Below are 287,590 nucleotides of genomic sequence, written 5' to 3' on the forward strand. Positions count from 1 at the left end.
TTTACACAAGTGTCAGCAGCACTGGGACTTGGTGCTCAGATGGCCTCTGCGCACTGCAGGTGGCTCTAGGTGGCACTCCCTGCCCCAAGCCGATCTGGTGGCTCCAATGCCTGAGAGTCGAAGTCCCCTCAGTGGGAGCCCAAGACCCCACCTGAGGGTCCAGCCTCTGTGCGTCTGTGCCCCTGATCTAGGCTCACTTGACAGCTACTGTGGCCGGTGGCGCGCCCCCGCTGCACCATCCTGCAGTGTTCTCCTCATCCCTGCACACCCGCGTCCCGCACGTCCGCAGGGCCCCGGGCGAAGACCGACGCTTGGGACAGTTTGTCGAACTGGGTGAGAGCTGTACCTGGAGGAGCTGGTGTGGCCTCAGCCTGTCCACCGGGGACCAGGCACTCGGGGACGTCACAGACGTGAGGAAACGGGCTCGCTTTCCCTCCAAGCCCCAACCTGGCATGTCATCTCCCTGACCTCCTGGTACTGGCCTGTGGTAAAACTCTTCCCACATTGGGGCCTGGAGTATTCTCTCTGCTCTCCTTCTTGGTCTTGACTTCTATGACCCTTCTAAAGGGTCGGCTGAATTCTCGCTGAGCCCCCTTGCCTCCCTCCCAGCCTCGACACCCATGGAAGGGGCTATGGCCACGTTCCCTGGCCTCCGGGAGGCTGTCTCAGTGAGTGAGCGAATGAATGAATGAGGTGGGCCAAGAGGCGCATGATCAACCCTCTCTGGGGGTATCCCCCCAAGGAACATTCCTGCTCCCAGAGTTTGGCGCCGAAAGAAAGAACACGAAGGCCACCAGCAGTACTTACAATTCTGATCATTTTCTTTAAAAAAAAAAACAACAAAAAACCAAAAAACCCACACACTAAAAAACAAAACTCCCCATCCCTAACCAGCCAAGTGTAACAGGTTAGCCATTAACACAAGAAGAGAAAGAGACACTGAAGCCACACACGTCATTACATAGTGGAGGTATTCTGGCCGGGCCAATGACAATGTCACCGTGACAGCACTGATGTATGTGGCAAGGAACTCTGACAAGGACGCAAAGACAGCAAAAACATGCCGGAGAAGCCAGGCTTAACTGACCCTGCAAATAAATAAACATGGCGCCGACAGCATCCTGTACATTAGTGAGATCGTAAGACAAAATAGAACAGCACAACACTGAACAAATGCTTGCTGGTTATTGCCGGGGTTTGGTTAAAAAAAAAAAAATCCCCACAAATGTGAACGCTCGGGACACGTGTCAGTAGAGTGGTCAGAAAAAGTGAAGTCTCTGCTCCCTAGGTGTCCGAAGGCAGGCACCAGAGGGTGCAGCCCTGGACTGGCCCTACCTGCTGAGGTGCGTCCCCTGGGCTGGGTGAGTTGGGAGACACAGCCCCAAGAAACATGGACCGGGCCCCCAACCCACCTTCAGCAGAAGTCCCAGCCCTGACACGGGACAGCCAGCCACACTTCAGAACTGCCTGTGACCCTCAGTGCCCCCTCCAGCCCCAGCCTACCCCTGCAGAAGTGATCCTGCCCCAAGTCCCCATGACACACGCCTGTCCACGGGCTGCTGAAGACGACCACTCGGGGAGGTCGCCATGGTTTGGACAGGCAAAGCCGTCTCTCTCCTTCCAGAGTCAAGAGTTTTGAAGCACAACAGCAGCCCAAGTGCCCCTCCCCCCAAGGGAGGAAGCAGAGAGTCTGCTTAGATGTTGCTGGATCCCCATGAAAAGGCAGGTGGGCCATGCCCCCCAGGCAGTGTCCTGCCACCTGCGCGCCGGGCCGCAGTCACTGCGAGGTCGTCTCCTAGACATGCACGAACCACCAGGCAGCTGGTTCACTGACTGACTACCGACCCCATTTGCAGATGAGAAAACTGAGGCCTAGGGCAGGGATTCTGCCCAACACAGAAAGCTTGAATCAGGTCTTTGCAACTTTGAATGGCCCATCCAGTCAGCGGCCTTGGGGACTTTTCTGCCCTCATATATTGAGCTCCACCCCAGATAAGTGACATATGGCCCCAAGATGAGGAGACTTGCGTGGAGGTCTGTCCTCACACATCGTAAGTCATAGGATAGAACAGGTTTCCCAACCAGCTTTGCCTGCTTCTCTCCTGCAGTCGGGAGAGAGACACCCGGCTGACTCCTCTTTAGCCTCACGGCTGGATCCTGGGGCCAGGTGGGCGGCAGCTGGCTGGATGCGCCATTCAAAGCTCACATGGCTGAGCAACGAAGCCTGACACCTGAGGGCTCCGCTCAACCTCCTCCAGGAGAAAGTGAGTGGTCAGAGGTCAAGGCAGAGCCCCCCAGCACCTAACACGGGAGCCTAGAGGAGGACAACCTGACCTTAGCCGATGTTGCTCCCCAAGAAGGCTTCCTGGACAGTGACAGCTCGGGAAAGCCAGCTGGTGGCTGACTGTTAGCTGGGCTTCAGCTTCCCCCAGTGGGAAAACACCACAGGAGCCACAAGGACAAAAGCCTGCCAGCGCAGCCTCTCTGGGGAGCGGGGGTAGGCGTGCTGTGCTGGGAGTCAAGACTCCTGGAGAGTCAGGGTGGCCTCCAGAGCAGGTGCAGAGTTGGAGCAGAGAGCAAGGCTTGGCTCTGTCTTCTGCTGATTGGAATTGAGTCCGGGACAGACCATGCTGGTGGCAGGAGGCGACGATGGTACCCTGGCCAGGAGCAGGAAGCCAGCCCCAGTCAGCCTGTTGGAGTGGCCATCCAGCCATTAAGCCAATTCTGGGGATCCTGGAAGGGGCTGCCTTGGGAGACCTGGATGAGAAGCCCATGAAGAGCCTCGGCATCTGTTGCTAGATTTCAAGCCTGGAGCTTTGTCTGAGAGAACTAGAGTTAAGTCCCAAACCAGACGCAGCACAGATCGGGAGGCAGCGTTACCTGCAGGCCAGGTCTGGAGTGCCCCCACTGCCCGCCCACAGGAGAGCCCGCATCCTCCTGCCTTTGTGCCTTTGCTCAGGCTGCCATCCAGGGCAGAAGCACCAAGTCAGGAGCTCCATGGCATCCTGAATGACCAGCGTCTAGCTGCTCTGCATGTCCTGGGAAGAGCTCCAGGATCAAACGGATGCCTGTGACCTCAAATAGGAACTCTACCAGCCACAGAACTGGCTCCTTCTATGGAGCTGGGGCTGGCGTCAGACTCAGCCTTTGTTCTCCTGCAGAGCTCTCCAAAGGTGGCCACTTCACTGAGATTTTCTTTCCTTTCCAGGTGTTACAGAGGGATGGATCGACCTCAGGTCTTTAAGGCAGAGACAGACACCCAGGGTTAGTTTTCCCAATGTCACTACATCGTCTAACAAAAAAGAAAAAAAAATAGGAAAGCCAAACACATGCGTCTGTCAGTGCAAGCCCACTGTCCACACGGCAAGGCCAAGTGTCGGTAGCTCATTGGCAGCTGTAGTGTTCAGCCCTCAGAACCCCTCCTCCCACAGACTGTGCCTGAAGCTGTCACACCCCACAACAGGAGCCAGTCCCGAAGGCACATCATCCTGCTGGTAGTGTTAAGGGACAAAAGATTCCCCCCTCCTGCCCGCCCCCATTTCTTTAAAACATAATCATCATTGTGGCGTCAACTTGACCCAAAAATTAAGTTAAAAAAGAAAATTCAAATAAACAAAGGTAGAAAGGGATAGAAGCCCAACATGGCAAGAAGTCCACGGTTGGTCACAAGGCCCAGCCTCTTCTTAGTTCCACATTCGTGCCTTGCACTCTTGAAGAGTTATTGATAAAAGTTCGTCTTCTGGGAATAAATTTGTACCAGTTTTCACAGTGGCCCCAGCACCTGACCTGGTGGAGGGATGACGCGGGGCACTCAGCCGAGCTGCCTGGATGACGGGCCGGGTAGCTTTTTAGGTTGGTGAGTTGTTTTAAAATGATCTTCGTGCATTTTCCGTCTGCCCAGAAACCGGCCCTGCTCTGCAAGTCCCAGCTCTTCTCCTTTACGTCTCCTGGGGGACCACTTGCAAGAACTTCTGGCAAAGGACTGTCATGGAAACTGCAGGGGAGGGGAGGGCCAGAGTTACTCAGGTATCAGGCGATCATGGGCCTGGGGAGTCAGGGGGCCCCCGTGAGTGCTGTGAGGCGCAGCTCACCCAGATTCTCGGCACGACTTCCAAGGTTGCAAGAGAAGCCAGAAACCCCAAACTTTATGCGGTACCTCCTGATCTGAAAATGTGTGCACTGGGCCCAAGGGCCGCCCTCCCGGTAGGCACCAGCCCGCATTCCAGGTTAGCAGCAGAGAAATACTGTGCCTCTCCCAGTGACCCTGGAAGTCACCTCAAGGGCAGGTGGCCAAGGAATTTGGCGACAGGCTGAGCACTGGCCCTGCCTCTCACCCTGTTTCAGAACCCTGGGATCATGGGAGAAATAAAGAGATAAGAGTCCTGATGCTGGGGGGCTGTGTGATGGGTCCTTCCCAGCTGTCTGCACCTGGGCCCCTGCCTAGCAGACACCCAGGACCAAAAGCAAGGTCACTGCCCACCGCCGGATGACAGACACAGGCCTGCGGTCTTGCAGAGGGGTGGGGTGGGGGGGTATGCGCAAGGGCCCAGGTGAACACTCTGTGGGGGGTGATTTCAGGGCAGACATCCCTGCTTTAGGGTCTGGGTGTGCTCTGCAAGATGATTAAGAGGGAGCCTAGTCTGGGCTGGAGGCAAAGGTCCACTGAAATGACTAATGACTTTAGTTGCCCCGCAGGTACCAATCAGAATTCCAAGACAGCCATTCTGGGGATTTTCCAAGCCACCCAGGGCACGGTGACTGGCGTGCAGGCTTGCTAACACCAGTGACTTCTCCAGGAGCTGGTCGCATTCGGAGTTTTAGTTACAGGCCCCTCAACTTGGCTTGTCAATTAACCCTGTGACCTCAGCGCAGAGACCCTGTTTTCTCTTTCCCTGCCTTTCTAGGTCAGCCTCTGTGTTTAAGCTGGCGACAGGCAGTGGGATTTTGTTACTTGGCAAAAGCAGCCTGGTTTTCTGGAATCCTTTGTTCTGAGATTAGCTGGTGCCAAGCAGAGCGTCTTATCCCTGAAAGATGTGGGCCAGACGTCACCTCCAGACACATCAAGTGCCTGAACCCTTGGTCAGTGCCAGTAACCCCTACGGGATTAGATGGGACAGCAGACAGCCTGCTCTAGGGAGGGGCACTGGTGGACCCCGGGCAGGGATGGAGAGAGGCTCCAGCTGCCAGGCTGCCCTGGGGAGATACTCACAAATGCCCTGGAGGAGCCACTTGGGCTTGTTTTTCCACGTAACTCCAAGAAAGTAGACAGGCAGGCCGCTGAGGATTATGGCAAAGCCGATGCCACACTCCACGGGGGTCTTCCAGAAGGAGACGGCAATCAAGAAGAGGCAGGCCAGGATGAAGAACACGGGGAGTGCCAGGTTCACCTGGGAACAGAGGGCGGAGCAGCGGGCAGTCGGCATCTATCACTCACTCCACACACCTCCCCCGTCCTGTCAGCACAAGTCCTGTCCATCTGCTGAAAGTGCTGCGCCCCACCACCCTCCTGACCTTGGTGAAGACATCTCCCCCCTCAGGGCTGCTTCGCCTCTCCCATGGGACCCCCCAGAGCATACCCTGTGCACCCAGCTCCAAGCCCATTCCTCCCACCTGGTCCAAGAAGGGCTCTGACCTCCCAGGGCCGTGCCTCGTGCCTGTCTCCCTCTTCCAGCCGGACCTAGGCCGGTTCCCTCGGAGTTGGCCTCCTGAGAGGCCGGGGTCTCCAGAGAACTGAAACCTTCCCTTGTTCTCCCTTTACTCAGCACAAGGCGCCAGGCAGTAATTATCCAAAGCACAGACAGTGCCAACGGTGAATGCAAATAACCAGGTTGGTCCCTCAAAGCTTCCCAAGGTCAGAGGAGGTTGACCTTGCTGGTTCCCACATCATTCACAGGGCAGAAACCCTAGACCAGTCACCCAAGGTGGGGGCCCTTCTGGAAAAACCACTGCCACTCACTAATAAGTGAGGGGCAGCCGCCTTCTCAAAGAGCCTTTGTGGGCAGGCTGACTACAGTCCGCGGAGCCACAGGCAGACAGGGCCAGCCACGGAGGTGCCAGCAGTCCAGCTGCAGAGGTGCCCCAGCCCAGCCCTGCCCAGCCCACAGACCGTGTATGTCCTGCCTCTGCTTCTGGGTGGGCTGGTCTGCATGCAGACTTGGCCATCTGTCTATGTGCTGGCAAGAGGCCCCAGGACACAAAGGGCTAGCGAGGGTCCAACCAGGTTGCCCCACACTGCATGCCTTTCCCCAGCCCAGGTTAACATCGAAACAAAGCCCACCATGTGCCGAGCACAACCTGAGGACAGAGTCCGCCACAGGCACAGGCTGACAGGGGACCGAGCCTATCACGTACCCAGGTGACATAAGAGATAGAACTACGGTGGCCCTGGCGCCCCAGAAGAGCCTTCTCAAGGCAGGAAACTGGGCCCTGCTGGCCTCTGTGGAACTGCGGGGTGCGGGGAGAAGGGGATGTGGCCTGTGGGCAGGTGCCAGATGTGACAGCCAAATGCCATTAGGAACTGAACAAGTGACAAGAGCTGCTAGCCAGTGGTCACCAGTTTCCTCCTTCTAACTCTCCCAAAGTGAGTCACAGCCGATGTGCTCACTGAACTTCTCCAGCAGGAGCGTGGACTTCACGGCCCCTCTTTTTGGAGAAACAAGGTCACCATCAGGCAGCTGCCCCCCAGGCTGGGTCAATGAGGAGAGCTGTGACTGCCTCAGGCCAGGCTCCGCCAGCACCTCAGCTCTCTCTCAGGCGGGCTGAGGCCAGGGCAGGCACGGCGGGCCGCCCAACACCAGGACGCTATTCACTGAGGCAGAGCTGCCCTGTTGCGGGGTGGGTGGGGGGCATCACCTCCTATGCACCCCACACTGTCTCCCCGTCGCGCCCGAGGCTGCACCCCCTGACCACACATGACCCCCATGTCTCTGCCCACGTGCCAGCTTCTCAGTAGCACCAGCCGTCCTCGTCAGCTGCTCACAGGCCAGCTGGATCCCTCTGCCTGCCCACTGCCTGCCCCCCACAGTGCTCACCGCCTGCTCTGCGGGCACTACAGGTTTCTTATGTATTGTTCTCCCTTTTGTTAGAATATAGCTCTAGGAGGACATGGATTTGGGGGAGTCTGTTTTGTCCTTTGATGAACCCTAGCACCTGGAGTCACCCTCTTGGAAGAAACTCAGAAGGCTCCCAATAAACAATCACTGACTGAGTGAATTACCCTCCACATCTGAGTTTAGAAGCAGGTTCACAGGTATATGTTGGTGGATCCTCACCAGAACCCTCTACAGGAGGATGGTGGCTGCCCAGGCACATGCCAGAAGAGGAGGAACCAAGACGCTAGGCAGAGCTGTCTCCCAACACAGGGCCCCAGGGACATTTGGACCCTGTTTCTTCAGCGCATGACACCGAGCCCCAGCCGGCCCTGGGTGTGCACCAGGCCTGGGCTGCCCACAGTGGCTGGGCCCTCACCTTGATGGGCCGCTCCAGCTCGGGCTTCTTGTAGCGGAGCCACAGCATCCCGATGATGGCCAGGGCCACGCAGAGCCAGTTGAAGAAGCTGAAGAAGTTGATGACGGAGAAGATGTCACTGGAGAAGGCATAGAGCAGGGTCATGATGCACTGCAAGCAGAGAGACAGGGAAGTGTGAGCCCTCGCAGGACTGGGCTGGAGCCGCGAACAGGACGGGCCCGGACGACAGAGGCCGCCCCGATGCTGGGATATGTCTGCAGGGCGGCTGACAGCACTTGCGCACCCCTGCTTTACAGGAAGACTTAGCTTGAACAACAGACGAGTTCTCTGAAAGCAAAGGCCCCACGGTGAACGGGACTGGAACAAATGCCTAACCCTGACACTCACTGTGGCGTGTTCCTTGTAAGAGCGATGACTGACAACCGACCAAGTGCCCATCACGGGGCTCATTTAAATCGGCCGCAGACACCCAGGCCACTGGATGCCACACAAGGGTTTCAAAACTGAGCTGAGCTCTGCGTGGTTTGGAACATGGCCCAGGGTCATGGGGTACCTACCTCTCCCTTCAAGAAGTGGAGCCTAGCCCTCCGTGAGCTGGGCTATACTGACTGACTCCCTCCTAATAAACAGACTGAGGCAGAAATGACAAGTGTGACTCCTGAACCTAGGTCATAAAAACATGGTGGCATTCTCCTTGCTATTCTTCTGGGCTCCCTTGCCCTGGGGGCCAGTCAGCTGCCCTGTCATGGGGATGTTCACACAGCCTGGGGAGGAGCCCACATCCTGAAGAGCGGAGGCCTCCTGCCTGCAGCCATGTGAGGGGCCACCCTGGACGTGGCTCCTCCAGCTGGGGAGGAGCCTTCAGATGGGACGGCAGCCCGGAACACCATCTCGTTGTCACATCATGAAAGACCCTGACCCAGGGCCACCCAGCTAAGCTGCCCTGACTTCCTGACCCACAGAAACGGAGAGATGATGAATGTTTTCTGTTTAGGCCACTAAGTTTTGGGTGATTTGTCACAAAGCAATAGAGAACTAATAAAATCATGTGTGCTGCTGAGGAGAGACGTAAGGCAAGCTGGAGAAAAACGCACACAATGCGATCTCACTAAAACTACACACGCTGTGCGCATGCACCGCCCATCCGTTAACATACCACAGAGCTCCGGAGGCACAGAGCACGTGAAGCCGCCTACGGACTCTGGTTCCCTCAGGGAACAGGGCTTCTGCTTCACACACACTGGACTGTTTGAAGTTGTTTTCTTTTTTTTTTTTTTTATAACTACTGTGTATTATTTTTGGAATTAAAAACAAAAAAAATAAATCTCGCGCTCTTTGTTGTCCAGTGAAGCATACAGTGAAGGGCACCATACAAGGAAGCACTCTTAACTTATCTGCATCTCGGTCTCCACCTTGGTCTGCTGTCCAGGTGACACCAGGCGAAGCGGGGAGGGTGCCAGCAGGCGGACCCTGCAGCCTCACCCCTTCCCCTGCTCCTGCTGGGGGGCCCTGAAGACCGGTCCCCCAGGGACGCCCCAGTCTTGCACTTCAACCTGCTTGCAATCCTCCCAGAGAAGGGGGGCATCGGACGGCGCTGCTGGCTTACCGTGAACAGGAGGGAAGGCATGGGCGTCAGGAGCTGCGGGTGGATCATGGAGAGTATAGAGGGCAGGTGGCCCTCCCTGGACCCCACAAAGAACAGCCTGTGAACAGAAAAACTGGTGGTCGGCCTCATCCCCAAGCAACCCAGGCCGGGCGGGGGGTAGGGGGTGCCTGTGCCCGAGGGATGGGCTCCCGGACGCGGGCCTCTTGGTGTCCCTGACTGACTCTACTGGCAATGGGGAAACTGAGGGGCCTTGCTTACCTCCAGTCCCCCCTTCCCCCGGGCCGGGTGCACCACGAGCACATGAAAGAGTCTAGAGGGACACAGCAGTTGAGCAGTTGTGTCACCTCTGGGTAGGGGAAGAGTTTCGGTCCCTTCATTTCTGTGTTACTGGGATGTTTTGACAGCTATGTATTACTCAATATAACAACAACATCAGAAAACCCACAACGTTTAAAACTCACATTAAACGGCAGCTTGCAACACTGCCCCTCCCCCGCCCCAGCTCAGCCAGCCTTGTGGTCCTGTCCTGACCTCCCACGGAGCCCGAATGTGGAAGGGTGGTTCTGGGTGGGCTCACCTGGAGGACGTGAAGAGGGACCCATTCACGGAGCCAAAGCAGGACAGGCCCACAAAGACGGGGATGATCCAGGACATGACGCCCAGGTGGTAGTTCCCGAAGTCCTAGACAAATGCCGAGCAGGAGTGAGCCGCTGTCCTATTGATGCCCAGCACGCAGCCCGACTGCTCCACCTGGACAGCACGCTGTCCCCATGGCCCACTCGTCTGCCGCCCCACTCCCCCTCCCTCTCCCCCACACGCCTCGCACCAGGATTCTGCCCATGAGTGACTCCTCAGGGTCTGCACTGTGGGGGGCTGTCCCAGGGACAGAGACTTCTTTGGAAGCACCCTGGCACATTACCCCGCATATCCCCGCGTGCAGGCACTGTCCTCGGGCACCCCCACCCCAGCTTCACACCGGGCTGCCCAGGTGCCTGTCTTTCTCCCCATCCACACGTCTGCTCCACAAGGAAGCCCTGCTTTGTCTCTGGCTGGGTCCCCATCGCCCGGCCCAGAGCAGGGCTCAGTGAGTATTTATTCAGAAGGTGGAATGGGTGCGTGATGACCCTCACCTCCTGAAGGTGCTGGTGAGGACACTGTGGGAAGGGAGCCTACAGGATCCCTGCAGGGCATTCAAAAACCTGCTTGTTCTACTTCGGGCCCCATTCTGCTGGCTTTGGGAGGCTGTCAAGGCGCTCAGCTGCTGCCACCATAGGGCCTGGGGACACTGCTCTCCCTCCTCTGAACCCTGTGTCCAGAATGCCCAGCAGAGGTGGCCAGGATGTAATGGGCAGTGGAGGGTGGGAGAAGGCCACCCAGCCTTTCCTCCCTGTGCTCTGGGTTGCAGAGCTCACTCGCGGGGACTGGACCATCCAAATCACTGTAATGGACTCACCCCCTCCGTACTTGACTTTAAAAATGACTGATGGCGGGATCACCGCAGACATGCTGACTTAAAACTGGCCTAGGGTGCAGCCTGGGCATCAGCAGCCAGGGTTGAGAACCAGTGCCCTACACTTTCTGGCGGACTCAGCAGAGAACAGCTCAACCCATCCGCGCAGAAGTGCGGTTTGCAGATGAAGGGCCTGGTCTGCTCCACATCACAGGCTCAGAGGCGGCAGGGCCGGCCTTGGTCACCTTACCACGGCCACAGCCTCTGACGTCAGCATCTTCTCGGTGGACAGCGTGGTGAAGTAGGCCAGGTTCGTCAGCACGTACACCAGGGTGACGATGGGAAGGGAGATGATGATGGCCAGGGGCAGGTTTCTGAAAGGAATGAACGGGCACATCAGCCACGTGCAGCCCCAGACGGAACCGGCCCCAGTGGCTCTCTAGCACACAGGGGCCAGGCCTGAGCCTCGCTGTGTGGGGAACGTGGTGAGCAGGGAGACTGTCACCAGCACTGGTCACTAGCGCTGGTCACCAGTGGGAAGCTGGCGCCAGGGACTGGACAGCTACATGAACTTGGGCTACGGATTTGACCCCGCCGGCCTCAGCTCCTCTTCTGTCAGATAGGCATTCCCGTTTACTCCAAGGGGAAATGTTGAAGGCCACATAGCCACTGTGTGGCCAGCAAAAACCAGCACCCCTTCACTCCAGCGTGATTCCAACCCCAAGGCCCTCCCTCCTAAAAGGCCCTGCACTGCTTTCATCTGAGTCTGGGGCCCAAGGATGGGTTCTTTGGCAGAGCTGGCTTCTTCTTTCTGTCACATTAAAGTAACAGAGCTCTCGTTGCTGTGGCTCAGTGGCTTGAGCACCAGATTGCAAACCAAAGGGCGGCCGGTTCGATTCCCAGTCAGGGTATATTCCTGGGTTGGGGGCCAGGTCCCCAGTAGGGGGCACACGAGAGGCAACTACACATTGCTGTCTCTCCTCTCTTTCTCTCTCCCTTCCCCTCTCTAAAGATAAATACATAAAATTTTTTAAAAATAACAGAAAGAAATGCCTCTGTTCACACATGTACCTGTAAGGGTTGATCATTTCCTCTGTGACAAAATTCAAGTAGTTCCTAGAATTTAGAGAGCAGGGTTTAATCATACATTCCTCCCACAGTCACTAGGGGCAAGAAACACAGGTTCGATGGGGAGCCCCTGCTGGCTGCTCTGGGCCAGGGGAGAGGAGACCCCCACACACCACCGGGGGCCCCTCTCAGTGAGCAGCTGGGGTAAGGGCGCAGTGCTGCTCCCTTGGGAAACGCGTGACCCTGGCAGGCCCGTCCCCCTCAGCTGGTCCTGTCCTCTTTCTGACCTGCCTTCTAGCACCTTCACCATCCAGCCGCCTGCCCCATGGCAGCCATTCCCGCAGCCCTGGGTAATCTGGCCTGAGAGTGGGGCCGCAGCTGGGGACCCCGCAGGACAGAGCGAGCCGGGGGAAAGCTGGCAAGAAGCCAAGGACTAGCAGGCCCAGCCTTTTGTGCTCGAGTGCTTCACACCCCTCAGCAAAGGTTTCTCTAGAGGGCCGCTTCCACAGGAGCCAAGACGCAGTGGAGAAAGGAACCAAGGGCGGCTACAGGTCCTTTCTGTGCCTTTTTGGGATGCGTGGTGCGAAAGCAGCTCTGAGAGGCTTTCCTGCTACTCTCTAAAACGGCTCCCATGTGGCCAAGAGATTCAGATTTCTGGACATCTCAGGGCCTGCTCCGTGTGTCCCAAGGCCCAGAGACCCAGACATTCTGGAACTTACCATCCCCCGTAGGCAAAGAGGCCACTATACAATGCCAATACGATGTTTCCTACATCGAGTTTGGTGCCTTCAAATGAGAATTTGGGATCCAGATTGGACACATCACCTGCAAAGGCCAAACAGACAGAAATGTTGGGCTAGAAAGCTCTCCACAGAGGTCATACGATAAGTTCCACAATGTTCACGGAACAAAATACAGTAACAAACAAAAATACTGGGGTGAAATCTTTCCACTGTGACAAATTAAATGCCCCTACCGAGCCACTGACGCACACATTCCTGACTTACCTGGGGGCCCGGAGCTCAGGCAAGGTGAGCATGATCCTGCCATGACCTCGAGGAATGTGGCCTTCAGCCATTCTGAGTGCCAACAGCCCAGGCAGACGTAGGGATGCGTCAGGAGGGAGGGGCCGATCAGCCCTGGTCACCTCAGAGCATGGACCCCACAGAGCCCATGACGAGAGCTGCAGGTTGAGGGACCAAAGCCAGGCTTCCCGTGTGTGCGATGGAACCCTTGAAGGCCACCTCCTCGCAACTGCGGTGGGCACGAAAATGATTCAGACCCTGGAACGTGGCAGGGACCGAGCAGAACAAGAGGACGGTGCAGGCTGACGGTGCTGCGACGCCAGGACGTCCTCCGCCCCAGGACTGTGCCATGGGAGCGCCTTCTGGGCCAGTGGATTTCAGCCTTGCTCCTTAATCCCGATGAACAACTCACTGAGCTCTTGGACACAAGGGAGTGGGGTCAGGAGCTCAGGCCACTCCTCTGCCGGCCATTTCTACCTGCTACAGGCAGGACCCCAGATGCCGTGGTGCCACACTCTCACTGGTTCAGAGCGTGTGGACAGACAAGCCCGTCTGATGTGCACCCTGGCTCAGTGAGGCCCACCTGTGAGTGCCCCAGGGCTGTATTAACAGATGACCAGAGACTGTGGATTCAGACAACAGAGGCGGCTTCTCTTCCAGTTCTGGTGGCCAGAAGGCTGAAACCCGGGTATCACAGGGCCACGCTCTCTCTGGAGGCTCTGGGGAGGATCCTCCCTGCCTCTTCCAGCTCCTGGGAGCTCCAGGGGTCCTTGGCTTGTGGCTGCATCACTCCACACAGCCTCTGAAGAGGCAGAAGAGGAAGTTTCTGCCTCTTTCCTCACACAGCCTCCTCCCAATGTCTCCTCTTGTCTCTTATAAGGGCGCTCATTGGATTTAGGGCCCACCATAATCCGGCACGGTCTCATCTTGATCCTTCCTTTGATTACATATGAGACCCTTTTTCCAAATAAAAGCAGAGTCACAGGTTCCAGTGGACATGTATTTTGGGGGCCACCATTCAGCCCAGTACAGTAGACACTGTGAAATGTGAGTGCCTCAGAAAGGTCCCTGACTACTAGCATAGCTTCTGGCCCTTTCTGAGGCTCAGTTACACCATCTGTCAAATGGTCCAGGAACATGTAGGCCTGGAAAGGTTCCCTCTGTGAGGAGGGGCCAGCCGTCAGCCAGTGCTGACAGACAACAGGCCAGGAGTCAGGCAGGCTGGCCCTCCTCTCTCCACTGATGAGGGTCACCTGGCCCACAGGTGTTTAGTTCCTGGCTCTGGGGTTGGGTGCGGAACAAAACAGGCACCTCCCAAGAGGGCTTCAAACAACAGCAAAGGCACTGCGGGGAAAAGAGGTACCCTGCTCCCTCCTGCCCACCTGACACTAGAGGAGTGAGTTGAACTTTTGGTCAGGTGTGGACTGTTCGTTAGTTTGGGGACTGTTTCCAACCAAGTCCTATGGCTTTAAATGGGAAAGCCTGTGCCCCCAACCTGCTGAGAAGCTGCTGTCCAGGTCCCACTGGCCCAAGCTGGGACGCAGCCCCAGGGCTGCTATATGGGTCAGTGTTATCATTGGCAGTGGGGCGGCAGGTCCCTGGGGAAACAGGGATGAGAGACCCGATGGGGGACCCAAGGTCCCTAAGGGAGCTTATGCCTTCCACAAAGGTGACACCTTCAGTCACCCAGGAAACAGGTCAGGGTGACTGTATGTGAGGTTTGTAAAGGGACCTGTGAAAGGGAAGTTTCCATAAAACCTGTCCCTTTGCCCGACTGAAGCCTGAACTTCAAGGCAGCAGCAAATTTCCCAGGCAAACGCGGCAGTGGGGGAGGAGTCCCGTCTATTGGTCCACCTTCTCCTGGACACTGAATTCTGTCCCGGGAGTTCATTTGTTCCAACCCTGTAGGTATATGCTCAGGCCTTTGATCTACTGCCTGAGGTGGGAGATGAACATGGGATCCATAAGCTCCCCTCACCCTGCCCACGAGGCCATGATCTTGTGACGAGAACAGGCTCCAGGGTAGTTGGCATGTCACCCCTTGAACCGCCCGCACATGATCTGTCTTGGAGGCCTGGTCCCAGGACTGCCTGGTCACAGGGAGGTCAGCAGGCAGGGTGGGTGGGGGCAGTGCTTGGAGCCAACTTAGGACAGTACATTCTTCAAAAGCTCCTCTGTGCTCCCTCCCAGCTGCTCTCCCATGGAATGTTCTATAATGTGCATTCCTTTGCATATGCAGAGCCCTGCCTGTCCTAGGGCCTCGCCCACATACCTCTGCTGCGGGGAGGGAGGAATATCTGTCTCACAGTCAGGGAAACTGGGGGTCTGGCCACCTGCCCAGAGGTGTGAGGACCTGCTGGCATGCAGCTGGTTGGGGTTCATGAGGGCAGTCCCTGAGAATGCCAGGGCAGACGATAGGTCTCTTCTCTGGGTACTGCATGCATGAGCCAGAGGCCGCGCCGCCCCAGGGTGCTGCAGGGGGTCCTAGAGTCTGGAGGAGCTGCCCAGGGCTGCTTGCTCCTGCTATCCTAGATCCCCAAAAGGTTGCATACTACCCCCCCTCCCCAATTCTGGACCACTAAAGCTCTCTCATGATAATGGTTCCTTACAAGTGACGGAAGCTTGTCTTGAATTTATAATTTTCTCATTAACTTGCCCAATTTTCCTATTAGGATACACTTTTAAAAAAAAAATGTATTTATTCTTAGAGGGGAAGGGAGGGAGAAACATCAATGTGCGACTGGTTGCCTCTCGCACACCCCCGACTGGGGACCTGGCCCGCCACCCAGGCTTGTGCCCTGACTGGGAATTGAACCGGTGGCCTTTCAGTTCACAGGCCAGCGCTCAATCTACTGAGCCACATCAGTTAGGGCAGGATATACTTTTATACCTTTTATTATTATTCAGATTGGATTTTTCTCATATGCGGTGATAGATTTTGGTGTAGCTATGAAAACTGATTCCCCCCTCAAGCACAACCCTGCATTAATAACACTGTGTGTGCACATGCATGGGTTGGAGATGCTACAATGCAGGGGACGGATGCTACATTCGCTGAGGATAAAATTCAAGGCTTGAAACACAGCTTGCAGCTTTCCAGTAAGAACTGAATGTTTCCAGCCCTAAGGCCTGGATGACTTTAATGTTTTCATCAAGGATCATCAACCCAGAGTTTAACAGGTACCTACAGTCATCTCCCTGAGCCAGTCATGCTGGGGACAAGAATTCCTGCTGTGGAATGGTATTTCCTAGGACTTATAGTTCGATTTTGCAGCCTCTGAAACCCCAGGCAAGTAAATTTATTAGCTGCTCTGACCAACTCAGAGTGAAGCATGTCACTGGGCTGTCCCTGGGGCCTCAGCCAGGTTCCTTTCAACCAGCCCATGATGCTTGTATTCCTAGGACAGGTGTGGCTGGGGCAACCCGCCAGAACCTTCCTTGCTTGTCCAGGGCCTCCCTGCCAAAGTCCCTTGGAGGAAAGCGGAGATCCAGGCACACAGAGGGACGGTGGTCCCTGCAACCTCGAGCGCGGCTGGCAGCCCTCCCACTTCTCTCCGGGCACAGGGTGGGGTGAGGGAGTGCGGCAAAGCTCAGTCAAGGACTCAGCTACTTTGGACCCCAATCAACCTGCTGCAAGTTCACCTGCCCCCGTGCCCAGTCACTTCACTGTGTCCCACCTCACACAGGCACAGTATGGTCCACAGGGGACCAGGGACAGAGAGACAGTGAGAGGGAACTGCTGAGAGCAGCCCAGCGCGCACGTGCACCTGTAGCAGATCTCCTGTGTTTGCTCAGCCTGTATGTGCTGAATTCTGGCCCGAGTCGAAGACCCACATCTCCCCTGGGCACCTGATCAAATGCTGGCTGAGCCTGCTACCCCCTGTCCGTGGGCGCCACGGAGAGGGTGCCAGGTCTGCTGGCTCTGCCGGGCACTCAGCCTGGCCCCCACAGGGCCAGTACAGCCTGAAGGAGCTCAGGCGTGATGGCTCGGAGGCGACGGCTCTGCCTGTCTCCAGGGCAGCAAGAAGCAAGTGAGGCAGTCATTCCCCCATTTAATGATGTGCATTAGCAGCGGCTCCCGCGGAGGAGACACGGGGAGAGCGCTCCTTCCTGGCAGGAGGGCAGACTCAGGACTCCAGATGGCGGTTCTCAACCACCCACCCACCCCAGCAAGCAGGGCCGCGAAGCAACATCTGCAGGTGCTTGAGACTGTCGCGCTGGGGTGGGGGACTTGTTGTGGGAGGCTAGGTGTGCCGCTTGACATTTTGCAATGCACAGGGGGGCCCCACAGCAGATGATCCCAAAAGGCAACACTGCTGGGCTGAGTCATCCCTCTAGACAGTGGATGACAGATGTCTGGCCCACATGCCACTCCTCCCCACAGCCAGGGGATCCACTAACTGTTCCATGTCCCCATGTCCTCTCTCCCATGGACCCCAAACCAGGGCACGACCCTTGTTTTAACATAGAGCTCTAGGCACAGGCAGACACACCTGCATGACTGCATAGTTCCCCCACTAGAGCTCTAGCCTCATGCTCCCCCTCCGGCCGACCACTGGGAAGACAGGGACGGGGCAGTTCAGGACCTCTCACAAGGACCAAGGGCAAGGGTGTGGGAACCCCAGGACCCCGCAGTACATTGCTGATGGCTCCTGTCACACTAAAGAGTCCCCTGTGGCCCCACTTCTTTTCTAGGGCTTTTCTTGCAACCCTGAAGCCGCCTCTAATGTGCTCTCCCCACCCCTGAAGCTATTGAATCTTCAGCCTGCCTTCTTTGCCCTAAAATGTAGACTTTAGCAGCACCTCCCGAGAGAGCTGCCAGGAATGAGAAAGCTAACACACACAGCCAGATGCTGGGCCCTTTGGCAAGTCACAATGTCACAGGCTGCCTTGGGAACCAGGCAGTGCCTGCCTCCGGCCTGCCAGGATCTGCCAAAGAACCAGAGTAATTGGGCTGGGAACATTCAAAAGGCCTTAGGGAACTGATTTCAGGGGAAACCAGCCCAAATTACTGTCATGCAGACACAGACACAGCCATGGAAACCATCATCAACCCAGGATGTCTGTTTGATGTGTTTCCTCACCAAAAGAGGCAGCCTGGGAGGGCGCCCCTAGCCATGTGCGTGAAGGGGCAGGCCCAGGACTGCCCCCTCCCCCCTACCGGGGGACACACCAGCCCTCCAGTCCCTGAATCAGAGGACAAAGAGCTCCCCGCAGTCCCCGCATCCCCTGAGACCTCAGCTGGCCTGTGTGCATCGGAGAAGGCCTGGTCAAATGCTCAGCAGGGCTTTATCTGGGCCCCAGGCCTGGGAAACCCACACATAGACTGTCAACATCCCCCGTCTGTGAACGGCCATCTTTGGGTGGCAGCTAGAGAAAATTCCACGGCCTCAGGGCTGGCCAGGCCCACCCTGCCCAGTGCTCCCTCCTGTGAAGGCCTGAGGAGGTTGAGGGCTCAGCCGGCCCATAGGCACCCCACCAGGACAGGGACTCAGGGCACGGACTGTGAGGAAGTCACCCCCAACTGAGGGAGCATCCACCACAGGAACCTTCAGCCTTTGGTCCCACTTTCATCCTCTTGGTTTCCACATGACGGTCATTTACCTTGTGGAATGTGCTGAACAAGGTCCCCCCAAATTCATATCCACCTGGCACCTCAGAATATTACCTGATCTGGAAAAGGTTCTTTGCAAATGTAATTAAAGTAAGAATTTCAAGAGGAGGTTATGAAGCAGGGTGGACTCTAAATCCCAGGAAAGTGTCACTAGAAGACATAGCAAAGGAAAGACACAGGACAAGGCCACACGAGAACGAAGGCAGAGAGGAGTGATGATGCCACACGCCAAGGCACCACCGGCAGCTGGAATAGACAACGAGGGCTCCCCCTCCACAGGTTGCAGAGGGAGCCTGGCCCTGACCTTCGATTTCTGGCCTCCAGAACTGTGAGAGGACAAAGGTCTTGTTTTCCGCTTCCCCTGTCCCCCAAGTTTGTGTCATTTGCTACGGCAGCCCCAAACACTCTTTGCAGACAGAGGCCAACTAGGCCTCACTCCACCTCGGGTCAGACACCCCTTGGTTCCTGCCCTGTGCCTCATGGACAGGATCGGGACAGGATCGGGACAGGATCGGGACAGGATCGGGTCATGGTGGAAAGGTCGTGGCCTTGGATCCTCGGCCCAACGAGAAGTGTCTGATCTCGGGATCATGCTCTGCGAAGTGGGCTGAGCACACCAGGGGGCCTGGTGACCCTGAGTCCCATCTGGTCAGTCAGCTCTGTGTGCCCTCAGAGAACTCACAGAGAAGGCATAGGGACCCAGCACCTCAGAAGGGGCCATACCCTATGGCTGGCTCACCCAGGCCCCCGCTTTCCTATCTGTCTCCCCACCAGGAGCTCAGTGACTGGGTCCAGTGCCTGCTACTTTGGCTCTGCCTGATGTTTGGGAACAGTGATGTGGCAGGAATCTGGGTGTGGGGGAGGCCGAGAGGAAGGCAGTGCTCGTTCACCACGGCCACCGCCTGCCGGTAGTATAGTCTTTTAAACTCAATGGAGCCGGCCCCTTGGCCTCACGATCAGCTTCAAGCCATAGATCTCAGTAGGAAAGGGACCCTTTCCTGACTGCACGGCCTTTAGGAGACCCCTGAGAACTAACCACACCAACACAGAGCTTTGTGGCCACACCCCCATTCTTGCCACAGCTCTGGCCCTGACTGCTCTGTCCGTGCAGCTAACTGCCCAGGGCACAGTGAGCCGAGCGCAGCAGTGGGAAAGAACCCAGCTTCCAGGCCTTTGATTTCATCCCAGAGGGCAGCACACAAAGCATGTGACTGCAAATCTGTTATGATTCTGGATGCCGAACAAGCACGGAGCCATGTGGGCCCAAAGGAAGGACTCAACTAAAAATGATCAAAGAGCACCCCCAGGAAAAGCAACCAACCTTCCTTTGATCGTGGCTTCATTGCCACAAGTTCTTCCATGGCGGCCAGGGGGGCTCCCATATTTGCCATGTGACTGCCACTGTGGGCGTTTCAGAGGGGCAGACTGGCCTGTGGTGGGGGAGGGGCCCTAAGGCCCCACCCCTGTCCCCCGGGACACAGATGACTACTGGTGCAGAGCACAGAACCCCAGGCCTGCCCCACCCCCATTACAGCGTCCTGCAGCTGCTGTGATCCCCTCTGAGACAGATTCTGTCACTGGTGCCCTCGAGTCCTCCCTAAGGGGGAACTGGGGCCTGGGAGCACTTGATAAGCTGATCCCCTCCCTGCAAGGGAGGGGAGCCCATGTCACTGGCCGCCAAGTTGCCTGGCAACATTTTGCAGCAGCAAGAGATGGCCCCGATGGCCCTGGGGCTGTGTTGCTATTGCTGCCATTTCACAGACTAGGAAACTAAGGCTCCAATAAACAAAGAGACCTGCCAAAGGAGAGCCCTACTCAAGACCCAGGCCCTTCCCAGGACCAGGACCTTCTCCCTTCCTCTGCCTGGCTATTCCAGGCCGCCTGGCCTGAGTGCATGGGGCCTTTTCCACCATCTCCCCTGTAAGCCCGACACTGCGTTCTTGGGTAGGACCGAGGTCCTGGGGGGCTCACATCCCTGAGCACGGTACCCAACATCACAAGCCATGTGGGGTTGCTGACACTGCTCTGTGGGACTGGACAGGCCACTGTTTCTCTGGGCCCTGACCCAGTCACCTAAGAGGCAAATGCAAACTGTAAAATGACTCACAGACCAGCCTCTAGCCCTGGGAGCATGTGGTCATTTGCAGGCCTGCCGGGGCCTTCTCCCCTGCAAGGCCGGTCCTGCTGGCCAGTGGCATCTCTTGTGCTTTCGCGATCCCCCATCCTCCTAGTAACTTCGGGGCAGTACTGGACACAGGAGATAATTAATTCAGAGTCTAAGTGCCTCCTTTCCCAATGCTACACCAGGTCTCCCGGCACTTGGGGACAATGTCCTAGTGGCTGGGCAGGCTCATGTGAGCTGCTGTGGAGGCTGGGGGACCAGGCCCTGACATAGGGAACAAGTCTCCTCCCCTGACTTCCAGGGGGAGGGCATCCTGCTCAGAGGCAACGTGGGAGGAAAGCATTTTTGTGAAATCTTTTATCTGCCCAACTATGCAATCGCTGTGTAACTGCTCAAAGAGACACGAGTTATTCTCCCACCGGGTGCCACAGCCGAGCAAAGCACAAGGGTCCCATTGTGTATCCTCCGGAAGGGACCTGGGCATAACAGACAAGTCTTCCACACCCCACTGTCACCCTCCAGCCTTGGAAGAGCTGCTCAGCTCTAGGAACAGCCTGACCTTGAGGCTGTGGACCTTGCAGGGTGTAAACAGGTAAGAAACCAACAGATAAAAAGAAAAATGGCAAAAGCAGGGGGAGGTGGCCAGCAGGTATGTCCTGAACCGAAAAGTGCCCTCGGCCCACCATGTCCACCTGCTTCTCTCAGTGGCTTCCTCAAGCCGAGCCGCCCCCACCCACACTTCCTGAGATGGCGATTTCAGCAACCCAGATCTGAAATGCCCACCTGAGCTCAGCTGCTCCTTCTGAAGAGGCCGGGAGCAAATCCAGACACGTTAGATGGCGCCAGTCCCCACGTACTCAGCACCATGATGGCATCCCCAACCCCAGCCACAGGGCTCCTCCCCGACCTGAGATCTCAGCCCTGGGACCCTGCAGAGCAGTCCCCTCTGTGGCTTCATGCAGCCACACCCTCCTGCCCTCAGATGGACCTTCCAGGTCTGGGCTGGAGCCCCATCGCCCCACCTGCCTTTCCCTGTTCTTGTGTGTCTGATGTCTCTGAACCACAGAGGGCATTTGGATGGTAGAGCTGTGTGTGTGCTCATTGCACTCAGAGCCTGAGAAAGTTCTGTTGAAGAACAAGGGCAGGACTGCTCACGGTCCCACGGCAATGAGGAAACGAGGCCAGCAGAGGCCTGGGGCTAACAAATGGCCAGCTGGACTTGAACCTCATGCCCAAGCCCCGTCTGCAGCCCCAGGTACCAGGTGAGCCAAGGAGGAAGGCAGTTTGAACGCTGAGTGGAGTGAAGGAGAGAGTGTCTAGGCCAGTCGGCCAGACAACAGGTCCTGTTCTCCAGATGCAGGTGGCCTGTGGCTAATCCCAGCAGAGCCTCCGCCAGAAGGATCCAGCCTTGTTTCTATCCACGGGGCTGGGCAGGCTGCCCGAGGGGAAACAGAGTCAGACAAATGTTGTGGGAGAAGGCAGTCAACATTTTCAACACTGTGTCCTCTAGAAGGGAAGGCATTCATCTGGGAACAAAGTAAATCTCTTAAAAACAGGAGACAGGAATTTTGCGGACGCTGCATCCCGAGTTCAGAAAGAAACCGCTTGGGGCGGGAGGCCGGGGGAGGATGTTTTCAACAGAATTATAAACATATTATGTATTCAAGCTGAACAAAAGCTCTTTGCTATGCCTACTGAAATTTGTTTTTACAAAAGTCAGGTTCCCCCCTACATTCCTCACTGGTCTGTATCCAATCACACCAGCCAAGTCAAAGCCTTCACAAGCAAGGCTTTTAGCCAATGACCCATCTCCTAGGTGGACAAAGTGGTGGGTGCAAGATGGGCTTTTTCTCATCAGTTCTAACTCTTCTCCATGACTAGGGTCCTTGAGACCCGAGAAGTAAAGAGTAAGGTTCAAGTCTTGTCTTCAGGACGATGCTGGAACCTGAAGTCCCGGGAAGGCTCTCGAGTACGGTGGGAGCGCCCGAGGCAGTGGCGGCTCGGATTAAAGGCAGGTTCTGGCTCACCCCAGCCCTGCCTGCTGGGCTCGCCCCCAGAGACTATTTCAAGGACTTCCTGGGGAGCCAGCTATCACTGGTCAGATACACGCTCCCAAGAGGTCCAGCTCCTGAGGTGATGACCTAGGCTACCTTCCACAGAGAGTGACTGCAAATCAGGTGGCATTTTCACTTCAATGATAATGACTGTACCTATAGGAGCTGGTTCTTACTAGGTACCAGGCGTCATGCTGAAAGCTTCACATATATTAATGTATTTAATAAAGATAGCCTGCTTGAATGATCTGGATTCTTGCTTTGACTTCAGCAGGTCGGCCTACACCAGAACTGCGGGGTTCTCTCTACCTCAAGAGAGGACGGACGAGGGCAGGCAATGTGGCAGCCGCTGTGGCCCCACGTGCACTCAACTCTCCTAGATCATGGTCATGTCCCCTGCCCGGTCCCGTGGTCTTTGGACACCAGATCCCCGTACAGTGCGGTGCCCAGTGAGGTTGGGGGAAGGGATCGGGGAAATCCAGAACTGCAAGGATGGATTTCTGGGTGTCACAGGCAGAAGTGCTGAGGGCACAGGTGTGAGGCCTTTAGGGGTTTTCCAAGTACACAATCCACAGCTACCAGCTCCAAGGTGCGAGGGAGGACAGGCTATGACAAGACGACAGCCGCCGCCTGCACAGGGCTTCACACCGAAGGAGAGCTGACGGGAGAGGGGCATGCGGCCCCTGTGCTTACATGGGATATTAAAGTGGCCCAAGTTCTGGCTCTCCCTGTGACAGAGCTCTGGGCTGCTGCCAGACCGGCTACATCAGGCCAGCAGCGCCCCTGGCGAGCCAGGGGACACAGGGGCTGCTCTCTGTGGCCCCAGCTTTCTAAGGGCACTCGGACGTAGAGCCAGGCCCCGGTGACCCCCTGCCCTCCACACACAAGGCTGTGGGGTGCTTGCCGTGTGTGTCCTCACGATGACCTCCTCTGGAGGGGCTCTCAGATCCTGCCTCGGACAGCCGCTGCGAGATCGCTCATCTGTGGCGTCCAAGCCAGAGCCTAACCTGGGCCAGCTGTGCACGCAGCCCAGGAGAAAACAGTACTTCTGTTCACCAAGATACACCTACAAAAATGTTCCTGACAGTACTTTCCACAGTGGCCAGAAATAGAGGGACCCCCCTGCCCTTGCCCACAGAACGATGAGCAAATCATAGCACATTCACAAGGAGCAAGGCCCAGTAGTCAGAGGGTCACCAAATGCCATGCCGTGGGCGACCCACATAGGATCGGACAAAGCACCAATTCCAGGACAGGGGTCAGCATGGTAGATGCTGGTGTGTGGGGGCATCCATGGCACAAGCACCCTGCTAGGAGCTGGGCTGTTCTACATCCTCCCCTGGGGCGCAGCTGTGACTCATCTGCAGGGCACCTACAATCTGTGCAGCTTCCTGTGTGCAACATCTACCACAGGAAACAAAACTAGCAACAGCTCACAATGTGCCAGGTACAGTGCTAAGCTCTCTCCAAAAGTCCCCATGTACCCACCCTACCCTTCCCCGGCCTCAACAGTGGGTAGGAGAGTGGGGTTTGGAACAGGGTGAATCTATATTGCCCTATTGCCCTGGGGCTGATTTAACTTGTTGGGTGATGTTCAGTCTAAGTCAACATCACTGCCTTTCCTAGGATGGTGTGACCTGGCACACAGTGCCCCAATTCAAAGGGACTCCCTTCATGCTAGCGTGCCAGACATGAGCGCTAGGGGCATTCAGAGGGGGACCCCCTACTAAGGGTAGGGGTGCAGAGCAGGTTAAGTGATGTGTCAGAGAACCTGGTGGATCCGGGGGCTGGGGACCTGCTGCAGAGGTGGGGACCCCTCCCCCCAGGCACAGCAGGGCCTCACAAGGCAGCTGTCAAGGCCCAGAGGACGCACTCACCCTTCCCGATCTGGATGAAGCCCAGCAGAATGATCAAGGCTAGTGCCAGAAGCTTGGCGGCAGCGAAGGCATCCTGGACCCGGGTGGCAGCCTTCACGCTGTAACAGTTCACGGCCGTGAGCAGCACTGTGGGGACAGGGCAGTGAGTGAGTCCCACTGGACATGTGGTCAGCACGAGGTAGGGACAGGCTGAGAAGAAACCCAGCCCCTTTGTTGGAGTCTCATCCTCTGGGACTTATTTTGATTAACTTGGTAGCAATCTAGGCCTAAGGTCAAAGGTTGAGAACCACAGTCTCCTGAGCCGTGGTCCCAGGCACCCCTGGGCTGTCACAAAGGATTTTGGAAAAATGAATAAAGATCAATCTCCTAAGGGACCGACATTCAAAACAGCTACTGTTCCTTCCTCTCCCACCCCTCCAGACACCTGAGTTTAGTCTCTGAGTTGAGTTGAGGGCTATCTTAAGAGTGTAGGTTAAAAAAAAAAAAAAAAAGAGTGTAGGTTAAATAGCTAACCTGCCATTTGGAGGGGGACTGCATTCACCTTTCTGCACCTGCCCAACAGTTAGCATAATTAACTGGGTTCACACACAGCCTACCAAACTTCTTGAAGGTGGGAAACCCTTTCTTCAGAGAGAATCTTTTAGAATCCCACAGAGTTAACAGGTGACGAGGTATCCTGCTAGCACAAATCCATATGACAGGCCAAATGGTGGGACCACAAAGGCAATTTAGATGCCAGAAATGGGGGTTGAAGGTGAATGGCACAGTCCTGGGGTCAACAAGCAGCCACACACACTCAGGTGGTCCCAGCTGGTACAGGAAACCACAGCAGTTCTGCTGCCGTTGTAAAAGCATACCTTGAAACTGAAAATTGCCACAAGTCACAGGTGGTTTCCTCTGACCTGAATGGGAACAGAGATGAAGACGGGGTGGCAGCTAAGCTAGGCTCAACAAACGCACCTGGACATAAGCAGGCGCTGCCCTGCTCTGGGGGCGGTGGCGGGGGGGGGGTGTGGGGCGGGGGAGGGCAGGCACATGGGATTGAGACATGCACGTGCTTGGGAGCTGCCCCTAACTGTTGAGGGATCTTGAGAGCTGGGTAGTTAAGAAAACCACTCTGTAAACTTACAATGAAACAAAATTATACTAAAACAAAGGCAACAGAACACTCAACACTGATTCCTTCCCATTTCACTATTTCTAATTCATCCACGCACTCAGTCTCTATGCTTCTGGTGGCCTCACTCTCATCCCAGCTCCCCACCCACATGAGCAGAAAACCAGGAACCCAGAGAACACTTATATCAGGAACTGGCTGGAGCAGAGATGGGTCATTTTTTTCAATGGAGGGCTAGCCATTAAACATTAACCAGCGTGGCCAGGGGCCCATGGGAAGGGCCCCTTTCCACCTCTCCCCCCACACACACCTCTTCCTCGGAAGGTTTCGGTAAGGTAAGGAAGTCTATAAAGGTTTTTTGCTCGTTCTTCCTCTTTTCTAGACAGAACGAAACCAGGGCTGGGGAACCCCAAGTGGCATCTTTCCCCAGCAAGAGTAATTACATGTAATTTTACTATTTGAGGGTTAGGCGCCAAAGAGATACATCCATGCTGGTTAAGTGGATGAGGCCCGCCAGTTCGGGAAGGAGAACAGGAAAGCTTCCCAGTGTGCCCTGGGAAGGATTACGGGCCTCACCGCTTTGCCTGCCTCTCTCTCTCTCTTGGAAATTAACTGACACCTTAATAGCAACTCGCCGCTCATCTTTTCTTCACTGCTCTAAACTCTGGCTGATGCAACGGCTGACAGAGACTATGTTATGCACTGGGAAAGTTCAGGCTGAAAAATGTTTTAAAAGTATTTGCTTTAGGCTGCTATTCCAAAACTGAACTATTCAGAAATCCTCTAAGAGCTGTGACATACGGGCCTGGCTTGGCTCTTACCTGTGGGGACCCTAGCGGAGACCCTGTCTCCTGGGCTGTGGGTTCTGCACCTTCAGAGGCTCCTAGTCAATGAGCTGCCTCATGGTGGTAGGGGTTTAAATGAGGCTGGGAATGTGGGGTTTACAACAAAGTATCTGTGTCACAGTACTGAAGCCATCTCTTCCAGCAGGAGCTGAAAGGCTCAGTGGGGGAGGGGAGGCAGATATATACACAAGGCAAACAGCCACCTGTGGCCTTCCCTGTGTGGCTCTGGGGTGGACACATGCTCGGTCCTGGCCCTGAGGACCAATGGGAAGGCAGCTGTCCTGTATTAAGATCATCAGCACTGCTATTCCCAGCACAGAAGAGGAAGCTCAGAGGAATTGCCTGTCCAAGGCAGAAGGGGCAGACCCAAGACTGAGACCCAGGTCTCTGAAGCCCTCTGACATCGCCCGCAGGACTGACAGTGCAGGGGGAAGAGGAGGGTAATAATAGAGCTTTCTTCTCCTGGGCTTCCAGGGAGCGCTTCCAGTTTAGTGATCTCTGGTCCACCATGCCCAGTGGCTGGGATCCAGGGCAAAGAGGGCTTGAAGGGCAAGCCCAGGTTCCTTCCTGCCACTAGATCCCAGGGAACCTCTGCACAGCAAGAGGACAGGTCTGCCGGTTTTTCTGAGTCAGCCTCCGATCTTAGGGGGGAGTGCCAACCCTGAAACAACTGCCCCAGGCCTCTCCACTACACGCACACACAGCCTCCCGCATGCGGCAAGAGGCGTGAGGATTGCATCACCCGCGCAAGCGGCAAGAAGCATGAAGATTGCATCACTATTCACAGCCAGTGGGAGGCGGGGCAGGTGGAAGGCGTGGCCAAAGAGGCAGGCAGTTGCTGGCGGCAGCGCTGGAAAAGCCGGTCCTCTCCTCACAGTGGGGGCCTGGCTTCAGAAACCAGAGCAGCGCTGCCGGCACCAAGTGCAGCCAGCTCTGGCTGTCACCTCTGCTAGACTGACCCCACTTGGGGTCTCTCCACCGCATAGTGAGCGGGGGCAGAGCAGGGCTCTGAGGCTCCGAGAAGGGGAGATAGCTTGCCCAGAGCCCCCAGCCTGCGGGCTCTCTTAATACCATGGTCCCTAACACTGAGGAGTTGGGTCTCAGTTGCCACTAGGGTGGGAAAGACGCCTCTCCATAGATAACAGAGGGCGTGCACCCTGACCAGTCCAAGGTACAACCCAGCTCTTCCCTCCAAGTGCTGAGCCCTGCCCCACAAACATGTGTCAGAGAGACACTCTGCACTGAGGCTCCCTCTCCCCAAACACAGAGCCATCTCAAGACATTAAAAATGTCCAGATTGTGGACAGGCAATGGGCTGGTGGCCCATAGTTTGGAAGGGGAAGCAACCAGATCACAGAACAAAGGGGACTTTATAATATTTGTTCCTTTATAAAGAGAACCAAAACACATGATGAAATTTTAATTTTCATTGACTTTGGCTGCTGAGTAAACAAGTACTTTATTGTTCCCATAGTGTTCCTTTTTTAAAAATTCCAAAATGAAATATAATCTTAAATAAATAGGCGAATCCATCAGGACCCAAAGTGTCTTTTAGCCTCCACAGAAGCAGTCGTGGGGCGGGGGTGGCGCATAGGTTAGTAGGCTGAATGTGCAGCCCAGCTTCCCTGCTTTAAGCCCCACCATCTGGACAAGATACCCAACTCCTCTGAGCCTTGGTTTCCACACCTGCAGGATGGGGACTGACGGGCACATGGGGAAGTTCTGGGTATACAGAGATGTAAGGAGGGTTTGCTGCTGTTGTCACGGTGACTACTGACAGCCCCTCCAGGAAGGGAGATGACGAGAAAGTATTGGTAACTTTGCCGCATGCAGCGGGGGAGAGAATGGGGCATACCAGGGCACAGCCCGGCCAGCGCGAGCAAGCTGACAAAGATGGGGGACTACCAGAGGGCGCCCTGGCGAGAAGCCAGCCGCCTCCAGGGTTCCCTGAGCCAGCACCCCCAGATAAGCATGGCTGTGTCGCAAACAGTGACAGCTGGGGCAAAGGAGATAAAGCCCAGGCCCCTGGAGAGGCGGCAGCTCTGGGCTGTATGTGGCTGGCTCATCCGACAGCCCCTCCTCAGGCCTGCCCGCTTCTTCGTCCTGCTGTGACATAACCCTCCCGGCTGGCTGGCAGGGGCGTCCAGCCCCACCTCGGCAAAGGAGCTGGGAACCCAGGGCTGTGCTGCAGTCACCATCCCTTTGCCAAGGGGCTCCTGCCCTCCTCCTTCCCTGGTGCCTCTACTTGTACCCCCATTCTCATGTCTGGTATGCCCTGAGCGCTGCCCAGCAAAGGAAGACCCCGCGGCTGGGCCTCCTGCGCCCCCTGCCTCAGGGGACACCCGCTTACAGCGAGAGCCCAGCTGGGAGGTCCAGCTCCAGTGCTGGCCTGACTGGGTGACTTGGTTCAGATTAGTCATCTGCAGGCTGCAAGGGCAGAATATCCCGGAGAGCCGAGGACTAAGGACACTGGCTGGGCACAAACTCATGGGGGTCTCCACCCACTAGTGTAGCTTATGACACCCCACGCTCTCTGCTTCCTCATCTGGGTGGTACTTTCTACACAAGGTTCCAGAGTCCTTGATAAAAAGGGTCAACTCTTGGGGTAGAGGCAGTCTGAGACCTATAAGCAATGCTTCTTCAACAGAGGAGGGGCTCGGCTGTCAGGAAATGGCTGAGGTGGGTGTGGGAGCCAACATGCCAGGCACATGAGCACCGTTTGACCCAGAGCTCTGTAGCAGGCCCTGAGATGAAAAAGAAGTGGTCAGCAGTCTGCACCGGTTTCAGGAGGCTCAGCCAGCCTGGTCTTTTGGGCAGCAGCTGGCACCAGGCCAGAGAGCAGTGCCTGTTGACCACTGTGACCGAGCCTGGTCGTAGACCCGAGCTCAGGCAGATAGCTGGTCCGCTGACTGGGAGCCAGAAGCCCACCTGTCAGGCATCTCGGCGCTCACTGCGCACCTGGATTCTGAGCCCTGGCTCCAGGTGGACTTGCTCCTAGCAACGACCACACACAGGATGGTGTGACTCAGGTGGCTGGGATAGCTGACACCAAACAGGTCTGACCACTGAAGGGACATCCAGTCACTGTGGGTTCTTGTCCTGCCTTTGCCTCATTCATCCAAATCTACCTGGTACACATGGGAACCCAGGGTTCGGTGGGTGCCCAGTGAATGAGTGGCTTATTAATCAGTGCCTTCCTCCAAGGGCCCTTGAAATCCAGGTGTCCTCTGCGCTCCACAGGAGCCCCCGCCCCCGCCCCCCAGGATTTCATTTCTTGCCTTAATGCTCTAATCCCTCCTAGGGACAGATGGGTCTCACACCCCTGGGTGTGTCAGTCCCCTGGGGGCCTGAGAGCCTGTCTTTCTGAGACAGGGATGCTAAGGCTGCTAGTCTGGGGACCCCACTTGGAGAACCAGAGGGTGACTTCCCGATGCATAAATCACCTTTGCTGGGCACCGAGAGGATGAATGTGTGTGAACTGCCGACCCAACCTTATGAGAAGGCCGCCAGCCTCACTGCCAGGAGGCACGAGGACCCGGAGCAGCTCCGGCTGGCGGGGGCTCCAACCTCATCCGCCCTGCCAGCCACTGAGGGAAAAGGAAGCGGTTCCCAGGGGCGGGGAGCTGTTCAGGTGGGACCCTCATCTACCGAGGAGCAAAGGGAAGGGACGTGCTCCAATTCAAGAGGCTGCCACCCACAGGTGAGGCAGGACAGGGAATCTGGAGTCCCGGGGACACACTGGCCCTCAAGCACCTCCCTGGTCCATTCACTGATTTCTGCAAAAACGTGTGACTACCAAAGCCCTGACTGGTGCGGCCCAGTGGGTTAGGTGTCATCCCACAAACCAAAAGGTCGCTCGTTGATTCTCAGTCAGGGCACAAACCTGGGTTGTGGCCAGGTCCCCACTTGGGATGTTCGAGAAACAATCGATTGATATTTCTCTTGCACATCAAAGCTTCTCTCCGTCTCTTTCTCCCGCCCTTCCTCTCTCTCTAAAAATGAATAAAATCTTTCCAAAAAAAAAAAAGATATTACTAATAGGCCAGCATCACATTTTCAAATTTCCTATCAGCCCAAGAGCACGTGTTTTCATAATTTTTCCATTTTTCACCAGGGCTGTGCTATGCCAGACCACAGTTTGTCCCAGCCCAGAGCAGAGATGTCGGTGAGCATCTGGAACAAGGCCGACACATTCATTTCAAAACACGCCAGAAACAGACAGCTTAGTCAACTCTGAAACCCACCGACACGCTGAGTTCTGGGGTAAGTAAGCAAGAAACCCCGCAATAGCAGCTAATTTTACTGGGCTCTTTGGAAGCAAGAGTCCTGGAGAAAAGAGAGTGCCCCAAAGGACCCCTAAACCCAAGAACAGCCAGAACTGGCAGGAGGGAGGCCCATCCTCTGACTCTGAAACCTGAGGGAGTTCTAACAGGCTGTGTGACCTTGGCCAGGTTACTTAGCATGTCTGAGCCTGTTTCCTCATCCAACAAATAGGAACACTGCAGCCAGCTTTGTGGGTAATGCAAACACCACCGCCTGACCTGGCAGCCCATCAAGGATTAGTACTAGTCGGAATTGGTCACTGCTGAGTGTGTGGAACTGTTAAGAACAGGTGAAGCTGTGTGTGCAGGGGTCTCTGTGATTAGGAGTCTCCACCACTGGCATATACGCACACATCTGTGGACAGAAACCTCCACCCCCTCCTCAAACTCTCTGGTCCTCCAGCGGTTATGCTAATGAAGAAAAAGGAGAGAAAACCTTCTGCAGTCACTGTCCCCGAGGGGTGAGAGGACATGCATATATTCAACCCTCATTAGATGGCTCGGGTAAAGACAGCTCAGAGAGGTTGTCCAACATGCTGAAAGTCAGTCACACTGCACCCATTAGGAGAGCAGGGTGAGTATACTCACATCTCCTGGCCACTCAACCAGGAAGGAGCTTCAACCCTGGCTGCCCATGAGAAGCTCCACCACAGCTCCCTGACTTGTACGGTGCGCTTTCACTTTTTTAGGTCACAGAGGGAACTTGGGTGTTAGTCCTAATCAGGTGACTCCAAGCTTCCTCCAGGGCTGAGACCCATTGATGGGGCCAAACCCCATAGGGCCCCACCCAACACAAGCATCACTGAGATACAAGTCTACTGTGCACCCTCAAAGGGAGCAGGGACGGGTGAGTGGGAGACTCTGCCCCATACATCTGAACCAGGCTGTTGTTACGAAGTGGGGCCTTGGACAGATGTCTGCTGCTTCCTGGGCTGAGGGTTTCTCGTGTGGGACTTGCAGGGAGCAGTGACCATGAGTGCCTGCCCCAAGCACCCTGGGCTGCAGGCCAGGACCCCCAGCTACCCTGCCCGCATGCCTCCTTTAGGCACAGGGCCTGAACTGAGCTATAGAACACATTCATATGTATCTCCCTCCCACTGGGTAAGACCACCCGAGGGCAGGGCCCAGTCCAACACTCCAGCACAGGGTCTTCATATGGACCTGCCACCCTGGAAAACAGGGAAGGCTGAGAGTCTGGACTGGGCTCACTGCAGAGAAGCCCCTCCCTCTGCCCCTACAGGACACTCACGGTGACACTCCCCCATTCACCTGTGACCAGGCCAGACACAGACCCTCACGTTCCCTCTGTGTCTCAGCAGTGATGAGCTGAACCTCCTGTCCCCACCGATCCATCAAAACAAAAGTCTCCTGGCCCAGACTCTGGTTCGGCTCCTCCCCTTCCCAGACTCCTGAACGTGGCCCCTTGGCCCTGGCCAGCGGCAGACAGCCCTTCCTGGGACAGGCTGGCCTGGGGGAACCCTCCCTACCCTCCACCTTTTACAGCCACCCTTACCCCACCCACAACTCATCCTTTCCCTCAGCTCTGAGGGGGTCTCAATGCCCTCAGACCCCTAAGGCACAGGTACAAATGCATAGAGCACCCAGACCCAACAGAAGCGGCTCTAGCTAGGCCCCACCATCCCCGGCAACTGCACTCAAAGTACCTGTAGCCTCCCCTCTGCACGTGGAGGAATCACAGCTCCTGGTCCCCCATGGTGTCTACTGCTCCCCTCGCCAGGCACACCTGCCCTGTCATGCTTAATTCCAGGACAGTCCCTCCGACACCTGACCCTTGCTGGCGGGATGGCTGACTCACACATCCTCAGCAAGCATACCCCCCTCCGCCCCGTCCCGGGCTCTGAAACACAGGCCCAGAGAAGCCAGGCACCCGGCCCATGTCCCACGGCCCAAAGACTCAAAGAAATTCAGGGACAGGGACAGGGCCCCCCTCAGGTCTTCGGCAGGGCCTTGGCCATCCAGTTGGATTGGGCTGACAGGGTCCCCCAGAAGGGAACCAGGTGAAGACACAGCCCATGTGAGTGCCAAGGCCTGAATCCTGTGCTGGTCTTGGGCAATGCCTGGCACTTTATCCAGGTAAATGGTCTTTACCTGGATAAAGTGCCGGGCTGGCCATGAGGCCACAGTGGGCCACAGGGCTCATGTCTGCGGGGCATGACCTCAGCTCTGTATTGGCCCCGCTTTGAGCAATTTACAGATGATCAAGTCTCAGGAGTGACAGATGTCAGCCGGCAACCATGGTCAGAGTGACTCAGGGCACGGATCGGGTTGCGTGTATCATGCTCTCAGAGCCCGAATGGGAAATCAGTACTAATTCTTCACATAGCAGGCAAACCCCACCACGGGGAGGGGTGGGCTGAACCCTGAGAAGCACCCTGTCTGAGGCAGCCCACTCTCCAGAGTAATGGCAAGAATTCAGCATCCTGCCAGGACTGAGGAAAGAGCCGGGTGGGGTCCTCCTGCCATGATGTAGATGGGACTCCACCCATCAGTGCCGAAAAGCTGCTGGACTGGGCAAAGCCCAGGGTTGGGAACAGGTGCACTGTGGGCCACTCCCTTGGCCGCAGTCCTGTCAAGGGCCTGGAAGGTGACACTGACCAAGAGTATAGAATCACATGGCCCTTGTAGTCCCCAGCACCTGCTGTGAGCCATGGGAGGAGGGGCAGTGTGGTCATAGGACAGGGCCTATGGCTACCGGAACCCATGTGGTGACTAGTGGCCTGCCCTGCCCTGGAAGTTCATTTGCAATGTGATTTTGACAGAAAGACGAAAAGTGTATAAAGAATCTGACGCCCCACAGACGGGGAGGCAGCACTTCCCAGGGATCCAGGATATAGACAAACCTCAGACCTATGTGTCCTTGCTCTGGCCAACCAGGTGCCTGGACATGGGATCTGACACCATTCCAGACTCCTGGCAGCCACCACCCTCCCCGTAGACTTGGTCATGTGTCCCCACACTGCTGATGACTAAAGGTGGTTTAGTGTGAAGGAGGGTATACAGCAAGCATGCCCAACCCACCTCTGCCTCAGTTTCCCCAGCCGTAAAATGAGAATGACAACGATTTCACAGGCTGAGGCACAGAGCATGTGGGAAGGGGAATCAAAGCACACCAGCAAGAAAATGTCAGATATGTTTCTGATCAGGGCTCCTCTTGTGGGGAGAGGGGGCTTCCAACATGGCCAGGGTCTTAGGGGGCCTGAACACCCTATGACCACACAGTTTAAAGTGGTCATTTCTGGGCAGAGCTCACACATTCCATGGGATTGTCAAAGGGGGCTGTGACCCAGAGAAGAAGGGTTTGAAATGTTTGCCCGCACCCACCACCTCCCTGGGGGAGGGAGGGTGTCAGACACTTCTGTAAAGGACCAGACAGGACTCAGCCCCAGTCCCAAGACTCGGCCTGACTCGCTCCAACAGCCAGACCACTTTCATATCTGGCAGGCAAGTTGGATTTCAGTGCTAATTACTGGGCTATTGTCTGCACTGAGTTCACAGCTTGTGATTCTGGGTTCGCCAGCTCCTTGAAACACCCAAAAGCCTTTGCCTGAGGCATCAAGGGGCTCAGCCCTGGCAGCTGGCAGGCCGCCAGACACCTGGAACTAGGCCTCACTGTGACAGGTCTGGTTGGAGTCATGAGGACACAGTGGAGGGCACATTGTCTGGGGTCCCACACCCCCCAGAAGCAGGATCACCACCTGGAGCTGATGGAAACAGGCCAGGCAGCTAGAAGACTTGGGGATTATGGGTGCTGTTATGGTCTCCCCTCCCCGCTCTGGCCATCATCCCAACTGACCAACTTACTTGCAAGTGAGCTGGCTATGGCGCAGATACCAAACCCACATCTCATCTATGCCCGAGAGGAGCTGACAGCAGGTTGGCGTTGCCCCCACCCACCACCACTACCCCACCCCGAGGCCAGCGGGGCTGAGGCGTGTGCGATGAGCATCTCATCTGCTCAGACCCCAGCCAGTAACACTGGCCCGTACCCCTGGCTTTTCCCCCTCCTCTCGTCACCCTCTCTCTTCCTCCTTCTTTTCTCTAAACCTGAAAAGAGCAAGTTCTAAGTCAGCTCAAGATGTTACAAGTAAATATCAGAAGGCAGTGTGAAGAAAAAGTCACAGCCACCATGTGACTGGGTCCCTATGCGCAATCATTAAGTCCACCGTGGCCTCCAGTCTCACAAACACCCGGGCAGGGCTGCACCCAATCCCTATTTCACATAGATGTCAATTGAGGCTTAGAGATCCCAGTGAATTTCTCAAAACAGAACCCCAGGCCTGCCCACATGCAGTGTAGGCTCTACCTGACACCAGGTGGAAGATACTTCAGGTCATGGGTACCTCAGAGGAGCAAAAGCTAAGGATCCCGCCACCCCCACCCATGTGCATCTGGTCCCATCCTCCACCCAACTAGGATAGGGAAAGAAGAGAGCAGGCAACCAATCATCTGCTGTAGCCACTTCCCTGACGCCTGTGCGTCCCAGGTGGGGGTGCCCACAACTCAGACAGGCTCCAAGTCTTTTCCACAGCTCAACAGAGGGAGCAGTAGACCCATTCAGATCCTTTCTGAGAGCTTCTCCCTTGAGATAAAGGACCAATGAGGCCACAGCTGTTTCTGAACCACAGCCTCTCTTACAGAGGAGACCCTCATCTGTGCCCCCAGCCAGGCCCCCAGCAGAGTCCTCTTCAGACAATTTACAGAGGGAGGGGCCCTGGAAGGAGGGATAAACTAATTTCAGCAACTACTAACACTTTTTCATTAAGCAATAAATAATCCTTATAATCCTAGTCATAAATCAAATTCCACATGGCCACCAAGAAAAGAATTAACGAATCTAGCTTCTCGCCTTTCTGATTCATTAGCAGCAGGAAAACACCAGAGCCATGCTACAAATGGGCCCTTGTCATCTTTTCCTCATTTATACTGTCCTTAGGATCATTCTGAGCACCAAAGCCACTTCATAGCACAATTATTTTTAAGAGTTCTACAAACTTGGTTAATTACAGAATCATAAGTTTTTGATCTGAAACTGATTTTTAAAAATCCTCACTTGAGAATATATTTGATGACTTTAGAGAGAGGAAAGGGGGAGAAATAGGAAAGAGGAGCGGGTAGAGGAAGGGAACGGGGGTGGGGGGGCAGAGAGAGAGAGAGACAGAGAGAGAACTCTATTGCCTTCTGGATGTGCCCTGATCGGGGATCAAACCCGCAACCTTGCAGCGGTGTCGAAACTTTTGGTGTCTCTGGGCCACACTGGAAAGAGTTTTTAATGTGGCCTTGGGCCACACATTAAATACACTGTGACACATAATCACTCACACACACACACACACACACACACACACACACACACCCCCCTCATGTTTTAAATAAAATTACGATTTTGTGTTGGGCCGCATTCATAGCCATCCTGGGCTGCACGTGGCTGGCAGGCCACAGGTTGGACTCCCCTGGTATGGAATGACACTTCAACCAACTGAGCAACTGGGCGGGGGCTCACAGCACAATTTTTTCACAAGCAGAAAGAAACTGTTGTGGGATATGCCCAGGGGACTGAAAAGACCAGCCAGCAAAATGAGAGCTGTGCTCTAAACACAGTACACTCCGGGGCACATGCCTGCAGGGATGGGCTCCAGGAAGAAAGTGGTACAGACCACCCTTTTTCTTCATGAGTAAAAATTCTAAACTGACTTTTGGGCAATAAGGAACACTCAGGAACTTTATGTGGCTTTTCTCTGGGGACTTTCACTGCCTTCTCAGAAGTCTACTCCTTGGACAACCACAACCTCTCACTGTCCTGGATGAGAATAGCCATGCCGGTCCCCTAGGCTGAGTTCCGCCAGCCTGAGACAAGCCCATGGCCTTCTCCAGACCGAGAAAGGCTCTAGACTCGTGCTTGCTCTTGCAGATGGCTCATCCTTCTGTGTTACTGAAAAGCCTTTCCCATCAGAAAAAGTCACACACATACACGCACGTGGATCACACATTCACACAGGTTGTTCAAAGAACAGCTATGGTGACAGCTGACCAACACATGGAAAATGACACCCTTATCCCTACCAAAAGGGGTTCCATGGCATGACCAGCACCACTGGGTGGGCAATACCAGACCACAGGTGACCTCCCGTGTATCCACCGCAGCCCTCTAGAATCTGTGAGGATTTACCTACATAAACCCGTAAGTTTTAAACAGGGATCCATTTTTAAAGACTGGAGAGGGGGCCCTTTAAAGATATTATCTACTTCATTAGATAGTGGGTTCAAACATGATATTGTATCTAACAACAATGAAAAGTGGGCAATTAAAATTCTCCTAATAACAAAACAGCCCAACAAGGTCATCTTGCCTTTAGAGTGGCTTTTCCTCAGCCAATCCAATGCATCATCCCATAAAATCCTCATCTCAAAGCCCACCAGAAGCCAGAGGCTTTCCTATTCTGAGGCACATCAACTACTGCTATAACCATTTCTAGATTTGGATCAAAATTTTCAAAGCTGAGATCCACATCACTGGGATCCTGTCGCTAAAAGGTAAATAACTTCCCCGTAAGCAGCAGCTCGTTGAGGCCAAACAGGAAATCCGCCTTTCATGCTGCGTAAGTGTCGTGCAAAGAAAAAGAAAAAGATTTTATTGGTCAGCTCTGAGGGACTGGCTTATGTAAGGAAGTAGACCGCCCAGAAGAGGCAGGGACGGAATTGCGGAAATTCCCAGCTTTTATGCGAATGAATGAAAGAATGAGATGCACGTGGGTTCTGGACCCACTGACCTCAGCCTAGAACCTTGGGGATGGTCTGGGGATGGACGGGATACGAAGACGGCGGGGGGGTTCAGGGGTGGTCTAGAGATGGGGGATGGCCCAGGGGTGCGGAATGGCCCGGGGACCCCCCACCCCCGAAATAGGCCAGGTCCCGTGACGATACTCACGCACGCAGAGGCAGGCCACAAGCTTAGCGGCCTCCTCGGGCACCGGGCAGGTAGGGAAGAGCGGCTTGAGCAGGTAGGTGGCGAAGACGAGCGCCACAATGTACTGCGAGGAAGGCCGGATAATAAGCAGCTCGATCCAGAGCTTGAGGAAGGCGGGCAGCGAGCCGTAGACTTCCAGCATATACGCATAGTCACCGCCCGATTTGGAGATGGTGGTGCCCAGTTCGGCGTAGCAGAGAGCGCCCACGATAGAGAAGACACCACACACAGCCCACACCACCAGCGCCAGCCCGGGTGAGCCCGCCTCCTTGAGCACACCGGTAGGCGTCACGAAGATTCCCGAGCCGATGATGGTGCCTACGATGATGGCCACGCCGTTGAGCAGCGTAATGTTGCGCTGCAGGGTCACACCCTCGCTCTCCAAGCCATCAGTACCTTCTGCTCGCCGCGCCCCAAGCATGTGTTCCCGCGCCTGCGGCTCCTCCTCTGCCGCCGCCGCCTGGGCGGCCGGCGCTCGCCGCTTCGGGCCCACGCCCACCATCCTGCCGCGCCGAACACGAGGTGCGCGGCCTACCGGTGTGAGGCTTTTGATCCGTCTGCTGCCTTTTTAAGCTCTAGACCAGCCCGCCTCCGGGCCCCGCCCTGGCCCCGGCCCCGCCCCCGCCCCGCCTCCGACGCTTTAAGGCCTAGCCCTGCCTAAATGCTCCTCACAGTGCGGCTTCCTTCTTTTTTTTTTAAATCTCGCAGGAGCGCGTCAGCTTTCGCGCAGGTGCACTCCGTGACTACTCCGCGCCGATCCTTAAAATCAGTCTCGACCACACGTGGTTCAGCCGTATTGTAGCTATGGTTCCCAACGCGACCCTGGGGTCCTAGCTTCCCGTCTGGTTCTGATCGCTACTCGGCAGTTGTGCGCCCCACCTTGGTTCCAGACTGGCAGCAGGCATTGTAGCCGGGCCCACCTGGGGCCACAGCGCGGGGAATTTGGGGTGACTCTGGGGCTCAGAGGAGGCCTGCCTATTCCCTGGAGAGCGCCCAGGCTAGTGGGGCGCGGGCTTCCTTTCGACAGGTTGCGGTAATAGTCTCCCACAGTCCCCTAGGAGGTAAGAAGAGGACCAAAACTACCCCTCCTAGAGGAGGCCCTTGGTTCACCTGGGCCTAGGGTACCGAATCACAGGGCTCTTGAGGCCAGATTTCGGAAGCTACAAACAGCTCATTCCTGGGCTCAGAAGTTCCCATTTATCCCAAGGGGAATCTCCTTGCCTTTAGGATAAATGGGGAAGAGCAGCTTCTGAGGGCAAGCAGCTTTGAAAAACAGTGACAGGCTTTTGGGAAACCAGAAATGTGCATAAGCTCAGTTAAATTGACAAAGGAACACCTTCAGTACTCCACCCCCCAATCTAGCTTGGAAATTCAAGGAATTTTAAAGGCAGGTAGCAGGTAAAGGGGCTTTAGCCTGTTGCTCTTGAAGAATGTAAGAGGCGCCTTAGGTAAGAAGGGCAGCCAAGTAGTCAGAGAGGGATGACCTGTCATTCCAGGCCTGCAAGATGTTAGGGTAGTAAAACACAATCTCTAGTCTTGCTCTTCTCAAGGTCCTTTCAGAGGGTGCAGCGTGGCAGGAGGCTGGACCGCAAGGGCCAAGCAAACTTACAGAGCCCTTTCTGGGTACCGGGCACTGTGCTGAGCCCTCGGAGTGCAAATTCTTACTTAATAATAGGTAATTCTTAATTACTTAATAATTCTTACTTACTTAATAGGTGCTATTATTAGAGCCATTTTGTAGAGAAGGAAACTCAGGCTTAGTGGAGTGATGTAACTTTGACCAGTAAGTGAGCTGGAACCCCATCCTACTAATGACCCCTGAAACCTATATGTACTTTTAGTCGTTCTGCTACCCTTTTCCTGTGGTTTATTCACTTCCAGACTGTTAAGTTTTTGTTTTTCATAGCAGCTAAGACTTGAAAAAATCTCAGAATGGATTTTGGTTCCGCAAGGAAGGGCATCATTTGGCAAAGCTCTAAGGCCAGGTCCTGAGCACCTCTGCCCAGGTTCTCGCAGCCAACGCCTGCAGGGTGTGTTGCCTGTGCTGGCCGGTGCACTAGGCCCCAGGCACACAACAGTGAATGCCACCTCCAGTAACAGAAACAGTCAATCATCACACACACACAAGTGTAAAATTACAGCGTGATAAGCTAAGGGTACTACAAATACCCAGAGAACCCATCCGAGAACCCATCTGAAAAAACCAGGCCAGCCCAATCGTGCTTTCCTGGGGTGAGAATTAACAAGGGGAGATCTAGAGAATACCTGTGCCCTTGAAATATTGGCATTCCCCCCCCCCGCCCCCGCCCACCACAGGATCCTTGGGAAGTTGCAGATCTTCACGCTGGAAGGGTGACAACATCTGCAGACCATTTTCAAGGTTTCACAGGATCTCAAGAGCCCACTGTCTTGCCACCACTGTCAGTTGGTTTCCATATACTGTCCTGTTTCCTCCTGCAAATCTGCTTTGATTTGTACGTATCAGAAGCCCTGAACCGTGGAAGACTCTAAAACCTTAGCAAAGAGTGCCATCTACTGTTGAAGTGCATAAGGAGCATGTTCATACACAGATTCTCAGCACTAGCAAGTAATCAAAGTCGTGTCATTTGTTTTCACCAAAGTGGAGAAAAGAATATCGTGAACATTTCTGTAGGGGGAAATTTGGGTGTCTCTGGTGAAACCTTAAAACCATGTGTCCTGTCTAGCCAGTAATTTCACTTTTAGGAATTTCTCTAAGGAAATAAGCATGCTGTGTTTTGGTTATGTACATGGTTGCTTATTATAGCTTTAAAACATAATAGCCAATATTGGAAATAAACCAAATATCCAACAGATTTCCTTTGGTAAATGTTGCTATATCCACATGGTAGAATATAGTATAATCATTAAAAATCAAGATGTAAAATAATCTTTGCTGGACAAATATGTTCATGATGTATCATGAGTGAAACAAGGGGGTGTATAACCCTCTCAGGCTGCATTTGATGGTCCCCTTGGGTGCTTTGGCTGAGCTAGGACCCCATGTCCATTTTTCACGGTCTGGGAAAGCTGCCATTTTGTGGGAGCGAGCAGTGCCTCTCAAGTACAGGGTGTCACTTGGCCTTCTGGGGAAGCACGTTTTGTCTTGGGACAGGAAGGACTGGCTTTGAAGAAGCTGAGCCGCCCTGGAGGAGAATGTGCACTGCACTTGAGTCAGGCAGAGCTGCGTCTGTTGGAGGGGTTGTAGGTCAGAAGCCCTTTTCGGAAGCCTCTTTCTCCTGCGTGGAGTCCCAGGGGCTCTGGGCCCACCTGAGGAGAGAAGAGCCTGCCACGGGCCCTCCGGCTGCCAGACGACAGGATGCAGGTTGGGCCAATGGAGCTGCCCTTCAAGCTTCTTCTGCCCACTTTCTGAAGTCTCATCAATTATTTCCAAACCTTCAGTGATCCTCAGATCCCTGATGGCAAAGTATGGGCTGTAGACAACAACAGAGTGGGGAAAATGGTGAAGGGGGTCAAAAGGTACAAACTCCCCATTACAATATAAGTATGTCATGGACAGCATGGTGACTGTACTGTTGACAATACTGCAGGGTATATTTGAAAGTTGCTAAAAGGGTATATCTTAAAAGTCCTCATCACAAGAGAAAAAAAAGGTAACTACATGAAGTGATTAGATGTTACCTAGACTTACTGTGGTGATCATTTTGCAATATAAACTATGAAATCATTAGGTTTGTATACCTTAAACTAATATTTTATATGCCAATTATGCCTCAATATGACTGGGGGTGGGGGCAGGCAAAGGGGGTGGGTTTTAATGGCAGCAGTTCAAACCATGGGCTTGGAGTCAGGCTTTCTGAGCTCTCACCTGGCCTCACTGCACACCAGCTGAAGGAACCTGGGCAAACCCTATTCTTTGGGCCTCAGTTTCACTTGCTATAAAACAGGAAGAGTAGCACCTCCTCTTCAAATGAACTTATGTGGGTAAAGCACTTAGAACAGCATCTATCGCAAAAGAACTCAATAAAAGTAGCCACTAGTGGTAGTAATAGTATCTATAAAAGGGCTATGAAATTGATTAAACATACACCAAAATGGTAATAGCAGCCATCTTCAGGTGGAGGGGGGATTATATACAGCAGGTCCTCCAATAATGTTGTTATAACGCCAATGAGATGCTGTAGGAACTTAACTCTCGTTCATATTAATTAGCTGATGGTAAAACGGGGTTCACTTCAAGTTGCAGAGCCTATTGACAACTTGCCATATGATGTAAGGACTTGCTTTATGATGTGGTTCTTTTGCATATTTTCCTGGTGTTTCTAAACTTTGTATGAGCATATATTCCCTTTACGCTGTTAATCCGAACGGAAATTCACCCACAGAACACGGGCTGCCTCGTGGCTCGCTCTCCCCTTCCATGGGAGCTGTGCGTTCCTCTCCTCACTACGGTTTGTGTCTCTTCCTTGGGAAGAGTGGGGCTCCATAGAGTCTCCCTTCTGGTCATCTGGCTTAGTCTCTGACTGCTGTTTGTAGGGATGGGCAAACTCTGATGTTTTTGGCCTTGGGAGAGAACAAGTTTGGCCCCCTCACCCAAGGAGCGTTGAATGGCCTTAGAAAGCTTTTATCAGCAGAAGTGGATTGAGTTTCACAAATATTCCAAATAAAAGTCATCACCAGGTGTGTTTCACTTAAAGCAAGCCTATTGTTTCTGTAGGTAAATAGAAGTTACAAAACACATTAGAGTGGTTTTCTGCCTTGCAGACAGACCCTTTGCCCTGATAGACAGTGGATTCACTTTATCTTTCAGGGTTTAAAAGACTTGCCTACCACCGCCCCCCACCACCGGCCCCCCACGTTATACTTGTTTTTCAACCTTGAAAATGAAACAGCTAGTTATTTCACCAGCAAAAACGATTTTATTTGGGAAGAGCAAAGGAATGCAATTCAGGACATGCAGACCACAGGCAAAGCCCAAAGAACAGGAGGGGAGGATTTTTTTAATAGAAAAAAAAAGGAGGAAGTTGGGAGGGGTGGATATGAGCAAAAGTCCATTCAAGGAAAGCGAGACTTCAGGGTGATTCTTATTGGCTTGGCTGTTGGTAGGTGAGGAGAAAATCTTCCTTCCTCCCTCGGGTGCGAAGTAAGCTGCTTTCTGCCCTAGTTCTTAAAGTGAGTTGTGATGGATGGTACAATACACGTGTGAGAGATTCCACTTCAGGGGACTCTACTTTGCATGAAGTTTTCCGTTATTTATTTCCACATGTTCCTCAGCGAGCCTGCCTTTACAGCTGGCTTAGAAATGCACTTACTTAAATGCGTGCAGAGAGGCTAGTGGCCTGGCTTTAGAGGTATGCTCTAGTAGTGTAACCATGTGTCAGCCTGTGCTTCAGCTTCCACATCCGTTCAATGGGAAATGATAGTATGCATCTGAGGTTTAAATAAAATAAGGCAAATGCAATATCTCACAGAGCTCCAGAGCACAGAGGTTCACAGCTCGCCCGTCTAACTGGGTTAAACCCGTGTTTCCTCATAAGCAACCACAACAGAGCAGCAAGGTGTTAGAGAGCTGGAAAGGGAGAAAAGTTGACAATTCCTTGTTTTTGCAGTGTAGTTTTCCCGATGCTCAAGGTTGTGGTTTTAATCGCCCCACAAAATTCAAGAGTGATGGCCTGAGTATTTATAACCCTGTCAGATCCTTGCTCTTCTTTTGAACTCATTCTTTTTCCCAGAAAGTATGTACCTGATAAGTCATTGATGTGGAAGCTTGCCCCTACAGTGTGGCTGGCCTTCTAGGTTTGTTCTCAGACATATGGGAGAAATGTTTGTGTACTTTCCACATAGCAAGTGTCCTTTTTGCTTCCGGAAATTTGTTTTAAAAAGCCATGCTTTTATTGTGCTCAGCTGTTCGTTTTTCCTGTCTGCATGCTTGAAAAGGCGGGACCGCCCTTAGCAATATCCAAAATTAGGCTGTTTCCCAGCAGATGCAGGTGCCATAGTGTGGGGGTCAGGAACATGTGTTCCCAGAAAGTGCGACCCTGGCATGTGGGTTATTTCAAACTGAAATTAATGAAAGCCGAACAAACTCAAGAAGAATTTTATTATTTCCCTTCTTTCTTAAAGCAATTCAGTTAGGAAAGCCTGCTTCAGGAAGGGAACCTGGGCAGAATCAGTCGCCTTCAGCATTTTCGCCCTAGCGTTGGTAGTGCGGCTCCAAGTGTGTTTGCTACATCAGCCCCTGTCTCCTGGTGTCAGAGGGGCCTAGCAAAAATGTGCCTGCTAAGCATGTTCAGCTTTTCCTCAACTGGTTGCAGATCGCCCACTCTCACTTCTGAAACCTGAGACCCCTTTCCTCCCTTTTTCTCTGCTGTCCACAATGTCATCTATACCCCATGTTGCCTCACTGTCTTTGGAATTTTCATGCTTATGTGAATTCCCTGTGTGCACATATTAAAAATTTCATTTTCTCTTGTTAATCTGCTGTATGTTGTTTGACCTGTTCAACCAACCAGAAGTAAAGGAGTAAGGGGAAATTTCCTCAGCCACGGCCATTTGCTGGGCCAGCCAGAGGAGATCACAGGCCTCTGCCAGCAGAGGTGACAGTTATTTTTGTTTGCCCCGTTGCTCGCTCTCTCTGGTCTTTCTCTGCAGGGTTCCATAGAAGTTAGTAGTGGTGAGAGCCCTTTTTCTCTCTTCTCAGTTCAGATTGGCAGAATCTATTTATGAAGCTAACTTCTTGGGCTGCTTGATTCTTGGATTTTCTTTATTTATCCTTTTCTACCAGAGGTGGCCTTTTTGTTTCCCCCCTGGGTCTATGTCTTTTGCGTTGTCTGTCATAAGAAGGACACACCATAGGGATAGAACATAGGCAAACTCCCCGTGAGCCTGTTTTTGGAGCCCGCCTTGTAGGCTGGGGAGTTAAGCAGCTCTCTCCAGACCAGTGCCTTTCCGACAAACTTTGCTGTGGGTCCCTATGTAAAAACTGCATAAGGTTTTTGTTTGTTTGTTTTCATATCGTTCTATATCCTAAGACTTGGGCTTAGTGACCAGCGAAAATATTTTCTCTGATCTCCACTGTCTGGAAGGTGCACTTATGGGTGCACCTGGTGGCCAGTGGAATACAGTGGGGATCCAAGTGTCTCTTTGTCCAGCTGTGCCAGCTCTTGCGGGAGTTTTTCACAAGGGCCATTATAGGCCTGTGTTGTCTAAACCACTGTGAATAATTAGTGCTGGAAAAGTCGCATTCCAATAGCGCATGACTCATGCCACAGGTTAGCAGGTTTGCGGCTGGAGGCAGCTCACATTTTGTGGGAGACCCAAGACACCGCATCCGCTATAGCATCCTTGCAGCCTAGTTTACAAAGGTCTGTGCTTTCTCTGACTTTCTTTGGGAGTAAACTTTTAGATCACAGGGGTACACTCTGAGCCCGCTCCAGGGACGCCTTTCCACAGTAAAAATTTACTCTAATCCTAGAAAATTAATCCCGGGTCTTTCCATTAAAAGGCTTATTGGAACAAGTCAATATTGGAATAAATATACTGATGAGGATCCTATCTATCAATGACCAGAAGACAGATTTTCAAATTAGAGAAACTTTTTTCTTTTTTTTGAAGATTTAATTTTGATTTATTTTTAGAGAGAGGGGAAGAGAAAGAGAAAAGGAGAGAAATATCGATATGTGAGAGAAACATCAATTGGTTGCTTCTTGCAGATCCCCAGCTGGGGACCTGGCCTGCAACCCAGGCATGTGCCCTGACCGAGAATTGAACCAGCAGCCTTTCAGTTTGCAGTCCACTGCTCAATCCACTGAGCCACACCAGCCAGGGCTGAATTAGAGAAATTTCTGTATTTAAAACAAATTTTAGAAAATTCTCATAATAAGCAACTGCCTTGTTGGTATTCATGGGAAGATCAAATTGAAAAGAGAACCCAAAGAAACAAAACACCTAGTTTTAAAAAATCCCTTAATAAAATAAAAGAATGAAAGTTAGAGCAAAAAAATTAAAAACAAATTTGATGTTAATTCTCTTCTTCCTACATACACTCCTCTTTACCCACAACTCCCTGTCCCTGACTGCAGAAAATGTTCTGGCCTAAAGGACTTACCCCACCAAAGCCTAACTTCAGCTTCCCAGTCAGATCTCTTAAACCCTAAGTATCCTTCAACCTCCCCAGAAGACCCCTTAAATGCCCAGCTGCCTGTTTTAACTTCTTTTATTACAAGACTTACTGAGGGTATTCAGACCTGACCTCCAGGCTAAGTGGCGGCCAGGTAATTTGTATAAATGCTGAGAGTCAGGAAGGGCAGAGAGACCCACTCTGCTTTCCCCTTTGATTTCTCCTGTGTCCCAGGACTTCACTAACAGGCCTTACCAGCTTCCGCTGGTCACATGCAGTGTCCCTGATGAATGTACACTGTCCCCCTACCACTACCAAAAATACATGTGCCCTGGACAGCAGCTGATCTTTTAAAATATAAAGATCTTACCATCTCTCTCAGGAGATCCAACAAAGTTCAGAGAGGAATTAGAAAGGCTAATAGCTCTTTATAACTCCACATATGGGGTTCTGGATTGGCTGCTAAGGGGAGTACTTGCAGCCCATGATTGTACAGTAATTATCAGGCAGGCCAGACTGAAACCAGGAAAGTCAGCGTTCATGCTGCCTGTCATTACCAGAACCAAGAAGTAGAGACAAGGATCAAATCTTTCTGGGTGCTTTATTCAGGTGGTCGGTGATCTGAGAAAATGGCAGGTTATACCCTAAAAGACTGTCTTACATTTAATTTCAAGTCAACCTTTTTTATAAAGAGAAAGAAGTGTAGGTAAAGGGCTCAGAATTCAGGAAAAAAGTACGTAAGGGGTTTGGAATTCAGGAAAAGGTTAATCAGATAAAAGCTGCAGCCAGCGATTTTCCTAGCATCCTTTCATCTCCTGTTGCACCGGTGATTCCTTATCTGTGTCCTGGGCAGCAGACGTCTCTCCCTGGAGCTCAGGTACCATCTTGATCGCTTGCAGTCCTCCTAGAGCACAAAGGTGGAACTTTTTGTGGTCTCCTGGAGTCAGGCTGGGTCATACCTTCAATTCCTGAAACAATAGCTTTTTACATGCATTAATTACTGAACTTATTCATTTTAAGTTAAAACTAGAAAATACTCCAACTCTTTAGTTCCCCCGTTAAGACAATCACCTGGAGAACACTTCCTCCCCCTCCCAACCAGGGGAAACAGATGGTCAGACCCTCTCCCAGGCCCTCCTATAAAAGAGCAGGGGATAACTTAGCTAGAGGCTGACACTCTAGGGTTAATAAGAATGATAATGGAGCCCTTTCCTCCCAAAGTGAATTGATCAAAAGTTGAATTAAAAGTTGTACTCAAAAAGGAGAACACCCAAACACGTTTGTTGAACACTTTGCAGAAACTTTTCAAAGACACAGCTCTAAATTCTACTCACTATTAAAGGTCTTTAAAAAAAAAAAAAATTATTTATTTATTTAAAAGAGGGGAAGGGAGAAAAAGAGAGGGAGAAACTTCAATGTGTGGTTGCCTCTCATGTGTCCCCTACTGGGGACCTGGCCTGCAACACAGGCATGTGCCCTGACTGGGAATCGAACCAGCAACACTTTAGTTCACAAGCCAGCACTCAATCCACTGAGCCACACCAACCAGGGCAAAAGTCTCACTCCCAAGCTTTGGAGATTATGAGTTGGAAAAGCAATTTTAAATCTCTTCGTGGCAATGAAACCAGAGTTCAATGCCACTATACAAACTCCAGAGGCCAACCGCAGGGGCTAAAAGCTTAACTTCTGTTGTTCTCCCAAATCACTGAGCCCCACAAGGAGGTTGTACAACCATCGGTGAAGAATGTTGCTTTTCTGTGAACCAAACAGGACAGGTAGTATATAACTTAAACCTGCTAAAAGAAAGGATTAATACTTTCAGTCAGATAAATAAAGCAAAGACACTCTTATTAGGGTGGTCAGTGACGGGGGCTGTGAAAGAATTCACAAAGAGGAGAAAGTGCAGAGAGTAAAGGTTTCATTTTACTTTCCCAAAGGAGGGAAGGGGCTGGGTGTGGAGGTCACCAGCACCAGCACCAGCACCCGCACCCGCACCAGCACCCGCACCGAGGGGTCGGTGCTGTGAGTTTCTCTGGGGTAACTGGGCGGTTGTAGAACAGGATGTTTCAGATGGGCTGTGACTTGTTTCAATGTTATCTTTGGGTACAGGGTCCTGTGGTCGCTGTGGTCTGGCATGTCCTGTTTCTTGGGTTCCCAGGGCCTCTGAGCCTTCGGGGCGCTTCCAGTAATTTTCTAGTCCTGAGGATAAAGGCTCATAAAACAATTAGGGTCAGTCATGCTTGGGGGTCTAGCCAGCTCTGGGAAAGAGGGCCTGAGAAAGTGGCTTTTGTCCTATTAATTCTATTAGATTGATTTATCCCCAAGAATGGGGACTGGTTTAATGGGGTGTGGGGGGATGGGCTCCCACTGGTTCTCTTCTGTTTTTTTAATCCTCCAGTTAATCTGCATTCTTTTCCTCCTCTGCAGCTCCCTCATCTCTCAACTGCTCACTCACTGCTCTCCACAGCCACCAGCTGATCTTGATCGGTGGCGTTCTTAGGGGAGGTTCAGAGGACGAAACTGGGGGGGTCCCCACAAACTCAGGAAGAGTTCTTTTTACTTCCCTTTTTCTTAGCGTTTCAGCTAGGAAAGGCTGCTTCGGAAAAGGAACATTTGCATAATCACCTTAACCATTTCACCTTAGCATTAGTAGGAAAACTCCAAGAATGCATACTACAGTACCCCCTGGGTCCCATTGTTCCTAGTTGCCCAGCAAAAAATTAGTTGCCCTGTGCGTTGAGCTTTTTTTTCAAGTAGCTGTATATCACCCACTCTCACTTCTGAAATCTCAGACCCCAGTTTCCCCCTTTCTCTGTTGTACCAAATGTCATATATACCCAATGTTACCTGTCTTAGAAATTTTCATGCTTTTGTGAATTCCCCATGTGTACATATTAAAAATTTTATTTTCTCCTGTTAGTTCGCTGTATGATGTTTGAATTATTTGACCAGCCAGGAGAACCAAAGGAGTCAAGGGAATGTCTCCAGGCCCTGATAATTAGCAATCCACATATCGACTGTTTAGCCAGACCAGGACTTACAGATATTTTATGTCATTTAATTCTTGCCTCAACCATAGTTAGACTCTATTAGTGGTGCCTATTTGTGCTGGAGAAATAAGGCAGTAATTTAGTAAGTGGCCAAGTCAGCTTCAGACCTTGGGTGAGCCTTAAATCATAGCTGCAGTCCTGGGTCACATTGTGGCCCTCACACAGGCAAGCAGGCCACCTGCCCTCTGGGAGCAGACCTGTGAGTACACGGATTCTTTCGGTTAAAAGCAAGCTTTATTTCAGCTACTCCTGATGGCTTCTTGCAGGTTCGCTGCCCTTGCTTGGAATAATCCCCATTCTTGTAAGAAAAGGGCTCTGTGACCTTCCTTCAAAGGATCTTTTTGGCTGTATTCAAATGCTGGGTAAAGTCACCCAACTTTCTGAATTTCACAGGGCAGACATGGTAATAGTGTCTGTAACTCCAAGTGGAGCTCAAAGTGTTACCAAATGTGGACCCACTGGGGGACCAGGACTTTCACTGGAACAATGACCCCTCTTCCCTCAGGGTCCCTCTGTTTTAGGGTCTTTGCCCGTCGCCCTTAGAAATTGTGGCTCTCAATAGCAGAGTGGTGAAAAGGAAAGAAACTGTCTATTTAAAAATAGTACAGGTTTTTGAATAATGGCTAAATGTCACCGTTAAATCTCAAAATCCCTTTAGAACACCCACCAACACACAGTCCTGCCTTCCCCTCTTTGCCCAGTCAGGGTACCGTCTTTCTGAAGGAAAAGGACAGAAGTCCGGGGCTCGGCCAGGCGGGCCCCCTGTGGTCCCCAGCGCCATGAGCTGTGTCTCCGCGATCTCCAGTTCTCAGTCCAGAACCATGCGGCACATTCTCATGGCCCACTAGCAAGAGTCCCTTCTCCCTTTTCCTTGCCCCTAGGTCTTCGTATTGTTCCCTGACGGCATGGAGTGAACCCTCTCCGAGCTCTCATGCACATGCGCTGTAACTGGGGGAGCTGCCCTGCATGGCTGCTGCATTTTGCTTTCCTGCTTCCTACGCCCTGTGGTCAAGGGAACCCCAACTCCGCTCCCAACATTGCATAGTCAGAAAGCCTCAGGTATGGCTGCTGTACCTCAATTTAAATGTGAAAGCAAATCTTTCCCTGTAAACCCATTCCTGGCTCCCATGGCAGGAGCTGCAACTGGCAGGAGCTGCAACTAGCAGGAGCCCCCAGCTAGTTAACATCCTGGGTTAAAGTTATGCAAACCTTCCTGGTTAGCCTTGTTGGTATACAAAATAACCACCTTTGCATAAGAGGTATGAAGCTAGCCTGCTGTTATTGATATGCAAAGTAACTCTCCAAGACCCTGCACCAAGCCTCCCATCCCCCACGGCAGCCCGCCTTGTGGTGTGGGTTGGGAGAATATCCTATATATTTCTGGGACACCCCAAGTTCTGGACCCCATTAGAAATCCCCACTTTGGGGGGACCCTGGCTATACCCCATTACAAGATCCCTGGGTGTTTCTGAGTAGTGGTGAGGAGCAAAGTTGGAGATTATAGAGCCAGATTTTCCACTTTGGGCTCAGCTAGGTTATACAAAAAAGGAGTTTGTGTTTCAGGCACTGGGCTTATGGCTGGCCACTGTGAGGGGTATGTCCTGCTTCTCAGCTTTGTCCCCAAGCTTGGCCTTGTCCAAGTGCTCAAAAGGGCGCTCTGCTTCCTGAAGATCACGAAGAAGCAATAGCAGGAAACAGATGAAGATTTCAGGCCTACCCAGCAGCAGTTAGATAGATAAATCAAATGCATCATAACTATACAATGGACTGTTATTCAACCATAAAAAGGAATGAAGCACTAACAAACACATAAAAAGGAATGACGCATGGATGAACTGTGAAAACATTACATTCAGTGAAAGAAGCCAGACACATGGAAATGTGTGGTTCTGTTTATATGAAATGTCCAGAAATGGTAAGTCTAGAGAGACAGAAAGGATATTGGTAGTTGCCAAGCACTCTCGGAGGAAGATGCGGAGTGACCAGGTTTCTCTTTGGGGTAATGAATTGTCTTGGAACTAAATAGCAGTGGTGGCTGCACAATACTGTTGTAATGGGGTGCAGCCAGCCCCCATGAAGGGGGGATCTGTAACAGGGTCCAGAACATGAGGCGTCCAAGAAAAATATAGGATATCCTCCCACCCCCCACCACAGGGTGGACTGCCACGTGGGATGGGAGACAAGGAGCAGGGCCGCTGAGAGTTACTTTGCATATCAGTAACAGGCCAGCTCCGTACCAGACATGGAGCATGGCCACTGAGAGTCCATTTTTTTTCAAATGTTTTATTTACTTATTTTTAGAGAACGGGAGAGAGGGGAAACATCAGTGTGTGGTTGCCTCTTGGCCACCCCCTACAGGGGACCTGGCCTGTAACGCAGGCATGTGCTCTGACTGGGAATTGAACCAGCCACCCTTTGGTTCTCAGGCCAGTGCTCAGTCCACTGAGCCACACCAGCCAGGGCCATTGAGAATCATTTTTCATGTCAATAACAGCAGGATAGCTTCATACCTCATATACAAAGATGATTATTCTGTATGTCAACAAGGTTAACCAGGAAGGTTTGCATAATTTAAAACCAGGATGTAACTGGGAGGCAGCTCCCTCACCCCTTTACAGCTTACGGCATCTGTGCAGGAGAGTTTGGAGGCGGTTCACCCTCTGCCACAGGGGAACAATGTGAAGACCATGGGGGAAGGAGAGAGAGGACTCTTGCTTGTGGGCCAGGAGAAGGTGCCACATGGTTCTGGGTTAAGAACTGGAGATCCTAGAGAGACAGCTGATGGCGCTGGGAACAGCAAAACGCCTGCCTGGCCGAGCTCTGGACTTCCCTTCTTTTTCTTCTGAAGGACGGTACCCCTGACTGGCCTGACTGGGCAAAGGAGGGGAAAGGCAGGATTGTGTGTGTTGTTGGGTATTTTAAAGGGATTTTGAGATTTAATGGTGACATTTAGCCATTCCTCAAAAGCTGTATAACTTTTGAATAAATACTTCCTATCCTTTTCACCAAGCTCTGCCATTGAGAGCCATAATTTCTAAGGGTGGCAGACAAAGAACCTAGAACAGAGGGACCCTGGCAGGGAGGGGGCGTTGTTCCAGTAACGGTACTGGCCCCCACAACGGATCCATTTGTTAACACTGTGATTGTGCAGATGCATCTGAAACGAGTGGGACACAAAGCCGACAGAAGCTGGCGAAGTATGTCCACACAGAGTCAGCTTATGGCTGCAAGGAGGGGCAGAATAGATGTGATTCTGCCCTGCAGAGGACCTGAGGCCCCACCGGGTCCTGCAGATGCTGACATAAGCTTGCAAATCGTCAGGATCCAGGTTTTCCTCCCTCCCCGGGCTGGCCATCTCCAGGACACTTGGCACCTTGTCATTTCCTCCATCATGGAGTGCAGAGCAGGGGCAGGGGTGCTGAGCTAGCTCCAAGCAGTCACTCAGCTCCTGGTGGCCAGCTCAGATCAGCAGGAAGGAAGTTACAAGAACTGGGTGAGGGGGCTCCAGCATCATCTGTCCTGTCCCTGTTGACAATATCATCCCAGGTGAGCATGGCCATTGGCTGAAAGGTCTTGGCTGTCTCTGCTCTTAACCCTGTGTGACCGGAGAGCTTCCTTAGGAGAAACCAGGCGAGCTCCTGCTCATTGTGCCTGAAAGCTCCCGCATACTCCATTCCAGGGATGCTACCCATGGCACCCCAACGGCGCTCTAGCTCTCCGAGGCCCACAGGGCCACGCCTGCTTGCTGAGGGTCCAACCCCAGGCATTTCCATCTTTCCCCACTCAGCAATACATTTGCCCTAAAAAAAAAAGAAAACCAAAAAAACCTTCCATTTTCCTATTTTTAGTTTCCAGAAATGAGTGGAAGATAGGAAAATGAGTTACAACTAAATAAAAGTGTAGCTCTCACATTGATAACATAAAGTTGGAGTTGCAGGGAATGGAAGATGTCTAGTCTTGACCAGATTTCTCCTCCACCCTCAGCCTTCCAGGTCCACCGAGGCAACTCCTTCCTCTAAACTGTTGGCACCAAACACCTTTCCTTTCTCCTCGACACCTCATTTTCTCTCGTATCCCACAGCCCACAGGGCTAGCTCACAGTACAACTGTCTCTGACATCCAGTCCTCTCACTGCTGCTGCAGGGAGCTGCTGGGGCCAGTTGCAGGTCGCCTGCGTCTCCCTTCCGTAAGTGTAAGCGCAGGAGTGAGGGAGGCCTGCTGGGAAGGGTACTCCCCTGCAGTGAAGCCCCGCCTCCATGTGGTCTCCAAGGCCCTTCTGGGCCTGTCCCCTCTGCTTCCTTCTCTCTTGACGCTGCTGCTTCCTCACTTCATCCTGGCTACACTGGGTTCTGCTGCTCCAGAACTTTCCAGAAACCATTCCCAGTTTCTGCACAGGTCACCGCCTCACCCCCTGCCAGTCTTTGCTCAGGTGTCAACTTCTCAGTGAGGCCACCCTGACCTGGTGCCTGGCTCTCCGCTTCCAGTCTGCTTTTCCTGGAGCCCGGGTCCCCTCTAGCATGTTCCACACTTGTCTATTACCCACCATCGAGGTGTTGTCTGGCCCCAGGGATACAGGCTTCGCCAGGGCCAGGGCCTGGCTGCTTTGCAGTATCAGCTGCTGATGTATCCCATTTGTCTTGCACACTAACTGGTACTGAAAAACAATCAAGGAATATGTAAGGTGGATATATACGAAAAGCCTATTGTTTGATGTCTCCAGCTTTGATTTGTGTTTATGTGTTCAGGGACCTAGAACCCCTATAGGGTGGGCCGCTCTGAATTTCCAGAATTCAGTGAAAGGGATCAGAAGATTTTACTTTGCTTAAAAATAATTCCCCTATTTCATTGTTACTAAAAAAAAAATCCCAAACTGACACAGGAAATTTTGATAAAAAGAATACTCTTGACATTGAAAAAATACACAGCCTTAATCTTCAATGCAACAGTTGGTGAATATATCTTAAGTATGGCGGAAACAGAAGGTTTTTTTCCTGTTGACATACATGTGAACATTTCCATAGACAGGGGAGCCAGGCATTCCTACGGCTCAGTCTCAAAAGTTAACTGAGCCTGTGTATTTGTCGGTGTGAAAACAGGTTGACTCTCATATTGACCTTGCCCTGGACTTCGAGGAGCACTCACCCCGCGTGCCTCGCGCCAGCGCTGAGCAGGGCCAGGGCAGATGTGCGTGCGCTAGGGAGCTGCTCTTGTAATTCTGTAGAGTCTGGAGAGACCTGCATTCTTGGTAGACAGGGTTTTCAGAGTTGCTCACTCAGGCTACTTGGCTTTCCTCTCAGCTTTTTAGACACAAGGCCACAGGGCAGATGCTGCACACACTAGGTCTGGGATAGGAGGTCAGATCTTCGAAGGCAGATTTGGGAGCTGAGAGTTCAGTTCTGTACTTTAGAAGTGTTCACCACCCTATACAATGCCTCCTGCTGTGAGGGTCCATAAACGGTGGCTGCTTCATATTACTCTGCGCTGCTGCTCCATGCCTGCTCCGTGCTGCTCCATGTTACTCCACACTGCTGCTCCATGCCTGCTCTGTGCCGCTCCATGGTGCTCTGTGCCGCTCCATGTTACTCCATGCTGCCCCACACTGATCCATACCTGCTCCCCCTCACTTCCTCTCACACACATCAGTAGAATGTGCAGCCGTACACAGGAGAGGGTGACTTCTCCTAGGGTGGTGTCAAGGAAAATATCACTAAAGAGAAGTCACTTCAGCTGAACCTGAATAACAAAATTGTTTACACGCCAAGCCTGAAGGGGAAGGACATTCCCAGGAAAGAGGACAGCATGACCTAAGGTACTGAGGCAAGAGTGTACACCACTGATTGGGGCTGTCAAGGAGCACTGGGCTTTATAAGCTGGAGCACCTCATTCACTCTCTGCCAAGTGAATGTTTATTTGGCGCTGTGAGCGATTGAGTGAGGACTCCGCCCTCATAAGGCTTACCCCCCAGAGTGAGAAACAAGCAGTGGACAGTGAACAAGCATGATAACAAGTGAACTGGACAGAGAAGATCTAGCGATGAGTCTGGATCCCAGGAGTGGGGGTGGAGGATGGCAGGGAGGCCTATGGCCAGGGCAGAGGCTGGGGAGGAAACTGAAGGTGTGGGTGACATGCAAACAGCTATGGGGACAGCAAGCCAAGAGGGGAGACCCACGCTCAGAGGTCAACGTGAGGGAGACTTGTGCTCAACTCCAAGTGTAATAGGAAGCCTTGGTTTTGAACAGGGAAGCAGATGGTCAAGTTGACATTCCCCCCTCCAAAATCTTGGCACTGTTAAGAGAAGAATGGATTAGGTGGGAGTGGGGAGATGCTGGAAAGAAGTGGCAAAGTCAGGAGGCCAGTGATATAATTCCAGCTAGAAATGGGGCTGCCTCATGCCAGGAGCAAAGAGAATGGAGACCCATGAGTGGATCTGGAATATGCACTAGGGTGGGTGCTGCCAGGAGGACCCACTGACACCTGGGATGTGGGGAATAGGGGTCAGGGAGCTACGGGAGGGTTCTCCTAGGCTGGCCTGAGCTCTGGGTGGATGGAGATGCCATTTACTGAGATGGGGTCAGTGAACGCCTTTCAGCAGGAGGGACAAGGCCTGAGGGACAAGGTACCCCATTATCGCTGGGGAACAGCTATGCACCAGGTGCAGTCTGGGGGCTCCAGGGAGGCCTCTGTGAGTGGGTGTTTCAGCTGAGAGCAGAAGGAGGAACAGCTGTCCGTCAGCTGGGTGGGAGACGGGGTGTGCAGGCTGGCCAGGACCAGATGTGGGGAGCAGCTGGATTCCTGGTTGGCACCGAGTGGGCAACCTGGAAGGAGGGAGAAGTGGGCAGGGGTCACAGTCTAAGAACTGTGGATTTTGTCCCAAGAAGGGGCAATAAGGAGGGCATTTAGTCAGGCCTGTGGCCTACTCTTGCTCAATCACCCAAGAATGAGAGGAGAAAGGGAGGGGAGGGAGGAACAGCAGTTTGCCACAAACCTGCAAGCTTCTCACACATTTGTATTTTTACAAAATGAGAAAATAACATAAAAGCAAAGGGAGGAAGCCTTGAACTTTAAAAGTCGGGCCAGAAATTCTACAATACAACCCTAACTCACAATGGTGTCACAGTGAGAGCCATCCCGCAAGCCCACCGACCTTGACTTCCGCGCCTGGCCGCCACTCCGGACAGGGAGTGGAAGCGCCTGTGTTTGTTTTGTTGTGCTGTTGCTTTGAGGGCTGAGATCAATGTCTTTCCGCTCAGTGCAATGCGTCAGGTTCGGTGTGCTTACCGGGAAAACCTGTATCTCAAGGCTAATGCTGGTTTTTAACAAATAACTGACAACAGAGAACATCCACCGGGAGACAAAGACGTTTGTGCATTCAGAGGAAAGACCTACATTGACATGAAAAATAAAGAGAAAGGCACTCCACCTGGTCTTGGAATTCTTGTTGGGACAGGGTATTACCATGCGGCGAGTGGAATGGAGCTCAGCACGCTCTGATCTTTTCTCCCTCCTACAAGGCTCCTCTGGACACTTGGGCTTTTCTCTGTTCAAAGTCCCTGTTGACATGGCCCACGGAGAACTGACACATGCCTACTCTCCACACGCTCCAACACAAAGTCCCCACCCTCCCGTTACTGTCATTCCTTCTCTCTGAGAGTGCCACTCTCGTAAGCTGCAGGAATTCTGAGCAGGTGCCTTTTGTGTATAGAGTTTGGAAATACAGCTGCTGCTTATTATAGAATGCAGTTTCTCACTGAAATGTAAAGGTCAGGACTTTGTGTTTTTGCTGTAAGTCTGCATTTCTTCTTTTATTTAACTGTGCACATCAGAGAGGGCAAAAGCAAGATGCTGCATGGGCCCGAAGACCGCCGGTAGTCCAGATATCACAAGAGTCTCAACCCCTCAAGTGAGCCTCAGTTTCCCCATGAGGACAATTTTATAGAGTTTGTTATAACAACTGAATGGGACTGCCATGGTCTCATCCCTGACCACACAATTCAGTTGCTTGGGGAGCTCTGTGAAGACCGCTCCTCAGACCCAGGTAGCACCAGCTCTGAGGGTCAGGGCCGGGCTCCTGTGGTTCGGACGCACAGTGGGGTCGAGGATCACTGAATATACATGAAAACACTCAGCTCTTGTCTGTCTGGGAACACGGCCAGAGCCGAGTGAACTATTATTGGTAGCAGCACACCCTGCTCTTGGGTAAACTCTTAATTATCAATTATAAGCAGGGACATCAGCTTAGAAGTTGAACAAAAACATGTCTGTTTTGATCATGTTCCTTTTTCAACATTTATTTTGATTCATTCAAGCCAATCCTCTTTCACCCAGCATCATCACCAAGCTCAATTCTTTTAGGAGACAAACATGTTTTATTTTAAACCTTTTTTTTTTTTTGAGAATGGATTGCCTGTGTTTGCCTCAGTAAACAGAGTGGACTTCTCTTGGTGGCGCTGGCTAGCTGGTGGCAGTCTGCTTCCTGATGCACTTTGTAGGTAGCTAAGGGACGAGGCGGGGGAGGCCCTGCCTGTCTGGCCTCCGCTAAGTGACTCCCGTGACCCCTGGATTCTGCAGCCCCTGCACCCCCATCAGTGTATCTTGGGGCTCCCAGTCTCCCACCTGCTTCACTTACTCCTGGAAGTGCATGAGCCGACATCCCAGGTGGCCTCGTGTCCTCTCTGCAGAAGCTCAGAAACCTGAGCTCGCAAGTGGGTAAGCAAAATATTCCTTTAAATCAAGGTATAATATACACCTTGTGAAGTGAGTAAAGTGCATGAGTATTGAGTGTCCACCCCAATGGTGTTTTACACACAAACAAACCCATGTAACAAATGCCCAGGTTAAGAGAGAGCTGTGCCATCCAAAAAAGTAGCCACTGGCTGGCCATGTGTGGCATTTAAATTTTAACTAGTTAAAATTATGTACAATTAAAATTCAGCCCCCATTTCACACTGAGCACATGTCAAGTGCCCAATGGCCACACGTGCCCAAGGGCTGCTGTATATAGGAGAGTGCAGCTCTGGATGATTCCACCACCACAGGAAGTGCTTTAGGATGGTATAGCTCTAGAACATTTCCAATACCTGCTTCCACCCTCGCCCCACTCATTGCACCTCCCCAGTCCATCCCCTCCCCCTCCCCCCAGCAAAGAGCAACCCAGGGCTGTTCATGATGCTAGACGGAAGTTGCCACAGGCTGGCTTTACGAATACAATCCACTGAATAATGGCCCAAGATGTTCACATCCTGATCCCATCCTGAGACTATGTGCCCTTACATGGCAAAAGGACTTTGCAGGTGTGGGTAAGCTAAGGATTTTGAGAGGAAAGATTATTTTGGATATCAGATGGGTCCAATGTCATCATAGGGTCCTTATAAGAGGGAGGCAGGAGGTCACCAAGTTGTGGTCATTTGTTACAAGAGATATAGGAAACTCTCCTTATGGGCTAAAGCCCACTTCACTAGAGACTCAAGAATGGCTACATTTTTTCAAAAGACAAGAAATATTTTGGGATCCAAACCAAATTTAAAAATATCTCCTGCCCTCCTGGACACCATATGTCTCCAGCGATTGAAGCTACCCACCCATCCAGAGCCCTGCACCCAATTGTAACACTCAAGCCTTGACCCATCATTTATGCTCCCCAACTTTTTTATTTTGTGGTGAAACAAAAATGACTCTGGGGACTTTGTAAAATAACATTAAAGCCTGCTGTGCTGCTCTGGACAAAGCACTGTAATACGATGAGTGCTCGTGAGCAACTATACTTTCCCAGGAAAGAATGTGTATAAGGATAGGTAGGACTGCTTTCTCTGCAGTAAGTGCCAGAACACGGAATAGCTCAAGGCCGGACTGTTGGTACCATAAGATGTTCTGTGATTGGGGGAAAAATGTAAATCGCTGCCAAAATAAACCACATTCATAAAATAAGTTCTCTTTGATTTTAGATGTTATTTGTGGACTATGGTGAGTATATTTATTCTTTAATCTCCCCAAAATGAGATGGAGTTTAACACTGAGCCTTGGTAGACAGAATAGCATTTGCTTATTTTTCTGTGCTGTTTTTCATGGTTTATCTGATAGTAAGATAATGTTGGAAGATAACATGATTAGGTTATTTGTAGAGCTGCATCTCTACCAGAGGGGAATATTGTAAATGCTCCAAAAATAAAACTACTATTATCAATTAGGATGTTATTCAGCCTTAAAAAGGAAAAGGAAGGACAATCTACATGCCACAACATGGATGAACCTTGCTGAGTGAAATAAGGCAGTCCCAACAGCACAAATACTGTCTTATTCCATTCATATTGATTCCTAGAACATTCAAAATCATAGAGACAGGAGGTAGAATGGTGGGTGCCAAGGGCTGGGGGGAGGGGAGAATGGAGAGTTTTGGTTCAACGTTACAGAGTTTCAGTTTTACATGGTGAAGAGGGCTGTGGTGATGGACGACGGTCATAATTACACAACACTGTGAATGTATTTAATATCACTGAACTCTACACTTAAAAATCGTTAAGACGATAATTTTTATGTTATGTATATTTTACCAAAATTTTTTAAAAAACACCAAGGAGAAACCATGACCAAAATAAAATGGTGGTTGGTCCGAAGCAACCGCTCTGGAGACGTCTTTGGCTTTGAAGATGGATGCAGGGGCCACCAGCAAAGGAGTGCATAGAAGGCAAGGAAATGGGTTTCTCCGCAGAGCTTCTGGAAGGAACCAGCCCTGCCGACACCTTAAATTTGGACTTCTATCCTCCAGAACCACGAGACGACACATTTCTGTTGTTTTAAGCCCGCAGTTTTTGATTGCCATGGGCTAAATTGTTTCCTCTGCCCCAATTCATTTGTGGAAGCCTTCACCTCTAATATGTCTGTATTTGGAAATGGGACTTTTAGAAGGTAATTAAGGTCGAATGAGGTCATAAGGGTGGTGTCATGATTCAACGGGATTGGTGGCTTTATAAGAAAAGGAAGAGCGAGGGCTTGCTCTCTGGGTGCGTGCTCTGAGGGACGCCCGCGAGGGCACAGGGAGAAGGGGCCACCTGCAAGCCAAGGCGAGGGGTCTCCCCAGAACCCGTCAGTGTGGGCAACTCAACCTTGGACTTCCAGTCTCAGAACTGTGGGAAAATACATTTCTGTTGTTTAACCCTTCAGTTTGGGGTCATTCATTATACAGCCCCAGGACAAAGACACACCCAGACGTTTGGAATTGGGTAAAAGGATATTAGTCTAGACTCTGCTCCCTGGGAACAATGGGGTGGCCATGAGTGTGGAGAGACAGAAGGCACCTTCCTGGAGGGAGTAAAGCATGGAGCTGAGAGAGGGCTGGGCGGGTGGTGTCAGCCCCCTGCAGTCGCTATGCATTGCTGTGAGTCACATGAGATATTTTGTGTCCCTGATATCTATTTCCTGTCATACTTAAGTTTCTTTGAAGTGATTCTTTTCATCGGAACCGAAAAGTACATTGAATAAAACAATGATTTCTGTCTCTCTTTTTAATTTCAGTGATTACATATGGTCAGACTGTGAAACTTGAAAAACACTATACCCTCTTTTTAAAGTCAGTTCTACCCACTGACTTGCACATTATAAATTTAGGATCCGGTGCGCTCTTCCATGGCCTGGAAGGATGAACGGACCTTCCGATTCATCAGGGGTTGAAGTGGGCGGTAATTGTTCACCATCATCTTCTCTTCTTCACCAAGTGCAGTAAACAGGAGCTTGCGAAATGCATCCAGCTGGAATGGAGAGCTACCAGAGTAACCGAGTGCAGGGACAGAGTGAACCAGCTCCCAAGTGTCCCATGTGCCTTGTATAGTCCCCTCCCACACCGAATCAGGATGGCCCTGTGTAGCTCATGCAATATGGCCGAGGTGACTCCTGAGCAATGTTGGGAAAGGCTTTGTAGCTTCCACCATGGTCTCTTGGATCACTTGCTCTGGGGAAGCCAGTCACCATGTTGTGAGGACACTCAGCCCCATGGAGAGGCCCTGGGGAGAGGAATGGAGCTGACAGCCAGCATCGACTTACAGGTTCCTTGCGTGAGCCACTTTGGGAATAAATCCTCCAGCCTCAGGTAAGCTTTCAGAAACTACAGCCATAGCTGACATCTGACTGCAACTCCATGAGAGATTCTAGGCCTGAACCACCCCAAATTCTGACCCATGGCAACTCTGAGAGATAATAACTAATAATTATTTTCTGAAGCTGCTAAGTTTTGGAGCTATTTGTTACACAGCAATGGAGAACTAATACATACAATACAAATGCTAAAGTAACATTTGATTCACTTTTCACTCAAGGAACTAAAAGATTATCTTTTATGCATCATCTCATTTGTTCTCAGAAATACTTATGAGCTCTGTGAGCATAATTCACATGTTTAATTAATAGAGAAGTGACATTTTTATCTTCACAGTGACCACTTAAAGAACAAGTTAGATCTGCATGGTTGATGAAGTGCCCTCTAGAGTTGTGTAGGGCATGGTGCACACAGATCCCAGGCACTGAAGCTCAGTGCTCTTACTTTGCCCATGTTTTTGACTCTTCCCGAAATGCAGTCTTTCTCCTCTCCTCCACTTGGCAATCTCCTTCCCACTGTCCAGGGGGTGCACACACCACCTCCTCAGTTCCCCTGGTCAGGGTAAGGGGCTTCTGCTCTGTATTTTTGCATAATATTCCCTTACCACCCTGCCTGAAAACTATCCACTTACATTTCCACTTCCCACCAGACAGCAGTTCACAGAGACTGACATTGCTGTTTTTGTATCACCCTCTTCCTTCCTACTCCCTCCCACCCCATCCTTCTACAAACCCCATGGAGAATGAGTGCTTATACTTTTTTTGTTGTTGTTGAGCAACAGAGGGGTCTTGATGACTAAGGCCATTCTTCCACCAAGGCCTTCCTGATGTCTGCAACAGTTCTGGTTTGGGGATAGGATGGGGAATCTGCAACCCACATCTCAATGTTCAGCTTCTCAAAGCAAAGGGCATCATTCCACAGCTTTTAAATAAGAGAATATTTTCACAGACTCATGAGGCTGGAAGAACCTCTAAAAGCACGTCTAGCAGTCCCAGAAAGAGTATAGCTCAACCAGAGGTGACAAAAACTTCTGCGAGTGATCAGAAACGCCTGCCCTGGGCAGGGTGGTGGGGCAGTGACACCATGCTTGCTGTGTCATCCCTATGCTGTCTCATGGGACTCATCGGAACCGCCCTAGACAGACGGACTTTCTCCCGATTCTTGAGATTTCCAGAGAAAAAGATACAACTTTAAAAAAAAAGTATCCATAATAATATCTACTTATTTTAGAAAAAAATAAAATGTTTAGATAAGAAAAAGGAAGAAAATAAAAACCACAGCAGGTCTATGACCCTGAGACAATGAGTAGTAACTCTTTGGGGTGTATCTATGTGATAAATCAGGGCGTTGTTCAGTGACTATTCACTCGCCTCCTCTCTGCCCCACTGACTTTGGCCTTGCCACTGTGACTTGCTTTGGCCAACAGGATGTGAACAGGTGTGATGCCAGCAGAAGCCTTAAGTGTGCACATGAGGTTTGGCTTGCCTTTTGCATTTTTGTCATTTACCATGAGAACCAACGCTTGGTAGTCACTGGTCCAAGGGGCATGAGAGACACCGGGTCGGGCCCAACCGCCAACCACCTTCAGTGAGGCCCGGCCACCCGCAGTCTAACACGGAGCCTCCCCAGCCAAACCATGGACCCACAGGCAGAAAAAACAAATGCTTCTTATAAGCTATTGAGTTTTGGGGTGGTTTGTTATGTAGCATTATTGTAGCAATAGCTGACTAATATAACCCTTCTGGAATTTTCTCTTGGCACATATAGTTCTGTAACTTCTTAATGCAGCATGTGAGAAAATGCTCTGCAATCCCAATTTCTTACTGTTCTATCATCCAAATAAATGGAACAAACGAAAACGTTCTCTTCTCTTTCCACCATCCTACTTCTTCAATGGCTTTCCAGTGTCCATCTATGATATCCCGTTCCTGGTTATTTCATTCGCCAACAAATACCTAGTGTGGGCCCGTTATGAACAAGGATCCATGTCCCAATTATAATGTCACTTCTATTTTCTTAAAGTAACTTTATCCTGACATAGACTGAAGAGGAAGCAATGACCAAGCTGAACCATCAGTCATTAGGGATACTTGCCACGCCTGAATGTTAAACCGCTCAAGATTAGATAGTGCTGAAATGTAACTGTTTCCCCCCATATCAGTTCCTTCTTCCTCCCCTTCACAAGAAAGTCACAAGAATTATGATTTTAGGAACCTTTGTTCAATCTCAACGAGTTTGTATTTCAGTTGGAAAATTCTTCTTGTCCAGGAACACCCAAAACACACCAAAGGATAAAACCCACGGTGCTCGTTTACAATACCTTAGCAACACTGCCCAGCAGTTTCTTCAGCACAGTCCTACTACACCTGCTACGGGCACAGCTCACCTGGTTCGCAGCCACTTCAATGGGCTTCTTAAGGATGATCCAGGTGACCGACTCAGTTAGTGGGGGAGTGGTGAGGGAGCCCGGGTAGGTCCAGTAGTCCTGGCAGGCGGGCAGCAGACAGGAGGGCTCGAAGGGACCCACAGCCGCCCGTGCATCCTGAGAGACGGAGACCACAGGCTGCGTCAGTGCTCGGGCGGAGGTACAGGGGCTCAGGAAGGAAGGGAACGGCGCCCCATCTTTGTCTCAGAGATGTGGCCTCCATGTCGCTGGGCGGGAAGTGTGTTCTCTGAGATAAAGGCTGTGAGGCCACAGTTGTCACATTTGGAGTCAAGAACAAGAATGCATGACCCTTGTAGCAGAACACTAATCTCCCCCAATGCTTATATTTTTTCTTCTCAAGTTATTTGTTCTCATATACCAAGGCTGTGAAAATATTACACTTTAAAAAGCTGTGGTAAAATAACATGCATAACATGGAGTCTGCTGTCTCAGTCATCTTCGTGCCCTGTGGCGCTGAGTGCACGCGCACGGTGGTGTGACCATCGCCCCGTCTGTCTGTAGGGCTTTCTGCTCTTCTCAGACTGGAACCTCCACCGTGAAACACTAACTCCCCAGGCCCTGGCACCCACGATCCTACTTTCTTTCTACTTTTTAAAAAGTCCTCACCCAAGGGTATGTTTATTGATTTTAGAGGGAGAGGAAGTCTCGGAGAGAGAGCAAGAGGGACAGAGAAACATTGACCTGTTGCCTCCCGTACGCACCCCAACGGGGGATCAAAGCCTCAATCTGGTCATGGGCCCTGACCAGGGATGAAACCCACAACGTTTCGGTGCACAAAATGAGGCGCCAGCCAGCTGAGCCACCCAGCCAGGGCCCAGCATCCTTTCTGTCTCTATGAATCTGACTCCTCGAGGAACCTTGTATGAGCAGAATTGTGCAGTATTTCTCCCTTTGTGACTGGCTTAGCTCACTCAGCATAATGTCCCCAAGGGTCATCCATGTTGTAGCACATGTCAGAATTGCTTCGCTCTTTAGGGCTGTATAATATACCACATTGTGTTTTTCCATTCATCTGTCAATGGATACTTGGGTTGCTTTCCTCCCTTGGCTACTGTGAGTAATGCTTCCATGAACATGAATATACTAATATTTCTTTAAGACCTAGCTTTGAATTATTTTGCGTGTATTTCCAGAAGTGGAAATGCTAGATCCTATGGGAATTCTATGTTTAGTTTTTTGAGGAACCGCCAGGCTGTTTTCCACAGTTGGTTGCCCTTTTAAGACAGTTGAACTTCTCTTAAAGCAACCGTCCCTGACGCAAGAGCCGTGGTGATGACATCCACTCAGGAGGATGCCCTGCGTTGAGCCTGTTCCCTCACTCTTATGCCAGAATCTTCCTTCTCGCAGGGAACAGGCGGGAACGATGGACCCAGACAGCTGTGCTTGATCCCTGCGTGCCCTGGTTCCTGTACTGCTCCCATGGGCCTCCAGCCAGCACGTCCTGCCGGGAAGCCCTGTGTTCTGAATTTCAGAATTCATGTTTGCTCGCTTTCTGTGCTTCATAAAAGGACAAGGAGCAACCTGCCTTTCTGAGTTCCAAGGGACGCCGACAGGATGCTACCATTCATTCATCCATTCATTCACTCACTCACAGCTATGCGTTTAGCGCCCACAGTGAGCCCGACTCTATCTTAGGTGCTGGGGTACAAAACCACCTGCCCTCATGGCACTCACCTTTTGCCAGGGGAAAGTAAGAGCACACCAAATAATAAGCGCACATCTAGCAGTTTACACAGCGGTCAGCATGATGGAGGAAAATAGAGTAGGGCAGCGTGCATGTGTGGTGGGAGGTTTAAGGGGGGTGGCCCTGAAGGCCTCACTGGGGTGGCATCATCTGAGCAAAGACATGGAGGAGGTGGCAGAAGAGGCCATGCGGGTGCCAGAGTGGACACGGCCAGTGCCAAGGCCCCGAGGGGCTAGAGGAACAGTAAAGAGGCTGGAATGAGTAAGGGAGACACAAAAGCAATAAAAAGAGATGGGGGGGGGGCAGGGGTTCCTGCAGATGGGGGCACCACTGCTTCTGCTGAGGGCTGGGACCGCTGAGGAAACCACCAGCAAAGGCAGGAGCGAGGGGCCACTATGCTGATGCTGCCCGGCACAGTGCCAGGGGTGTGAAGAGAAAGGAGGCCTCCGGGCCCATCTGCCCCCTTGTAAGCCAAAGGCACCTTTTGCTTGGACAGAAAATGATCCCTCGGGCTGAGGGGCCCAGGACAATGGCTCCCACCCCTCTGCGAATTGAAGGAGACTGAAAGGTTAATGTAGGGCCAGGCCTGTAAGCAACACTGCACGCCAGCCTCAGCTCCAGACCCACCCCGGGCCGGGCGCTGCGGGAGCGCGTTCCAGCTCGGAACAGACACCCTCTGCCCCAGGGAGGAAGACCTCCCTGACCACGGAATCCTTCCTTCTGGCCTTCAGAGGCAAAACCAAGGGGCCCAGACTACCTCGCTTGTACATTAATGGCTGGCTTTCATCAGTCAGAAATGGGGAGACGTTAGTGAAGCTGCTGACAAGAGGGAAGTAAATTGGTTCACACTGTGAATGCCAGGTGTCATTCTACTTTGTAATGAATTTCCTCAGAGTGTCTTCCAAACAGCATTATTGCAATTTGATCCACATAGCATAGAATTCACTCCTTTAAAGTGTACAATTCACAGCTTTTAGTATATTGAGAGAGAGATATGTGTGGCCATCACCAAAGTCAATTTTAGAACATTTTCATCATCGCAGAAGAGAACTCCAGACAAAAAAAGAACCCCAGTAAATGCTGTTTGGCCATGATGGCCCCAGACCCCTCCACCCTGCCCCAGTCTGCCACAGGCCTCACTAATCTGCTTTCTAGCCACATGCATTCACCTATTCTGGACATTTCCTATAAGCAGAACCATATACTATGTGGACATTTGTGACTGGCTTCTCTCACTCAGCTTAATACCGGCAAGGTTCATCCATGGTGGTGTGTGTGTTGGTGTTTCATTCCTTTTTATAGCCAGAGGGTATCCCATTGCTTGTTCTACTTAATTCTCGAAGGAAACAGGTCACATGTGCCCATGGGACAAAATGCAAAAAGTACCAGTGGGTGTGTGGTGACAAATATATCCCCTGCTCTTCCCCCTAAGTCCCCAGCCCCAAAGGCTGCCAAACACCTTCTGAGATGATTACCTTGAATTTTCAGAACCGCCCTTTAAGGAGCATTTTTATGTTACCGATGATGAAAGTAAGAGAGACAAAAGTGAGTCTCCCAAATCCACAGCTAGACAGCACCAGGACCCAGGTGCTACGGGAGGTCTGCCGTCTCAAAGCCGGAAGGAGAAGAGAAAGCAAGAAATTGGAAACCTATTTGAAATAATAGTGACAGAAAACTTCCCTAAATTGGTGAAGGAAATACACATACAAGTCCCAAACAAGAGAAACCCAAAGAGGTCCACACCAAGATGCATCATAATTAAAATGCCAAAGGTTAAATACAAAAAGAAAAGCAGTTAGTTACCTACAAGAGAGCTCCCATAAGACTGTGAGCTGACTTCTCAAAAGAAACTTTATAGGCCAGAAGGGACTGGTGAGAAATATTCAAAGTGATAAATGTACAACCAAAATTACTCTATCCAGCAAAGCTATCACTTAGAATTGAAGGACAGATAAACACCTTCCCAGACAAGAAAAAACTAAAGGAGTTCATCTTTACAAAACCAGTATTATATGAAATGTTAAAAGGTCTTCTTGAAGAAGAAGGAGGAGGAGGAGGAGAAAAATATGAACAATAAAATGGCGATAAATACATATGTATCAATAATTGAATCTAAAAAACAAAATAAACAAACAGAACAGAAACACGATGATAGATACAGAGAATGGTTTGACAGTTGCCAGATGGGGGGTGAGGAGGAGAATGGGAGAAGAGGGGAGTGAGGAGATTTAGAAATACAGTTTGGTTGTTACAGAACCGTCATGGGGATGTAAAGTACAGCACGGGGAATGGGGCAGCCAAAGGACAATGGTGTGGCGACTGCCTGAGGGAGTGGGGGGCTGGGTGGAGGGGGGGCAAAGGGGGCAAAATGGGGACAATGAATAGATAACAATAAAATATAGTAATGATTTTTAAAAAGCGGGAACTGGCTCCTCCCTCCCTGCGGGCTGCAGGGTGGACGTAAAAGCAGCGGGTCATGCGGGGCAGCAGCAGGTGGTCCCAGCACTCTGATCGCTGCCAGTTTCTTGGCAATTAAAATTTTGAGAGGACATCTATGTGTTTCTAGTAATGTCCCCAGGAGCTCTATGTCCTGTCCCTAAAGCACATTAGTCCTCAGAATAGCCTGTGATACAGAAAGCTGTTCCCCCGCAGGGCCCCCAAAGCAAGTCAGGGCCCCTTCTCTACTCGTCTGTCAGCCCCGCTGGCTGGAGTGGTGCGGGGCGGGGGTGGGGGGGGAGACATAGGGCGTGGTTTGTACCACCGTCCATCATGAACGCAAGGAGCCCAGCTCCTGGTGCATGAGTGCCCATTCCGTAAGTCTTCGCTGTTCTCTTGTCTACGATGCACATCCCACTGCAAAGAGAGGATGGTGGCTTACAAAGCTCCACACAGTACAACATGGGAGAATAAAAATGGGAGAAAAGGCAAAACCATATGGTTTGGAACAAATCGGTAGCCACCAAGTCTTGGGGGCGGGAGGCTTGACTGTACCAGGGCCATAGGATGGAAGTGCGGGGTGGAGCGCTGTTCTGTGTGGTCCTGGGTGGGGGACCTGTGACTCTGGATCTGTCAAAACCGATAGAACGTACACCACCAAGGTGACTCGTAACAGTGCAAAATTTTAAAAACCGACCCAGAACCCAGGACGGAGCACAGAGTGCGACAAATGATTCTCACCGATTATGCTTCCCAGCCCATGGGGCACAGGCTCCTGCTCGCCAGGGCTGGGCCTTTTACCTCTTAAGATTCTAGCTCATTTTTCAGGCAAAGAAACAGAGGCCCAGAGATGGCCATCAGACCAGAATGGGGCCCAGGCAGTGTCTTCTGTCACCACGCTGACACCATTTCTCCCACGTGGTTGGCCCAGGAGACCCTGAGTTAGTCCCTGTGTGGGACGGTGGCGGGGAATGCTCCAGAGCCTTCCATAGAAGGAAAACACCCTCCTGAGTAAACAGGACCTCACAGCCTGTTCTTTCTTTCCCACCAGGAGATGGAGACCATGCCCTGTAGTGGGTGGATGCTGATGGGGAAAACATCCCAGGTTTACTCTGGCCCAAGACCAGCAAGGAAGAGGATACTCAAAGCACCTTGACCTTGTGGAGTTCCTGAGCTGGCAGACATGGCAGTGGGGTGTGGGAAGGGTGATCTGGTCTCAGTCCCATGAGGCCCACCCAGAGGTCAACATCAAGGGGAACGCACCACACAGATCAAAGGACCCCTGTGAACCAACCAAGGAAGGGCTGACCCCCAGTTTTCCTGTGGAGCCGAGCTCACCATTGTTAAGACAGGTGGGACCCCTAACCGTCCACACGTTCAAGGACCACGGTGACTCTTTCTGTCTCAGAATGCTTTTGTTTGGTACCGAACAAATAAACTGCATTTCTTTGGAATTTCCACTTCTCCATCAAAGTCCTTTCTTAGCTGATGTTGGAGAAAAGCTACATTGTTGTCCTTGACATCTTTCTGAATTGTGCTTAATGCAGCAAGGTGTCCAAGGGGAGCTGGGCCGAGATCCACTCTGCCACGCAAGAGGAGTGGGTTTGCAGGATTTCCTCTCTCTGTGGTCTCCGTGGTCTCAGGGATGGAGTGGCCCTAAGACCACCCCCCAGGAGTGTGCCAGGTGGCACTTGGGTAGGCACTCTAAAATGTTAACAGTTTGGTATCTATTTCAATCAGCTTTAAAAAAAACATTTGCCCTAATGGATGTCATTGCTTGGGATAGGACCAGTGGAGGGGGACATGGCAAAAATCTTCAAGATGCTGCCTAAATGACTGAATGTTTGGAAACTCAGATCGAGTCCAGCATCCCAGTTATACTGAGAAGAGAGGGGCCCCGGGAAGAGCAGGGACACAATGACATCAGCGAGTGAGCCAGCTAGTGACACAACCGGAGTTAGCCCCAGTGCGTCCCATTCCCAGAGTGGGACTCAGACCCTCTCCGCAACACTCTTTCCACCAAGCTGTTTTTTTTTCCTCTTGCAAATGAGTCAATATTTGAAACAGTTTTGCTTTTCCAATTATGGTCATTTTGATACATGTAGCTTACCTTATGTTTTATCTCCGGCAAGACTTCCACCAACTTCTGCAGCGCCTTGTGATGGGCCCCCAGCTGCACAGCACAGACATACGGAATGTTCACTCAAAAAGGTAGAGGACAGGGAGCCGGGCACACCTCATTCCATGCAGGCAGCGATTAAAAACCCGTTCTCCGTTACTGCGCACTGCTGTTTTCATTAGGAGAGCTACGCCCTAGTAAGAGATTACCTTTAAAAATACGCCTATCACAGCCAAGCCATTCTCTCCCATCACAGCTTCTTTGTAGTTTTGGTATTTCACAGAATTCCAGTGAACTAAATGCAGCTGAAACACAGGAGAAAGAGAATTTACACCTATCACAATGCAGTAAGAAGTAAACCGGTCGCTGCCCCTTCTGCGTGGCAGACCCACATGGCCATTTAATGGTTTTAATGAATTCAGTCGGAGCAGCGTGCTTTTAAGGGGTACAGTGCCATCAGCATGCCTGGAGCCCCCAAATGGCTGACAAAACCACAGAGAGTAAGTGCCTCAGTGTTTTTGTTGGGAGAGAAAGAGGCTCGTTTTAACTTTATAAAATAAAAATGGGTGGTTGGATTTTTTGCTATTTTTTGTATGTCTCACATATCCTTGAGCGGAGTTTACCAGATCAAATAGAGCACTCCCAGTTAAATCTGAATTTCAGATAAACAACAAATGGTTTTTAATGCCCCAAATATTGCATTTTTTTCTCCCTTTGTCACCCTCCTTTAAACTTCCTCTGTGTCCTTATTTCACAACCCTCCTTCCATTTTCCCAAGTCCGAATTTGGCATTAGGACTGACCAGATGACAAGGATTTAAATCGGGGCAGGGGACTGGCTTGGGAAACAGGCTCTCCTGGGAGTTGGCGAGCAGGAGGCGGAGCCAGGACCCCTGGGCCTGGCGCAGGATCGCTGTGATGTGAACGAGTGCGTGGGTGTTGATGCTGGGTTTGGCTCAGGACCTAGAAGGGCCTGGGTGTCCATACAGATTTCCTTCGACGGGAGTGAGCTGTGGTGGAGGCCTTTCTGAAGTGTGCAAGGTCAGAGTTCAGCAAGTCCTCCCCACGCAGCTGCCGGATTCCGGGGCCCCGGGGTCCTCTGCCGGGGGGCTGAGTCCACCTGTGCTCTAGGTGGCACCCCACTCCCAAGTCGCAGTGTTCCCAGCCCCATGCACTGGGGACAGAGAGGGTGGCGAGGCCCCTCCCTGTCCGTCGGCGGCTGACCTGGTGTGCCCCATCTGCTGTCCTACTGCGATCTCCCGGCAATGGAGGCGGCAGGGCCCAGGGTGCTGCCTGCAGCCTCCTTCCTTTACAGACTCCATGGTGGGAGTGGGCTTTGCCCTCCAAGCTTCCGCAGGAAATGGCGCCCCGCGACCTGCGTCAAAGGCAAGGCCGCGGGGATCTGACGCAGGGACAGCCCGGGTGGGTCCCGTGCAGGATCTTGCCTCTGCTCATAAATTACAACCACCTCCCTGTTAAATAGTTGTTCATTAAAACCCATGGTACAGACACACGGTTATGAAGATAAAAGGTGTGCTGTCAGATGAAAGGAAGCATGTTGTAAGCCGTGTTCCTTCCTTTTTGTGATGTTTGTAAATATGTGTATAATTATAACAATAGCTGTAACTGCCTATTTATAAGCTATCCTCAGAGGTCCCCTCTGGGTGTATGATTACAGGTGACTTTTATCTTTTAGTTTGGCTGGACTCTAGTTTGATTTTAACTATAGTGTTACTCCCATAACAAGGACAACAAAAAGTTAAAACAAAAACAGTTTGTAACTTGAAGTGCCTTTGAAATTCAAGTGGATGGTGGGCAGATAAAGGGGCGGGCGGGTGGTCATGTGTGATAAAGCGAATACGGCAAAATGTTAATCACAGGATCTGGGCAGCAGCCTCATGGGTTCTCACTGTCCAGTTCTTCCCATTTTTTGGAAAAATTTCAGAATAAAATATTGGGGGAGAGATAAGGCCCACTTATCACCCCACTGTAACTACAAAAACCAATTCCTAACATCTATTTCAGTTCATGTTTTTCCTGCGTCCCATTTTTGAATGTTGCAAATCTCACTTTGTTTTAGGATGACCTCTATTGTAAAGACTTTTCAGATTCTCAATAGGAGGCCTCGGTGCCGTGAAGGACAGGAAGGCGCTCCTCGGAGCCGACCCCGACCCCGACCCCGACCCCGACCCCTGCGAGCGCGGGGCTGAGAGAGGAGCTGCCAGGGCACGGACTGCCCTTGAATCCAGCTGTCTGGTTTTGGCAAGTTGCCTAACCTCTTAGGACTTCAGTCTCTTCTTCTGTTAAATGAAAGTGGTAATAATACCCTCCCTTTAGGATAGCTGTGTGATTGGATGGATGAGGTGGCCAGTCGTTCTGGCTTGAGCACAGAGAACCATGTCCCAGGAAACTCCCCCTTTTCTGGGCCCCTGGGATGGTTGGTCACCGTACAATTGAGCCTGGCACGTAGAAAGCTTGCCCATAGTCACTGCCAAAATGACACCTACGGACCTCTGCCGGGTACACGTGGTCATCCACCGTGTGCTCTGAGCCCCACTCGTTCACTGCTCCCCAGTGGAAGTGGAACTGCTTCAGTCGGTAGTGGTTTTCCAAGGGGCCACCACTAATTCCTGAAAAATGAAACCAGTGGAACTTGTCTGTTAGATTGTCTGTGTGGTGGGCTGCGGTATTGTTGTGACGCTGTCTACACTGAAGCCGCATGATTTCACTCTCGGCTGATGTCCTGCTGAAATGACAAACTGGAAGGTGGGCCCCGTGTCCCAGTCACCTGGCCCCAAGCCGGCCGTTACCGTGCTTACAGAAAATGCCTGAGAGAATGCGGATTCCAGTGCTGCCACCAGGGGGCGGGAGAGGCCTCACCCCCTGCCCGCCGCAATAAAGCAAAGAAAAACCGTGTGTGAGACGCATGCGCGTCCTGTACGTTTTCCAGACTTCTTCAACTTAAAAAAATGTCTCTGGAATGAAAAAAAAAATGACTTAAATCCTATCACCAAATAATTTCATAAAATAGTATGTAAAGAGCAAGTTTTGAAATGAGCAAACTCTGAGCGACAACATGCTACCTTTCCCAGCAGCTCTGGTCTCTAAACTGGTCTCAGCCTAGTTCAGTCCGGCCAGCCCCGTATTGATCAGGTTTTAGAGGAACATTCCTTTCTAAGTCATTCTAAACACTGGCGTAGCCTCCTCAAGAGCTGTTAGCTTGAGGCACACGGGCTCAGATGGGAGCATCCTCCACGGGGGAACCTGGCTCTCAATTGCAGAGTTGTGGGTGCCCTCCAGAGGTTCAGGGTCAGGGCAGGGACTCTCTGTTTTAAAGACCTCCTCGGTGGCTCTGATGTGCATGGCTCAGCCCGCCTCTAGTTGCACTTTGCTACTAGATTTCCATGAACAGCTGTTACAGATATAATGGTAACTATTGGACATCCTCGCTTTTCATTGAAGTGAGCTTGTGCTACTGGGTGGCTGGGACAAGTCAGGAAGATAGGGCAGAGTGATGGAGTGAATTCCAGGGGGCTTTATGTGCACCAACTCCTCCATGTGTCAAATACTAGTGGTGTTTTCTGCTTGGTCTTTATCATAAAAAGTATTTGTGGCAGGAAACATTGGACCATAAAACAGGAAAACAGGCTCAGCTCATGAATCTGCTCTCAATCAAGTTGTAAAGCTTCCCGCCATTTTTCTTGACTCAAAATAAAGGCATTGGTCTAGAGGGCCATTAGGGTCTCATCTACTCATGAAGTTCTGTGTTTTCACGAGATAATCTTCTATTCTCCTCAACACACACACATGTATATGAAGTATGTCTTCATTTTTAAAAATGCATAGAAATATTGCTTTCCCTACCACATATGTAAAAACATTTTAACTCAGAAACTCTGAATCTGCTGGCGGCCGAGAGCACAGTGAGCATGAAGGAAGAAAACCTCTCGGCTGGGTTCAAATTGCAAGACTTTAATGGAGATGTTCTGTGGCTAGAAACGGAAGAGGGACAATTTTTTCCTTTGAGGGGTGAGGATACTCGAGTAGACTGGCTTTTGTAGTTTTGTGTTGTACTGCACTTTATGATGAGAAGTTAAATAGGTTGCCAGTAATCTCTGAGGTGTAACAATTGGAGGTAGGATTTGAACCCATGCCTGATACCAAGTGTGCCCCTTTCCGCTTTACTCTTCAGAGTGCCAAGCGTAATCTAAGGCGTTATAAGACCATGAAATACGAACAGTGGCACTTCTGCCTGGCACCTTGTATCTGTGGTGGAAAAAGAGTTTGTAGCATTGCGCAGCCAGAGACCACATCCCACCCAAACGCATCGCTTAGTGACTGAAAGCCTGTTGTCTGACCAACTGACCTCCAGGAGATGTCCTGGGCTCTGAGACACTGAGACTGGCAAGGTGCTTGTGCATGCAGAACGTAACCACATGGGTACCAACGCACGTCTGTATCACCTTTCCCAGAACGCAAGTGTGAGAAGGCAGGAATGATGGGTGTTTATCTAAGTCAGGGAAAAACTGAATTGAATACAAATGCAATTTGTGAGGCTGTGAGTTAAGTATCACCCAGTCGAGTCCCAGGACAGGGACCATTTCTGCCTTGTTAGTCACTGTATTCTCAGCGCTTAGGCCAGGACACAACCATTGGAGGTCCTCAGTGGATGAATGAATGGGATTACTCAGCTCATTGATTGGTTCATTCAGTCTCTCGGTTAGTAAGCGGGTCTGTGTATTACAACAGAATTCCTCTTTTCCCATGGTAGCTTAAGTACTGCCTTGGATTTCCAGGGGATTCCACAGAACACTATAATTATTTAAAGGCCTGGATTTGCAGCTTAGCTCTAACTTACTGTGAGACCTTGACCAAATTGCTCAGACTCTCAGAGCCTCAGCCTCCCCACTTGTGAAATGAGGAGTGTTGGCAGGATAAATGGAAATAATGTCAGGGAAATCACTTAGTAAACTGTTGTCAGGAGACAATGATGATGCTTGTGACTAAACATCACATAACCTTTTAAGGGTTCAGTTCCTTCATCTATTAAAAAAAAAAAGAATTATTACCGAAATGGTTCTTGTGGTCCCTTCCAGCTCAAGCATGTTAGAATTCTATGTAGGTGCATATATCTCCAAAAAGAATGATACCAACTGCATGAGGCATCCATTCACCGCCAGCTGGATGTCTGCCAGATCCCCACCAAAAATAACCTTCAGAAAAGTCGCTGCCTACTGTTGCCAACAACAGCCAGAATGAGATTTCTGGGATGGGAGGGGACTTGTGACCACAGAGCACTGCTCCTTCCTCTGGCAGGTAAAGAGATGCAGAGGGCGGAAGCCTTCCCCACGTTCGCCCTCTGAGAGGACTGGAGCCCATGGACCATAGCTCCATGCTCTCCCCCACCAACATCAAACTGCCCCCAGAATTCTTTACTGAAGCAGCTTCTCAGACTCACGCCTGCTGGCTTCTGGAAGACCCAGTAGCCAGAATATAAATGGAAGTCTGTTCTTTGAAATCCTGGGGCTCTCCCACTGCAGGAAAAATGTTCCTTTTCAGTGGAGCCTCCAGAATATGCATCTCCTTCTTGCATTCAGGCTGACATCTGGTACATGAACCAGGGACTTGCTGGAAACCTGGGCTGGGACCAAGCCAACAACAAAACCCCCAAAAGCCTGCCGCCTCGTACTAGCTTTATAATATGCAAACGCAAATAGGAGATAAGCAAAACATGAGCTTTTCTAAGAGGATGCAGGAGGAAGAAGGTGCGGGGGCTGGAGGGCAGAGGATGAGCTGTAGCATGGGCTGGGCTGGAGCGCCCCCCTGTGGTCTATAGGTAGAGTGCGGCTGGGATCCGCCGTTCTGGTCCATGGCAGCCTCTTTCCAGAGCATTTCAGAGGAGACAAAGAGCACATCAGGAGGGAAGGAGGAAAGGGTGGGTGGAGGAAAAGGAAGGGAAGGGGCAAGTCAAGGAAACATAGAACAAGGACTCATGGACAAAGCCAAAGTAGGGAAGGACTGAGGGAGGGAGAGGGGGGAGGGGGGAAGGGGAAAGTGGTGGGGGGAAGGAAGAGACAAATGTATTTGAAAAAATAAATAAAATAAAATAAAGTAAAAAAATAATTTGGGGAAAAAGAAGTCTTTTTCCTTGGGTTAGTTTAAGATTTCAGATATAAGTGGATTAATTCTTTTCTGTATTTATTTAATGATATTTCTGAAATACATACATATTGCAAAAAATAATACTCCTAATATTTAAATCATATTTGTCCAAAATCAAATAAAAATGTAACTTTAAGAGCAAAAAAAAAAAAAAGGCACGATAAACTCAAGAACGTCAGCAGATACGGACTACAGAGAAGAATCTACAATTGCAATAACGTCTTTTAAATTAGACCTGACCCGCAAAGATAACCCACTAGCAAAGATCCTGTGTATTTATTTAGAAAGTGGGAAATAGTGTTTTGTCGCCCTTTCTGTAGGTGGTCAGGAGCAGAGTCTGGAGTCAGATGCCGATACCATCTCTTCAAAATTGAGTGATCTTGTGACCTGGTTGGTGTGGCTCAGGGGATTGAGCGCAGACCAGCAAATGACAGGATGGTTGCTCGATCCAGTCCAGGCACATGCCTGAGTTGTGGGCCAGGTCTCCAGTAGGGGGCGCATGAGGCAAACATACATTGATGTCTCTCTCCCTTTCTCCCTGTTATTGTTCTTGTTAAATTATTATCACCATTGTCCTGGCCAGTGGCTCACTTGCTTGGAATGTCATCTAACTACACCAGAAGTTTGTAGGTGTGATCCCCAATCAGGGCACATACTTAGGTTGCGGGTTTGATCTGCAGTTGGGGTGCTTATGGGAGGCAACTGATTGATATTTCTCTCTCACATCGATGTTTTTCTTTCCTCTCTCTACAATCGATAAATATGTCCTTGGGTGAGGATTAAACAATTTTTTAAATTATCATCAATATCATCATCAAAACAGAGATTTGCAGACACCTGAAACAGCTACTCTTTATCCCAAGATAGGACCTGCCCATAAAGACATTGAAGAATAAACATTATCTTAAAAGATTGTCCATTAGAAGAGGCTCAGCCAGCCACAGATGCATAAAAGAGGAAAAACCATTCATTTATTCAACAAATATTCACTGAGTTCCTACTGTGTGCACACCCTCTGCTAAGTGTTGGGGATCAAGAGAGAACAATCAGTTGCCACCCTGACCTCCTGGAGCAGGGAATCCAGAGAGGCAGGCAGACGGTAAGCAGGTATGAGGGTTGTAACAGGCACGAATGGAGTCCTCAGGGGGACCGAAACTGGTGTAGGGCACCCTGAAGAAGTGGTGGTTCAGCTGAGCCCTGAGAGTAAAGATGAAAATGGTTCTAGGCAGCCAGGGGCAGAAGACAGAGAGGACTGGAAGGGACAAGAGTATGTCACCGCGATAGCATGAAGGGATGGCCCGAGTGGTTGGAGGGTTGGGTTTGTGCAGGGAGCAGTGGGAGATGGGATGGAGGAGCAAAGGGGTAGGTGCTGATAGTGTCCAAGTAGGGGACACAACAGACTTTGAATGTTCTGGTCTTAAAAAATAGACAAATCATGCAAGATTTGCCCAAGCAAATCGACTGTTCAATTCCTCAGCCCCGGCCTCCCTGCCACCCCGACCCCGCCCCAACTCTAACCTCAGCATGCAGGCCAGCGTGCGGGGAGAAACCGCGCTGTGTGCAGACCGGCGTCCTTTCCGGGCCGTGAGGACCAGAGCACAGCCAGGGTACCCGGAGGCTGTGAGACGTCGCCCATGGATGTTTTTTTTCGATCACAAGGCCAACATTAAATGTCCTGAAGAATGACATGGTCTGCGGTAGGCTCTCCTGAGTGTGTTAGAGGAATCTGTTCTGCATCTTATCCACAAAGTCCTTGAATTCATCTTCCAAGGCCTCCACCATGGCTCCTTTCAAATCTCTCCTCTTTCTTGCCCTGTTTCGATTGAGTCTCACCCACCATCTCCTTCCCCTCCTCTCCCTAGATGGTCTCCCTAGCCACACACAGCCCTCCTCTTTTCCTCCTCCTCCACATCCCTCCCCCCGCCCTCCTTCTCTCTACAGGCCACATGCAGTCCACAGGCTCTTCTGCCTTTCAAAACCCTGGGGAAGCGTAATGGCCATTTCTGTTCTACACACCAGCCTGGCACATGGTTACGAGGCCCTCCTTCTATTGCTCTTTCTGAGGGCACCCAATTGTCTCTAGCAGCCTGCGCAGGGACCTGGGAGGATTCGGGAACTACAGGCCACGCCTGCCTCAGGGGATGGGGGGAGTGGCAGCGATTGCATTCTTCACTCTCCATCCGTGACTTAGTTTATCTTTCATTTTACCTTTTCACATATTTCTAACTGGAGATCTTGTGAGCAAGGACAGTATCTGGGAAGGTTATGTGACCTAGTACATTTCCACGCACAGTAAGTGCTTCGTAAATATTTGCCAAGAGAAAGCAGCCTGAGCTGCTCTGTTGAAGATTGACAGTTCTAACTTCTTGTATGGGACAAGGACGTTGAATTCTGGTTGCTTTCGCGGAAGCACCCTTGAACAGTGTTCCTAGCGATGGAGACAGGGAGGGCAGGGTTGGAACCACATGCGTTTTAGCAACATGACAGGGATTTCAAACAGTCCTCAGAGGATCATCTGATTCTCAACTAATTTCTGTTCAGTGGAGCGTTGCGTTGGCACTAGGCGGGGGCTCAGACTTGCCACATATGCCTGTCTGGGACCCCTTATCAGCCTCACTGGGGTATCAGCCTCAGAGTATGGAGTGGGCGCCCTGGGAAGAGTGCAAGGAAAGAGGAAAGGATGAGAGCAGGGAGCATGTGGGGAGGAGGGAGGCACCATCAAAGGGATGGGCGGGCGACATCAGCTGGCTGTAGGGGGGTGGGCTTGGTATGGATTCCTGGGCTCAATGGGCAGAACATTTTCCTAGGTGGGGATTATTATGCAGATGGATTGAATGAGGAGACAGGTCAGAGAATCACACTTCCACACAACCTCCAAATATACCCATGCCCAGGACCTAAGGAAAGAAACAGTAGATAAACAAACTATATCTTCATTCATTAATGAGATGGAAAGTCTATGGTTTTAGGTACCAGGTTGCTGATTTACAAATTTGCAGTGAAAAATAACTGCCCCGGGATGAGTATGATGATCCCGTTCTTTCATCCCAGTCAAGGTGTCTTCTTCTGACCAGGTAGCCACAGTCCCCTTCCGGACAGCACAGGATTTCCTTCGTGGGACCTCCTCACCCCCCTGGGCATAATCTTGGGACCGCTAGTTCATGGCTCACTGCAGGCACCAGGCCAGTGGCAGGGCCCCCTGGGACTTGGGTCCTGCATGGAGAGGTGACAAAGCAGTCCTTGCTGTTGCATTGCAGGCCCATCTCCAGCCTGCCTTTTCTCCCAGGTAGCTCCCTTTTAGCTTACGCAGCCTGAGTCAGTTCCTTTGCCTTGCATGAAGATCCCCAACTGATGAAGCTCAAGTCTGCAAGCCTGAAGACCACACTGGTCTGCAGGTTGCGCGTTCACTCCAGGAGCAAAGGCACATGGATTTCCTGCTGCCTCTGCCAGCTGCTGGCTCTATGATGGTGAATGGCGTCCACAGACTTCAGCTCCCCGGAAGCGTGCCCAGCTGGGATTTCTTGCCATTTCTTGCCATCAGTTGCCATTTAGATGATAAACATGATAGGTGGCCCCACTTTACAAATGACTTAAAATTTACTTCAATGTTGGAAGGAGCACTAGCAGGCTGTGACTTCAGTGCCTGCTGCCTTAACTGCCCACTGCTGTCCTTGTGAGTGAGTGGCCCTTCAGGAAGGCTGCTCCCAAGTCACCATGGGGCCTCCAGGCTTGGAGTTTTCATTTGTCCTCCTTCTGAGACCACATGGGGTCCTCCATAGTCCAATAAAGCCAGACTCGCCCTGGCCAGCGGCTGCTTCTCTCCCTTCTCTGTGTTTGCTCCAGTGGGAAACATTAAAAGAGCACCGAGCCTTGCTTTGGTCACCTTATTTTGAATGCACCACAGTTGGTGAAGCTATCATTGATCAAGTACTGTTCTTAATCACCTGGCACGGCGCTGAGTGGTTCACATGGGTCCTCTTTTAATCTTTTCTCCAGCCAACCAGATTCAAGCCTTCATTTACCAAAGGAGGGGACTGGGGGCCAGAGAGGGGAGGTGACAAGTTCACGCCAGCTGGCTGGTAAGTGGAGGAACTCAGCCTCACACCCTGTTTTTTCTGGCTCGAGAGCGAGGCCCTCAATGCCATGCTGTCCCCCCCACCTCCCCTGAGGAGTAAGAGGAATTGCCACTTGGATGCAGAGGGGCAGCCCAGGACCCTGTTCCCCCAAAGAAGAAGGGTCTACCATGGAAGGCAGAGGCATTTTGCCATTTGCTGCTCTACGCAGTCCACTTGGCTAAGTGGGTGGGATGAGGGGACAACGAGACATCTTAGAGCCCCGGAGTCAGGCCCTACACCGTCAGCAAGACCAGATCCGCCGTTTTTTTAAAAATGCAGTTGGCAGAGAGAGAATAGGGTTTGGAAACAGCTCTGGGTTTACATATTGGATATAGGTGTCCTTTTCCAATAAATGGAATTATTTACCTATCTGTTGGGGTTTTTGTGAGAATTAAATGCCCTAAAAACTGTTCTCTAATTGGCACATTGATGTGTCACATTCGAGCACTAGCAGCAGTAATGACTATTGCTACTGCAGTCGTTTAGGATTTGGTTCACAGAACACAGGGGGTCTTCCCAAGTAGCCGTGGGATCTATCTGTGTCTTTTGACCTTTGATACGTTTTCTGCACCAACATGCCCATCAGGTGGAAACGGCACTGTCATTCAGTATGAAAAGGATCTTCCTTCATCTATGAAGTAGTTTGTGGCATTTGACAGCAGGGGGCCATTTGAAGTCAGTGCTATTTTCCTTCACTGCTACCCATCCCCCCTTCCCATAAAACCCTTCGTGGCTCCACCAGCCCCTTATTCCTGGGCCTCAGTGCCACGCACACTCCTTGGAAGGAGGCACTGCCTCCACCTCTGTTATTCATCCTCGCTGGCTGGTGTGAATCTCCAAGTGCTTGTGTACCTCGCCCGCTGGAAAAACTGCTGGAGTCTACCACGCTGATGGAAAATGTCTTTGGCTTCCCTGTTATGTTTTGCTTTGAGTTTCTGGTCCCGCCTGTTGGTGTCACCCAGCATAAGTGATAAAACTATGCAGGATCACTTCTGCCCTGTGCACCTTCTCTACTCACTTCCTTTCTTGCTCATGAAGTATTTTCTTTTATTCCACCCAGTTCTTTTTTTTTCTTGTGGGAGAGTCTCATTATTCTCAGTTTCTTGCTGTAAAACTTCTTTTTTAGTACTTTCTGACTTTCAGCTGTGTTTTCCATTTCCTTTGCTCCACCGGCTCCCAATTTCCAACAGAGGTGAATAAAGAAGACAGATAATCTGGAAAGGGCGGGGCTGGAGGCTGGAAAAAAGAGCCTGGGAAACTGAGTAGGAAAGAAAAAAGAGGGAAACTGGGTTTTGCAGAAAATGACAAGTAAAGTAAAACCAGATTGGCCTATGTGGACATGAGCCACAAAAGGAATTACCCAACTAACTTATGTGGCCGGGGAGAGACACCCAGATAATTCTTTCAGTCTGTGGCAGGGTGGGGTGGGTCTCTTTGAACTAGATAGAGAAGATGGTGGAGAAGCCAGAATGTGGGGGTCAGAACCAGGTCAACATAGAGGCCTGGCTGCGACAACGGGTGCAAAGACCTTGGACTCTGAGAGCAACGCGAATCAGGGGTGGGCCGAGGTCAGCCCGGGGTCACCAGCAAGGATGTCAGGCCCAATGGAGACTGCCCTGACTGTGCCTCTCCAGCCTGACCTTACTGCTGGGAACAGCCCCGCTGGGTCCTCCACTCTGGCCTCACCCCGCTCCAGGGCAGCTCACCCTCAGAGTCACTGCAACTGGCTCACCCAAGGTAAGTGACCGAAACTGGGCAATGGGAACCAGCCCTAAAGCTGAGGTGGCTGTTGCTGGGACAGAGGTGCTATACCTTTAGGCCACTCTGTTGGGAGGGTCTACCAAACTGCCGGTCAAGGACCATTCTAGGGTCCTCACCTGGAATGAATCCACCAGGGGAAGGCAGAGCTGAGACGGGGAGGATTCAGACCCAGCCACATCCTGAACTTTTTGGGAATCTAGGCCAATAAGTTTTCCTCTTCTTTGCTTAAGCCAGTTTGAGATGAGTTTCTGCCACATGCAACACAAAGGAAGTCTTAACCTATATAGTAAATGTCTTGCAAAAATGAGAGCAAAAATAAGATCTGAGGCAGCAGGGACTGGAGGGAAGAAAGAACAGGCCAGTGAGTGTGGGGCAGGCTCACTGGCTCCTGGAAACTGATTGTGTGCATCTCTTCCTAATTCATGATCAGTGACTTTGCACCAGGAGGTTTAAATCAGCCAGCTGTGCTGGAGTATTTACACCATGGGAAGTGGCAAACACTACAAATCACGGCTCCTTGTCCCCCGCAACCTCCACCCCACACTCCATTTCCCACACCACAGAAAGCCAGTTGCTGAACATTTATCATCAGGTCTCCATGTACTCAGAAGAGCCAAGTTTACGTGGGCCTGGCTTCTCAGAAAGGTCTGAGAGGCTTAAAGCACCACACTCAGACCACCAACCTCTCTGGGTCAAGTTAAATGTATCATTACCAACATTTCCTTCCACCCTGGGTGGCACAAACCCAGCCTACAGTTGAATTACTTTTTTTTCCCAGCTGAATTACATTTGAGCAAAGATTAAAAGGTCTGAAACTGGCAATTCTCCAGCTGCCTCCCTTCTATTTCTTCTCTGTTAATGTAGTCACTTTTTATTTGTCTACTTGTATTAGAACTCTTGAACACAAGTGACTGAAATTTGAATCAAATTGATTGAGGCAAAAAAGAGGTTGATTAGTCCAGGAGCTGGTTTTGCACAGCTTCAGTTAGAGGCTCTGACAATGGCCTCGGGCCTCAATTTTTATCCACCTCTTTGCTCTGTCATGAGGACCTGCAGGCCCAGCCTTGCAGCTGATCCCAGCACAAGGCAGGCAGAAAGAGCGGTTTTCTTTTAACATTTCCAAAAAAAAAAATCTTGTCTCTCACTGGCCTCGCTGGAGTCACATGCATACCCCTAGACCAATCACTGAAGCCAGAGAAAGTGTTGCTGGGACTGGCCACACCCACTCCTATGATTCAAGCTTCAGGTAAAAACTCAAGAGGTTTAAATTCTTGACCAAAAGGAGGCCTTGACTTGTGATTCAGGGAATTGTCACCCCTAATAGTCTAGTTTCCTAGGCTAAACTCACCCTGAGCTCCTGCAGGACATAGGAACAACTAGATTCTAAGGCACATATGCTATAAGACACCCCCCCAAAAATAATATAATATAAAAACACAAACAATTGGGCCCTTGGAGCATCACAGAGATGCCCCTCCTCCACCTGTCGTGTCTCAGTGTGAGTGTCTTCCTCCTGGTAGGTTCTCACTGAGGCGCCCAGGCTGACCTCACTGCCCGCTGGCCCTCCTGTGGGGTGAGCACACTGGACTTGGCTTGGCTGGACTTGAGCCAGGGGCCCACCTGCCCCTGAGCAGGCTGCTGGCTCCCCTCAGGACCTAACATGAACTTGACTGTGTTCACTCAGTGCGCTAGCACTTTCCTCCCTTACGGTGACTCATGCCTGAACCCTGTGGATATTGGATGCAGATTCCTTCCATAGAGGATTCATGCTCCTAAAGTTTCCTTCATTGGAGAGCAGAGAATCTCCTTGGGAGGGCCCTGTGGGCTCCAGCCCTGAATCTCTCTGAGCATCATTTCTATCATCTGTAAAATGGGGAATAAAATGCATTTCACACAGTTACTACAAAGAATACTTCAGTTTGTGTGAGTGAAGCCCTTGACAAGGATAAGGGGCCAGTAAATGACTTTGGGGGGCTTTAGAATCAGCAGGACTCGGGCTTGAACCTGACCCCTCCACTTCCCTGCCACGTGATCTTGAATGAGCCCCTTCCCTGCTGAGCCTCCATTTCTCCTTGCATAGAACGAGGGCCCCCCAATACTCTCCACAGTGGTGTCTGTTTTGTGGGTGTTGTTATTCATCGTTGGTGGTGCTTTTTAAAGAGGGTGTGTGTTTGTCTGTCCAGCACACCTACCCTCTTCTAGAAATAGCACCTCAATTTCCCCCAGGACCACCACTTCCCTGAGCATGTGGTCTTGGTGGGGACATGGGTCAGGGTGCTCGGTCCCCTGCTGACCAAGGGCTGTGTCAGGGCTAAGTTCAGCCACCAGACCTTTTCCCCTGGGAATCTGAATTATTTTGTCAAATGTATCTTAATGATATGCACAAAAAAGTCCAAAGTAAACTTCCAAGTTTTTCCTGTTTTAAAACTTAAAAAAATATAAATCTGTTAGACCCATAGCTACACATAAAAGTTATATAGGAGGATTATGAACTCATCTACACCCATATCTGTTTTTCTCAATCTTAGACTAGTCACACAACTATTAACCAAGCAAAAGTTCAGGAACGATTATTCTTTATTTAATCTTCTAAAGTTGCTGCATAAAATGTGTAAATATAATACAAACCCTATTAAACCCGAAAAGCCAATTTCAGTTGCTCCTTGGGAATTTGAACTTGGAACAGACCAACATGGGCAGGAAAAAAAGCTGGTTTGCTAAGTAAATAGATTCCTAACCCCCACTCCCCAGGGCCCCGAGCTGGCCTGATTCCTGTGCTTTCCAAGATCTGGGTGTCCAGCTTCCCCTCCTCTTTGAGCTTGGCTCAGCCTTCTAAGAAAATCCTTTTTGCTTATGTTGGCCAGAGTTGGGGTTCTTGTCCCTTGCATTCAAGGAGTCCCACCTGAGAAGTGCCCCTGAGGGTTCCTGTGAAGACTGACCAAGAACCATGAGCAGCCCCAGGCATGTAGGTGGCTGCTCAGGAAACACAAGCTCCTTCTCACTTGTGAGATGAGGAGAGCGACCTGGAAAGGCTGAGCCAGGTTGTGCGTGAAGCACTTTGCTGGGCCTGCACCAGGGAAAAGGGCTCTCTCTCCCCTGTGGCAGCCACCCACCACCCATTGGAGGGGAGACAGGAGAGGCTGGGCCTCGCTCAGCCCCCAGCCCCTCCCCCAGGGCTCCAAGAAGGCTAGCACACACGGTTCAGGGTGCCCTCACAGAGTTCACTTCCCTGCCTGGGCAACAGGTGAGTGAGTGACTGATATACTGTAACTAGCACATGGAAGGAGGTGGGCCAGGGGCTGGCCCAGAAACTACAGGGGCTGGGGGGCTGCGTCCGGGGCCCCCAGGTTCCATGGTTCTCTAGGACTCCCAGGACTCAGCACATAGTCAGATGCACGGGTCAGATTTATTACAGTGAAAGGATCCAAAGAAAATCAGCAAAGGGAAAAGGCGCACATGGCAGTATCTGGAGGAGACCAGGCGCCGGCTTCCAGTGCCCTCTCGGATGGAGCCTCAGGGACACACTGCCCCCCCAGCAATGAGCTGTGACAACACACACAAAGTGCTGCCCACCAGCGATGCCTATAAGAGACGTGGTGTACCGGGGGCCGGCCACGTGGGCACCCTCTGCCTGGCATGCACGAACATTCTCCACACCCGAAAGAAAACAGATGTTTGACATAAACAAGGCTTGCGATGACACCAAAAGGGGCTGAGAAACACCAGCCGGGCCGGAGCAGCCAATCCGGACAAGTATCAGAGGAGCAGCCATCCCAAACTCCTGAGCATCCTGGGGAGGGTTGGGTGAGCTCGTTCATATAAAGCCCATGCAGAGCACTGGGACCCGGTACAGGGACAGCGGTTCCTGGGGCTTCTCTTCTGCCTGCCTGTCGTCCTGTCACACAGCCCTCCACCACCATCACCCCAGACGGCCTCCAGGTGGTCCCTGTTACACCCCTGTCCTCCGCCCCTCCTCTTCCTCATAGCAGCCGGGCGTTCATTTAAAACATTGCCAGGTCGCCCTGACTGGAGCGGTTCCGTTAGTTGGGTGTCATCCAGCAAAGTGAAGGGTCACTGGTTGGATCCCCAGTCAGGGCACATGCCTAAGTTGCAGGTTTCGGTCCCCATTTGGGGTGCATGCAAGAGGCAACTGATCGAAGATGCTTCTCTCTCCCATGGATGTTTCTCTCCCTCCCTTCCCTTCTCTCTAAAAATAAATACATATTTCAAAACAAAAACTTAAAACATCCTCGCTCTGTAAGAACAGGCGGGGTGACCGGGCTTGGGACACCTCGCCCATTGTGAGCACCGTTTCCCCCCTCTTCTCCCGTCGGCCTCACCACCACCACACCTCTCTCCTCTGCCCTGCGCTGTTTTTCTCCTCAGATGTGCACTATACTCGTGTTTTTATTAGCTTAGTGTTTCTTCCTCCCCAGTCCCTGGGATATAAACCACGAACGGAGGGAATTAACTTTGTTCATAGTTTTGTCCCCACTGAAACCATGTGAATGTGGATGATTGGCATTATAATCTTCAGAATAAGTATCACTCCCCTGCCCCCACAGAGAGCCTTCATGAATTCTTCCTGTTCCTGCCTCCGCAATGCTGTTCCTTGTCCCCAAACACCGTACTTAAGTAAAGCTCTCATCCCCTTCCATGCTAAGCCCATGACCCGACTCTTAAGATGTGACAGAAGGAGATAGAGACCTCAAATCCCAATTCGGTCTCACCTGACCCATCGCTGGTGTCATCACATTCCACCTGGAAGAGGTAGCCGGTGTTCCAGATGTGGAGGCAGGCCGCAGCGTCGTAGGAGACCCGGAGAGGCTGCAGCCCGGGGTCGTAGACACTGTCCCTCCAGCGGATGTTGATGGGGGACTGCCGGGAGCCCCCTGGGGTGGAGACTGCGCCCTTCCAAAGAGGGTGCACTGTGGACAGAGAGAAGGCAGAGAAGGAGACCCTGATGATGCCCCTGCCTCTCTGAGCCTCAGGGGCAGGTAGCAGAGATCCCAGAGGAGCCAGCCCAGCGTGGAGCCTGGGGGCTGCCAGGCAGTCAGCCGCTTACCCCGCCCACCCGTGAGGGGACCCGGCTCCATGCCCCTTACGGACAATTCCCAGGCACTGATTTTTCTGTGCTGCATTGATTTGGTTTTGATCTGCGGCCACTGTCACCATGTAGTCCCAGCAAGCGCATGGCCCGTGGTTCCCGGCCAGACCCGGTGAGGCAGAACGCAGAGCGGTTTGGAACCTCTTCCTGATGCATCACACTTTCCTGGATGATACAGCAGATACTTTGAGGTCTTGCCCAAGAAGGAGGTGAAAGTATTCCAGCAACAAGAAAATTTAGCAGAATGGCCCCCTTGCCCATTTTTCTCAAGGTTCCTGTTGGTCTGGGCTGCTGCCCAGATGGTGGGGGTTTCTCTGTTTTTTGTAGACCCTTGAGGGGACCCCCCAACCCTTCTGCCAATGGCAGGCCACCCCAGACCTGAAATTCCACCTTAGATTCATGTGTCTTGCCTTCCCTATGAAAGTGGACATGTTACCGAAGGAAATCCTTTATGTACAACTATTTTAAAAATAATTGATACCTTGATTTGAGAGCAAGCGGGGGAGGGGCACAGAGTTGGAACTTGGAGGGCGGCACAGTTAAGAGGCGCTGCCTTCCACATGCTGGAGGTGACCAGCAGAGCTCACTGTGGGCCGGAGTCTCCCGCCCCGAGAAAGACCCAGCGCTCACGGAGTCCCAGGAGTGGAGCGCGCAGTGGCAGAACAGGGCCCTGGCAGTCATCCCACCCGATCCTGGGGTGCAGACGGGACCCAGGGGGGGGGGAGGCCTGCCGAGGCCAGGCGGGGAATGTAAACAAGGCAGCTGACTCTCACCCTGGCACTGGGGGGGCGGGGGGCGGTAGGAAGAGGTGGGACCCTGGCGGTCTGGAAGGCATGGCAGCATTTGTGGAGAGAGCTTCGATTTTTCAAGAGAGGATGAAAATGCAGGTTTTCATGCAACATCTCCCCATGTTTACATTGGTAATTAATTTTGTGTTAAAGTTCTTAACATTATGGAAGGAGAAAGACACATTTGTGACCAAATAACCCAGCTCTCCCTACTCATTCCTTGAGGTGCCCCTGGTGCCCCTCCTCCGCAGCCTCAGCGACCTCATCCCTAAGAACAGGAGGAGCAGCGTAACAGAAGCCGGCTGGCTGAGATTAGATGCCAACGCTGGCGCTCCCGCTCCCGCCCAGCGGCGCAGCAGAGACACTCTCCCCCGCAGAGACCCCGGCCAGGGCCGTACAGCCAGGGGCGCGGGGCGCGGGAAGAGCAGCCTGAAGGGCGCGGCAGGAGCTTCAATGGAGGGCAGCAGGCTCAGAGCCGGCTAACTGGCCTGGACTTCTGTCTGGTGTCCTTTGTTCAGCCTCCTTCTGCCTTAATCCAGATCTTTACTAGGAGTGCCTGGTCTTCCATGGTCTGTTCTGCCCCTAGTCACTCCGAGTTGCACAGACCACGATCGTGTCTGACGGGAAGCAGCGCTTAAATAGTGCAGCCCTCACAAACCGACTGCGCGCCAGGGGCCTGCGGGCCTCATGCAGCCCAGGGTGGCTGTGAATGCGGCCCAACACAAAATCGTAAATCTACTTAAAACGCTATGAGATTTTTTTGTGATTACATGTTGCCATGTGTTTAATGTGTGACCCAAGACAACTCTTCTGCTTCCAGTGTGGCCCAGAGATGCCAGAAGGTTGGACACCCCTAGACAGACCCTCCCTGAGGGAAAACAGGGAATTGACATGGCTGTACGACTGTTAACGTAGATGAGACTTGGGATCCACTAAGTGCCACAGAGGCAGCCCTCCTCTAACTGGGGACTCCCCTGGTCCCCGTCACGGAGATGCAAGGTATGGAAGAGCGGGGGTCTTTAGGTTACATCTGCGAAACTTTAGGAAGGGTAAAGGGGCTGCTGGCCGTGAAACATCTATGTTGAACACTGTCTCTGCCACCAAATAAGAGGGTGCTGCCCATCGTGACCTGCAAAGAGATGACATCGCTTAAATCCTAAATAGGTTTCCAATGTTTGCTCAAGTTGGCCATGTATCTTCAGGCCAAAGCTGGTGTCAGCAAAGTCTTGTAACTAAAGCAGCTCTCTGATAGAAAGTAATGAAGGTAAAGTGTTGTATGCTTTTTCCATCCTTCAGTAAATATTCATAGCACTCCTCCTTTGGGACCAGCATTGGCCCAAGGGCAGGGAAGGATAAGAGACGCGCTGAACAGATCCGGATGCCCCCCTGCCAGCTTGGAGCCCAGCCCAGCCAGGGGTCGGGGAGCCAAACCCAAGGAGCCCTGCAGACAAATGAGCAAGAAATGCCTATTAAAATGTTTGAGAGCACGCAGCGGTGTGCTGCTAAAAGTTTAATAACCGGCTCAGCAGAGGATTAAGAAGCTCTGATGTGGAATGTTTGCCAACTGCCACCATGAATACCCCACACTGTGGCCGATTTCAAGCTACCAATGTGAAAGCCACTGATCACAGACTTTGGAAGGGATGCCCACTGCTGGTAAAAGGCAGCTTCCGCACACACGGAAACATGGCCAGAGAACACAACTGACACGGTTCCTAAAATTATTTCCGAACATTTTATAACTCTGACTTTTCTCTCTGGGCCAAACCACTAGTGATTCTCAGTCATTTTTAGTAATAAACTTTCTTTTACTTCCCAAGATGAAATGTTTTTCCAAAACCCAATAAACAAAACAGTGAAGAGAGAATTAAAGTTCCAGTCTTCCCTGTTCGACAGAATAGACCCCATTTACGGGAGAACAGAAGTAACAGTGCCCTGGGCTCCCCTGCCAGACGCCTGAGCCCTGCAGCGAGAACCACAAATTTTTCGGAGCTCCAAGTTACTTTGCAAAGTAACTATGCAAAGTTACTTTGTTACTCTCTCCTGCACAAGTGGGCAAAGAGGTGGGAGAATATGGTTTGTAAGAATTAACAATTGACCCCCACTTAATGTCCCCCAACAGGGTAATAGTTAAACAAAGGGACGTGCGTGGGATGGCCCGAGAGTTCTCACGAGATGCCAGGCGCTGGTCTGTGCCTTTCCAGGCATCACTTCATTTCATGCTTCCAGTGGTGCCATGTGGTAAGTCCTCTTATCACTCACCTTTTGCAGGTGAGGAAACTGAGGCTCTGTGAGGTTAAGAAACTTGCCGAGGGGCACACAGCTGTAAAGTGTTGGGGCCAAGATTCCATCCAAGTGGCCCGATGCTCTTCATGGTTGTACTAAGCACTAAGAGGGGATAGTTGCTGAGAGACAATTGTGGAGATGTCTACAGTTAGGTAAAGAAAGAAAACCGAGGGGCAGATAAGTGTGTACCGTGTGGTACCTTTTTTAATTTTTTTGAAGGCATGTGTATGTGGGGACAGGTTTCCATGGGGCAAGTGTCAGAAGGCTGCACAGCAAATCACTTGTAGTAGTTGCCTCTGGGGACCGGGGTTGGAGGGGGACAGGTGGGAGGGTCTTTCCATGTGAGTGCAGAGCGTCTGTTTGGTTTGAAATTTATAGTTAGGTCTGGGGTCGGGGCTGAAGTTCCTCATTCCTAGCAAGCTCCCAGGTCGTGCTGTGGCTGCTAGTCTCGGGACCCCACTCTGAGTGTGGGGTAACTGAAAGGACCAGAGTTAGGGCTGAGACAAGACTTCCATGCCTGCCTGCCCTTTCTGGGTAGGGGGTCTGCTGCACATCTGGTGACTTTGGTTTCCATCTCTGCCACGTCCTTGGGTTTCCTGCTCTCGGAGACCCTCTGCAGCTCCTGAACACTGCAGTCCTCTTAAGCCTGAGCCTGCGCTTACCCCAGGCTGCTCACCCTCACCTTCACAGGCCTGAGTTCTGGCCTAACAGGAACCCCAGGGGAACCTCATGTGCTCCTGTAAATTGCCCTGCGTTTCCGAGACAGAGTTCAGCATTGTCCGCAGGTGTGGACCAGCAGGTTAACTGAATAGAGCTAATAATGCTCACTGAGAGCCTGGGTTGTACCAAGGCTTCCCAGGGGCATGATTTCATTTTTATGTGGCCCTGTGCGACTGTCATTCCATTTTATAGATGAGAAAGTGGAGATTCATGGAGAGGAGGCAATGTCCAGCTCTCACGGCAGACAAGTGTAACTAATGTCCTCCCCCAGGAGCGACGGGCTCTGAAGCCCGCGGCCTTTCAGCTCTCCAGTCCTGGAGAGTGTGCAGTGCTGTGTTCTGCCGTGTACAGTGCGCTCCCATGTTTTTGGTCCACACTTTCAGGGGAAAAAAAATCTTTTATTTTAATTTTTAATTCAATTATTTATTTATATTTAGATACTTTTTTTGTATTACAAAGGAATTGTAGCATTTATTTTTGAACATATTACAAGAAATTTTATGCAACAAATAATCACAAAACATAAGAACAGATACAAGGTATTTCAGGTACTATCCATGTATAATGCACATCCTCATTTTTCCCTCAAAAATTTGGGCAAAAAAGTGCACATTATACACAGCAAAATATGGTATTTACCACAGAAGCCAACCTATCAGCCTTCAACTCAGACCCTTTGTTTGACAGAGGAAGGATCTGAGACCCAGGAAAAGGAAAGGGTAAGTCCAAGTTCACAGAGCATTAACTACCCCAATGTCAGAATGAGGCCGGCGTGGGCAGCCTCTGCACAGAGCTGGTTGGTGGTCTACTTACTGCATGTTTGCTGAGAATATTCTCTGCTTGGAGGGGTTTTGGAGCTCTAATAACTCCAAAGAAGGCACGCTTGGTCCTTCTGGGCTGAATGTTTCATAATAACAGCTTAACTTGGGGGAGGGGGCACTGGGTACCCGTCTTGTTCCACGCCTCTTGTCCTCCCAACTACCCTGTGAGTCTGAGGTTAAAGGACTTGCCCAAGGTCCCCCACAGGAAAAAGGAGCGGACATCTGAACTCAACCATTTTGGCTCCAGATTGTCTTCCATTTTGAAAGACACCATAAAATTAGACATCGAACTGCATTTGGGGAAATTCAGGAATTCTAAGAAATTCTACTTACGAGCATTATTCCTGTTTTTCTGTGCACAGGAAACCTGGGAGCATGATCTCTCAGGCTTTAGTGGATGACGTCGTCGAGTCCCCAACACCTGCTTGACCAAGACGGAGAAACCTGAGGACTTCAGGAGGTTCCTGCCCAACATCGGGGTCCTTAGCATCTTGGGTCTGTTCCCACAGAGCCCAGTAAAGAGACGGTGACTCTTCCTACTATCCTCACATTGATTGGGACCTTAGTGGAATCAATTGGAACCACCTGGTATTATAGAAACTCATCCAAACCATGAGCCCTGATAGTTAAATTTTAACCTATGCCCGCCAGGCTTCTAGGATGATCCTTGGTTTGTTTAGAGGTGGGTGGAGGCCACAAGTGGCCTTCACCATGGCCAGGTCCCTGGAGTCACTGTGCTTTGATCTGGTAAACAGCCAGGCGAGAGAGCCAGAGAGGCAGGGGAGTCCATGGGGCGCTGGTGAGGACGCACAGGGGAGGCCGAAGTCTCTGCTCTTGGCGTTGACCTCTAGTTGCGAACAGAGCAGCTCCCTGGCCTTGGGCTGCTCCAGACCGGGCACAAAGCCACGCTGTGTGTAGGTACAGGAACAGCAGGTTCACTGGTGCAGGGATGGGAATTAGTCAAGGCTGCAAGGTGGATGGGGCTGGTGGGCAGCTGACCTCTCTGCCGAGGACTCCTGGAAAAGCAGCCAGTCCCCATGGTCCACAAGACATTTGATACAAATTTGTTCTGTCCCAACTAAGCTGTCCCGTGTGGCTTAGATACTCCCAGGTTGTGGCACTCCTTTCATGCACAAAACTGTCCACATTTGGACAGTAAATTAGATCGTCCTCCTCATTACACAATTTGTAATATTTGTACATGCCAGATAACAAACAAACTTATTTTGGACTTCATGGTATTTTATTCCACAGATACATTTTGTCCATGAAATGGAGACTACAGGGTTGCAGAAGTTTGTACTTTGTTTTGGTGACAGGATTAAACTTATACGCTTCAAGGGGACAAGGAATATCGTAACTTAACATAGGATCCTAGGACCTTAGATTTGAAAAATCCCACAGAACAGGGGTTCTGAACCCTGAGTCCACTTGTGGGCTCCCGAGAACCCAAGAATCCCATTGATTACACGTACAATTGGTCTACAGCTTTCATCCAGGTCTCTGACAGACCCACCAGTTTGATTGCCTTTGTTGCAATCAACAACAAGAAGAAAAACAAAAAACCTCCGGAATATATATCCTTTTCTTCCCACTGTGTCACCTTAGAGATATACCTACCCTTGGGCAGCTTCATTCATTCATTCATTCACTCATTCATTCACTCCTTCATTCATTCACTTCTTCCTCTGTTTCATCATCTGTGAAGTGGGGGAATAACACTCTGTTGTGTTGCTGTGACGGTTTAATGAATTGATATGAGTGAAGTGCTTAGAATGGAACAGTACTGCATGCCAAGCACCATGTTACAGGCCCTGGATGAGTGCGGGCTTCCTCTGGCATGAGCAAACCCATCAGCGGACACTCGCAGGTCCCCTTTCTCTTAAGGGCATGTCCTCTGCCATCCCAGGCTGCCTGTCATCTTCCACCCGCCTGCCTAAGGTAGATTGCCTCAGTGGCCATCCCTGTGGGGCTGGGGTCTCCCTCTCTTCTACAGCCACGTGGAAGGGCTCTGCCTTACTTAGAAAATATTATCAGCCCATCTCGTCCTGTACATCCATCACAGCTCACTCATACATCATTTCATTCACTGTTAACAACAGAAACTGAAATCTCTGTCACTAAAAATATATAAAAGCCATACCCTGTACAAGCAGTTCAAAGGTGAAAAGTAAACGTTTCTCTTTCCCAGAGTGAACTACTGATTGCAGTTTCTGTGGGTTTTTCTGGAAATTTCCATGCTATATAAGCTTATATATTCATGTACTGCTTAACTTCAGGGATACATTCTGAGAAACAGGTCGATAGGTAATTTCATCATTGTTTGAACATTGTAGTGCTTTTACATGAACCTGGGTTGTCCAGTTTGCTACTGTAATTGTGCATGCTCTGCTTTTATCTTACACGGAGTGCAGTGAGTTTGTTTACACCAGCATCACCACAAACACTGAGGAATGGTAGCGTGAGCCCTGATGGTTGGCTTTTCTTCTTCTTTTTCTAATTTATATTTTATTGATTATGCTATTATAGTTGTCCTGATTTTTCCCTCTTTGCCCCCCTCCACCCAGCACCCCCCACTCCCCCAGACAATCCCCCCACTATTGTTTATGTCCATGGGTCATGCATATAAGTTCTTTGGCTACTCCATTTCCTATTCTGTATTTTACATCCCATGGCTATTCTGTGACTACCTATCTGTACTTCTTAATCCCCTCACCTCTTCACCCATTCCCCCACATTGCCTCTTCATCTGGCAACCATCAAAATGCTCTCTGTATCCATGATTCTGTCTCTGTTCTTGTTTGCTTAGTTTGTTTTTTAGATTCAATTGTTGCTAGATATGTATGTATTGCCATTTTATTCAGTTTTGATCTTTTTCTTAAATAAGCCCCTTTAACATTTCATGTAATAATGAAATTATTGAAGGTGATGATGAACTCCTTTAGTTTTTTCTTGTCTGGGAAGCTCTTTATATGCCCTTCCATTCTAAATGATAGCTTTGCTGGGTAGAGCAACTTTGGCTGTGAGGCCCTGCTTTTCATGACTTTGAATATTTCTAGCCAATCCCTTCTAGCCTGCAGAGTTCCTTTTGAGAAATCAGCTGACAGTCTTGTAGGAAATCCTCTGTAGGCAATTAACTTCTTTTCTCTTGCTGCTTTTAAGACTCTTTAATCTAAAGATAAAGATTAAGATTTATTTTTAATCTTTGACATTTTATTATGATGTGCCTTGGAGTGGGCCTCTTTGTGTCCATCTTGTTTTGGACTCTGTGCTTCCTGGACTTGCATGTCTATTTCCTTCACCAAATTAGGGACATTGTCTTTCATTATTTTTTTTCAAATAGGTTTCCAAAAATCTTGCTCTTTCTTTTCTCCTTCAGGCGCCCCTCTGATGTGAATGTTGGACCTCTTGAAGTTGTCCCAGAGGCTGCTTCTACTTTCCTCACTTTTTTGTATTCTTTTTTCTTCTTGTTCTGTGTGGTGGTTTTTTGCTTCCTTATGTTCTGAATCAGTGATTTGATTCTTGGCTTCATCCATTCTCCTGTTGATTCCCTGTAAATTGTTCTTTATTTCAACTAGTGTATCCTTCATTTCTGACTGGGCCTTTTTTATGCTGTTGAGGTCCTTACTCAGTTCCTTGAGCATCCTTATAACCAGTGTTTTGAACTCTGGATCTGATAGATTGCTTATCTCCATTTTGTTTAGCTCTTTTTCTGGAGTTTTGGTCTGTCCTTTCATTTGGGCCATGTTTCTTTGTCGCCTCGTTTTGGCAGCCTCTCTGTATTTGTTTCTAGGAAATAGGTAGAGCTGCTTTGACGTCATGTCTTAGTAGTGTGGCCTAATGTAGAAAGTGTCCTGTAGGGTCCAATGGCACAGCCTCCTCTATCACCCAAACTGGGTACTAAAGGTGCATCCTTTGTGTGGGCTGAGTACACCCTCCTCTTATAGTTGAGCCTTGTTGGCAGATTAATGGGAGGGATTTACCCAGACCAGTCAGCTGCAAGGACTAGCTGTGACCACTTATCACCAACCTCTGCACTCTGTGGAGGATCAGCTATGCAGGGGCAGGGGCGTGGTGCTCTGACATGGTCTATAGCTGTCCACTGGGTGTGCAGGCTTTGGAGTTTCCCAGGTGGTACAGGCCAAGGTCAGCCCCTACTTATGTTTTGCCCGGGGCCACCCTGCCTAAAGTATAAAACAATATGACATGGCTGCTACCCATTCTGGGTTTGGAGAATCCTGGGCAAAGCTAAGCTGTGAATCTAGTCTGGCTGCTGCTAGTGCTGGGCCTGGGGCTTACTGAGGTCAGCTGTTGCTTGTTTGATAGGACTTAGGAAGTTGTGAAGCATGAGCCAAGACCAGCCATTCATATGGAAAAGCAGCTTGGGTGGACCCATAGTTGGGTTGCACAGAGTCTCTGGGGATCTCCAAGGCAGGTCAAATGGTGTTAGCCAGGTTGATGGAGTCTCAGATGTGGCACCAGCTTGCCCGCTCTGTGGAAGGAGGGTTTAGAAAAGGGACAATGACCTCTGCTTGCTTTGATGCTAGGCACTTCAGTTCCTCCCTGTATACCACTGGTGCCATATCTGAGCTGCTACCCCAGTGCTGGAGCTCAGAGAGGGTGAGTCTGAGAAGGTGAGTCTGTCTGTGGGTTCTTTAAGACGAACTGCTTGGGGATCCAGAAGTTTCTTCCAATGACTGAATCTTTGCTAGTTTTTGCAGCCATAAGTTGTGAGGACTTATCTTCCTGGCACTGGAACCCTGGGCTGAGGACCTGGTGTAAGGCTGGGACTCCTTGCTTCTGAGATATCCCTCCTGAATTTTTATCCACCCTATGTGGGCAAGATACCAGCCTGTTCCGTGTCTGCACCCCTCCTGACAGCCTGGATGGATGTGTTTTTTTAAATCCCATAGTTGTTAGACTTTCGTTCGACTGGACTTCAGATGGTTCTGAGTGATGGTTGTTCTATATTTTAGTTATAATTTTGATGTGGTTGTGTAACGAGCTGAGCCTTGTCTGCCTACATTGCCATCTTGACTGGAAAAGCCTAGCTGGCTTTTCTTTTTTGTAATCAAAGTGTCTGAGTTAAGCTTTGATTGCCACTTCAAAGCCAGCTATCTCAAATTAATACAGTACTAGCCACACACTAGATAAAGGTCTAGGTCACCTCCCATACTGAGACACTTTTGTTAAAAGATCTTGGTTGATTTAATAACTAACCATTTGGGCCACTTTCTTTTTTTTCTCCTCCTACACTTTACATTTTTACACTTATATTTTAATTAATTAATTATCTTTATTCCTCACCCAAAGATATGTTTTTTTCTATTGACGTGAGAGAGAGAGAGAGAGAGAGGGAGAGAGGGAGAGAGAGAGAGAGAGAAACATTGATCCATTGCCTCCCATACATGCCCCGACTGGGGATCAAACCCAAAACTTTTTGGTGTAGGGACTGGTGCTCCAGTTCTTATATTTTTAAGTTCATCAATAAAGAGTGAGTCCATAAAACCCTAGGCCCCCACTCTGAACCCCAATAAAAGCAGAACCACAGGCTCACGCTCTCTCTCTACCAGTGACCTGGTTGTCTGCCCCCTGGTGTGCCTTGTATGCTTTAGGATATGTAAGTAATTAACTTTTTTTCACCTCAAAGTTTCCTACTGGTTATTGCTGAAAGGTCAGTCCAGTTGTCACATTAATTTAGAGAGAGGAGATGTCTGAGAGAGAGTGACACACAGAGAGAATGTGACATTGCTTCAGCCAAGCAAATCATAACCCTTTATCCTGAAGTCCTCTGCCCAACTTTTCATTTATTGCATTTTCCATCTATAATGTGCACTTTTTTGCCCAAATTTTTGAGGGAAAAATAAGAGTACACATTATACATGGATAATGCTAATTCCATATCTATATAAATGTTTTTAATTCTTTTATTTATGCTTATGCATTAAAAGTGTAACTCTAGAAAGCAATAATGATAGCTGTATGTTCAAAAATAAATCCTAAGATTCCTTTATGATACAAAAAGCAAGTATCTGAATATAGATAAAAAATTGAATTAAAAATTAAAACAAAAGACTTTTTTTTCCCTGAAAGGTTAGGCCAAAAAAATGGGTGCACATTATACATGGCAAAATATGGGTATATGAATCCTTAACTTCCTTTTATTTATTAAAAAATTTGTATTGATTGATTTTAGAGAGAAGACAGAAAGAGAGAGAGAAACATTGATTTGTTGTTCCACTTATTTATACATTCATTGGTTGATTTTTGCATGTGCCCTGGTTGGGAATTGAACCCACAACCTTGCCATGTTGGGATGATGCTTTAACCAACTGAGCTACCCAGCCAGGGCCCATAAGTTCCTTTTATTAAGCTAGTTAACTTTTTTCCTCTGTATTTTTTTCCTTGTAGATATTTTGGTTATTATTCTCTTACAGATGAAGGAACCAAAGCTAAGAGCGTGGCATGCATAGTCTAAGTGCTCCCTAGCTACAGAGTGGCAAGTGGAACAGGCAGGGCTCAAGTACGTGGCCTTGAGCTCATTATCTCTTTGAGTCCTACCACATGGCTGTTAGTTGCTTCCACAGCTATACATGTAAGGTGCACAATCAATGCATGTTTTACTGTAGGGAAATGGCTGATTGTCTATTCTAAATTCTTACCTGGTGCAAGGAGGCTTTTAGTTGGAATATAAAGTGTGTGTGGAAGCCTATGCCCCTGTTATCTATTGCTGCCTAATAAACCACCCCAAAACTCAGTGGCTGGAAACAACAATCATTTATTGAGCTCAGACATCTGGAATGTAGGCAGGGCTCCGTGGAGATGGCCCATCTCTGCTCCAGCAGGCATCGGCCGAGATGACTCACCTGGGGCTGGAGCCCCCACTTCCAAAATGGTGTCTTCACAGCGCCGGCGAGGTGGTGCTGGCTGGCTGGTGTTTCCTCTCCATGTGGTCCTCTCTGAATCAGGAAGTCTACATTTGCTCACCCCCGAACAACGGAGAGTCATTTAGGAAGTCCAGTGGTTTCTTCAGTAAGTCAAACCCAGAGTTACCATGTGACCCAGCAATTCTATTCCAAGGCACATACCCGAGAAATGAAAACATACATCCACACAAACACTTGTATACACATATTCATAGCAGCTTTATTCACAATAACCAAAAGGCAGAAATAACCCAAATGTCTATCAGTGGGTAAATTAAAGTGGTATATCACAAAATATAATTATTCAACCATAAAAAAGAATGAAGCTACAGTAATCAAGACCATGTGGTATTGGTGAAAGAATACACAGACAGATCAACAGGACAGAACAGGCTCATATAAACATAGTCAACTGATTTCTGATAGAGGAACAAAGGTAATACAATGGAGAAAAAATAGTCAATTAATGGTGCTGGAACAACTGGATATCCACATGCAAAAGAAATGAATCCAGGTTACAGAGCGGAGAGAGTGAGGAGGCTGCATCTGGCTCTCGCTCTCACAGCCATTGCAGTACATTGAGCTCCATAGAGACAGCACCGGGGCAAGTGTGAGCCGGACGGGCACTGGGTGACTCTGTGCTCACTGAGGAAAAGTAATTAAACATGGGCAAAGGAGAGCCTAAGAAGCCGAGAGGCAAAATGTCATCATATGCTTTCTTTGTGCAAACTTGCCAGGAGGAGCACAAGAAGAAGCACCCAGATGCTTCAGTCAACTTCTCAGAGTTTTCTAAGAAGTGCTCAGAGAGGTGGAAGACCATGTCTGCCAAAGAGAAAGGAAAATTTGAAGACATGGCAAAGGCGGACAAGGCTCGTTATGAAAGAGAAATGAAAACTTATATTCCTCCTAAAGGGGAAACAAAAAAGAAGTTCAAGGATCCCAATGTACCCAAGAGGCCTCCTTCAGCATTTTTCTTGTTTTGTTCTGAGTATCGCCCAAAAATCAAAGGAGAGCATCCCAGCCTATCCATTGGTGATGTTGCAAAGAAGCTGGGAGAGATGTGGAATAACACCGCTGCAGATGACAAGCAGCCTTATGAAAAGAAGGCTGCTAAGCTGAAGGAGAAATATGAAAAGGATATTGCTGCATACCGAGCTACAGGAAAGCCTGATGCTGCGAAAAAGGGACAAAAGCAAGAAAAAGAAGGAGGAGGAGGAAGATGAAGAAGATGAAGATGAAGAAGAAGATGATGATGATGAATAAGTTGGTTCTAGCGCAGTTTTTTTTCTTGTCTATAAAGCATTGAACCCCCCTGTACACAACTCACTCCTTTTAAAGAAAAAAAATTGAAATGTAAGGCTGTGTAAGATTTGTTTTTAAACTGTACAGTGTCTTTTTTTGTATAGTTAACACACTACCGAATGTGTCTTTAGCTAGCCCTGTCCTGGTGGTATTTTCAGTAGCCACTAACCTTGCCTGGTCCAGTATGGGGGTTGTAAATTGGCATGGAAGTTTAAAGCAGGTTCTTGTTGGTGCACAGCACAAATTAGTTATATATGGGGATGGTAGTTTTTTCATCTTCAGTTGTCTCTGCTGCAGCTTATACAAAATAATTGTTGTTCTGTTAACTGAATACCACTCTATAATTGCAAAAAAAAAAAAAGTTGCAGCTGTTTTGTTGACATTCTGAATGCTTCTAATACAATTTTTTATTAAAAAAAAAAAGAAATGAATCCAGATACAGACCTTACGCCCTTTACAAAAAATAATTCAATATATATCACAGACCATAAGGTAAAATACAAAACTATAAAACTCCTGGAAGGTAACATAGGAGAAAACCTACATGACCTTGGGTTTGGCAATTATGTTTCAAATACAATACCAAAAGCAAGATCCATGAAAAAAAAATCATAGATAAGGGGGATTTGAATAAAATTAATAAATAAAAGAAAGTTAAGAAATAAAAACCTCTGCTCTTTGAAAGATGCTGTCAAGACAAGACAAGCCACGGACTGGGAGAACATATTAGCCAAAGATACAAAGAATGTGCAACATCAAGAGTGAACCTTAACGTAAGCTATGGACCCCGGGTGATGATGATGTGTCAACTCAAATTCACCAGCTGCAACAAATGCACTGCTCCCGTGAGGGATGTTGAATATGGGGTAGGCCAGGGGTATATGGGGGGTATATGTAGCTTTCTACATATGTAGATATGTAATGATCAAGTTTGTTAATTAAAAAAAAAAGTGGAGCACTGATACACACTACAACATGGATGAACCTTGAAAATATTACTGTGAGTGAAAGAAGCTGGTCACAAAAGACCACGTATTATATGATCCCACTTATATGAAATATCCAGAATAGGCAAATATGTAGAGACAGAAAGTAGATCAGCAGTTGCCAGGGGCAGGGAGGAGGGGGAAGGAAGGAAAAGAGTGACTGACAAGGTTTCCCTTAATGGTGATGGTTGCATGACATTGTGAATGTACTTAATGCCACTGAACTGTACACTTAAAAATAGTTCAAATGGTAAAGTTTATGTTTTGTGTATTTAAATACAATAAAATAAAAAGAGAAAAAGCAGTCAGACAGGTTTGATAAAGTTTAGGTAGGCTAGCGGGTTAATACATGATTTAGGCAAAGGCACAGCAATTGGAACCTAGGAAGCAATCAATCACAGTAGCTAATACTTCCTTTTTATTGGTAGTAGTATTATTGTCTAAGTCATCTGTATAGATACAATTTTTTATGTCTCCTTTGTGCCAAGCACTGTGGGCAAGAACTTTCCACAGTCAATTTCAAAACTTAGAAAAAACTCTGTGAGGGAGATTTTACTGTCTCATTTTATAGACGAGAACAATGAGGCCAGGGATACTATGTTACTGGTCCAGAGCCAAAGGAGGTAATAAGAGCTGGTAGTGGAACCCATGTGAGTCTAGACTCAAAGACAAACTACTCACAGGTAACTTTCTTGAGGTTTTACTACCCTGATTACGGGGAGGAAACTAAGGCACAGGAAGTTGAGGCAGCTTCCCCAGTTTCACAGGGCGTTGTAGCCATGCAGCAGTGTTTGGATAGGGTCCTCAGCGCTCTTAAAAATGTTTTAAGTGTTTATTTTTCTGGTTGTATAGAGGTATAATTGACAAATAAAATGATGATTTAAGACACCTTGTATATGTCCAGATTTTGAAAGGATTACCGCAATCAGATGAATAGCTCCATCACCTGGGGTGAGAATACTTGAGAGCTTAGTAAATTTCAAATATACTACACAGCAGCGATTTTCAACCTTTTTCATCTCATGGCACACATAAACTAATTCTTTGGCATGCCCCCGAATATGTTTTTTTGCCAATATGACATAAAATAGGTATAATTTTAATTGATTTACAAAAAATAATAAAAGTAATTACCTACCCTTTTTGATTCAAAGTGACTTTTAAAGAAAAGGCATGTGCTTACACTTGTATATAAGGATTTCTGGTACCAAGAATAAACCAATCAGGTGCAACCTTATAATGCAACATGATCTACATAAATATATTTACAGTTCAAAATAGGACATTAATACTATTGTTGTGTTGGCTGTTGTCATTTTTTTTGACAATCTAGGGGAAAAGAGGTCCATGTCCCTAACTAAATAGTCAGGTATTGTATATTTTAAAAACTCTTGCAGCATACCAATTAAAAATTGCTGCTATACAGTTATTGCTAACTATAGTCACTATACTGTACGTTAGATCTGCAGAACTTACTCCTCTTATGACTGAAAGTTTGTACCCTTGGACCAATATCTCTTATCCCCCCACCCCATAGCCCCTGGCTGCCACTGTTCTCTCCATTCCTATGAGTTTGACTTTTTTAGATGCCACACGTAAGTAAGATCATGCAATATTTGTCTTTCTATGTCCAGCATAATGTCCTCTAGGATGGAGATGTGAAAAAATATATATATTTTCTTCTTTATGCATTCATTCATTGACGGACACTTAGGTTGTTCCTCTGTCCTCGTGATTGTGGATAAAGCTGCAGTAAACATTGGGGAGTAGATATCTTTGCAATATACCGATTTCTTTCCTTTGGGTAAATACTCAGAAATGGGATTGCTGGATCATATGATAATACTATTTTTAATTTTTTGAAGAATCTTCCTACTTCTTTCCATAACGCCACTCCCACCAGCAGTGTTCAAGGGCTCCTTTCTCTCTGTATTCTCAGTAGAACTTGTTATCTCCTGTTTTTTTGATAATAGCCATTTTAACAGGTGTGAGGAGATATCTCATTGTAGTTTTGAATTGCATCTCCCTGATGATTAATGGTATTGAGCACTTTTTCATGTATCTATTTGTTTTCTTTGGAAAAATGTCTATTCAGGTCCTCTGCCAATTTTAAAATCAGGTTTTTGTTATTTTGTTGTTTTTTGTTTTTTCTCGAGTTGCACAAATTCCTTACATATTTTGCATATTAACCAATTATCAGATATATGATTTGCAAATATTTTGTTGCATTTTGTAGGTTGTCTTTTCATTTTGCTGTACAGAAATTTTTTAGTTTGATGTAGTCCGCTTTGTTTTTGCTTTTGCTGTTTATGCTTTTGGTGTCATGTCAAAAAAATCATTGCCTCGAAACCTGAGGGAGCTTTCCCCACTATCTTTTCTTTGAGGAGCTTTATGGTTTTGGGCCTTATATTTAAGTCTTTAATCCACATTCTTTCCCCTTTGTGTATTCTTCATGCCCTTGTCAAAGATTAGGTGACTGAATATGCATGGGTTTATTTCTGAGCTCTCTACACATAGTTCTATTGGTCTATGGGTCTATTTTTATGTCACTATCATACTGTTTTGATTACTATAGCTTTGTGATACAGTTTGAAATCAGAAAGTGTGAAACCTCCCACTTTGTTTTTCTTTCTCAGGACTGTTTTGACTACTCAGGGTCTTTTGTAGTTCCATACATATTTTTTAATTGTTTTTTTCTATTTCTGTGGAAAATGCCATTGTAATTTTGCTAGGCACTGCAATGACTCTGTAGATGGCTCTGGGTAATATGAACATTTTAACAGTGTAATTCTCCTGATCCATAAACATGGGATCTCTTTCCATTGATCTGTTTCTTCTTCCTTTCTTTCATCAATGTCTTACAGTTTTCAGTGTATTGATTTTTTGCCTCCTTGGTTAAATTTATTCTAAGTATTTTTTTTTATTTTGGTGTTATTGTAAACAGGATTATTTTCTTCATTTCTTTTTCAGAGAGTTTGTAGTTAGTGTATAAAAATGCAACTGATTTTGTATCCTACAACTTTGCTGATTTTATTTTTTAGTTCTAATAGTTTCTTGATGGAGTCTTAAGGGTTTTCTATGCATAAGATCATGTTATCTGCAAGCAAAGACAATTTAACTTTTTTCTTTTGGGTTTGGATGTATTTCATTTATTTTTCTTGCCTAACTGCTCTGGCTAGGACTTCCAGTACTGTGTTAAATAGTCATTCTTGTCTTGTTCTTGATATTAAAGGAAAAGCTTTCAACCTGTCATCAAAAGCATAATATTGGCTGTAGACTTGACATACATACCTTTATAATGTTGAGGCTGGTTCCTTCTATACCTTATTTGTTGAAAGGTTTAATAATGAAGGATGTTGAACTTATCAAATGCTTTTTTTGGCATTGATTGAAATGATCATGTAATTTCTACCCTTTATTTTGTTAACGTGGTATGTTGCATTATGGATAGGTGTGTCTTCTTTCTGGGTCCTGGATGAGTGGGACTGCTCCTGGGCCACAGCTAAGAGGGGCAAGAGTCAGGCCTCAAGCTGCTTCAGGGTCCACAGACAGAACAAAATTCAATGGGCCTGTTACTTGGGGCACGGCAGGCCTGATACTTGCTTAGTCCCTTGGCAGATGATGTTGGTAGCAGGAAGAAGGTCAAATGGAACTGTAGCCAAGTCCACAGGAAGATGGTCTGTTTCTGGATCTGTAGCTGAGATCAAGGTCAATGTGTCTGTCACTTGGCAGCAGCTGACTCAAAATGACCCTCCTTGGTTTGGGGCTCCACCAGGGTTTCAACAGTCTATTACCTGAATCCCAAAGGTCCCACAAAGGCACTTCTATCCATGGATGGCTGCCAAATTGTTGTTGCTAAGGGAGGATATGATGGGGAACCTCCTATTTTGCCATGCTGCTGACATTACTTCTTGGTCCTTAAATATCTTTTCTTAAATTTAAAAAAAATCCTCACCTGATAATATGTTAATTGATTTTACAGGGAGGAAAGGAGAGTGAGAGACAGAGAGAAATATCAATGTGGGAGAGAAATATTGACTGGTTGCCTCCTGTCTGTGTCCTGACTAGGGATTGAACCCAACCTACAACCTAGGTATGTGCCCAACAGGGAATCGAACCTGCAACCTTTTGGTGTATGGAACGATGTTCCAATCAAATGAGCCACTTGGCCAGGGCCGTCCTTAAATATCTTGATGGCCCAGAATGCATGGCTGTGGACTGTCCCATGTCTAAGTGGAATTCACACTAGGGGGAGATGGGGCTATAACTGTGTTAGGTGCTGCTTTTTCTTTTTTCTCCTGGATTATTCTATGGGCTCTTGTTAGGAACCATTGCTGCCTGGTTTCAGGGACTGCAGCCTCACTGACAGGTGAGAGGGCCCCAAGGCTGGAAATAATTAAGGAGGCCTTGGGAAAACAGGCCACTGAGGAGACAAAACCTGTCCCCCTGGCAGGGGCACAGCTCCTGCCTCCCTCACATCACCCCACTTGGCTCTGTGACGGTCGGTTAGTCAAACACAGATAAGATTCCTCAAGAGGAGGGATGACCTAAGCCAGACACAGCCGATATATGGGCAGCAGGACAAGGACTTGGAGGACATGGAGAAAGGGCAAAAAGGCCCGCACCCCTTGGCTCAGCTAGGACATGGCCAGGGTCCTCATTCTATCTGAAAGAAGTCTCCTTATCTCATGATGGCTCTGCCCCGCCCCCCCACCTGGCTCAGGCGTGAAATAATACTAAAGGCAGGTACAGCCCTAAACTGGATCAGGAGGTTCCCAGGGACAATCAAGCCTAGAACTAAGGTCCTCTAAGCATGTTTTGTTCTTCCCTCAAAAGCTATGATAAATGACTTATACTGGGAAGGAGATTTACATTACTCATAAACCCTGATCTCTGTTATCTATGATCTCTGTTTTCTGTAAACATAGCCTTTTGACATTGATTGATGAGCTTTGCATCCATACCCCTGTGCACACAGTCCTCAATAAAAGCCTTTGGACATGGTGGTGGGATTGGGTTTGGGGGCTTTCCCCTAGAGGGAAGAGCTATGTCCCCTCTCCTGGCAAACAGAGAAGTGTTTACAATGACTCGTGTTTATTTTCTGCATCTGTGACAACCCTGGGACGGGCTCTGTGGGATTCAGAGCCCTGCTCCCTCCTCAGCTGTCTCTGGACAGTAACCCTCAGATCCAGGAGCCCTGTGCTCCACTGTGGTGCTCCCCGCAATGTGTTGCTTCCCGCGACAGGCTCTATCTCCAGGACCCCAGTTCACCACCAAACCTGATCACTTCCCAGCAGGTGCCAGGAACCCACACAGTGCCTTTGTATGAAGTAGAAAAAGGTATTCTGATGTAGGGGAGCAATTACAGAAGAGGCCTCCTTGGCTGGATCAAAAATAAAGAAGCATTGATCCCGGCAGTCTCCACAGCCATGGATGTCAGTGGCGCCCAGGGTTTCCCATCTCAGGGAATGGTGCTTCCAACCATCCAATTTTGCATGTCTGTAGGCCCATTTGGCATCCCAGCTGCTTCCTCTTCCTTACCTTGCCCTCAATATTCATCATTTCTATTGATTTCACCCCTTGGAATCTCTTGATTCTGTCCACTTCTCTGCATCCAAAACTAGGCTCACCCTAATTCAGGTCTCCCTCATTTCTTGCCTGGAATGCTGCCTCAGCTTCCGCCTGTGCTCTCTCCAAATCCACTCAGGACCCCTCCACCCTACCCATAATTTATTTTCCAACACTCCAGCCAGAGTGACTTTTGAAAATGCAAGTGTGATCGTATTTACCCTTGCCCAAAACCTCGTAAAGGCTTCCCATTATTTTTAGGATCAAGACAAAACTTGTCTCTTGGCCAACAGGGACCTGCACAGCCTGTATCCTAACTACCTTTACTGCCATATCTCACGACCTTCCTCTTCAAAGTTCTAGCCCTGCGATGGCTGTGTGACCTGAGGTGTGTTGTTTAGTCTCTCTGAACCTTATGTTCTTCACAAAGAAGAGGAATTAAAATAAAATGTGCGTGGCTCAAGGCATGGTGACTCAACACATGGTAATACGATTTCCTGAGTCAGATCCTCTGCTAAATCATTTACAAACTCTACTTCATTGATTCCTTCCCAGATCCTCATGAGCTGTGAATGTGAAGCCTTAGCAACTCACCATAGAAGAGCTTGAATACTAAGCCCAGGACAGATCTGCTCTTATCAGGTGTGCTCAGTTTTCCAGGGATTTTTTGTTGTTGTTGTTGTTGTTGTTGTTGCAACTAAGGGCTTCATGAATAATTCTCTTTTTTCTATCCTAGTGACATCTTTAAGAATAGAACCATGCAGAAGGTTTCCGGGTTTTGCTACGGTGGGCATTACCTGGTTTTAAAGAAGGCGCCTTTGAGATCTTTCTTTGCAAATGCCTAGTTCACATACATCTAAGTGGTCCCCAATTTCTGGTGCCATTCAGGCCAGAGTGCACCTTCCTCTCTTCCTATAAAGTCTCCGCCAACACGGCTTCAGACTAATTAACTTCAGGAACTTCCATTGTATTCTTATATAAACTGATTGGCAAGTAGAAGGGTCCTCTGTGGTCAGGGAGTGACCCTTCATTGGTAGACAGATGTCTTTGCCAATTCCAAGCTATTTAAATTTTTTTAACCAGCTACATGTGAATATTAACACCTCCCTCTGTTTGAGCTTCCTGTGCAGCAAAATTAAAATAATCTGAAACATTGGGAAAAAAAGTCAATGACTCCAACATAGCACCATTATAATTTTGATTAATTTAATTTCTGACCATGACTTAGTCATCAGTAGCTTGGAGCCAAGCAGTGTGCAAGGCCTGGAAGGAAGGAGCAGGCAAATCCACACCTGGAATGGAGCTACAGGTAAGGATTTTGTGATACTTTGAAATAATATGAAAAACATCATTCTACACTTATCTGCTTTCCTGTCAAATGCAGAATGTTAAGAATTCTTACATAGTTAAGTGTTTGTATTTGGCTGCGATTGAGGCAGAGGGATAGAAGGCATGGCTGTCTAGAACTTGCCCGTTCTCAATTTCAGGATTTTTGGGATTAGTGTTTGGAACCCTCCCACCCTCCATGTGAGTGGACTCAGGTGTTTGGGATTTCAAATCCTGCTTTTGTCTCTTTCCAGCCATGTGAACTTGCTGAGCACTTTTTCCAATCTCTGCACACTTCTCATTTCTATATAGCATTTATCTCACTTCCGTATCAGTATCTTTTCCAGAGGACCTTCTGTAGTTCTCCTTTGGAATTTTTTTTAAGGCACTTTTCCTGGAAAGGAATCCAGTGACCAGTCTCAGCAGAAACCCTGAGTGTTAATTCTGGAAGAGAGTTGTTCAACAAGGTTGCCCAAGGTTGCACAGCTGTTTGCTCCCCTAAGTCAGGATTTTATTGTTGGCAAAAGGGAAATGAGCAGGGAACCCATGGTAAAGCATTTTCTTTTCCAAATGAAAATAGTACCATCGTCTTGTGTCTGGATGATCAAAGGAATTCTTGCTCAGTGTAAACAACTCAGGAAATAGAGGCGAGTATAAAGGGAAAAAATTAAAAGTAATGGTAATTCCAGCACACGTTAAAAGCAATGGTGATGCCAGTGAACAGGAATAACATTCCTGGGAATTGTCCATAATTTGGGATTTTTTCCTACAAGTACCCACAAACGCGCAGTTACACTATACAAATGTTACATCCAGATTCATACTATATTTGTATTCATATAGCTTATATTTACATTGGCACATATTATATGACATAACATTAATTACATGTAAAGACATACCACATATAATAAATAGATTTTTACCACGTGCGAGCACTGAAAACTGTACTCATGATACTGGGAACCCTCGAGCACCACCTATTTTGGCGGGGGGGCGAACCCCGCCGGAGCGGAAACGGTAGCAGGCTCCGGGCGCAGCGAGCCTGAGCACATGAACTACAAGTACCAGCAACCTACTGCGCTGGCCGGGCGACCAGAGTATGAAGAGACTACTACTACCGGCAGGCATAGCGCTGACGCCGGGACTACGAATCCTAGAATGCACCGCTCGCGACTCGCGCAGAGACCTCCGGGATATGTAGTCGTTTGGGGGGGACTAATTCCTATTCATTCAATCTCAAAGAAAATGCAAATTCCTCCAACAGCCCACGGACGCGACTTCTCGCCGGCTAGCGAGCAACCGGCCGCACCCTGGGTGGTAAGAACCTCTCGGGGGTCCAGACTGTGGAGCGGGAGCAAGACGCGTGCGCATGCTCTGCTGTCATCGGTGCGGGCGACAGCGCGCGCTAGAGGCCTAGGGCTGTAGGCCCCGCCCAGCCCGGCTCTCTGAGCGCCCTGTCCGGGGAGCCTGCGCAGACCGTGCAGGGCGGAGGGCCGCGGGAAGCGACTCTTAGCGCCTGCGCAGATCGACGGCTTCTCTCGCGAGGACGGGCGCCATTATCGCAGCTCCCCGACAAACACCACGAGAATTCCGCAGCCCACACGGTAATTGCAGCTCCCGCAGCCGGTCGCGTCTCCACCTCCCCCTTCCCGCGGGGCGAGAGCGAGAGCGAGATCTCCCCTCTTCCCTCCTCCCTTCACCCTCCTCCGGCCGCGGCTCCCGCACTCGTCACCCCTGCCTGGGACGCCCTGCCCGGCCCGCCAACGGCCCGCTGCCTTCGTCCGGTTGCCCCTTCAGCGCCCCCGTGCCCCGCCGCCCCCCGTCATCTGCGGGCACTCTTTCTCCCCTCGCCGTTCCCCTCAGCCTTGTCGGCCCCTCTGGACGCCCCAGCGGCCTCGGCGTCCCTGGTCACCGCCGCCCCCTCAGACCTGCCAGCACTACCTTAACCCCCGCCGCTCCCCTCAGCCCCTCCGGGCGCCCCATCAACTCTGCCAGTCCCCCGGTTTCTGCGCCCCCCCAACCCCCACGTTCTCCCTGGGGGGCATTCCGATACTGGGGGCGCCGGATGAAAGGGCCGGGTGCAGTCTCGTTTTCTTCCCAGAGGAGACTCTAGCTTTCTTTTCATTAATTTTCTTTTGCACTTGCAATCTCCCTCCCTCCCTCCCTCTCCTCCGCCCCCGTGCGGTGCGCCGCGTAGGACGGTCCGGGTGACAGGTCCGGTCAGCGGGACCCTGCCAGCTGTCTTTAAACTTGGGGAGCAGCCTTGCGAGAGGTTCTCCCAGGTGACCCGAAGGCCGCCCTGCAGAATGACGGCTTGCGGATGCAGGAGGGGGCGGGCTGGGTCTCACTTCTCTGGGAAGTGGGAAATTGAAAACGCACCCAAAGGTCCCTGTGGTGTGGTAGTTCCTGTCAGTCTGACTTCCGACTCGGTTGGCATCCTGAGTCACCAATGTGAAATGGAGCCCCTAGAGTCAGAAACACAAACAGCATCTTAATTTGCTTAGGTTTCACAAAGGGAAACGGGGGCATAAGGTGCTGGTTTAGGAATAGACAGCTTTAGTCTTCGGAGAGGATTGGGTCCCGTTATCCAGACCTTGATGAATGAGGATTTCAGGGTCTCCCCGCCCCCCAATACTTTTTTGCTATTTCTGTGGCTTAATCCTTTAGAAATGTGACCCATGGCTGAAAAAGTCGACGTACATTCCACCTCCACTGTGTGAGCAAATTGGATACGTTGCCTTAATAGAGGACTGCTTTGTTTCTGATGAGACAGTAGGGATTGCCTTGATATTGGAGAAATAAATATTCCTCGAAGAACTGTCAACAAGAATGACTTCCAGGGATAGAGGGCTTGCCTGCCGGGACCAGGGAGGGCACAGTTTAGAGTCTGGCCGTGAAACAGGTGATTGCTCTCTATTTGGAGTTACCTGTTTTTCCCAAATGCCTTTCAGGAAATGTACTCCAAGGCCTGACCGGGTTGGTAAAACTAGCACTAAACTAAACCAGTTGATGGGAGAAGACAGTCTTTTCTAAGGGTAGAGTTGTAACTGGCAGGGAAACAAAAATAACTTGGGATAGTTGAGTGGTTCTCAGTGACGCTGACCCCCCCAAGCATTCTGATACTGGTGGGGCTGGGTCAAAGGGACCAAGAAAAGTTTCGTTTTCTTCCCAAGTAAGGGAAATGTTACATCAGAAAGTAGAAGATTGGATCATTTAACATTCAGCTTTTAGGACAATTCTGGGTACCAATATCCAGTGGTAAAACAAAACACCAAAACTGCCTGTAAAATTAATTCTATATATTTAGCTCTATTTCCCCTTTGTTTTGCAGTTAAAATAATATGTTCTTGTCATGTATTCTGCCATCATTGGCTTTGCTTTTTAAAAAAGCTGCCATTTATGGGTCATGCGTTGTGTCTGGGACTGCTATTCATGTACAGTGTTTCTAATCACAGAGACACAATGAGATAGAGATTGTCCTCCTTTGTGGATGAGGTGACCAAGACTCACGGAGGTTAAGTGACTTGCCTAAGACACACAGAGCCAAGGTTTGAATGCCCTTAAAAAATTAAACATACATGTATTTACTATTTTAAAGTAATGTACACAATAAAATGTCAGTGAAAAACTTGCGATGAGAAGCAGCAGTTCCCGTTTTACCTTTTAGTCCCCCTTCTCAGGGACTTTAATATCTTTCTGATGTTTCTTCAAGAAGTTATAGCTCTAAATAATAAATGTATTAATTGTGCACATTTTTAATTGTTATGATAGTATGATTTAGCTTTTCATATCATATCCCACCTTTTATATACCCTGAATTCTCTATGTTCAGTTAAATTAAATTGTTTATAACTATGCAAATATTGCTTGCTTCCCAGCCAAGTAATGCATTTCTCTTCTAATACAGCTGTTTTTTCTTTTGTTTATAATGGCCTTTTTCTTCCTTGTCTGCTTCCATTGACTTCTTACATTGTTTTAAATTCTCAAGGATAAGTGTCAAGTCTCTCCAACCTTACCCCTCCTCTCCAGCCCTCTGTCCTCTTTTTTTCGATCTGGATTGATAACTCTGTGCCAGCACAGGTATCATCCTGATATTTTCATTTGTTATACATTTGGAGTTGTTGTTCATTTCAGTGAGAACCTTTAGCCAAGTCACCTTATTCCTTTTGGGTAACTTTTTAGGGTCCTCTTAGGTTTTAGGACATTTCCAGGATGCCAAAGGATGTGCTCTTTGATCCTGGGGGCTTGTCCTTCTGCTTTGGGAAAGTCTCTTGTATCATTCATTTGAGAATTTTCTCTTGTTCTCTTTTCCAAATTTCTGTCAGTTTGGTGATGGACATCTTGACCTCCTGAATCTCTTGTCTTTATCGTCTTCTCTGTTGTTTTATTCTTATTTCTGGGAGAAGGCTTCAATTTACCTTCCAACTCTATTTTAAGTTTATTTCCATAATTGCAAATTTAATTTCCAAGACTATATTTGTTCCTTTTTCATAGTAGCTTATCGTTTATGCATTATCTCCTTGATACTGTGGATACTAATAAGGAATTTTTTCAGTTCTTTTTTTCTCTGATTTCTTGTTTCATCTAGTGTCACTGTTGTCCTTTTAAAAATACTGGCTTCTTGCTTCGTATGGCAAGTGCTCCTCAATTATTGGTAATTGTTGTCTAAAGCAAGAAGCAGCTGATAAATCTGAGTCTGTAGGGCTGGTTTTGAAAATGTGTGGGTTTCCCTGTGGGTGATTGGGAACTTGTTTCTATGCTTGGAGCTTGAATGCCAGATGGCAGGTCTTCTCTGAGCCTTTCAGCTTAAGGACTACCCCTTCAAGTACGGGCTGTGCCACGTGGTCTGGAGGGCCCCTTGTATAGCTCTCGTGTACCAGGACTGTCTTCTGTGTGCAGGTGTAGCCCTTGCTCTCTGCTGAGGGTCCTGCATTTTGGGTCCTGGCATGCTGCAGGCTTATAGCCCAGCGCTGCTTTTGGTTGTATACCAAAGGCACACTCTTGTGTGCTTCACATTGCTGTTTCCTTTGCTGTCATTAGATTCTCTTAGCCTCCGAGAAGTTTGCAAAATCTTGTCTGCTGTCTTATTTTCTTTCTGGTGGATTTATTATACGCTGTTTAAAGTCACTTTAATGGGATGTATGTGTACTGGCCAGTCCCTCAGTATGAGCAGGAATTCCAGAACCTCTTCTACGCATCACTGTGCTCTCCTCTCCTGCCTCCTAGTGGTCTAGGTGATGATGCCCACCACCAGTGGGATCTGGGGCCAGTTATGATCCCTATGGCTGCTTCTGTATTATAAGCGTGGGCAGATGGTTTGCGTTCCTTGTGGAGGTTCTCCTGGCTCTCCAGCCTTGGAGGGGGTGCCAGGCCCAGCTGGGGAAAGCCAACTATATATGGGTCTTGTAGAAAAGATTGTGATTTCAGATTCTTCAGTTGGCTTCTCACTGTATCAGTGTACTAAAAGAGTATTTCCATGTGCCAAAATTTAAGGAATGCCTCTGGTTAGGGAGTGATTACTGTACTTGAAGTGTAATCTTGATTCATTTTAGTTGATTGTCCTTTGAAAATTATGCACTGGGAAATGCATCAGCTGTGTTCGCCAAGGCCTTGGCTACTGAAGTGGTCCATGGACCAGCAGCATCACCATCACTGAGCATTTTAGAGAATCGCAGACTCTCAGGCCCTGTCCAGATGTAAGGAATCAGAATCTGCAGCTTTGTAAACTTAATTTTGAAGTAGTTTTAGACTTACAAAAGAGTTGCAGAAATTGTTTAGAGAGCACGTCTACTTCCTTCACCTTCTTCCCCTAACGCTGACATCTTACATAAACATCCTTATGAAAACCAAAAAATTAACATCGGCACAGAATATTAACTAAATTATAGATCTTATTGAACTTCATCAGTTTTCTGCTAATACCCTTTTTCTGTTTCAGGATCTACTCCAGGATCCCACTGTTCATTTTTTTGTCATGTCTCTTTATGTCTCCTCCAATCTGTGATATTTACATAGGCCCAAAATATCTCCCCCCAATATATTTATAAATTGCAAAGGGAAAAATAGTAACTTCACCATGAAGAACCTGGCAGAGACCACGTTAATATCGCCAGTGAGACATAATGATATCATGTGACCTGGTATGATGCACTGAGTCAGAAATACATACCCTCAGTCTAATCATGAGAAACTCAACTTGAGAGACATTCACGAAAATAGTGACTAGTGCTTTTCCAGGTTTTTTGGTTTTGTTCTTGTTTTTCTGTTTTGTTTGTTTAACAGAAACTTACTTTCTTATAGTTTCTGGAGACTAGAAATCTGATATCAAGGTGTCAGCACGTTTGGTTCCTTCTGAGACCTCTCCTTGGTTTGCAGTGTAGTGGGCACTGAATATATGTCAGGCACTGTCCTAAGTGCTCTGCATATGCAAATTCATTTATTCTTTATAGCAACCTTGTGAGGTAGGCGCTATTTTGATAGGCAAAGACACAGGCACAGGAAGTTGAAGTGACTTTCAAGCAATGGAGCCACTCTCCAGAGCAGGCAGTGTGGCTTCAGGGCTGCATGCTTACCCACTGCAGGATACTAGCTCCCCCATACTTAGTGCTTGCTGGGTGCCTGAGTTTAGCATTTTACAGACATTATGGCATGTGATCCTCACAGAAACGATGAGATTGGTACCATTTTACAGATTTGGAAACTAAGAATCATATCTCTTTTGGGAAGCAGAGAGCTTATATGCATACACTTCATTAACATGTACAGAATAATAGCAAAGTTAGTGCCACAGTCAAAATGTGGAGAGCCAAAGAAATGATATAAATGTATTTTCCAAATCTAAGTTAGCATTCACTTAATGAATTTTCTGAGGTTTTAAGTAACTTACTGCTGGATAAGCTGTATAGTGAAGTGATTTGTGTCATACCGGTTTTCCCCAGAAGTTAGAGAAAAATGACACATTTGGGTTAATAGTAGTCTCAGTTTTGTGAACGAATCTTTCTCTTCTAAAACAGAAGCAATGTTGTGAAAAATTCAATAAAAGGTTTTATTTATTTATTTATTTTATTTTATTTTGTTAGGAGAAGGCAGTCCCAGAGATTTTTGAGAAAACTAATTTTCATGCTAAGAATATACCCTGAATTCTTGGGTCGTCACCTAGTTGGTAAAATTGTTAGTATCAGCTGAGCTGAAACCTTTCAAAGGCTGTTAGAAAATGCATAAAAGGCAAATAGGAATGTCTTCTAGCATATCCACGCTTCTTTGCTTTCCATTGAGGTTTAAAGTTGATTATGAATACTACTTCAAGAAATAAACTTCAGGTTTTGATATAATTGGAAACAAATTATAAACAATAAACCTTTTTTGATTACTTGTGGTATACCCCCTGCTTTGAATTACGTGCATTTGCTTTTTTTCCAGATTGATCTTCCGGATAAAACAAATAGTTCTTTATCTTAAAAACTTGCACTTTTCTCATTGTGAAGTGTAAAAGCAGCACATAAAGAAATTAAATTCTGAAAAAAAATCTTCTAATGCTACTTTTATAATTTGCCCACATACATACATAACTTTTCAGTGACTTTCACTTAAAAATATGACATTGTTATTTTACCTGTTTCTGTAGTTCTCATGATAACTTGTAATGGGTGTATAACATTTCTTTGAGTGGTTGTATCGTTATTTGCCTAGCTGTTCTTTTATTGTTGGTCATTTAGGTTTTCTAGTTATTCTCTAGATGGAATGTGGCCATGAATAGAAGTGTCCAACTTTGAAAAAGACTCAATTTGCATTTAAAAAGATTGCCAGGTATTGTATATTCACTTTGATGCTGAAGAAATACTTCCTGTGCTAGATGGTCGCCAAGGAAATAAGAGATAATGAACCACAAACCTTGTTTTGTGGGTTGGTAAATAGGTGCGTTAGGCAAAGATTCTAGGTGAGTTTGCATTAATCGTTTTATTGATAACACCTGTTACAGCCTAGTAGCCTTAATTTTTCCTTATATTTTTATACTGTGTGTATCCTGAAAACATTAGTTATACAATTAAGTATGTTACATGACAGCAAGACTGACTTTAAAATGCTCGTGTAACTTTACCACTTTATTTAAGTCTGGAAACAATAAACATTTTCTCATTTTGAAGAAAAGACTTCTGGAGGGGAAAATACATATTTAGGGTCTCAATGACAATGTCTCAGATAAAAGCTTTAAAAGTCTTCCCTATACCTGAGGTAAATAAAGATTGTTCCTGTGTTCTCTGACTTCACATATATGGTGATAATAAAAACAAGTCACGTAATGAATTGTTTGTGAGAAGTGCTCTTAATTCTGAAATGTTCATTTTGGGCGGATGTGAGGAGTTTTAGCGACTTTGAGAGCAAATCTTGAGTGGGATCACTTGGTTGCAATTTGCTCCTAAAGAGCTATGCACGTTTTCTTGCTCATGAACAGTATCTGGAGCTCATTTAGCACATCACAGAAGAGGAGACTCTAAGCAGTCTTAGCAGTCTTAGCCTTCGCAGATTGTTCTTTTTTTTAACTGTATTTTTTCCCCATTACTATTTATCCCCTCCAAGCAAATTAAAAAATACTTAACTCTTGGGTTTCCCACTTTTGTCTTGTGCAGGTTGTGAAACCACTTAAAAATGAGAGCTTCAGCTACTCATCTCATTTTATGCTCTCTGCCTTGCCTTTGGCTCTGTCTGCTGTCCAGGGCTGTGTTCGGCCTGTCCTCTCGGAAGACAGGGTATCTGTTCTCAGTCCTAGAAGGCAAGGAGCAGGAGAAATGCCCTTGACCCCTGCTTATCCCCCCAGTGCAGTGGTGAGGTTGGGCATCGCCATATAGTGCCCCAAAGTAAGTGTCTTAAGAGGGAGTAGAGCTTGATGTCAGCACCGGGAGCCTCCCGTTGTTTGAAACCTGTGGATGTCCTTGAATTAAAATATGATGGAACCATTAACTTCTTAAGCCACAGGCAGATAGTTTGCCCAAAATATCATGAGTTGGTATCTATTTTCAATGAACTTTGCTGCATCTTTCACATTTACCGATTTAATTAAGTGCTTTGGATCATCTACCTCCATGGTAGGGGGACAGTAAGGTTCCCTTTGTCCTCTTAAGGAGCCTCATGTTGGTTGGGGGAGATAGTGGTGGTATGTGTGACTGGGTGCCCCAGACAGATAACACACAAGGAACAGTCATGGAAGAATAAAATCTGTCAGAAAAGGCCATAGAAAGTGAAGAGATGAGAACAAGTTTTTTAGTTAAGTCACTGAAAAAGTTGGTAAGTGGAATTGAATGTTTGGAAATTGATTATCATTACTTTGTCCTAAGTTGTTTTGTATTAGCATTTTAAATAGATGAGCATGAATAAGGCACCGAAAATGAATGTTGGGCAGAAGGGCCCAGGCAGGAGTGGAGGCCCGGCTGTTCCCTCCAGAGTGCGGTCGGGAAGCCTGGGCTGCGTTGAGCCTGTCAGGCTGGGGCCTCTGTGACTGGGCAAGGGCCCTGCACTGACAGACCATTTCGTAATAAAGATTTACATTGTGTGCTTCAAAAGGTGCTGCTTGGGGCCTCTTGTGAATTTTCCTTTTTCCTCAACGTGGACAATCCTCGAAAGCAAAGGGTTAACCTTTCTGAACTAGAAATGGGTTTGTATAAACGTGGTACGTGGTACGTGTGCTGCTGGCACTTCCTTGATTGGATGAACTACATGTCCCCTGGATGTGGCCGGGGCAAAGGCGTCTCAATCTTACTAGATGGAGCAGGAAAGGACTCAGGCTGCAGTTCCTCTTGTCACCGCAAAGTGCACCCTACAATTCCGTTGGTAGATGGAAGGCCTGGTTGGGACCTTCTGCTGCCAAGCCTTTCTCCTGGGAACTCTTCATCAGTGGGAGCCAGGGATGGGCCTCAGGAGCAAAGTGCTGTTAGGCTGTGTTTTATGCCCAGAACACTTGTCTGAAGATGCCAAATAATTCACACTCCATTTGTGTTTAGGCTGGTTGACAAAGAAGGCTGGATGTCCTGTTAACCATTTAAAAGATGTAGCTGTCAGGGACAAACACAGTTTTCAGTTGGCCTGCTGGTTTTGAAAGTAAACATTTTAAGGTTTTCGGGATTCAACTAATTTCAGTTGTTTTTTGCAAAATGAGGGCTTAATATTTTTATTTTAAATTTGTATAATTTGAGTTTGTATGAAATACAATCATATATGTTAGGGAGGAGAAAGGAAGCTCAAGGGTGTACAGCAGGATGAAAGCAAATAAATACTGCTTGGGGTTCCCTCCATACGCAGCTGTTAATAAAAAATTCAGTTTGACTGACTTTGTGGGTTTTCCTGGGATCATTCAAGAGCTCATTGCTGTATCTCATTGGGATCAGAAATCGCTCTTTACAGCTAACAGTAGGTGGAGCAGGAAGAGCCAGTCCAGATCTGGAGGTAATTTAAGTCCTGTAATAGTGGAGGCACCTCTCAGGAGGTCAACATTACTATTCTTCAATAATAGTTTCTAATTTCTTTATCCCTCAGTCTCAAGAGGCAGTTTTGAGTTTCTCTAGATACTGCTGACATCATTAGACACTAGGGCAGAATACAACAACCATTTTCTGTGAAAGGCCAGATCAATATTTTTGGCTTTAAGGTGGGGTGGAGGGGGGTCCTCTGTCACAGCAGCTCAACTCTGCTCCTGGAGGGTGGAAGCCTGCATGGGCATGGCAGTTTTTCAATAAAACTCAGCTACAAAAACACACTGGGCCAGATTTAGCCCTCAGGCTGTAGTTTTTGAATCCCCAAGCTATAGACTAAAAATACTAATGCAAGTTGGAGAAAGAAATCATGGTTGGGAGTTCAATAACAGTAAGATGATAGTAAGACATGCTCAGCTGATGCTAAGCACTGTTCGAAGTGCTGTCATTTAAGGGATTACTCTCCAAGTCTCCATCATCCATGCTCTTCACCGCTGACTTGGAGAGCTTTGGGCAGTCTGGAGGGATCCACTGAACCATCTCATTTACCTGGTGAAGGCACTGAGAATGCAGTTCCGACCCTTAGTTTATTTTGAGAAAAATCTATTTGGAAGGAAAATGTCAGTGACAGCCTCTCAGAAGTATAATTAGCATTGACAAAGTTACTGTCAAATGAAAATGCTTCTATCCATCTTGCCTTTTTTATTTTTTGAGAAAAAGCCTCAGCATCTCTTTATAGAAATTGGGTTTTTTACAGGCCCAGAAATTGCAAGAATAGTACAATTATGGTATAGTCTTCTTCTAGATTCTCAGGTGTTAATGTTTTCTATTTCCCTTATCATCACTCCTCTGTACAACTATGTGTGTGTATGTATTTTTTTCTGAACAGTTTAAAATGTGTCCCTTTATCTTTAAATACATAAGCATCGATTGATTGCCTCCCATACATGCCCAGACCGGGGATTGCGCCTGTGCCTGGATTGGGTATCAAACCCACAACCTAGATATGTGCCCTGACTGGGAATTGAATCTGCAACCTTGTGCTTACAGGAAGACACTCCAACTAACTGAGCCACACCAGCTGGGACTAAGTGTCTCTTTAAAACAAGGATGTTCTCTTATGTAATCACAGTACAATGATCAAAGTTAGGAATTTATCAGTGATGTAACTATTATCTAAGCAACATCTAATTCAGATTTTACTAATTATCCCAATAATGTCTTTTATAATGAAAGAAGAGGGGACTGCTTTATGAACTTTGATGAATACATTTTTTCCCAAGAACATTTAGCTCCCATGATGATACTGTTGTGGATGGGTCTGCCAGGGCTGTGTTTGGGTCAGCCAGCGTCCACCGCATGACCTTAGTTGACCTCCCTACACTTCTGTTTTCTGTCTTAGATCATGTTAACTAGTTCTCTTGGTTATCCACTCTGCCTCTGAGGGGCTGCGTTTGCCTGGCATGTGTTGTGTGGGTGAGAAACCTTTGGAATGCTTTCTATATCTGCCACTTGCTGTTACTTTGTTTTGTTTGTTACTTGTTCTAATGACTGCTCAGGTTGGGAGTTAATTTTCTTTTGTTTTTGTGTTGCTAGGTAGGGTTTCAAATCCCCTTAACATTTTAGCACATGCTAGTTGTTTGGTTTCTGTACGTTTGTGAGGTGGACAAAGGAGATTAGGACATTTACCCTTGGAGTGCTGACCACCTCCCTCCCCAAGTTCTGCGGTGTGAGGCAATAAACAGGAGGAGCAGGTGGGCGATAAAAGGGTTTCAGTTCATGGAGGGAGCTGAGATGGATGGATGCACCAAACTCCAGAGACGGGAAACGAGACTATGTGTTGATGGCTAACTTGTGGGCTTAGTTAACCAGACATAAAGTGAGCTACTGTGGGAGCATTCTCTACTTCCTCTCCACCCCACCCTCACTTCTTCAGTGTTCTCTGGTCTCATATTCTCTTAATAAATATTCATGATGTATGTTTCAGATAAGGGGAGCATTTAGGGATGGGCCTATCCATAAAATGGGGACACACCTACATCAAAGGTTGTGAAGATTAAATGAGATAATGTTTAATGTAGTGCGTAAGATTCAATAAATGGTAGCTCCTATAATTATTGTTATTTTCTTCAATTTTACCTGCCAGGTCCTGTATCTTTTTATGCTTGTCAGCCTCAAATGCTGCTGATTTAATTAATAGAAGTTTCCATATAGTCTGAATTTTGTCTGTGATAAATTTACATCACAGAATTTTAGAAATTTAGAACTGGGCAGGAGCTTAGAGGTGTCTTAAATTAGTACAAGTTGCTAATTAAAAGCTTGGCTGTGGTTGTAAAGTATGCACTTGTTATAAGTGCAAGAACCACAATAATTTTGTGCTTCCCCTGTGAGGAACCTGCCAGTATCACATGTAGGCCCACACCCTGAGGGCGGGGAACCCCGCAGCCCATTCTCAGCAGGCTGTTCTTGGTAGTCTCAGGGTTAAGACTAATGTCCTCTCTAGGGAAGTGACTTTTCTCTTGTACTTTCTATTGCAAATTGTGATCACTATACAGTGTTGTAATTTTGGTGTAATATTTAGTAGTTACAAATTTTGAGCATTTTAAATTCTATTAGATGATTTTAGATAACTTGCAATGTGGAGTATGAGTTTTTGTTATCTTAGGGCCAATATTTCTTATGTAAACATATATCAGTGGGAAAATGATTTTGAAATTTTACCTCTAATTCAGTATCTGAGTATGAAGTAAGCTATAATTGGATTTAGGTATATAATTATCAAAATCTATGTCTTTGTGAAACGTAACTTTCTTCTATAGAGGTACAAAAATCAACCTATGTCATATAATTCATTTTCACATCTCTGAATGTTTTTCATTTTAACTGTAAAAAAATGAAGGTACAAGTGCAGTGAAAGTGTAGGAGAGAGCATCAACTGTGCTCTTTGAATACAGTATTTACTACTTTCTTTTGACTTTATAAAATAAGAAGATGATAAGAAACAAGATTTCTGTCCTTGCAGCTGAAGGCTTGAAAGAGCTGTCAGGGACTCAAAGCATACATTTCAGGATTATCTGTACTTGTGGGACCATTTGGCCCTGAAGGTCATTACTTTATTCTTGAACAAGTATTTGTAGATGGCTGCTGTGTGCCTGTCATGGTGCTTGTGGTAGTGGTGATCCAAACCATAGAGCAATTTTTTTACCTTAAAATGAGACTTTCGGCCCCTGGAGGAGCCATTGCAGCCCCAGAGCAGCCATAGACAGCATGCAGACAGCTGGGCATGCTGCATTCCAATAAAACTTTATTTGTGGACACTGAAATTTGAGTTTCATATAATTTGACATCTTGAAATACTGCTCTTTTGATTTGGCTCATGGGCTGTACAAAAACAGGTAGAGGGCCAGATTTGGCCTGTGGCCTCATAGCATAAATGCATTAGAATGCATTTGCTGAGCGAGTGAATAAGATTATATACAAGCAGACAGGGGAAGCCAGACTGGGAAAGGCTTGAAACCTGGATGGAGGAGTTTAGGTGTGATGCTATCAGTGGAGGAGGGCCGGGGAAGGTGCTAAGGGGGGCTCTGGGAGGATGAGCTGTCTCTGGAAAATTCGCTCTGTAACTTAGAATGGATCAGAGGGCATTGGCTTCCTGCCTCAGCCTTGTGTGGCTTTGGGAGGGACAAGACACTCAGCTCACCAGATCTGTAGACTCAGCTTTAGAGTGTATCCCAGAAAGATGATGCCTACACAGCAGAAGGACAGGAGAAGAGGCCAGTTCATGGCTGATGAGGCCCTCAGCAGACCAGGTGCCGTGGGAGAGAAGTCAGCTTGGAAGCAGTAAGTGTGAGGAAACCACAGGGGCTGGTGATGGTTGGATTCTTATGGGTAACAGAATGGAGAGTTAATAAAAGGATTCTGCAGGTTTCTTTCTTCTGGAAAAGAGTGGTATCTCCTTGAGCAATATTCTTGGGGAAAAAGAGCTACAGGGACATAAGAATACTTTGGCTTTAGAAATGTTGGAATAGATTTTATTGTCTGTTGTTTAATAGGCGTAGGGTGGTTTGAAATACTGGACTAGGGAAAGCATTGGTGAGAGTTCAAGGTGACAGACGGACATTTGGAAGAGACGGGTGTCAGTCTCATAATCAAAGTGTGTGCCTGCCAGCACCCTCTGGGAGACAGTGCTTTCCATTGTGTTGCTTTGTTTCCTGGAAACCCCGAAGCGGCCTTACTGGTTAGTCACTGCATTGTAGTTGGAGTGGCCCACCTGACATGGAACCAGGTGATGAACATACTCTGCAAAAGAAAAGTTCCAGTCTGACAGTGAGTTTGGAAATAAGATTTTCAGTTTGGGATTCAGAAGGGAGTGAGCAGAGATGGTGTTTGGGGATGGGCTTGGGTTCCAGAACATGTTCTAGCAGTTTGGCATAGGAGACATGTGATGCTGGTCGTTGGTGGCAGGCAAAGTAGATTGGAGAGTTTTATTATTTTTGTTTTTTCAAAAAATTTACTTAAAAATTTTTTCTTTTGGAATAATTTGAGGTTTACAGATAATAGAGATAGTACAGGTTCTTGTGTTTCCCACACCCAGTTTTCCCCCCTCTTAACAATATGCATCACCATCGTCATGGGGCAGTGTTTGCCAACATGGAGCTCTTGACCTAGCATGAGTGTGTTCTACCAAATCAGTGATTTTGTACCACCTCCTCTTAACTTTAATCTGGAGAAAAGTTGCTGGAAGAATGCAATGAAGATACAGGTGAATTTCCTTCATCTAAAGTCACAAAGGGTTAACGTTTGGAACATTGCTTTGTGTGCTTTCTTTCCCCTCTACATTTGAAAGTAAGTTGCAGACATCACCTTATATCACCCATAAATGCTTGAGCACTTACGTCCGAGAGCAAGGATATTCCTTTTCATAACTACAACTTTAAAAAAAGAACAACAATTCAGTGTCACTTAAGATACTGTCCATATTTGAATTTCCCCTGAAATTCTTTCATGGCTGAACCCCGCTCCATGCCCAGGACCTTACTGCATCTGGCAAGTCTCCTTAGTCTCTTTTAATTGAGAGCAGAGCTTTGCTAGTTTGTTTCGTGTTGAGGACTTTTCAGGAGTCCTGGCCAGAATACCTGCACCTCTGACAACCTGCTCCTGCCTTGGCCCCTCCTGACTCCCTCAGTTCTCCCCCAGTTCTTGGCAGCCTTCCTTGATCTTCAGGGCTGGAGTAGCTCAGTCCGTGTTCCCCTAGGGCTGTTTTTAGCCTTGGCTAAGCAGTAGATCCCAAGTGTCACTTTGATTTACTACATTAGTACACATTTTAAGGGCAGGGTTATGCACTCTCCTTCCTTGTAGCATATGTTTAGGTATATGTATGTATAGTGTGTGCCCAATGATTAATTTTTGAATAATGTCTGGATGAATGCAATAAGATCACTTAATATTAATTGTGTAAATGAGCTCACAGAGATGCAGTAAAGTTTCTCCTGGAACTAAGAAATAAGGATAAGGTGTTAATAGCCTACAGTCAATTGTGTATTATTAAACTTCTTCATTTTTAGCAGATGTAGTATTTTATTTGATCAAAATAAATACTTCACAATGTAAGTAATTTAGTAACTATAAAGAAAGAATTAAAATATGAGTGTTATATATGTAAAAACCAAAATTTTTGTGGCAAGATATATTCAGGCTTCTGTAATATATTTAGAGTTATCTTTGGCAGTTGGTAAATCAAGTAAAAGTTGCTTTTAGATGAATTTATGGTTTATATTTTATAGCAGAATTTATCTGGAATTCACATTAATGCATATGTGGTTTTTATGTTTTCTTTCTAGAGATGTACGTGAAAGCAGTGGTTGTCAAAGTGTGGTCCACAGATCCCCAGGGGTGTCCTTGAGACCTTCCCAGGGGTCTGTGAGGTCAAACCAGTTTTCATAATGATTGTAAGGGGTCATTGTCTTTTTTTGCATGTTGACGTTTGCACTGATGGTGCAGGGTCAATGGTAGTAACACTGCTGTTACCTTAGCATAATTGAGGCGGAGGCCTCAAGCTGCAGCTGTACCGATGTATTATTTACTGCCATGAAATTTAAAAAAAAACCCTTTTTCACCTGAGAGGGTCCTTAATGAAGCAGGGAACATCATTCATTTTATTAAATATCAACTCTAGTATGTCTCTTTTAAATACTATTTGTGACAAGACGAGATGTATGTGGAAAGCACTTGTGCTGCAATTCGGAGTTGGAGGATTCCTTCGAGGACAAGCCCTTCTGCAATTATTTGAGTTGCTAGCTGAACTAGCCACTCCCCCGCCCACCCCCCGCCGCCCATGGACCACCAGGAAAGAATCATTGACAAACTACCGATATTTCCTACTAAATGAACAAAATTAGCTTGTCACTTGAAGGAAAGTTCTAACACTATTGCCAGTGATAAAATTTGAGCTTTCAAGTCAAATTGGAATTTCAGAAAGCTTGTATCTGCTGCTCTAAATGTGACAGCATCCTAATACTTAAGGACATTGTGATGAGATCAGTGCTCCTATTAACAGATGTGATGCATAGTAAACAACTTTTGGAAGATCTGCATAATTCATCAATATTTTCCAGATGACAAATGCATAATGTTACAAAATCACACCTGCATAAAAGTCCATTTAAAGGGCACAACAGATGAACAGATTGTAAAGTAATAAAGTATGAAGTTCACTGATAAGGTTTTAGATTCCATATTGCAACAAGTCTTTAGGAAAAAATAAAACACTTGTTAAGTTTTCATATTGTATTAAAGAATACCTATAATTGCCTGAAGGCTATTAAAATACATACTCTTCCCTTTCCCATCAGCACCTCTGTGTGAGGCTGGGATTTCTTCATATGCATCAACCAGAACAATCTTATCACAACAGATTGAAAGCCGACACAGATGAGAATCCAGTTGTTTCCCATTAAGTTTGACATTAAAGAGGTTTGTAAAAATGCCAAACTGTGTCCCTCTTCTTGTTAAGATTTTGCTGCTTTTGTTGTTTTGGAAACCATAGTTATTTTTCATAAAAAAAATGTTTTGTATGTTAATGTGTAATGTGTTGGTTTTTATAATTTTTAAATGAATAAAGAAATATTCAAACATTTTCTGTTCTAATTTCAAATGTGATTACTATTGATAGATATACCTATTCAAGCACAAGGTTTTGGGACCTAACTAATTTTAAGATGATAAAGGGGCTCCTCAGACCAGTGAGTCTGTGGACTAGGACAGCGGGTGCTGTGGGATCAGCTTAAATCCAGCATCTTCTCTCTCCTGCATTTGTGGTTTATATTTGAGGAGGTTTATATAGTTTAGAAAGCATGAATAAAAGTGGCAAATTTAATCAAGTATATTAATTGTTAAGGAGGAAGGATCAGCCTTCTGAGGCTAATTTGACCTTCTTTTCCTGATTTTAAACTTCTGCATTTTTTGCTCAGAGCGAGGGATACTGTCTTAAAGAAGAAACAGTATGGCTTGAATTTTCCTAAGAGGAAACCAGAGGAGGAAGTGTTTCTTGCTTTATTCTAATTTCCTAGTTTATTTAGTATCTGACCAGTCATTTAGTCATAACTCTCTCTTTTCACCATTTCATTCTTTGCATATTCCCCTTTACAGTTCACACCGATATGGGAAGAAAAATAAGTAAACTGAGTCTTTTCCCTGTATCTCAGCTTAATAAAAATTGGTTTCTTTGCTTACTTCATGCTTATTTTTAATTAATTACTTTATTACTATAGTTATATTCAAAAGGATTTGACTAAATGGAATGATCTTTAGTTTCTTGGAGGTGTCCCTGTTTCTAGAGACTGGGCTTTTTAATTAGGTACTAATCAGACACTTTCTTAAATGGGAATGGAAATTACTGTTTTGGTTTTTATGGCATTGTGGACTTAACATTCAGGGGTGGGTGGGGTAGGAGATGGAATGGCAAGTCCACAACACTGTATGTCCCTACAAGCACAAGGTTTTGGGATCTCATCAATTTTAAGGATCCAGGGAGGCAGATCTTGCTGTAGGACCTTGGTGACAGTGGTTGTTCCCCATCACTCCTGTCTTGTTCCAAGTGTCCTTTCTGTGTAATTGCACTCTAAGACTTGTATTTAGGATCATCTCCCTTTTGTACTTGTTGATGGATACTTCTAACCCTCAGAGTAATATTTTTTCACCTCTAAAAGGAAGGTAGGCTAGTACTAGATGACTTCCAAGGCCTCTTCAAGATATGTAGGGTATCCCTGGCCAGCAGCTCAGTTGGTTAGAGCATCGTCCTGATATGCCAAGGTTGTGGGTTCAGTCCGCAGTCAGGGCACATACAAGAATCAACCAATGAATGCATAAATAAGTGGAACAACAAGATATATGTATTTTTCTGTCTCCCTCCCTCTCTCTCAAATCAATAATAATAGTCATAATAAAGATACATGAGGGGTATGCTAAGCTTTTTTCCATGACTTATGGACAGCATCTTTTTAGTCATTCTGCATGTATCTGATGGCTGGTAAATTGGTAGAGCAGGTCACTGCCCTGGGAGGTTATGCACCTGGCTGCATTGTTCTGCCTCTTGTGGAAATCACCTGGTTCAAAACAGGTATAGCAGCAGGGCTTCCTTCAAGGATTGGTATAAGAAACAGCTCTGTGAAGACTGTTCTAAAAAATTGATGAGAAAAAAACCCCCATATATTGTGATAGCCCTAATGAGATGACCCATGTGATGTCATTCCCACAGTGACTGAGAATTCCAGTGTCCATACAGGGAGGCTTTGTCTGGTTATTTTTTCTTGCTGTCATTTTCTTGTAATGAGAGCTGATAGTCTATAGTGTTTTGTTTTTTAACCTTTACTGCTGAAGCTAAGTTGATTGCTCCGTTACAGGAGCCTTTCTTTTATTCCTGTTTTAGTGGCCTTGTGGTTTTATAGTATGGGTGTCCAAGTTTAAAGTTTCTTTAAACATGAAAAGTGAATCTGTAGTTTTGTATTTCAGCTGATGAACAACTATTGCTGACAGCTGATGAGCAGCTTGTTGTATTGTCACTGTTAGCAACTGAAAATGTCATTCACATGGAGTTCACAGTCATAAACTAAGTAGATTCATGATTTAATTGTGGTACCTTCCTATTGAAATCAAAATGCACACACAGAGAACTTTGCAGACTCTGTCCTATGGTTCTTAAGTAGAAATGCTGGCTTGCCTAGTTCTGCATTGCTGTGTAACTCTGCAGTGGATTCTTCCTCTAGATTCATCACATGTGTATTCATTGAGGGTCAGCCTGTGCCAACCCTAGGGTAGGGAGTAAACAAAATGAAAATTTCTGTGCCGATGGAACCGATCTTCTAGTGGGGGAGACAGATTTAAACAAATTGAACTTTTAGCACATGTAATGAGTTAGCTGGTAAGTGCTTTTCCATAAAGCAGGAGGAGGGGAGCAGGGAGGTGGGTGCTGGTGGTGGGCATACTTTCACACCACAGAAGAGGCAGTAGGTGGTGGAGGGGCAGGCAGGTGTCAGTGTGTGAGGGCCCTGAGGTGGGTGTGTACCCACTGCACTGGGGAGGCCTCCTTGGATTGGGTGAGGGAGGGACAGCAAGGAGAACTGAGAGGCTGAGGGGCACTGTAACAGGTGCTGGCTGGTGCGCAGCTGGCTTCAGAGCACTGGGAAAGCCATCCTGCGTGAGCAGGATGCCTTCGGGGGGGGCTCTGAACAGATGAGGGACAGTCTGACATGAGTTACAACATGATCGGGGGAGCTTTTTAAGCAGGTATTGTGAATAATTACGGGGTAAAGGCAGAGCAGGGAGGCCCCTGTAAGGGCCAGTGCACGACTTCAGATGTGTGCAGAATGAGTATTGTGAGTGAATTTGCCCACAGATGGGACGTGAGAGAAAAACCAAGGACTGAAGGTTTTTTATTCTGAGCAACTGGGTGGTACCATAAATTGAGATGGAAAGTCTGAGAGGAGCAGGTTGATTGTGGGGGTAGGTATTAGGTTCAGTTTGGCACATTACGATTGGGACTAGACACACGGGAGCTGTCCAGCAGGCTGTTTGCTTCATGGATCTGGAGTTCATGTGTGAGGTCTGAGTTGAAGGGTGAATCTGCACCATCAGCACATAGATGGTATTTCTGGATGACTGAGAAGAGGTCCAGCACCAGGCCCTGGGCCCTCCATTTCAGGGAGGTGATGCAAACCTTCAAAGAACCTCTGCAAGACAAGGCCAGGAAAGTGGAGCCAGGCCAGGAAGGTGAGGGAGGGAGACTGGCTATGGAGGAGGCGGGAGTAGCCCTGGGCAGGTACTGCAGTGGGTAGGGCAGGCTGGAAGGGGCAGTTTGATGGGTGGAAAAGCCAGAGTCTGGTTAAGCTGGCTCTAGTGAAAATGTGAAGGGAAGAAATGGAGACAGCATGTACAGGCAACTCTGTGGGGAATTCTGCTCAGAAGGGGAGCAGAGAAACGGAGAGGGAGGGGAGGTGGGGAAATAGCAGTGCAACGTGTTTTGGAAATAACCTGGGAGGCTGATTGTGAGGGACTCAGAACTGCTGAAGTGTGAGGGCCTCTACTTGTGAAGAGGGGAGGGCACGCTTGTGGACAGGAGCAAGGCCAGGTGGTGCCCGTACCAGCTGCCGGTGGGGAGGCCACGTGCAAGGGAACTGATGGAAAGAGAAAGCAAGATTGCCAGCTCACTGAGGGAAGGAGGAGCTAGAATTTGGAAGGGAGAGGAGAAAGTATAACACAGTGGTCCAGGAGAACTGCAATGCCCATAGAGCAGGGAAGGGGTGTTTTGTGCTCACAGCCTCGGGCATACTGCGCAAGTGGTCATGGCTGTGTGTGATGGGTGCACACGAGTTGTAGGCTATATACTTATTACTTTGTGTTAGAAAAACAAATTTCACAGGTGATATATAAATATGGGCATATAGGAAACTCAGCAATCCAGAAGGATCAAGAATGAAGGTCACCTCATGTCTATAATCCTGCCCCATGGGTAACCTTAAGATCAGTATCTATCATTTCAGACCATCTGGTGCACAGTTAGACATGTGGACATGTGACTGCATGCACATGCAACTTTTAGAAAACGGAAAAGGGATCATATACATACTATCTTGCAATTTTCCTTTTATATTCCTTTCTGTTAGTATTCTATTCTGGAGACCTTTCCACTGTGGTTTGTGTAATTAAACCAGTCTCATTCACATTGATGTCTGCAGTGTTTTACTGTAGTCTGTGCCATCATTTACCACCCCCCTAAGATCGAGCACTTCGGTTATTGATTTGGTTGGTGAGCTTCTCTTTCATGTGCAGCCTAGAAGATGCTCTCCTCAGCTACTCGGGAGGTTAGAATTCAGGATTTTATGGTGAGTTTGAAGTATTTTCTTAAGCCACTTGCAGAGCTTTTAGAAACCAGGAAAAAGCTTGAAGCCCTTGAAAACTTTCCACTAGACCTTTATGAGAGACATGTATTTAACCTGGAAGCTGTGGACCCAGGGAGAGCATGAATGGGCTTAAAGGGTGGCTGCATGTGACAGATTCCAAAATACGTTGTTTTAAAGCAGAGTTCTAACTAGTCATTGCCATTAAAGACATTATTGAACATTAATCTCAGCCCAGTTGTTTTATTACATTAAGACTGGACTGTCTCCAGGACTTCTGAGAAATGGCAAATTTAATTTGCCAAAATGGCAACCGCATGTATTGCTCTGTTCCAGTTTTCTTGGGCTCATTGCCCTAGTTTTTTCTATTCAGACCTTCACTGTTAGCAGAATTTTAAATGACTCCTTACCCTGGCCACAGAATCATTTTGAGTAAACAACTTGGATAATGTATGGTGGCCTCATTTGGAAGAGGTTAGGATTCAGGATTTTATGGTGAATTTGGAGTATTAAGCCACTTGTAGAGCTTTCAGAAACCAGAAGGCTTGAGTTGGGCCCTTGAAAACTTTCCACTAGACCTTTATGAGAGACAGGTATTTAACCTGGAAGCTGGAGATTCAGGGCCATCATGAATGGGCTTCAGGGCATATTACTTAGGTTAAGCTAGGCTGCACCTGACAGGCTGCAAAATACGTTGTTTTAAAGCAGGTGATTGGTTATTTTCTTTTCTAATGAGGAAGTCTAGTGCAGTTAGTCCAGGACATGTGGCAGCACCATAGATGTGAAGACCCCAGGCTACTTCTTTCTTGTTCTTTGCTCTGTTCTAGCCTCTGTCCCATCCTCATCCCTGGAGTCCAGCAGCAGGAGAACAAGAAGGAAGGCAGTGGCTGTGTGCCAGCTTTCCTTTGATGAGGTGTCCTGGAGCTGCCATGCACCAAGTCTGAGCTCATGTCCCGTTAGCTCAAACTTGGTCAGGTAGCCACAGTGCAGTAGGCGAGGCGGGGAGCCTTTCTCTTGTGGGGCCACATGGCCCTATAAACTAGGGCTCTTACTCTGGCATTGGTGAAGCCTGTGAAACTTGGCAGAATTTTTTCTGTGTGCTCTTTTTCAGGGAAAGTGTCCATGAGCAGTCTGTGACTGTAAAATGTTTTAAATCTATCAAGTCAAAGATCAGTTGAGTAGTATTATCTGAGGATTACCACGTTCATTATAAATTTCCATGTATCCCTTTAGTGATCTTTTATGCTTTGGTTTTTAATATGGAAAAAAAGAAGACTGAATTTATGGCATGGGTAGCTTTGATCTTCAAACTGACCACCAGTTAATCTGTACTTGGAGGTCATCTTCAGGGGACACAGATTTAGCACGACACCCTATTTCCTTATCCTGACAGGTTCTCCTGGAGCAGTTGCTGAGGATGAAGGTTGAAGAAATTCCCAGTGTTCAGCACAGGCACCAGGTTCAGAGAATATTACTGGATATAACTGAGGTTGGAACTGAGAATTTCCTCCATGGTTTATGCCTCAATATTTAGGTTTTTGACCATCTTAAAAGTGTTTTTTATTTTTGAAAGGGTGATAAATGCACTTGATTAAAAAAAGTATAAAAAGGTGAAAAGTAAAAAATGATTTCTTTACCCTTTATGTACTAGGGATATTCTGTGCATATCTAGCACATTTCTAAAAAAAGCATGTTGTACCCATTTCACCTCATTTATTATCATGTAGTACTGCATCGTGGGAGTTGTCCTTAGAGATATTTGCCTCCTTTTATAGTTGTTTGCAATTCTACTGTTTGGTAATGCCATACTTTTTTGTTGTTGATGTACATTTAGGTTGCATCCATTCTTTTGCTGCTAAAAGTATTGCCTTAGGCTTTTGTTGTTGTTGTTGTTGTTGTTGTTTGCTTTTTCATAGATCTTTGAATCTGTGTGCTGGAAGGATTCTTGAATGGGACAAGGCACGGTCAGGGCTGTGGCCAGTAGCATTTTGATAGCTATATTGCTTGTGGCTCTTCAGGGTTAGACTCCCACCAAAGGCACAGGAGAGCTACTTCTCTTTCCTCATACTCTTCCAGTACAGTGTACCACACTGAGTGAGTGTTGCTTTGGTTTTCTTCTTTAGGGTCTCCTTGCTGTAGTGCACATGTTGGACCTTCTTTGTCACTATGCTATTTTTTCTTCAACTCTTTTCATTTCTTCTTTACTCTTAATATTTTTATCCTTTTCTCATTGTTTTTCTGAAGGCATCATTTATTGTGTTTACTTGCCCTTGGATTCGTCCTAGTTTTCATTTCCAGAATTCTTTTTCTTTTGTTTCGAATCTTTTCTGAGTTCTGCCACTTCATTTTAAGCTTTTCTCATGATGGTTTATAGTTAATAATGTAATATTTCCTTTATGTATTTTAACTTGTTTTGGAATATTTGATAACATTTTCATCTCTTTCAGGGACTTGTCTTTCTAACATGCTTTCACTGTTTGTGTGATGTTATTTTACTCCTTATTCTCTTTTAAAATATATTGTCTTTGCATGAATTAGACCTCAATATTTTTTCTGTTCATTTTTAGGTAGAATTAGTTTTCCTGAATATTTAGAAGGGAGTCTTGATTTGAATAGTTTTCCTAATTTCAGTGTTCTAGAGCTCTATTTTCTGTGTTTTTTAGGAAGTTTTAATAAATATAGCAGCTCATTTTCTGAATTCTCTTGGCTTTGTTTTTCTCTTCCACCTTTAATTAGACTTTCATTTGCCTCTGTCACTGTTTTCTGTGTCCTGTATGTTTTCTATTCTGTTCTCAGTCTTTTTCTTTTTAGTGTGTTTGGCCTAAGGGGAGCTTTGAATGATTAATTTTGAGAATTAATGGGGCCCAGAATGTTCTAGGCCTTCCAGAATTGACTGCAGAACTCTTGCATTTGTCTACTGTGGGATTGCGCTCACTTCCTGGTTTCAGCTGCTGTTCTCAAGCTGACACATTGCTTCTCACTGCTTCCTGCTTCATCGTGCTTCTATCATGGTGATCTTGTAGCTGTCAGTGATGTGTCCCTGCTTACTTGTATTTTGGGGTTTGTTAGGAACACTTTATCACTCATTTCTGTTACAGAGAATTACAGAATCTCCCTCTTCTCTGCCCTTGGTTTTGCTACGCTAGTTGCTCCATGTGCTTTTATTGGAAGATGCGGGGACATAAAACATCTTTGTTACTGCCACCTTTCCATGGTTGGACTATTAAAGGGTTCATTGAAAGTTGTCTTGAGATCTGTTGTTTCCCATTCAGATTGTTTGTTATCAGTCTCTGTTAAGGACACTTGATGTTTTCTTATCTCATCAGTCTTGTGAAGTGTATAAACTGGAAATAAAAACACTTTTGCCATTTTAATGATCATACCTTGATCATATGTTTATGTAAAAAAAAGTTGTGTTTACTCTATAAAGGAAGATTTAAGAGAGATTAGTTCCTCCTACAAATTGTCTTCCCTAGGAAATTCTGGAGCTGCCACTGTTTAAGCTGTGGAATTTAAATCTGGACAAAAGAGAAAAGAAACCATGTTGTTTACAGGACTTAAGAACACGTGTGAAACCTGTGAATTTAATTTAATGCCTGTTGGAATTTACCTTTAAAAGGAGCTGTCAGGAGATTCCGACTTGAAACTAGATGATCTGAAAATTTTAAGTCATCACCCACAGGAGTTGTGACTAGGGATCGTAAGTACTTACTCACGAAAGGAGCTGTGCTATGGAGTTGAGTGCATGGTTTCTGCCCTCGGGGAGCATGTTGTCTAGGTGGGGAAAGATACATAATTAATTTTATAAATATTTAATTATGAATAATATAAAGTATAATATTATAAAATATATTATGGTGACATTGATTCCTGAGTTCTTCAGGACATCCTGTTTTCAAGTACTAAATTTAGATCCCTGGTTGATAGATTGTATTTGGAATGACATGGCCTCATTTTTGTTTTGGAAAATAAGGTTCCTCTAGGCCCAATCAAAGTGTTTCAGGAGCAGGAAGAAAGTAACAGACTCTGTTCCAGACACAGTGCTAGGCTCAGGGATGACAACTCACACCAGAGGTGGCCCAGCCCTGGAAGGTGCAGTGTGGACAGGATGGCGGTGCTCCCGGGCACAGCAGTGGGGCTGTGCTGCAGTGCAGGTTTGTGCTGGAAGCCAAGGGGAAGCAAAACAGAGGCACTCAGAGGGAGGGCGGCTTTGAATAGCAGAAATGGAGTATGGGGATAGCCTTGGCTGAAGGGGCCATTTGGGGAAAATTTGGGAGCGAGAGATGTACTACTGGTAGAGACAACAGTGCGATGGTTTTCTAGGGTGTGGTGTGTATAGAAGGAGCTGAGACCCCATGGGGAACAGGTGGAGGGTAGGACGTGTTCTGTGGGCAGTAGGGGACCACTGGAGACTTTTATCTTGGGGGATGACATGTTCAAGCTTTTTTAGGGAGGTGACTTTAGAGTTGGTGTGAGGAATGGATTGATAAAGTGAGAAGCTCTCAGGTAGGGTCTAATCTAGTGGTTAAGGGCAGAGAAAATGAGCAATTTTTGGGCTCTTTCTCAATTCTCAAAGAACTCTAACCTTTTGGTGTTTTGGGGCAAGAAGAAGTATATTATAAAACATCTGACATCCTCTTGAATATACATGGTTAGCAGTTTTCATTTCATAGGTCATGATCGTTAATCTCCCTTTCCTCTGCCATTGTGTTTGTTTTGTAGGTGACAGAATCCTAGTCCTGTGTGAGTTTGCTTTTTCCTCATTGACTGGCCCCTCTTCTCCCATTCTGGATGATGTCAGAACAGGATCTGGCGGATGTGGTGCAGATTGCAGTAGAAGACCTGAGTCCCCATCACCCAGGTACAGAGCTGTGGGAGAGTAAATGGACTTTATTCTCTCTGTTCTTTAAACATCCAAAAGCTCTTCCAGAAGTTTTCTTTAATCTTTTAGAGAAAGCAAGAGAAAGAGTGACGCATGCTCTGTGTGAAAGATCCATTCCCACACTCCTCCATCTTCTGATGGGCACAGGAATGTGAAGTCTCTGTTCCCCTCTTCCTACCCCCATCCATACATAGGGGCTTCTATGACAATTTTCTTCCTTAAAATTGCCCCCTTTTAAAATTCACTATTGTAATGGGTCATGGAAATCTTACTATGTTGGTATTTACAGACTGACTGCATTTTTTTTGACAGCTGCTTGGTATTCCATTTATAGGTTCCCCCTCATTTCTTGAAATTTCCCCTTGTGGATGGCATTTCATTTTTTGCACTGTTTTCTTTCATATAAACCCCTGTAATAAAGATTCCTGCATGTATATCTTGGCAAAATTTTCTATGATAAGTTCCCAGAAGTAGAATTGCTTTGTACATCCACAATTTTGATAAGACACTGACAGACTTCCCAGAAATGTTTTACTAAGTTACTCTTACGTCAGCTGAGTGTGAAGAACATTTTTCCTATACTTTTGTGAAGGCTGGTGATTTTTCTCAATGATATTAAAGGTGTACCTTTACTTTGAAACCTTAAATGTTTGTTTTAAAAAGACCCTAAATTTCAAGAACTTCACCTGTGAAGAATCTTTGTCTACATTTTTACTTTATAAAAAGATTTCTTAGTAAATTTCCTCCTTTTTTTTCCACCTTAAAGTTTTATGTGTTTTAGATTTCTGTTAAGTTTGAAGTTACAAATGCACATCACTGAGTGTCTTTTGTCCCTTTTTTCTTTCTAGAATAGTAGAATTGACATGCTGAATTATTTTTCCCATAGAAAGGAGAATTTTCAGAAATTTTATAAGAAAGCATAATGTTTATCTTATATGCTCTATTTGCTATGTTAATTGAAAAAAAAAACCCCTTCACTTGGAAATTAGGTATTTTACTAAAGGGGAGGGTAATATAATTTTGGAATTAAATGAGCAGTCATAAAGAAATGAAGACATTCAGGACTACTATCCTTAGTTAGTTTGTCCCTTATTTTGTTTCTAATTTTTTTTTCCCACAAATGTGATTTTAAAAAAATTTGTCACCATTAAAAGTCTGTATTTTAAACAGATTCTTCTTGGACGTGGGGCTCATATCCATCAGCTTGTTCAACTTTAGCACCTGTCTCATCCCTGGTAGCTTTTCCAGAAGTACTACCTTCACCATGAGGTTCCATGAGTTTTCCCAATTCATACTTGGGCTTCTTCGCTGTTTTGACTTTTCTAGACATCATGGAGCAGACAGATATTTGCAAGCCTTTTCTATGTCTTTTCCAATGCTATCTGGAATTAATTTATTGACCACTTCTTTCAAGTAATTTACGCTTCTCAAGACATGATTTCCATCATCTTCTTTTGGATTTGGCAGACCTGTTGATGCTGAGCACAGGAGGTCTCCCGAATCTGATGCATTTTTTAGTAAAACCAGCACAGAATAGATGAAGCAAATAATGATTGGTAGTTTTGACATCAAGATGAGCTTCAATCATGGTCTACCATTTTTTGACAATAGAGCACATTTTGTCTTGGGTAAGATCCATGCCATGGAAATTAGGCAGTTTTTGCCCAGAACATCCTCAGTAATTAGCTTGAATTTTTCTAAATGCAACTTTATCATTCTACAAATCAGCTAGGCTCACTTAAAAAAAAAAAACACAACTCTTGCCCTGGCTGGTGTGGTGCGGCTTACTTGGTTACAGGAGTGTTGTCCTGTAAACTGAAAGATTGCAGGTTCAATTCCTGGCCAGGGCACATGCTTGGGTTGTAGGGTTGGTTCTCGGTGGGCGTGTATGAGAGGCAACTGATCTTTGTTTCCCTCTCACATCCATGTTTCTCTTCCTCTCTCCCTCCCTTGCCCTTTCTCTAAAATCAATGAACATGCCCTCAGATGAGGATTAAAAATAAAACCCCAGAAAACAACTCTTGAGACCATCAGATGTGATTTTGGTTCCTTTGAGTTCTCATAACAAGTGTATCTCCAGCATTTCTTATACTGAACCCAGTTGGTGCTTTCACATCATACCAGTCTTTTTTTAGAAAATGGATCAACCACTTTCTTCTTAGCTCCCTTCTTGCCACCTTTCATAAGGTGCTTATTCTTGCCCACTGCCATAGTGCTGTTCAGAGATCCAAAAGCTTCTTCTGATTTTTTTAATAAGAAGCATTATCCCCCGTTAAACTGGCATAATCAAGAGCCTTATCAGATCACTGAACAAAACTGGGGATATTAAACTACAATTTTCTCTGTAAAAACTAACCAGCTTGTTTAGAGCTAGAACTTGTAGTTTGACTTTATTAGCACCATACCTTAGATACCATTAAAATTAAGAGATAAGTAGCACTATCATTGTATATAGCAATTAAAAAATATCTTTATATTTTGGGAGGCGAACAATTTCTTTAGAAAGCACACACTGTAATGTTATAAAAGAAAAATGTTCTAGTTACATAAAATTGAAACATTTTTAGAATGTTTCAATTAAACTATTAAACTCTTTCCTTTCTTTAAATTTTTTAACAATGTATTTATTTTTGGAGAAGGGGAAGGGAGGGAGGGAAGCGGCCGGGGGTGGGGGGGCGGAGAGAGAGAGAGACAGACAGACATCATTTGTTTGCTTCTCATATGTGCCCCAACAGGGGAAGCAGCCTACAATCCAGGCATGTGCCCTGACCAGGAATCAAACCTGTGACTATTTGCTTTGCAGGCCAATGCTCAACCAATTGAGCCACGCTGGTCAGGGCTAGAACTATTAAAACTCTGATAGCTAACTTCCTACATAAATTCCCTCTCTGTAGATTATAGTCCAAAGAAGGCTTAGAGAAGTCATTTTTAATGTTGTTTTGTTTCATCTGTTCCTTAAATAACTGGAGACTGTAGTTTATTGACTGTTTAATGAAAATGTGTGTACAGGGTCCTCTGAGGCCTTTGTAAGCAGAGAGCCTTCAATTTTTGACCTAAAAGAACTCTCAGCACACCTGGCAAATACCATGGTGCTTCACACACATTTGCATTCAGACTGGGTTTAGAATTGAGATTATTTTTCCCTCATCTTTAAAATATGACCTTTGTAAAATTTAAAAATATAGTTAAGCAAGTAGAAGAAACAAAATTTCCCATAATCCTACCAATAGAACTGCTTTTAAGTTGTTACATGTGCATCCTTCCAGTTTGTTCTGATTTCCATTTAAAACAAAATTGTTTACATTCTGGTTTTGCATGTACTCACCATAGAGCTGTGCTTACTTTACCTATCTGCATGTAACTTTCATCAGACCTATCATTCCAGTTAATTGTGATGGCTTTAATATGAATGTTGAGTTCTTTAGTCTAATTTAAAAGTAATGCACACAAAATTATAAAAAGTAATGCAGCAAAGGACAAAGAAGAAAAGAAACTTCCTGCAGCCCATGGGAAATTATTGCTAAACCCTGGTACCTGTGCCTCTGTCATCTACCACGGGCATGTCTCCTTTTACGCATCTGCTTCACTGCCCTTTGCTTCCAGCTTGAGGTGCTTCATGCTGTCAGGGGGAATGGAATCTTCTTTTTTGTAGTTACAGGGACCAGCTCTGTGGTCCTGGACAAATCACTTAAATTCTCTGGTGCAAAAATGTGTAATGCACTATGGTATTTGCCAGGTGTGCTGAGAGTTCTTTTGGGTCGGAAATTGCAGGCTTTCTGCTTAGGAAGGCCTCAGAGAGCCTTGCACATAGGGCTTTCTATTCAGCAAATTAAAAGGATAGAATAATGATTGCCAAGGCTACCGGTATAATTACCAGTTTCCTATGGAGGTAAATAGGCTGTGACTAAAGTTCGGAGAACCTGTGTTTTGCTAACCACAAACACTTGTAGGCATGGATTTCTCCCTTTTTTACTTAACTAAGTAACATTCATTCCCACCTATTTCTGTGGAGGTGGGTAGGGCATTTTCTGCACCTGGGATCCACGGTGTCTGATGCAAAGATCTTAGGTAGGCAGGCTGCCCCTTGTTATTGTTGGTTCTTGGCTGGTTCTGCAGGGGAGCTTTCGGTGATTACCTCCGGGAGAACATTTTACTGCTCTTAATGAGGAGCCATGAAAAGTTTGTGTCAGAGTCAATAGGCCTCTGCAGTATCTCTATACTTAAGAGTTTTGAGATGAATTATCTCATACCAGCAGGTTTAAAGGCATTGACATTTTTTTAAAAATCGAGATGTTATTTGGAACCTCAACATATACAGCCTGTTGAAGTGAAGGTGCTTTGATTGAGATGGGTCCTGGGTGGGCCACAGTGACCTCTGTACTTGGCTTCCCCTGTGCCTGCCCCCAACTTTCCCTTAGCAGATGAAAAATTGAATACTGGCAGGATGAGCTGTGTCCACGTCTGTGGACAGCCTTGTGTGAGGGACTGGAGGGCCTCTGTGTTTGGGAGTAGTCACTGTGCCACTGCTGGTGTCGCAGCATGAGCAGGCATTAATTCCAGCATCTGTGTGGGCCTGGATGGAAGAAGACGGATAGATTTCCTTGAGTGGACGTGGATAGGCAGTTGTGGGTATAGGGAGGATTGGAGGGGGAAAAGCTGGGACGTGGTCAGACAACACCGTCCAAGTGAGGCAGGCATCGTCTGTCTACAGCAAGTTTATCCTGCTCAGTTGTAGTGTGGGGCGCATTTGAAAAGAGGACTGATGATATGCCAAAGTGTGCATATGCCCTGCTTTATTCTCCACAGGTGGACACTCTCCCACAAGTGCTACAATGAGTGCACTTCTGTGTGCACATGTATATATATGCAATATTATAATATGCATATTCTCTATGTATATTTATATATTGTCATATGCTGACACTCATTTCTGTAAAATAGATTCACAAACCAATATTACTGTTAAAAAATGAGTTAAAACTATTTACTGGGAGGACTGTCCACATTACATTGCTAAGTGAAGACAAAAGATGCAGATAGATGTATTGATAGAAGATAGCCACGGACCCCTGGTATATATAATATATTTGTGTCTATATGTGAACTTGTAAAGAGGTGAGGAAAATACAACAGTCAGTTAACATTGGTGATTTCAGGCAAGGAGATGAGAAGGAAAAAATACTGTAGCAAAATGGAAAAGTACTTCTGGCATCATGTTAAATAAAAAATGTTGAATATGAAATTCTATCTGTCATTGCTAATATGTAAATGTTTAGTGATTGACTAGGTCTAGGGCAAGCAATCAGGAACAGAAACATGGTTTGCAGAAATGATGTGATTGTGGACAGTTCTGGTCTTTGATTTTGTGGCTATCTTTAATATTGTTTTGTAGCTAATTTTAGATGAAAGGAAGGCAGTTGCTTATCTGTGGGGAAGCCATGAAGATCAGCTGAAAATTGCTGATTGGGAGACATTGATTTCAGCAGCGCTGTGGAATAGCTTTCTGTGTGACTTACTGTGTTAAGTTTGGGACTCTTTTGATGCTCATCACTTAAGAAAATGTAATAACCAGGAAGGCTTTGAATTTGAAATAAGGTAGGCAACAGACAAGACTTTAAAGTGTGAAAATATTATTATTCATTCTGTTTTATTATACTGAAATTCAAACAGGGAAGTTTAATATAACATTGAATGATAAACATGTAGTTTTGGTGTTAGAATCAACTTAGTGGCACATTAGGGAAATTATCCAGTATCTCAGTTTTTCTTGAGATTAAAGAGAAAACCTATTTTCTGTCTGAGAATTTTGAGTTAAAGCTATAAAAAAGTAAACATAAAACAGTCTGTACCATTTCCCATTTAACCTGAAGGTTCCAGAATGGTTTACTATCTTAATATTAAAACAGTCTGTAAAACTTTTCATATTAAAGTTTAAGTCTTTTGTCTATGCCTTTGGTTTTCAGTTGTACTGGAGAATCATGTAGTGACAGATGAAGATGAACCAGCTTTGAAACGCCAGCGATTAGAGATCAATTGCCAGGACCCCTCTATAAAGGTAAAAATACTAATATATTTTATGATCAATATCTTAGTTCCCTAGGGCTGCCATAACAAATTGTCAAAAACTGGGGAGCCTAAAACAACAGAAATTTATCCTCTCACAGCTTTGGCGACCAGAACTCTGAGCTCAAGGTATGGGCAGGGCAGTGCATTCTCCAGAGGCTCTAGGGGAGGATCTTTCCTGCCTCTTCCGGCATTTAGTGGCTCCAGATGTTTCTTGGCTTGTAGCCACATCACTCCAGTCTCTGCCTCCATCCTCACATGGCCTTCTTCCTATGTGTCAGTGTCTGTTTCCCTTTCCTTTCTCTCTCTCTTGTTTTCATCCTCACCTGAGGACTTGCTAAATGATTTTAGAGAGAGGGGAAGGGAGGGAGAGAGAGATGTGAAAGGGGAACACTGATGTGAGAGAGAAACATCAACTGGTTGCCTCTCGTACATGCCCTGACCAGGGAGTAACATGCAATGTAGATGTGTGTCCTGCCCAGGAACTGAGCTCATGACCTTTTGGTTTACGAGATGGTGCTCCAACTAAGCTGAGCCACACCAGATGGGGCCTTTTCTCTTCTCTTATAATGACATTGCTATTGACTTTAGGGGTAACCCTAACCCATGAAGATCTCACCTCTAAATCGTTGACTTAATTACAACAACAGAGACCCTTTTCCAAATAAGACCACATTTATAAATTCTGGGGGTTAGGATGTAGACGTATTGTTTTTGGGAGTTACTGTTCAACCCCGTACATAGCACATAAAGCCATTTTTCTCCCTTATGGATTATGAAGAATCAACATTATTTAGGTTGAGATTGCTGCCAGATGAGGCATTTTCCTGTAGAACCATAGACCTATTGTGGATGTAAGGAAAGAGAACAATTTGTATACCTAATATTTTCCACTAGTGCTGAAGTACTTCTGTACTACCATTTGAGTCACCTAACTTTTAAAATTTACTAGTACGATCTTGGAAACCACTGAGTCAATCAGTCAGCGATTTTGGATTTTTGGGTTTACTCTTTTGTTTTAGTATTTATAGAATCATGAAGATAAATATCAGCACATATTAAAAGTTTAAGAAGGCAATGCAAATGAAAACCATAGTATAGGAAGTAGAGGAGAAAAACAAAAAAAAGAGAAGAAAACTCTAGTAACTTTTCATGTAATCCTTCTATTTATATGGGGTGTCTGTTTAGAAACATACATGTCCGTCAAAACTTAATTTCATTAACGAGGAGAAGCAGTGTAAGCTTAAACATGTAGGTCATTTAAAAGTATATTCACAGTTAAATTTCTGTTTCAGACTAATGGATAGAAAACGGCTGCATTAGTGACACCAAACTATCATATTTTAAAATAAAATGCATGTACAATTTTACCACCAGAGAGACATTTATTTTAAGCATAAACAATACAGAAATGTATGAGGTAAAAAATGGAAGTGGCCCAGCCTCAGTCCTAGTCCCGCTATCAATAAATTAGACTTTGGGCTGTTGTTTGAGTACTGCTACATGTATATACTGTTTGAACAAGTTTGCTTACCAAATTGCCAAGAACTCTTCAATGAATAGATGCAACTGCTTAATTAATATCACTTTTATATAAAAGGCTTATTCTCTGCTCTTCTTTGTGTTATTAATTTGTTTGATAATTGTTTTATTAGTACATAACAGTGCATTTTGCCCAAACTCCAGGCAGAGTTATTTAAAATGTAACATTAAAATAATACAGTTTTACTGTATTTCAAGAATTCAGGAGCCAAATGTTTGACGTCTTGAAATATAAAGAGTCGCAGAATTAGAAGTGATTTTATCTCATGAAATCAGCACCAGTGAGTGGTTCTAATGGTGACTCACATTGGGATAAACCATGGACGTTACCTCTTTGTAGATCACGGGTCACAGAATGTCTGCATTGTGTGCGTCTCTGCCTGGCCTCCTGTCACACGCTTGCTTTAATGTCCTGTTCTCCTAAAGGCAGTCAGCGGAGGTCATGGAGTTTACTTAGCCCCTTGCTTTGTATGTTAGCACTCATGATGAGTCTCATTGGGGGTGTGATTGCTTGAGACAAAGAGAGTTTGGAACAGTGTGCAGGTTTGTTTCCCGCATTGCTGCCCCTAACTGCCATATCTACCAGGCAATTAGACTATTGCATTGAACTACTTCAACAGTTAAACCCAGGCTGTTGAAACGCACTGTTAAGAGTAAGCATTTTTTCCTCTTCTAGGCCTTGATGCCAGCTGCATGATGTGATATAGCTCTAACTTTGCTCTTTTGCTTCAGATGAGGAGAGCCTACCAGACCTAACTAATGCTGTAGGTTAGCAGCACTTAGATGGCACGTCCTGTCAGTCAGTCGGAGGCCAGCTTTTTACTTGGGGCAGACAAGCAGAAGAAAAGATGAAGAAAAGGAGGTTTATTATTTTCAGCTGTTGATTCTCAGGCTAGCCTTTCTACTAAGCTGAGCTATTGGATGCTTTATGAACTTGCTCCTAACTAGCACTCTGAATCCTTTTCCCAGCTGGTGAGACAAGCTTAGGGTATTTGCTGCACAGTGGAAGTCTGACCTGAAAACATGCTTCTATCTGTATTCTTGTTGACTCATGGCAGGAATGGTAGTTGTGGGAAGTGAAGAGCTTTCCTGGCTGGTGTGTGTATTTGATCTGTTTCTTGGGTCCAGAGTCATGCATGTCCCTGCTTATTGGAATCAATGGGAGTTAGTAATTGGGACTTGGGTTAGAAATAATAATCAAGTGTGAGGCAGCTCTTCATGTCAACCACTAGGTGGCAGATGTGCTGTTCATAACCTTTTTACCAAATTTCAACATCAGGACCGTGGGGATACTGTGAAGATGCCACACCAATGGTTTCCATGCTGTTTTGCTGTTGAAAGTAAATATGTATTTATAGTTGAAAGATATGGCTAGCTTTATGTATAAACTTACTGATTAAGAGAAGAACATCCTAAAGTCTATACATTTTTATTATATGGACTTAAGCATTACTAAGGATCAAAACTACACATAGAAATAAAAGCCTGATTTAAGTAGTCACATTTTAAACACATGAGGTTGAACTTGTTTACGCAAATATTTCTGGCTTAAAACTAGAGAGCCAAGGTGCAGGGATTGTTCTTATTGGAGTAGACACAATTCAAATTAGGAAATAGCCAGTTGGTGTTCCTTGCAACTGTCTCCTTAAAGTTCAAGATATCCTTTCTGAAGTTTTTCTTTTTTTCACTTCCAGTCATTCCTGTATTCCATTAACCAGACAATATGCTTACGATTGGATAGCATTGAAGCCAAGCTGCAAGCTCTCGAGGCTACTTGTAAATCATTAGAAGAAAAGCTGGATCTGGTCACAAACAAGCAGCACAGTCCCATCCAAGTCCCCATGGTGGCAGGCTCCCCTCTTGGTGCGACGCAGACGTGCAACAAAGTGCGATGGTAAGAGCAGACCAGTGGGCCGTGGTTACCACGTCACCCAGGCTCCCCAGTTCATTTACCCAAGTTGTACCGCACATGAGGGCATCTGCCTCAGCAGTTTCATGGCACCTCTTTCACTTAGGCCCAAACTAAACACGTGACACGCTGCTGGACCAGCTTGGAGTCATTCTCATGTTTTCGTTCTGACATAAACCAGACTGGCTCATCTTTTCTTCGGAATTAACCCATCAGATCTTTGAAGATGTGCCTGCCTGCCTGCCTGCCTGCCTTCCTTCCTTCCTTCCTTCCTTCCTTCCTTCCTTCCTTCCTTCCTTCTTTTTATATCTGTCCTATCCTTAGATACTTTTTCTCCATAGTAGTAGTTATAAATTTTACTTGAGTATATCAGACTTTCCATTCACATCTGTAGTTTTTATTGTGCTGATTAAAAAAAATATATAGAGTCTTATCTTAGAGGGATGTGTAATAGTGTATGTGCTGTTTGAATTGAAACTTTATGAAGAATTTGGTTACAGTGGAAAGATGTCTCAAAATCTTTGACCTGTTTATGTATTCGTTAGTTCACAGCATCATCACCTACTTGAGCTCCCGAGACAAGCTAAAGCTCAGGCTCTGGGCAGCAGTTCCATTTATCCTGTTGGCATTTTTATGCTTTCCCACAGCTGGCTACAAAGAAGCCATACTTTTACTGGTGGGAAAATTTGTCCTTGTACTTGACAAGAGCTTGAAGCGTTTTAACTGAGGGCCCTTCTCTTGTGGTTCTCTGGATCGACTGCTGCTTCCTGCCCTGTGTGTGAGGAGTGAGGGCAGTGGGATGCTGGGGGGAGGGGGCGGGTGGCATCCTGGTAGATGCAGAGAAGTGGGAGCCACAGTGAGACAAGGACAGCCGCTGGCCTTGCTGCCAGGATCAGCGGGGTCCTGTCTGTGTGTATCGGAAACAGGAGCAGCATTAGGGGCTTTGTGTACTTTTCAGGGGGATGTGAGATTGAGGAGCTCCTGGTTGGGATGCTCATAAACATGCCTTAGTTTCGAGGTAGTCGTCACCTTTCCTGTTTTGCCTGGGACAGCTATGGATGACTTAATTCATAGCGCCACCTTTAACTCTCAAAAGTATCCTGGTGTGTTTGAAACACTGCATGCCCTTAAATCTGATCTCCAGCTGGGAGTCAAGGTCTCTGGGGATCTCCTTCCCCCAAGGGGAACTTGGGGCAGTCCATGATGTTGCTGTGAGATGGGCCCTTTGCCCTGGTTTATGTTTTGTCCTAACAGATCACCTGTGTGTTTACTCCTGGCAAGCATTTGTTGCGTGTGACCTCTGTGCAGGCAGTGAGCCTCAAATCTGTCCGACCCAATGCTTTTTTTTTTTTTTTAAGAATAATTTTTTTGTATTGCCCTCTTATTCTAAAATACTATGTTTAGAAAATATAATTTATAGTTAAAATATGAATAAAATACCTTCAGTGTAATGGAAGGAGAAACAGAAGGATAATAGTGCCTAATAAAATAACATGTATTTCAGTATATAAATGGTTGGATTAGATACATAAGGAGATAGTAATAGGCCAAATTCTAAAACCTCCCATGTTGAGTCCTGGTTGGGTGGCTCATATTAATTGGGGATGGAATATTATAAAATCATGAGCAATTTTGCTGAAATTTCAAATAAAGCAAAGTACAGTTTTTTTCTAGACTTGAACAATAGTTGAATTCCTGGAAAATTCAAGTTTTACAACTATCTAAAAATATTTTGTGTATAAATGTAGAGTGGAGTAAGATTCTGGGGTCAGAGAGTTAGAAGCATATTTTTTACTAACATGAATATCTGGGACATACGAACTTTGTGCAGGAAGATTTTTTGGTTAGTTGAGGCTATTTTATGCATGTAGGATGTCTTAATCTTCTTGGTCTGTGTCCATTAAATCTCAGTGGAATCCCTTAATTCTGATAACCAGATAAGTCCCATTGGATTTCAATACCCCCTCGCTATCCCAGCACCTCCGTTGTTCTAAGGGATAAGAAAAGAATGAATGACATGCTTCCTGCGCATTACTGAGAAGTTTGCATATCCTAAGGATGGTCTTCCTTGGCTGGGTATCACTTCTTTACCTGTGTTTGGAAGAGGTAATCATGATTACCTCTCCCATGAGATGGGCGAGGGAAAGTGTTGACAGAATCTGTCCATTGGTATTCCACCTTCAGTTATTTGTGATGGTTCCACCAGGGTCAGGTGGTCGAGGGTGAGTGCACAGGGACTGAAGAACTATTGCAGCTGTGGTGTGGACCTCCAGGGTGACTTGTTTTGGGGTTCCTTCTGTGTCAGGATGGGTGTATTGGGAGAACAGGCCTCTGCCCCATCACAATTATCCTGGTGTTGAAACTGCTGCGATGTCCTGGGCCAAGTCATATAGTTGTGTTGATTTCCAGTTTCCAGTTTCATCAGCTTTAAAGAGACCAGAAAAAGGTGATTTAGGCTAGCTCTGGGCCCATTAGTTTCTCTTACTGTTCTCATGACAAAACTGCCCATACTCCCTCATATAGGTGTGCGGGAGAGAGGTTGGCACCAACCGGCTGAAATTGTCCCTCCTGTTTGGTGTGCCACATACCTTTGGGTTTTGAGTTGTTTGACAGCAGAGCTGCTCTCTTGGTAACCCATTTCCAGGCTGCAGGGAGCCACCGTCTCTCTGGCTTTCTTGAGCATTACAGTGGTCACAGGGCTAGTGGGAAGGGCCATGAGCAGCTTTCCTGGTCAGAAATGTCACCGTGTTTCCCTCCGCAGGGGGAAAGATTTTATCATTTAAAGACTTGCGATGGTTTTCTCTGTGTGGTAAAGTTGAGTTTGCTAATACTGATTCAGATGTACAATCTAGTCAGGTTTTCTGGTTTTAAAGAATTGTAAATGTTGAGATAAAATCAACCTATTATAGATACACTTATTGTATATTGGAACAAAGTTTATCAGTATTATTAATACAACTATTATTACTAAAAGTTAGTGTAAGATTAATCATTAGAAGGAAAAAATATTCCCCCATTTTCTCATAGGCATAGTTTTAAATAGGATGGATGTGAATGATTTTTAGAGAAGATCCTAAATCTTGCATTTCTCTTTGGGTAAGTTCTGAAAATGAGAAAAAAAAATTGCCAACTATTGAAAGCTGTTAATAAGAAATTTTTGGAGGAATTAAAGGATAAGAATTTAATCCCAGTATATCAATGAAAAAAATGTATATTTAAGTTAGAAAGTTGCTAACTTGTAAACACATATAAATAAATGAGGATTGTATGTTTTAAGTGTAGGTAGTGGAATTTAGAAAGGAAAAATCTCCCAAAACAATTAAAAATAGGTTAACATTCTGAGTCATAAGGTACTTCTATTACAAATTATTTATTTTGGGCCTCAGATATTTAAAATAAAGATTAGAACTATATAAGTTGTAGATTATTTTATATCCAAATAGTATGCTTTTAAAAATTACTAAAGTTTCCTTAGGCTCACTTGAAATTCTTGTGAATGATTTGTTGGGAGTTCTGAGTGTAATCTCACAGCCTAAATACACCGTAAAGGTCTTTTCCATTATAATGAGGCCTCTGGATAGTGGATGACAAGCTGTTTGCTGTAATACTGTTCTCCCTTCCCTTTGGAGAAGCTGCACATGGCCCAGAGCCAGCCCCACCTGCAAGGGGCTGGTGCAGCCTCTCAGCTGTGGGGTCCGCCTTTGAATCTCTCTCTGCATACCAAAATCCACTCACCTGGATTTAATTAGAAGTTGGTTATTTCTAATTAAAACTGGCCTGGAATAGACTGTGCGCTATCAGCTCCGAGAGTTATTCTCTTTAATCCCTGGAGCACAGAATGCAGTGGACTGCTGCCAACCTCAACTGGAATTTTGGGTCCTGATTTTCAGATTCCACACCTGAATGAGATTCTTTAAATAAATTCAAGAAAGAAAGAAAATCTTTTTCTTTGGTGCCAAAGCTTAATCACTGCAGTAAAAATGTGAGGTTATTTGGGTGGGTCTCACCCAACAATGGTGTTCTACTTGGGAAATAGAAAAATGGATTTGAATTCGTTTAGGTAGGTGCTTTTTTTTCTTCCTTGCAAATGTGCCGATAATTTGGATTTTGCTTATTGTAATTCCAGGAGTAGCGACTTGAGGTTTTTGGGTTTTTTTTGTTTTTTTTTTCCCCCAGAAAAATTTAACAGGTTTATTTATATTGTTATAAAGTTGAACTGCTTGAAACTTGTTCACTGAAACATCTTGACTTGCATTAATGCTTTATGTTCCCGCATTTATATTAAAAAAATTCACACACAAATGAAAATGGAAAAACTGCCAATACCTGATTTCTGTCCCCTATTTTCCACTTGCAATCATATACTTAGGTACCTTTTGACCCCATGGAAAAAAAATATCTAACGTTCAGAACTACCAATAACAGGAAGAATTTTTTTTTTTTTTTTTAAAGAATGAAATGTTTCCCATCATAGTGGATTCTTAAGCACGGTCTCCACGTATGCGGCGTGCTAGCTGGATGTCTTTTGGCATAATTGTTACACGTTTGGCATGGATAGCACACAGGTTGGTGTCTTCAAAAAGGCCAACCAGATAGGCTTCACTTGCCTCCTGCAAAGCACCAATACCTGCACTCTGGAAGCGCAGGTCTGTTTTGAAGTCCTGAGCAATTTCTCGCACCAGACGCTGGAAGGGAAGTTTGCGAATCAGGAGTTCAGTGGACTTCTGATAACGTCTAATTTCACGAAGTGCCACAGTACCAGGCCTGTAACGATGAGGTTTCTTCACCCCTCCAGTAGAGGGCGCACTCTTGCACGCTTTGGTAGCCAGTTGCTTCCTCGGTGCTTTACCACCGGTTGATTTGCGGGCAGTCTGCTTTGTACGAGCCATGGTACAGAGACCTCTTTACTTACCCGCCTTCTTCTTCGGCTGGAGCTCGGCGAGCTGGAGGAGGCGCTGGTGTTAGAGAGCGACGGCGGCTGCGAACACCGACTTGAGGTTTTAACTTGAAAGCTGTTTTGTGTTGATACTGGGAAAGTCCGTGTAGAGTAGGCTAGGCTCATCCTTTAAATGCCCCGCTTGGACTACCAGGATCAAGTGTATGGACAGGGACATTTATACTGTAAATCAGTGTAAAAACCCCTTTTTTGCACTTTTTTGAGTGTCAACAGAGAGCCATTTGAAGAAAGCATAGTAGTAGGACATAGTAAGTAGGACACAGCTGAGCCTGGTGTTGGCCTGATGTGAGGTGCTGTCCTTGCTGATGACTGCTCTGGACTGCCAGCATAATTGCACGTGTGGCGGTGGATCATGGATCATGGGATAGGATAGCTGCTTGTCCTCTAGGATCTTGTAGAAACAGACTATTTGATACGTCAGATAGCAGCTCAAAACCCAGAGGTTTTGGGTTTATTAACTGAACATATTAACTAACTAGGAAAATGTTTGTTTCTTATTTGTCAAACCAATAGATTTCTGTCTTATTTTTATTTTTTGTATGCACAGCTGGTTTATTTTTATTGAGATGAGATTGACATAACATATATTTCAGAGGTTTCTTTATAATCCTCTAAAAGTAAAAAACTGACTTAAACATTTAAAAATTTTTTTAATTTTAAAATTTTTCTTAGAAATATATGTTGTAAGACATAGGGAGGGGCAAAATTTTTTTTCCCTCTAAACTGATTATCAATCCAAAGAAAACTGAAATAGTTGATCAAGAAATTATTTAAATTCCCTTTAGTATGCTAGTTGCTGGTTCTCTGTTTTGCTTCCAAGAGGGTCTTTGGTTTTAAATGCTGATGGCTATTTATGGAAGGACTCTTTTGAGCCCTCATGGCTTCTGGGTAGAAAGAGGTCTAAGGTTGTTTGAATTGTAATGGAACGGTTTGGTCTCAGCTATGAAGGACTTGTTTAATTCCTTATCAAATTTAAAATTTTTGATGTTCCCATTTAAATTTGTATACATGTGACGTCTATTCTCAACTGGTCTACACTACCTCACATACCCACAGACTTTTGGTGACTTTGTTGTGATTTCGTGTACATGTCAGGGGAATCATTAGCATAATCTGATGACTCAAATACAGTATGATAAAACAAATAATAAACATAGTCAAACATGTAAAGAGATTGTACATATTCTAATAATTTGTTGTACTCCTAGTTTTAGAATAAATCCTATCCCTGTCACTGGGACTGAGTTGAATCTGTAGATTAATTTGGAGAGAGTTGCCCTCTTTAACATCATGGAGTCTTCTGGTACATGAACATGGTACACCTCTCCCCTGATATAGGACTTTAATTTCTGTCAGCAATGTCATGTAGTTTTTAGTGTACAACTTTTGTACATATTTTGTTAAATTTATCTCTAAGTACTTCGTATTTTTAGATGCTATCATAAGTGATATTGTATTTTGAATTTCACTGTCATGTTGTTCATTGGTAGTGTATAGAAATACAGTAGGTTTTTCTATACTGACCATTATCCTGTATCATTGTTAAATTCACTTATTTTAGGAGTTTTTCTACAGGGATTTAAAAAATGTCTGTGGTCACATTGTTTTTAAATAACAAATTTTATTTCCTATCAAATTTCTATATCTTTTCTTACTTTGCTACACTGGCTAGCATCTCTATTTCAGTGTATTCTTTTTTTATATTTTTGCCCTGTATCTAATCTTTGAGTGAAAGCATCTCATCTTTCACCATTAAGTGTGGTGTTAGTTGTTAATTTTTCATAGGTGCTCTTTGTCAGGTCAAAGAAATTCCCTTCTTTTTCTGATTTCATGAAAGTTATGTTATTATTTTTTGTGATAGTTTATCATGAACAGGCATTGAATTTTCACATGCTTTTAATGTATCTGCTTGAGATGATCTTATGCTTTTTCTTCTTGATTCTCCTGTTATACTGAATGACACTGATTGATTTTGAATGCTAGACTTCCTCTGCATTTCTGTTACAATCAACCTGACTTTGTCATAGTGTATTACCCTTTTTATATATTTTTTGGGTTGAGTTGTTAAGAGTTTTTGCGTTTATGTTCATGGGGTATATTAATCTGCAGTTTTCTTTTTTGACCTATCTTTATCTGTTTTGTTACCAGGTTAATGCTAGCCTCAAAAAGTGAGCTGGAAGTTGTCCCTTATTGCCTATTTTCTGAATATGTTTCTATAGTTTTAGTTTTATATCTTCTTTAACTATTTGATAGGATTAGCCAATAAAGCTATTTGTCCTTAAATTTTAGTTATGAATTCAATTTCTTTAACAAGTACAAAACTTTAATAAATGTAGACCCTGTTGAATCAGTGTTGTTTAATTTATATCTCTCAAGAGGTTTTCCCTTTTCACCTAACTTCTAGAATACATTAGCATAATATTTTTCATAATATCCCTTAAAAGAACCACATGACATTTAGGTGCCATGTCTTGATAGTTTTTTGGGCTTTTCAAGAAGTGCTGTTCAGGTGTTTTATAGAATGTCCCTCAGCTGGGATTTGTCTCATGCTTTTCTCAAGATTAGATATGGATTGTTGGTTTTGGGAAGGAAGACCATAGAGTCGAAGTGACTTTCTGATTGCATCTTATCAGGGGTGTGTGTTGTCACCATGACTATTGCTTTTGGTGTTGATGTGGATCACCAGGCTGAGGAGTGTTTGTCAGGTTTTTCCACTGGATTTGCTTGTCCCCCCACCCCTTTCAGCCTGTGCTCTTTGGGAGGATGGCATTAAACTCAGTCCCTACTCATGAACTGAGGAGTCATGCTACATCTTCTGGAAGGTACAGCATCTATACACACTCTATTGTGTGAAATTTGTCTTTTCTTCTCCATTTATTAATTTAGTCAATCATTTACAATGAATATTTTATACTTGGAGTTAGAAAACCAATACAGATAATCCTCAATTTACAATGGTTCAACTTAAGATTTTTCGACTTTACAATGGTGCAAAAGCAATACATATTCAGTAGAAACCATACTTAGAATTTTGACTTCTGGTATTTTCCTGGGCTAGTGATATTCAGTGTGGTGCTCGGATGTTGGGCAGCGGTAGGTCCCAGTCAGCCACACAATCACCAGGGTCAACGATGGATACACTCTGGTGTGTTTGTTGTGTTAGATGATTGCCCACTGCAGGCTAATGTGAGTGTTCTGAGCACGTTTAAGGCAGGCTGGGCTAAGCTATGATGTTCAGTAGGTTAGGTGTATTAAATGCATTTTCGACTAAACGATTTTCAATCTACAGTGGTTTTATTAGGATATAATCCCATCATAAGTTGAGAAGCATCTGTACTATTGGGTTGGCCAAAAAGTTCATTTAGTTATTTCTGTAAAATAAAGGCACATTTTTCATTTTCATCAGTAACTTTATTGATTTGGATATTTTGAGTATGTTGGCTTTCTCCAGCAAGGTATATGTTGATTGTTCTCAGTTCATGTCTTAATTTGATCGCTGTTGACTTCAGCTGGTCTGCCTGACCATGAAGCATTGCCCAGCGAGACACCTCTAGCACAAAACTTTGCAAACCAATTTTGACACAGTTCAGTCAGTCACAGCATCTTCTCCATACACTACACAAATTTTTTTTTTGTTTCAGTTGTGTTTTTACCTTTTTTGCAATAATAGAACATAATATGCTGAAAGTGTTGCTTATTTTCTTCCATCTTCAATATTAAAATATCTACATGAAAATTCACCAATTTTGATAATTAAAAAAAATGCACACTGATATGACAGCTATCATGATACAATCTAACAAAACTGTTTTGAATGAACTTAAAACTAAATGCTACTAGAGCCATCTTAATGGAAAAAATGAACTTTTTGGCCAACCCAGTACTTTATTTTGTTTCTCAAATTGTTCTAACTTTGGTCATTGGGAATACTTTCAGGTGGCTCCTGTGGCCTTTTGACACCCCCACTCCCTACCCCAACATCGTGGGATTATTTTTGGTGTGAGCACTTCCTTACTCTCTGGCACCATCGGACACTCTAGGCTCACTCATCTTGTATGTTTGCTGCCCTAGTCCTAGAGTAAGTCATTTCTCCTTTTATTGGAAAATAGTATTAGAGTCAAGATCTGTATACCAGTTGTCTTCTGAGCATTCAAGTGTTTCCCATGGGGTGTATTCCTGTGGATGTCACATGCAGGTGTCATGCTTTTCTGTGCAGTGATGGGGTGCTGTTCCTACTCGGGGGTCAGCCCTATTGTTCAGGTTTCTCTTTTTCATTAGTTTCTTATTAGTAGTTTCTATAGCTCCTTGGAAAGAACAAAAAATATGCATTCCTAAGAAGCGTGCTCTTCTCCTGATTTAGGACCATTAGCTTGGATTCACAGAAATTTGTTAATGTACAACAAGCATGGCTTCTGTGGGGTGGAATGAGGTGGAGGTTAGAACCTGAGCCCTCCAGTACCTGCTCCACAATATTTCTTAAGCAGCTGATTTTTAAAGTTTGTTGCATTAGGATGTCCCCATTTCTTTGGTACAGTTGGTTATTTTGTGAGAGGTTGATTTTACACTACATTTTGCTCATCTCATTAGATACTGGAAAGAAATTTTTAATGGTAATTTATTCTTATGCCTAACAGTATTTTTTGGGTTTTGGTTGTTAATGACTTTTTAATCTTTAACCTGCAAGTAATAGAAGTACACCTTTTAAAACAAATGTTAATAAATCTTTCATTTGAATGAACCGTGTGGTGAAAAATCCTGGATACTTAGGCATTGACACCATCAAAGCTGGCCTCTTGCTCATGCTCATGGCTCAGTGTGGGTGCTTCTGGGCCTCCCACAGCTCTCGCCCCTCCACTTGTGCAGCTCCGGTGCTGGTGCCCTCCATCTGTGCTCTGTCCTCTCCTAAGGCATCTGATGCCTTAGTCTGGGAAAGGAAAGATTGGAGAAGACACATTCTGTTCTTAAAATGCTGGCCTGGGAGAGACACATCTCTGTCCTGTTTACATCCCACCCATGAGCACTTGTCCCGGGGCTGCATATGCCCTCTGTGGTGGCATCCCTTAGAATGTGAGCTCTCAAGGGCAGGGCCACCCTATGAAAAGGGGGCAGGGGCTCATGGTGGACCCCAGCCCATCTGCCTGTCTTGGGCTTGAGGACGTCTGAGTATCTGTCTTTCTTGTTTAACTGAGGATTGCTACCCTCGCCCCCCCACCGCCCTTTTGCCCTTGTTCACACTCTAAGACTGGTAAACAGTTCTGTTTTTTTTAAGTACATTACACCAAACTGAAAAATTTCTGACTTTAATGTGACTCAGCTTCTTGTGTGGTGTGCAGGAGTATAATTGTAAAGGCCAGAGGGCAGAGTAGGTATTTAGGGAACAAATATCTACGGGGTTTTAGAAGAATCTGTCCAACATATTTTTCTTATAGGTAGAAAGCAGAAGAAATTACTTGAGATTGTTACTGGCTTGCTTTTGTTAATTGAGAGGTTTTCTTTGAGATAATTCACAAAAATTAGAAAATTCATATTATGTCGATTTCCCACACTCATCTTGATGAACACTTACTTTGAGTTGCAGAAGGATCAGTAGTCTGCAGAATAATCATGTAACGAGGCTTAATTGTGGGTGGGAGGGAGGCAAAAGCTTCCTCAAATAATTTTCAAATATTTTCATGGAATTCCTTCCACCTGGCCACAAAACACAAAATTGGAGGTCGCTGTGTGAATTGAAATATCGCCTGACTTGACTTCCTCACGCAGGTAATGAGTTGGGGAGTTATTTGCGAATAATACAGCACCATGTAAAGTTTTAGTCTTACCTAAACCTTCAAGATAAGGTTTGCTCCTGGTTTGGGTTACTACAGATAGCTTAGAATGTGAGCTCCCAAGGGCGGGGCATTTCTGCTGTGCCTTGTGTGGGTTTCTCACTTACAGCCACTATGGTGATGGAGGGTTCAGAGGATTTGACCTTTGGGCATTTTAAGTTATTTAAACTTGTTTTTGGATGATTAGTTTCTCCTAAAATGGAGTGTGCTCTTAGCACCCATATGTGTGAAGTGAGATTTAGGCAAAGAACATAATTATGGACATTCTTAATTAGTCAATGCAACACACCCATGTCCCCGTAGCCCTAGATGTTTGCTGAGTGAACATCTACAGAAATGTCACTGTTGATTATACCTCAGACTTGGTGGTGGTTGATTTCTTATTCCTGGATTAGCTCTTTGCTTGGATTAAATGCTTTCAGTGCTTGTGGAGGCTTTCCTTGATCTTTGGAAATGGGAAATAAGCAATGATTGTGCTGCTCATACAAGCCTGATTCTCCCAGGGGAGCCCATTCTGCAAGGGAACTTAAGAAGTGTTTGTTTGGTTGAACCCCAGTGCACTGAAACTTGGGTAGGGATGGAGAATATAGGCATGACTCCCATACCTCCAGCCATTTCTATGGCAGGTTTGTTCATTGATGTTGGCCCACACCCCTGAGCTTGACACCTGAGTCAATGTGGTATTTTCAAAGAGGTGGAGCTGGCTCTAAATATTAAAACTCTTTGACTGTTCTGGTTCTAAGGGGTTTTCTGTGTCTGTGTTAGTATTCAGTAAGGGCGGGGAATGGGGGTGTGTGTGTGTGTGTGTGTGCGTGTGCGCGCGCGTGCCTGCATGTGTGTGTACATTCGGAATCCAATTAGAAGTCACCAAAATCTATATAGGGTTTTAGCAGAATCTGTGTTAAGAGTTCCTACAAAGTGTTCTAAGCATACACAGATCTGACACCCCTATTTCTTCAGTGGAGCGCTTGGGTGCAATCTCTGGTCCACCTGATGTCACCTTCTCTGTGTGCCCCAGGTCTGCATGTGTTTCTTATTGGGCTCTCTGCACATCAGATACTGACCTCCTCTTTAAGTGTTGGCTGATCCTGTCCTGGGTTCCCCCCGCCCCTGCTGTTCTCGCCTGCCCTGGACCACTGTATGGGCTCCAAGCTCTCTGATTCAAACCAGGGGGCTGCTTTGTCCAACTTGCTTTGAGTTTTCCTTTTGTAGTAAAAACTGCCAAACACAAACTTTTGAAAAATAGTTTACATTCTACATTTTCCAAGTCTTTTGTTCTGGTAGGGTTTTGTTTTGTTTTGTTTTGTTTTTGTGGCATAGATTTGAATAAAGCCCCTAAATGTACATTCAAATGATAGTCCATTTTTTGTGACTGATGAGCAAAAAGGGCTGAGAAGGTGACGTTTTAAATTAATAATACAAGTACTTCTAACATGGTCACAAAGCAATTTCTTGAAACTGATGAGAAGCTGGCTACTTCCTAAGTGCAACTTGGAAAATGTTTGCCATGACAACTCTGAAAGCTGAAGATACAAAGTGGATTTAAAAACAGAACAACTAAGTTGCTGAAACACTGAAAGGGTAAGTTGTAACAGTAATTGAAATAGGGTTATTCCTGCTCTTGACCAGCAAGTGGCTAATGTGACAAGTACTTTGTTTCAGATCCAGGCTCCATCACCTGTAAATGGTGAGAACTTGGGCAAAGTCTTACCTTTTCTAAGCATCAGTTTCTTCATCAGTAAAATGATAAAAAAAAAAATTAGTAAGTTAGGCTTTCTGTGAATGAGGTAGTTATAAACAAAAAAAAAAAATCAATTTTACACTGTAACAAAGAATAAAGGCATTTATTTAACCAAAAGGAGCTTTACACTGTGACAAAGAATAAAAGGCACTTACTTAACCAAAAGGAGCCACAGCCCAGGAAACACTGAGTTAATTAGCAACCTAAATTGTGTTCCACTGAGACAAAAAGGACTGTCTTTTATGTTGTTGCTGAATTTTTGGGGTGACATTGGTTAATAAAATTATACAGGTTTCAGATGTACAATTCTGTATACATCATCTGTATATTACATTGTGTGTTCACCACTCTTCCATTGCCATTTGTTTTGTTGTTTTTGATTGATGTGACAGTTCCTATACATTATATGTTTCTCAATTATTAGAAATTGAGAAAAATAAGACATCTACGTGAAAAATAGACATCATCAGTAGGAACTTTATGGTAAATGCTGTCCATTCCATGTCATCTTGACAGCTCTTGAAGGCAACTCTTATTTTGTGGTTTCTCCCTGTCTTCTTCATCAAAAAGGCAACTCCAACTCAGTCTGTTGTCACAGTTTCTCCTGTCTCACACCAGCTCATTAAGCATCAGCCTTTCCAAGGTGGGTGCCCCACCAGCCTTCTGTGCTGTAAGAATCAGGGCTAGTCCACACAAGCAGTAGGGCTTTCTCACTGGAGAGAGAGGGCTTAAATTCTAGTAGGGCTTAGAATTCTTAAATTCTTGAGTCTGCTACAAGGACTTTGATTTTCTTGGCTCCATCTTCCTTATTGAAAAATGGAGATAATTCAGTAATTCTAGAGGCTGGAAGTCTGAGGACATGATGCCAGCATGGTCCAGTGAGGGCTGTCTTCAGGGTTCTTAGTATCCTTTTCTTTGTGTTCTTCCCTGGTGGAAGTGGGGAAGGCCATCTTTTATTAAAGAAATTTCCCGTCCAAGCTCTCAGGTCTGTTTTATGTAGATAAGGTATCTAATTGTACAGTACTGATTGGATAGGGCAGGTCTCAGTCCATTGGTAGAAAGTCAAAGCAAGGGTTTCCCTGCAGTGGCTGACTCAAATGTAAACAAACAGGGCATAGCAAGGAAGCTGAGGGTCTTAGTGTACACAGTAAGTGAGAAGCCCATGTCAGGAAATGGCCACTAGACTCTCATTGTTTATAAAATTTGGGCCCTCAGTTGGCCATGGCAAGTCCATTTTCAACAGATAAATTTCTTCTCAGGGTTCACATTGAATGACCCTTCTCAGGGTCCATGTCATGCATACAGGTGTTTAGTATTCCTTTATTCTCCATAACTCTGTGAAGTTTAAAAAATTAATGTTGATGTTCACTGTGTCTAATATCAAGCAGGCCTCGGGGTAGATGCTGGGCTCACACCAGTAGTAACATCACAGGATTTTAGTTCACTCTCAGGTTAGTATCTTCAGAAATTCCAGTGGACCCTAGCGTCCTAGGCCTTCCTCTGGCATTGCATTCTTAGGTTTCTGTTCTGGCTTGTGATTCTTAACTGTTTTTTAGCATTTGGATTAGCAGCATGAGACTAAGGGAATCTACAGGCAACAGCCAGAGGCTTGCACTCAAGATATGAGGCTCATTCTTGAATTCATTCATGTCTTAAACCCACAGGCATGACTGCGTACTGGTCTTTCACCTTAACGGTTATGATGTACAGTTGAACAAAACAGATGAAAATATCCCTGTACCACATAACAAACTAAACTATAATAACCTAACTGTGTAACAGATGAGAAGGTATTGAGTGCTGTGGGGGAAACAGTGACGGAACAGATTTGTGCCTGTTCTTATTAGTATAAGATTGTGTATAATTTTGTTTTAAACCAGGGGCATCCATCAGAGTCACCTTGGAAATTGTATTTTAAAAAAATAGTCCCAGGATGTCTGGGGGTGGGCCCTAGCTTCCCCAGGAAATTCTGATATTTCAGAAGCAGGGGGATAGACTCTTGCTTCATTGATTTTGATTAAGAATGTTGGCTCTGCTGCTTGAAGATTTAGGCTCAACTTTGCCTCTTGCTTGCTGTGTGAGGTTGGGAGAATTATTGACCTGTCTGTGCAGTGAAGACACTGAAGTGTCCCCTCTGGCTTCCAGAATCTTCGTTTCACACAGAGCCCATGGCATTGTCCTACTACTGGGACTGTCCTTGCTGGAGTCTGTGGGGTCCTGCACTCACAATCACTATCCACAGTAGCGAATGGTCCTTGTTTCACCTATCATGGGTCACTGGACCAAGCTCTAGGGCATATTTTACTTCTGGAACTATGGGTTGGGCAAAAAGTTCATTTAGTTTTTTCTGTATGATGGCTCTGGTAGAGCTTAGCTGTCTTTAACTTCATTCAAAACAATTTTATCAGATTGTATTATGATAGCTGTCATATCAGTGTGCATTTTAAGATTTTCTTTATTTTTAGAGGGAGTGGAAGGAAGGGTGAAAGAGGGAGAGAAGCATTGATCTGCGAGAGTCCTCCCTGAACTGGGGATCCGTCCCTCAATCCAGGCATGTACCCTGACTGGGAATTGAACTGGTGCCCTTTTGGTTTGCAGGCCAGCACTCAGTCCACTGAGCCACACTAGCCAGGGCTCAGCATGTCTTTTTTTTAAAAAAAAAAACCACATCAAAATTGGTGAATTTTTGTGCAGCTATTTTTTTAAAAGATTTTATTTATTTTTTAGAAAGGAAGGAAGGAGAAAGGGAGAGAAACTTCAACATGTGGTTGCCTCTCACATGCCCCCAACGGGGGACCCGCAACCTAGGGAATCGAACCAGCAACTCTTTGGTTCACAGGTCTGCACTCAATCCGCTGAGCCATACCAGCCCAGGCTGTGCAGCCTTTTTAATATTGAAGATGAAAGAAAATATGCAACGTTTTTGGTGTACACATCCTTTTTAATATTCCAAGAAAGGTAAAAATGCAACTGAACCACAAAACAAGATTTGTTCAGTGTATGGAAAAGGTGCTGTGACTGATCGAATGTGTAAAAAGTGGTTTGCGAAGTTTCTTGGTACTATTGACATTTTGGCCAAATAACTCTGCTGTGGGCTGTCATATGCATTGGAAGATGTTAGCAGCACCACTGACGTCTACCTGCTAGAAGCCAATAGCAGGAGGTAGCTGACATAACCAAATATCCAAGTCAGCAAAGTTATTGGTGAAAATGAAAAATGTGTCTTTTATGGAAAAAACCTGAACAGATTTTTTGGCCAACCCAATATATTTAGGCAAGAGTATTTAACTGACATAATTAGCATAATCTTGGAGTTAAACAAGAATATTCAACTTGTGAATTAACATAGTCTGTTAGAATTAAAATGACCAGGACAGTCTGTGGGTCTAGCTATTTCCCTTTTCCTTAATTTTGATTAAGTTTTTATTTAACAAGCTTAAACAACATACAGTTATAGGTAATGGCATAGATAATAATTTAAGATTGCAAAAGAATGAATTGAATACATAAGAAAGTTTTTAAAAAACAAAATGACCCAGAAATAGTTAGATTGATCAATGGAACAGAATAGAGAACCCAGAAATAGACCCATACAAATATGTCCAACTAGTTCTTGACAAAGTTGTAAAAAAAAAAAAAAAAAAAGGTTCAATGGAAGAAGGACAGGCTTATATAACAAATGGTGCTGAGCAATTGGGCATCCAGAAGCAAAAAAAGAAAAAAGGACATTGATGTCAACCTCATAGCTTGAACAAAAAGTAATTTAAAATGGATCACAGATTTCAATATCAAATGTAAACCTGGAAAACCCTTAGATGGAAACACGTGAGAAAATCCCTGAGTGTTAGGCAGGCTTCTTAGACTTGACACGAAAAGCATAAAAAGATAAATTGCACTTGGTCAAAATAAGAAACTTACGCTCTGTGAAAGACTTGCTAGGAGGATGGAAAGACAAGCTACAGCCTAGGAGAAAATATTTGCAAACCATTTATCGGACAAAGGGCCGGTCTCTAGAATATAGTACTCTCAAAACACAGTGGTAAATAAACGGTCTCTAGAACATAGTACTCTCAAAACACAGTGGTAAATAGGCAATTAGAAAATTCCTAAAAAATGCAACAGATATTTTACCAGAGAGGAGATACAGGAGGGCAAATAAACATATGACTAGTTAGATGTTTAATATCGTTAGTCATCAGGGAAATGCAAATGAAAACCACAATAATCTATTTCTCTACACCTGTCAGATGGCTAAATAAAAAAATAGCAACACCACCAAATGCTGACGAGGATGTGGAGAAACTGGGTCTCTTATCTCTTATTGGTGGGAGTATAAAATGGTGCAGCCACCCTGGAACACAACTTGGCAGTATTTTGTAACGCTATGCATGTACTTACCATATGGCCTACCAATCAGCTCTACAGCACCAATACTGAGTGAACTGTGATATGTGCTACCACTTGGGTGACCTTGGTGGGCACTGTGCTGAGTGCTAAAAGCCAATCTGTAAACGTCATATGCTATATGGCTCCATGTCTGTTAACTTTCCTGAAATGTCAGAACTATAAATTAGCACAGGTGAGTGGTTGTGAGGGGATAGGGTGGGATGAGAGGGTGGGTGTGTCTAAAAGAGCAGCACGAGGCTGCTACTTAGTGTCGATGGAACAGTGCACAGATCTGCACATGATGTCAGATGCGTAGAACCACACGTGACGCACATTCACGCATGCAGAAACTGGTGAAATCTGAACAAGGCCTATAGTCTCACTAGCAGTATTCTTCCAATGCCACTTTCTTAGTATGTTTAAAAATAATGTATTTTTTTTTATTGTTGACACTAATACAGATGTCCCCATTCCTCCCACCTCTTCCCCACCTCTTCCCCACCTCCACCTACTCCCTGCCCTGTCTTCCCTCTGGCCATCGCCATACTGATGTCTGTGTCTATGGGTCAAAGAACATTTCCCTTCTTTGGAAGGGAAAGAAGGCCCTTCACCTTCTTTCATCCAGTTCCTCAGCCACAACAGCTGTCAGTCTGTTCCATGTGTCCATGCCTTTGTTTCTTTTTTGTTCATCAGTTTATTTTGTTCATTAGGTTCCACATACAAGTGAGATCATATGGTACTTGTCTTTCTCTGACTAGTTTATTTCACTTTAATAATCTCCAGGTCTGTCCATGCTGTTGCAAAAGTAAGATTTCCTCCTTTTTTTATCCACTCACCTACTGATGGGCACCTTGGGATGTTTCCAGATCTTGGCTGTTGTAAATAATGCAGCTATGAACATAGCGGTGTGTGTATTCTTTCGAATTAACATTTTGGGATTCTTAGGATATAGTCCCAGAAGTGGAATCACTGGGTCAAAAGGCAGCTCCACTTTTAATTTTTTGAGGAACCTCCATACTGTTTTCCACAGAGGCTGCACCAGCCTGCATTCCCACCAACAGTGCATGAGGGTTCCCTTTGCTTCACATCTTTGCCAGCACTTGTTTGTTGATGGTAGCCATTCTGGCAGGCGTGAAGTGGTATCTCATTATGGTTTTAATTTGCATCTCTCTGGTGATTAGTGACATTGAGCATTTTTTCATATGTTTATAGGCCACCTGTATGTCCTCTTTGGAGAAGTGTCTATTCAGATCCTTTGCCCACTTTTTGATTGAATTGTTTATCTTATTGGTGTTGAGTTGTATTAAGTTCTTTATATATGCTCGTATTTTAGACATTAACTCCTTATCTGATGTATCATTGGCAAATATGTTCATTTTCCCATATAGTGGGTTCCCTTTTCATTTTGTTGATGGTTTCTTTTGCTGTGCAGAATCTTTTTAGTTTGATGTTTTCCCATTTATTTATTTTTTCTTTTATTTCCCTTGCCCTAGGGGACATATCAGCAAAAATATTGCCCCAAGAGATGTCTGAGATTTTACTGCCTATGTTTTCTTCTAGGATTTTTATGGTTTTGTGGCTTTTGATACTGTACTACAGGTTATAGGATGTCACCACTGGGGACACAGGACTTGATATACTACTTCCTTTGTAACTTCCTGTGGATTTATAATTACTTAAAAATGTATCATCAGGGTTCAACCAGAGAAGCAAAACCAATAGGAGATAATGTGTCTGACAGAAAGAGAGAGAAAGGCAGAAAGAGTAATACAGTACCCCCATGAGGAGTTTTCACACAGGATTGGCTTACAGAGTTGTGGGGGCAGCCAAACACATCTGAAGTCTGTAGGGCAGGTAGATAGGGAGGGGAGGTTGTGGTTAGCTGCAGGAGCTGTTTGGAGTCTTCAAGACCAGGGAAAAGCCTAAACCATCTTTCAAGGTTTCATTTGATCAGGCCAGGCCCACCCAGCATAACCTTTCTTTTGAATAACTTCAACCAGTTCGGACTTCTAATTACATCTGCAAAATCCTTTCACAGCAGCATCCAGGTTAGTGTCTGATTGAATGACTGGGGACTGTAATTCAGCCTAGTCAAAACTTAATATTGTGACGATTTTTCCATATCAACCCTTAGATAACTACCTTATTTTTCTTAATCTGATATGGATGTTCCATAATTTTTGACAGCAAAATATTCTTTTGTAAAATTTGAAGTTTGCATAAAGTGCATTAGTTGAAAGGTTGTAATTTTCTGGCATACTATAATAATCATATTTAAAAACAAAAATGATTCATTGCTTTTTAATATTTATTTACTTTTTAGAGAGAGGGAAAGGGAGGGAGAAAGAGGGAGAGAAACATCAATGTGTGGTTGCCTCTTGCGCTTCCCTGTAGGGACCTGGCCCACAACCCAGGCATGTGCCCTGATTGGGAATCAAACCAGCGACCCTTTGGTTCTCAGGCTGGCACTCAACCCACTGAGCCACACTAGCCAGGGCTCCTTAAATATTTTAATCTAAAACCATCATTCATTTAAAAAATCCCATGAATGGGCTTTTTAGAGCCAAATTTTACATTGTTCCTTTGCTTTCTGACTTTTCGGGCTGTCACACTCCTTAGTAACAGACATATAGATAGAAATTGAAGCTACAATGTTTATTTCCTGCAACAGTAAGGCTCCGAGGGTTAAAGAAGTTTATTATAAATACACAGTTGAACAAAATAACGTAAATGTATTACTTTCATTTATAATGAATTATTAATTACCCAATATTTTGAATGTATTCTTTAGATGGATGTGGATTTAGTTTTAGTTAGTTGCTGAATCCATGACTTATTGCTTAAAATGAGACAGGTTCAGCATTGATTTTATTTCTCTTTTTTAGTTTTTTCAGTTTTTAGTTCTGAGAAACATTCCCGTAAATAAATATGTGGGAGAGGAAAGAGTTCCTCGGGTCTTCAAGTTACATGCCAAAAATTGTTGTGGTCTATCATCAAAAATTATTTTTCATGATCTGTGAGCTGAATATTGAACTAGGTCCTGTCAGTTTTGTTGAAAACAAAGAAGGGTTTGTCAGTGGGTCACTAGAGGCATTGCCATTTCTCAGACTGGCCCTGGCTTTGCACCTCGGGCATTCGTTTCCTGGATGGACAGTGCACCTGAGTACAATCAGAGTGATTATAATTAGAGTAAGTATAATTAGAGTGAGAGGTAATTTTTTTTAAAAGTGGAACAAACAAATTGATCACGGTGCTCTCACAAGGAGAATCATTTTTAGGAAATAGTACGTTCTGGAAGGTGAGGATCTTGAAATTGAGATGCTGAGAGCTGTCCACACCTGATCAGGAACCTCCTTGAGGTCTTGGGATACCTCTAGGGCTATGTTTATTGTAGCTTGAAGCTGGTTGCTTAATAATCTTTAGGGGAAAAGGTATATTTAGTCAAAACAACTTTGCCATATGGGCATGAAAAAATTTCAATCTGTGTATTTCCTGTGGGACTTCTCAGACCTTTAATGTGCTAATGCCCATTAAAGAACTGCTCTCTACTCAGCAGAACTTCCTTATTTAGTTGCTCATGGAATGAGAGGGAACGGGAATGGGTATGTGTGTGGGATCCTGAGGGATGTTAGTGTTCCACAGAATACACTTTGGGGAATACTGAACGCAGGCAAACCTTTTTGTCTCTTTTGGTATATGAGAAGCATGAAATCATCAGCTTGTATTTGACCAAATCAAAGGTCACCTGTGTTACTTGCAGAGTCCTCAGGGTTTATTGGAGGTTTTAGGTGTAACCGAAGAACAAGTAGAATAACGGAACAAACAAGACCTTTGAGTGAAACATGGATCATGCTCTTATTTTTGAAGTACACCCCATGTTCCTGCAGTTTCCTTGGGCAGGGAGCGGTCTTTTGTGCCCTGATTTTGGGAGGGGACTTAGCAGCTATGTGGCTGTGACAATGGGCTAGATTTTCACGTGTGCTGTTGATTACGTGAATCTTCTCATGCAAAGGCAATGTTTCCCCAGAGTTGTGCTTTGGAGAGTAAAATCCAAGAATGACACTCGTTTCAGGTAATATTGCTGTGTGTCTTAAGTGTTTGTTCTAGCACTCTCGCCTCCACAGCAAAGCAAACTCTAACATTTCCCGGGGCCATGAGCGCTGAGGGCTAGAAGTTAATGACTGAGAAGTCTCAGTGAGTGTATCTATTGAGACAGGCCATTGGCTACAGGTGAACATGAGTGTTACCTCTAGGAAGGTGCCTGGTAAGGGCTCAGTTCTTTCCTGTGACCATTTTCTTTCAAAACAAAGCCCCGAGGCCCTTTGGTCATGGTTCCCACACTCTCCCAGTGGAACCCGGAGGCGGGCAGTGCCGTGTGGCCCACCTACAGTCCCTCTACTGTGTTTGCCCTTCTTTCCGGAGCAGCACTAACATTTTGGGATGATATTGATAAGTATAGTAGTTACAAAAGTCAAGATTTCTCATGTAGGAATTTGTTGGGATGGAATGAGTAAAAATATCAAGCTGTTTTTCATGCAAGCATGCTACTTTAGAAACCTTATTTATTGTGCCTAATTTGTGACATCTTGATTTATTCTGTATAAAGGTTTAAGTATCCCTTTCCCATATTAGCCCATTGTATAAACTGAGAACACCAACAATGAGGGAGGTTAAATTCTCTATTTAAAAACCTCCATCTCCAGTTTACTCCCTGCCCAGTGTGAACTGTTTGTTCCTTTAACGGTGGTTTCTGCTTGGAGCTACCCCTTTGCGTAGTGCTCATCACTGGGAGCTGACTGTATTGATTTACTCTTATGCACTCTTACAATGAATGTTGTCGTTTTAAGGTCTTCTTTTTCTTTGTGATTCTTTTGTTCCCTAGCGTCGTCCCCCAGACTACAGTAATACTCAACAATGATCGGCAGAACGCCATTGTAGCCAAGATGGAAGACCCCTTGAGCAACAGGGCACCGGATTCCCTGGAAAATATCATTAGCAAGTCAGTAGCCACACCACCATTCCCCTTTTCACTGCCACTGCCACCGTGATGAGTCCCCTTGAGGACAGATCAGGGTTCTGAGTGGGGCACAGTCGGGCATTTCTGTCCTCACATGGGTTGGGCACAATAGGCACAGCCTACAGTTCTCTGCGGTTGGAAGGACTGTGTTGTGCTGCAGGCCGAGGTCCTGTCGGATGAGCTGGAGAAGAACGAGAACAAAAGGTTAAGGGAGAGGCAGCATTTGGGACTGTTGTGTCCAGTGTAGTGTGTGGTGTCGGGACATTGTGCTGTGTTTTCACAACAGTCAGTCAAGCCCTTATCTTCTACCTGCTCACGGCTTACTCACATCTGTCTGTCTGTCTGTCCAGCAGCATGTGAGGTCAGCAGACATCCTCATGTAAGTTTGCTAAGTGGTGGAGACATTTTGAGGTGATGGCTTTTCTCTCACACCTGTTTCTTTTGAGACATTTGGAATATAACCTTTGTCAGAGATGGGAGTGCATAAAAGGCATTGTTGCCACCCTGGTGTGACGGTGAAGTGCGTAACAGGTGGCCCTGGGGCTCAGCTTTCCCTGATAAGGTGACCCCAAGAGGGCTCTTTTGCTTTATGTTTCCTACCTGTATCTTTTCAAAGTTCTGTTTTGCCTTTTCTCTTAGCCTCCTTTTCAGACTGTTCCTCCTCCAGCTGTGTCCTATTTTCTTTGTTGTTGTAGCCCGGGCCTCTGGGAGCCCAGCCGTGCTGCTGAGGGCCTGTGTGCTGGGGCGCAGGGAGACTGGGTGGTGAGGTGCTCAGGAGCTGAGGAGGCCTGGCTGGGGCAGAAGAGGCAGGGTCAGCATGCCTCTGGAATGGCTTGGGTGGAGGTCAGCCATCAGAGTCCGAGCCTTTACGACAGGCCTCTGTGGAGTCAAGACTGTGTAGTGCCCTTGTCCGGATAGGGCCAGGATTTGAAACACATTTTGATGTGTAAATAGGGAAATTGTGCTTTTCTCCTTTTTCTCAGTGCCTAGCAGTCCACGTGAAGGGATGTTGAAAGGGTTGTTAAAAAGACAAGGAGCACGTCTCTGGATAATCTCTTTTTTTCCTTTTTCTCTTTTTTTTTTTGAGAACCTTTTGGAGCTGGACTGTGTCCTGCTTTTCTGGCAATATCTCATTGTTCTGTGCAGGACCCCTGGTGGTGGTAAGACTGATCCATCAGAGATACTTGATTGACTTTTTAAGCTCACTTCAGAGGTTTTTGTGAGTGGGAATAATTGGGAGTAATAACTGCAGTTTCAAAGGCCAAGCCATTTCTAGAATGTCTGGATCAATGGAAGTCTCTAGCCATACGTCTTAATTTAATTTTTCCTTTGAGATAGCCTTAAAAGTTACTCTTCTGTGAATGTCAACATTTTTTAGTAATATCTCAGAAAACAGCACTTAGGCCTTGTGTCACAGAAAGCTGTGATTTCGCTTCATGATGTCAACACTTTTTAAAATGTGGAAAACGTGATACAGTTTCTTCCAACCCTGGACTATTTCCTGGCACTAAATGGCCATTAATCTTGGTAGAAGGAACTGCATGGGAAGACTGTGGCCCACCGCTCCGAGTGAAGTTAGTCTCTGACCAGGGAAGGAGAGCAGAGCACGGCAGTGGCTCGTGCTGGTCTCTGCTTGTCCGCAGCCCTGCTCTCACAACACTGACGCTGTTTTTGTTTCCCGCTCAGCGCGGTTCCCGGGCGTCGGCAGAACACCATTGTGGTGAAGGTGCCGGGGCAAGAAGACAGCCACAACGAGGACGGGGAGAGCGGGTCCGAGGCCAGCGACTCCGTTTCCACCTGCGGACAGTCTGGGAGTCAGAACATAGGGAACAACGTCACCCTCATCACGCTGAACTCAGAAGGTGCGCCCCGAAAGCCTCCCTTCCTTTCCCGAATAGCATTAGGTGCAATTTGCCCCTCTTCTTAGAAAACTAATACACATTTGTTGTTTTTAAAAAGTGATGAAATATAAAAATGATAAAGAAAATGAAAATAACCTGAAAAATTTCATGTCAGACTTACGGGTTTCTGGTCTTTTTCTATGTTAACATACACACTGATTTATGATTTTATAATTTGATTTTTTCCTTTGCGTACTAGAAATCTTTCCATTTTAATACAGATTTACAGAGTCATTTTCCATCAGTTTCCTGTATATAAGCAAGTTCTGGAGGCTTTCTAGTGATGGACAGTTGTAATTTTTATGACTAGTGGTACAACTACTAGTTGGCTCACTGTCTTGGACAGAGGCCTGTCCACGTCTCCCTGATCTGACGAGGGCCTGATGTAGACTCTCAGGCCGACTGCACATTCGAGTCGTGCCCATGCCGTGAGGTGTGTTGCCTCTTCCAATGAGACTTAGAGGGAACTGTGTGGTGTGGTTGTCAGCCTTTAATTGAACCTGTTTCACCCACACTGGGGTTTCTGTTCCTCCTTCCTCTTTGCTGCCAGGGTCTGAGGTACACTCTCCCCTGGCCCATCCGGCTGGCTTGGCGTGCCCTTCAAAGGGTTCTGCCTCCTGGTACCCTTGTCATGCCTTTGGGGGCCAACTTAATGCTTCTCAAACAGTACTTACTACAGCATGAAGAGAAAGGAGAGAACTCAGACAAATCTAGCGTTGTCATTGAGGTTAAGTCTGTAATTTGTTTATTAGTAGGAACTTGTGAGGTTTTTCTGCTTCTATGTCTAAGTGATTGATTCTTCCTAAGAACACAAGGTAGATTTTTTTCAATGAAACAAAAATTTTCCAGTTAGAAAGGCTTGTTACCATATCTGAAACATTAAAAACACTGTTTTTCTCAAAATTCCTCTTAGATAAATTGCTTGGAGTGGGATGGCAGAGTAAGGGGGAGAGAAGAGAAATAGGGGCAACGTTTTTTAAAAAGTGAACTCTAATTTACATACAATAAACTTCACCATTTTAAATCATACGCTTAAAGTGATTTTTAGTATATGCACAGTTATGCAGCCGTCACCACTAATTCCAGAACATTGTCATCACTCCATAAAGAAACCCCATGGCAGTCACTCCCAAGTCTCCCTCCTCCCAGCTCCTGGCAACCACTAATCTGTTTTCTGTCTCTGTGGATTTGTTTATTAGGGACCTTTCATATAAATGGAATCATAGAATGCCATCCATGTTGTGGCAGGCATCAGCGTATCTTTTTTTTTTTTATAGCTGAGTAATATTTGACCATATGGATAAGACAGTGTTTTGTTTATCCATTCATTCATCTGTTGATGGACACTTGGTTGTTTCCACTTTTTGACTGTTACACATAGTGCTGCTGTGAACACTTGTGTACAGGTTTTTGTGTGACTGTATGTTTTCATGTTTCTTGGGTTTTCTTGGATACCCAGTCAATCCAAGAAATTGGAGTGAAATTGCTGGGTCAGGGCAATTAGTTTTTTTACACATTAAATTTGAGCGAAATTTGAGAGATTTGATTTACCCTCATGGGTATTGGATTAAATCACATTTGCAATGAATTGCTCATACTCTTTTCCCATGTGGATTTTGGGTAAATACTCACCATGTCTGGCTATCCACTTTAGGCCTAACATTTGTTTTAAACTGCATTAGCTAAGGAACATAATATTGGATAATTTGGGGGGAGTCTGGGGTTATCATAAACACAAAAAAATTCATCTTTTAAATTTGTTTCCTAGTGCGATATGACTAGTGTGAAATATATTTCAGTGGAGGGAAACAATAGATTGAGATAAAAATGAACATACAAAAAGAAATCAGAATTTGACTGTATTAGTATTACTAGTATCTATAGGAAAGAATATGGATATTTTTCATATCTGAGTCTAAGTTCTTTAAATATGAGATGATACACTTTGTGTAGAACACTTTTCTTTAGCAATGCTTTTGAGCAAAGTTTTATAACCACATTTAAAACTAATTGTTTCCCCCTTTTTTAATGAAAAAAAGGAAAAAGAAAACATCGTTTCGATCAAACATGACTGGTATATAACACAGGTTGTTAGGGTTGGGGCAAATTAGAGAAATCTTTCTGATTTTAAATTTTATTTTGAAGAAGAGGTTATAATTAAAGACCATTCTGATTTACCATTTCATTATGAGGAAACATTTTGTAATAAATTTGTTTCACTGACACTGCCCTTGGTGTTTCCCCAGCAGTTTCAATGTTACAAGAACTTGGATTGGGCAGTTTTAGTTGGCACAGTGGTTTGGGGAAGATGATATGGAGGCAGACGGATAGAGTAGTCTTTAAGTCACTGCTGTGTATGTAATGTTGGAAAAAGAGCTAATCCATTAATGTCTCTTGTATCAGATTTACTACTGACCTGCAGTAGCATCATCTGTTAAGAATTTCTGTGAGATTTATGAGTGCACTGAAGATCGGATTAGCCGTCTCCTGCCATGCCCTCCCTGAGATTACAAGAATTTGCTCAACTAGAGAGAATGTCAAGTCAGCTAGTTTATATTAAAGAAACATTATTAATATGCAAAATGCTAAAGGGCCATAGGCTTGTCTTTACATTGAGTCATTTTAGTTCTTGATTGGAGCCCAGAGCTGTAACAAGACAGATTGTTCTTATATTCTTATAAAAATATTTAAGCGCCTGAAGTTCTAGAGAACCACAGGTATCAAAATGGTTGCTTGTGAAGAATTTCAAGTGGTTTACATGAATTGACATGCTGTTTTATATCAAAATGGAGTTACTTTATCATACTGCAAAGATACTATATCATTTTATCCCAGGATTTTGCTTAGGCAATTCCATCTGTCATGGCATAAATTCCAGAAAAATAAGAAAAATGTGCTAACCTTTGAGTTAACAGTGAACAGTAAACTTATTTCCTAGTTCTTACTCTGTCTATCCTTGAAGGTTTGATCTTCATGTACCTCTATTTGTGTTAAGTATCGGAAGTGTGTTGGGTATACTTCTTCAAAGAGTAAGCTGTCTATTTGAGATACAGAAACAAATGAGCAAAAATGGAATCTTGATTAATAAAGGGGTTTAGTTGGATTCTTAATGAAAAGTTTAAATTTCTGCTATTTATGCATTTGATAATTTGCAGAAAACTTGACTCATTGGGTGCATAAAATGTTGAATACAACATTTTAGTGGGAAGGGTTGTACTTCAAGTATAATTGAATTAATATCAGAGATTGGCCCTATGAATATTCCAAAGCCCAGTTAGGAGGCTGACTTATATGGTAAATGACTGTGATATGCCCAGTGGTGGCAAAATGTAGTTTGGGAGAAGCAGTTCATTTGTGAGGGGTGGTCAGTCTCAGTAATGAGAAACCAAGACATGTTCTCTGGGATGTTCATGGTGCCAGGGGCTACAAAATAAGATTAATACAAATTGCTGGGTTCACAAAACATAAGCCTTATATACATAAGGAGGAAATTTAGCCAAAAACATTTCTTGAGAATTTATTTCCATAATTTATTTTCTATAAATTTACTTTTGCATAAATTTTTTGTATGTGATGACATTAAAACACATTTTATTAGTGATCATAAACTGGCTGCTAAGAATAGGATTACAGACAGGTTAGTGACCAAAATAAAATCAAGTTACTAAAGAGGAACTAGTGTAAGACTGTCAGTGGACGTTTGAGCATGACCATGCAGTGAGCGCTGCTCTTGTCCTAGATCAGAGAAAAGGGGCTGGGAGGACGATCTAGAACAGTGCCTGGGAGGGTGACGTCATTTCAATATCTCCTGCTGAATTTCAGAATTGACAGCATGTGACACTGATTAGGGACATCCTCTCTGTGCCCAGGGGTGTCCACTCCTTTATGCCAAGGGTTGTCCTTCAATACGTGCTTTAGTCATGGTTGTGCTCATGGCAGCATCCGCATTAGGCAGGCAAGAGTTCACAGGGAAAGGTGCCCACCTGGCCCCACTCTGCTGTCACGGATTTGACCTCATTTGACCTCCTGGCCCCAAATGTCCTGGCCTGAGTAGGTGGCCTTGGCCTTGATCAGTAGCGTGTAGCCATGCCGTTTCTCTGAAAATATGCCCGTAGTGGCGGGAAAAGAATTGACTCCATTATTAAAAGCCATTTGTTTTTTCCCTTTTCCTGTATCATTATCTTGAATCATAATTATGATTCTCATGAGTTTACTGATGGTGAAGAAATGTAAGAGCAGAAGGATTGTGCGAATAATTGAAACTACATCCCACCACCACCCGCAAAAACGCAGAGGGCAGGCAGAGGGAGGCTGGGGCAGGGCATGAATCGTGGGGTCAGGATAAGCTGGGACTGTAATTTAGGCCGTCCTTCCCCTCTGTTCAGGTGGTCTCTAGCCGTCAGGGGACCCGGTTACAGAGAACTCGGGCTTCTAGCGGGGCACAGACTACTTCAGGGATGATTGAATGGTTATTTTCCACTTTAAGAAGTATTTGAGCACCACTGATAAAATCTCTGTCATAGAATTGTTGACCTAAAATGTCTCACTCAAAAAACAAAACAAAAATACCCCGTACAAGAAAAGCATTTTGCAAGAAAATGGTAGAATGCACCATTTTTAAATTAAAATCTCTGTAATTTGTAGTTTGGAGAATGCCAGTTCTTACAGATTTCTAAAATTCTCAATTTCGGTTTCATGCAATTATAAAATCCTAATTTCATAGAAAGGACAACCCTTTGGAAGGCCACCTGGTCTTCACAGTCGTCCTCTCTGCATGTAGCTGTTCATGTGGTTCAGGACACACCATGCCTTTCCCTTCTCTTTTAATCATTCCGGCCCCTTCCCCATCCCAAGTATTGCACTGGTACATGACTGAGATTATCTTTTTGAAGCATCTCTGTATGACACTGTAGAAATTTAGCTAGCAGATGGCCAGAGTTGGTATGTAAAATATGTAGCTTTATTTTTACATTAATAAAAATAGCCCCCAGGGACCTTGGGATGCCCCAATACATGATTCTTTTATGAGACAGATAATTGTAAGTAGTACAACAATAAAATGTTTCATGTATTACACATAGGATTCTTACTTTCTGACTTGGGTGGAAGAAATTAATTATTTTTGTTACAGTGAATCCATGTCCTGGATCTCGAAACACTTTGAGCTGTGATGCATGTATATAGTAATACAGCCTGAAAGGTTTCAGGACACTGGGCTGAGGTTTCCTGTTCGCTAACTTCTATATGGAGTTGTTTTCTATTACCATCCACATTTGGAACTATTTCTGTTATTTTATGCAGTATGTTGCTTTTGAAATTCATAAACAGTTTGGGCCGTCTTTATAAAAGCCAAATGAAAATTAGTTTTGGGTATAAATGAAAAATACAACCTGACACCAGCTCATGACCATGAATCTGTTCTCTGAAGACTTGCTTAGAGATGGTGGAAGCTGACCTTGGAAAACTAGATTGACATGAAGTCCATTGTGCTGTGGAACTGACACCGTATTTTGAGTCTTGGCACCACCCTGAAGCATTTAGGGAGTCATAAAGCATTGCCTTCTTTATATTTGGTTGTTTTCCTTTGGGCAGAGACTGAAATAGGTCATTAGTTACCTCTCATGGCTGCAAAGACCTGAATATATAGTTGTTGGAATAGCCAGTGGACCAGCAGCTCTCAGCAAAGGTGTGGTGGCATCTGGGAGCAGAGGCAACATAGTCGGGATCCACAGGTGTGTCCAAGCAGCACGTTTGTGGGAAGCGGGCACTAGCTCTGTTGCTCTTTCCCCATAAGGGCTGCTGACACCTTGGGACACCACTACTCTTGAGGTGTTTTGTGTGTCTGGTAGATGGAACACCATGGGCAAAATCACATCATCCTTGGAAAGAGGCTACGCTGGTGTGAGATGGCATTCAGACTGCCCAGCCTTGCACTTTAGGAGGTCATTCATGCACAAGATGTGCGCAATGCCACTGTCCACAGACATAGGTTTTGCTATTTGCTTTGTAGGAATGAGGATACATCGTATGAAGTCAGCTTAGCTGTCCATGCTGGCTTTGCAGAGAGCCCCTAAGTTACAATAATGCATGTGAAGTCCTTGTACGTAGTAGGTGATGAGTAAATATTGTTTTGGTTTTTTGCCCCACACGATACACTCTTATCCTTGGATGAAAGATTTTTTTCAGGTCTAGGCCCCAAGGAGAGCAGAGTGACTGGGATCCTAGGCCAACTGGCATTGTTGGCAGGAATGTGTGTCAGGATCTCAGGGGAATGTACATGTATGTATATGTATATGCATATTAACAGGTAGGGAAGAAAGCATAGCAGCAGCTGATTGTGTTTCTTGGTTTTGAACTTGACCACGGGAATGTGGTCCTCCTGTTCATCTCAGTGCTTTCTCCTGTTCATTTCATTTTCCTGGCACTAAAATGGAACCTCAAAACAAATATGTGTATTTTAATGGTAAGAAAATTCAAGTTACTGCTGAAGGGCTTTCATTGTAATAGGTTTTTCAGGAGTGCCAGTTAATTTCATTGAAGATTTAAATGATTGGAATAGAAAGCAAGTTTATTTTTCTTACAATTCGACTGGTAGTTTTCTAATAAAGCTACTAGAATCTTTCTATTGTTACAGATGCCAAAACTGGACCAAGTAATTTTAGTAAAACAAATATACCCTTTCTGAATTGTCAGAAGGCAAATTTCTCAAATTTCTCAAATATTTATGTGGGCAGGTACTCTGTCTTGTTTTCCATTTGAAAGACATGATTCATTGTCACTGGGAAGAAGTGGGGATCCAGACCAGGATCCAGCTCTGAATCAAAGGTGAATTGGGGCTGAGTATTTCCAGAGGAGCAAAGCTGAGTCTGCAGGTGCACCCAGCATGACTCGGATGAGAAATGCACACCCAGTGACCCTGGTGAGCCTCTCTTCTTACCAGGGAGCTCGGAGGTGCTACCTGTCTCCCCAGAGCTCCATGGATGGTGATGGTGGAGCCCTGGTCCTCTCTCCCCTCTGGCTGGGCCTCCTTTTCCCATGGCCATGATTTTTCACCTCTGCGTTGGGCAGAGTTGCTGTAGCCTGTAATTCCTGACTACCTGATTCAAACTTCTTGCTTGAGAGATGACCACGCAACCTCAGTTCACAGGGCATTTTAAGTTAGGAATGAGTACATTATAAAATGCCTTCTAAAATCTTGACATGTTTGATTGAAATAAAGTTTTTGGATAATTTCCTACATTACTAGAGAAATTTAAGCCATTACTTTCTGGACTGATAAGGAAAGTTAATTTTTAGACTAATTTACTTTTGGGGGGGAAGGAACAATATTCCCTGAAATAATAACTATTGTAGGAGTTTAAAATGACATCGTTTATTCTCCAGAATACTCTGGTTGCATTTCTGGAAGTCCATCTATTTTCATCCTGCTGGCTTTTGTCTGTAGACAGAGCGTCAGCAGGGAGCGGGGTCATTGTGGGACATTGAGCTGACTTTATTAATTTGGGCCCAGTGAGGAAACAGCCCTCGAGGGTCCACTGAGGCCATCTAAGCAGCTCTCCCCAGTTCATGTTTCTCATGCTCTGTGGTGGACAGTTGCTTCTTCAGCCGAGAAGGCAATGCTGTGCTTTTCACGTCATACCCTTTGATATTACCTTTTGCAATGCTGTTAGCAGAGCCAGTGTATGAACCCTGAGTAGTTTCTGATTAATCAGTCTTACTGATGATTAGTTTTTACATAAAAAGTGGCTTAACTTTCATCTGTAAATATTTGTTAGTTTAGCAACATGTTTTGCCTTCAAGAGAATTAAGTTGCAAAGTCAAGTCATTTTTTTCATTCTTCCTCTTGAAGCAGTTTGAAAATATCTGCCCTCACACATGCGCTTCCTGTTTCTGTGTAAATGGGAAGTCAAAATGCTGGCCTATGGGCATGTTTTCTTGATTGTTTCTGGAACCATGAGGCTCTTCAGTGGGTAACGTTGGCAAGAAGGATGGCTCTTTCTCCTGCATGTCACTGGTTCAGCACCAAGGCGAAGTATAGCATTTAGACAAGGTGAGGTGCTTCTAGCACAGGTGTGAGTGTCAGAAGTTCCCTTGCTGCCCCCCAAGCCTGTGATTTGAGAGGCTGGGCTGGGCCCGTCCACCATGCCGCCAGTGGGAGGCCTCACGGTGAAGAGGGCACGGCTTTGGTGGAAGGAGTGGATGGGGTATGGAGGGCAGCCTGATAGGAAGCTAATTCCCAGGGCTGGAGTAAGACGTAATGTTCACAGAGAGTTTACAGAGACCTCGAACTGTCATCCCTTCTTGACCGAAGGGCCGCCCTGCCTGCATTCCTTCCACACACACAGTCTCAGTATCACTTGGACAAGATGTTTACTCGCTGTTTGTAAAACAACACTGAGCTCTTGTCTGGTGTTTACATTGTTTTAAATATGTTATGTAAACATGGAGAATTTGCTAAGCAGAGTTAATTTACTTGTTATTCTTGAGAAAGGCCACCTCAATCTTAAGCAGTGTTGGCAGTTAGGTCGAGAGTCCCAGCTCACCATCTGGGCACTGGCTCATGTGCAGTGTCCGCGGCAGTCAGGGAGGCAGGGTAGCATCGTCCAGGAGCCCTAGGGGTTAGGATGCTGCTGCCCTTCCCTGCAGGCTCACATGGGATCCTCTCGTTCAAATATTTAAGTCCAAATATGCGTGGTATCATTTAGCATCAGCGCTTGGATGTAATAAGGTTCACACAATAGAACCTGTCATACGATTTAATGCCCATGTGCCAGGGGCCCTTCCTTGGCTGTTAAGTAGCCCCAGAAGTGGCCTCTGGCGCTCTCTGTTGCCCTGCCTCCCATCCATTTGTTCTCAGCACAACATTGTGTCACTCCCTGGTCAGTCCTCTCTACCATCTCTTTGCCCAGTTCTTCCTGCTCTGGTCCCACTGGCTCCATTTCATTCCCAGAGCACGTAGCCCTTCCCAGCCCAGGCCAGTGCAAACTGCTTTCTCTTCTGGACCCGTTTGGTGGTTCTCCTCATGGGAGGCTGTGTGCAGTCCTCTCAGTAACTGAGGCTGGCTCTGGTCTCCATCTGAAGTGGTCAGCTCTCCGTCTCAGCTGTGTGGCGCTTCCTGTCTTGCAGCTTCCACGTGTCTGTTCATTGTACTCACCCTCCCCTCTGCTCATTAGCTCAGGATGGGCAGCTTTGCTGTCTGACTCATGCTCTCAGATGTCCGTGAGATGTATCCACGAATTTTAGTGTGGTCACTTACAACTTGACCCAGAGCAGTGTGGAGGTGATTCTGAACCAGGTGTGGGGAAGCCTGGCCCATCGTCACAGTGACGATGGTGAGGCAGCCACCAAGAGAATCTCAGGAATGCTGCGCTCTAGCAAGCTTCTCACTAAGCGGAGCCTCCACTCATCAAAGATCTCTGTCAGGAGGGTTAAACACCTCTCAGGCTTGATTGGATTGGAGCTTGGTATGGGTGTGTTTTGGCGACTTTGGCCCAAGGAGGCAGAGTTTGTTTTTGGGAGTCTCCTGCTGATGGGGAGAACCATAGGTGGCCTTCCAGCCCCTCATCCTCCAGTCCCCCAAGTCTTCTACTGCTCCTTTAAGGGGCACATCTTTACACCCCTTCCCAAGGACTCTGGCATGAATATTCAGTTCTCACCGAGTCCATTAACTGTCTCTAACTATGTTTTGAACCAAAGTATAGCTTCCTGGTCCTAGAAGACTGCCCCGTTCCTGCTTTGGCACATGCCCTTTTCTCTATAGCATCAGTCCTTGAACGTGGCAGTCAGGGAAGCAGGGTAGCATCGTCCAGCATCATCCAGCCCTTGCCCCTCCCCCTCCCCACCATCTCCTCCTCCCTCCCCTCCTTCTGCTCCTTCTTCCTTGTACCCTTTCACTCCCTTCCTCCCCTTTTTCTCCTTTTACCTGCTTCATGGCTTGACTGCTACAGATGGAGGAGGGTGGTTCTTCTGCTCTGTTTGGTGTAATTAGACTTGGAGGTATAGAGTTGCTCAGTGAAGTATTTGTAGGTAAATTAATAAATGCCCGAGACGTTGGAGCCCTTTTGGCATTCCAGCTATGACCTCACGACAACCATTCTGAAAGTCCCATCTCACCCATATTTAGATCATGTGTTTATTTTGTTTTTCTGTAGACAGGCTAAATATAATAGTAGCTGACTGACTCTCAGAAAAATGCATACATCCGAGCATATGCTCATGGCACCACCTCTCCACTTCCAAACCATCTATGTTTCTGAGAAGTGATACTGCTTACTCATCTCTTAACTCCAAGTTCCAAACATTAGATCTGTGATTTGTTTTCTGCCCTTAGCCAAAGCTAAAAGCCTAGCCTCAGCCGCCCTAAGCAATCCTTCACCTGCTGGTCCGCCCCAGGGGCGATGGGCTCCCATGTTATTAGGGCACCTAACCTTGCCTGCTGTTCCTAGAAATCTCATGATTCAGGAGCAGCGCTGGGAGGGGCTGCCTGTGAAGGGGGCAGGATGTAGGAGTCACAGACTGCTAGCCACTTGGTCTTTTGCTCTGCTCCAGGCCTTTGGCAAAGCAAGGCAGACTCTCCACTCTTTCTGGGGACCTCCTCTGTGCATGGAGGCTGGAATGTAAATATCAGGGCATTTCAGAATAAAGTTCATGAGAAATTCTGAAACAGTGATAACCGTGGCTGTGATGTGTGTGACTTGACAGCCCATAGGCCTCATAGACACTCAGCAGAAAGCTGGTGTCTCTTAGATACTGGCCAGCCAGAAGGAGATTCTAACTCTCCCTGTTAATGTCCCTCCCCTCCTACAGTGGCATACTTGCACAGTGACTATCTCTTGTACCTTAACTTGCTTCCCTGGTAGGGTCAGAAGAGATTGTTTGAAAGCTGCTGAGTTTCCAGGGAGAATCGTCAGTTCTTTTGGGTTGTGATCATAAGTGAAGTGCTTTTCCTCTGCATGGGAGGGAGAGCTAGCCACCTCACTGCCCTCTCTCTTCTCTCTTTACATTGGCATCATGCCTGACCCATGATCACTGTGGCCTTGCTGAAGGTATAGAAAGTGGGGTGCTTTCCACTCATGAATGTTAAGCTCTGGGTGTTTGCATTTTAGATGACCGTTGGGAAATCCAAAGGCTGGAGCATGCAGATGCAAAACATGGGAGTGCTCATTCTGTTCTTAGGAACCTTTGAGATCTCAAGATCACAAATGGTACATTTCCACAGGATTAAGGAAAGAACAAGTGGCAGGAAAGGAAATTTGGTCACGAGGAGAGGGGTCACAGTACTCTGAACAGGAGGTAGGAAGATGCTTCTGATCTGTATACTTGCAGGTTCACTGCTGGGAGGTCAGGGGAGTGAGGATCACACAGCAGGACACCCACTGGAAGGACTCAGAGTGAGGAGGACAGTGTGGGAAGCTTAGCATCCCCTGAGCCCTTTACTCATGCTGGCCTGGCCGCTGCCCAAGTCCCCAGCAGGTCAGAATAAGAGCTTACATCATGTAAATAGTTTGTCTCACTTAGGATGTGCCCAGCTTCTGAGTGACCTCTTCTCAGAGCAGTTCCAAGTGGAGACTTGAGTCACAAAGTCCTCTAGACACAAGATTGCGCCTTGATTCCCGTCTCAGAGACAGGACACTCCGTGTGACTGTTGCATGCTGAGGCCCAGCCTCCCAGTCGGAACTGGAGGGAGTATATTCTGCACGCAGTGTCCCTCTTTCATCCCCTTCTGGGTGCCTGAGACCACTCTGATTTGCCGCCCTTCTGGATGCAAGGTGAAGATGAAAACAAACACAAGTCTTTTTTCTAAAGCTCTTTACCCTGCTGTAGCTATAAAGAGAATCCAGGGTTTGAGGCTAGAGCTTGTCTGATGTCACCTCTTCTAGACACATGAGCCTGTGTGTGGGGCCCAGGCAGCATCCTCATTTGGTGCTGTGGGGCCTCTGCAGCTACCTCTTATCAGACTTGTGAGAGCTCTGGGCAGGCCATCGAGTAGGTGGCAAATGTGCTGACAACACACAGCGCTCTGCCTTCTGTTTGTTTGCTTTTAAGTGAGTTAACCAGGTGCACTTAGCCCTGTGGAAGCCGGTCTCCAAGGAAGAAGAACATTTACATATTACAACATGTTACATTAATCTTCCTGAGATGCATCAATAGAAATCCAGGCCAATTCTTTGGGAATGATGTCCTCGTTTCTATTCTTGATCAGACATAAGATGCCACACCACTGTTTTGTGACCACAGGAATTGCCCCAGCCTTCCTGGCCGACATTTGGGAAGTTAGGGGAGCAATTTGCTGACCAGCCCCCACAGATCTTTCTTGTGTGTATTTGAGCTGAGTACTGGACCCTTTGGAGTGTGTGAGCTTGTCTGAGACTCCTCTTCTCTCTTTCAGAGGACTACCCCAACGGCACCTGGCTAGGGGACGAGAACAACCCCGAGATGCGGGTGCGCTGCGCCATCATTCCCTCTGACATGTTGCACATTAGCACCAACTGCCGCACAGCCGAGAAGATGGCATTGACGCTGCTGGACTACCTCTTCCACCGTGAGGTGCAGGCGGTCTCCAACCTCTCGGGCCAGGGGAAGCATGGCAAGAAGCAGCTTGACCCCCTCACCATCTACGGGATCCGATGTAAGTGCGGCCCCTTGTCCACTGCTCAGCCCCCTAAGGAAGGATCTGGCTGGAGGGTGGGCCCTGCGAGGTGGGGTTTTTTGGGACAAGTCAGGACCTCCTTTATAGGGTTGGAGGGAACACTGGCATCAGAACTAGTCACAGAACAAGGAGAGGGATTTTTGGATTGAGGATTTCCTTTAGTAACTGTTGCCTGGTGCCCAGCTCATGGAAAAGACACTGGGAGTGTGGTCCTTTCAGACCCTGGAACTCATTCAAGTAACTCCTGAGAACCTGCATGTGAAGCCAGCTGACGTCAGTTCCTCAGGTGGGGATAAAGCAGTTCTCAGATGAACAGAATGTTGCAGGAGTCACCAGACTTTTCCTAAGGGACATGCAGTTGATATGTGTGTTAGGCTGCGGGCATAGGGTCTGTATTGTAACTACTCAGCTCTGAGAGCTGCCACAGACCAAATGTAAACAAATAGGCATGGTAGTGTTCATAAACGTGGCTTTCAGAAGCAGACAGGGATCTGTGGACTGTCTGGCAGCCCATGCTTTAGAGCATGATGCCTAGTGCAAAGGGCACCACTTAGATCTGTGGGTCTAGCACAAATATGCATGCAACACATGGGTTTCCATGGTGACAGGTACTGCGTGATGGTGTGTGACAGCGTAACCCACAGTGCGAGGTACTCTTAGGGTGTGAAGATGAACACGAAGTCGCTCTCAGTTGCATGGTACACAGTCAGATACATGTAAATAGTTGTGTCCCCAAGAGTGCGTCACAGGGAGGTTGACCGCACTGCCGTGGGTGGAGGCAAAAGGCGTGACGGAGAACGGTGCTTGTGCAGGGCCTCCAGGAATGGCCTGGGTCAGGCTCTGGGTTGTACAGGTTTGATGGCCTGGGTAGTGGGCCACTGTTCCCATAGGGTGTCACAGGGCTACCTGTAAGGTGTCTCTGACTCGGAGAGGTGACTTGGAGCATGAGCACAGGCTGTGACAGACTGGTTATTAGGAAGAAGCATGGAGAACATTCCACAGCAGTGAACTGTTAATGTTCTAAGTGTTCTGAGTGTTCTAAGCAGTGGTAGGGAAGCTGAGCAGGTGGTACTCAGAGCAGAAGCACGTGGGGATGGGACGAGTGAACATGCTGTGCCCAGGGAGGGAGTCCAAGTGGCATGGCGGAGGGGCTGCATCGTCAGTGAGCTAGTCCCGTTTCCCTGCTTGTGGGGAAGTTGGCTGCCTTCTGAGCTCTCCCTCATTTGGGAACCATTGCACATCACTGCCTTCCCAGTGTTAAAATTCAGGTGGAATTCTGAAAGGTTAGTATTTGTTGACCTTTTTTCTTTTGGCCCAGTTTAGTTTGTACTGCTGATTGTTACTCAAAAAAAGGGAACAAATGAACAACTGTATCAGAACGACTGAGCAATGAGCTTAAATAGTGGAAAGTGTGGACATTGGATGCTTTGTCATGCCCACCACATCTGTGCTGTTTCCGCAGACTCTGGGAGATACAGACATTTTCAGTCATCCTCCAGTGGTCTTCTCCCTGTGTCTCTGTTTTCACATGGCCAACTTCTCTGTGTTTCTGCTGTCACCTGGCTGTCTCTCCATGTCTCCTCCATCACACAGCTGCATTATCCTTGCGCCTCTCTCATCACATGACCATCTTCTCCCTGTGTCTTTTCTCTTCTCCTTATATGGATACCCGTCATATTGGATTTAGGGCCCACTGTATTCCAGGATGATCTCATCTTAATGTAATTAATCACATCTGCAAAGACCCTATTTCCAAGGGAGGTCACATTCTGAGGTCCTGGGAAGGACATGAATTTTGGGGTTCATGTCAGCAGAGTACACAGGGCCTGGGTTCTTTAGAACTTTGGTAATCAAATGTGTGTGTCACACAGCTTCTCAGGGGGGTGGGTGCCCACCACTTGTCTGTGGGAGGCTGAGGCGCCATTTGAATGGAGAGCTAGGAGGAAGCTTTGGTCAGTGTGGGCCAGTGGGAAGGAAGGGCCTGTCAGATGCAGAACAGTTGGGGGCCTGCTCACATGTCACCTGAATGCCATATTTGGAGAGGCCTGACAGTGGCATTGGCCTCTCTTCTATAAATGGAGGAGTGGTGTCACTCCATCACACTTATCTTCAGTCAGGGGATCACCGCTGCTTGGGGAAAAGGGGAGAACCTGGCCTCAAGGCTAGGACACTCTGGATACGCGAGGTGTGCCTGGTGTGCCTGGTGCGTCTGGTGTGTCAGCGAGGCACGCTGGCCCCAACCACACGAGAGTGTGCTGGCCAGTTTCCTCTCACTCAGAGAGCTGAAAATTTCTGTTGTTTTTATAGGTCAGTCACTATGAAGTCAAGACTGTAATTTTAAGAAATAAATTGCTGGCACTCAGTTTTCTGCTTCTCTTTCCCCTTGAACTTGAGATTACGTTAGCATGGTAGTGTTTTTCATTCCTTTGCGACTGATAAGCCCCATGCCACCCACCAAGGGTGCGAGAGTACATCGTCTCTTCAGTATATTTCCTCTGTTCCTTTTTCCCACAGTGTGCCTCAGCTCCTCTTTGGGGCTCCTTCTTTGAGAGCTGGGAATCTGGTTTTGTGATTTGAACTACCAGTGTTAACCGTGGCTGTTCTGGAAAGTGAGAAGGCAGTTAACAGGGACCAGCTCCTCAGATCTTTAGGAGGTGACCGGACAGTTTGCTAGGAAGGCAGACAGGGGCTGGCTCACAGGGCCTGTCTTTCTGGAGGTGACCCAGGGGGCTTGCCTGCTGAACAGCTATCCCACAAAGATGCTGAGAGGGCTAAGTGGCTCACCCTCCAGATGAGGTGGCTCTGCAGCTCCTCAGGAACCCCATGCAATGGGGCAGTGAACGGGAAATGGCGTTAGAGTTGCACTGTCTCCTGCACAGGGCAGCCAGGGTGATAGCCCAGCTGAGGGGAGTCAGGGAGGCAGAGGCTACTACGGCATGAGACTGATGTTGTCTTCTTCCTTGTCTCCTGAGTGTCTCCCAGTGGGCCTCTTGGGTACTGTGGAGGGGCCAAGCGAGGCACTTCCCAGGGTTTATGCTGTGACCAGTTCTTTTCCACTTGGGTGGGCACTGGGAGGCCTGAAGTTTAAAGCCAGGCCTCACTCCTAACTGATAATTAAACTTGTAACTGAAGTGAGGGTAACAGTATTCATATTTCATGAGGTTTTCTTAACATCAAATAACTTAAGAGATAAAATGCTTCACAGCTGTGAAATACCAGTTAAAATCCGATGAAGACTGCTTTAGGAAAAGTCAGGACAGCAGCGACTGTCCAGCAGCAGGTGTGGTCAGGAGGCTGCACCCTCTGCTCTCAGCTCCTTCCTGGAGCTGCCCGCCGATGCCACAGGGTTTCTGAGGGCAGAGTTGCTGCCACTGTGGCCCACTCGGATCCACCCCCCTGTGTCCTCCCATCAGGGCTCTCAGCGGGGGAGCATTTGTGTTGCTGATTCATTAGTTAGTTTTTCTTGGCATCCATCAGGGTGGCATTTGCTATCCAGTTGGTTGCTTTTGGAAGGAATTATGTAATATGATGTCTTAGGGGAATTTATAAATGGATAATGTATAACTACATGAATGTACATTTTTTCTCCAAAGGATATAAGCCAGGTTTTGAACTGGCAAATTGGTTTTACAAAGTTGAATTTATATGTTAACATTGTATATACCCATGTGTGTCATATATATGTGTGTGTGTGTGTGTGTGTGTGTGTATATATATACACACACACACATATATATATATATATTCTTTTCTGTTACTGACACGTTTTTAAAGTTGGGTATCATTTCATTAATCCCTTGATGCATTCAGAAGGTTTTTTCCATGAGTGTGAAGGTATGAGAAGAACAGGAGAATGGTTTGTAGAATGTTTCCCTTTATTAAAGCATGTACCTAGTAACATTTTGATACTATGATTGCTGATTCTTGTCTTGGAGACCAGGTGTAGTTGGGCTCCTCTGCAGCTGCAGGCAGTGGTTGGGTTCTCCTGTAACTACATAGCTGTAGTCCTGATAGTTGCATTCCCCTGCGACTGCAGTCAGGAGTTGAGTTCTCCTGTAACTATACAACTACATTTAATATTTGGGTTCTTCTGCAGTTATAACAAGTAGTTGGGTTTTCTTGTCACTGAAGTTGGTTGCCAGCCCGGAACTTTGTGAGGACACCCCAGCACCTAAAGCCATACCCAGCATGTAGCAATCACTTAGTGGGCACTGATGAATGATTCTGTGATTATTTTAGAGATGACCTGAAAAATCAGAAAGCAAAGAGTTGCCGCTTCATTTATGTATTTCCGTTTATGCATGAGGATTACAAAGTACTGCTAAAACTTAGGTTTTTGTTCTTTCTGATTGTATATATCCCCTCCTTAACCCAATTTCTTTTTTATTTTATTTAGATTACAGAAATTTTGGTTTTCATTATATATAGAGTCAAAGATGTCTTAAGCATAAGCAAGAAATGTCTTTCCAAGACAAAGGAAACTTTTGATACTTAATATAGTACTTAAGAGAACAAACAGTTCCTTTGTTTTGATTAATTGTAATATTTTGATCTTCATAGAAACTGATTTTAGGAGTTGGGCATCAAGTTCTCAGTAGATGGTCCAAACTTAATGCTCTTAGTAGTCAAAACAGGACATTTTTCAGCATAATCTTTTTATTATTTAGTTTTTGAATTTCATCCATTTGTTTTTCCATTAATCAGTGAAGTTTCACAGGCCAGCTAGAGAGGAGGTCATTCTGCTGAAGCATTTCTTGTGGTTCCCACATTCATGACCATTACTTTCTGTTGAGTCAGCATAAAGAAGAGGTGGTATGTCTAATGAGAGGTGGGCAGGGCTGGCAATGAGGGGTCTCCATCTGTCACTCACTCTTCGGTGGCTTCCCATATCACCGGGTCCCTTGTTATTGATATGGGGGTCTCCGGATGCCAGTCAGTCACATATTGAGAGCTTTCTGTAATGTAAGAGGTTAACAAATGTGGACACCAGTAACATCCTCTGTTGAGCACAGGGTAAACTGCTGGAGGACTGCAAGGCTTACCCGTACCCTCTGTGGCCAGCAGTTCAGTGGAGGTAGTGCCTATGTATTTGGGGAATAAAAAATTACCTCTTCCCTTAGACAGTTTCCACTCTGATTAGGGAGGCAAAAGGAGACACACAGAGAGTTACATAAGCCAGGCTCAGACTCAAGTAGCAATGGGAGAAAGTCTTGTAGTTACCAGTGAGTCAGCAAATGTTGAAGCATCTGCTATGGGCCTGGATATTCTTGGGATTTTGGCATACATGGGTGAACAAAACAAAGATCCCTGTATCTGTGAGGGAAAGAAGTAAACACAATAAATATGTAAATTTTTCTAAAATGTTAGAGACCCAGAGGGTGGGGGTGAGTGGGAGGGACCTTAGGGATAAAGGGGCTGGGTAAGGGTGGGATTGTTGAGGTCCTGTTTGAGCCAAGACTTGAAAGAAGGGAGGGAGACAGCCAGGTAGACATAAATGAGCAGAAGGAATGTTGAGCTGACGTCTGGAAGAACAGTTTTGATGAAATTGTTGGGCTCCTTGATTTTAATGTTTGACATCCAGGATGTTAGAATAGAGAAAAGAGTTTGACTGAGGAGCATCTGGGAAGCTCATGTGAGCCCTCAGCACCTAGCATGTTGCCTTATTTCTGTCTGGTGTGAGTGGCCCCAGTCAGAGTTATTTAAAAGTTAAATAAATGAAAGAATTTATAACATAACTGGTATGCCTGTGGGGGGGCTCTCAACCCCCGTCACATTTTTGTGTTCAAGTTGCTCCTGAACAGCCAAGGCCCAAGTAGAAGACCTTCCTCTCATGGTGCTTTTATTTGGGATGTCTTCTTCCAGGTCACCTTTTCTATAAATTTGGAATCACGGAATCTGACTGGTACCGAATCAAACAGAGCATCGACTCCAAATGCCGGACGGCCTGGCGGCGGAAACAGCGAGGCCAGAGCTTGGCTGTCAAGAGCTTCTCCCGGAGAACGCCATCTTCATCTTCATACAGCACATCAGGTACACTGTGGGGGTCAGCCTGGGCATTTTGCCTTGCGGGACTTGGGGGATGGTCCTGAATGAGGCCACTCACCTGCAAAACCTACAGCTGCCATTCAGAACCCAGTGACTTGAGCCTTAACTCTTGCATACACGTGCAGCATAAGTTATTTAGGGAACACTGCTTATGTGACAGATGGGGAGCCTCAGCCAGATCCGCATAAGGCTCCTGGTGGCAATAGAAGAGGGCGTGTAGACCACAGCCACCACACACTGATACCACCTGGGGGTGAAGCTGAAGGATGGAGTCAGTCAAGACCATGTTGGGTGCTGTACTGAGCAGTTCCTTTATTTTCTCTCTCTGCCTAGTTATTTACTGTGTTGCCCTGTGCCAGGTGTTTGGAGTAGGAGCAGAAACAACCATAGATGGGTAAAGGGGAGGGTAGCATTCAAGGTGGGGCTTTTAAAAAACCTACATGAGGGAAATAAGCATAATTACACTCCCTTGGCCTTTAGGTATTTATTTGGCTGGAGAGGATGAAGAATGAGTTTCTGAGCTTTTATATTTAGTCTCACACTCCTACTGGTAGACACTGGCAGGTGCCTCCTTTCTGCTCAGCTTGCGAGAGGCCAGAGGCTTCCTGATCTGAAGGCTGCCTCCTCATGAGCACTGGAATCAAATTAATTTGGAGAGAAACACAGATATTCCTTTTTTTAATCACACTTTAAAAGAAAGAGTACATCGCTTTGTATGTTTCTGTTGATTTAATTGTTCTCTTTTAATACACTGCACACTTGGCTAAAATGAGGTAAAGCAAAATAGGTGGTTAGTTAAAGGGACTTCTGTAATTTTTGTCACTGTTCTTTCTGCATACTCAGCCTAACAAAGCAAATATGATAGTTAAGGCTATTCTGGTGACAGAAATAATTCAGTAATATGTAATTAAACCAGGGTTTTGTTATTGGTAGTACTTCCAGCTGGGGCATCTTGCTTATTTTTGAATTATCAGCTGACATAAAAAGAATTTCCAAATAAATGGTTGTAAATGAGATTCTGAGCCAAGGTCAGTACTGCCAGTTTGAACACAAACCATAAAATCACTAGTTTCAAGAGATTTAAAAAAATCAATTTATTGAAACATTTGTGTTTTATCTAGCATCACTGTATAAACTTGTGTTTGTACTTGAGTTTAAGATGGCTACATTTTATTTTTTAAAATACAGTCAGCTTCCCCCTCCCCCCCACACAGCCTTATTGGTGAGTTGACGATCTTAGGTGGGCATCTGTTTAGTGCCCAATATTATAGAGGTGCAAAGAACCTGCTCTTGACAATCTGCTGACTGCAAATCTGTGTGTGCAGCTGGTTTTCCTCTGGATGCAGAAAAGAGCTGGGCTGTGGAGGGCACTAGGTCCTTTGGGTGGCCTGTCCTTTCTGTTTCAGTCTTTCCCAGGGGGCATTGTGCTCCAGGGCCTCCTTAGCACTACCCCTTGGCCTCATGTCAGCCTGAGCCTACTTGTCTCTTGTCATTTGCCGTAGATCCTGGTCTGTTCTTGATCACAAACAAGTCACCAGTGAGAGTTTTTGTACTGGACTTTGATATCAGTATAAGTTACAGAACATGAATTTAAATTGGTCTTCACGATGTGTAATTAAAGGGAGCTACTGATTAAATGGTAAATTCAGTAATTTGAATCTTAGCTTTGGGAAGCATCATACCCAAGTCATATCTTCTGCGGTGTTTTTAGAATGTTGAGGACTATCATTCTTTTTCATTGTATTTTTGAAAACCAGAAAAATCACTTGATTTTTTTTATTAACATTGGAGCAGAAATTATTTGGGAATCTATATAGTCAAATAGCTCTTATTAACCAGCAGAGCGGATTTTACATGCTTTGGTCACTACCCTCTTAAAGAAGTTTGAAAAAGTATTCTTCCTTGGATATTTTTAAGTTGACATTTTATAACATTGACACCTAAAATTTTACATTACACTTTGAAATAATTTTAAAAGATGCAATTTCTGGCATATTGTTATATTACTTTTTAAAAATATATATGCAGTGGAATCTGTATAACATTTCAATTTGATGCCCACCGTTAAATTATTAGAAAAAATACATGAAAAGTTTTTCTTCAGTAATCAGACATTTTACATCTTTTTCATTCAAATTATTATTCTACTTCTCTCACAGAATTTCCTCCCAATGTAATGTTTTTATGTTTAGAAGTTTTTTTAATTGATCCATCACAATTTTCTGCAACAAAATATGTGAAAGTTAAAATTTTTTTCTGAGCCCTTACTGTTCTGTTAGAGAAAAATTTCCCTGATTGAGATATCACAATTAAAATTAATATACATCATCACTACAAACATCTGATTTTGGATTAAAAATAGAAAGTAAAATTTTACTTGAAGTATATCTTTAAATAAGTAAGTGGAGTTTTTTTCTGTAGTTAGTTTAATTAACCAAGGACAAACATTACTTATTGCTGGTTTAAAACAGAGTTTAATATCCACTTTTTCCTATTTTTTTCATTTTGTCAGTAGATCCTGAGGAACTTTATTTAAATAAGTAGACGAGAATAGCCTGCGTCAGTGAACAGTTGGTTCTTTAGTTTTCCTTCTATCTACAGGTCAGAAATCTCTGTTACCTAACACTAATTACTAATGAGGTCTACTGAATGCCGTGCTCTCTGTTGGGACATGTTGACTTGGGTTTCACAATGAAGAACTTCCTTTCCTCTTCTCTGGGAATTTAGGATTGGGGACCAGGGAAGAGAAGGCAGCCTGGACGTGTGTGTGTACGGCTTGTCTGCTGAGCTGACGCTGAGCCCGTTTGTTTCCCCACAGAGAGCATGATGAGCACGCCGCCACCTGCCACTGAGATACCACAGCCCCAGCCGCAGGCCCTGCACTACACCCTGGCCAATGCCCAGCAGGTCCAGATCCACCAGATTGGAGAGGACGGGCAGGTCCAAGTAGTATGTACCCTCCTGCTAGTCTGTCTCCATGAACGAATTGGAGGGGAGGGTGCGGCAGGGATCAGGAAGGCCAAGACCACTTGTCCTTATGTTTCTGGGTCACATGGACACCTTGGGATGAAGAAGTGCCATGTAAAAGTAGTAGCACTTAGGGTACAAACCTTCAAATTTCATAATGAGGGTGATTACCAGGTGACCGTGTCATTTGCTTGGGCCATTCATGGCCCCCCTGCTGTGCTGCACCCAGTGGTCACTGTCAGCTCTAAGGGTCTGTACTACTGCCTGTCCTCCTGGGAGGCATCAGAGATGTATTGTAGAGACTTTCTCGTTTCAGAAACATGGACACCCTCTAATGGGGGGAAGAAAAAATAATTTCCTTTTGGGGTCAGTGGAAAAAGCAGGTGGGCTCAGTGACTGCGTAGTGCTTCCTTTGGGCTGTGGGACATACACTGAGCTTGTGTGGGCAGTCAGCTCAATGGTGAGCCCACACAGGCTCATTGCCCTGTTTCTGGCTGTGCCAGCTCAGGTGGAAATTTCTTCAGACCCTTCATGGGTCCTGTGGCCGAGGTGTTGGGGGCAGGAACTTTGCTAGGGAACGGGGTGTTTTCGGTGTGCCCCTGGGATCCCGTTGATGTTTGAGTCACACCCAGCCTCATTGCTGTACGCCTGCATCACTGTGCTTTCCCTTGGAACCCCCTGGTCCCACCTCAGGGTGGCCTCAGTTTGACGTTGCATTCAGCACACTGCCTGAAAAGGGTGGGTTTCCAGAAAGTGCTGATGAGGACTTTAAATGGACTTTTTCTTTTTTCAGAGATGAACTGGTTATAAATAGTGAATTCTTTGTTTGACAGTCACAAAGGCAGTTTCTCTTCATTTTAGTAAGAAAGTTTTGTGAAAGAATTTCAGAATAGATAACTTGGATACAGGGTGCACATAGACATAGTAAAATGAAATAAATAGAAATTTCTACAGTAGTTCACTTTAAGGTCCATTTTCATCAAGATAGAATCTTAAATAAGATCACTGAGTATTCATATCACTGAGCAAAGTTAAGATTTATAGGAATTCTTTATCTGCCTGTATCTACAAACATAAATGCATTGTATAGTTGGAGGCTTTGATTTTTTTGGAACCACATTTATTAGTGTTTATTCCAGCTGTTTAAATAGTCATGTGTTTCTGTGATTTAAGAAATATTTCCTGACCTGTTTTCAGTGTAGATGCACATGTCTAAGTCCCCTCCCAGCAGTCCCACACCGCTGTGTCGCCATGCCCAGCACTCCCAGATCTCTCGAAGACTTTGCTGACTAGTTCCACAAGGTTGCTGGTCCCTCTGAGTTAATAGTGTCATTTTATTTTTTTAAAGTTATCCTAATTCTCTGGAAAATTCTATTTCCCTTCTTTTCTGTATGTCCTTCACATCCTGAAATTTGCTTGTTCAAGCAAATTGAAAGACAACAATTTTCTTAGGCCCTATTGCTCCTTTAAGAATTACTACAAAATGTTCTGTATGTATTATATAGTAAAAGTTTAATTTCAAGAAGCTATTTAGTAGCTAATACTATGCACATATTATATTGCACTATTCAGAATTTTAGTAGTCTTTTTTAAAATTGCGAGCAGGTAATCGAGAACAAAAGTTTCGGAAAGCATTTCTTGTTTCCTCTGGTTTCGATTTTCTTCTGATGCTTCTTGTTGTCTTCTCTCGCTGCGGATCCCACAGGGTCACCTCCACATCGCCCAGGTGCCTCAAGGGGAGCAGGTGCAGATCACGCAGGACAGTGAGGTGAGTTGTGGCCACCAGCGCTGCCCAGGGCCCTCTCCATGCCTATGGGCTTTCTGCATTCTGATCTTTGTCAATTGAGGTGAACATCTGGGAGTTCCTAGACAACATGGTGTCCACCGTTGACCGCCTGACTCTAGGTGCCTTGGGCGCACAGTCCTGCCTACCCTCCCGCCACTGCTGCACTGCCAGTTTATCTGTGCAGTCCCGTCTGGTTTTCTTTGTAAACGCTCACTGTATTGAGGTTTTCGCTCCTGGCTGGAGCTACCTTCTGAAGACCCCTTTTCTTCCTGCCCCACCGCTGCTCCCTGTCTTCCTGTCCGAGGTACAGACCTAGCTTCCAGCAGGGCTCTAGCCCTGCTCTCTTGCCTGGAGAGCTCCCCAGCATGCTGGAGTGGGAAGAGGAGGTGGGGGCCCTGCTCCTGCTCCTGTGACCTCACAGGTTTTCCTCAGCTCCACAGGCCTAGGCTCAGTCTCTGTAGGACCACTGCCCATATTGTGGGTTGGCTGGGCATCTGTTAAGACAGCAAGTACATGGACCTCCTGGGAGCTTTCAGAACATCTTCTCGTGCACTTCTAGGATTGCCTCAGCTGCTTTAAGTTCGTGAGACCCGGGCTTCGTATCACTGGTGCCTGTGCTTCGGTGTTCTACTTTTCATTAATTCCGTGATAAGGACAGAATGCAGGGAGTCCTTCCCAGCTGCACAGTGCTGCTATATATGTGTCTCGGCTGCTGCAAGAGGGGGTTGGTGCATGCAGGTCAGATTGACCATCTGGGCTGCTGGACGATGAGGCCAGCCGGTCATGGTGCTGATATTCTCTGAGCCCCTGAGGGAGGACCTTGTCTTTCTAGCCTTCCTGTGCAGGACATGGGTGGTTGGTGGCCGCCTGTTATGGGGACACTGTTGGCCGTTTCCTACAGCACTGGACAGCATCAGCAGACTCAGTGCTCTTGCCTTACTGTGACTTTGTCCCATGGCTGCCGAGTGGTGCTCGCGTGCTCTGCTGACTGTGGTATGGAATGGCGTGGCCTTCACAATGTGGGCCAGGAGCTGAAGAACATACTTGTTTCTAGCCCATGAAAATAGTACCAGCTGTGTACCTGACCTACTCTGTGGTGTGTTGTTACGCGGTGTCAGGTTTCCTCACACACCAACTGTGAAAGCAGGTATGGAACCAGCAGCGACTATGGAAGTCCGGACTTGTCGAAGAGCCTTTCAGGAGAATCTCTTAAGGAAAATGTTTGACTAGTTTCAGAGCTGCTTTGTGGACATTTCTCTGTATTCTAGTAGCAACCTAGGCGGCTTTCCTGAAGTAGGTGTAACATTAGAGCCCTTTGGGCTCTTCAGTTCCTAGAACCTAGGGAGCTGAGGTGGATGTGGCAGTAGTTTGCTTACTGAATCATGTATGAGTCACTTGCCAAGCTCCCATTCTGTGCAGGTTGTTGCTGTGCTAGCCGTGGCTGCTGTGTGCAAATGTGAGTGAGAGGCTCCCAGCAGTGTAGGGAGAGGATTGTGCTGGGAGGGCAGGTCTAGAGAAGAGGAGACTTGTGGGAGAGCGGCTCTGGGATGTTTTATAAGGGACGTTTTTTTCATTGGGACTCTGAACGTTGGTCAGTAAACTCAGCATGCAAAGGGAAGATAGGAGCAGAGGGGAAAATGGGGATACCTGGCTGAGTGAATTCCTATGAGAGGAACAGTAAATACCTGGTGAAAGGAGGGGATTGATTCATTCACAGGAATAATTAGTAGTATACTAATCAGCATATGGCCAAACAAGTGAGTGGGAGAAAGCACACTGGTGTGGCTGAAGCACTGGGCAGGGGAAGGAGAGCAGCAGACAGTGATTGAATTTGGAGGTGGTCCTCAAGGCCAGACTGTCAAAGTTAAGGAGCTGGAGGTGATGGGAGAGAATCTTTTAGCTCATCCTAAGGTGGGTTGTATGGGAAGTGAGCAGAGTGGTGCAGGAAACCCGCAGACTTAAGTGGGGTGTTCCATTGAGGATCAGGAAGTCTTCATTTTTAAAGGCACAGACAAGTGGGGGCCACATGAACAGTTTAAAGGTGTCACCCTAGAAGGCACGTACCCTCAACCAGAATGCTTAATTTGCTGTAGCCATTTCAAAAGAAGGAAACGGGATGTAATAGTAACAGGAAATAATCAACGTACGTTTGTTTCTATATTGTTTTTGCAAAAAAAACCATTACACTATTTCTTGAATTTCAATTTTTAAAATCAATTTTGCTCCCTTTTTTCATTTTTCATAACTGAACCCCTCTTGTCTAAATAATCCCATATTTTTTGTTTCCATTAGGAATTGAATGCAATGAATTAGAAGAAATTGCTGATAGTACTAATGATTATTTTGTAATGTTATAGTATGTAATTGTCATCACAATAAAGTCTGACCTTATTCATTTAAAAATTAAGTAATTATTTTGTCAAAATGAGGGTGTCTGTAGAGACATTTAGCAGAGCCTACCAAGCTTAAAACAATTATTATTTTTTTTTAAACAAGTGAAAATGAATTTCTAACTGGTGAGATCCCAGTAGGCCTGTGGTCTGGTTAATTGCATTGTGTCCTGTCAATTTCCTGCTTGTGATTATGCACTATAATTATATAAGGTGTCCCCATGGGTACATAGACCTCTCTCCACCACTTTTGATTCTTAAGAGTCTAAAATGATCTCAGAAAATTAGGGAAAAAATTACATTTGCATTTGTGGTCAATTTTTGTTGTTGATTGTTTTGTTTTTTTGAATTTGTTTTTGTAAGAAAAACTAGCAACCTGTAAACTCAGCTTAAATATTTTGTTTCAGGTTTCTATTGCTGCAAGGGCTGAGTTTTGCAGAATTGGTGTTAATGGTTTTGTGGATTATTCACAAATAGCATGGGGAAGTTCCTGCCGTTCTCTACATCGTGAAGTCATTTTTGTCCTTTATCTCTCTTTTTTTCATCCATTTTGCAGGGCAATCTACAGATACACCACGTGGGACAGGATGGGCAGGTAAGTGCTCACCTGCCTTTACTTCATGCTTGCTTGTTTGCTTGCTGTGGTAGATAACCAGACGTTGCATTGCCCCAGGGAGTGAGCGGGGAGCAGGGAGCCAGAGGGTGGCACTGCACTAGGCCCAGGGAAATAATGTTACTCCTGGTGGCTAAGGAGGTCCTGAAGGATGTGGACCGTGGACTGCAGGATGCTGGGCTAAACCTGCTTCTTTGTGGGGTTTCAGGCAACTCTTTGTCTTACAGATGAAATCTCCCATGACTGTTTATCACTGTTTCCTATGAATTGACATGAACATTGTTGATGACAGTGTTTCTACAGTAACTATATGTAAGAACAAGGGAGGTTTGTTCATGGATATTGTTGTCACACTCCAATTACTGTCTTTTTTCTAATCTTGGACAAAAAGTGACTGAGAGTCATTGAATACACTTGATAGGAATTGTCTTTACAAAGTGCAGAGTGATTTGCTTACTAAAGATGCAGTGAAATTGCTGGTGAATTCGAGGATTAACATTTTCATATCCTTTTGAAGAGTTTCTATTAAAATGATGGTTGTAACCTCTGAATAATTATGAAAATGAGTCTGGATGATATTCCTTTTTTATAAAACATGAACCATAAACACAGAGCTCATTTACTGTCAAGATAATACTTGTTATTCTCAAAACCAAGTGCACATTCCCCTTTGAAACACCCATGTTCCATTGTCATGGACAAGGCCTTGATATGTGCCATGAACAGGTCATGGAGAACATGCAACCTTGGACTAGGAAGTGAAAGGATAGTTCTACCCCTTGGATTTTCTCTTGAACCCTCAGAGTGCCTTGGGAGAATTGCAACAGACCTTAACATATTTGTTTAAATTGGAGTTTCTTAGTTCGAAAGTTTCTTTTTACGCATACACATGAGGTTTTAATCAGTGTCCTGAAGCATTATTAATACATAAATATAACTGTTGTGGAAAAGAGCCAAAAAGCCAAAGAAATGCAAAATTAAAAAAAAACAAAACACAGTTGTTTCTCTGCACTGTCTTGGTGATGAAGTTGCTGGCCAGGCCCAGTAGAATTCAGTTCTCAGCATTTTTGATTTGATGTTTCTCTTGGTCTGGAGAGGATGGGTCACTATCAGTAGTTTATCTCTTTGTTTTTCGACAATTTAGGGGTTTGTATTCATTCTGGGAGTGAAATTTGATTCTAATTAAAATGTTGCTGAACTTTAATTGAGAAAAAAACAAGTCTGTTCCCTTTGATTTTCCCACTGTTTCTGTCTCTATTCGTGGCCAAATTTCCACTAGGGATTTTGAAGTAAAATCAGATTTTTATATTATGTTACTATTGTGTCGCTGTGTTTAATCAGGCAACTCCATTCCAAATTAAGTCTTGAAAGCAGAGAACCCAGCTTTTGTGGACAGGTATAGCAGGCACGTGAGCTCTGTCCACAGTTGTCAACTCAGGAAGGACTCCTGGAGTTTATATCAGAAGAGCCACCTTCTGAAACTTCCCCAAACAAGAGTGTTCTCCCATTCTGTACACTTATCAAGTGCTGCTACCTCACCTAAGTTCACGTTCATGCTTCATTGGCCTATTCACATGAGCAGTATTGATTTACTGCTGATTTATGTCTGTTCAAGCACATCTTCCCCCAAGTTCCCACTAACTCTTTCTCTTAGCAACCTCCCTTCAAAATAAACAACTACCTCACTGATCACTTTTTTTTTTTATTGTTATTCTATTACAGTTGTCCCAGTTTTTCCCCCTTGGCACTCCTCCGCCCAGCCCACCCCCTACTCCTACAGTTAATCCCCACGCTATTATCAATGTCCATGGGTCATTCACGTGCTCTTTGTCTAGTCCCTTCCCCTTCTTTCCACCGTTATCCCCCCCCCCTCTGGCCACTGTCAGTCTGTTCCATGTTTCCATGTCTCTGTTTCTATTTTGCCCGTTAGTTTATTCTGTTCATTAGATTCCTCTTATAAGCGAGATCATGTGGTATTTGTCTTTCACTGCCTGGCTTATTTCATTTAGCATAATACTCTCCAGTTCCATCCATGCTGTCGCAAAGGGTTCTTTCTTTCTGCTGAGTAGTATTCCATTGTGCAAGTGTACCACAGGTTTTCTTTTTTTATCCACTCATCTACTGATGGGCACTTAGGCTGTTCCTAGCACTTAGCTATTGTAAATAGCTCTGCTATGAACATAGGGGTGTATAAGTTCTTTTGAATTGGTGTTTTGGGATTCTTAGGGTATGTTCCCAGCAGTGGAATCACTGGGTCAAAAGGCAGGTCCACTTTTAATTTTTTGAGGAAACACCATACTCTTTTCCACAGGGGCTGCAGCACTCTGCATTCCCACCAACAGCGCACGAGGGTTCCCTTTTCTCTACATCTTCGCCAGCAATTGTTTGTTGATTTATTAATGATAGCCTTTCTGATAGGTGTGAGGTGATGTGTGACTGTGGTTTAATCTGCATCTCTCTGGTAGCTAATGATATTGAGCATCTTTTCATACGTCTATGGGCTATTTGTTGTCCTTAGAGAAGTGTCTATTCAGGTCCTTAGTCCATTTTTTAATTGGATTGTTTGTCTTCCTGGTGTTGAGTCATATGAGTTCTTTTATGTATTTTGGAGATTAAGCCCTTGTCCAGTGTATCATGGGCAAATATTCTTGCATACTGTCAGTTCACTTTTCATTTTGATGATGGTTTCTTTAGCTGCGCAGAAGCTTTTTAATTTGATGTAGTCCCATTCCCCCCTGCCCCGCTCCCCTTTATTTCCCTTTCCCTGGGAGATAGATTAGCAGAAATATTGCTATGTGGGATATCTGAAATTTTGCTTCCTCTGTTTTCCACTAGGATTTTTATAGTATCACAACTTATATTTTAGTCTTTTATCCATTTTGGCTTTATTCTGGCATATGGCGTAAGCGGGTGGTCTAGTTTTGTTTTTTTTGCATGTATCAGTCCAGTTTTCCCATCACCACTTATTTATTTATTTTTTAAGATTTTATTCATTTTCAGAGAGAGAGGAAAGGAGGGAGAAAAAGAGGGAGAGAAACATCAGTGTGTGAGAGAAACATGAATCAGTTGCCTCTCACACCCCTAACTCTGGGGTCCTGGCCCGCAACCCAGGCATGTGCTTTGACAGGGAATCAAACCAGTAACCTTTCAGTTCACAGGCTGGTGCTCAATCCTCTGAGTCACATCAGCCAGGGCAAACACCACGTATTGAAGAGGCTATTTTTACTCCATTGTATGCTTGTGCCTCCTTTGTCAAATATTAATTGACCATAGAGGCATGGGTTTATTTCTAGGTTCTCTATTCTGTTCCACTGACCTATGTGTCTGCTCTTATGCCAGTACCAGGCTGTTTTGATTACAGTGGCCTTGTAGTTTAGCTTGATATCAGATATTGTGATCCATCCTATTTTGTTCTTCTTTTCAAGATGGCTAAGGCTATTTGGGGTCCTTTTTGGTTCTCTGTAAATTTTTAGAGTATTTCTTCTAGATCAGTGAAATATACCCTTGGTACTTTCATAGAGATTGTGTTGAATCTATAGATTGCTTTTGGTGGTATGGACATTTTAATGATATTAATTCTTCAGATTTGTGAACAGGGTATATGCGTCCATTTATTTGTATCTTTCTCAATTCTTTCTTCAGTGTTGTGTAGTTTTCTGTGTATAGGTGTTTTACTTCCTTGGTTAAATTAATTCCTAGGTACTTTATTTTTCTTGTTGCTATAGTAAATGGGATTTTTCCCCAAGTTTCTTTTTCTGATAGTTCGTTGTTAGTATATGAAAATGCCATCAATTTCTGAAGACTGACCTGTATCCTGCTACTTTGTCAAATTCACTTACTAGGTCGAGTAGTTTTTTGGTGGAACTGATCACTTTCTGTGTCACATAAATAATAATTTAATTACTCATCTGAATTTTTTTGCCTGTAAAATCTCATGCTACCTTCCCACTTCCACCTGATTCTCATTGTTGGTCACGTTTGTGGGACCTCCAGTTAAAGACAGAACTTAAGTAAAGGTAGGCCTGACGCTGATGGTGACCAGAGGAATTTTGGAACCCAACACCTTTTTCTTTTCTGAAGGAAACTGTATTTCCTGATTTAAACAAACAGTACTTGTTCATAAGAAGCTGCCTTTTTCTCTTAAACATCTGTTTAGCTAATCCTTTCTTGTTTTCCATTTGTGAAAGTGGGTTTTTGTTATTTTATCATCTGTCTAGTTCTTGTTCCTGTTAAGTTATCTTGCTCAAAACAGCTTTGTTTTCTGAATTGACCAAGTACTTGTGAAACAGAATGATGTTTTTCAAGATACAGAACACCCCACTCAACTCGATGTCACTGATAGGGCTGAGTAAGACATGTAGCAGTGCTGGAGGCAGGAGCACCTGTCTTCCCATCTCTCACACTCTCCCACCTCCCCCACCTCAGTCTCTGCCTCTCTGTCTCTTCCCTTTCCCTTCCTCTTCTTCGCCCTGCCCCCACTCCACCTCTCTCTCATGCCCATAAGAGGATAGGACCTGGGGATCTAGGGCTTTTTCCTCTTCAGCCAGACTTGTCTTAGAATCTTCCCTCCCACAAAGCTCCAGGCAGCTACTCCCCAGTTCCCAGGCCTGGTGTAAGTGTTGGTGTTTGATTTATTGAAGACTGATAACACCAGGCTCACTCCAGTTTTATGGGGCAAAAGATGTTGAATAGCTACCTCGAATCTGGGGAACAGAAAATCCTCCTCCTGCACTATAGACTCGCACAAAGAAATTTATGTAATATTGGTGTAATTTAAAAATTATGTGAAATTTACATAATAGACACAAAAGTACATGTCTTTTTGAGTTGATGAATCCATTGACTATCTCATCAGTTTCGTGTTAAATTCTTACTCAGTATGTGTAATGTAAGCACTATTTAAGGCTGACTAAGCAGCAACACGCAAAATCCTTACAGAGCAATTAAACCTCACTTGGGCTGATGCCCAAGGATCCTTACTTCCTGATGGCCGGGGACTGTCGAGCTCCTTCCCCCTTCTGTCCCTGTGATAGGATGATGTTTATCACAGGTGTTCTCACTACTGCTAAGATGTGTGTCGCTGGTCTTGCTTGTGTTGGCTGAGTGTTTTCTAAGTCAGTGCAGAGCTTCTGTGAAAGCACTTCTCCCTTGGTTACCTGGCAGGAGATAGGAAGGAACTCTGTGCTGTGCTCATCACTGCTGCTGCTGCTGCTGGTGGGATTTGTAAGGTCAAGCCCTCAGAGAACTTTATTTCCAGGAGAGAAATCTGATGACTTTATGTTGTGTTGAGTTCCTTATACTGTTTACATGATCTGGTAACGTGGTTCTGACACTGGACCAACCTTTCTGAGTCATATATTTTATTCAAATTAAATATGAAGAGATCCTAGTCCCATCCCATGTAGGGGTGTGGTACCAGTCAGGTCCACTATGAGTCCAATAAAAGCATGTGAGTACCTGGCACTTACAGACATGGGGGCTTGGGGCAGCTGTATCTAGTGCTTCCCAGTCTTGGGAAGGATCTGGAAAGATGACAAACTTGCAGACCCGTGGAGCACTGGAAGTTTAGTTGGAAGCCACATTTCAAGGGATGGCTGCAGCTGTGAGCAGGTTCAAGGCAGTACCAGGCCCTGTGTGTTCAGTTGTTTCCTGTGCTCTTCCCTCCATTTTTGGCCATGCACATTCATTCTCCTGTACTGGTTGCTCCTCATCCTTCATCTAATCTGCTGTTTTGGGGGAGGCCAGATGGCCAAATTTATTAAGGTTGAAATTAAGATGCTGTCACTAATTCTGGTCATGGGTTCTGGACAAGGGCACCTCCTTGGAGAAAAGATGCATGGGCCTGAGGCTGGTCCTTCAGCTATTCATGTGCATTTGTGGCTTTGTTCCAGATGGTTCTTTTTGAAAGTCACATTATTAAACAAAACTGTGCTGATTTCTCCTGTCCCCAGTCTGACCATAGGTACTATTGGAGTGTAGGTGACTTTTTATACTACTACATGCTACTGTCTCCTTTCTTACTGAGTATTTTTAAATTAATCATTTACTATGTGACTTTACGTCATCCCGCAGAGAAGGTTAGGGAGAGAAGGAGCCCTGTCCTGGAAGGTCAGTTGCAGCTGCTCTGTGCTGGGAGTTCCTATTGGGAGCAGCCCTGACTTCGAGCCAGCTTCTGCCAGAAACAGGCCCTTGTCCGCGGGGCCCTACAGCCATGTTGGACCTAATGCCCTGGAATCTCCCACTTATTCTCTGTCAGAGGAAGGTAGGGTTGTAGGGCTCCCCCTACCCTTGGTCAGCTCTGTGATGCAAAGCACTCAAACTAGGGGTGAGGGATGAGAGATGAAGCACCCATGCAGGGCCTTCCCCTGCTGGCCATGTCTGTGTTCTCCCACGGTGCTATGACCTGACACCCTTGTTTTGGCCTCAGAGGAGGCTCAGCTTTGGGATGGGATATTGTTTGAAAGAGAGCCAAGTGGGTGGGGGAGTCGTGACTGGGGTCCAAGTCTCGCCTGAGTGCTGCCACTCCATCACTGCGTTGTACTGGGGTAGAGGCTTCACTTCTCCCTGCTTGGGTTTCCTCGACACTGAAATGGGACCTGCTTCAGGAAGGTGTGCCTTCACCAAGAGCAGAAGGCTGACCAGTCTCAGCCTGGCACCTGGTTGGAACCTAATAGACGCTCATCGTCCACAAAGGCACCTCTCTGGGACAGTGGGTGCATCTGTCCAAACCCTCAGAAACTGACTGTGCAGACTGGGCGTGAGAGGGATGAATAGGTTCTGAAGAAAGAAGTTTTTACTTCATACATTTAGAAAAGTAAGATCTGTTCTGTTCTTGAGTGCTGTCGCTGAACTTGACCCTTTGAAATTCTAGATGAAGTGTCTGGCAGAGAACATTTCTTGAGAGAGAAAGAGAGGGAGAGAGGGAGAGAGAGGGAGGGAGTGTTTAGAGACATTTTTTAAGAAAACTATATACTTAAAGCATTAATTAGGAAATGTTCCATTTCTTGTTAAAATTATGGCCATGAATGAACCTTTCAAAGAAGGCAGATCATCTGAACCTCATTACTGTGAAGCAATTTGGATTAAAACTTAGCTTTTTTTAAATGAATTAAAATTATTTGTTAGAGAAATGCCAAACATAATATAAACATGTTTTAGTAATCTTAGGGAATGGTTAACAAGTGGAATCTTGGATAGTGGGAGGCATTATGTTTGTGTTATTGAAAATCCCAGAGTATGGTTCACAATGCTGCCAAGGTTTGGGCCTGACTGGCGTTCACTGCCCAGGGTGCTGGGGCGGAAAAAGGCTGCGGATGCTTGTTCTGATTCCTCGGAGAAAGCTGCCAGTCAGTCACATTTCTCACCGAACTTCCATTAGGTGGAATGAACTTCTTGGTCAAGGCAGCCTTTTCATGTATTTCAGTGGATTTGCTCCTTTCCCTGAACCAGAAAGTCAAGTTTAATCAAACATGAATAGAACAGTCCTCAAAGCATTCACATTACTTGGAAGGTCAAGGCCCAAAATTCAGTTTGGCCTAACTTTGGTGACTGTGTTTTCTTGGCCTTGCTCCTTTGTACATTGAAAATACTTGTAAAATTATGTGGACATTTTAACCGTGGCAAAACATTTTTAGAAAATTTTTAAGTGAATAGAATTTGGCCCAATTTTGAGCATAGATGAAGAATGATGAGGTTAAAAATATATTTTTGGGAGCAACCCTTAAATTCTGATTAACTGTGCCTGTGCTTATGTAACTCATTTTTACAGTTTTTTAACTGAGACTTCTTCAGTCCATAATGTCTAGACATATGTCACACAGCGGTTTCCATTTTGGTGTCCAGGATCTCTTTATCTCCCACGTGGTACCAGCCTGATAGTTCTGCTTCTTGTGACATGGGCCGTTCTTTAGGGGAAAGTAAGGATTTAAGCAAAAAGATGCCAATCTTGAGGAGAGGGGCAACGTTCGCTTTCTGAAGCGAGTGCCTTTCCTGTGAGTAAACGTTTTAGGCGGCAGAGGCCTGTGACGCGGGCGGGCAGTCCTGTGTGCTGCCTGCCCCCGTCGGCACGGAGCGCAGGAGCCCGGGGTGCTTGGTGGACATAGACAATGTTGCTACAAAGTTGAACCCTTCCTGGGAAAATAAAGAGGATCTCTGGAACCCCTTTGAACTTTCAAGATTTGGATTTGAGCCTCAAAAGTGGGGCCTGCCACCCACACACCCCACAGGGTACAGCAGATCAGCGCTCAGACCTGACGTCCAGCGCTCCTTCACTCACTAGGTGAATTTAGGAAGGTGCTTTGTTGGCTCAGTGGTGCTCTCATACCCTGCAGTTTGCCAGAAGAGCTTTTTCGTGGGCGAAGGGGAAATAGGCACCATTCCCCTCAGAGAAAAGGAGGGGAGGATGCGCAGAGCCTGGGGTTGCTCACAGTCACACTCTGTCCTCATCCCGCCTCACCTGTGGGACATGTAAAGCAACCTCTGTATTGTGAAGCCTGTGCATTGTGGGGTCTGGTAAAATAAACCATAGTGCATAACTCTGCCCTGTGAGCCCTTGTCAGAGCCGAGAGATGAACACCCATGGGTGTCAATCAGTTTGGCCCTAGGCAGGCACCCTCACTCTTCAGATCCCTGCTGTTCCGGAGCACTGGACGGCATGGCTTCAGTGCGTGGGGGCTTTCTACGCTGGTGTTCTGAATGGGAACAATGAGAGGGCACTCCAGCCCATCCCAAACTCCCACCCTCTCCCTGGATATCACTAGAACACTCAAAACTGTTACATCCACATAGCATTTCTGTTTAATTCAAAGCCTTTAAAGCATCAATGCTCTGATTTTGTAGTACTTCAGGAACTTGCTGCTCTGGTGTGTTTTGTGTATTTTGCAGTAATACACTAGAATGTTGGGTGTGAACATGCTTTCTATGTGCATGGCTAGGACTCTGTAATGTAATTAAATACTTTCTAAGATATTATCTAAATTTGACCCAATTAACAGTGTCCCCTGGTGCAGGCAGAAGGAAACCGTGGTCTTAGAGGGCTGGCCTGTAGGAAGATGAGAGGAAGCTGATGGGTAATACTTATAAACCATGAGAACAAAGACAGTGGGGCAAGCTCAGATGTAGTTAATCATAGAACACGCCAGCCTCTCAGAAATCACATGCAACACGAACAGTTGACTGCGAGCTTGTTTTAAGTCTTTCAGTTTAAATGGTGAATTTTGGGTAAAAAAATTCCATGGTTCTTATAGGGAATATTCGGATACTCAGTTTAGATAGCAAGAGGCACATACATGCCTTGGTTTTGATTAATGTCATGTGATTGAACACTTGGCCAAGTCAAAGTAATTTTACAGAAGTATCTAATCAGTTGGAGAAACAGCTAAACAATCTGGTTCAGTTTAGAAGATTACATTGCAGTTATAGAATTAAACATGGAAATAGAGAGATTAGGCAGAGAGATTAATTTGAGTAGTGGAGGAAAAAAGTGGCCCCCCAAAAGGGATGTTTATTCTGAAAATGTTTTCAGTGTCCAACTGGCTTCCACAAAACAAATCACAATATGAAAGTATAAGGTATTAAAGATGACATCTGTGTGACAGGTGAGGGAGATGGTGGGTTTGAAACTGTGAGGCGTGCCCTGCCCTATGCTCTGCAGGGGGCTTTATGGAGTCACCATAGGACGCAGGCCTGGCTTTGGCACCACAGTGGAAGCGAGAGTGCTCCAAGGTCACATGCTTGGTGACATGAAGCTCCCAGCCACATGACTTCATATCAAAACCAGACATCTCCTGTAACCCATTTAAGTGATCTGAAATAAAAATGCTTTATTTTTTCCCTCTTACTTCTCTAAATATAATTGTTTTCATGGGGGTTTAGATTGCATAAGGCATAGAAAATGTGTTGTTTTAATGAGAGCATCATGTAATACTCCTTAAATTAAGAACATTCTTTAGGGGAGAATGGGCATGTGGGCTTGGTTTCCAGTCCTTTGCCAGCTACATTAACAAGGATGTGAATCCCTCTCTTTGGGGTTAAATTCAGATATTTCAGGCAAGATCAACTGGGATAAGTGCAATTAAACATAGACAGAGCATTTTGCATTTAGTGTATGTACTGCCGTTGTGGCCTCTACTCTTGACAGTTACTTTGAGCATTTGAGTTGCCAGTGAAACCAAGTAAGTGGTTTGTCTCCACTTTGTCATGTAAGTGGGAATGATGTTTGAATAGGAAGTTACTGTGTCCATAAAAATCACAGACATTAATTGGCACTGGCAATGCAGTACACAGGGTTCTAAGTTTTAAATCTGCCTGAATTAGAACCAGTCATGATTCAGTTGTATGAAAGTACAACTAACCAGAAATCCATACATTTATATGAGAGAGAGAGAGAGAGAGAATATGTGTGTGTATTTGTTGTATTTTAAACTATTTGATAAGTTGCAGACACCAAAAACTTTATCATAGAGCATGTAAGCACAAGGACACTTCCCTACACAACCAGTTAATTGTCACTCTCATTTCAGTCACCCCTTGGTGTGTTAACAAACCACCCCCAAACTAAGGGCTGGCAATGAGGACAATTTATTATTTTTCATGACCCAGTGGGTTTATTTGGATCAGCAGGTGGTTTTTCTGCTCCAAGTGGTGTCTCTGGGATCACCTGGGGTCATCCAGAGGGCTCAGCAGGCTGCCCTGTCTGGGGGCTCACTCCCAGGGCTGAAGGGTGCTGGCCTACGGCTGGACTGGCTGCCTGAGTCCCTCCGATCTCCTCTCTGCGGGCTCCCTGTGTGCCCTGGGCCTTCACAATATTATGGCAGGATTCCAAGAGGGGATGTAACGAGCATTTAAGAGTGGAGGCTGTGGGCCCGGCAAGCCTGCATGGTGACTGTGTTTTCCTGGAGTGGCGGTGTGGGACATCTATGCCAGAATCTTGAATTGGGAAGGAGGAGATGTGAGGTTGCCTGCATCTCTTAGCATCCATGCTGTGCCTAACATGGCTTGACCCAGTTCTTTAAGACAGGGCCCATGCCCTGCCCAAATGCACATGAGGACGCAGGAAGCATGGGGTGCGCTGGAGTTTGGTGATGCTAAGGCGAGGCACCTTTGCAGTTGGAGGATGTACATATCTTCACAAGGATATTTATTGGACAAATCCGTGCACAACGCACCCCCCGCCCCCCGAAATGACCTTCCCTGTTCAGTCTGTCAATGCCAGTGTCGTGACCTCAGGCAGATACCAGCCCACCCCTGTGGCATAAAATCCACATCGAGAAAATTTATATGATTGATTAACTGTGTGCTTTGTTAAGGTAGCTTGGCTAATGATAAAATTGGTTACATTTTCATAATTATACATTGTTAACTATTGAATTGTTTTTAATCATTTTTTCATTGTTATTCTATTACAGTTGTCCCAGTTTTCTCCCCCTTTGCCCTCCTCTGCCCATCCCACCCCCCAGCCCTCCACTCCCACAGTCAGTTCCCACATTCTTGTCCACGTCCGTGGGTCATTCTACATGTTTTTATCTACTGGGGTGACATTGTTTAATAAAATTATATAGATTTCAGATGTACAATTCTATAATACATCACCTGTATATTGTATTGTATGTTTACCACCCAAGTAATTATTAAATTGTTATAAGTCTTAAAGTTTTTTTGCTTTTAAAAAAATTAGATTTTTAAAATATAGATTTATATAGTTTCTGAGATTCTTTTGCATTTCGTTCATCTCATTTCTTTGGGGAGTTTAAGAAAACAAAGAAAAGACCTAAACATTTATTCATGTGACTAAGAAATAATGCTCCAAAAACAGTCTGTTAATGGATAATTGGCAGCTGCTGCTGGCTGACCTCAAATTCCTCTTGAAGCACATGTCTGCGGCTCCTGTCTGTTTATTGGCCTCTCCAACACCCAAGGACAGGTACCTGTTCCTGAGAGGATGCATTTACTGTTTTAGTTGGTACTAAGTTGCTAATAAAGATAAAGCACAACCAAGAAGAACAAGTAAGGGGTTCCTTTAGTCTTGATGTAACCATGTGAAGGTTCCCCATCATAAAAAATTACCTTCAGACACTAAACTATGCCTTTCTTCCCAAAACATGACAGGGAGGTAGCCATCCCCCTGCAGTGATTCAGGCATCCCTTTCTGGAGTAGAACACAGGCGTTCTCCTATTTCATCACCTCTGGTAGTAATCTGTAGATGAAATGAGACAAATTTAGGAGCTAGGTGAGTATTAGTCCTCTTCTACACATGAAGACAGCAGACAGTAGCTTTTCCAGGATTATGGAGGGCGGTGAAGTCAGGAGTGGATGCAGAATCCGACTCTCATGACTCCAGAAGCTCTAGACTAGAGCCATTTCTCTAGATCATTATCACTATTGTTATCCATCACCATCACTAGATAACTCATCACTAGGTGAGTTTTTTGATTATCTTGAGCTGTTTTCTCATCTGTCTTCCCTGCTTACTGACTTCTTTACCTCTTTCTGTTGAGACTGAGATGACAGTGTTTCCTTTGCCTAGCTCATAGGAATTTTTGTTGGGAGTAGGTAACTGAAGCTATGAGATGTGCAAGAAAAGTAAGGGAGAAATCCATGGGAGCTGTTTCCTGCCTTGTTACAGGGTGCATTCAGTAGGCACTTAGGTGTGGAGCAGAACCAGGAAGATGTACAGTGTTGTTTCCAGATACAGGCTGCGTGCGTGGTGTGGAATTTGAACCCAGCAGATTGAGATTTAGTATGATTTGAACACTCACCTTATACCAAACTCTGTTACTAGGCAATATTATATCGAAATATTCAAATCTGGGTGAGTTATTTCTCTGTATTTGGGAGATTTCCAGTCACTTAGGAAATCTTGAAAGACTCGAGCTTTAGTCATGCTACTTAGACCATGAATCATGAAATGGTTTAGTTACTGTTTCAGTTAGATATGTATTTTGACACCAATTGTTTTTCTTTTTATAGTTATAGCTAATGTCATCTAAGATGTACATGAAAAGTTTATATATGTCTGTAGGCTAAACAATGTCTGATCACTTGATAATCAGGGAGATTTTGTGTGTGTTCTGGTGAGCCCATCTTTGTAATAATGAATACACCATACACACACACAATAGTATTAAAGTTAAGCAGCACAGTGATAAATCCAGGTTATCTTCATTGTCTGTTTGTGAGATAACTTTACCAATATCCAACTAACAACAGCTTTGGCATTATTTAAACTTTTAAACATCTCTTGACTTCTTTGGCATTTGTGTCCTGCCTTATATTTTGCTTCAAGGTAAATTTCAGTAGCTTTCAGAATTTTTTCCATGAAATGAGGCCTCCTAAATCCAGCTGGGAAAAAGATTTGAAGAAATGAGAAGTAGCCAACATTTTATGTGTAGAACTTTTTTGGAATATATGAAAAACGTGTGTGTTTGTGTAGGATGTGGGTGTGTAGGGCATGTGTGCCGGATGAGCATATGCATGCACATGCATGTAGGGTGCCTTTATCTGTAACAGTGAAATGTTTTGTATTTCCAGGAGGCTTTAGTCCCCTTTTAATGGTTTGTCACACTGGGGAGAACAATGTGAGCCTCCCAAATGGTATATTCTGATCACGTCACTTCTATTAAAAATGTTCCTTCCCTTCAAGAAAATATGCTTCTGTATCGCATGCCAGAACACAAACAGAAATCTTAGAGAACTTATGTAGCTCAGGGAATTCATTCCTATGGAAAAGCCTTCCATACCAGAAATGGTGGAAGAGATAATTTAAGCCATTAAAGGTCAGAGCGGAGTGAGTTTAGTGTTGATTAGTTCCAAAAAACATCCTAGAAAAGTCACAAAAACAACTGTGGTTTTCTGCTGCCTGGTTGAGGAGCCTGGCCTGCCAGCAACCCTGGGCTGAGTGAGACGCTATGGGTTCGTCACCCTGTCTGAGGCAGCTGGCCCAGATGGGACAAGGGGCCCACAGTATTTCCTGCTGCTGGCTCTAATTTTTCAGGAATCCTTTTGGTCCCCAGCAGAGGCTTGTTATATGAAGCAAAGTGGACTGGATGCTGGTGTGCACAGAAGACCTGAGAACTCACTGTGCTGTAGCATTTTGGTCTCTCCTGAGCAGTGAGGAGTTTCAGGCTCAGGTGATGATTAGTTAGTAACACTAGCGAGTCCCCTTTGGCCTGTTTTGTCCCTGTAATTGTAAGGGACAAGACTGTTTTAGGTCAGGAAATATCAGGAAAAAGCTGAAAAACAGTTGGGGCTAAGAGCAGGGTGTTACAATGATTTTTAGAGAGAAATTGGATGAAATGATCACTTAAATGTATATTTTCAGTATTTGGGCAGTTGAAATGATGATTCTTTGAAGGGGCTCTAATTAGTGTAGGCTGAATTAGCTTTATAATAAAATGCCAAACAAAATTTCCAATGATTTGGACACATTGCATGCTGGTCACTGTGCGCACTGCCACCTGAGCCCCTTTGGTTGAGTCCCTGTCAGTCTTCGGACTTGAAATGGTCACAGGAGGGGTGGCAGGCTTTAAAATTCTAGAATCGATTTTTGATCAATTTATTATTGTCCAATACATGTTTAAAAGGTTAAAATAAGTCATTTTGATAGTGTTAAATCTAATTTTTATTTCGCACATACCTGGGATAGTACCAAATTATCAATACTTTATGATTGATGAATGAATATAATAGTAATTACTACAAACTAGCACTTAGTTAATTGTAAGATACACAGGTCAATTGAAGACATTTTGAAACACTCTTCTATTGTTAAGCCATTAAAAATGTAGCATGTATTTATCAATTAATTTAATCATGAGTAATAACCTGGAAATGTATAGAAGAGTACTTATTTAAAACCTACAGCTCAATAACCTGAAAAATTATGACTCCTCAGTAGTTCTATTTTCTTTTTAGTGGGATTCAAGTTGCTGAACTTTTTCTGTAGGGGAAGTTTTGGTTATTTCTTTAGGCTTTTCTGAAACTTCTTGTCACACTCTTTTAAATGCATCTGTGTTGCCTGTTAGCAGGCCTGCTGTCATAGGCAGGAACTGTCACCTGGCTGGATGGGCAGTCTGAGCCCACATCTGGGGCCAGGCCAGTGTACCTGTTGGTTTGAGTAGCTGTGTGGAGCATCCAAGTAATGTGTAAGGGATTCTTTAGACCCAAGAATTCTGTTGTATAAGCTATCAGAGCAGTTGCTATCTGTTGAAAGGAAGCAAAGTTACCACTTCTGTGCCAGGAACTTAATTTCTGAACTTGTGATTTGTGGAGAGTGAAGAGGGGTGGGAGGTGAAGTTGCAGAAGCAGGAATGCCCCTGTCATTAGCTCTAGATGTATCGCTTCCTTTTAGACAGAGAAACTGGGGCATTTCACTAGGACATTCTATTCCTATTCTGAGCAGGCCTTGACTTTTCTCTCGTGCAAACTCTAGAAGGTGTAACTGCTCCCCGTTTGTAAAACCAGCAGATTGTTCTCCCTGTCCTTCACTGTGGTCACGTTTGGACTCTGGTGGTTCCACTGCTAAAAGGAAGAGTGTAGATAGTGTAGATAGTGGAGAAAACTCGAGGGAATCAGGCGTGGGAGGGGTGCTGTAATTTGCACTGAGTATGTCCCAGTGCTGCTGGTGTCCAGGGTCTGCAGATTTCCGGAGCACATTGTCTTCATGGCAGGGTGGTGAGCAAGGAGGAAATGGAGCCATCAAAGGAACCACCTGCTGGACATGCAAGAGGCATGAGCAGAGGGGCCTACAGTGTCCTGAGCTCTCCCAGACAAGACACCAGTGAGCCTGGCTGAAATCTCTCTGATCCCTTGAACCATTCAATGACAGTTACTGCAGAAAGAAAAAAATGTCAAACACAGTGTAATTGCCCACTTTGTACCCACTGTGAGAGAGAACTGCTGAGGGGACTGTTAAATTCACTGTGTGTTCATGAGGAATCCTTCATTTAGAAACCATGGATCTGGTCTGATCAGAGTCCCTGCTTAAATTGTGAACGCTGCTGCTCTAACAGTGTGTTGAAATGGTTAAAAGAGAATCCTGTGGTGTTTAGCTCACTTGCTCACCTGTGGGAAACTGAAGGACACGAGGACCAAATATCTATCTTTCTCATCAGGAGCCTGCAATCCGTGGGCAGTTTCACATGGACAGGTTTACAGAGGACCTTACAGTGCTGTGTCTACATAAGGAGTCATGTTCAGAAATTTGGTACAATCCATAGCAGAACCAGTGTAAATGCTAGTATTATGGTTTTTTATGTAACTTCAGAGCAAAGGTTGATTTCTGATCAAGTAACATACCGAAGAGTCAGGGTGGTTCCCCTTATTCTAAGCAGCTGGAAGGTTCTTTGTTTCTTCTCGCAGGGGTAATTAATTTGCAAATACTTGATAAAATTCATTACCATCTTTCTTGACATTTACTCCAGGATTTTCAGTCCAAAAATAAAATATGTGTGACATGCCACTGGGTTTGGATTGAAGAGAAAGTATGATATCTGAGACCATCAGGTGTGTGAGTGCATATAAGAGGGAGCTGCTCTGTGCATAGTAAACATTCAGGTATGCAGATAATCTAAAAATGCTATTTGTTTGTACACAGATACAGTCACATGTTGTTAAAATTCAGGCCATTGTTTCTGTTGACAAAAAACTTATAAAGTGACCCAGTCTGAGTTTTAATTCTGCCCCTTGATCTGCCCCTTTGAGCTATTGCTTTCTTTCAACAACTATTCTCACTTAATCTTCCTATGTCATCAGATGTATGCATGACACCCAGTGGCAGGCGCTTGGTATTAGGGACAGTCCAGAGAACTAAGCCCTGTGCCTGCTATTGAAGGTTAGTCTAAGCTCTAAGAATGGCATTTCAGCTAGTAAAAGATTAAAATTGGTTAATGCAGATGATTTTGAAATGTGAGCCCTTAGAATAGTGATAGGGTGGGCCAACAATCCAGTTCTAGATACTTCTGTCCATTAATGGATGCGTTACCTCACCAAGAGTGGGGCAGGAAGTGACTGAGCAGTGAGGAGTGAGCCGTGAACCCTCCCAGGTCACACGCTACTGGAGGGTCTGTAGCATTCAGTTGAAGATAGTCAAGTAAACGGGGCCCAGTTAATGGAAGATTTGCTGAAATAGGATGGAAAAATGTGGATCTTTAAAAATAGGTCCTCGTGACGTTCAGTTGGCAAGTCTTTTTGAGAGAATTATCTTCCATTTGGGATGATGCTTCGTTGGCACCTGAGTTGAATTCCCAAAAGCCCCTCCAGAGTTGGAGAATATCCCAAGGCCAAATAATTTGTGACTGGCAGGTCACAAGACAAGAGACAAGTCAGCCAAAAGGAAACTGAGTGAAGGACTTGAGACTATTTTCTTCACAAAGGCTGAGGTAGAGGGATTTAGCATAAATATTGTAATTTTTCTTGTTTTAAAGGGCAATTATTTTTAAAGTCAAGTAAGGCTCTTGAGGTTTCTAAGTTGTATGATTTGCTATGTAATCATTCTTTTCACTTTTTCCTGACACATCTCAGTCACAGACACGTGATTGTCTCTGGCCTCGTGGTGCAATGGAAGCAGCCAGGAAGAGTTGCCACAACTGCATTCAAAGCCTCTTCTGTTTGGTTGTATTTTTACTGGCTTGTCATCATGGGCACATAAGTTAGCCAATGAGGCCCCGTTTCCTCCTGGCAAAGTGGAGCTAATGATAACAAACGAGGTGGTGTCTGTGCCGAATGCCCAGTGTGCGCTGAGGCCCCAGGACCCCAGCCAGGCCTGCTGCTCCCACGTAAACTCACTGGCCCCGGCAGTCCTGCCCACCATCCAGGGCTTTGGGTCCTTCTCTGCTCACATTCAGATTGAATCACGATCGACAGGGGCTCTTCTGATGACTACGATAGCTTGTGTGTGATCCTGACACTTGCAGCCATCAGCAGTAGCCAGGACGTCCTCCAGGGAGACATGCTGTGTGGTGGAGCAGGACACAGGGACATCCAAGTTATTTGCTTCTCTTATATGAATCCTTGTTCTCCTGGCTCAGTCTCCTCTAGGCTCCCTCACCCACTGGCTTCCCTCTTGTGTTTGGCCAGTGGCAGGTGCAGGAGGAGAGAACCTCAAGCTCCAGGCCTTTATTCTGCGGATCTGCCCCGGACCCTGGCCTGGCTCACCCTCACCCCAGGACAGCTTGAACTTGTAGCTTAAACTCCACATCTGCAATATGGTGTTTTCTGAGATGTAGTCACCTTCACGACCAAGTTTTCTCTTCCTCCCTCCTTTCTTCTGTCTCTCACTTGGAGTTACGGTGGCGGCGGCTTCTCGTTGTCAGTGCGTGAGTGATGGCCTGAGCACAGCCCCGTGCTGGGTGTGATACAGAAGCACACTCTAAAGTGTGAACTCACTCTTCACCAACAGCCCGCACTTTCCTCCCCAGAGGTGGCCCACCATTAACTGAGTGTGAAATATTGCTTTTTGAATGTTGTTCACTTGGACAAAGTTTAAAGAAATTTTTTACACCTGAAGTTGAACATTTGCATCATTTATGACTCCTGGAGTCAGCTAATCTGACCTCAGAGTGGGGTGTCTCGAGCACACTATGCAATGGGAGCAAGCAGTTGTCACATTCAAACCAGGCTTTTCTATGTTGGCCAAATATGTTTGCAAATGGCATGCTGTGCTTTAACAGTGCAAACGATTCCTGGTCCCATCTGAACGGTGCACAGGGGAGAGAAATGGACACTGGTCTGGTTCCTGGTAAGTTGTTCAAGGTTGGAAACCCTTCAGAGATTTAGGGCTCACTGAAGAGGCTGTCGTCCTTGCCTGTGTTAGAGTTTCCTCTTTCTGAACCCTAGAACTCAGAACCATAGTCTCTCAGGGTCAAGGGGCCAAAGTGAATGCACTGTGAAGTCCCCAAATGCCCCCAGAGAAATGATCTATGGCTTCAGGAGTCTAGGGACTTGCTCAAGGGATTCTTCCTAAGTTGAACTTGAAATGTATATAAACTGGTTCCTTTCAAATCATTGAAGATAACTGCGTGTGTAAGAATGTCCCTTCATTTACAAGTCCTACAAAAATTAACAACAGTGGATTTTGAACCGAAGGCTATTAGAGATGCCTATGGGTTCATTAGCAGGTTCTTCCTTCCACCCTGATCTCTTCTTCCAGCCATCACTGAACTGACCCAGAGTGCCTAGGTTGGTCTCTCCCTGAGCTGGGCCCTTTTGGGGATCAAATAGTTCTTGTAGCTTCCTCTCCTAAGGATGTCTGTCCCACCTCATGAGAAGGAAGATGATGTTGTTTATCTGCCATCACCCTCTGTCTGAGTTCTGGCAGGTATAACTGGGGGATTAAACAGTAGACATCTATTCCTACAGCTCTGGGGGCTGGAAGTCAGAGATGAGGGTACTGGCACAATCAGGTTCTTGTGACAACCCTCTTCCCCCAGGAGCGTCCTCCCATGGCTTTCCTTGGTGCGTGCATGGGGAGCGTGCTTGTGCTCCCCCTTCTCTCAGAAGGGCACTGATCCCATCACAGGGGCCCCACCTTTATGGCCAAATCTAATCCTAATCACCTCTCAAAGTTCCCACCTCCAAAGAGCATCACTTTGGGGAATTAGGGCTTCAATATGTGAATTTGGTCGGGGGTGTGGGAGAGTGGGTCACAGACATTTAGTCCAGAGCATTCTGTCTGTTCCTAGAAAGGACTTGGGACATTGTGACTGAACTCTGCTATGGATACAGAAAAGGTTTTGGGTCTGAAAATATTTGTGGCTATTTGGTACTAGATATTTGGACCACACAGTAATCTCACAGTGCCTTATCTCAACGTGGCGTTTTCTGAGACAGTGCCTCCTGGAAAGCTCTTGGCCCCGGGTAGAGTTGGGTCCCAGTGGCCGTTTGCATGGTCGGCCATGGTGAGGCGACTGAGTGGTCATGAGAGCTGCTCCTGCCCAGCACTGATTCACGTGTCCAGGCAAGGGACACGTTAGCGTGTAGGAGGAGGTGCCCTTTGTCCTGCAGGTTAATTAGAAATTGTTCCAAAGGTGGCCAGTTCTTCACAATGGGAAATTGGAATCTCTCTTTTTAAGAGACCATCTCACAATAAATCATCCATCGGCATGAATAGTGAGGCCGTATTTCTACAACATGATGAATTTTTAAATTTATACAAGGGCTCTAAAGGCATTTCCTTTGTGGGTGCACCCTGCCCTAGGAGGCGCCTCTCTTGGTCTTTCCCAGGGAAGCCTGTGGTCTGCTGATTGCTTTTCTGATCACTCGTGCAATCTTGGTTTGAGGGATTTGAAGACTGGTATATCCTATTTGAAAAATCACTTTTTTCCATTTCAATTAGGAGGGAACATTAGTTGACGTTTGTATCACCCAATAAATCAGATATTTATAAAGTGGTACTTTAGTAATGCTTCCTACTGAACTGAACTCAATAGGAAATATCCATTTGCCTCTTTTTAGTTTTTCTTTTGCCCCATCACAGTTAACACAACAATAGCTTGCTGTTAGGTGTGGTGAGTTTTTCCAAATTAAAGAAATGGTCAGAGCCATGAGAACACTGACTGTCACAGGACAGATAGAGGAGGCTGCCCTGAGCACAGTGCTTGCGCAGCCTTTGTCCTGCCAGGTGGTGGCCACTTTGTGCACATTATCAGTTGGGGCGATAGCTGGCAGCATTCACGTCCTCCATGGTTGGACACTCTGGTTGTGAGGTGTGATGGCTGGTAGGCTGGCGCAGCCCTCCCTTCCCAGTGTCTGAACGGCGCTATACCGATATGACATATCACTTACACACATAATTAAAATAAACCTTTTATTTTGTTTCAGCTCCGTCTCACCCACCCACCCACCCCTTCTAGAAACCAGAGGCCTGGACCCCTGGGAAAAAGTGGAGGGCCTTAAATTTGACTCTGGCTGAGTTATTAAACCCCCACCCCCACCCATCCCTAATCAACTGGAAAGTTTTAAGACACATGGTTAAGATTTGTTCCCAGGAAAGTTGGCCTATCTGGAACGATGGGGATGAATACCAAGTATCTCCAGACTTCCGTTTCTGCTTTATTCTATTTTTTAGGTTTTGATTTGCCTTCTCCTAGATTGTGTTTGAGATTCATGCTCCAGTGCTGGAACAAGCCACAGAGCATACAGCAGAACCTGTTTTTTATTAACTGCTTGCCACACGAAATCTTTGTGTGCACAGAATTTGGACCTGGATTCCCTGGGGCATCATCCCATTGGCTCTCGGCTATAAATCTGGCTTATGGCTGTTGTTAGCCTGTTAGCTTTGCAAGTTTAGCGTTGCTGGCCGTAGGATGCTTTTCTAAAATGTTGCATCAGTTGGCTTGAACCCTGAGGACTGGGAGAAGTCTCTACGCTGGGTCTTGTTGAGGAATGATCCCAGAGGAGCCTCGCTGTTTGAGCTCCTTTCTGACCATCTACTAATGGTGATGTGGTTTATGAAAGCACTCAAAATGGAATCCAGGGAAACATAGTAGCGATCTGTCAGAGGGTTTAAAGGCTTAAGAATGATAATTTGTTTTTGGCATCTGCTGTACAAATGTATAAAAAAGATTTCAGGCTGGTAGGTCTCCTGGCCAGTTGGTGATTTGGGGGTGCCCCTGGGACAGGCATCTTTCTCCCAGCTCCTCACTTTTCTATCACAAGGAAGCTGCTCTTTGAATTAATATCCAGATTTGCAACCTGGTTGTTGATTGTGTTAACAAGGTTAATTTAAACAAACACAAAACAAGGAAGTGACTGTTTCTAGGAGGCCACAGGATTAGTGGTATCATTCTTGACCACACACTCAATTAAACTGTTAAAAGCAGATCTTATAAGTGCATTGAGGAAAGGTTTTTGTTGGTTTGCTTTGGAGAATTGGTGCTTTTTGCTTTTTTTCCCCTTTTTGTATCTGGGTGGATTCTTGGTTAGATTTGGAATTTTATATCTAAATACTACAGAAAAATCCTTGGGCTTCTTGCGTTTATTTTAGGTTTTGCACTAGTTTTGCATTATCTCAGTTGGGTATTAAACAGTTTCGGAATTGGTAATATAGAGAGGGAAAGCCAGATGTGTGTGCTCCAAAAAACAGTGCTCTTAGATCCAAGATCTCCTTAGTAGGCTGCTTTATATTTGTCACCTAGGCCATTTTTCTTTTTTCTGAAAATAATTGGCTGTACCTCAGAAATGTACAGGGGAACCTTCTAAATGAAGCTGGGAAACTAGTCCACACCTGCACCCCATCCCCGAGTGCCTCACAGCGATGCGCTGCCCTTTGGGGAGCCCCATTGCAAATGCAGCCCCAGGCTCACTGTGGCTGGCAGCCCAGAGGTGCTGCTGCTGGCTACTGGCCTGGGTGCTCACTGCATTCCAGTTAGATCTTTCTACATTCCAGAGCCTGTTTGGAAGAGGCACCAAACAGAAAATGAGCAGGAAGAATAAAGAAGTAGCTGAAAGCTCATTTTTGGGAAATGAGTGGGGAATCGTTGAAGCGAGCTTTGTCCTGCAGGAGATGGGGCCGTGGTCAGTTGAGGAGGAGACAGACTTAGGTGCCAGATGCCATCCTCTCTCCCAGTGCTCAGAGTCAAGGTGTCAGAGCTGGCGCAGCACAGGGCTCCTGCTGAGGCCTCGCTGTGGGGGTGGTCCCCCTGGGCAGTTTTTCTTTGCAGGGTCTGGAGTAGGAGGAAGGGGAAAAATGATAACTAAGTGGCTGGAAGATCTTTTCCTCCAGTGGTGTGCAGGTTAAATACTTAACTCCTTTCTGAACTAAAACCAAAACAATGTGAAACATTTTAAAGGCATAGCATTTTGAATGAACTCCCAGTGGAGAACCATTTCCTGTTTTTATTTTCATTTACCAGTCAGGCTGGTAATTGCCTACCTTCGCCATTATAATGCTACACATTTAGATTTTGAGGTTTCTGACATTATAATTCTTAATACTTAATCAGCTGTGTAGATTATGTGAAAAGTCACGTTACTGGCAATGCTGACAGGGAAAAGTTCTCTCAGGACACCGTAAAATGTCTTCGGTTTGTAGGGGGTAGTGTGGCTCAATGCCAAAACCATAGTACAGGCAGAACCTTCTTGGAAATAGGTTCCATGATTTTTACAAGTTTCCTTAAAAAATAGTTGTTTGATTTGACCTTAAATTCACTTATTAAGCAATCTTTTAAAATAGACATCACTTACAAAACTGTGACAGCATTAAAATAGCTAACATTTTAGCTTAGTATTTGAAAACATTGCCTAGATTTTACGTTCAGTCCAGAATATAGCAAACCAGTGCTGAGTTAGGGCAGCCATAGACCGTTGCGGCCTGTGTCCCTCTTCTCCCCTTTTTTACCCACCAAAAGGGCTGATGGCTGTGAGGTTTTGAGAATTTCCTACCGCGTCTGTTACCTTTCATCTTTTCCTCGTTTTGATTTTTCCTATCTGTTGTGGGACAGCTCTGTCACCCAGCTCAACCTTGACCTAAACTACAGACCTCCACTGAGAGAACCTTTGGGGCCCACATTATTTTCTCCTCAGGGTGGCCACTGGGAATAAACAACATTTGACATGAGCTGGCTAGACGTGAGGTTGCCCTCTTGGGGAAAGTGGGGGCTGGCAGAAAGAATGTCATGTGGACATTCCTACATCGGACTAGTTCATAAAAAGTTCACAGATCAGAAATAAGTCTGCTAACTAAGAGATGCAGGTGCAAATGCAATGAGCACCGTGCCAGGCTCTAAATCAGCTTGTCTCCTACTTGCAGCTGTGCTGGTCTCAGTCTTAGACTTCAAATAGGGTCTTGTGGGACATGGGGCCAACTAATGATCCATTGTCAAGTCAGTGTTTCTGCAGTGGCTCATATGCTGTGCTAGAGATTTTGAATCTCCAGATTCCCAAGAACATAGCTACACATTCAGCAGCACAAAGAATTGACAATTTGCAGAAATGTTTTGAAGATGGGGGATGAAGACAAACAGTAAAGAACCCTTGAACCATTGTGGTTCAGTCATTAACTTCAGACTTAAAGACCAGGGTAAAGCAAACTGGGGAGAGAGGATAAGGAACTGGTGGCCCTGCCTGTGTCCTGAAGATGTTGCACAATCCTGCAGAAACCCTGCCAGGTCACAGCGCCATGTTTTCAGCCAGTGTTGAGCGTTGACAAGAAGAGTGAAAGCCTTATGTCCATTCCTGGACTGGCAAAGTGTGGTCACAGATTGGATTTTATTTGCTGGGTCGGGGGGCTGTGCCTATAGTCACTCTAAAAAGAAGCAGAGGGACACAAGACAAGCTGGCCACTGCTGGACAACAGTGGGGTCTCTTGATGGGCCTACAAAAAGCCAAGGTCTCTCCCACCCTCCCCCAACCTCTCCAGGCCTCCTGGCCAGTCTGGAAGAACTGTGTTCCTTCTAACCAGTAAATGTCCTGGTCATGGAGTGCCAGACAGAATTAACTCAAGCGTTCAGTCCTCTTGTTGTTCTCACAGAGCCTTAGCAGCTCTGCTTGGCGCCGAGCCCTTCCTTCCTCTCTCTGACATCCCCGCCCTCTGTTGGTCTCCTCCCTTGCCATCTCTGGGCCTTCTCCTTCTCTCTGCCTAGGACATACTTCTCTCCGTCCCTCTCCCTCAGACCCAGGCCACCCCCGACCTCTCCTCAGAACTTGCCCAAGTCTTCACAATAAGAGAACTGGACATTTTCTTATTCTGAGAATGTAGTTCACGTTGCTTCACAGTCGGCCTTTGTTCTAGAATGTAGGCTCTTGGGGGTCCTATTTTTACCCCTGCACATAGTAGGCCCTTAAATCTCTGAGATTGATTTTCTGGAGAGAAAGAGTTCGTGTGGAGGGCTGCTGCCCGGAAGGGAATTTGGGAGGGCAGCATAGGGAGCGGCAGGCCCTGGGCAGGGGCAGGACCGACTGGGGTCGACGCCTGGTCGGGGCTGCCGAGTGGCTCCAGGGTGTGCGAGTCAGTAGACACTCGGGAGCATTCAGCGCAGAGCAGTTGCTTGCTGGCATTTGGTCTTAAGAGAGAGTCGAGCTAATTTAAGATGATTTAGATACTAAATTAAAATTCAAAGAAGAAGCAAATGTCGATTTCATTAGTTTAGACTTAATTGGAAGAACCTATTTGCTTCCATTAGATGCTCACTGTTGTCTTACAATTGAATGTGTCTGCAATTGGCTCATTGTGACCAACTCACTGTACTCCTAATAGTACTTGTAATGTATTTGTGCATGAACTTTCAGGGCTGCTTTAGAGTGGAAAGCACATGACCGAACGTTCTTGTCTGCTCACTGTGGCTGGCTTTGATGTGAGAGTGGTGGTTGGACTTAGAGACACTTTGACTGACTTAGCTGTTCCATAGCCCCTTGTAGAATCTGGATTTATCTAGTCACAGGATCCCAGAGTGCAGAGGTCCTCTTACAGCTGGCTCAGCCTTGTGAAGAGGGCCAAGAAAGGACCATGTGAGACTGGGGTCACGGAGAGGCCCACAGCCCGTCAGCAGTGAGGCGCCATGGCGTCTGGTCTACAGGCCTGGCTGTGGGATAGAGCAGGCTATTGGCGTGGGCCTGGCTTGTGGGCCTCCCCTCCTTCCCACCTGACCTATGTCCTCTGCACACTTTTCCACTCGTACCTCAGGTGATACTGTGTTTACAAGAAAGTTCTCCCTCACATGCCCTTTTATCTTCTAGTTTACCAAAGTAAACTAACTATATTTTTAACTCCTAACTGCTTGTACCCCCTTAACCTTTTCTTCTGAAAACTTGACTTTTGAGTCTCCTAAGCTTTCCCCTGGAATTGCCTAGCTCAGGAATAGCCACATCAACCCCTTAGGGTGAACCTGTGTGAAAATACACAGAGACATGTTTCCATGTTCCTTTGTCCCTCATGAGCACTTCCTGTCTGATGGACCCGTTGAGGCACTGGCCTGTTTTCTCACCATTAGTCTTTCTCATCAACATCATCTTCATTTTAATTTATTTAACAAATATTTATTGAATGTCAGGTATGGTGTTAGACACTGGGGATTTGGCAGTGAACAAAACAGACATCCTTCCCCACCAGCACCCTGTGCCATCCGGGAGCTCCTATTCCAGAGTGTGTGTGGGGTGGCTGATGGCAGGGTGGGAGGGGGGGCGGTTTGGCGAGTGTGAGCAAATACCAGAGCAAGATGCAGTGTGTGCCTGGAGGTGGCCGGGGCTCCAGAGAGGGTCACAGTGGGCTGGTGGGAATTACAGAATCCCCTTGACTGGCCTCTCTTTCTTGGAGGATGGGAAGAAGGCCAGCAATAGAGAGGAAGGCAGGGGGAGGGAGAGCAGAGGAGACAGAGGCAGGGTCAACCAGGTTGGACACAAGGGCAGGCCACCAGGCATCGGGCAGCAGAGAGTGGGCTGGCCTGCACCGAGGCCTGCCAGCACAGCTTGGGGTGCGTGTAGATGTGTTACCCGCCTGCTCCCTCCTGCCCTGTGAGTCTCTCACAGCCTGACCATCACTTGGAGCTCAGTCACACCTGCAGTCACCTACACGACTGATCCTGGGATGTCCTCTTCCTCATACGTGGCAGAGCTTTAAGGTGTTGTATGGATGGTGACAGTCGGAGCAGACCCATCAGTTCAGTTTGCTTGGTCAAGGAAATGTGACATTTTATATGTGATTTTTGAGTAGGCTTTGATGGTTTTGTCCTTCATGCCAAAAAAGTAAAACCACCTCCTCTCTCCTCTGACAGACAGAGGTTCCTAAAATACATCCATGACTCAATACAGCTTCGTGTCTCCCTTTCTTCAGGTCCCAGCTGATTTTTCTGCATTAGAATCCTTTGACCTGCTGTCTGTGCTGGGAGTTTGTGTAATAGAGAGCATATCAGGATGCTTGTTGGAGGGACCTAGAGAGCCCTCCTGGGTCATAACTTTCCAAAAATGTATTCATGCAAACGGTTTGTAATGGGAAAGGTCGTGTTGTAATGAAGAGCCACTGTTGTCAGTTCAGCCCTTTGGGGACGCAGAAGCCAGTCCCTGTGCTTAAAGAAAGCAGTTGAGGAACTAGCAAGCGCAGTTGTGTGAATGTCCTGTGGTTGAGTGACGTGGCCACACACATTTATCCTTTCACAGTCTTGGAGGGCAGAAGTCTGACACATGTCTCCCTGGGCCAGAGTCAGGGTGCTCCAAAGTTCCCTCTGGAGGCTCCAGGGGAGAATTTATTTCCTTGCCTTTTCCAGCTTCTAGAGCCTCATTCCTTGTCTCAGGGCCCCTTTCTCCGTCTTCCAAGCGAGCTGAGGCCTCTTTCTCATGTTGCATCCCTCTGCCTTTCTATAGCTTGGAAAGATTTTCTGCTTTTCAAAGTGCCCGTGTGACATTGGGCCCATCTGATACTCCAGGACACTCTCCCCATCTTGAGATGATCAATTTAATCCCAACAGTAAAGTGCCTCTTGCCTGTGTCAGAACACACACCCACAGGGTCTGGGGATGTGCTCATTTTGGGGGCAGTGTTCCTCCCAGCATAGCTGGCTGCCATTAGAATGTGAAACTGTTAAGAGAATGGTTTCTGAGATCTTTCTGCCATCTTTTACTCTAAACATTGAATTTATCCGTTTTTCCGCTGATGATTTCCTTGTTAAAGAAATAGAACTCTTGCTTATCAAAGCCTAGAATGCATTTTAAAACCACAGATTGTATTTTCATAAGGACTCCAAGCCTGCCTTTCCCAGAGTGTGCAATCCCTCCTCTCCCAGTAGACCCACACCTTCTTCTTCAGCTCTGACGCTGTTGGAGGAGGCAGGGGGCTGGCCAGGAAGTGTGGTCATAGTTGCCCACTGTGCACAGACCACAGGCTACCCTGGAAGGTGGTGCCATGGACATATAATTTGAAGGGAGGGTGGGATACAACCCCCAGGTAAAAATTCTCACAGCTTATGGCAACTCACTGTCATGAATACAAAGCCTCAGAGATCCCCACCCCTAGCTCCCCACCTTGGCCTTCGGGATAGCAAGGCACCAGCCTGCTTGCCATCTGCTGGAGCACCAGGTGGACTGGGTGGGAAGTGGGCCCAGACGTGGGGGTGCTCTGGATTGGTAGGGTCACCCAGAGCCTGTGTCTGTGGGCATCGCCTGGTCCCCACCTCCAGGGCACTCTCCCTGGTCATCATGGGGACCCTGTGTTGGTGATTTATCTGAAACTTGGTGTCACCCCTTGGGAGTTCTTTTGCTTTATCACTATCTTGTCTCCTGACCGCCACTCCTTACCCAGAGGTCTGCTCGACTCTATCTGGAGTGTTGGGTTTTATAACTCACACACATGTTTCTACAGTTTCTTAAATTCAGTGGTCAACTCTTGGGGACCTCTTCATCTCCCCTGACTTGCAGATGCTCCAGGGGCTCCTGGAAGAGCTGATGAACATATCTTGCCTACAGGTTGAGGACATGCTGCCATCTCCTGTCTCTCCTGGCTGCCCTCCATGTCTCCCCTGCCTGTGAACTTGGAACAGCAGTGATTCCTGGGAGGTCTTCAAGTGCTTTACCTCCTGCCGTGTCCTGCCGTCTCTCTGTCCCAGTGTTCTCAGGCATGCCTTTGGCCACATCCACACATTCACTCTTCAGAAACTCAGGCTGGTTGGTTTTTTCCTATAAGGCTTAAAAATTATGTCTAATGTATGAACTTTTGAAGGAAGTGCCTTGCAGGTATAGTAGAACAGCCTGATTGCACACACATACATTCACAGCTGCTCACACCACACACGTACAATAGCCAATCAGATGTTACTCCAGAATGACTCATGAGACAGACAGACCCCACAGCATGGCATGCAGTCCTGGATTGACTTGGTTCACATGGCCATGGTGGAGTCTACATGCTTGGCGCTCTCTTGGTTGCCCTCTTGCCAGTGATGGTGCTGACTGTATCTGTTTTCTCTCTGCAGGTGCTTCAGGGGGCCCAGCTGATAGCTGTGGCCTCTTCAGACCCTACTGCTGCAGGGGTAGATGGATCACCTCTTCAGGGAAGCGATATCCAGGTCCAGTATGTCCAGCTGGCGCCAGTGGCTGACCACACTACGGCAGCTCAGGTGGGTCCTGCCTCTGTCTATGGACAGGTCCTGGGTGTGAACACAGCTTGGATATTTCTCGTTCTGATGTCCTTCTGGGTGGAAGGTAGTTACCATTGAACAATGCATAACTTGGACATATGCACTCACTTGGAATATTTTTTTAAGTGCCTAAAAATATGTTGGTGAGAAGCTAGATCCTGACCTAGGTGCCAGTCTTAAACTGATTGTTGAGTTATTCTGTCTTATACAAATTATTTGTCTATACATTCAGAGGCAAACATTTAGTTTTGCTCAATTCTCTTTCGCAAGCAAGGGGACCCCATTGAACTGCTCCAAGCAGAGGGCTGCTCCTCTGTGTGGGGCAGCCCTCGGCCTCCACCTTTTTTCCAGGGGCAGGTTTAGGGGGCACTTGCCTCTGAGCAGCCCTCTGCTTGGGGTAGAAGTGCAGGCTGTCCTGGCTCACCATGATGCTTGCATCTGGTCCTGAGGGCCCCCAGTGGCCAGGTTTCCAGCTTCCCACACCATACTTCTAACGTGGCAGCCTGACAGCCCGGTTGGGAACTCCACATTTGTAAGGCCCTCCTGTGCGTGTTACATGCTTACTCAGCATGTCTGGTTGACTGGGAGCATCGATGAGCTTCCCACAGAAGCCTCTCGTCGTCTGGTTTTCCTGCATCTCCTCCTAAGTTGCCCTTATCCGTGCTTTCCTGGGAGCCCTGGAAACTCCAGCATTCACACTCTGTTTGGGCACTTTCTGAAATGTCAGATGAAAGGGTCGTTTCTTTAAATATTTGAAGTGTTCATGGAGCTGCCTCACGGTAAGTGTGCTTGGTGGAGCAAGCATTGTGACCTCTCTCTTTAGAGTCCCCTGGGTGTGGGGGACCCAGGCCTGCCCCCTCACCACCTCATACCAGCAGGGAGAGCTGGCAGAAGCCTGACAGCCTGAGCCTCCTCAGGGGACAGTGGGAGCGGATTCTGTCTGTTGGTTGGTTGTGTTTAGAACAACCAGTTCTAAAGTTAGTGCTTATTCTGTTTCATGAGAGTAACCATAGGATTGGCCTTGAGACGGCAGCGCATCCGTTGGAACGAAGCACAGGGCTGCTGGTGCTGTGGGTGACACAGATGCGCTTGTTGCCTGAATTCTCAAACCTCAAAGGCTATAGGTTTAAATCACTAACTTGACCGCTGAGATCAAGATGGGTGCCATTGCAGTGCAGGGGCTTTTCCATGACCACAGGACGGCCAGGGGAGGCCATGTGTCCGGGGCAGCCTTGGCCTGGGGCAGCCTGAGAGCGCCCTGCACACAGGACCCTGTCGGCATTCGTCCCAGCCGGCTGGGGGTTGGCTCCTGCCCCGCCCTCTAGCTCATTCCACTCTCCTCTCTGGGCCTGTTCCTCTCCTTTCTGTGGCCCAGCACTGATGAGCCTCATGTGTCTTGATTCCATCAGCCTTTGACATTTAGACTTAAAGCCCTATATTTCCCACTCACACTCTGCTCTGCACTGTGCTCTCCATAGCCCTTGGAGGAAAGGAAATGCTCATTTGGTTCGCTTGCAGCCTCATGAGAACGGGGCTCCGTGAAGCCAAGTAGGTTGCCCAAGGTGACCCTGGTGACCAGGCGGCCGGCTGGGTGAATCCAGCAGTCCTGTGAGGACTTAAATTCTTCAGTCTTCTGATTCACAGTGAGGCCCCGGTTGGCCCAGAGTGTGGGAAGGTGTGTCCTGAAGAAGCCGTGCTTCCGATCACTCCAGCTGCTCCCACAGCACAGGCATGTCCAACTCTGAGTGGGCTGGGCTTTCACACAGCAGGGACCGTGGAGGCTCCTTCCACTCTGGAGACTGATTGAAAAGGATGAGACAGGGCCTGGAGCCAGGGAGGGCTGTGAGCATGTGGGAAGATGAATTCTCCCTGACGATCTTTTTGCGTGACCTCCACGTTGTTGTGAAAGGGTTGTGTGTAAAGGCAGTTCGCGCCCTGCCACTGGGCAGGCACAGAAGGTCACACAGTGTGTGTTCTCCAGGTCCGGGGGCTGTGTGCTGGGTCATCTTACTGGATGGTAGGTTTGTGGTCGTTGTGCAGATTCCAGAACTGAGGAGAGAGCTATGTCCATCTTAGCCACTCTGGCTTCCTGTCAGTGTTCTTTGTCTTGATTCACATGTGGCAGGTCCGGAGACCCATTTAATTAGGACAAATAGCAGCAGAGCAGAGAATGAGATGCGTGCTTCCTGCCCGGCCTGGAGCCTCTCTCCTCCCTCCCTCCGCCCACAGCCACCGGCACTGTCTAATCCACTTTCCCTTGTCCAGGAGCTTGTGGGAAGCCCCACCCCTGTCTGTGTCACAGGGTATCCCTTTTTCATTGCTGTCACCCAGCCACTCTGTGGCCTCTATACACAGTGCAGATGACGTCTGTGCTGGGTCCTTTGTCTGAAACTGGAAGGCCTCTGAGTCAAGGAAACACTGTGCTGAGTGTCACTGGATGTTCATACAGTCGTTCAAAAGTGCAGCCTTAAACTGCAGCAGGAGTTGTAGCTCCAGCCCTCATATCCAGGAACTTCTGCCTTCCGGTCTTTGTGGCTTTCTGTGTCTCTTTTTGGTCACCATGCCAGGCCCCTCCAGCTAAATTGCCTGCCAGGAAAGCCAGGAAGCCCACCTCTGAGGGTCTCGTCTTTGACTTCACCTTTGACAAACGGCTTAAGGGATCCCCCAAATGCCCAAATCTCCATTTGGGGTCCAATTCTGCATGGTCAAGATGGATGATTAGTTACTTATTTCGAGATTTAATTTTCCCCTTTAATGTGTCTTAAAACTGTTAATATGCATTCAAAGTCCTCTTAATATCTGTAACTCATTGTTTAGAACTTATGTCTTTAAAGTGAGAAAGGTAGCTGTTCCTCAAATGCTTTTTTGGAACAGTTTTTATAAGAAAAGGCAAAATGGTAACTGAAATTCTAAGCAAATAAGTTAAGGATGTGTTAGCTGCTTCGAGAGTATTCCCTGATGATAGCAGTGGGTGGGAATAGGAAATCAGCACCACAGGCTTTAGGGAGGCTTGTGTGGGAGGGTCAACCAGGACCTGGGCAAGCAGAAGGCCCCACAAGGAGGGACCACAGCCTGGATTGTCAGAGCTGCTGCAAAGTGGCTCAGGTTCTGGGAGAGTCATCACTCAAGGCAGGGGTGAACTGAGGACCCTCCTAGCTCTGCTGCATGTCCGCTGTATGCGTGAAAACCGCTGGTGTTTGTAACCAGTGAGTGTCTTGGACTTGAGTTGGTGGGTACTTCTATAGAAAAGCCCTCCTCTCTCCCCTCTTGTAGACGGCCGAGACCCTGCAGCCCACCTTGCAGCCCGAAATGCAGCTTGAACACGGAGCCATCCAGATCCAGTGATGCAGGACAGGCCACCCGACCGCAACAGGACCCAAGAGGGAGCCATCGCTGCGCTCAGCGCCGGCTCCAGGGAACCTCCCAGCCCTACAGGCGCCCTGACCCAACGGCTTTGCACGGAGGTGACTGCACGCATTCTGTTAAAGTGCATCCTGAGCCTCGTCCACGGGGGATAGTGTCCCAGTGAATAAACAGATGATAACGACAACCACCGCCCCTGCCAGAAGACCCCTTTCGTTTGAGTCACACTGTTGTTATCTAGAGAAAGAGTGGGGAGCACAGTGTGGATTGCATTAAGTACATGCAGAAAATCAAGAACCACAATATTTTTCTCTGTTTAAACAGCTTTTTTTAATTTGCTATGGTGTTTATAACAAAAAAGAAAATTGAAAAAAAAATGGAGTAGCAGAAGCCTTTTGCTGTGTGCTCTGTTCAGTGTAATGAAAATAGGTATTTGCAAAGACAACTAACGATTTTGATGGAAATATTGCTTACCTACTTTTCTAGGGGGAAATGCTCTCAACACTGTAATTAAGCATTTCTAATGAAATAAAATGTATTTATGACCATAGCAGCTTTAATGTTATTTCCTTTTAAGATGGTTTACCAAGGCCAGCCTCACTCCTGGTGGGTACTCAGGGGTCACCCAATAAGCCCTTTCAGTTGCACTGATAGCACTTGCGAGTTTCTTGCAAAGGAAGGGTTATGGATGTTTCTGTTGTCCCATGTAATGGGCTTGGAGTGTCAGCTCCCCGAAATGCAGTACACTGCCTGAGGGAGCATCCCCTCGGACACAGGAGTGGGAGCCTGCTTTGGTATTACAGGTACTGTCAAATGACACCGACCTTTTCCAGCTCCAGAAAGTTACAGCTCCAGGGCTCCGTAGAGAAAGTCGTGTCCAGAGAAGCCTGCCTCGTTGTCTAAAGTTAAAAAACAAAGGCAGAGAAAACAGTTCCAAACACAAATGCAGAGGTAGTCTGCATTACACATGACCAGCGTGTGGGGCCTGCTTCTGTCACACCATTTTGGCAATTACATTAGTGGGGTTTGTGAAGTTCCCACAACAAAATAGCATTCACCAACTTTATGGTTGCTCAGTGCTTTTTCTGGGAAGCATTCAAAATTGCCTTTCCAGTCATGCCTCTTCCCGTTCCTGTCCCATGAGGATTCCTGGGCTGGGTGGTTTATGCCAGGGCATGCTGGGGTGGAGGGAGGCAGCTACCTACAGTGGGACAGTATGTCTGCATTCCATGCCTCCATTCATCCTCCAGCGATGGGCATCATGAGATGAGGACTCAGGACCTCCTTGGAAAGTCACTCGAGAGAGGCGGTTCTCCAGGAGACGGAATGGGAAAAAAGATCAGTTACACTGCTGGCAAGAAAAGGTCTGGTTAACGTGTCTGGAATCCCGGATGGAGGAAGTGGAGACAACAGAAAAAAGATGACATTTAAAGAGTTAAAGAAGAAGGACAGATCCCAAGTAGAAATAAAATAAATTCATGCCTGGACATTAAAGATCAAAATAACTCTGAAAGCAGCCAGAGAGAACGGCCAGACCACCAACAGTGGAGTGAAAGAATCACAGCAGACTTTTCGGCAACCACTCTACATCAGAAGCAGAGGGTAGTACCAATGAGGCATTGAGAGAAAAAAATTCTCTACACAGATTTGGGTTTGTGGTTCAAGAATGCCTGTGACAAGCATCATTTACCCAGCAGTTCCCTTTCTAAGTGTACACTTAAGAGACTTGAAACTGTATGTCCATGTGTAAACTTGTACATAAATATTCATGGCATAGCAGCACTATTCAAAATGGCCAAAAATTGGAAAGAACCAGGTGTCAATCAAAGGATGAATGGATAAATAAAATATGATCTCTTCATACAATAGAATATTATTCAGCCATAAAGAGAAATAAAGCAGTGACACATGTTTTTAACATGGATGAAACTTGAAAACACCATTCTGAGTGAAAGAAGTCAGGTATAGTAGGCTGCATATTATATGATCCTATTTATATGAAATGTTCACAATAGGCAAATCCGCAGAGACAGAAAGTAGATTAATGGTTGCCATTGGCTAAAGGAGGGAGAAATGTGGATATGGGATTTCTTTTTAAGGTGATGAAGATGCTTTGGTAATGTCAGCACAACTCTGTAAATTAATTGGAAGTCACTGAATTGCACACCTAAGAGGGTGAATTTTTTGGTATGTAAATTATATCTCAAAGTTATTAAAAATTGAGCGACATTTTAAAAAACATGAATAAACAAAAATGAGGGTGTTACCTGCAGACAATTTCTCAAAAAGAAGTTGTAAGGAGTTTTTTTCAAGAGGAGGAATGTGGATTCCAGGAGGAGGTTGCAAGAAGGAGGGTGAACAAATTGGACAATAAAGACACAGATATGTCTAAGTGCTCTGTATAAAACTGTCTCACTGAAGTTGTCAAAAGCAAAATATTGGAAAACATTCCTCTGTAAATTGGGATGGCCTGGAAAGAAGTTAAAGTGTTTTAAAGCTCTCTTTTATTGCTCTGGAAAAAAAGTATCAAGATACTGTACAATTTTAAGACGTGAAATTCAGTATCTATGACAAACATTTAAGAAGCAGTATATAAAAAGTCAGTAAGGAACAGGATATTTCAACTCCGTGATTAAGGAACTTGACCTAGTCGGAGTGTAGAACACCGCACCCTCCAGTCACGGAGTACGCAGGTGCTCTTTGGAACTTTGTCAAAGTTGGCCACAGGCCAGACCATAAAGAAGGTCAAATAAGAAATCAAAATGGAAGGTATTTTTAATTGACAATTAAATATAACAAAGTGACATAACAAAACTTGTGGGATCCTTCAGCTGTATTCCCAGTTAGGGGCTACTAGATCATATAGTAGTTCTATTTTTAATATCCAGACTTTTCCATTGTGGCTGGACCAATTTATAGTCCCACCAACAGTGCACAAGGGTTTCCTTAACTCCATACCCCTGCCAGCACTTAGTATCTCTTGCCTTTTTTTATAATAGCCATTCTAGCAGCTGTAAGGTGATACCTCATTGTGCTTTTGATTTGTATTTCTCTGATGAATGGTAATGTTCAGCATCTTCTCATGTACCCATTGGCCATGTTTCTCTTATTTGGAAAAATGCTTATTCATTTCTTCTCACTTTTTAATTGGATTGTTTGGGTGTTTTTTGTTTTGCCGTAGAGTTGTATGAACTCATTTATTTGGATATAACCTGTTATCAGATGGATAGCTTTGTAAATATTTTCTCTTGTAGGTTGCTTTTTCACTTTGTTGATTATTTATTTTGTTTTGCACAACTTTTTTTATTTTGATGTATTCTCACTTGATTATTTTGGCTTTTGTTGCTTGTATATTAGGTGTGATATTCAAAAAAAAAAAAAAATGTTGCCAAAACCGGTGTCAACGATCTTTTCCTTGTGTTTTCCTTTAGGATTTTGATTTTAAGTTAAGATCCTTAAAGATCTCAACTTTAAGTCTTTAATCCATTTCAGGTTAATTTTGTGAGTGTTTTTAAGATAGAGGTCCAATTTCATTCTTTTGCATATGAATGTCCAGTTTTTCGAGCACCACATATTGAAGAGACTGTTCTTTCCCCATTGAATATTTTTCATTCCTTTGTCAATTATTAGTTGGTATATGTGTGGGTTTATTTCTGGGCTCTTGGTTTTGTTGAATTGTTCCATGTGTCTGTTTTTATGCCAGTACCATACTGTTTTGATTACTATGGCTTTGTAATATAATTTGAAACCAGGAATTGTGATGCCTACAGCTTTGCTCTTTCTCAAGATTGCTTTGGCTACTCAGGTTCTTTTGTGGTTCCATTGGGAATTTTAGGATTGTTTTTTCTATTTCTATGCAAAATGCCATTATAATTTTGATAGGGACTGCACTGAATCTATAGATGGCTTTAGGTAGTATGAACATCTTAGCAATGAAGCAATAGTTCTTCCATACACATGGGATATCTTTCCATTTATTTCTCTTTAATTTCTTTCATCAATGCTTTATAAATTTCAGTGTGCAACTCTTTCACCTACTTGGTTAAATTTATTCCTAAGTATTTCATTGTTTTTATGCCATTATACATGGAATTGTCTTATTTATTTATTTTCAGATAGTTTGTTGTTAGTGTATAGAAATGCAACTGATATTTGTATATTGGCTTTGTATGCTGCAACTATACTGATTTTGTTCATTAATATTACAGTTTTGGAGGAGAGACTTTAGGATTTCCTCTATATCAGATCATATTATCTACAAACAGTCAATTTAATGTCTTCCTTTCTGATTTCGATGCTTTTTCTTTTCATTGCCTGATTGCTCTGACAAGGGTTTCTGGTATTATGTTGAATAGAAGTGGCAAGAGTGGGCACCCTTGTCTTGTTCCTGATCTTAAGAGGACAAGCTTGATTTCATACACTATTGTGTATGAGGTTAGCTTTGAGCTTGTCATATATGGCTCTTACAATGTTGAAGTATGTTCCTCCTGTACCCTATTTGTTGAGAGTTTTTATCATGAGGATGTTGTATTTTGTCAAATGCTTCTTCTGGCTCTATTGAGATGTTCATATGATACTTATTTTTTTATTTTATTAATGTGGTGTTTCACATTTATTGATTTGCACATGTCAAATCATCTTTGCATCCTAGGGACAAATCCCACTTGATCATGGTGTATTGTACTTTCAGTGTGCTGTTGAATTTGGTTTGCTAGTATTTTATTGAGAATTTTTGCATCTTTATTCATCAGGATCATCGACTTGCAGTGTCCTCATCTGGCTTTGGTATCAGAATAATGCTAACCTTGTAAAATGAGTTTGGGAGTATTCCCTCCTCTTTAATTTGCTGGAAGAGTTTGAGAAGGACTGGCATTTGCTCTCCTTTAAATATTTGGTAGTCTTCACCAGTGAAGCTGTCTGGTCTTGGGCTTCTCTGTTGCGAGATTTCTGATTACTGTTTAATCTCCTTATTCATTAACGATGTCTCCAGATTTTCCATTTCTTCTTGATTCAGTCTTGTTTCTAGGAATTTTCCATCCATTTATTCTTGGTTATCCAGTTTACTGGTGTGTGATTGTTCATAGTCTTCTCTTAGGATCCTTTGTAATTCTGTGGAATCAGTTGTGATGTCTTTCCCATTTCTGATTATATGTGTTGAGTCTTCTCTCTTTTTCTCTTAGTCTAGGTAAATGTTTGTCAGTTTATCTTTTCAGAAGACAGCGCTGTGAGGAATGTATACATTTACAATTGTTATATCCTCTTGCTGAATTGACCCCTTTATCATTATATTATAACCTTTGTCTCTTGTTACAGTTTTTGACTTAAAAGTTAATGTTTTACATAAGCATAGTTACCCCTGCTATCTTTTATTTTTCACTTTCACTGAATTCTTTTCCATCCCTTCCCTTTGAGGTTATGTGTGTCCTTAAAACTGAGTTAAGTCTCTTTGTGGACAGCATGTAGTTGAGTATTTTTTTTAAATCCATTCAGCCACTTGATGCTTTTTTTGATTGAAGATTTTCTATTTACACATAAAGTAATTATTGATAGGTAATAAATTAATGCCATCATTAATTGTTACTGGTTGTTTTATTGTTTCTTTTTCCTTCCTCTCTTGCTGTCTTCCTTTGTGAATTGATGACTTTCTGTAGTGGTGTGTTTTGATTCCCCTAACTTTATCTTTTGAATATCTTTTTTAGGGTTTTTCTTTGTGGTTACCATGAGACTTACAAAAAACATAATTATAACAGTCTTTGTAAAGCTGTAACAACTTTGATCTCATGCAAAAACCCTACACTTTTACTCCTCTGTCCTCAATTTTATGTTTTTGATGTCACAGTTTATATCATTTTATGTTGTGTGTCCATTAACAAATTATGGTAATTATATTTTTAATACTTTTGTCCTTGAATTTTTTAGTACATTTTATTGATTATGCTATTACAGTTGTCTCATTTTTTTCCCCTTTACTCCCCTCTGCCCTGCACCTCCCCTCCCTCCAGATTTTCCCCCTGCTTAGTTCATGTCCATGGGTCGTACATATAAGTTCTTTGGCTTCCCCATTTCCTCTACTGTTCTTAACCTTCCCCTGTGTGTTTCGTATCTACCAATTACGCTTCTTATTCCCTGTACCTTTTCCTCCCTTTTCCCATCTCCCCACTGATAACCCTCCATGTGATCTCCTTTTCTGTGATTCTGTTTCTGTTCTAGTTGTTCACCTAGCTTGGTTTTGTTTTTGTTCTTTAGGTTCTGTTGTTGATAGTTGTGAGTTCACTATCATTTTACTGTTCATAGTTTTCATCTTCTTTTTCTTAGATAGTTCCTTTAACAGTTCATATAGTAAGGGCTTGGGGGATGATGAATCCCTTTAACTTTATCTGGGAAGGATTTTATCTCTCCTTCCATTCTAAATGATAGCTTTGCTGGATAAAGTAATCTTGGATATAAATCCTTGCCTTTCATCACTTTGAATACTTATTTCCAGCCCCTTCTTGCTTATAAGTTTTCTTTTGAGAAATCAGCTGATAGTCTTATGGGAACTCCTTTGTAGGTAACTGTCTCCTTTTCTCTTGCTGCTTTGAAGATTCTCTCATTATCTTTAATCTTGGATAATGTAATTATGATGTGTCTTGGTGTGTCCCTCCTTGGGTCCAACTTCTATGGCACTCTCAGCTTCCTGAACCTGAATGGTTATTTCCTTTGCCAGATTGGGGAAGTTTTCCCTCATTTTTTTCAACTAAGTTTTCAGTTTCTTGCTCTTTCTCTTCTTCTGGCACCCCTATGAATCAGATATTGGAACATTTAAAATTTTCTTGGAGGTTTCTAAGCCTCTCATTTTTTGAATTCTTGTTTCTTCGTTCTGTTCTTGTTGGCTATCTATTTCTTCCTTTTGTTCCAAATCGTTGATTTGAGTCCTGGTTTCCTTCCCTTCACTGTTGGTTACCTGTATATTATTCTTTATTTCACTTTGTATAGCATTCCTTTATTTTGCGGCCATACTCAACCATTCCTGTGAACATCCTGATTACCAGTGTTTTGAACTGTGCATCTGAGAGGTTGACTATCTCCTTGTCGCTTAGTTCTTTTTCTGGAGTTTTGATCTGTTCATTCATTTGGGCCGTATCTCTTTGTCTAAGTGCACCTGTTATGTTGGAAGGGGCGGAGCCTTAGGTATTCTCCAGGGCGGGGCAACCCACATCACTATGTTGTGGCACTGTACATGAGGGAGGGGTTGGAGAGGGGACAATGCCACTTGCCCAGCTCTTGCTCTGCTTTCAATCACTTCCCCTGCTACCCACAAAAGAATTGGACACTTCTAGTGCTGATTCCTGGGCAGACGGGTTTGTGTATGTTCTAGAACCCCTTGGGTCCCTCCAGCGGACTCCCCTGTGAGACTGGGAATTTCTCCTGCCACCACAACCCTCATAAGTTTTTAGAGCCAGAGGTTTTGAGGCTTTGTTTTCCTGCACTGGAACCCTGGACCTGTCTCGATCCCTAGTTGTTCCTCCTGGTTTATCCACATGCGGATATGGGACTGCCCAGTTTGCCAGCAACCAAGCCCGCCAGCAGCCGCCTCACCCACCTGATCTGCCAGCCATCACCTTGCTGCACGTCTTCTCTGCCCCAGCTGACCGTCTCTGCCCCTCCTACTAGTCTGGATAAATGTTTCTTCTTTAACTCCTTGATTGTAGGACTTCCATACAATTTGATTTTCTGGCAGTTCTTTTTTATTTTTAAATTGGTTGTTGTCTTTCTTTTGGTTGTGCAAGGAAGCAAAGTATATCTATCTGCACCTCCATCTTGGCCAGAAGTTGTCCTTTAATCTTTTATACTAGAATTAAGTGATTAACACACCACCACATTAGAGTATTAGAGTGTTGTGATTTTTACTATACTTTACCAGTGTAAACTTTTAATTTTCATCTGTTTTTATGTTACTAATTAGTGTCCTTTCATTTCAGCTTGAAGAACTTTAGCATTTCTTGTAAGACAGGTCTAGTGGTGATGAACTCCCTCAGCTTTTATTGATTAGGAAAGTCTTTATCTCTCTCATTTCTGAAGGGCAAGTTTGCCTAGTATTTGTTTGGCAGTTTTTTTCTTTCAACACTTTGAATATATCATCCCATTGTCTCCCGACCTCCATAGTTTCTGCTGAGAAATCTACTGATAGCGTTCTGGAGGTTCCCTTGTATGTGAGAATTTTTTTCTCTTGCTCCTTTTAAAATTCTGTCTTTGATTTTAGACAGTTTTATTATAATGTATCCTGCTGAAAATCATTTTGGGTTGAAATATGGTGGGGTGGGCAAGAATCTATGAGCTTCATGAACTTGGACATCTAAATCTCTTGCTAGATATGAATTCTCAGCAATTATTATTTTTTTAAATAAGCTCTCTGACCCTTTCTCTCTTCTCCTTCTGGGACTCCAATAATATGTAGTATTTTTTTTTCTTTTAATGGTATCCCATAATCCATGTAGGCTTCACCTTTTTTTTTCTTTTTGCTCCTCTGATTGGATGGTTCATATGGCCTGTCTTCTAGTTCTCCAGTTCTGCTTGATCCAGCCTGATATTGAAGCTCTCTATCAGATTCATTTATACATCGTATTTAACTCTGGAATTTCTGCTTTTTTAAAAAAACATGTTTTCTGTCTTTGTTGAACTTCTCTTTTTGTTCATGCATTGTTTTTTTAATTTTACTTAGTTTATCTCTCTCTGTTTTCTGGTAGTTCACCAAATTCCTTTAAAAAGATTGTTCTGAATTCTATTCTAGCATTTCACAGAGCTGAATTTCTTAGAGTCACTTATTGGAGTTTTATTAACTTCTTTTGTGGTATCATGTTTCCTTGATTACTCATGATTCTTGTGGCCTTCTGTTGGTGTCTGCACACTTGAAGAAGTAGGCACCTCTTCCAGTCATCACTGACTGGTTATGGCAGGGGAAGTTCTACACCAGTTGGCCCATCCAGGAGCCTGGGTGGAGTTCTTGGGCAGGCGTGGCCTGGTGACTGGGTCAGCAGGTGAGCAAGCCTGGTGCTTGGGTCCATAGGACTGGGCCTGGAACCTGGGCTCGCTGAGACACACCTGGTACCTGCAGGCTGGCCCTGGAGTCCATGGTGAAGTTGGGCACTCACTTCATTCTCCCCCACCTTGCAGAGGGTGTCTCTGTGCTGGGCTTCCATGGCTGGGGAAGGGGATGACAGGGGTGATATGAAACAGTCTTTTCTACCCTCTTCAAGGTGTCTTTTCTTATTTGGGTTGAACCAAGGTGCTGTCATTCCTCACATGGAATCCTTATCTCTTGTGAAGGCATTTTCATGTGTGGATTTTTGTTCAAATTAATGTTTCTGGGATGGAATGAGCACCAGTAACTTCTATACTGCCATTTCATTGAGGTCACTCTTAAAGAAATCTTAACCTATAATATAAAATCTTGTTACAAGGAAAACTTCAGACTCAGACAATTCCGCTGTTAAATGTTTCAAACATTTAAGAAAGAATAGGAATCTGTTATAAACTCTTCCACAGAGCAAAAAGGAGAGGCTCATGTCCTATATTTTTTCATTGTGCAGCATAACCTTCACATCAAAACCTGAGAAGGATTTCACAGAGAAAAGAGGGAAAGAGAGATAGCTACAGGCCAGTGTTTCTCTTTAAAATCCTAAACAATCCTAAGCAAAGCATGAATAACCTGGGTTCAGTGATGTTGAGTGGTAACTTATCATGGCCAAGTTGGGTTGGCTTCAGGAATGCAAGTTTTGAATCATATTCAAAAAATTTAATCAATGGAACTCATCACATTAACAAAGAAAGAAACCATGTGGTCATCTCGATAAATGCAGAAAACTCATTGTACAATTCAACACCCATTCATAATTAAGAGAGCTTTTAGCAAACTAGGAATGGAAAGCAACTTCCCTAATCTGATCAAACAAGAAATCCATGACAAACATCCTACATAATTGTGAACTATGAAAAGCTATGTCCCTGGGGGGGGACTGAGATAAGGACGGCTGCCCGGTACCACTTCCATCCGGCGCTGTGCCATGGGACCCAGCCAGGAGAGGAGACTTAAAGGTATAAGGTTTGGGAAGCCAGAAATGGAACTCATTATTTGCAGATGACATAATTATATATAAAGAAAAACCAAAGAAATCCAAAAACAAAATATTAAAAACAATAAGTGAATTTTGCAAGATCCCTGGACTCATGCTCAACATATGAGATATATTTCTAAACATCAGAAACAATAATTATCACTTAGAAATGTTATTTATTATAGCCTTTCAGACACTTCAACTATGTAGAAATCTAACAAAAGATATCTGAGACAAAGTCATAAAATGTTATTGTAGGAAAATGAAGAAAACCTAAGAAATGGAGTTACAGGACATGCTTGTGGATTGTAAACCTTAATATTGTAGAGACAAATTCTTCCCTAAATGGTGGATCCAGTGCAATTCCAACCAAAATCCAAGCAGGGGTTTTTGTGGAAATTGACACAATTATTCTATAATGTATTTGAAAATGCAAAGGGCCAAGAATAGCAAAGACAGTGTTGAAGACTTTGAATGACTTTGGAGGTCAGATGTGCTGTCAGAAAACAAGGCGGCGTTAATGTGAGAATGGACAGAGGGGAATGAGCAGAGTAAGGGGCCTGAAAACAGACTCAATTTTGCAGCTTTTTTGGGGTGATACAGAGACACTACAGCTCAGTCAGGAAGGACACTGTTGTCAGCGGTTCCAGGTCAACTAGATACTCATAAAGGAAACAATGATTAATCCCCATCTCACAACTTATACAAAAATCATTTATGGAGAAGAATGTGAAAGGAACACAATAAAACTAGGAGATAACTAAGGACATCTCTTCATGACCTTGGAGTTAGTAAAGGTTTTTAAAAAAATGAATGCAGAAGTACTAACTATAATGGAAAAGAGACAAATTAGCATTCATTTCAATTGAGAACTTTGGTTCATCAGAGACAGCATTAAAAGAGGGCAGAAAATCAAGCCATGGAGTGGGGTAGATATTTGCTATCCTTTTAGCCAATAAAGGACTTATTTCCATAATATATGTGATAATACAGAGAGACAACTCTATGTGTGGATAAACCAAGCCTGGGGGTACCACCAGGAAGCCAACAGAAGGAATGAACATGGAGGAAGAAAGCCATCCTGATCATTTTCAGACATGAGGGTTATGACTCTCATTATTTATCACTGCTGAATTACCTAATGATTAATGAATTTTTGCCTCTCCACCTCTCAAAAAAAAAAAAAAAGACAAAAGACATGAACTCGTGAACAGACACGTAACAAGAAAAAATGTTTAAATGGTCAATAAAGATCTGAAAAGTTGCTCAACCTCACTGGTCAAATCAAAACCACCATGATACACTTCCAGAATCACTAACATTTAAGACTAACAGTATTGAGAGAGGTGAACTACAGAGCCTCCTACATGACGTGGGCAGGGTGGCGAGTGATAAAACCACTGTGGTAAATGGTGAGGCGTCTTCTCCTGAAGTGAGCACACACACACAGATCACCCAGGAGCCCCTCTGGGCTCTCTCTATCCATCAGTACGTGGGCATGTGTGCTTCAGAAGACATGTCAGGATGGCCCCTGCAGCCCATTTGTGAGCCCCAGAGGGGACTCCTCTGACGCCCCTCACCAGCAGAATGGGCCACTCTTCATGGCCAACTCATTCCACGGGGTACGAAACAGCCATGGAAATGACAGGTTGCTGCTCCTGCACTCACACTGATGAGTTGCACACACATAGTGTGGAAAGAAAGAGGACACCATTAGATGCCACTTATGCCCATTTCAAAAACAGGCCAAACAAACGTGGCCAGACTGTCCCACGGAGGAAGAGGCCTTAGTGATGTGAGGAGCCTGGCGTCTCTGTGTTTTGTAAGTGCACCCACTTTGGGAGAAGGGGTGCTATGGTTACACATTTGCCTCTATTATTCTTCAATTCAAACTTTGAAAAAAAACTTTTAATAAAATACACACGCATGGCTTTGCCACCAGTAGACACGCGCCAAAAGAAGTTTTGAAAACTATACTTTTGTCAAAGGAAAAGTGATCCCAGATGGAAGATCTGAGATGCAGGAAGGAAAGCAGAGCAGAGAAAGTGGTAAATGTGTGAGTCGTCTAAAAAACTGACAGTAAAAAGGAAATAATGGGGTTTAAAAAATAGATTTAGTGTATGACGAAGGGAGTGAGAGCACGAATCTCTCCACGAATCAGCAAAGGTAGAATATTGCTGATTTGGCCCAAGGCTTTGGCAGAGCTGTCTGTGGATGGTGTTGCAGCCCCTCTGGGCAGAATAATTCCAGTTTCCCAAGTCCGCCATGGTTATCTGGACACTATCCTCAGCGCACCTGGCAGAGCAGGAGCAAAGTTTTCACCGTTGTGCCATGTCTAGTATATGTGATTTTGTATTGCTTTTCTTGAAAAGATCCTCCAAAATTACATAAGCTGTAGCCCCCACAAAACCTGGATTTGCCCTCCATGTAGCTGCCAACTGCTTGGTTTCTCAGAAAGATTGTGGGAGCTGGGTGGCAGAAGGACCCAAAGGGAAGGCACTACCAATGTGGACTGGAATGTGGGAATCTGCTTTTCAGCTTGGTGTCTATGTACCATCCCTCCTACGCTTCTGGTCACAAGCTATGCCTCACTACTGCCTGAACCCTGAGCTGATCTGAACCCTGGAGCTCGGGCTCCTTTTGTGGGGGACAAGCCACAGCCTCTCTCCTGGGCAGACCCCTGCTTCCTTCTTGGTCCCGTTTGTCATAGGAAATGGACCCTGAAGGCCTCCATAGGAAAAAGGACCCAGCAGTCACCTGCCCATGGGGCTAGTCTGGCTTAAATATCACCTTCAGATCACTCTGTTTGACCATGTCCTTCCCAGCCCTGCTCAGGCCACCAGGCTGTCAGGAGGAGGTGAGCCATGAGGACTTGCTCTCTCAGTGCTCTGGCTGATGACATGCTCCCTGTGAGGACCACTGGGTATAACCACACAGGGGCCCCTGGCCCCCAGCCAGGTTGAGTGGGAGTGGGTCAAGGCCTCTCTGTGGACTCCCAGGCTCTCTTTGCTGACCCCTGGGGGCGGCATACCTAAGTGAGGACCTCATGCTGGCCGCAGGCCTGGGGCAGCCCCAGGAACCCCGTGAGCCCCAGATCTGGCTTATCACAGCCAAGCAGCTCCCTCTTACTCGCTTCCCCCAGCCTTCACTGCGTCTGCGATTGGGGGATTTCTCAAGAATGATCTCAGTGCAGTGGGCGTAGCTGACTCAGTCTGTGGGCTGCTGACAAGGAAAGCCTGTGTTTGAGCTCTGTTGGAGTTTATCACAGACACTACAGATAGACCTCTTGTGTCCTCAGTAAAGTTTGCTTTCTTCTCATGCTTCTCTGTCCAGCGGGGACCAAGCCCCCAGAGGCCCAGGAGACGCGCCTGAATGCCTGGAGCTGCCAGGCCCTGGCCCCGCCCCCACCCCCTCCCTGTGCAGCTGGTGGAGTCATTTTGCCTATAAGCTACGGAGCTGGAGCTTTGAGGGCTAATCATAGACAAGGGTGGGCTCTCAACAGTGGCAATTCTTACTCCTGCAGGGCATTGATCAGTGTCTGAAGACGTTTTTTTTCCTCACTGGGGATGGGGTGCTACTGGCATCTAGCAGGTGGAGGCAGGACCTGCTGGTGCAGGAGCTGCTGTGAGGAAAAGGAAGGGAGGGAGGAAGGAAATAACTAAAGGTCCCCATGTCCTCCCCATTTCCCCAGCGAGGCCAGGTGCCCTCAGGGCCCAGTTGGCTTCCCATCCACAGGGCACTCCTTTCTTTCCTTAGTCTGGATGTGGGGGTGACAGTGGAGCGACATAAAAGGGCAGAGGGGAGAAGTATGTGGAGGGATGCCCTGGCCCCAAGGATGTGCTTGCCCTGACGTCCGTACGCAGCATTTACTGGAGGAGTGGGCAGTGGATGGACCAGACTGGGGACCTCCTTTGGAGGCTCAGGATGCAAGGGACATGCCTATCCCTGTGGACCTTGCTCAGACCCATGGCCCTGGGGGGGCCTTCCTCCCTGGGATGCCCCCACAGTCCCTTCAGTCCCAGGCCGTCTTCTGGGATGAAGCCCCAGGCAGCAGAATGTCCCAGGTGTGGTGAGGGCAGCAGAAAAATGAGCAGAGGTGAGGATGTGGAAGGACCAGCCTCCATGCCCAGGGACACGTGGATGAGACAGCAGATCCACGCAAAGGTGAGGGAGTGCCCCGCAGAGAGTGCTGTCAGTGTGCAGGAAATGCTATGCAGGGTGAGGGCCAGCCAAGACCTCCACAGCCCAGCACTTTGGCATGTGTCCCCTAGAAACACAGGCCTTCCGCAAGCCTCAGTGTGCCATCAGAATCAGAAAGCCACACAGTCCATCTGAGCCCCGCCCCAGTCTGGCTGGAGAGCAGGGGGTCCACCTACGCTCACTACTGGGTTTTCACCCTCACCCCATCTCCTTTAGTCTGCACAAGTTTCTCTCATCTGTCCCGATGTTCTTGGCTTTGGCGCATGGATGGTTTCATAGGATGTCTGGTGCCTCCTGGAGATGAGATTCCAGTTGGGCAGGAACAGCAAGAAGTGTGGCTGCGCCTCTCCATATGTCCCGTGGGGGAGGGGGTAAAATATTAATTTGTCCCATTACTGGCCATGTGCACATTGATTGTCTAATTAATATGGTGTCTGCCAGGCCCTTTCCATGCAACATTACTCTTCCCCTATTTATTAAAAGTATTTTGTAGGAAAGTTCTTGAAAGCTATGTAAATATCTCATGCTTCCTCAAACTTTCACTTATTTATCTTTTCATCTGAGTATGAACTCATGAATACAATTTTTTTCAACAGGGTGTGATCTGTGACTCTCCGTGCACCCCGACAAGCTGGCTCCCGAGGCATTGATACCAGGCTCCCGAATGGTTTCCTGGCCATCTGATTTGTCAAGATGTTCCAGGAGTATCTGGTATTTTTCCTGCCCAGGCTGGAACTGGCCATCTCTCCAAGGAGTCCTGTTCATTTTTAGAGGGAGATGGTATTTAGAAACCAAGATCTGGGTGCTGGGGGTGCTCCTGCTTCTGCTTCTGGGGTGCCCCAGATCCAGCCCTCCCAGTGAACAGAACTGGGCAGTATGTGTGTGTGCACACGTGTGGGTACAGATATATGTGTATTTGTGAGTCCACACCCACACAAATATACACTGGCACAAATGCACTCACTTGCTCACATACTTTTATCCACATTTATCTGCCAATGAATTTCTCCAATCAGCCAATGGCTGGCTCCCTTCTTCACTTCACTGATGCACAGCATTCTTCACTTGATCTGGACCAGGATTCTGTGGCCCTGAAGACGCATCTCCCTCAAGCCTGTAATCTGATGGACTGAGCACGTGGGCTCACCAGGAAACCTGGACAAGTGGCAGTGCTCCATTTGCCATTGAGGTTCTCGGAACAGATTTCTGATCTCAGCTGTGTTCTTTATAAGAGCAAAAGTTGAAAAGCCCATCATGCCCATTAATGTCCATGAACTGTGGCATGGGCTTCTGACACAGAATTCTTGACTCCTGACTGAGAAGAGAGAATATTTTGGCAAAACATCTTGGACTTGGTTCCAGGGCAGCACAGTGGAGGAGACAGCACTCCAACCTGTGTCCAAGGGTGCCTGGGGCTCCTTGTTTGCTGGGGTCATGATGGAGCCCCCCAGCTTCACTCCAGAAGACACCCCTGCACCCTTGCTTGTGGGCCGGCACTGCCTTCTGCTCACTGGACTGCTTCCGAGAGAGGCAAGTCCAAGTCGGAACATCCAGTAAGTCGGTGTTCCCAGTCCTTTCTTCCCCCCGCTGCTGGCGGTATATTCCCGTCTCCTCCACCTGGATGTGGTTAATCAGAAGGAAAACCACACCTGATTGCAGCCCCGTTCCTTTCTTGAGGCATCTGAGTGGGGCTGGGCCTATCTCTCTCTCCTGCCACCATTTGCTCACCCGACCACTGGTGCTCTGGTCTGGAGATCCCGCCTTCCTTTCTCCCCTTGCTGGACTGCGGAACGGCCTGGCTGGAGCCAGAAGCACTGAGAGAAAGGCTTCCAGGAGGGTCAGATAGAGGGGCAATATTAAACCCTCAAACTTGTGACCTTTCTCCCCATACCACAGGGCGGAATGGGTCCCACAGGCTGAGCAGTGAGGGCCTTGGCCATCTCTGCAGGAGGGTAGGGGCAGAATTATGCCACAGACCCCGGGTCCCCTGCCCCCAAACAACTAGCCTTGAAAGTAAAGGAGCCATTGCGCCACCAGAGTAAGACAACATGGGAAGGTACATCAGCCACATGGGCCAGTGACCTGGGTGCTCAGGACTCAGGAGGTAAGTTCTGACCTGGTGCCAAGGCCCCTCAGGACAGGCCATCAGCCCTCACTTCGACCTCAAAGGAGAGAAACGGATTCTCCCAAGACCCTTGCACAGATGGCTCAACCCCAGTGTGTCCAGACCTCGCTGAAAATGGCCCACCAAAGCTCTTTTTCTGCAGGAACGTCATGGTCCTAGTCCCTCCTGGGAAGGAGGTCCCTGGTTAACTTCTGCCACATCGACTGGCATTTCTCTTTGTGGTCTGACAATACATTCTCACGCGTCAAAGGGACCTTACTATTCTATAGTGGTGATGGTAGACTAAAACCCAGTGAACTGCACACTTCATATCAGTGAAATGTATGGTATGTGAATTATATCACAATAAAGTTGAAATTATTAAATGGCCGTATTCTAATTACAATAAATAAATGAAAACAGCGTAACTGTGGGTCCTTTACTATGCTTTCTGTCACTCCTTTGCTCTTCCAACAAATGGATGTGGAAGGGAAGTCGGGCACCATCTTCCTCTCCAACTTTCTGATGAGGAAGTCATGTGACATCACAGGCCCAGGCAGGAATTAGTAGGGTAAGGCTTCAGTCCATAGATTCTGACTTTGGCTCTTTCTCCATGCTCTCCATGAGCTGAACTTCCATGGTTTGACGCTGACCCCCAGCCCTATCTAATCTGGCCATTTTCAGATGGAATGGATTAATCTGATTCTCTTGACTTTTTATTGCTTTTCTCTGAGCCCTCTTCATTTCTGCCTCTTTCTAGGACAGCACTTGGTGGTCAGCTTCCAAGGTGACCCCACTGACCCATGCCTCTTGGTATTCACACCTTCCCAAATTGAGTCAGGGTTGGTCTGTGTGACCAGCAGAACATGGCGGAACTGATGGAGTGGACTCCCAAGACAAAGCTTTGGAAGGCACTGCAGCTCCACCTTGGTTTCTTGGGTTGCTCGCTCTGAGGGGAGCCAAGCGCCAGGAAATGACAGACCCCATGGAGGGGCCACTTGAGGTCTCTGACCACAGGACCACCTTGCCATGTGAGGAGATACCTTGGAAGTGATTGTCCCACTCAGCCAAGGCTTCAGGTAAGACAGAAGTCCCAGCCAACACAGGACTACAACTGCATGAGAGACCCCAGCAGGAATGCCCATCAAGCCCTCTCTAGACAAAGGGGGTCCTGGTTACAGTTTAGCAATTCTGTCACTGCAGTAATCTGGGAAGTAGATCCTGTACACAGAACTGAGTGATGCAGATAGCAAGATCTGTCAGGGGAATGTCGATGTGACCTCTTTTAGGTGCTCAAAATGAGAGATGGAGAAGCTAAAAGACAGATTGTTAAATATAAAGGGGGCAGCTTCTGTGTTTTAAAATAGCATTTTTTTCATTCCCAGACCCTCATAGTGGCAAACAATGCTAAAGATAAGAAATGGGAGGAGTGTGGATTATTTGGGGATACATGGCAGGCTCTGGAGCCAGCTTCCAAGATGGTGGCAATGATCCCCACTGCATGGAACTCAAACCCTTGTGCATTCCCCTCTCACACTGAACCAGGGCTGGAATGGTGGAAGTGACAGAGTGTGACTTCCCCTTGAGGCTAGATTATAAAAGCTTGTGGCTCCACCTTGGTCTGCAGGATCATTCACTCGGAGAAGCCAGCTGTCGTGCTGTGAAGACACTCAAGCAGACATGTGGAGAGGAGCTGAGGCTCAGTCAGCAGCCAATACCAGCTTGCTAGCTGTGTGAAGAGCCACCTTGGAAGGTGTCCTCCCACTCCAGTCCAGCCTTCAGGGTGACTGCAGCCCCTGCTGACATACGCGACCACAACGGCATGGCATAGGAGAAGTGAGAATTGTCCAGCTAAGCCCTCCCCACACTCCTGGCCAACAGAGTGTGTGAGAGAGAAGTAATTTTGCTGTTTTGAAGCACCAGGTTTTGGAGTGCTTTGTAACACAGCAATAGATTACTGAATAAGCACCTAGCCCTGCACAGAATCTAAAAGAGGGAATGCACCATATATTTGGACCAGAAACAGACAATACCATTTATTTTTCCACCCCAAGGCACTTATTAACGATCCTGGGGTAACTGCACTCCAATCAGCATCAATTACTTGCTTTGAGGTTCAACTTCAACTAGTATTGATGTGTCTACTGCAATGTGTAGGGTCACGAGGAGGCTTTCTCATAGCTTTAGTTATTTAAACAGGCCAACCACCAGTCACCTTCACTTAATGGCAATTAGCCTAGCAAGTTTACCTCTTGGGAGGCCGTGTTTGGTTCTTGACTCCTCGCAAAAGTTGGGCTGGCTGTTAGCAGAGGGCATGCTCTGTGTCTGCCCCACGAAGGAGAATGCAAGTCTGAAAGGCCTAATCAGAGTCTTGTGGGTGGGTAAACCAGAGGTGCTCAACCTAGCTGCAGCTTTGGAAATAGCTAGGGGGTCTTGAAGCCCCAGCCTTGAGGCTGGTTCAGTTGCCTGGAGTTCGACCAGGTGCTCTCAAAACAAACCTATCCCGGGCTCTCGTGTGCAGCAGTGGTTGAAACCACTGATTCAAATGTATCGGATTTATGCTTATAAAGTTTTTTTCAGGCCTTGTTTACAAAATAGAGCTCTTGGTTAAAGAGTTGAATCCAACAAGTTCTGGCAGTCCACATCTTAGGAAATTGTTTTTCTGGAAATGGTGGTCTAACCTGAAATGGTTTATGTTTAATCGCATTTTGCCACAGGAAAAAGTGCCGTGGTGCTGTGAAGGGCAGGGTGCCCAGCCTGGCTTTTTAAATAGAAATGGACACAGACGCTGTAGTTAACTGATTGTGTACCTGCCTTGCATGCAGTTTCCTAACTGTACAGAACCTCATTGCGAAAGGAAGCACTGTAGAGAAATCCATGTTTTATTAACTCCCCAGGCTCTTTCAGACAATAGATTCTCAGGACTCAAAGTTTCCGTCCTGTATCATCAGAGACAGCCACTAGGAGATTCTACATATATAAGGAAATTTATTTTGAGGAACTGGCTCACACGGCTGTGGGCCTGGCAAGTCTGAAGTTTGTAGGCAGGGCAGGAAACAGCCGGCGCTGACGCGGCCGCCCAGAGGCAGAATTTCTCCTTCCTCATGGAAACCTCAGTTTTTCTCCAAAAGTTTTTCAGCTGAGTGGGTGGGGCCCACCCACATTACGGAGGGCAATGATCCCTACCTGAAGTCTGACTGCAAAGGTTAACCTTGCCTACAAATACCTTCACTGCAACACCCAGGCAAGTGTTTGATTGAATCACTGAGATGACAGCCTGGCTGAACCACCCCAGGTCCCAAACTCAGCCTCGGATCCTCCTGGCCCTTCCTCAGAAGGACCTTTCCTGGTCACCCCCTAAAATGGAGGCCCTGATGGAGTTCTGTGCCCAAACACACTGCTCTTAGGCACTTCCAACATTTTCTTGCTCATCTGATCGCCTGATGATTCATCTGTTCTCAATACTGTGTGAGCTCCTGAGAGGAGGGAACTTGTCTCTCATTCACGGCAGAGTCGCCATAGCTCAGATGGAAGCGTTCAAAGGTGTGCAATGAATAAGTGGACTGTGCATTCATTCCCTCGTGGCGCTTTGCACACCATGATTGCCCACCAGATGCTAACTGTGATGGTGACACTTAGGACAACTGGGATGTGAATTGTGAGGCCACTGCCCTAAAAGGCAACACCCGGACAAGCTCTGAAAGGGAAGCACCAGATCCAATTCAGTATCTTTCCAACTAGGTCTCATGGGGCGCAACTTCTCACCTCACAGGATGGCTAAGGGCTTGGGTGTAAAACAGTTAGAGTCCCAGCCCTGCCACCTATTAGCTGGGTGACTTGGGCAAGTCACTTACCCTCTCTGAGCCTCACTGTTCCCACCTCCGAGTTGGGCACTGTAATACCGGCAGACCCCAGGTTGCTGGGAGGGTGAGCATGACTGGCTGGATCGCTGCAGACAGGTGGCCCCAGGCAAAAGGCGAGGGGGGCTGTTTGGAAGCTGGAGGTGGGCGGTGGATGTTTGCTGACCGCAGAGAACAGCTGAGACAGAAAAGTGGAAGCAATGAGAGAGGTGTTATTACAAAGGAAGAACCAATGACTGAAAATGAGGGAGGGAGAAGCCAGGATTGTTTTTTTTTATTTTATAAATGTCTGGATTTTGAGAATAAGAGAAATCTGTGCTCATTGTTGAAAACTTCAAAAATACAAAAAAGTGGAAAAACAAGGTAAAGACCACCCGTAATCCTACCATCCAGACGTCCCCGTGAGGGACGTGTGGTGTGTTGTAGCCTACACGGCCTTTCCCCCAACACCCCCGCCCCAGATGCAAGATTGTACGTCCCAGACATCAATTAAGACGATTTAAAATTTCTAATGATTTTATTTTAATGCACTAGTCCTCCATTTTCACAGTTCTATTTTGTCAATTCTAGATAAATTGCTTATATCTAAATATACATTTACCAATAAACCCTGTGGAGGTAGAAGTTATTTATGCATCTCCCATGGGCTGCTGCTGACCCATTTCATGGTGTTTCCTAATTTGCCATCCCCCTATTTGGGGGCATTTAGTTTCTGGTTAATTAGTACCTCTGCACCCTCTTTCCTGGATCTTGGATTCTGTAGAGGAGATTCTGGGGAATGGCTGTGGAAAAGGTTAACAGCATTTTCAAGGCTGCAGATACACATCGAATTGGCTGCAGTCACGGGCCTGGGTGTCTGGGCCTGGCTCTCACATGCCCCAGCCCCCAGGGCTTCCCAGGGAGCCCCTGCGATGGACCAGGGGATGATGGGATCTCTCTTTTGAGTTTCAGTTTTGAGCACTCCCAAGAATGCTAAAAAGCATTTAAGTATTTAATCCTGAACATCACCCCCATGAGAGGGGTACTATTACCCAAATTTTAGCGATGCATACATTGCAACTCAGAGAGGTTAAGCAACTTGCCTTAAGTGGCACAGCCAGTAATTGGTGAAGTCCCATTTGAAGTCCCAACTGGGTGCAGAGTCAGAATCTGACCCCCAAGGGCTGCTGCCTCTCTGGGCCATGCGGTGTGGGTGCTGAGGGGGTCTCACTCTTTTCCTTCCTATGGGGGCTGACGGAGGCCCTTGGAAGGAGGCCCCGGAGATGTGCCTCCAAGGGCTGGAACACCAGGGTGTTGGCTCTGGAATCAGGAATCAGAACCGAGATAGGGGACATGCCTTTTCAGTTCCCCAACTTAATGGTGACTGACACCTATTTCTTGAAGGTGTCTTAGTCAAGAAGAGTGCATACCTAAGACCCCAAGGAGCCTTTGGGAGGGTTGTGTGACTTTAATGTGACCAAGAAACGTAGTATGATGGCCTCATATGGTCAACACAGTTGGATGGGAGCAAGGAAGTGAGCATGCATGTGAGCATGCGTGTGTGTGTGTGTGTGTGTGTGAGAGAGAGAGAGAGAGAGAGAGAGAGAGAGACTGTTGTTGTCTCTTCCTATATCTGCCATGGAACCCCCACCTGCTGCATGGTAGGAGCTCAGTGCCCACTACTGGGTAAATTACAGCACGTCAAGCTCTCATGACTCAGTTTCCCTGTACCTCATGAGAGCCCAGGACGCCTCAGTAAGCAGACAGAACAGGCGTCAGGGGCCAGGGGGTGTGTGAGGGCTCAGAGGAGAGGTGGGCTCAGATATTTGGCAACTGTAGCCTCCACTGGGCATGTAAATCGTTTCCCAGAGTTTATTGGTCAGTGATTGCCATTTACATGTTAAAGACACAGACCTGGGGCACTGGAAGGAAGGAGACGGGCTAAGCATCTGCAGACAATTAGGAGTGGGCTGAATTTCACCAGCCATGCTTCTCTCCAAGTGCCCCCCTCCCTGAGCCTGGGGGCAGGGGGGTCTGTGCTTTAAACCCTCCGAAGGAAGCCCCAAAAAGGAGCCCAGCAAAGGGTGCCCCCTTCCCCTACCATCCTGAGATCCACAGGCTGGTGATCCCCAGGGAGGACTTCCGAATTCCCTCCAGCAGGTGCGCCCTCTGCTGCCGGGGGGAAACCAGTCTAGAGGGTTAAGAAAACCAACAAGCCTTGCAGAGAAGCATCTTCTAGCATCTTTCCCACGTGCTCCACTTTATTAAGGAGAAAGCAGGAGGGAAGCCAGATGGAGAACAAGAGCTGGTCCTTCTCCCCCAAGCACAGCCAGCCTGTCCCCAAGAGCACAGGACTGATTTCACTTGGATCCCTCTTAACCAGGCAAAAGCAGGGTTAAGTGTGTGCGAGGGGAGAGGGAATCCCGGACTGCCTGGAACTTGAAACTTCCCAGCTGAGCTCGAGCCAGTCCAGGAGAGCAGAGTCAGCGCCCTGTGGCTACTGCGGGTACCTGGGCCAATGCAGTCAGGGAGGACACGTAAATAGCTGACCTGCCACGCGCCACACGGCAGGACACACGGCAGACACCCACCACTGCCTCCAGGGTAAGTGCAGGCTCCCTGGCTCGGGAGCGGGCTCTGGGCACCAGCCCGGACATTGGAAATTAAGTGCTTGCTTTAGGAGTTTGAATGTGATGCTATAGGGCAATCTGTATTTTTAAATTATTATTAATGCATTGAGACTTGCAATGAAATCATGGCACGAATGCAGTCTGGGAATATCTTTAAGCAAAACAAAGCATTCTGTTTTCCCATTGAAAATTCCAAGTGCTAGGAGCTCAAAAGCAGATTCATTTGGTAGAAATAGCAATCTGTCTGCAGCCTTTGATCTGACGCAATCAGGGGCTTCCTCCTTCATTAAGGTTTTCTATCAATTACTGCATTATTCTTTCTTTTTTTGTGACATGTCCCTGGTGACAGGCTTGTCTCTCAGCACCCGGATTCAGATGTGCCACAAACAATCCTGATTAGCTATACTGTTTGCTAAATGTGCATCTCATTACGGCTTTTCTGACCAAGCATGGAGGCAGGGCTGGGTCCCCCCAACCAACCAGCTGGAGAATTGGGAATCAAGAGCTTGCAATTGTTCACAAGCTATCTTAAGCATATGCTACTGATAATAAGCCACTTTTACAGTACATGTGAGTGCTGGTCTCTTAACAGTTTCATCTGAGCAAGTTTTTAAAGCAGGTCTCTTCCTGGTGGTTACTGACATGTCTGTTTCCCATTATAAAGTCGGGCAATGAACGAAAGTGACAATCAGGGTTTCCGCACAAGAACTTCCTGAAACTCTCTGGGAAGGTTCTCCCATAACACGCAAACTCAACCCAAAGCTCTTGCTTGTGGCAGGGATTTGCTGTACGCTCCCTAGTCGTGAGCTTCATAGCTGGGAAGGATGGCGGCTGACGTTGTTAACAGGGATGCTTGGAGGGGACTTGCGAAATGGAAGAGGAAGGAAAATGGATGGGGTCCGCCAAAGGCCGTTTTGGAAGTTCCGTTTCTCCTCAGTGTCATTACGCTTTATGTAGAAATCTGGCATGATGTAAAATTTTGCCGAGCTATTGCCATGTGTTGGCGATTCCTCATGCCTTCCACGTCCTGAGCTGTATGGAGAGAGAGGGCGGAGGTGGCGTTTTGGTTGTTGAAAACATTGGCGGGGTTCCCTGCTCCAGTGCGGACGGCTAAGAGCTCAGGCTTCCTGATCGCCCTATGGCCTTTGTCCAGTCTGTCCCCGCTGGAGGTCAGACTTCCAGATTCCAAAATGCCATCTGTCTATTGCTCCCACAGTCTTCCAGCTCTGAGGGCAGTTCTTCCAGACCTGGAGCTTGGTAACTGAAAAGACAGAAACGAGGAGCTGGGTGGGTGGATGTTTTAGCCGCTGGGATCTGAGGGCACTTGTTCCTGTACTGATCTGCTGGGATCCTGTCCTCTCTCGGTTTTGTGTCCCAGGGTATGTGTCTTGTGGCTGTGACCCCAGAAGGAAGTTAACTTCCAGGCTTGTGGTGAATGCACCTTTTCATGGTTTGGGTTTTTCTTGAAATGGTGTTCTAATTTGCAAGGGTTTGAAGGCTCTCCAGAAAAAGGACCGGCTTGCCTTCCACTTTTCAGACCTGGGTGGAGTCTGTGAGCAGTGAGCAGGGAAAGGCCTTCAGGGGCTGAAAGGGCCCTTATAGCAGCCTCTGGGGTTGGCGGTGTCCAGTGGAACCTCATTTGCCCCCACTCCCCTTCCTCCCTTATGAGACTCTGGAAGGAGGCAGTGACCGCTCGCAGGGTGGGCGCTGGTCCTCTCTGCCTGAGCACTTGCCCTGAGACCCTTTCATGGAGGGGCTGCTTGCCGGGCACTCCCCACAGGAGTGTGAGGCAGTGCCCCACCCCCAAGCTCCCATTATGCAATGCCAGGGGGCCATGTGGGTGGGGGTGGAGGGCATCCGGTCCCCTTTCTCCTGCAGTGAGCATGCTCTCGCTGCATGGGGGCTGTGGGTCCTGCCCCCGAAAGGCCATCAGAGGAACTGCTGATGAGCGCTCAGTGGGGGGAGGCGAGGCCCAGTCAATCACCCACCATGTTAGTCACCTTTAGGTCCGCGTCTGGGAATCACCAAGCCCGTTCCCAAGGAACCAAGATTTATTGTGTCTCCTGCATGCTAGGCTGTCTCTGGCAGGTTTTAATCCTCACATGAGCCCCCCACAGTTCAGCAAGGGTGAGTTGTCTTACCCTCATTTTATAGTTACAGAAATAGGGCCTCAGGACGCTTAGGGCACTTGCCAAGGCCTCGGGGCCCGGAAGCTCTGAGCCTGCCAGCAACCTACCATCCTGTTGTGCGGTCATTGCCTCCCAGATACTATCTTAAAAACAAATGCCGACAGATTTATTGAGATATAACTCATGTACCATACAGGCCACTCGTTAAAGAGGACAGTTAGAATTAAAGAGTACAATTCAAATAGTTTTTAGTATATTTAGAGAGTTGTGGAACCCTCACCACATCAATCTTAGAACATTTTCATCATCCCCGACAAAACACACTCCCATTAGCAATCAGCCCACCTCCCTGGCCCCCGGCCGCCCCAGTCCTCTTTCTGTCTCCTATGGATTTGCCTGTTCTGGGCAGTTGCTGTGAAGGAATCAGATAGTGCGTGTTCCTTTGTGTTCACTCAGCACCACAGGTGCCACCAGGTGTGTCTCTAGTGGAGATCTTAGCCTTTCCTGTTGGAGCCGACGCAGACCTGTAAGCGGTCCCTCTTCACTGGCCGTGGCTCCGTCAGCAGGACCACTTTGCCCTCCTCATGGCCATCCCATGTTCTGCCCTGTTCTCTGTGTCATAGCAAAATCCCTCTCTGCTGCTCCCTTGCCCCCGTCCCCCAATAAACACAGAAGATGGCAGACCCCGGCGGCCTTCAGCTAGATTTGCTAAGTTAGCAGCCTGACTGGCTTTCCTCTACTAATGCATGCACCTGCGGCTCTTTTCCTCCTGGAGAGGATGCCGCTTGGATAATAAGAGGAATTTTGAACATTAAAAGTATAAAAAACCTCTGGAACACATGCAGCATTTTCAGGAGGCCCTGGGGGACTTTTTCAAAATACTGTATGAAATGTGTATTTGAAAGTAAACATAGTGATCTCAGGCAAGGTTAGTAAATATGTGTCATATCAGATGGATAAATTATCGAGGGCCTGAAGCACTATGTTGTAAAGGATCCCAAAGCGCTCACTGGGATTTTGGTGATTGATTAGTGATGCCTGCTGTGGACTGGGGAATCGGGTAATGACAAACATGCTATGCTTTGGTGTCTGGTTCAAATTTGATAAGAAGAAAGGAAGTCACTGGATCCCAGAAGTCAGGCCGGGGCACATCCAGGAGACAAGAACTTCCACCAGCGCATGTGTGTGTATGTGTGTGGACTTCAGGACACATGCTTAGACCCAGCCATGCAGTGACCAGGCCAAGTTTCAGGCAGGCGGGGTCTGGGCACAGGCCCAGCGAGCTGGCTTCAGGGAGTCCAGGAGGAAGTCATGTCCCAGGTCAGCCACCTCTGAGTAATCGAGGATTTAAAAACCAGAATCCACTGCCTCGTCACATCTGGCAATATTTGGGCCAGCACAATGCATTTCCTTCTTGGCCAGTGGGTCCCAGCAAAGGGAGACAGTATGGATGAGTGCCAGCTCCGCAGGCTGGGTTCCAGCCTCCCACCACATGTCCCACACCTCTGAAGTCAGTGCATTGCAAAGGAATTACAAGCCTGTCCCCTCCCCCTGCACCGTCCTGCCCCCTGAACCTCCCTGCTCATAATTAACAAACAGTCCTTGGCAGATAGGGCTCCCTAAGGAATTTTCTTCCAACACAGACTGAGTTGAGTACAATAAACTCCCACAAATGAGACTGGTTGCCTAAGGGGAAGAACCCTGTGTACTTTCTCAAGGGAGTAGGGTGTCTGGACTCATGCTGCCAGGATTCTAGAACTTCCTTCAGTGTCATGTTACTTATCTCCTTTTTTGTAAACTCCTGCTTAATTTACTTCTTGTGAAAGATCAGATTTTTCCCTTAAAAACCAATCCAGACAGCAAGCATGACCAGGGAGAACAGTTGTATGGTCTGTCCCTCCATATCCGGGTTGACCAGAAGTTTCTCTTCATGGATGTTGACTTGGAACGTCATCCACCATCTCGTCTGCTCTCTAGCACACGGGCAGATGGGCCACACTGGCCCAAGGCTTCTGCTCATCCCAAGAGATGGGCGTTTAACCTGAGCAGGCCCGGGGGTGGGGGGCACCAGCACTTGATGTGACAGTGCTTGAGCTCAGATTGGCCACCACCCCCACCGCCCTTGTTGACCGTTAACAGGCCTTCAGTGAGGCATGCGTCTAAAAGCCTCTGCCCTGTTAAGCCTATGAGGGCACATTAACAACTCCTGTTTAAAATGAGGTGACTGTGGAAAGCTGAAAAATGGCCCTAAAATTGTCCATGTCCTAATCCCCAGAACCTACATATATGTGACCATACACGGCAAAAGGACTCTGTAGATGTGATTAAGTTAAGGGTCTTGAGATGGGGAGGTCTTTCTGGATTGTCCAGGTGGGCCTGATGTAATCTCAGGGTCCTCATAAGAGGGAGGGGGGCGGAGATTTGGCACAGCCAGAAGAGAAGGAGGCCATATGACGTCAGAGGTGGAGCTTAGAGCAGTGCAGCCACAGACGAGCTAAGGACCGCTGGCAGCCACCAGAAGCTGCAGGGGCTGCAGCAGACTCTCTTGGAGACTTTGGAGAGAATACAACCCCACTGTTGCCTCGATTTTAGCCTCGCAGGACCACTGTGAGAAGATAAATTTGTGTTGTTTTAAGCCAGTGAATGGTAACTTGCGGCAGCAGCCACAGGAAATCCATGCAGTGATGGAGGTCGAGGTCATCAGCTAAGGTCCAGGACCTAAGTACAGGTTTGTTGACCCCAGGGTCCATGTTCCTCCACACCAGTTTTTATATCATTTGGAGACGAATGAAGGTGGAGGAGAGGAGACTTGTTCCTAGCAATTTTTTGCTCCTCTTTCTCTAAGAAGAAATGAGGCTATTTGCTTACTCAGAAAATGCTTCCTGCATCCCTCAGCTTGGAAGTCATTTCTGATGGGGAGACCCAGCCACCCCACACTCAGCTGGGCTGGTGTGAAGGGGCAAAGGGAGCCCAGCCCTGGTGCTCTCCAGCGGCTGGTCCCACTGGTGCGGTCCTGCACAGTTAGGGGCAGAGCAGGTCCTGTTACGGAGGAACCGTGGCCCTAGACCAGGCCCGCCCCATACCCCAGTATCTGTGCCACCTTATAAATGGGCACATTGCCTCCTGCATCATCTGGATCAGGGGACCGTGATGAGGCTAAAATGAGAGAACAAGGACAAAGAAGCTGGGAAAAGTTAACAGGCTCGGTTATTGTGTGAGCAGCTTCAGTGAGTTTTGCTGTTAAAATAAGGAAGTAATTCCATTTCTTTCTTTTTAGAATATGAGCTGCACAAGATGTCATTGCACAGGTTCGTAAAAATAAAAACCAGAGTGTGTGCGCAGGTCTGTGTGGACTTCGGGCTGAGCAGGAGAGGGTATGCATGAGCACTTCCCACCAGTTTTATTGGCTCAAGTCATTGTTAATCCATGAAACTGCGCCAGGAAATCGGTATTACCAGGATATGCATGTTTCCCCCCCAAACCTGCAAGGCGCCAAAGGTCCTCCTCGATGTCCGATGCCCCTTCCTCAGACTTTTCCTGTCTGCTGTGCTTTAAGAAGTTGAACCCAGAATGCCCAGTAGGCATTTAGCTGACCCATCCTACCTAAGGACTGCTGGACAAAGTCTTAATTCCTGGGGCGCCCACAAACCAGGGGGCTGACAACAGAAATGCATTCCCTCCCAGTCCTGGAGGCCAGATGTCTGAGATCTAGGTGCCAGCAGGTCCGCGCTCTCTCTGAAGGCACTAGGGGAGGCTCCTTCCTCTCCCTTCCAGGTGTTCTTGGATTGAAGTGGCGTCTCTTGTCTCTGCCTCTGTCGTTACACGGCCTTTCCTTGTGTGGATGATCTCGTCCTGGGATCCTTAATTTAATCATACCTACCAAGACCCTTTTCCTAAATAAGGTCACAGTCACAGGTTCAGGGGACAAGGACATGGATATATACTTTGGGGGCTGTAATTCAGCTTAGAGTTGGGGATGGGAGGCAAGGGGAATGCTTGGTGGCACGTGGAACAGAGATGGCATAGTGCATGGCCTGCCCCAACGGTCAGGACAGGATTAGGGTCGTAAGGACAGGGTAGGGAGTAAGAACTAGTAAGAGATGTTTACTTGGCTCAGAGGCAGAAGCAAGAGACCAGATCAAACTTGGCAGCTTCCTTCCAGGTGGGGCTGAGGGTGTGGGCATTGTACAGCCTGTTTTGGGGCACGATACCCTTTGAAGGTATCCCAAGCTCCTGGATGCCTTTTTCTCTGCTCTGGGCATCTAGGGGAAGCTGATTCTCCAGGTGTGAGTCAGGTACCCAGGTTTATCCTGGTCTGTGCTCTGCATTTCCCCTTGGTTCTGAGCTTGTGTGTTGAAAGTTCCAACTCGACGTGGCTTGGGGTGGCGGGGGAAGGAGTCCTGTGGATACAGACAGACCGAGGGATCCAGCATGGGAGTGCGAGGCTTTGGACGAGGATCTCAGGACTCAAGCCTCACTCTTCTCATTTGTAAAACAAGGGGAGTGGTAGTGCATAGAGTTTCCCCTGGGAAACAATTCAGCCCCTGGGATGGAGAGGTCACTGACATGTTCAACTGTCAACCCATCTGCCTCTCCCGACCAGGCCACTTGCAGGGCTCTCTGCCTGGAAAGGCCGAGACTGCAGCACTTGGGATGCACAGTGCAGCCCTGGGGCTGGGGGTCCACAGTGGCACCGACAGCTCATCATTCCATGCATGTTCGTGGAATCAGCTGCCAACAGGCAGGATGGGAGATGCAGCAGTGACAAGGAGAGGAAGGCTCCAGATCAGTGTCCGAATCATCCTGCTGGCTCCGCCACCAGTGTGGACTCTGCAGGGGGGCTGGTGTAGGGGAATGAGTTCACCGATTGTGCCAAATGCCCCCTGTGTGAGGGAGGAGCTGGCTGTTCTTTCAACTGTGAAGACATGGTTGCATGAAACTGCAGGGAAGGTGAATCCTTAGGATGAGGAAGCTTCAGGGGCCAAGGGACTGATGTAGAGATGTCCTGGGCTCATCTCCATCTCCTGTCAACCTGGACAACCTCAGTGCAAGTGTCCCATCCTCAGGAAGACTTCCTGAAGGAGGATTGTGTGGAAGAGAGTCCCCCAGCTCCGGGAGACACCTTCTCTCAGGGGGATGGCCCCAATGTGCGCCCCGTGACCCTTGCCTCTGTGGTCCTGCTCTTGTGTGATCTCCCACAGGGAGAGGTACTAAGGCCCAGCCAACAGCCATGTGAAGGGCCACCTTCAAAATGGGTCCTCCAGCCCCAGTCCAAGCTTTGGATGACCCCAGCATGACATCTTGATGGCAGCCACATGAGAGACCCCATGCCAGAACCCCCCAGTCAAGTCACACCCAGATTCTTGACCCACAGAAACTGTGACATAATCAATGACTGTTGTCATTTTAGGACACAAAGTTCTGGAATGATCCTTTGCACAGCAACGGAGAACTAATTGGCCAACACATCCAGATGGTGGAAGGGGCTGGTGGCTCACGGCAGAATCCTCTTTGCAAACTGCTGTGTTCCCCGCGATTATGCTTCTCAAGGGCAGCCTGGGGAAGTGACTGGTGCATGATGGGTATAAGCACCCGGCCTTCTTGCCTCCATGAGGGTGTCCCAGCTTCAGAGCCCCAGAGAGCTAGACTCAGCTGAGGCCTGTGGCCCAACCGCATGCCAGCTCAGCTGCGCTCTGCCCAGGCCTGCCTCCTGCACTCACTGTAGTAGCTGCTCCTGAGCGCACCCTCTATGGAACCTTTGCAGCTACATCTCTGCCTTGGTGTCTTATCCTGGGAACCCTCCTGGGACACAGACCCGGCAGCTACTCCCTGGCCCCTCTGATGTCACATTGATCAGATAACACTGGGCATTTGTGTTCATGTATCTGTCTCTTCTCCCTCCCTGAGGACAGGGGTTTCATCAGCTCATGCACACTTTACTACGAGACACGTGGCAATTCTAACACATGTTTGTTGAGTATAGTAGATGTGAACAGGTGACATGGAGGTGACCGTCCACACGGCAATCCAAGAAAACCCTTCTGTTGTGAAAGAGTGTTTTTGAACCGCGCTCCACATGCCTGGAATTTCATCATTAATAATCCATCTTTTGCCTTCATTCATCAAACACTACAAAGAAGAAAACCCGATGAAATGATTAACATTGGCTTTCACGTACAAGTCCAACCACCCCTACTGAAATCACCCAGTCCAGGGCCTCTCAGGCCAGTGCATCTGAGTTCCCTGGAGACGGAGTTAACAACAGATGGCAGTTAAATAGCTACGGTCCGAAGCTGACGGGTTCTGATTCTGGAGCCTGAGATCTGAATCTCTAACACATTCCAGGTGGTGGTGCTGCTGCTGGTCTGGGGCCCGCACTTCCCCTCCAGCTCCTGGCTGGGCTGAACTGGCAGTTCCTCTACCCCTCTGAGATTCTCACCCCCTGGTTCTGGGGCAGGGCTGGCTCTAGTGGTGTCACTGGGTATCCCCAGCTGGTTATAAGGCAGGTTGCTTACAGGGTCTGCATTTAAGACCTATGAGCCATGTCACAATGAGCAGTTTCACAGGCCAGGAGCAACTTGCCTGAGGTCACACTGCCCTGGAACCCGGCCTGCTGACTTTGGGCTCTGGTTCTTCCCTTTGCCAAAGCGTGAACCAGCACTAAAAAGTTCTAGCTTGTGTGCTGTAGCTCTCAGCTAAGAATCACAAAACACACTCACCTTAAGGTAACTAGAAGAAACATAGCTTTTACCTCAGAGGGGGAAGGGGAAAGAGACAGCCACTGGGAAAGGGAGCAGCTGGATTTTGAGAAGGCGGGCCGTCTGCGGCGTTGCAACCGGGAAAGGAAGCTGTGCGGGCTGGCCATTCCTTGTGAGCTGGCCCCGTGTGCATTATTCACTAGGGGCCCCGGGTGAGCCAAGAAAGGCACTTGTGCAGGCACCACCCCTGGCCAGCAGCTCTAGGGGAGGCTCCTTCCTGCTTCTTCCACATCCTGGGGCTTCCAGGCATCCCTTGGCTTGCGGCCACGTCGCTCCATTCTCTGCCTCCATCTTCACATGTCCCTTCCTCTTCTGTCTAAGCCAATCTCCCTCCTCCTCTCTCCCCTAAGGATACTCATGACTGCAGTTAGGGTTCACTAGGATGATCCAGAATCATCTCCCTACCTCAAGATCCTTAACTCAGTCACACCTGCAAAGTCCCTTCTTCCTTGTAAGGTCACATTCTCGGCGAGGAGGACCTGATATCTTTAGGGGGCGTTATCAGCCGTGTGTTGTTCCTTTAAGAAGAGCCCGGATGCTGCTCCAGGGGCCTGCAGTCCTGGCGCCCGGCATCACCTGGTCAGCTCGGGCAAGAGGGGTGGCAGAATCAGCGGGATGACGCTGAAAAGCCCTCCACGCGGGGTCTGGTGCAGAGTGTGTGGCATGCAGCAGCCTGTTTTCTTTTTTTTTGTTTTTTGCACCAGATAATTGTAATTTTTCCATTAGTAAAAAAGTCTATGAACCACCAACAAGCCATTTAAATTAGACTTCTCTGAGAACAAACATTTTCCTCACTTTTCCACCCTTCCTTTAAATAATATTGGGAAAAGATTTTTACTTAAAAATGCAACAGTATAGTCTATCGTGTAATGCAGGTGTTCTCAAGTGGGGTCCCTTGGCCGGCAGCAGCACCTGGGAACTTGTTCGAAATGCAGATTCTCGGGTCTCAGACCTCCCAAATCAGAAACCCTGGGTGAGGCTAGCATCTGCGTTTTATGGGCCCTTGGGGGTGCTGATGCTGTGCAGGTGTTCAAGCCACGCTCCTAAGGAACACTTCCTCCCCACGCCCACACCCAGTAGGCACAGCCCTGAAGGAGCAGCCAAAGAAGCTGCTGGGAGAGATTCTTTCTGTGCTGGTTTTGTCAATGTGCTAGGGGAGGGGGCCAACTGGAGGACACCAGCAGGGGAGGGCCACCCAGGAGGTTACTAAACGGTAAACATTGGTGTCCAAGGAAATCCAGTTTATATCCACCCAGAACTCTGGAAAGTCTTTGAGGCACCACTAGCCAGGGGTTCTCAGAAATGCCTGTGTAAATACAGATAGTTTCAAATGCTTATTTTAAAAGGAGAAAGTAAAAACCCAGCAAGAATTCTGTCAGCATCGACAAATTTATTCTAAAATTTATATGAAAGGGCAAAGAACCTAGGAGAGCTAAAGTGATTTTGGAAAAGAAGACTTGAGTGGGAGGAATCACTTTACTCGATATGCCAGCGTGTACAGAACGTCAGCCATCAAGGCTGTGGTGTCGGTGGGGAGACAGACGCACAACTTGATAGGACAGAACAGAACGCTCAGAAATAGACCCACAGAGACATGTTCAAATGTTTCCTGATAAAGGCCAAAGCTCTTGCAGGGAGGAGGCTGCCTCTCACCAGCTGCCCTGGAGCAGCTGGACATGCAGAGGCAGAAGGGAGCCGTCAGATGCCCCTTCGCCTGAAACCAAAATGAATGTGGAATGGGCTGTGGATTTACGTGGAAAATGGCAAAATACAAAACTTTAGGAAAAAGAAACACAGGAGAAAATCTTTAGGATCCAGGGGCAGGTAAAGATTCCTTAGACGTGATGCTCAAAGCATGTACTGAAGTCCGTAAACTGGACTTGATCAAAATGAAAAACTTGGCTCATTCCTAGACTGTTAAGGGGATGAGAAGACAAGCTACCAAGTGAGAAAATATTTGCAAGCCATGTGTCCAATAGAGGACTTGGGTCTCAAATATACAGAGAACTCTCAAAACAAAATAGTGGAAAAACATCCCAATTAGAAAATGGGCAAAAGACATGAACAGGCACTTCCCCAAAGGCGATATGGATGGCAAACAAAGACACAAAAGTTCTGTTACTGGTTGTTGGGAAAAGGCAAACTAAAACCACAATGAGATATCACCACATACCTCTCCGAATGGCTGCAGTAAAAACAGTCATAATACCAAATGCTGGCAAGGATGCAGAGAAAGTAGGTTTCTCATCCACTGCCAATGGGAATGCAAAATGGTACCACCACTCTAAAAGACAGTTTGGTGGTTTCTTCCAAAACTTGACATGCAGACCAGCAATTACACTCTTGGGGCACTTATTCTAGAGAAATGAAGACCTATTGTCACACAAGAACTATACATGAATATTTGTAGCAGCTGTATTTCTAAAAGCCAAAATCTGGAAAACAACTCAGATGTGTTTTTTAAAATTTTGACCACCATGGAATATTACTCACAACGAAGAGGAAAGAACTCTCAGTAGAGAGTGAAACACCCCCTACACTCCCCTCCCTACACGCACATGCACATGGAACTGGGGGAATCTGAATTTGCTCTGTGGATTGCACCGATCTCCTGGTTGTGCTGTTATAATGATATTGCAGTTGTGCCAGATGTTAACACAGGAGAGACAAGGGTAGGGAAAGGGTATATGGGACCTGCTGTATGTTTCTTTTCAATTTCCCATGAATTTATTATTTCAACATTGAAAATTAAAAAAAAAAGGAAAACCAAAGAAAAAAGCACCACGAATTCTTTTGTCCCTTTAATCTTTTTAAACTTGGAGAACTAAGATCTTTAAATAATTAGCATCTGAATCACTACAGGGCTCTGGAGAGGCCAGGGCTGCTGAGACTCAGGCTTTTCCCCACACGGCCAAGTGGAGAGGTGGGACTTTCCCGGGAAGGTCGTGACCCTCTCTGAGCCTTGGTAACTGATGAGTACGAAGTTGTCAGCTCTATTACTCAGCATCCATTCAACAGATACTTATTGAGCATTTATTGTGTGTGAGATACAGAAAAGGAAAGTGAAGCACAGAGAGGTACGGCAACCTGTCCCAGCTCACACAGCTAGCGAGTGGCAGAGTGGGTTGAACTGGGTCATCCGATTATGGAGGCTGCAAAATTAACCAAAATTAAGGGAAATTAACTCAAGAGAAGCTGGTGCCAATGGCCACAAACTCCTGGAATTCGTTCCCCAGGGTGGACAAGTCCATTCTAGGTCATCCAGCTCTAGAAAACGTTTCTCTGGCCTCAGGAGGTTGATGATCGCACCACTGCTAAAGCTAACGGTGAGCATGCATCCTGGCCACTGTGGCTCAGTTGAGAAGCCCCGAGTGGCCTGTTTCCTTTCCTGTGGGTTCTGACCTGGGCCGAGCCCTGCTCATGCCTCGCCCACTCTCCTCCACGCGGCCCAGGGCACAGAAGGTGAGGCTGGCTTCTTGGGCAGCAGAGCTCAGGCAGGAGGAAGCTGGGCCTGTCCTGAGAGCACAGATTTGCCTCTCTGGGGTCCTTCAGCAGCCACAGCAAAGTCTGCTGGCCCTGGACAAGCCTCTGCCTGGGGTGCCGGCAGACATCAGAGCAGGACAGGGAGGTGCTCTGAGCCCTGCCGCCTCCCGTAACTGCGCATGTCCAGCATGTCCAGCACGTCCAGCACACATCCTGCGGCCTGGTCCCGCAGATGCATCCCGCAGCGTGGTCCCGCACACGCGACAGCCTGATGAGCTGGCAGCTTGGAGAGCAGTACACTGGGGCCTGAAATCTGCTTGGAGGCCTGGCTTTGACACCTCCTGCTGTGTGACCTCAGGAAGCCCCTTCACCTCTCTGGGCTGCAGCCTCTGACCCTCAGGCTCTGACAGGTTGTGCGATGGGGACCCAGGGGAAGACTCTGCCTGCCTTTGCTCACTGCGTCCTCTCCTTTCTGTGAGGAACAGCAAGCCTTTCCAGAATGGCGCTGTTTTGGTTCTGTGGGTCACCCCTTCCTGGCATAATTATGGAAAAACAACAGGTTGGGATGTGAGGAAGAAAAAAATACAGCGACGCAAGTTCCATACTGCTCCCCCCAAGGCAGCCTCCTCGGTCGGTGCTGCCACATTTGGATGAGGGAGGTGGGTGGGCCACCTTCTGGGCGGCGGTGGCAGTCTGCACCCAACCGGGGCCTCACAGCAGCGAGGGGCTGCTCCTCCCTCACTGAGGTCGCGTTCCCAGCTGTGGGCGGCAGCGCTGCTGGTGGTCATCACTCAGGTTAGAGGTTCCTGAGCCTCATGGTGCCGGGGTGCCCTTGGCAGTCTGCGGCAGCCTATGGACTGCTTCTCGCAGTACAGATTTTTAAACATATAAAATAAAAATTATATTCTGGGCATACAAAGGAGCCCGGCTGTGTTGCGGTGCAGACATCCAATAAAACAGGCCAGGCAGGGTGGTACCTATCCTTCTGAGGAGATGGAGAGGCAGCTCCCACAAGGTCTGGACTTCGGTGCAACGGTGAGTGGACAGGGCATTGCGGGGATCGCCAACAGCTCCACCTGTGACAAGTCTCAGGTGTGGCATGGGGACCTACATTTTGTATTTGAAGGAAATGCTCCATTTCAGCTAAGGCTGGTGAAAATGAAGAGGTTATTGTTTTCCCATCCAATATCAGTGACTCCCTTCATGGAGCCTTTACTCATGAGACGGAAGGTGGGCCTGGGTGCCGCTTCGGGAACAACAGGGCCTGCTCGTGGAGGATACGGATGCTGGGATCCCCGAGGCTTCCAGAACTAAATCTCCATGGGCAGACCCCAGGAGTCTGTGTTTAACCCCCAGCCCCGGGGATTACCCTTACGGGAGCTGAGGGATATTGTGAGGGTGTGGCAGTTCGTTCCAACAGAGTTGTGCGGTGTTTCAGCCACAGACCAGGAATGTCTAAGGAGGGAACCAGAGGCTCCCAAGGGCAGTGACAGTCATTCTTCCTTCTCTTTTCTTCCCTTCTTTTCCTTTCTTCCCTCCTTCCTTCTTTCCATCCCTCTTTCCTTCCTTCCTTCCTTCTTTCCTTTCTTCCCCTCTCCCTCCCTCCCTCCCTTCCTTCCTGCCTCCCATCCCTCCTTCTGCCTGTGGAGTAGTTCTCTATGGCTGGCTTGTTACTGAGAAGTTGCCTTCCAGCTTCCAGAGGTGGAGTGTTCCCTCTAAGTGGAGCTTCTCTGGAAGTCTTGGCAGTACTTTGACTTCTGACTTTCTTCACACACGTCCCTGAGAAGCGAGCGCCTTGGGCACTGGACTCTGGTCAGCCACCCTGGAGATGGACAATAGCAAGGATAGGCATGTCCCATGCTTTCCACATGGAGGTGCCCGTTTGGGGGCTGACCATGGATTTAGGAGCGGAGTCTACTGGTTCGGTTGATTCTCCGCTTCACTTCTATGACACCTAACTTCAGCTTCCCCGTCTGCAGAACGAGGACTGAGTGAGGGACAGGTGGTAGACACATCATCAATGTGCCAGATTGCCTCCTTTCCCCCTTGCCTCTGGACAGAGTGGGCCAAGCAGGCTCAGGTCCCCGCTCTGCCATTTGCTAGCAGAGCGCCCTGGTGGGAAAGGAAAAGAAAAGGACGATAAAATTCTGACTCAAACCAATACAAAGTGCACACAAGTCAGAGATTTTATTTAACTCATGAATTAATGAGGGATCCAGGAGGCTATTGCTAGCCTTTCAAAGGAGATTTCAGAGAACAGACTTGTGGACGGTGGGGAGGGCTGGGGGGAAAAGCTGGCGTCAGGAGCCAGGAGCCTGCAGTCACTCAGACGGTCTTCGTTTGCATTTCTGTGGACAAGAACCCCTTGCATTACCGTCACTTTCTTACCATCTAGGCTTGTCAAATAGCTCCAACACATCAAGGGCAGAGACTAGACAGGACACTCAGTGGCTTTTAGCCCATTTCTAAGTCTTTTACCAGTTTTCCTGACACTTGTAACTGTTGAATAGTAACATGTTTCTCCAATCCTCAAATCGTTGTGAGAGGGAAAGGAGGATTCCTAGGGCAGAGGGCTTTGCGGAAGCACATTTGTGTGAGCTTTGTATCAATCAGCCTGGACTGGCAGTGAATGCAGCTCAGGCGGTGGGTCTGTGGTCAGCTCAAGGCTTGGCTGGTACCAGAGCTAAGACCCCCTCCCCGCTCCAGCTCTCCCATGGCTCACCCTCCCCTCCTCTCCCTCTCAGGCTCTTCCTTTGGAGGCAAGGTCCCTGGCCCCGAAGCATTGCACACAGGCAGCCTGTGGTTCATTTATCATTATGAAGTGTAGCGCAACTGCTCTTGCACTGCTGGAAACAACACAATATTTTTCCTGGTCTCCATTCTCCCTTCCAAGCCAATGGCTCAAAGTAACCAAATACCAGAGTTTTCAGCAGAGTCCTTGCGCCATGCCACGTGCAGAGATGAACAATCCCTGCTACTGGGCCAGGGGCAGACACCTTGGATGTGATTTCCACAGAGGGCGAGGGCTGGAGATGCAGGTTCCGGAGACGATCGCCTGCTAGGTGACTGTCCACCCACGTGAGAGACACTGTCTGGAAGTACTGAGTGTTCTGTTCCCAAGGAGCCTCCCTTTCCTTGCTTCTCTGCTTTTCTGGAAAGTGGGGAGCAGCTTGAAAAGGAGCTTTAGCACCGCTTCCGAAACCCCATCTTTGTTAACTATAAAGATGTCAGTGTGAGTGTGAGTTGGGGAAGGCTGTTCGTCCTTGAGGGAAGAAATGTGAACCCAGGGACCCTGTTCTGACCACCACTGTGAGGCCTCTCGAGGGCTTGGTCAGACCAGGGCTCACAGAAGTGGGAGTCAGCTCGGAGAGTCTGGGCGCTGCGGTCGCCTGTTCTGACCTGACTGCTCGCAGTGTGGGAAGCTCCCTGTTCTGGTTAGAATGGATCGGCCTTTTGCCTGGATCTGTCACTAACAGAACCAAGCGCCCCTAAGTCTGCACAGGGGTCTGGAGAAAGAAGCTAGTGTCAGCTGCTTCCGTGGTGGGTGGATGTGGCTCATGGAAGGTGGGGAAGCATTTGCCCCACTCCATTCTTCAGCTTTCCAGAAAACGCTGGATGGGCCCAGATTGGTTTTTGAGGACAGGAACCATCTTCAAAGGAGCAGGTCCAGGGGAGCACGTCCCTTCCTTGGCAGTGCCTCTGAACACTTACTCACTCCAGGGTTCGTGAAGGAGGTTACGGCCCCTTCCTTTGTGTGCACATCACAGAAATGGCAGATGATAAAGCAATTTGCGCCTTGGAGCTTTGTTTTCATTCCATGCGGTGAAGTCATCGGGCCCTTTAGGGAGGCACTTTTAGCTACGGAGCTGGGAAGGGATGCTGAGGTGGCTCTCCCCAGAACCACAAGCAGCTGCTGGAAGTGGCCGGATGTTACTCTGGTCACCTGAAAACTCATTAATGGCTTGCAGCAGGGGCTGGAGGCTGGGGGCCCCCAGGCTGCTGGCTGCTCCAACAATGACCTGAACCCAGAAGTTGGCAGCTGAGTGCAGGCGGGTGTCTACCCCCGGGGAAGGCGCCGCCCTCAGGCCCAGACCGCTGGGCTGGGCTCACAGTGCTCAGTCCTCACCCGCCAGAAAGCCTGAGTCACCGCCTCCCGGGCGGGCCTTGCGGATGAGGACACGTGGTTCCCATGTTCCTCCGAGTTGGCTCTTGGCTGGCAGAAGGCAGAGTGCTGGCTGGACAATGCTGAAGGAAGGGAACTTGGAGCACAGACAGTGCCACTGGGGTGTAGTATTGGTTCCGGAGGAGACCAGCCGGGGGTGCGGGGGGGCAGTCAGAAAGCCAGGCCTAGCAGCCCAGTCAGCCTCCCTCTGCAGCCATATGCCATTGGCCTTGGCAGGAATTTGGTGTGGTCTTTCCAGATCTCAGCCAGGGGGTTTGTTTTTGAGGTTCTGGAAAAGCCTCATCACAAAGCGTGTGATGCCTTGTCCCTTCTGCACTGACAGGACGTGGCTGGCTGCCCGCCCAGGACCGGGCAGAGTCTGTGCTGCTGTTTTCCTTCCTCCAACCCCGACTTCACCAACACCCTCCCGCAGGTTAACTCTATTGTACAGATTAAAAACAACAACAACAACAACAACAACAACAAAAGACAAGCTCAGAGTTTAAGAGATTTGTTCAAAGTCAGACAGAAAATAGAAACTAAGCAATGCAGTTAAATCCATTCCACGAGGTGTAAAATTTTGAAACTATTGGTGGAAGCCATTGGATGGACTAATGGGCTCAGCCATCAGAATGAACACTATCAGCAGGGAAACACAACTGTCCTTGAGAGGAATTCAACTTTGGCTGCGCAGCTCTTGAAATCTGGCTGTAGGATCACAATGCTGGCCCGTGCGCTTAAACCTGGCCCTGGGCCTGTGTGAGAGTGAGTAGGTAAAATTCCATAAATAGTTAAGCATATCTATGTTTTACTCCAATGACCTAAGAATAATAAATCATTTTGCCTGTTGTTCAGTAACCTTTAAGTCTTGCCTACCTAACCCCTAATTGGCAAAGAAGTTGCCAGACCAAATTACATAGTTCTGATGTAACTACATAAATATTAACAAGCTAGATCCCTGCTTTGGTTAAGTTCACTCTATAATTCTAGCTTTATTTTGTCAAAATATATCTTTTCTTTCTTATCCCATTGGCCACTAGAGTAGAAATTCATTAAAACGTACAGAGGTGATGCGGGTTTATCAGCCCCATCAAAGCTATTTCCTCCCGGTTTTCAAACCTACACGGAAGTGAAACAATTCAAATGCGTCAGTCCGACGCCAGCTGCAGCGGTGACCAACAGTTGCATTTTGTTTCATCAAGTCCACCCCTTCCTCCCATGCACACCCCACTCTTCCACCTGAGTATTTAAAGCAAATCCCAGCAGGACTGATCAGCAGGCTGGGATGCTCTTGCCCTACTGTATTCATTACAAAATCCCCTCCCGCCATTCCCCTGCACATTCGGAAGTCGGCGAGCGGGCCTGGACCCGCGGCTGTCTGCACGGTTGCGTGATAGGGACGGTCTGATTCCCCTGTTCCTTCGGTGTTTCTCAGCTATGGTTCTTTCCAGAAAAGGACTTTCCTTCATTGTCCATGAGGCTGCCCCCAAAACCTAGTTCATACAGGATCACGTATGGTTCTGGCAGTTGGTAAATAAAGGTGGGAGGGGGTAACCAGGCATTTATCCTGATGAACCTCCACAAAGCCAAGCACTTTTTTGTGTGACTATAAACACAAGGGTTTGTACACACATTTGTCTGCTTTAACCTCTTGTGATTATGAACTATTTCATACTCAAATGACTCCATCATTGGCCAGTGGGAAACCCTTCAGGATGTTCCGGTGTCCTTTTAAATTCTCATTTTCTTATTTTTTTTATATGAAATACTTTTAATCATTTCAATTGTACATGTTGATGAGTTTGGACACATTTATACATACATGTATTGAGATAAATTATTTTCATCATCCCAGCCTCTGGTCCACCTTAGCTGCTTTCTCTCACATAGATTAATGTCTTCTCTAGAATTTCATATCAATGGAATCATACAGTACGTACTTTTTGTGTGTCTGGCTTCTTTCACTGAGCATAGTATTGAGACTTGTAGTATTGTTTATCAGAGGGTTATTCCTTTATATTGTCAGTAGCATTCCATTGTTTGGACGTACAACAACTAATGTGTTCACCTGTTGATGGACATTTGGGTTATTTCCAATTTTTGACTGTTAGGAATAAAATTACTATGAACAGTAACGTACAAGTCTTATTATGGACATGTGTTTTCATTTCTCCACTCTAGGAGTGGAGTTGCTGGGTCTTATGATAAGAGTGTGCTTAACTTTATAACCAACTGTCAAACTGCTTTCCAAAGAGGCTGCTCTGTTGTGCATTCCAGCAACAATGTGCGAGAGCTCCAGATGCCAGGGCTGGGACTAGGGCGAAGCAGGCGAGGCACCCCAGGGCAGGATTTAAGGAGGTGTGCACACTCAGTGTCCCCCACGGTCGGCCTGCACGGCCCCGGAGGGTGTGCCTCCTTAAACGTTCACCCTAGAGGCCTCACTTGGCTCCCCCCATCCTGGGCCTGCCAGCGTCCCCCATTCTTGCCAGCACTGGGTATTGGCAGTTGTTGAAAATTTTTTTAGCCATTGTAAATAATAGGTATGTAGTGGTATCATACTATGGTTTTAATTTCCATTTTCCTAAGGACTAATGATTTTGAGCATCTCTTCATGTACCCGTTTACAATCTTTGATAAAGTGACTACTTACATTTTTTACTCATTTTTAATTAGGGTATTTGTATTCTTATTACCAAATTTTGAGAGCATTTAAATGTAGTCTGAAAAAATAATTCAAGCTCAAAAAAAAGTTTAGTCTGGATATAAGTCTTTTATGAAATATGTGTTTTGTGAATATTTTCTCCCGGTCTGTGACTTGCTTTTTTATTTTCTTAATAATGTCTTTTGAAGAAAAAAATTTGTTCAATTTATCAATTTTTAAAATAATTTATGCCTTTTTGTGTCCTCTCCAAGGATGATTTGTCTATTCCAAGGTCATGAATAATTTTTCTTATGTTTTCTTCCAGAGGTTTTATAAATTTAGCTTTTACATTTAGATCGATGGTATTTCAAGATAATTTGTATGTATTATGAAGGGTTGTGATTCATGTTTTTTTTTTCCATGTGGATATGCAATGTGTCAGCACTGTTTGTTGAAAAGACCATTCTTTCCCCCACAGAATTAGTTTGGAAACCTATTGAGAATTAATTGATTATTTATGTGTGGGTCTCTTTCTGATTCTTTTCTGTCTTTACACTAATATCACACTCTTTTGATTATTGTAGCTTTATAGTACATTTTAAGTAATATGTCTTCTAAATTTGTTCTTCTTTTTCAAAATTATTTTGGCTATTATACATCCTTTGTATTTCCATAGAAATTTTAGAGTTGGCCTGTGCACCTCTACAAAAACAACCTCCTTGTCCTTGACTGGGATTGGTTTAAATCTGCTGACCAATTTTGGAAGAGCTGTCAGCCCGATAACTGTTCCCAAATCCTTGACTAGAGTTGCCCTCTTCTTTTATTTAGGTTCTCCTTTGATTTATGTCTGCAGCTTCTGTCATGACATTTTTTGGTTTTCATCATCAGGTCTGGCACACATTTTGTTAATTTTGTCCCTGAGCATTTTATGATTCAACTGTAAATGATATTTCATATTTTTCAATTTCTAATTGCTTGTGCTTATGTGGATAAATAGAACTGATATTTGATATTGACCTTTATCCTAAGACCCTGCTTAGTTCTAGTTCTAGTAACTTCTTTTTAATTCCTTGGGGCTATCGCTGTAGATATTCACATTGTCTGTGAATAAAGTTTAACTCCTTCCTTCCCAAGCTGTGTGCCTTTCATTGTCTCTTTCTGTCCTTCTGCACTGCCCAGGACCTCTGGCACATGGTAAAGAGAAGTAAGAGGAGAGGGGATACATTGTTTTGCCCTCATCTCAGGGGGTAAGTCCAATATTTCATCATTAAGGATGATGTGAGCTCTAGATTTTATACACATGCCCTTCAGCTGATTGAGGGGGTCCTCTTCTACCCCTAATTTGCTTCAAGTTTTTTTTGTTTTAATCATACCTGGATGCTGGGTTTTGTCAGAAGTTTTTAGTGTATCTTTTGAGAGGATGCTATTTTTTTCTCCTTTTTTCTATTTGTAAGGTGAGCTAGGCTGATTGATTTTCAGATATTAAACTGACCTTGCATTCCTGAGACGAACCCCACTTGGTAATAATATGTTATCATTTTCAAATGTTGCTGGAATTGATTTGGTCACATTTTAAGGAATTTTAAGCCTATGGTGATGAGGGGTTTCGGTCTATTATTTCCTTGTAGTGTTTTTGTCTGGTTTTGATATCAGAGGAATAGGCCTCATAACATGAACAAGAAAATATCCTTTCTCCTTTATTTTCTGAATGAGTTTCTATAAGTTTGGTTATTTTGTCCTCAAATGTCTGGTAGACTACAGCGATAAACCCATCTGGATCTCAGGATCTAGGTAGAGTTTAATAACATCCTTTGTTTTTATTTTTACGGCCACTTACCATTTAGTCCATTGATTCTGATTTTCATTTGCAGTGGCAATGTCTAGATTGATTTCCATGCATATATTTGAACTTACACATAAACCTGTTTAAAATAAGATAAGGGGACAATGGAATAGAGGGTATTCAGATGTGGCGAGAATTCTGCATAAAGATGGAAAGGCTGAAGTGTGAAAAACTCTGAGCACGCCAGAAGGAGCGGCCCTGGGGACATCTTGTCTCCCCAGTCACTGTGCAGGCTGCATATTGAAGCACCAGCCAGACTCGGGCTGTTGGTGGGGGAGGGTCTCCTTTTGATTGGATTCTGTATTTGAGATGAAGATTAGATTTGGTGACAACTGGAACTGCTGTTTAGGAAAAAAAACTTTGTCACTTGAAACAACGCTTCCTGCCATATTATCGGAGGATCTTTCTATCTCGTCATCTCAGGATACAGGGGTCTTAAAAGGGCTGTCCTGACACTGAAGATCAGAGCTGATTCCCAAACGCCTCCCTCGGGACACAAAGCATGAAGCTCGTCTGTGTAATGGCGGCGATTTCATGCCAGGCTTCAATTACTGTAAGATGCGTGTGTCCTGGGAAGGAGGGGCTGGAACCCTCTCACACACGTGGGAGTGAGGTCATTACCACCCACGCCCAGGAAGGGCAGATGTCAGCGTCTGCGGGATGACCCTGATAGCGCTGGTACCGTCCTCTATGAAGATGGCATTTCTTTGAAGTTTGACATTTAATCCCAGCAGACAGCCATGTTTTTTAACATATGAAAATAATGTTTAAAATAACTGACCAGTTTTTTCCCCCCCTGTTCCTACCCTTCAACCCTTCAATAAAATTGATGCTCTGGGAAGATGCGCCTCTGTCGATCACGATGCGTTCAACCCATTTCACGAGTGCTGGCCGGGCACATTCCTGACATTCTCTCCACCCACAGGAACCTGAGCTTCTAGGCCGGGGCTAGGCGCACCCTCTGTGGTGTGAAGCCCCAGCCCAGACATGAGAACCTTTCCAGGGGGAGTCAGCGATTTCTGCTCCCCCCCCCACCGCCATCCAGTCTCCCTCAGCTGCTGGATTCCCATATTTGCCCTGGGCACTTTCTCGCCATCTTGAGAAGGCTGTGCAAGCCCCTCCAGGCTGTACATTCCAAAGGCTCCACCCTGGGGGTGAGATGGGACCCCTGAGGGAGCCTTTCCCAGGTCCTGCTGCCCCCTTCCTGTTAACCTGTTTGGTCGTGGAGCTGGGTGCTCTGCTCACCCGGGCTGCAGGAAAAGCTGCAAGGGGGCCTGGTGGAGGCGGGCTCTGCTCTCAGCAGCACGCAGCCCGCTCTGTACATGCACACGCTCTGTTTGAGGTAATGAGATAGAGAACGGAGAGAATCTTCTACTTTCAGAAAACTTGTACCATAAGATGAAACACAAAATACATACGTTTGCTCCTAAAGAGGTCCTGTGATTATCAATACAGTATAAAATGGTTAAGAGTAGGCAAAATGAGTTAATAAAATAACTTGTAATAGAGTGCTACAGTATAAAACCCCCCAAACAATGGAAAAGCCTCGGATTCGTTCATTCACGGAGAGCTGCGTTCAACGTCCTGCACTGCCACTCGCTCTGTGCAAATTCGTACAAGTCACTACCCTCTCTGAGCCTTAGATCCCTGGGCTGATGCAGAGCTGAGTGAGCTCAGGGGGCAGCTGTGGGCAGCGTCTGGAGGGCGCGGGGTGGAGAACCCGGCTGCCGCTGTCACCCTTCATTGACGCCACAGAGCTTGTGATTCAGGGGAGGAGGCAGACTCGTCATTCTCCTCTTCAGTACTTTGTACATCTATTATTTATTATTGCAAGGGCTGGGTTGTATCATATTAATTTATTTGAGCTCCTGTTTCTCTGTCTAGACTCGCTCTGTTTTGATGGCCAGTGCTGAGGATTCAATAGGTGATAAATAAATGCTTGTTCAACTGACACGATTGCTTAACCAGCTGTGGAAGTTACTCTGAGTTAATCCTTCAGCTCTTTGGTCTCTGGTTTGAAAAAGTAGCCAATTTGGGGCTGAATTCTTCTTACTTTTAGTCAAAACCCTGTCATGTGGCAGAAAGAAAGTTTTGTAGTTTTTAGTGAAAAAGGCCTGTATGCCTGAATTGAAAGGACTGCTATACAGTGTAGGTGAGGGGGTCTTTCTTTAGAACTTATTACAGCCGATCCTTACCCAGCGTTGTATACAATCTAAACACCAAACCACACCCTGTGTCCTCAGAGGGGAAGTGGGAAATGGGCGCAGTTCTGCCCCACACACCCCACAGGCAGAGCCCAGAGACTCTTCGGGTCTTTAGGGGAGATGAAGGCCAAAGGGTGTTCTCCAGACAAGCTGCACTCACGCATGATGAATGCGTTCCTGAAAATCACCAAGCTGTGCAAAATCACGTAATTAGAAGCCACAGGGCTTGTGGGAGAAATGGGGCTGGGGGCACAGCACTCCAAACTTCATGAGTGACATGTAAAGATAGGAATCTAATAAACACGACCGCCCCACTTGCTGAGTTGAATGGTGAAACATGTAACTAGTACAATAACCATGGCACCGGACAGTTTGCTGGGACGCGGGCCTGGGCGGGTTGCCACGATGAGGCCAGATGCCTCGTGGCTCCTGAAGCAGAGGGTGTGGCCTTCACTCCCTGGGGGCGCTGGGGCCACTCAGGCTTTGAGGGGTGTGTGTGTGTGTGTGTGCGCGCGCGCGCGCACGCTTCTTCCAGGCCCAGTTCAGCGGATGCTGCTGTCTGTGCCCCGGATGTTTCTGGCGGATGACACCGTGCATAAGAAAACATGCCATTTGTGTTATGTTCACACTGATCCCTCGTACACCAATCGTGTTGGAGCACATTCACATTTTCAAAACAAGCATTGCAGTGGGGCCGCTGTGCTGGGGGCCTGGGCTGTCCTGTAGAGTTTCTTTGTGAGAAAGACTACTTTTCTCAGCCAGAGACTGTTGAAAAAATGAAAAGCAAAACAAAAGCGGGCAAAGAAAACACAGCCTTGGAGCCCCATCGAAGTCTGTGGCCCCATCCAGACTCAGAGAGAAGGCCAGTCAGTGCCTCTCGGCTGTCCCTTCCTGGAGGGAGGATCGTTCCCCAACAGGCCCTTCTCTTGGGCAAGGAGGCAAGTGTGGTTTCACATTTCCACAATTCCGAAAAACATACCAAATTCCCCTCCGGCTGGAGTGCTCTGCAGACTCTTGGGGAATTCAAGCTGATGAGGCGAGAGAGGCTCAGTGAGGTTACTGCAGATGTGTTTGGTGGAGCCTGGGAAAGCAGACACGGGAGGCAAAGCAGGGTCCATGGGGTGTCTTGGTGGACACTCCTGCAGGAGAGGGACATGGGACAGGGGTCAGCCTTGTCTACTGTTGATGGGCAGGAGCATGTGCACTCCCCTTAGACATGCCTGTGGTCAGAATCCACCTCTGACATCATGGTGGGTGGCTTGGCACTCCCAGCTGTCCACATATGACAGGTCTGAGCAGGATGCTTTGTGCCGCCCATCCCTCCGCCCATCTTCAGGGGAGCTGAGGACAGTGGCGCTTGCTCTTGGCCCCTCAGGGCCCCATCAGCTGTTGGAGGACACTCCCAGCCTCTCCATCTGCTTTGCATCGTGGCCTGGAGAGCCGAAGCTTCACGATCACTCTCGGCCACATGTTTTGGAAGTTACCCTCCACAGGCTGGCCTCGCGATGACTTCAGCTGGCCACGCTCCTGTGTGGTGGTGGCACGGGCCCACCACCTGCCACCCGTTCTAGCTCAGAACTGAGAGGGTGTTCAGGGCCCCAGCGTCTCTCTGTCCTACCCCCGCCCTGACCTTTGGCTCCCCTGGCCATCGCCAGCTCCAGAAGGGAGTGCTGTGGCTCCCACCTCCTCAGCCATTCATTCGCTGGGACTCAGCCAAGAGGCGCGCTCCCCATGGGGTGGTGGAGACCAGGCTGGCTAACCGCTTCCATCACTCCCTCCCAGGTGGCTTGAGTCCATAACTCCGCCCGCCCCAGCTCCAGTTTTCTCGTGCAAGAGCAGGATTTCAAAGTGGCAAATACTCAGGTTCTTCGAAAATGTTAGTATTACATTTAATGTCCCTATAGGTTTGTCTTGTTTCCCTGAACATATTGGAAGATCTGCCAAAGCCAGGAGGGGATTGTCAACGGTGATTGTCGGAGCGCAGCCAGAGAGCGAGCTGGAGCCCAGTCCTGCCTCTGCAGCAGGCCGGGGTGCAGCCAACCGTGGGACCCATTCCTGCAGCAGCCTAATCAGAAGACCGGGCTTCCAGAACACACGCCACTGCGCTGGGTTGTCCTGAATCTAAGGCTCCTCCCCTGGGAGCGGTGGAGCAGCACCTGCCTCGCAGGGCTTGTGAAGCTCCAAGGTTGCGACATGTGTGCACTGACCTTCTGTCGCAGAGCTTGGCCCAGGCACCACTGCCCCATGGCTGGCAGAATGCTGGCCCCCAGAGGGGTCTGCCTCCCAACCCCCAGGACTTGTGCATATGGGATCTTGCGTGGTGAAAGGGACCTTGCAGGTGTGATTAAGGGGCTTGAGATAGGGAAGTGATCCTGGATCCTCTGAAAGGGAGGCAGGGCGTCAGAGAGGAGAGGACATAGGATCCCAGCAGAGTCAAGGAGAGATGGGAGGATGCTACACTTCCGGCTTGGAAGACAGAGGAAGGGGCCAGGGGCCAAGGACTGTGGGGTCTCTAGGAGCTGGAGAAGGCCAGGAAATGAGTTCTTCCCAGGGCCTCCCAAGGAGCCAGCTCTGGTACACCTTGGTTTCAGCCCAGGGAGACCACGTCGGACTTATGCCCTCCAGACTAAGAGAGAATTCTCTTGTGTTGCTTTAAGCCACCCAGTTTGTGGTCATTTGTTTCAATCGCCACAGGTCACTGGGACACCTCCCTCCTTTGTTATCACTCCTTTCCTTGACAGTAAATATAAGCCAAGGAGCAAGATTATGGACGTTGACTTGATCGCAGCTCTGTTCTGTGGTCAGATAGTTTCAGCTAAAACATACAGCCCTCAGCTTTGCCCTGGCTGACGGCAGTTTTCGCAGCCTGTTGTGCTATGTGATGTTTCTGCATGTGGTGTTCGTGTTGTCTCCCGGTCATCTAAGTGTGCCTCTCCAGTGTCACAAACGCAGCAGACTTGCACAGCAGGGCTGCTGGGGTCAGCTCCAGATATCGCTTGCTTGCTCCAGCCCTGTTGCCACTTACTAAAATATTTTTGGAATCGTTGAAAGCATCTATATTTCACTCTTTCGATGTTCTCAGTGATGACAAACTTCTATCTTGCAAGCGTGGATTCGAATTTCAGGACAATGCGGAAATGGCTGAAATGGAAACTCACTGAGTGTCCTTGACAAGTGACTGTCCAGTCTGGAAGCCTAAGTTTCTCTGGCAAAGCGGGAGCTGGGAGCCCGCCTGGTGGCCCTGAAGGAGGATTACGTGAACCAAGACATGTCATCGGGTTGGCGGGGCGCTCTGCACATAGCAGGTCTCCGGTGGAGGCCCAGGCACAAGTGGGGGTCTGTATGGAAGCGGGTGCGGTCAGGGTGCTGGGGAGAGATACAGGCAGGCCGCAGAGTCGACTCCAGATGGAGGGTCACCAACGCGTTTGGGATGATGGTGGTGTCACAAGAAGGCCACCTTCATAGTATATGCCTCTTCACTGTTAGTAAATGCAGTCTCATGATGAAGTGTCACCCCCCAGGCGTGGCTGGTCATGGCCATTCCACAGCCTCTTAGGAAATGCAGACATGGAGATGGGTGGTGGGCTGGTGCAAGGGCGCTCTTTCTTGTTATTATTTGATGGCCTAAGAAGAAAACAGTATCACTGTCCTGCCATCCAGTGATATTGCCAGTAATGCCACATTTCAGCCGCTCTTCCACTTGAGACAGTTTTCACACAGTCTTTCATTTCCCTTCTGTACCGCTCCCTGTCAGGCACCCCAGAGCTTGGTTGGGTCAGAGCCCAGGGACCTGTGGCCCAGAGCTGACAACTGAGTCACGTGCTGGTGGGAAATGCCGGCCAGCCTCGGAATCCAAGTTGGAAGCAAATTCTCTATGCTTCTGGGATATTAAAGTGATAAGATTTAATGCATGTCCAATATTGGAAATGTCTTTCTGTGGCTTTCTGATAGCATATTATTGATAAAACATTGAAGTACCACAAGGGCCCCAGTGGATAAGTTTTGAATGTATCTTTTCCGTATTTATTTTTGTGTAGATGGATTATTTATACCCACTGTCCAAATACCTCATAGTGTTCTGGGTACTGTGGCTGTCCTTCCCTAACAGGACGGACCGTGTCTCAGCGATTTTTTTTTCAGTGGCTGCACGGTGCCCTCTAGTATTCACGCTCCCAGCAAACGGTGGTGAAAGGTCTCCTAAGAGGTGCCAGGCACTTTCTGGGCCTGAGGAAGCAGAAATGAAGAAGGAAAATGAGAGCTGCATGGGTGCATCAACATTCATCTAATAAACCCCTAATTGATGGATTTAGGCATCCGGCTTTTTCCTACTACAAACCCACATCGCAATGAGTATCTTTATGTGTCCGCCTTTGTGTGAATGTCCTGCTAATGCCTTAGAATAAGTTACCAGCAGTGGGATCACAGAACTAGGAGTAAGACCATTTAAACGTTGGACGCATATTTAAGTAACTCCTAAAAAGGCTGCAACAGCTTCCATTTTGCCAACCTGATATGTCCTCAAGTCCCTGTCGCAAGGGACAGCCACCAGCGCGACTGCTGTGTCATTTCAGGTGCCAGGCGTTGATGGTTGGTCAGGAGTGATAACTGCCCGTGTTTTCTCTGTGCTTCAATGATGCAGCCGTGAGGAGCACTGGTGGCAGAGGGCCCCTGACAGCGTGGGGGAAGGGGCGCCCCCTGGGGTCTGCAGGGAGGCTGCTGGCTGGGCTCGTGAGCATTCCTTAGCACAGGGCTGTGGGAGACGCTCTCGGCTCCTCTCTAGTGCCCACGTCTCTCCCTTCTTTTTCTCCTCAAGTCTCCTTGTCCTGAGTCCATATCTGCTCAGGAATTTTCTCTGGCCCAAGTCACTTTTCAGCTACTTTGTTCTCCTGCGCGATCTTTGGGATTTCAGCTCACTCAGATGTCATCTGTTGGGAAGAATTTGAGGCTTGTTGACTAGTGTCAAGGACACCACTGGAGAGAGTTCACTCCAGGTGCATGGAGTTGGAAGGGGCCGATGTGGGAAGGAGCGCCCCGCGTGCCTCTGCACACCGTTGGGCACCCACGCTGGGGGCCAGCTCAGGGCGAAGGACGCCCACACCAGGGCCGTGCATTCGAACAATCCATGCTGGTTACTCCTGGTTACTCCTGGTTACTCGGTTGCTCAGCAAACCCTAGCTGGGTGCTGGGACCTCAGGAGCCAAAGTGTACAGATCTGGCCCCAACGATCTTGCTGTTTCATAGGAGTGATGATGTGTCATTTTATTATATGTGGTTGGCTGATTAATGGCCCCACACGATGTCCCCCCAGATCACAAACAGTGTGACTGGGCAGCAGCACCTGTCTGTGGCGAGATGAAGGCTGCTGTATCCAATGGCTCCCCTGCCGCTCGGGGGGGCCCCCGAGGAGCAGAGTCACATCTGGCTTTCTTTCCAGTCTGGCCCTGCCTCCGCCCCTTGCCACCTTTACCATGGACAGCCTCCTTCTCACCTCCTAGCTTCTGGTATTTCAAACACAAATAGCTGCAACAGAGCCAAGGCACGTCCACAGGGCACAACTGTCCTGGGACCTTAGGATGACATGGGGCAGAGCCATCTCTGGCTTGGCCATGAGGCTGGGTCCACATGGGGGTTTGTTCCTGGCTTCTGGTCTGGACCGAAGGCGGGTTGGGAGCCAGCGGGGAGGAGGCAGTGTCTCCGCAGGGCTCTGTCACCTCCTTCCCTCCAGCTCTCTCTCTGGGTTCCAGGAGGGGCTTGGTTGTTAGGAGCTTGGAAGAAAACTGCATGTCTGGGCACCGAGTGCAATGCCAAATCCCTTCTGGAAGGACCATCTGCCAGCTGGTTGCAGGCTGATGGAAGGCTTGGTGTGCAGAAAACCAGTTAACCAGAAGTCTACCTGCAGATGGGAATGTGAAGAACGCTTTCTGATCCCTCAGGCAGGGCTGTGTTCCAGGCAGCCTCAGCAGACAAGTGGGATCTCAGGGAGGGCGGAGGTCCTCGATTAGGGTCCCTCAAAGACCCCTGTAGACACTCATCAGCTATGTGGCCTCTTGGGCAATGACTCTTCTCTGTGAGTCTCAAATTCTTCACTTGCAAAGAGGGCAGCAATCCCTAGGTCCAGGGCCTGAATGCAGAGGGCTCACTATTTGGTGCAGCTTTGAGGGGTCTGTCCAATGGCCTTTGAGCAGAACTGGAGAAACCTGTTTTCTATCCACATGGAAATAAGCCCACTTTCTCATTTATGTCCTCTGGCTGAATTGATGTTCTGGAAAAAAAAAAAATCAGAAACAGTAGTCTTTATTTTCTTGTAGGTTTTAATTAGCAATTTTCTTAACCACAGAGCTTTTGGAGCTTTATATGGAAGGGTTGAAAGTATAGATAAATTCTGTGTTCCTGGAAAGAAGTACCCTGCTATAATAGTCAATCAAAGGAAGCCCGGCAGATGCAGTGTGCGCACTGTCCACTGAGGACCAGTTTACAGTCATTAATTATGAAGAGAGGGAAAGGGAGACCCGGGTGACCCGCCCTGAATCCCATTCATCCAGAGATCTTTTCCTGCCTTTGTAAGCAGGTCCCCTGGGCAGGCACCTAGCCAGTCTGCGCCTTAAATCCAGTCTGTTTTCCTTCTTGAGAGGATTAGATGTTATTAATGTATAAAAATGCCAGGTGCAGAGCATGACACTTGGTGAGTACTCAGACTTTTGTTGTTGGATTAAGATAAGTGCATCAGAGTGATGAATGTGTGTAAAGCTTTGTCCTGGACTTGGCCACTGGAGAGGAGGCTGTAGAGATGAACTCTGTCTTCTGAGCTCAAAAACCTCAGCATCTGTGAGCAGACTCGTGTGTATATAACTACGAGTGCCTACAACAGCCTATAACACGAGTGCCTGCCACTCTGGGTATCGTAGGGGAGTGAGATAGAGATAGAGAAACGTCTTTCCATGACGTTTCAAAGGCTTAAGGAGCTGCGATACCATAAAAAAAAAAGTGTTGAAAACCTTTGCCCCTTGGCCTGGGGAAGTGATGTGGAAACTTGCTGTCTGTCCAGGGATTTGAGTAGAGGCAAGCAGTTTGCCATGAAGGATCAACTCAAATCTTACTGCTTGTGGGTCTGGTGCCTGCATTTATACTGTCTGCGTGGCACAGAGTCACGAAGACAGGAATTCACTTAAAGCCAAGGCCAGAACCTGGGGAGCTGGTAAACGCGTATACATTTTCTCAACTAGATGTCCCGGCGACGCGCACAGAAAACAGCTCCTCGCAGAGAGGAGCACACGGTAAAAATACATTAAGAAATGAACTCTCATGAGGAATAATTAACCAACACAGGACCAATGCTCTGTCAACTAGAAATAACAGAACACTATGAAATAGATGTGTTTATTTAAAATTATGACATATAAAAGGAGTCAGAATGAAAGACCAGAACAGGAGAAATGGGTTTGGAATTGAACCAGTGGAATTTATTTAAATGAAAAATGTAGTCATTAAAATAAAAAACTCATTGGATAAGTTACACTGTAATTCTAACAAAGTTGACGAGAAAAGCAGCCAATTTGGAAGATAGATCTGGGGAAATTACGGTACAGAAGAGAAAAACAGGCATACAGAAAGAGGACAGAATCTATTAGGAAATGGAGGATAAAAGGCCCTGGCCAGGTAGCTCAGCTGATTAGAGCACAGTCCTGACATGCTAAGGTTGTGGGTTCGATCCCCAGTTAGAGCACACAGGAGAATCAACCAGTGAATCCATAAATAAGTGGAACAACAAATCTCTCTCTCCAAAATCAACTTTAAAAAAAGAAGAAAGAAAATGGAGGATAGAGTGGAAAAGTCCAGTGGCAGCTGCCAGAATGCAAATGAATAGATAGAACCTGAGAGAGGCAATATTGAAAGGTGCTGGGAAAGGCAGGGTTCTTGCTCTCCTGGTTATCGAACCATCTTCTAAAGCCATGCAAATTCAGAGGCATGGTGCAGAAACAGGAGAGTGGGTTTTAACAAATAAATAACAGAATCATAGCATAGGAAAGGAGAATTTAATTTAGGAAATTGGTAACGTTTCAAATGGAGGAAAGGATCATTCAAAAATACTGTTGGTACAATTAAACTACCTTCTGGAAACACACACAGTTAGAGCCCTACTTCACATACCAAATCAATTATGTATGGATTAGAGAGCTAAATGCCCTGCCGTCCTCAGCACGCTCCCTCATTACAGAAGGAAATGTGTCCCTGGGCCATTTCTCTATAAACCAGCCTCACTAGGTCGCCTTGTGACCAAAAGCAGGATCTGCAGCCTCTGGTGTGGTTTCCAATCTCTGCTCCTCTGCTTGATGCCATGTGACCTTGAGCACGTGTTGTCGGACAGGCCTCCACCCCCCGTGTGTAAGCGGTGCTGCGTGGAGGGTGCAGCCTGCCTGCAGAGTGACCATGTCTGCCTGCGTGGCAGTGGCGGTCTGGCTCCCACCAGCTGGCTCTTGATTAATCCTTCAAGCAGGGAGCCGCCTACCCCCAAGGGTGTGAAGTTTTGTTCCTTTTTGGAATATGCTGACGGGTCACCAAGCTGGAACATGTGCTGGACACAGCCAGGGCCTGTCTCCTGAATGGGCAGCATGACCTCAACTGGGAAAACACTCCGGTAATTGTCTCCAGGCCCCGGGGCGGCCTTTGATCAGAAAAATCTCTGTATATTCTATGATATAAATATGGAAGAAATCCATTTGTTCCAAAGTGGATGCAAGTAAACCCCAGTGGATATGCCTGCCACGCCAAGCTGCCAAGAGCTGGGAGGGGAAGGGAATGCTGAGCTGGCCAGGGAACGAGAGGCCTCTCACCTGCAGCCCAGGCCCACCTGGCACTGCTCACGCCCGTGGCCCAGGTGTTGTCCCTGAGCTGCGCTAGCTCATGATCCTGGGCCCTCCTTATGCACAGTCTGAGGTCACTGATGCAGCTTTGGGTCCTTAGCCAGAGCAAGGATTTCCTGCTATTTCCGTGTGTGTCTTAGCTGCCTTAATCTTCCCAAGGCTTCTGATAGCATCTGGCCTGGGCCTCCCATCCTCCTGCCTTCATTCTTTCCATCACAAGCATTTACCGGGAGTCAGCCCTGCGCCAGGTGCTAGAAAAACAGCCAAGGCTTAGAAGCAGTCCCAGTCTATTTGAGGAGAAGATGCAAAGTCATGCCCAGGAGAGGCGAGATGGTAGGGATGCACCTGGGCAGCAATGGAGCACATGGGAGCAGAGGAGCGCCTGGTCTGGCCTACATGAGTGAGGAGCTGCAGAGGCGGGTGGCGGGGGTACAGTGGGGAGGACAGGAAGTGGTAGCAGTTCATCACAAAGTGCCAGACAAAGAACAGAGGGAGCAGGTGAGAGGGGGAGGCAGAGCCAAATTGTTCTCATTAAACACTTTAATGGGGAGAAGTCCAGACTTTGTTTGTTGGGCTTAGAAGTGTCTGCTGTCAGTCATTTATACTTTAGTATGAATTTAAGCCAGGATGTTGCTTTCTGTAGTTTGATTTTCATTTTATATTTTGTTTCTGATTGTGGAACGAAAACCCTGTGCTCCCTGAAAGCATTCCAAACACCCTGATAGGGAGGGAATGATGTTTGGAAGTGAGAGAGGAGTAGATGATAAGTGGTCTGAAGATACCATGATGGTCTGGGCCGTATGAGATTATGCATCTGGGCTGAAGGACGCTTTGGGTGAGGGAGGCTGGCCAGCGGGGTGCACTGCCCAGGCGCTCTCTGGGGTGGTCCAGGATGGGGTCTAACCCCTGGGGAGCTGAATTGTGTTACCAGCTGCAGCTGTGTCTATTTGTTGACTGAGTTGTGTCTAACTCCAATAACCACGCACAGTGTTGCCATGAGATGCTGTAAATAGAATAAAATATTACTAAATATTTGCTTGGCGTCAACTTAGCTCTCTGAAGTTCTGTTGGGAGGAAGTGAGAAGATAACGGATCACACGTGACTAATGCCAGCTGCCTTTGCTCTCACTAGGGGGACGAAATCTATCTTGTCCCTCCAACTACCTTCACCATTAATACATTACATTTTAAGTTTTTTCTTGCGATTCGAGGCTCGTTTTCTTCTCTCAGTTTTCAAGGACAGATGTGATAATAGATGGAATAGGTGCTGCATTTGAAATGTTTTAGGTTAATTTTTGCCTTTGATCCCCAAAGCTGTTTAAGATAGGATGAGTTTTCTGAGTTCGCCTCTGTGGTCACCCTATGGCCTAGCAAAATTCATTTGTTCTGAAGAGAAGGCAAAGCTATGTCCTTGTTTTTCAACCTAAAATAATGAAATGAGAAGTCTACTGTATGGACTTTGCAACAGTTTTCATACTGCTTTCTGGATGTGCCCCTAAATTTTGGAGTAGATTCTCTCACCTCAGGCATCAGTTAAATGCCATTGTTAAATCTTAAAGATTAAAAAAAAATTTTTTTTAAACCTTAAGTGACCTGAAGTCCCAGGGAGGGAACAGCATGACTTTATAGTCAAATCAGTCATGATCAAGAAAACAATTATTTGGGATAGTGTCAAACATGCATACACACAGTGAACGCATACGCACCCATTGCTCAGCTGCAAGGTGGTCATTGCTACGCTCTCTGCTCCCCCACCTCCCCTCCCACTGAGCTATGTGGAGGCAAATCCTAGACACCCTTCCCAAAATAACACGTTGAAATCCTGGCTTCTCCGTACAGTACCAGCTTTGCTGTCTGACTTCTGCTAGCTTCGCGTGGCCACTCTACACTCAAAACCAGCTGTCCTCATGCGTTTGCTGCTGTCCTTGTTAGAGACACTCAGGAGGGGCCCGGGCAGTGGGCTCCTGCTGCCCAGTCTCATCCTCCACATGTCTGAGGGGAGCTTTACCTCCAGGTCCCCAGGGTCTGACTCCACCAGAGTTGGATGTCAGGCCCTGGCTGGGCCTCTGTGCCCCAGAGCACCTCCTGAGCCAGGTAACTGCTTTGAAGGGAGATGCTGGGGAGACCGAAGTGGGGCTGGCATCCCATGTGGCCCAGAGGTCGACAGGGCAGCTGGTGGGTGTGTGGTGCTGTGAGTTCCCATGTGGAGGGGATTCCCGTGGGGAGGATTCCTGTGGGGAGGTGGGGCGCACTGGGTGTTCAGGCAGCACCTGCACAGTGGGTGCTCGAGAAGCTCTGGTTGTGGCGGGTAAGAGAGGGACACTCGCTACTAGGCCACTGTCAGGCTTGCCCCTTCAGGGGGAGGTCAGTCCCCTCCGGGAGTCCCGTGGGCTTGCCCAGTTTGTTAAGTCAAACTCTCTGCCTGCCCTGGTGGGGTCGAGAGAGGTTGGACCTGATCCTGTTGCCATTTTTGGAGGAGAAAACCGAACTGATGTAAAATGGAGTCTTCTCTAAGGTCACACCGCCGACTGCGCCCCTTGCTGCCAGACGGCAAGGACCAGAACTTTATTCCCCTTTGCAAGGCGGCACCCGGGCCTGTTCCTCTGTGCTTTTCCCGGGAGGACATGTGCGAAGACGCCTTTCCGTGGGCTCGCCAGTCCCTTCCTTGGCCAGTTCATTCTGCCTGGCATCTGAGGGGTGCGCAGAGGTTTCCCTGGGTCCATTTTCACAGAAAAGACTGCAGCCATCTCAGCGTCCCCTTATCTGTTGGGCTGGCATGCTTGTCCCTTGGCAGATACCATCTGTCCAATCCCTGCCTCTCCCCGACCCTGTAACTGCAGCATCCGGGCAGAGACGAGAGAATCACTCGCCTTGCTCTGTATCGGCATTGCCTTTGCAAGGCTCAGCCCAGGTGGAGAGGAATTTAGTAAAAACTGGGTGTGCCTGAGACTCAAGCTAAGAGAACATGTTTCACAAAGAAGCAGGAGGACTGATTTGTCAGGTGGTCTCACTTCTGAAGAACTGCCACCCCTCCCTCTCGCCCCATTGCTCCCCAGGACACAGAGAATGCTGGGCGTTGGGCCCCAGTCCCAGTCCCAGCCTTAGCATTAATACCTGTGGGGAGGACTCTGTTCTCTCTTTAGGTCCCAGATTCCTCATGGTAAAACAGGGGGCAGAGCTGGTCTTTAAAATCTTATACCCAGCAAACTCCTACATATCCTTCAAAGCCTGACTCACGTGCCCCTCCTCTCAGGGCAGAGATGGTTTGCTGTCCTCTGGGCCTTCCGTGTGCCCCAACTTAGAATCTGCCACGTGTCACACACCTCTGTTGCCTCCCATGGGCAGGCAGGTAGATAGCCCCTGGCACATCTGCAGGTTCAAAAACCACTTATTGACTGAACAAAAGCAGAGAGTACAAACTACCTCAAAGCTGGTGGTCTTCTTGGGGACCCTCATCAAACCAGCCTGTTTTAAATGAGCCCTTGCTATGTCCTCTTTGTGCAAAATAGCACCTGGGAAGCCCGCTTTCTGGGAGGGAACCCAAGGTGGGTGACCGCAGCAGCGTGTCCCCGGCCCGCCGCAGAGGCCCTTCCCACCGCAGGCCTGGTGTCAGCGGGGTCAGATGCGCCCTCCTGTACTTTGTCTTCCTCTGAGTCGCTTTTGTCTGGCTTTGGTTCTGACCTCCCCCCTGCCAACCTGCCCTGTTGGACTGAGGGGCCTTGCTTGCTGCTGACTGGAACTGGGTTTCTGGGTGAGGTTCACTCTTCACGAGAGTGAAGGAGAATGTCCATGCCGGGCTGCCTGCTTGGCCAGCATCCCTGAGAGGTCGGTGCCCTCTCACCCGTCTGACCACTGTTTCCTCCTCCTGCAGGCACGGCGCCAGGTGAGACTGACCCCTGAATCAAAGGGAAAATTCACATTCCACAGTGTGGTAACAACACTCCCCACCTCCTCCCCACCAGCCACTGTGACTTTGGGCCACTGTGGATATCTGAGAGCAGCAAGTGGTCCTGGCAGCAACTGGGACTTGCTGGGACCTTCCTGTGGACCGCCAGCTTTGCACCGGCTGGCCAGGCGGCCTCACTGGCGAGTGGGAGGGCTGGGTTTTTACTGGCCTCTCCTGAAAATGTCAAAGATTGTGTAAATTTTCATGATTAGTAACAGTTTAAAGTCACCTCTAGATTAACACACTTTTAAAAAGGTTATTATAGTATGGAGACCTGGGGACTCGAAAGATTACAAAACTTGCTTATGAAAAGCAATTTTGAGTGACTTTCCTCTCCAGGATTTGACCAGAGTGGGGTTTTGGCTTGTGAATCAGCATTTTGAAGGACATGCCGGGTAAAGGACGGAGGTGAAGGGTCTGTCCTCTGCGTTGTTTTCTTGTGTACGTGGGCATAAGGGTTATGCGAGGGGCTTGCTAACGTACAAGTTACTGAGCCCCTCAGCTCCAAGATGGATTCAGAGCCTGGAATGGCGCCCAGGAACATGCATTGTAAATCGGCCCCCAGATGACTCCACCACCTATGCACAATAAAAATCCTTCCATAAAGGCCACGTGAATAAGACTCAAACTTCTGAACCCATGAATGGATAAATAGCAGGTGGGACTTTCTGGACTCTTGGTTTATTTATTTATTCTTTTTTTTGCAGTAAAATACACATAACATAAAATTTACCATGCTAGCTATTTTTAAGTGTACAATCACATTAAGTTCCTTCACATTGTTGTGCGACCACCACCCTCGGTCCATCTGCAGAGCTCATTCTTCTTCCCAAACTGAAGCTCTGTCCCCCTGTAGCTCCCCGTCCCCCTCCTCCAGGCTCTGGAGTCCAGTTTTACTTTCTGTCTCTATGATTGACTCCTCTAGGGACTTTTTATGAGCGGACTCATGCAGTATTTGTCCTTTTGTGATTGGTTTATCTCACTCAGCATAATGTCCTCAAGGTGCATCCATGTGGTAGCACTTGTTAGAATTTCCTCCCATTTTAAGGCTGGATAACATACCACATTGTGTTTATCCATTCATCTCTCGATGGATGCTTGGTTTGCTTCCACCTCTTGGCTCCTTTGAAGAATGCTGCTATGAATGTGCATGTACAAATTTCTCTTTGAGACCCTGCTTTCAATTCTTTTGAGTAGTTACCCAGAAATAGAATTGTTGGGTCATATGATAATCTTGCCTTAATTTTTTGAGGGAGCTGATTCGTGGTTTATTTGACACATGGCATGCTCTGCAACATTGGGGAAAACCTTCCCTGTCACCTGTCAGAGGTGTAGTTCTAGAATTCACTTCCCATTTGCCACGTTCCCTCCTGCCTCCAGTCTCAACCAAGGTTATAGCTTTACTGCTGTGGAGCTCAGGTGCTGTGAACGGCAGCCCCAGTTCCCCTGGAGTGTTCTTGAAGCCTTCCTCACCCTTCTTGAGAAGTGTCTACTAGTGGGGGCATTCATACACCCAGCCCCTGCCCTGCGGATTTAGGTCCAGAGTGGGGAAAAACGGCACATGTGGATATAGGACCTATAGCTACAGGCTGTCACAGTGCAGAGTGAAGACAAAAGGAGAACAGGACACTGTTTGTTGGTGCAGAGGTGTGTGGGGGGAGGCGTTAATTGTGAGGAAGCAACATTTAAGCAAGAGAGTGATATCTGCCCGGCACTAGAATTCTGCTCCATGGAGAAGTCCCTCCAAGGTAGGAGTTGACATAGTGGGGAAACTGAGGGCAGAGGCAGAGGGTCTGGATTCCTTGGGCCCCTGGTGGTGATCATAGCCATTGGTTTAAAAATGTAATCTCAAATTGTCCAGGAGGAAAGTGCTTTCGAAAGTGCTTTAAAAACTGCTTGGGATTCTCTAATGTAAATGCACAGACGTGCTGTTTTGCCCTTAACCCGGGGTCCTTCAGAGTAAAACCCTTTGGGGTGAAGCCTCCAGAATCCCGAGAACTGCTCAGCCAGCCCAGGCCAAGTGCAGACTCTGCACGGAACGCTGTCTTCCCTAGATGTGGCATCTCGTGACACAGACGGCCGAGACCACCGGTGGCTGACCCTGAATGTCAGTCGAGCTGAGCAAGGACACGCCACTCAGGCCACAGTGGAGAGCTTTTTCTTTTTTAAGAATAAGATAAAAAAGGAAACCCATGGAATGAGAAAGTCAAATAATTGTCATGACGTTTATTAAAGTGGTGGATATTAGCCTGGACATTTCTTGTTATCCAACAACAAAAACAAAAACAAAGAAGGAAAGAGAGATCTATTTTGCCCAAAGTAACTTCAACCAGTTATTTGATAGCCAGAAAAGCCCCCACCCCTCTAGATTATTAGTAGTTCTGAGAGTTGGCGTAGCGAATCTTGG

General features: G+C 46.6%; 5 protein-coding genes across 7 annotated transcripts; 2 read left to right on the forward strand and 3 right to left on the reverse strand.

The window, feature by feature from the left end:
* Window positions 1–746: 746 nt before the first annotated feature.
* Window positions 747–38,090, reverse strand: SLC7A5 (solute carrier family 7 member 5). The gene is made up of 10 exons (XM_054588939.1): window positions 37,514–38,090; window positions 24,284–24,409; window positions 12,311–12,416; window positions 11,595–11,639; window positions 10,774–10,897; window positions 9,651–9,754; window positions 9,074–9,170; window positions 7,468–7,617; window positions 5,210–5,387; window positions 747–3,994 (listed from the first exon to the last, which is right to left on the reverse strand). The coding sequence occupies exons 1-10, from the start codon at window positions 38,052–38,054 to the stop codon at window positions 3,939–3,941; spliced, it is 1,527 nt and encodes a 508-aa protein (XP_054444914.1). The 5' UTR covers window positions 38,055–38,090; the 3' UTR covers window positions 747–3,938.
* A 22,076-nt stretch (window positions 38,091–60,166) lies between these two features.
* CA5A (carbonic anhydrase 5A) lies at window positions 60,167–91,820 on the reverse strand. The gene is made up of 7 exons (XM_054588821.1): window positions 91,563–91,820; window positions 86,238–86,435; window positions 71,981–72,099; window positions 69,680–69,775; window positions 69,462–69,524; window positions 63,172–63,327; window positions 60,167–60,441 (listed from the first exon to the last, which is right to left on the reverse strand). Exons 1-7 carry the CDS (start codon window positions 91,717–91,719, stop codon window positions 60,298–60,300), a joined length of 933 nt encoding a protein of 310 aa, XP_054444796.1. The 5' UTR covers window positions 91,720–91,820; the 3' UTR covers window positions 60,167–60,297.
* A 6,875-nt stretch (window positions 91,821–98,695) lies between these two features.
* LOC129083057 (high mobility group protein B1-like) lies at window positions 98,696–99,378 on the forward strand. Its single transcript, XM_054588822.1, has one exon. It carries the CDS (start codon window positions 98,821–98,823, stop codon window positions 99,376–99,378), a length of 558 nt encoding a protein of 185 aa, XP_054444797.1. The 5' UTR covers window positions 98,696–98,820.
* A 9,488-nt stretch (window positions 99,379–108,866) lies between these two features.
* On the forward strand, window positions 108,867–226,826 carry BANP (BTG3 associated nuclear protein). Of its 3 annotated transcripts, none has more exons than XM_054588941.1 (13): window positions 108,867–108,944; window positions 133,919–134,057; window positions 140,042–140,133; window positions 143,378–143,577; window positions 165,384–165,500; window positions 167,205–167,380; window positions 179,808–180,047; window positions 185,931–186,098; window positions 188,932–189,062; window positions 190,786–190,848; window positions 193,813–193,851; window positions 222,762–222,905; window positions 226,200–226,826. In XM_054588941.1, exons 2-13 carry the CDS (start codon window positions 133,988–133,990, stop codon window positions 226,269–226,271), a joined length of 1,512 nt encoding a protein of 503 aa, XP_054444916.1. In that variant the 5' UTR covers window positions 108,867–108,944; window positions 133,919–133,987; the 3' UTR covers window positions 226,272–226,826. The 3 variants fall into 3 exon arrangements, with proteins under 3 accessions (XP_054444916.1, XP_054444918.1, XP_054444917.1); XM_054588942.1 differs by lacking the exon at window positions 108,867–108,944 and adding an exon at window positions 133,205–133,350; XM_054588943.1 differs by lacking the exon at window positions 165,384–165,500.
* On the reverse strand, window positions 147,771–148,481 carry LOC129083143 (histone H3.3A-like). Its single transcript, XM_054588944.1, has one exon. The coding sequence runs from the start codon at window positions 148,479–148,481 to the stop codon at window positions 148,074–148,076; it is 408 nt and encodes a 135-aa protein (XP_054444919.1). The 3' UTR covers window positions 147,771–148,073.
* Window positions 226,827–287,590: the final 60,764 nt, after the last annotated feature.

This window comes from Pteronotus mesoamericanus, unplaced genomic scaffold, assembly GCF_021234165.1.
Source record: "Pteronotus mesoamericanus isolate MK-2021 breed Mesoamerican mustached bat unplaced genomic scaffold, CSHL_Meso_final scaffold_165, whole genome shotgun sequence".
In the NCBI taxonomy this organism is placed as follows: Eukaryota; Metazoa; Chordata; class Mammalia; order Chiroptera; family Mormoopidae; genus Pteronotus; species Pteronotus mesoamericanus.

Excerpts from the sequence above, each read along its gene's own strand:
- SLC7A5 (XM_054588939.1), bottom strand. The coding sequence starts at position 38,054 with ATGGTGGGCGTGGGCCCGAAGCGGCGAGCGCCGGCCGCCCAGGCGGCG. Across the intron at positions 9,755-10,773 it reads CGTCAGAGGCTGTGGCCGTG|GACTTCGGGAACTACCACCT; the intron begins GTAAGGTGACCA and ends GCATTTGTCTAG. Across the intron at positions 9,171-9,650 it reads TCCCTCTTCACGTCCTCCAG|GCTGTTCTTTGTGGGGTCCA; the intron begins GTGAGCCCACCC and ends TTCTGTTCACAG.
- CA5A (XM_054588821.1), bottom strand. The coding sequence starts at position 91,719 with ATGCTAAGGACCCCGATGTTGGGCAGGAACCTCCTGAAGTCCTCAGGT. Across the intron at positions 72,100-86,237 it reads TGACACCAGCGATGGGTCAG|GAATTAGTGGTGGCCCCTTG; the intron begins GTGAGACCGAAT and ends TTCATTTTTCAG. Across the intron at positions 69,776-71,980 it reads ACCACGTGTACCCGGCAGAG|CTGCATTTAGTTCACTGGAA; the intron begins GTCCGTAGGTGT and ends CCTGTGTTTCAG.
- LOC129083057 (XM_054588822.1), top strand. The coding sequence starts at position 98,821 with ATGGGCAAAGGAGAGCCTAAGAAGCCGAGAGGCAAAATGTCATCATAT.
- BANP (XM_054588941.1), top strand. The coding sequence starts at position 133,988 with ATGATGTCAGAACAGGATCTGGCGGATGTGGTGCAGATTGCAGTAGAA. Across the intron at positions 140,134-143,377 it reads GCCAGGACCCCTCTATAAAG|TCATTCCTGTATTCCATTAA; the intron begins GTAAAAATACTA and ends TTTCACTTCCAG. Across the intron at positions 222,906-226,199 it reads ACCACACTACGGCAGCTCAG|ACGGCCGAGACCCTGCAGCC; the intron begins GTGGGTCCTGCC and ends CCCCTCTTGTAG.
- LOC129083143 (XM_054588944.1), bottom strand. The coding sequence starts at position 148,481 with ATGGCTCGTACAAAGCAGACTGCCCGCAAATCAACCGGTGGTAAAGCA.